The 250,511-nt window shown below is 32.6% G+C and overlaps 25 protein-coding genes across 25 annotated transcripts; 13 read left to right on the forward strand and 12 right to left on the reverse strand.

Moving 5' to 3' along the window:
• Positions 1 to 6,104: 6,104 nt before the first annotated feature.
• TRIADDRAFT_54003 (uncharacterized protein) lies at positions 6,105 to 7,088 on the reverse strand (the record flags this gene model as incomplete). Its single annotated transcript, XM_002110727.1, has 1 exon — positions 6,105 to 7,088. One exon carries the CDS (start codon positions 7,086 to 7,088, stop codon positions 6,105 to 6,107), a length of 984 nt encoding a protein of 327 aa, XP_002110763.1.
• A 10,936-nt stretch (positions 7,089 to 18,024) lies between these two features.
• On the forward strand, positions 18,025 to 23,997 carry TRIADDRAFT_23272 (uncharacterized protein; the record flags this gene model as incomplete). Its single annotated transcript, XM_002110187.1, has 23 exons — positions 18,025 to 18,228; positions 18,396 to 18,528; positions 18,707 to 18,786; positions 18,861 to 18,896; positions 19,052 to 19,136; positions 19,296 to 19,407; positions 19,521 to 19,628; positions 19,756 to 19,898; positions 20,131 to 20,201; positions 20,317 to 20,377; positions 20,479 to 20,615; positions 21,055 to 21,135; positions 21,222 to 21,330; positions 21,449 to 21,512; positions 21,647 to 21,778; positions 21,874 to 22,037; positions 22,437 to 22,522; positions 22,609 to 22,671; positions 22,824 to 22,961; positions 23,067 to 23,150; positions 23,324 to 23,464; positions 23,596 to 23,664; positions 23,803 to 23,997. Coding segments are annotated over 23 exons (2,496 nt in total), but the record flags the coding sequence as incomplete, so codon positions are not given.
• Positions 23,998 to 26,224: 2,227 nt separating this feature from the next.
• On the reverse strand, positions 26,225 to 28,280 carry TRIADDRAFT_54005 (uncharacterized protein; the record flags this gene model as incomplete). The annotated part of the gene is made up of 6 exons (XM_002110728.1): positions 26,225 to 26,398; positions 26,479 to 26,570; positions 26,820 to 26,933; positions 27,222 to 27,335; positions 27,971 to 28,066; positions 28,250 to 28,280. The coding sequence occupies 6 exons, from the start codon at positions 28,278 to 28,280 to the stop codon at positions 26,225 to 26,227; spliced, it is 621 nt and encodes a 206-aa protein (XP_002110764.1).
• Positions 28,281 to 30,181: 1,901 nt separating this feature from the next.
• Positions 30,182 to 32,649, forward strand: TRIADDRAFT_54006 (uncharacterized protein; the record flags this gene model as incomplete). Its single annotated transcript, XM_002110188.1, has 8 exons — positions 30,182 to 30,390; positions 30,628 to 30,873; positions 31,098 to 31,171; positions 31,261 to 31,313; positions 31,478 to 31,585; positions 31,915 to 31,992; positions 32,062 to 32,266; positions 32,510 to 32,649. 8 exons carry the CDS (start codon positions 30,182 to 30,184, stop codon positions 32,647 to 32,649), a joined length of 1,113 nt encoding a protein of 370 aa, XP_002110224.1.
• A 1,335-nt stretch (positions 32,650 to 33,984) lies between these two features.
• Positions 33,985 to 37,769, reverse strand: TRIADDRAFT_54007 (uncharacterized protein; the record flags this gene model as incomplete). Its single annotated transcript, XM_002110729.1, has 14 exons — positions 33,985 to 34,107; positions 34,260 to 34,442; positions 34,589 to 35,278; positions 35,366 to 35,671; positions 35,795 to 35,913; positions 36,020 to 36,291; positions 36,416 to 36,569; positions 36,657 to 36,794; positions 36,872 to 36,939; positions 37,020 to 37,060; positions 37,129 to 37,173; positions 37,250 to 37,280; positions 37,476 to 37,591; positions 37,704 to 37,769. 14 exons carry the CDS (start codon positions 37,767 to 37,769, stop codon positions 33,985 to 33,987), a joined length of 2,352 nt encoding a protein of 783 aa, XP_002110765.1.
• Positions 37,770 to 42,896: 5,127 nt separating this feature from the next.
• On the forward strand, positions 42,897 to 48,929 carry TRIADDRAFT_54008 (uncharacterized protein; the record flags this gene model as incomplete). Its single annotated transcript, XM_002110189.1, has 14 exons — positions 42,897 to 42,931; positions 44,494 to 44,682; positions 44,968 to 45,029; positions 45,179 to 45,374; positions 45,499 to 45,588; positions 45,710 to 45,790; positions 45,965 to 46,061; positions 46,348 to 46,436; positions 46,512 to 46,614; positions 46,756 to 46,941; positions 47,001 to 47,141; positions 47,255 to 47,384; positions 47,467 to 47,507; positions 47,604 to 48,929. The coding sequence occupies 14 exons, from the start codon at positions 42,897 to 42,899 to the stop codon at positions 48,927 to 48,929; spliced, it is 2,766 nt and encodes a 921-aa protein (XP_002110225.1).
• Positions 48,930 to 50,901: 1,972 nt separating this feature from the next.
• On the forward strand, positions 50,902 to 53,576 carry TRIADDRAFT_49937 (uncharacterized protein; the record flags this gene model as incomplete). Its single annotated transcript, XM_002110190.1, has 12 exons — positions 50,902 to 50,938; positions 51,051 to 51,139; positions 51,431 to 51,498; positions 51,925 to 51,985; positions 52,243 to 52,299; positions 52,368 to 52,463; positions 52,654 to 52,728; positions 52,804 to 52,900; positions 52,987 to 53,056; positions 53,136 to 53,196; positions 53,273 to 53,350; positions 53,484 to 53,576. 12 exons carry the CDS (start codon positions 50,902 to 50,904, stop codon positions 53,574 to 53,576), a joined length of 882 nt encoding a protein of 293 aa, XP_002110226.1.
• Positions 53,577 to 60,492: 6,916 nt separating this feature from the next.
• TRIADDRAFT_63705 (expressed hypothetical protein) lies at positions 60,493 to 63,478 on the forward strand (the record flags this gene model as incomplete). The annotated part of the gene is made up of 5 exons (XM_002110191.1): positions 60,493 to 60,712; positions 60,924 to 61,162; positions 61,439 to 61,769; positions 61,962 to 62,272; positions 62,448 to 63,478. The coding sequence occupies 5 exons, from the start codon at positions 60,493 to 60,495 to the stop codon at positions 62,556 to 62,558; spliced, it is 1,212 nt and encodes a 403-aa protein (XP_002110227.1). The 3' UTR covers positions 62,559 to 63,478.
• A 1,028-nt stretch (positions 63,479 to 64,506) lies between these two features.
• TRIADDRAFT_54011 (uncharacterized protein) lies at positions 64,507 to 75,051 on the reverse strand (the record flags this gene model as incomplete). Its single annotated transcript, XM_002110730.1, has 38 exons — positions 64,507 to 65,052; positions 65,155 to 65,528; positions 65,645 to 65,711; positions 65,818 to 66,371; positions 66,455 to 66,531; positions 66,672 to 66,751; positions 66,816 to 66,926; positions 67,050 to 67,181; positions 67,281 to 67,319; positions 67,424 to 67,481; positions 67,568 to 67,674; positions 67,928 to 67,970; positions 68,072 to 68,220; positions 68,304 to 68,507; positions 68,608 to 68,675; positions 68,813 to 68,894; positions 69,006 to 69,107; positions 69,171 to 69,243; positions 69,417 to 69,515; positions 69,603 to 69,682; positions 69,763 to 69,849; positions 69,931 to 70,025; positions 70,169 to 70,231; positions 70,305 to 70,418; positions 70,537 to 70,831; positions 70,950 to 71,057; positions 71,265 to 71,314; positions 71,386 to 71,470; positions 71,549 to 71,602; positions 71,677 to 71,769; positions 71,856 to 72,045; positions 72,165 to 72,259; positions 72,348 to 72,451; positions 72,536 to 72,573; positions 72,731 to 72,795; positions 73,655 to 73,733; positions 74,086 to 74,271; positions 75,032 to 75,051. 38 exons carry the CDS (start codon positions 75,049 to 75,051, stop codon positions 64,507 to 64,509), a joined length of 4,866 nt encoding a protein of 1,621 aa, XP_002110766.1.
• A 2,483-nt stretch (positions 75,052 to 77,534) lies between these two features.
• On the reverse strand, positions 77,535 to 78,706 carry TRIADDRAFT_22592 (uncharacterized protein; the record flags this gene model as incomplete). Its single annotated transcript, XM_002110731.1, has 2 exons — positions 77,535 to 77,864; positions 78,338 to 78,706. The coding sequence occupies 2 exons, from the start codon at positions 78,704 to 78,706 to the stop codon at positions 77,535 to 77,537; spliced, it is 699 nt and encodes a 232-aa protein (XP_002110767.1).
• Positions 78,707 to 82,590: 3,884 nt separating this feature from the next.
• TRIADDRAFT_54013 (uncharacterized protein) lies at positions 82,591 to 84,604 on the reverse strand (the record flags this gene model as incomplete). Its single annotated transcript, XM_002110732.1, has 6 exons — positions 82,591 to 82,705; positions 82,794 to 82,867; positions 82,938 to 83,155; positions 83,337 to 83,560; positions 83,679 to 83,886; positions 84,439 to 84,604. The coding sequence occupies 6 exons, from the start codon at positions 84,602 to 84,604 to the stop codon at positions 82,591 to 82,593; spliced, it is 1,005 nt and encodes a 334-aa protein (XP_002110768.1).
• A 3,210-nt stretch (positions 84,605 to 87,814) lies between these two features.
• On the forward strand, positions 87,815 to 89,498 carry TRIADDRAFT_63706 (expressed hypothetical protein; the record flags this gene model as incomplete). The annotated part of the gene is made up of 1 exon (XM_002110192.1): positions 87,815 to 89,498. One exon carries the CDS (start codon positions 87,815 to 87,817, stop codon positions 89,330 to 89,332), a length of 1,518 nt encoding a protein of 505 aa, XP_002110228.1. The 3' UTR covers positions 89,333 to 89,498.
• Positions 89,499 to 90,471: 973 nt separating this feature from the next.
• Positions 90,472 to 93,292, reverse strand: TRIADDRAFT_54015 (uncharacterized protein; the record flags this gene model as incomplete). The annotated part of the gene is made up of 10 exons (XM_002110733.1): positions 90,472 to 90,609; positions 90,737 to 90,771; positions 91,045 to 91,127; positions 91,220 to 91,368; positions 91,446 to 91,526; positions 91,683 to 91,767; positions 92,000 to 92,075; positions 92,226 to 92,440; positions 92,769 to 92,892; positions 93,178 to 93,292. 10 exons carry the CDS (start codon positions 93,290 to 93,292, stop codon positions 90,472 to 90,474), a joined length of 1,101 nt encoding a protein of 366 aa, XP_002110769.1.
• Positions 93,293 to 94,682: 1,390 nt separating this feature from the next.
• On the forward strand, positions 94,683 to 96,063 carry TRIADDRAFT_54016 (uncharacterized protein; the record flags this gene model as incomplete). Its single annotated transcript, XM_002110193.1, has 3 exons — positions 94,683 to 94,741; positions 94,940 to 95,051; positions 95,926 to 96,063. The coding sequence occupies 3 exons, from the start codon at positions 94,683 to 94,685 to the stop codon at positions 96,061 to 96,063; spliced, it is 309 nt and encodes a 102-aa protein (XP_002110229.1).
• Positions 96,064 to 105,228: 9,165 nt separating this feature from the next.
• Positions 105,229 to 113,911, reverse strand: TRIADDRAFT_54017 (uncharacterized protein; the record flags this gene model as incomplete). The annotated part of the gene is made up of 33 exons (XM_002110734.1): positions 105,229 to 105,351; positions 105,480 to 105,570; positions 105,729 to 105,827; positions 105,921 to 106,001; positions 106,086 to 106,126; positions 106,196 to 106,279; positions 106,505 to 106,601; positions 106,679 to 106,770; positions 106,870 to 106,902; positions 107,002 to 107,088; positions 107,165 to 107,191; positions 107,293 to 107,384; positions 107,460 to 107,551; positions 107,640 to 107,691; positions 107,765 to 107,840; positions 108,100 to 108,188; positions 108,236 to 108,317; positions 108,403 to 108,493; positions 108,640 to 108,738; positions 108,888 to 108,985; positions 109,134 to 109,304; positions 109,427 to 109,474; positions 109,547 to 109,609; positions 109,708 to 109,788; positions 109,873 to 109,971; positions 110,439 to 110,474; positions 110,562 to 110,679; positions 110,759 to 110,829; positions 111,066 to 111,119; positions 111,364 to 111,435; positions 111,814 to 111,852; positions 113,089 to 113,163; positions 113,870 to 113,911. The coding sequence occupies 33 exons, from the start codon at positions 113,909 to 113,911 to the stop codon at positions 105,229 to 105,231; spliced, it is 2,595 nt and encodes an 864-aa protein (XP_002110770.1).
• Positions 113,912 to 115,644: 1,733 nt separating this feature from the next.
• On the forward strand, positions 115,645 to 117,828 carry TRIADDRAFT_54018 (uncharacterized protein; the record flags this gene model as incomplete). Its single annotated transcript, XM_002110194.1, has 8 exons — positions 115,645 to 115,759; positions 116,135 to 116,247; positions 116,487 to 116,583; positions 116,691 to 116,860; positions 116,939 to 117,060; positions 117,357 to 117,405; positions 117,514 to 117,663; positions 117,769 to 117,828. The coding sequence occupies 8 exons, from the start codon at positions 115,645 to 115,647 to the stop codon at positions 117,826 to 117,828; spliced, it is 876 nt and encodes a 291-aa protein (XP_002110230.1).
• Positions 117,829 to 119,116: 1,288 nt separating this feature from the next.
• TRIADDRAFT_54019 (uncharacterized protein) lies at positions 119,117 to 128,123 on the forward strand (the record flags this gene model as incomplete). The annotated part of the gene is made up of 26 exons (XM_002110195.1): positions 119,117 to 119,222; positions 119,798 to 119,898; positions 120,066 to 120,152; positions 120,286 to 120,361; positions 120,828 to 120,910; positions 121,119 to 121,192; positions 121,375 to 121,549; positions 121,677 to 121,699; positions 122,131 to 122,266; positions 123,449 to 123,554; positions 124,097 to 124,140; positions 124,251 to 124,315; positions 124,423 to 124,510; positions 124,579 to 124,668; positions 124,808 to 124,903; positions 125,019 to 125,118; positions 125,220 to 125,323; positions 125,424 to 125,504; positions 125,598 to 125,705; positions 125,859 to 126,086; positions 126,210 to 126,362; positions 126,607 to 126,707; positions 126,784 to 126,876; positions 127,015 to 127,113; positions 127,455 to 127,523; positions 128,045 to 128,123. The coding sequence occupies 26 exons, from the start codon at positions 119,117 to 119,119 to the stop codon at positions 128,121 to 128,123; spliced, it is 2,565 nt and encodes an 854-aa protein (XP_002110231.1).
• A 10,232-nt stretch (positions 128,124 to 138,355) lies between these two features.
• On the forward strand, positions 138,356 to 143,325 carry TRIADDRAFT_23034 (uncharacterized protein; the record flags this gene model as incomplete). The annotated part of the gene is made up of 12 exons (XM_002110196.1): positions 138,356 to 138,638; positions 140,376 to 140,638; positions 141,008 to 141,210; positions 141,285 to 141,387; positions 141,506 to 141,601; positions 141,705 to 141,824; positions 141,985 to 142,074; positions 142,185 to 142,295; positions 142,412 to 142,474; positions 142,695 to 142,823; positions 142,916 to 143,119; positions 143,224 to 143,325. The coding sequence occupies 12 exons, from the start codon at positions 138,356 to 138,358 to the stop codon at positions 143,323 to 143,325; spliced, it is 1,767 nt and encodes a 588-aa protein (XP_002110232.1).
• A 2,510-nt stretch (positions 143,326 to 145,835) lies between these two features.
• TRIADDRAFT_4648 (uncharacterized protein) lies at positions 145,836 to 146,504 on the reverse strand (the record flags this gene model as incomplete). Its single annotated transcript, XM_002110735.1, has 1 exon — positions 145,836 to 146,504. A coding segment is annotated over one exon (669 nt), but the record flags the coding sequence as incomplete, so codon positions are not given.
• A 6,827-nt stretch (positions 146,505 to 153,331) lies between these two features.
• On the reverse strand, positions 153,332 to 158,806 carry TRIADDRAFT_54022 (uncharacterized protein; the record flags this gene model as incomplete). Its single annotated transcript, XM_002110736.1, has 19 exons — positions 153,332 to 153,454; positions 153,553 to 153,732; positions 153,877 to 153,930; positions 154,202 to 154,276; positions 154,477 to 154,584; positions 154,709 to 154,786; positions 154,890 to 155,015; positions 155,149 to 155,287; positions 155,472 to 155,535; positions 155,667 to 155,740; positions 156,062 to 156,171; positions 156,299 to 156,341; positions 156,559 to 156,645; positions 156,956 to 157,068; positions 157,187 to 157,235; positions 157,343 to 157,403; positions 157,776 to 157,833; positions 158,284 to 158,335; positions 158,718 to 158,806. 19 exons carry the CDS (start codon positions 158,804 to 158,806, stop codon positions 153,332 to 153,334), a joined length of 1,683 nt encoding a protein of 560 aa, XP_002110772.1.
• Positions 158,807 to 162,445: 3,639 nt separating this feature from the next.
• On the reverse strand, positions 162,446 to 166,549 carry TRIADDRAFT_54023 (uncharacterized protein; the record flags this gene model as incomplete). Its single annotated transcript, XM_002110737.1, has 3 exons — positions 162,446 to 162,536; positions 163,307 to 163,376; positions 166,375 to 166,549. The coding sequence occupies 3 exons, from the start codon at positions 166,547 to 166,549 to the stop codon at positions 162,446 to 162,448; spliced, it is 336 nt and encodes a 111-aa protein (XP_002110773.1).
• A 14,794-nt stretch (positions 166,550 to 181,343) lies between these two features.
• Positions 181,344 to 186,882, forward strand: TRIADDRAFT_54024 (uncharacterized protein; the record flags this gene model as incomplete). Its single annotated transcript, XM_002110197.1, has 2 exons — positions 181,344 to 181,490; positions 181,801 to 186,882. The coding sequence occupies 2 exons, from the start codon at positions 181,344 to 181,346 to the stop codon at positions 186,880 to 186,882; spliced, it is 5,229 nt and encodes a 1,742-aa protein (XP_002110233.1).
• A 42,041-nt stretch (positions 186,883 to 228,923) lies between these two features.
• TRIADDRAFT_22633 (uncharacterized protein) lies at positions 228,924 to 235,598 on the forward strand (the record flags this gene model as incomplete). Its single annotated transcript, XM_002110198.1, has 13 exons — positions 228,924 to 229,022; positions 229,480 to 229,656; positions 230,508 to 230,634; positions 230,765 to 230,821; positions 231,717 to 231,834; positions 231,932 to 231,977; positions 232,986 to 233,059; positions 233,235 to 233,364; positions 233,909 to 233,974; positions 234,509 to 234,604; positions 234,731 to 234,840; positions 235,043 to 235,101; positions 235,423 to 235,598. Coding segments are annotated over 13 exons (1,335 nt in total), but the record flags the coding sequence as incomplete, so codon positions are not given.
• A 1,945-nt stretch (positions 235,599 to 237,543) lies between these two features.
• TRIADDRAFT_22852 (uncharacterized protein) lies at positions 237,544 to 242,437 on the reverse strand (the record flags this gene model as incomplete). Its single annotated transcript, XM_002110738.1, has 24 exons — positions 237,544 to 237,657; positions 237,795 to 237,873; positions 237,978 to 238,063; positions 238,154 to 238,238; positions 238,332 to 238,412; positions 238,495 to 238,560; positions 238,632 to 238,737; positions 238,850 to 238,946; positions 239,036 to 239,087; positions 239,156 to 239,253; positions 239,431 to 239,481; positions 239,559 to 239,630; positions 239,736 to 239,792; positions 239,928 to 239,955; positions 240,084 to 240,181; positions 240,304 to 240,422; positions 240,536 to 240,644; positions 240,822 to 240,899; positions 240,985 to 241,042; positions 241,261 to 241,357; positions 241,504 to 241,625; positions 241,747 to 241,858; positions 241,996 to 242,134; positions 242,288 to 242,437. The coding sequence occupies 24 exons, from the start codon at positions 242,435 to 242,437 to the stop codon at positions 237,544 to 237,546; spliced, it is 2,154 nt and encodes a 717-aa protein (XP_002110774.1).
• Positions 242,438 to 246,212: 3,775 nt separating this feature from the next.
• On the forward strand, positions 246,213 to 249,566 carry TRIADDRAFT_22681 (uncharacterized protein; the record flags this gene model as incomplete). The annotated part of the gene is made up of 13 exons (XM_002110199.1): positions 246,213 to 246,305; positions 246,843 to 247,019; positions 247,194 to 247,320; positions 247,472 to 247,528; positions 247,645 to 247,762; positions 247,863 to 247,908; positions 248,005 to 248,078; positions 248,234 to 248,363; positions 248,501 to 248,572; positions 248,854 to 248,949; positions 249,053 to 249,162; positions 249,249 to 249,307; positions 249,388 to 249,566. Coding segments are annotated over 13 exons (1,338 nt in total), but the record flags the coding sequence as incomplete, so codon positions are not given.
• Positions 249,567 to 250,511: the final 945 nt, after the last annotated feature.

The following is a 250,511-nucleotide window of genomic DNA, read 5'->3' on the forward strand; positions in this document are numbered from 1 at the left end:
AATAAAGAGATGATAAATCGTATCTAAACCTATCAATATACCTAAAATTCCTAAAATAAATAAGTAGCATACTTGTATAGGTACCATGCAAGTACTTATTTCTTTTTTTCAGGACTAGAATCAGACAAGAACAAATACCCTTCCAAATTAGCTATTTTACGATAATGATCATTACTTTCGTCATTTTAAAAGAAAATTGGAATAAATAGATGGCAGCCTCAGGCTATGGATTATCACTAGTTGCAACTAAATCTATGCAATACCCGTATATTGAAATTGTATTAATTTTAATAGTTACATTTCGCATCAAAAAAGCTATCTACAACCTAAAATTATTATTAATATTTCTTTATAGAAATGTATTTGCTTCTGTTAAAGGCGAAATCATCACTGATTAGTTCAGTAATTTACGTTGCAGAAAAGATTTTTTCTGAGTATTTTTTAGTCACCCTAGAAAGTTTGAAAATAAAAAATCGATAGTTTAGGAGTATGCTTTAACAATATACCATTTTATTTTCGTTGTTCTCTTCCTCGTTCACTAACAAGGTTACAAAATAATTGTTTCGAAAAATCGATGGATTATAGGTAGAAAGATCTACGTATCTCCCATTTCAATCAATATCAATAATTTTGAAAGCCATTTTAAATTTGAGTAGATTTATTATGAGGAGAATAAATACTATACAACAGATCTTGCTAGTGCATTTACGAGGGCATAATAAGCGTACGACTTAATTCTCGAAGTAAGCTTTTAATGTATGTTAAGGTAGAGAATTTATTAACTTGATTAGTGAAATCTATTCTATGTAATTCTTTTGCCTTTCCTCGCAGAATATATTTACCAAAAGTTCGTTGAATACCAGTGTTAGGTGAATCATGAAATAACTTTACATCGACTTGAATGTCACGAATGTAATGGAATTGGTGTACATAATCCAATAGAAATATTCAATAAAGAAGAGGTCATCTGATAGAGTAAATTATCAGATTAGTTTTTCCACAAATAATAAAATATAAGTAGTTAAATGGAGTAAAGAGGTAGTAATTGTAATTATTCAGAAGAATAGAGTCACATTATGAGACTTTTTTTATCATAGGATATTCATTACAACATTTGCCTAAGATAATGATGATTGATAGGTTTAGTTTAATATGAATAGTAGAAGGTAAATAAAAATCATACATAGGCAATAATTCAGATGATGAAACAATCTCGCCGTAATGGCTAGTATAAACTATCGATTATTACTATTTCATAACGAAAATAGTAGCATCCCAAGTAGAGAATCGAGGAAAGGGTAGTAGATCTAAAATCTTTAGTTAAAAGCAATAAGAAGCTGCAATTTTATAGTCATTACCTAAACAATTTTTCGATAAACAGTTTTCCAGTTTTTTAATGAATAAAGTAAAAGGTGATAGAAAAACTTTTATTACATTGCAATGACTGTTATAATTATTGGTAAGCTTACATTTCCATTCCTTAGAAAGTAATAGAAAGCAAGTCCAGAATTAAAGAAAAGAGCAGTTTTGAAATTTTTACTACAGTAGAAGGTGATGAGAAATCACATCACGATAACTAGAATAATTCACCGATAATTAACATTTTTATCCTCGGCCAAGGTAGTAGAAAGCGGCAGTAAACGAGGAATGAAGCAATATTGCAACGCCAAATGTACTTTATCCTTCAATAAACATTGTCATTTTTAATGAAAGTGGCAGAATGCCGTGAAAAATCGAGAAACGGATGTTAGCTGTGCAACTTTGAAGAAGTACAACAGAAAACGGCAGGCAATTTTCATCTTAAGGCCATGATAAACTGATCAATTTACCAGGTTAAAATATTACGAATACTTAGTGAAAGTGATAAAAAGGAAAGTAAATAGTCAATGCAGGTAGTTACTGTAAATTCGCGATTAAAATAAGATATTACAAGACAATTTCAATTCCTTTTATTAACATCAAATTATGCGATTCTATCCTCCTCATTCTTCAATATCCAAGAAATCAAAATTATTGTGGTGGTATTTTCTCCAGAGATGAAAATTTTTAAATTTATCGACTAGTTCCGTCAACGTTTATTTATAGAGATATACTCTTATACAGTACATTATATCATTATTGATGCCAATTAGTAATATCAGTACGGTTAATCCTATTGCTATTTTCCTGGCAGATTAAAAATTTTATAAATTCCTACACGTTAATATTAAGGTGTTTCGATATGGATTGATCCGTATTAGTAAGAGTAATATTCAGTTATAAAATAATTCCATTCAACGCGTATTCAAAACTGGTGTAATACTTATCATTCATAATATTTGCAACTGATGAGTAATAGTAAGACGGCACTGAGTCGATTTTGAGAGAGATACTAATTACTCAACTTTATTGAGCATTTTATCACTTATTAAAAAATAGATCCAGTTCTAAATAACTATATTCAAGTTGCATTTAAAATTTAGAGAATGGTAACTATCCTTTATCGTTCTGCAATTAGCAAGCTAAACTAAAATGATACCTGTTAAAATTACCAAAATCTTCACAGAAAATACAGCATTGTTACAGGAAAGAGTAGAAAAGGTTATTCTATGAACCTGAAATACGGTGTATATTACTCTAATGGATATTCCTAGTTGCTAATTAATTCATTTATCTATACCTATATAGTATTCGCAAATTAACGGTGCTTTGTAAATTTGTCGTAAAGTGTTCTACAAGTAACTTATGTACATATATCGTATATACGCATAGTTGTGTCAGAGCCATTAAAATAATTTTCAGCATCTCATTGATGCTACGATAAATCCTTGGATCAGTAATGCATTTAGTATCGGATTGGAAAGTCAATAGTTATAACTAATAGTAAATCATTAAATGGACGATGAATTGCTATAGATAACTATCGTAGAAGTTTAATAATCAGAACGACGTTAGATTATTAAGAAAAATTTTCCTTGTTTTTGCTGCGCTAATATGAATCATTTTCGCTTAAGGTCTATACCACTATTAGGAAAGATGAATGAAATGTTCTAAGTCTACTAATCAAATTCTAACTGTAGTGTATTTAGAATATACTGTAACTTTATTCTACTCTTAAATATAGACATGTTGTATTGATCTTATATTTAGACATATCTACAGTCTGTTCGCTCTACATTCAAATATGGCTTACTACATTTAGTTATTACAGTCCTCGCTATTTTCTACAATCATCTGCTATTTTATAACCTGTTATGGTATATGTTGTATCTAATCCTACAATCATGTTCTCTGCATGTGTTCTAATACCTTAGCTATAAATACAGCTGTTTTCTACCTTAGATTTGTTATGTTGCATTATTAGTCACAGTTAATATTCACACTTTACTCACGGCAGCTACCACGCTGACCTACCGTAATTATCACACTGTACCTAACTACAATCTACAATAAAGTATCCTCTTTTCTTAAGCTCCTTGTGCAATTCTCTGCATGGCAACTAAAACCACATTATCTGACACTTCGAACCCTCCATCACACTAACAATATCGGTGATGCCAAGACTCTAAGAAAATGATGTAGATTTCCGTTATGGGAATAATTTTATTCATAATTAGCAGCGTTACTGTTGCCAGTAAGATTACAAATCAAGTTCTGACAACATCAGTAATGCCAAGATTCTAAGAAAATGGCTTCAATTTCCGTAATGTAAATAACTTTATTCATAATTAGCAGTATTACTGTTGCCAGTAAGACTACAAATCAAGTTCTGACAACATCAGTAATACCAAGATTCTAATAGAATGATTTCGATTTCCGTTACGTCAATAACTTTATTCGTATAAGAGTTACTATTGCCATTAAATCAGTATCATCTAATAATAACAGTAAGGATAATGTCTAAAGTTTAAGAGAATTACTTTTCAGCTTCCATTACATGAATAATTCCAGCCATGGTTAGCATTACTAAAGCTACGGAACATGGCAACATAATATTGGTCCGACAATAATTTGAAGAATGAAATATTAGAATTTAGAGAAAACTTTTTGAAAATTTTAATTTCCGCTGCATGAATAATTCTAATTAAAGCTTGGAAGTAAGAATTAAATGAATATTAAACTACTGTCCGAGCTATAATAGTTATGGTGATGTCGAAATTGTCGATAGATTATTGATACTTTAATTGAAAAAACAATTCTAGTCAGAGTGTGCAAGGAAGGATTGGATCTATATTTAAAATACTGCCTGACTAATAACTTTAATTGTATTGTAAAAAATTTAAGAAAGCTAATTTACAATTTCTACTAGATGAATTATTTTAGCCATTCTGAACATCGATATTGCCAAGAAAAGAATTATTTTGATCGAATAATAATAGCCAAGAGCAATATTACAATTCGAAAAAGCAATATAAAAAATAGTTACAGTATACCATATATATAGTTTTGCTTAATGAAGTAATAGTAAATGGCTGGTATGATAAAATGGTCTACTCATATTTTGATAACTCTAGTTTTGAGTTAGTGAATTACGAACTTAACAGGGTTAAAAATTCATTCACTACAATACTAATTAAGATTACAAGAAAAGATTGAGTCAATATTAGTACATTGATCGAATAATAAGCGAAGAATAAATTCAAAATTTCGTGAAAACTACTATACTGATTCATTTCCACTTCCGCTGTGTGAATAATTTTAGCCAGAATTTGTCAGCAGGGACTGAATCAGCATTAAAATGCTAACTGAATTATTTAATACCATAGTTATTAGAGAAATAGAACTTTAAGAAATTGTCATTAGTTTCCCTTACATAAATGATTATAGTCACTTTTAACAGTACTACTGCCAAAGAAAGTAGCAGTATTGAAATACTGATCGAATGATGGCAGTAAGTAACTTTAGAAGTTTGAGAAAACTACTGATTAATTTCTGTTACATAAATGATTTGACTGGATGGTTAATATTATTATTGTAAAGGGATGAATTACTCTAAAATTTTGATCAAATTATACGAGTAATGTGGAGAATCATTTTTAATTTCCGATGCATGAATAATTATTCTGGATAGCTAGTATTTACAACTGCCGTAGAATAAATTATGACTAAAGTTCTGATCAAGAGTAATAGAATTTTGAGAAATTGGCATCAATTTTCATATATAAACAATTTTAGCCACGTTTAGCATTACTACAACCAAAGCATAGGTATTAAAATGCTTATTAAATGATGGCAGTGAGTAGCTTTAGAAGTTTGAGAAGACTACTAATTAATTTCTATTGCATAAGTAATTTGACTAGATGATTAATCTTATTATTGTAAAGAGATAAATTGTTTTAAAGTTTTGATCAAGTTATAAGAGCAATGTGGAGAATTATTTTTAATTTCCATTGCATGAATAATTTTACCGGATGGTTAATATTACAACTGCCGTGGAACGAGTTCATATTAAAATTCTGTTCAAGATTATAGAAGTACGAGTTATATCGGAATCATAGGGAATTGCTTTTCAATTTCCATCACCGAAGTGATATATTATCGGATAATTAATAGTGCTGCTGGGTACAAAATGGATAAACTCCAAATCCTGATGGCTAGGGACAAAAGCATCCCAACTTTAAAAAAATCTCTCAACTTCTGAAGTATTTATCATCGTTACTGCTATTGAATTGATCAGTATTAAATCCTAATCGAACCGGTACATAAACTCAAGAATGAGTAATATAATGGCCTTGAAATGAACTCCTCTCATTGCGTTATATTAGTATCAATCCTGTTTAATCAATAGCTAGTTACTACCGAAGAATTAATGATAGAGTGGTGTAATGCTGGGATAATTTAAATTAAATGAGAGAAAAGCGTTAGCGACATTTCTCTTTACGATAAATTATGCTCAAGATAATAAGAAGTTCATTTTATTCATCATTTTTTCCTTGACGGTAAATTATGCTCAAGACAGTAAGGAGTTCTTTTTATTCTTTACATTTCGCTGTACAGTAAATTGTGCTCAAAACAGTCAGGAATTCTTTTATTCTTTAAAAGAAAATGATCAATCTATCAATGACATAAGAGTCAACAGATAATCCTCTACAATAGTAATCGAACGATCAATAAGTTGGTTCAGATCATCTCTTTGCATTCGTATAAATCATTTTACCAACAGCTTGAAGAAATGAGGATTCATGCTGTGTATATGTGTTACTTTTCCGACCTATTCGACGACAAAGTGCTATTATACGTGAAGTAACAAAAGCAGTCCGAATGTTATTGTTAAAGAAGCCGTAGAGAATTGGATTAAATATAGGGTAAAAAAAGGCGAAATAACGAAAGACGGGAATAGTATTTTGGGATATGGCAGTTTTGTCACCTGCAACAGAGTAGACGAAAAAGGTAATCACATAAGGCAACCACATGACAGTAAAGACGGCAACAATAATAGATAGACGACGAGCAGCTTTAACATTTCTCACTTTAATCCGACAAGAATGGCTAATTTTAGCTTCCATATGTAACTTGTTTAATTGTTGATTAGCGATGTGGAAGACGTAGGTATAGCACAATAACATGCATGCTAAGGGAACGAAAAATAATAAACTAAATACAGCGATTAGGTAATCGATTTCTGTCGTTGAATTACTCACTGATCTTTTACAATCAGGCGGTGATAATTGACGAAATGTTATAAAGGGTAAAACAGCGACGAAAGCAGGAATCAACCAAATTAAAATGATGCCTACCAATGATGCATTGATGGTTGCAAATTTGATATATTTGAATGGATACAAAATAGCAAAGAGTTTATCTAAGCTGATGAGAACAAGATGAAGATTGAGGATAGTGATAAAAAAGATACCAATCTGGGGCAAGATAGAGCAAAAGAGCCAATTTTGAGAGGTATAATTAACAAACGCCCAACGTGGTAGAATGTACAATAATGACCAAAGGATTCCAGTTGCACACATGCTTATCACGACAGTATTACTAAAGTTCCATAATTTTCGATTAAAACATATAATTCCTAACAGGATAGCGTTGACAATAATAGTTAACGTACCATTAAGTAACCAAATAATTTCATTAACAGTAAATGTGGAAGAGTTGGAATTCATGATATCAATGAGGATAAGGATGAGAAAATAATAGGATAGGGTACAGTCAGAGCGAAATTGAAACAAGCTGATCAACAATTGCTCATATAATTTTGAATATCAATGATTACAAAATTGAATTCAGTTGATCACTTACAATCTTTAAATATTAACACTGCTAGACTACAATTTGTAAATAATTGGTGTTGTTAGTAAAAATATTCAAGCTATGATAGCAATTGAAATGAATAGAGATGACTACAGAGATGAATAATTAAGAGATACAGAATGAAGATCTATGATCTTTCTTTTCAGCTGTACCGAATTAATTCTATTTAAACTTCTTTTAAAAGTTAAGTTTGTCTTACCAGCAATCGATGACTCTAGTAAAGTTGGTTGATATTATTATTTAGCTCTAACTGTAATGAATCCAATCTTATTCCAAATTTTTCCTTTAAGGTTAAAGTGTATCTTATGAACTTTTTTAAATGATTATCGTAACCTTGATGTCAATGTTGAAGTACGAGTATATATGCAACATTGCAATGATAGAAACCAGATAATGGAATGGATATAAGATACTCCATCTATTTGTAAAAGTATCTATTTTTGCTCGTAAAGATAATAATTATTATTATTTATTATTGATTGCACCTGTCAGATGGCGAGGCTAAAATTATAATTAATACATTTTGATGATTTTTTGGTGTTTCGTCTACTTGATTACTAAAGTAAAATCAACAATTAAAATTAATTTTTGTCCTTATTCAATTTTTATTAATCTACAATCATTTATTATTTTATCTAAACATTCTTCTTCTTGTATGCTTATATAAGGGAACTGACATCAATGTCACCATGGTATCCAATATCCATAGATTGCTAATTATTCACAATAATTTGAGGACATTTAATTTGTTTTTTTTTTCAAGTTTACCATTTAATCTAATTGAACATGGGAATATCGATGATCACCTATAATTAACCTATTCAATACTCTTCCTTCCTTTTCTCTCTATCTGTGCATGAATCTATTGGGTTTCAATAGCTGTAATGACTACTATGGTGACAGTGAATGCTTCTCATTAATAATTTCCATTGTACAAATATGTTGACCTTTTTCAGACTATTTATTTATGTATCGATACTATAATACTGAAATTGATCGATTCAATTCACTTACAAGCATTGCAGACATGTAGTAATACATAAAATTATAATTCTATTTACGTTGATGGAGTATTTTTTTAACCCTTTCCAAATGCTGTATTCAATTTTTTAATCCTGATTACACGTGCTTACAGGTAACACTTACAACTAATAAAATTAATTATGCATGAAGAAAAACTTTTGATTTTTATCCAAGATTGAAGAAATACAATGATATTGATCAATTTCTGCCTTATAAATTCTATACTAATTCGAATAGCGTCTTGATATGAATACAATCAATGTTCAACTACAGACTGTTATTATTATCGAAAGAATAGACTTTATCAATCCATCACATGGCTAAATATCTTCCATACGGAGTTATAATCGTGAGATTAAAGTATAATAGTTACTGTGCGTATTAATTCTATGTCGCTTTCAATGTCTTTTGAAGTCAATGGAATAATCACGCATTAGCATAACGACCTATCCATACTTTATTCTATGCTAATTTAAACGTTCACTTAATATCAAATTAGTAACCATAGGCTGTATACAGATTAGCGTCAACATTTCTATTCTATACATTCTAAAGTGGTTTAGATATTTCTAGATATCTACATAGTATTATAAACCTTCCTGTTAATTATGGCAAAATAGATTAACTCGCTCAGATATTCTTTTGCTATTGCTGCAATGATTATAAACTATAGGATAATGATAAATTCATAAACTATTATAATAATTTCATAAATTTGCTATCGTTAAGAGAGAAAATTGCATAATATGTTCATAATTGAGAATTTCAAAATAGTAACGATGTCACGTGTGTGCATTTATGCTTCCTTTGTAATTTTATGTAACAGATTTAGAAAGAATGAATAACAGTCAAATCTCTTTCTAGATTCAGAATTCAGGAAGTATGCAACAAAGTAGTTATTATAATATATAAACATTCTTTCCTTATATGGTCTTGTTTAAAAATAGATTGAAATAGCGATTGATTTGCATATATTACAGGCATCATTGCAATTTAAATGCGATTTCTGTCTGATAACTAATTTGTAATACTTGCAATTCAGAATGCCCGGCAATTGCGTCCGATTTATTTATATAGTAGATATATTTATTTGTTTATTACAACGTCTTGATTACATTTAAATTGAATGATGATCGTTAACTGATTTAACCAAATATTTATTTATTATTTTGAAATGAAAGAATATTTGTCAAATCGACCGTAGATCTGCTGCCTAGATTGACTCTCAAAATAAAATGCAATCATTGTTAAATTTGCACTTTCTAGATTACCATAGGCATGACTTGAAGACGATGTAAGAAGAAAGGTATAGTAAACAAGAACAACAATATAATATTCTTTATCATCTAACACTTTTCTTGTATTAAAAATACCACAATGATTAGAAAAATTATGCAATAAATTGCTTTAGATGTTACTTGATTTCGAATTCCGAAATTGGTATTTCTGCTCGATCAAGTCTTTAGTTTGTCATTCTCTTAATGTTGTTTGAAAGGATGAGGTACTATGAATAGGTGATTAAACTTAGAAGTTACAAGAATCTTGTTACGAAGTCGACGGTATATGTTACGATAAATCAATAAACGTATTTTCGTAATATGCGTATTATTGAATGTTACCACCAAAATATAAAAGCAATCCAGTTTCCAAACATACCTTGGCAATACGGAATATTATATAGCCAATTCGTTACTTAACTGACCGATATGAAAATGCTATTTGTCTGTGTTAGGGATAATTAGATGTTATTTAGTCAGAATTGAAAACAGTTACCCTTTCACCGCAGTTGCGTAATAGGCGATCACTAGTATCTATTTAATGATTGTAAGATATTGTCTAATAAAAGTTAGAAATACTGTATATTTTGGTTGTCAAAGTGTAATAGCTTATCAATACTCAATATAATCGGATAAGCAATAGATACTATTTCAAAGATTGAAAAAGCTGCAACAACTAGAATAAAGATTCAGCTATATTTTTGAATAGTGTCTAGAATAATGAAATTGAAGTTAGAACAATTGCCAAATTAAATCAGTCCATTACAAGTATATTATTTTCTTAAAGGACGATAAAACTTTATCTCTTCAACATTAGAATAGTTACTGAAAGATTACCTAAAAATTCAATAATATGTTGTAGTGATTACAAGATGTGCCCAATCAAAGTTAAATTAAGTATTATCAAACTCTGGCATCGAAATAAGCAATTTACAGTAGATATTTAGTTATATCTTTATAATTGCGATATTATAAATTCGAAATTAAGATGGTTACCAAATTACGCTAGTCTATTAAAAGAGTAATAATAACTTCTTAGGGGAAGATAAGGCCTTATCTAGTCAAAATTTTAAAAACTACTGAAAGATGGCCCAAAATTTGATGCCTTTTAGTGATTACATGATATATTTAATCAAAGTTGAGTTAATCATTATCAAAGACGAAAACTCTAATCTACATGCAATAATCCGCCTACCTATACATTATTAAAACAAATTGTTGCTATAGCATTACTAATACCAATATCTATTTCTTGTATAAAATAGTCAAAGTTTACGTCTGTACTACTAACATTATCGAACTATAAAGTAATTTGATAGGCGTAAAAGGATGAATCTATTTATATCCAATCGAGAAAAGCTTTCGAAATATCGTAAAGATATCTTCTTATTGCCAATCTCCAACTATGGACAAATACAAGTATATATTATTTATGACTACATTAATAGTAAATGATATATATACATCAATTTGAAATAAATATTGATAGTGAATAGGTAATCATTGTAATTACTGTAGAATATGCTATTTGAATGATTATCGTACTAATAGGAATTAATTATCATGGCAACGAAATGTAATTATTTCGATGTAAGCGATATCAATTATTCGTATAGAAGAAACGAATAGATAATTAAGTATCAATTTAAGAATAGATACTATCGATATTATGTCACAGTCATCAAAATAACTTAGATATAGGTTAAGGCTAAGTTGTGTGATAGCTTTATATGGTATATTGTGTTGAGCGAGTTAGTACTTCGTAAGGATTCCAGCTACGATACCGTAGGCTAGGGAAGTAGTTCTGCGGATTAAAGTAATGTTTATTATAAGTATTGTGCTGCTTTCTTGTGTAACAAAAGTCGTTGTGGCATATTGCTATTTTTACCACTGACTACTCTTGATCAATTGTAAATCAATAATCGTACTGGTTCCTTCTCTTATGGTATTAAAAAATACATTATCAAATGTCGAATTGAAAAACTAGAACGGTATAGGATTCAGATATATTCTATGCTAACATTATTTATCTCGTGAAAGGTACGTGACAATACAATAGGGTTAGTGTAATTAAATAGCAAATATACGCTAATAATTTGAGAAAATATTAACATTAAATAAGCTGTAAATTAATTCTTTTTATTTCCTCCCTTGCTGCAGTGAATATATGAAGACACCATACAAATAGATACTATCTGGTGATTAGCTAATTTTAAATAATTTTCTTTGCTTTAGACGCCAATATCGAAAATAAAATTTTAATAGTATCTTACTAATCATCGTGTTCTTGGAAGAAAACTAACTTTTGAACTGTTTTACGTTACTAAAATGTTGAGGGATTTCATTAGTAAATCGAGAGAGTTATTGATGGTATAGAAGTAGGATAGGCAAAAATATTAGTTGACCCGCTAATACACGCTTACCTATTTTGGATAGGTGACTGAGATTTAACAGATTGTTTATTCGAGAAGATCAAACTAATAGTAGACAATAAGTGCTCGCTATTTTATAGCTAATCGAAAACCATTACCAAATTTTAATAATTTCTAGCCTAATATTTTAAGAATATAAACAATCAAGGCATTTTAATTGCATTTGCTATGATCCAAGATACAAATTAATTTGCCTATCGAATTTCCTAGAAATCTTAATTAGCCTACGATACGTAAACTATCTCAAGTCGTTGGTAATAGCTTATTGGGCCTACACTTTGTCCATTATCATAATTTAATGACTGTACCATTTAACCTGTGGGCATTAAATTTGAGAATGTTATAATTAATATAGTCATTGAATAGTCTTGTAATAAATCTTTAATCGACAAAATTACTTGCCGAATTGAGTTGAAGTGGGAGCTGAGCATGTGAATATTTTCTCTCTTTTAATTATTAGATAACTTTACGGAGTTCTTTTGCAATAGTGAAAGACGAATAAATTATTTACTGCTATAGCAAACCCTTAATAAAAATCTTTAAAGGTTAAATATTATTCAGCAAATTCAATTGAATTTAAAGTACAGTATATGTGTGTAAAAATTTTCCTCGTTATTACATAGTTTTATGATTAAAGAATGCAGTAAGTTCCACGTAGTAGACAATCATAATAAGAAATTTGATCAAGACGTATTGTATTATTTAGCGAATTTACTTGTACTTTGAGCAGAACACGTGAATTATTTCTCTCATCATTACGTAAACCTATATACGGTTTCTCTTCTCAAAGCGAAAGAAGATTAAGTTAACATGTGGTAACTATTACAATAACATCGTTGATTATTAACTATAAATACAATATAGTTTTTAATAGATAATATACAATCAAAATTGAAGCTACGTAGCTAAATGTTTCCTTTAGTCATGGCGTAATCTTGTAGAGTTTCTCATTAAGGAATGAGGAACAAGTTACTATTTGGTAAATTTATTACGTTCCTATATGATAGGCTCTCAACACACTGCATACTTACCTATATACATTGGATAAGCCAAAATTTGACGTAAATCTACTAGAAGATTCGTGTGTCATTTGTAAAAACCGCATGCTTACAACATGTTGATTATTACTATGAGACATTAACCATGAACGATGTCAACTCTTCGCCTGTCCTGGTTTGACTGTTATCACTAGACTACCCAAGTAAATTATTTTGTTTCGCTGACTATTCACTACTATAACTATTTGCAGTTGAAATAGAGTGATTAGACAAATGTGGAGATAATACCTAAACTTGATATACGTGATTGTAAAAATGATGCAATTTCTGATTAGAAACTGTAGTAAATAGTGTTAGATATTACGATATATGTTACATTAGCTATTAGATAGAGCGTCAAGTATGTGATTAGAATATATCGTCTATATAAGTACTAATAATATGATGACTAGTATGTAGTCTTGTAATACCGTACATGATTATAGTGTAAAAGGTGGACTGATAATTTATTATATTTATGCGTATGTTGGAAATTGAACGATAGCTATAATAGTAATTAGATGTATATGTAAAATGCCACGACGCAAAAAGGCAAAAGGTACACGCTGGAATATCTATAAATACCCAGCATTTTCAATAATAAAGTTAGTTATAAATCTTACTCGCGTAGTAGAACTCATTGCTTAAAAACATAACAGAAACTGTCACAAAACTGACTTTAAGTTAATAGCGAATTATTATTATTATAGATAGATGATATTATGATTATAACCCGTTCCAGCAGAATAAAGTTATCAATGATACTATGAAGTCCATCTGTGTACGAATATGGTAAAAACGCGTCCATTGTAGCTTTTGTGATTTTTTTAGTTATTACCGTATCATTTGATCAAATACTAAAGTTGAAAATAAGGACTCAATTGTATCGTAGTTTATCAATAGAAACTGTCATTATTAAAAGTGAGGCATGTGCAACTAATTAAGAATATTTGTATCAAAAATAATTTTGATATCGTTGATTGGACTAGTTTAGAAAGGCGTTAGTCAATAAATATCGGTAAGTAACTTCTAATTACTAATGCTGTATTGCTGTATATTGGGCACAAAATAAATTGATTTACCACCTATTGTTGCTATCTAGGCGATATAGTTTGTCGATCGATTTAACTACTAGAGCATAGATCCACATTAATTTGTTTAATAAATTAGTAAGAATAATAAGCCTTTCTATTTATAGGTGATGATTATTAAAGTGACGATTGGACAGGGAATATCCTCTATTGACTAATTTTAATATCATTTGCTTTTAATACCTACCGTATTGGTCAATGATTGGAATAACCTTTATGGCCGTTACAGTCAATATCCGTTGTTATTCCTATTTACAGTTGTAATACGTGTATAGCGATGTATTAATTAAGTGTACCTTATACTGGAAAGTTAAGCTTGATATGCCCTCGTATTGTGTAACAGGATTGAAATCTACTCGTAAATTCTCGAAGCGTCGATGCGCAACTATATCATTTTGGATGCGGAATCAATTGCTCCATATACGCGCTCCGTTAATGATGTTTAACCTGTCTTTGCCGAATTCTCGACTAATCTACTGTCTTCGTTCTGTCTGATTTAAGATTATCCTAGCTGAAGAGTCGATTAGTTCGTGCACTAGCTCTATTTATGATGTTTTCCTGCATTTCTGTAAGAAGAAATTTTCTTGACCGAATTGTCGATCCGTCGATGTGTAAGTATGTTGTCTTGGATGCGGAATCGATTGCTTTATACACTAGCTCTATTCATGATGTTTTCTTGTATTTCTATAAGAAGAAACTTTCTTGACTGAATTCTCGACCCGTTGACAGTATTCATCATGTCTGAACTGCGCTTCTGCAATAGTAAGATTATCCTAGCTACAGAATCGATTACATCATGTACTGTACTAATCCTCTTCATGATGCTTTCCTTTCTCTTACCCAATTCTTAATCCATCATGTCTGATCAAGATTTTCCTATCGACTTATTACTCGATTGGATCAACTACTTTGTAAAATATAGCATGGACATTTTTGGGGGTAAATCTCTCGACCGGTCTACGTCTCTGTCATGATTACAGTGTCATCATCAGACTTGACTACTGCAGAGAGTTCATCTATAAATACGAGAGCTGGCCAAAGCAGGAGGAACAGCTTTGGTTTCCTGCCCGAACTAGAGCATGGTGCTGTACGAGTAGTTAGGGTAAAACGTTGACCAATTATGAGCTAGCTGGTCATGGATGATGGATGAATCCATGGTCAAGACCTAATTCCCATCGTAGTTTATATTCAGCTTTGTCTACTAGAATTATGGTGTTGAAGCTAGGTTAAAACATTGGCCGACGGTGGGCTAGTGATAGACGATGGATGAATCCATGATCGAGATCTGATTCCCAAAGTGGTTTGTATCCAGGTTTGACTCCTGTACTGCAGATGGATCAGTTGTAAATTATATATCTATATCGCTTGCCGTCGAGATAATCGGTTATTTTGCAAAATGACCGATTATCTCGACGTGCAAAATAACCGATTATCTCGACGGTAAACGACATACAGTATATATTAATATAATTATGAACTGTAAATAGGTGACCAAGGCAAGGGAAAAAGCTTCCGTTTCCTACTCGAGCTATGGTGCCGTAGTTAGGGTAAAAACTTGAACCCACTATGGGCTAGTCGTAGTAATTTGTATTCAGGGTTAACTACTAGAGTTGAGCTGTAAATAGCTAGCCAAGGCAAGAATTTAAATTTTTGTTTCGAACTTTAGTGCTGTAGTTCGAGTAAAATTTTGACTGACTATGGGCTAGTTTAGTCATGGACAATGAATGAGTCCATATTCAAGACCTGATTCCCATAGTACAGTATAATAGTTAATTTGTACTCGCCCGAAAGGCGGAATTGAACCGCTCCGACGCTAATCGGCTACAGGTTTGAAGCCTGCACCCCACACCAGTGAAGCTCATTCGGGCAACAATAGATAAGAACTTGTTCTTTTTTATAATAAACTATAGTTGCGACTACTTCTCTTATGGGTACGAAGTAGACAAGAAAATTTACATTATAAGGCGTTGCCCCCTAGGGGACTGTATCAAGTCAGGTTACGGATCAAGTGAAGTATGAACCACTGACACGAATACTGACTGACTTGTGTATTGTATTGACCAGAATTGACGTAGCGTTGACGTCAAATACATTCTTTGTATGTTAGGCCTTCAAGAAAGTTAAAAATAGATTGTTACTATATTTAGCCTTAACGTCAATAACACTCGAAAGTAGAATGAGACCAATATGGTAAATGGGTTACTGGTGAAATCGGCTAAAACTTGGCTAATGGCCATAGTATTATACAGTATACTCTACGTTAATGTCCGGTATAGTAAGGCTTTTTGATTACAACTTTGATTGAACCTAATCCTACTACCTTAAACTAGTTGAATACGAACCATCGTTAATCTTCAGTACAGTAGCCTTCAGACTATAGTACTGTACTGTACTGTACACTGTACAGTGTACAGTACTTACTGCGCAAACTTTGCTTTGTTTTGTATCTGCACTAAGCCTTTATTACGCTTGCGTAGTAGTATCGTAGCAACAGAAATCCTCTTACCAAGTCATGGCGGAGAACGTTCGTGTCGCAGTGCGTGTTCGACCATTTATATCCATTCATTTCTTCACCATTTTCTCCAATTTTTATGTATAGTTAAGACTTTATTCTGTCATAGAAAGTATCTATAAGATAATACCATGAAAGTCTGTAATATGACCGTGATTTTAGGCTAAATTCTAACTTATAGTTGTATGGATTAATTTGTTGACTCCAATCAATCTAGGCTGATGACGGTAGGATTTGATATAGAGCTTAAAAAGTACCCAGCCGATAGTGGAACTCTCAGTATTAGTCTACTTTTAAGCTTGCTCCGGTAGATTATGCCAATATCGGAATAGAAATATGCATACATACAAAATGAGCTTTTATGCATGTAGTCATGTACCAGCTATTAATTTTGGTAGCGGTAAATGAACCGCGAAGTGTTAATTAAGCGTACTTTAACATAGGATACAAATGCCTTAAACTATAACGTCGATTTTTTTACTGTATATCGCATATTGGCCTTAATATAGATCCAGTCTAAAGTAGATACGATCTGATTACTTTACCCCATTAGAAACCAAATCGTAATAGACGAGTAATAAAGATAGAGTCATATCCACAACGATATGTACTGATAATAAGATACATTTAATCATAGATAGACGAACGACTAGTAGTTATATTCATTGCATTGTAAAATAAATTGTCGCATAAACATTGTATATAGGCAATATATTACTTAAAAAGCAGATACAATCTAATTATTTATGCTATTATAAGCTAGATCACGATATACGAGTATTAGGGGAGAGTTTTATCCATAAATAATCGTACTAACAGTGAGATACTTTTGATGATAATTGGATTAAAAAATAGTAAAAAATTATTATACTTATTATACTGCGGAAGTGATAGATTCTATTAAAAATATGCTTGTCGTCATGTAATTTTTAAAATTAGATATGATCGGATTACTTTACCTTATTATAAACCAATTTACGATATACTGTAGATTATTAAAGAGAGAGTTACAACTACAGCCAACCATAACGATAGTTAGATACACTTACAATTAGGTTAAAGGCTACTTTAAGTTATATTCATTACGTTGCACAAATAAGCACCACGTCAAAAATTAATGACGATTAGGTATCTTTAAAATACTTCCAAATTGTTTATCAAATTGTTTTATAATACTTTTATAATATCTAAATTGCTTCTAATACAAGCATTACATCAGAATTATTGTAGGCACCCTATTGCTTCTACATTACTTTAATTAACACGGACACAAATATACGAGTAGATAACATTTATTATCGTTTATTACGAATATCGAATAATGAGCGTCTGTCGTAAATCATCAACTTAGACTTAATTTATCTTAGTATCCATTATATTGTCAACAGCATAGCATATTTATAATCCTTAACTCTGCCTCACAACGAGCGTGAAAATGCTCGGGGTGCAACTGTTATCATTAACATGATCGACAAGACCACAGAAATTTCCAATCCTGCTGAGAAAAATGAAGAACCAAAACGATTTTCATTCGATTACAGTTACTGGTCTCACGATGATTTTACCAAACGTGAAAGTGATGGCTATTTAGTGCCAGCCTCTCCTCGATATGCTGATCAGGTAATTAGTTAGTGTTTCTGTATCAATAAGAAACTATTCTAAGGCTAGAAATTACTGGCCAATATAAATACAATACTCTTTCCTGATTTCGAATTCTTCGAGATAAATGTCTTATATATTCTCGAATTGGATTAAACAACGCTCCTTATCCTATTTATTTTGTCTAGCTACGTGTATTTAAAGACTTGGGCCAAGGTGTCTTAGATAACGCCTGGAAGGGCTATAATTGTTCTCTATTCGCTTATGGGCAAACAGGATCGGGTAAATCATACTCTATGGTTGGCTATGGAGCTAATAAAGGTAATGCACCTATTGTACTTATCAGTAACCCGTAAGAAATCTTAGCTGATGGTTACGTCTTCAAGAATTGCTATCTTAACTAGTCTTAAATCTAATAATTAACCTAAAAGGGCTAAAATAAATTATAAGTAATATATATGGATACACTAACTCCCAAATTTGATTTTAATTCCTGTAGGTATTATACCTGTGGCATGTCAAGAACTATTTAATACCATAAATGAAAAGAAAAGTGGAGGAGATACGACCGAGTTTGAAGTAATTGTCAATTTATGTATAATTTTATTGTACTTCAATCTAATTTCTCTTCTATTCTTGTCTTAATTTAATAGATTAATTTTAGTATGTTAGAAATCTACAATGAACAGGTAAGATTGATTACAATTAAATTAATACATGATAAAATATCTTTTACAGAACACTTTCTACTGGTTTTTTATACGTCCAAACTTATCATTTCACATAGTCAAAGTAATCCTTATATAATTAAAATTCATTGTTTGCCATGACTAACTGTCTGTAGGTACGCGATCTACTAAATCCTAAAGGACCAAGTGTGCAGAAAGGGGGTTTAAAAATTCGTCAACATCCCTCGAAAGGTTTCTATGGTAAGATATTGTTCCTATTAAAATGTAGTTAAATGAAGCATCACAGGTCGATCTTTTTGGCCACTAAATCTACAACCTAGATTATGCATTTCCCTATTATTACCATATTAATCTTATCTCTTATTCAAAAAATTTAAAATTTTCTAACATTTTTATTAGTTGAAGAATTGAAGAATGTACCTGTTACTAGTTACAAAGATATTGAAAATAGAATGGAAGAAGGAACGCGTAATAGAACTATTGCAGCAACTAATATGAATGCAACAAGCAGGTTAATGCTCGTAATAATCAAATCTATTTACTGGAATACGTTGAGGACTAACCCAGTTTATAGCTAGTAGATCAATCTGTTAATGAAATACCTTCACTTTTTCTTTAATTTAGTCGCGCACATACAATTGTTGCCATTACATTTAAGCAAAAAACGAAAGCTAAAGGCAATCAAAGTATGACCCGAACATCGACAATGAACCTTGTCGATTTAGCTGGCAGGTAGATCTTATATAGTTTAAGTTTTATATGCGTATAGTTTGATCGGCTTTTAAATTATTCTTATATTAGCTCAGCTTTATTGCTATAATTTTTAGTGATATAATAAAATCTTACATTTCTTTATTAGTGAGCGTGCAGAATCAACAGGAGCTACTGGAGATCGTTTGAAAGAAGGATCAGCTATTAATTTATCACTAACAATTCTTGGTAATGTTATTAAAGGTGAGTTGAAATCTTCCAACTACTTACTGTACTTTATATTACTATCAGGTGACTTTTATTAATATAGGAAATCATATCTTACCCGCCGATTTTCTTATTCTATAACAGCTTTAGCTGATCGTTCATCATCGAAAAAGAGTGTTATTGGTAAGTTTAGTAAGGGATGAGAGATTCCAATGTTTAGGATCCTAGAAAGTAGCCTATAGCTGCAGAACTATAATCTAGCCTATATTTACTATTAAACTAATTTTGTCATCTCATTTTTCGATTAATCCAATAGTCCCATTTCGTGATTCTGCTCTTACCAAATTATTAAAGAATGCCTTAGACGGAAACAGCAAGACCATTATGGTGAATCAAGATCTTTTAAATTAATCTTGTCATAATATGTGTTTCTACAGATATCATAGATCTTACAATGATAATTACAGCCAATTCTAATTCTACCATATTCGTATCATTTAAGATTGCTGCTTTGAGCCCTGCTGATATTAATTATGACGAAACATTATCAACGTTGAGATTTGGTTAGAAGAAATCAATGCAATTCTTTTCATGTATTGTAATCTGGTATATTAGGATCTATTTTTATTGTATCTAACTATTGCATTATATCTGGTTCTAATAGCTGATCGAGCTAAAAGCATCAAGACAAAAGCTGTTGTTAATGAAAGCCCTACAGAAAAATTAATTCGTGAGTTAAAGGAAGAAAATGCAAGACTTTTAGCTCAATTAAAAGGTGCAGGAACAGTCCAAGAAGTGAAAGTCAAAGATGACGGTAAATTAATGTAAAGCAAATTTATAATCAACCATTAGATAGAGATTCTCATATTATACCATGAATCGTCAATAGGATATTATTTGTAACGCAACACTATAGAAAGATTTTCGTGATATGAGCCGATAGAGAAATTATTCACATATCAACTGTATTTAGTTCTATTCCTGTAAAAAATAAATCCATGTACATCACGTAAATAATACCGTTACTAATAGTGTCGATAAGGCAGTAATACTCCAAAAATCTCAGCATTTATCCAAGTAATTATGATCTGAGATTAAATGATCAACATGATTTATTTTTTATAGTTGAAGTAGAAGAGATGAGAAAAGAAATGGAAGAAGTGGTAATTTGTAAATGACTAATCTGATATCTAGTATGTCATTGATAGACTAATGTTTCTTTTATTCCTGGTATCTCAAGATTCGTCAAAATGAAAGAGAGATGGAAGAGATGAAAAAATCGTGGGAGCAAAAATTGAAAGAATCCACAAAATCTCAAGAGGTTATTATCTATTACCTTGATGTGAATTTATTTTAAAAGTAACATCAACTTCTAGTTTAACCCATGCTTAATGTTGACATAATTAGGCTACTGAAGAGAACCGATTGCGTGATAAAAGAAAAACAACTCCACATTTATGGAATCTAAATGAAGATCCTCAATTAACTGGTGTTGTTGTACACTTCGTCGACCCAGGTTTTTACTCTAGTTAAAATGCACGAGGGGCAATATATATATAAAGATTAGTCAATCTATCCTGAAAATGACAAAGAGGTGCCTTGCAAAATTTTAAATTTAAAAAATGATTTAATAGGTGAAAATACAATTGGCAATAGTAAAGCTGAACCGGAACCTAACATTGTCTTGAATGGCCTAAGGTTTATTTTTTACTTTGCTTAAATATATAATGATAAAAATAACAGAGCTATTTACATTCTCAAATTGATAATAAGCATAATGATCAAATGTGGAAGCCTTGCATCTTATGATCGAATTTACTTTTATTATACAGTATTCAACAGCAACATGCCATCATTAAATTCAAGAATGATGTTGTAACAATCTTTCCTGGTCCTGATCTGGCTAAAACTGTTGTAAATGGTGAACCAGTTACTGGAGAGACTATACTTCACCATAATGATCGGTGAGGCATCCATTGCCATATCTTACATACACGATAACGGTAGCAAAGTAGGCGCAGATTGATCGAACCTGGCTAATCGTCAACTTTTAATTTAGGATTGTCTTTGGCTCGAATCATATTTACGTACTCAATTATCCAGCAGAGTTTAAGGCAGCGCAAGAAACAGGCAAAGAATTTCGAGAAGTAACATGGGATCTAATTCAGAAAGAAATTGCTAAAAGTTCTGGATTTGACATGGACACTAAGGGAAAATCGAAAGGTTAGAAATTGTTTAATGAGTTATTTGTAACTATCATATTTGCTATTATATTATTTTATAATTGTTAAAATATGGCTCTGACATCAAGTGGTACAGCAAGTAAAGTTTTCGTGAATATTAATAGTTGAAAATAAGAGCAACTTTATTTTTTAAAGTAGTTGATTTCCTATATCTATGACTGATAGGATTAAGACATTAAGTATTAGCTACAGTCTATTTAAATAGTGGTAATAATCGATGATTAAGAGCAATGTCTTTAGTTAGCATTACTGCTATTCTGTAGCTGTCAGATTATACTCGTAGCTTAACCTTATAAAAATGACAACCACAGCTGGCAGTAATAGACTAAGATATATAGGACTGATATAGATATAAACACGTTTATTTCATAACATTTAGAGGAACTGCTATTACAAGAAGATTTAATGAAAATTATGCAATTTATTAGCGAAGCTAATGCTATGAGTGAAGAGTTAAATAAGAAGGTCAGAAAGGGTTGTTACTATTTGAGTAGATTTTTATTTAGTACCGAATTAGTTTTTGACAGTTTTAACTGGATATGATAAAATAGGTCGTCTTTGAGATTGTATTAGTATCTCCACAAGCTCGAGGTCTAAAAGAAGGAAGAACGGAGGTAAAAATTATTCTATACCTCTCGATAGTAATGGAAATGAGTCAAATGACTTCCATTACTTATCTATATAATTTATTAATTAGTATAAGTCTCATTCTTCTAATCTGCAATGACATCTTTTGCACTCTTTCATTCCAAACAATTGGATATAGATCTTCGTTAGAATGCGTAATTTACTTAACGATGCATCTTGGCTATGGGACAAGGATAAGTTTATTAATCGAAAATTTCTCATGCAAGAAATGTATCAAAATTTCTTACAAACTGGAGAAAATAAAGTTGATAAGGAGGTACAGTATTTAAACTTTAATTGACTGGAAAAACTGAATCAGAATAAACGAATTACCCATATTAAAAATAATACATTGACGACTTTACCTGGATAATATTTATAGGATGAAGATCCATTTTGGGAACCTAGCGATGCCTATGTGCTAGTTGGATCTGTACAAGTTTATTTAGAAACTTTAGCCTATATGGTATATCCAAATTTAATTCAATTTTGCATATAGTAATGAATCAAAATAGAGCACTGTTGTCGTCTAGTCGATCGCAATTAGTTTAAGATACTCATATGAAAGATGGAAATGAAGAGGGATAAAAATTAGTACCTACAATAATCTTTGAATGTCTTTTTTCTTTCCTCTTTTAGTTTGACATGGAGGAGTCGCTGAATATAACTGATTTTAAAGGCAATCAAAATGGTATTATGAGTATTTCAGCTGTTCCTTGTAAAGCTGACGGAAGTGATTTAGAAGAAGATGCTGACGATATTGAAAGTCCAGAAGATCTTGTAATTTTTATTTCAACTTAATTCAATATCTTCATAAATCGTATCAGTGAAATATAGATTTTCAAATTTTAACTACACCAGCACTTTCTAGTAGATTTTCTCATTTTGTCCTCTCTATTTTGCTACTCTAGATTGGAAAAGCATTATATTTTAACCTTAATATCAATAATATTCGTGGATTGCCAATGAAATATAATAAGGTAGTTCCATTTGTAACGCATATAAATTTCTTTGTAATAAGTATAGCTGTCACTTAGGAATCATGACGCGATTAATCTGCATATTTGCTATGATTATTCGATCTAATAATGTTATATAATGTAATTATCGTCTTTTAGAAAGTCTACTGTAAGTACAAGTTTTACCTTGACACTAAAGAATACAGAACAAAAGTAGTTGAAGGTACAATCAATCCTGACTTCAAATATACGGAAAGATTTTCATTCCCAACAGTAACGAATCAGGTAAATAAAGCAACACTCCCTTCGATAAACACCTCAACTAAAATTAAAGTTAATGGGAGAATTTTTTGATGTTCTATACATAGATAGCGATTAGTACTATAACTAAATATGTTAAGAATTGTTTTCGAATTTTTTGCTGCCGCATCTCGTATAACCAGAGTTAATCTCCTTTAACTTGATAGGAAATAGATCCCTCGATCATGTAATATTTATAGTATGCTTGAGTATTATTTTACATCCGGCTACGTTAAAGTTTACTTTAATCATATTAAAAGTGTTAGTAGCTCCTTTATGGTATTTTGATTGATGGCTATGATTAAAGTAAATTGTATGAAGGAAGGAAAAGACTGATAGGAATGAGATATCCTCCAAATTAATAATTATCTGTAGTTTAAAGGAATGATAGGAAAAATCGACAGTAAGAGTAAATTTTATCAAACTAGGTAACCAATTACTAATCTACAACAATCTCATTTTATCTTATATTATAGCTAGTGGAATATTTAGAGAATCAAGCATTTACAATTGAGGTTTACGGGCAGCAAAATATTGAGACCCCACAAAATAAAGTTGCGATGTCGACAAAACAATTACAACATGCAGATTCACTGAAACAAGGCAATTTGGCCATCAATGGCGGAAATGCTAACGCAGTAATGGTAGGTTATGTTGTATTTTTTGTCTATTGTTAGGCGTACTAGGATGATCAATCTCTAAAACTAAAATACTTACAAATAAATCTATCCAATAAGCACAATAAAATAGTCTGAACTGTCACTTCATTAGACACATCATCATTATATCTAAATTAGTTGATATTCCCGTTAATACTAGGATAAAGATGAAATTTTTAAGTTAAAATGCAGTTTAGCTGCGGCTGCAAGGCGATTAGCTAGAAAAGATGGAAAACTGGTTAGTTATATATCATTCGATGGTTAATGGCATGATAGGGCTGTTTACATGTGCCTGACTATATCACTGATCTTATGAATAAGATTCATAAATTAATTTATAAAACTGTACAAATGTCATCTGATAAATTATTAATTCATTTAGAAACGTTTAAGTAAATTAGTCCGAGAAACCAGGACTCAAAAATTAGATGCCATCAAGGTAATGTTTTTATCTATAGCAATATAAAAAATTTCAGCTTTATAACATAAGCTATAGTGACAGAATAGATGTAGTACGAACTAAAAGCTATTACTTGTCTCATCTAATATCTTGGTATAACGCTTTCATAATTACAGATAGATAAAGTGGAAAAAATTTTGAATACGACTGATTCAAAATTATTTAAGAGTGCAGCAAAGTTGGTTATGATGCAAAAGAAAGCCGAAATGAATAACAGCCAAGTCTGCAGTATTCAATAACTCTTGATAGCAAATTTTATTTCTCCATAAAAAATGATGGCTGTCTTCACATCTTTTAAAGTTCCTAGTTTATAACATGATGTACCGCTTTAAATATTCGTAACGTCAATTTATTAAGTATCGTTATCAACAAAATATTTCTGTAGTGATTTAGTCACTGAGTATAGCGATTACTTTACTTTAATTTAGTTAGCTGTAATAACGATTAAAATGTATTACAGAGTATAGTAAAAGTTACCATGCTGACATTGTTATTTTTGCTGCAATCGATCAACATAATTGACTGATGAAGTACGAGTATATAAAAGCACCTATACTACATATACAGCTATAAATTTTAATGTAACCTAGCATGTATTTTATTGACAAGCGTTTTTACTTTAAAACGTACGTAATAATATTAGTCAAACAGCGCTAACCAAATATTGAAGGATATTTCTTTGACAATTGTACTATTAGAATATAGTTAGTACATGCCAATCTTTTTTACCGTCATAATACGACAGCTTTTGTCATAAACCTAAATATACGTTGATAATAAATAATTTGAATTGATCCTGTCTAAATACTGTATTTCATTCCATTTCAGTATATTATAGTCATCAACCATTAAAATATAGTATCTGTTCTATATACTGATCAATTTCATTCTTATATAAATTTTATATAAGCTCTAGTCTTGTGCATAAAGGAAATAAAAAAATTTGCATCATTACAAGACGATTATGAGATAGTCATGTCTCTCTATGATGAGTTTGCTACTTTTAGGGTTCTCCAGTAAAAATCTACAACTGAAGATGCCATCGTTAAGCAATCTTAACCAACAGCATTAGATGTAATAGAGACTGCAAGATATACCCGTAAATACAAATATTGGCAACTATAGCTATCTAAGTTCGTGTAACACAGGTTCTCTAAAAGTTTCACTCTTCGCTATCAGTATTTTGAGAATTTTCAGATATATCTCCAAGCTCTATTTCTAATAAACGAATTTCCATAGACAATTGCTTAATTCTCATATTTAATTTTCCAAGATCTGTTGGCTCAGCAATATACTTGTATGCTTTAGTAAATACTGATTGCTTTTGGGGATCATCCTGTATAAGTAATATGGGTAGACATCAATTTAATATAAGCTACAGCTATAAATAACGTTATAGCAAAGATCATTTCATACGTTAAGCTCGATAGATTCCTGCACTTGTGATAGATGATAGGCCACTGCAGCTTTTCTACGTAGTAATAACATGGTATCGAAACCGGTATGGGCTATATTTGTAATATAGAGCAAAAAAATTTCAGAATTTTATTTACTGTAAATGGTGAAACAAAACTTTGGAAAACTTTAGATTTAAATTAGAATAAAATACCACAAATTGCAAGTGCTGCCCCACTAATGACCGAATTGAATAGAACAGGCAATGTGCCGCCTAAGTAAAACATTTTTTAAATCAAATTAAATAGTTTTCACTAGTTTTGTTATGCTATTAAATTGATAACAATGGTCGGTCTATTTACCAGAAATAGCGGTAATTGCCATTAACGTTAATCCACCACAACCCGCAGTTTTAATATACGGGTGAACTTGATTGATGCCAGCAATGTCCGTATGGTCGGTAATTTTACGAAAAGCTGAAGGAATAAAGACTGGTTAATTTCAAGATAGTTACTAGTGCATCCGTTAAGTACATTACCATTGTATTTCTATCGTCCTAGACATTTAGTGCCAAGCACGATGAAATTATGAAATAACAATGTCCATATAATAATTATACGGTTTAATCATTACGATATCATTATAACTTTAAATTCAAATCGTGGTAAAATTAAGTTCAATTTTGTATGACTTAGATAATTGATTTGTGAAAGGCTGGCTATTATTATCCACACATTTAATTATTTTAGTATCAGCTAGCTTACTAAAAAATAATCCAGTCAAAATGGCGCCATTAAAGCCGAATGAAGCAGAATAGGCTAATTTAGGGCGTTTGATCCAAGCTGCGTAGGAAAAGCCAGCAACAACACCAGAAGCACCTGCGAACGAATGATTATGGTTGAATAAGTTAGTATGTATTATTTAGCTGAGGATAAACAAACAAGATGTTCTAGATTAGTTTGAGGTGCATTGATACTTTTGAAATTACCACTACAGTTTATAGTTTTGTGGATCATTACAACATTGAACGACATTATTTACATCAAACATGATCAACTGATTGAATGTATTCATGCAGTGACTACAGCATAGCAATAATATCATAGAAGCGGCTAAAATTACATGATTGTAAACTACATACTCCTAAACTAATTTACAGTATATCATTGCTTAATCTAACGACAGACAACAAGTTGCTTCCTTTTAGACGTATGTGAATTGGCGCTGTTGTACTCACAACACTGTCTAGATAATTTCATACATGTTTACGTTATATTACATCTTTTGCATGATATTTGCATATTCATAACTTCTATTAGAATATTACGATAACTACGTGATTATAACAAGAGAATTAAAGGACAGGAATAAGATTTCACCAATTGAATAGATAATTATGGTATCTTGATCTATCATCTTCATTAAACTAATAAGCATCCGACTAAAAGAATGGGTTCAATATCTACAGGTTTACTTAAAGCCACTGCTATTTGTCTTTATGTTGTAATATTACCTGCTATGGAAGCATACTGTAATATTAAATAGGCTTCTTTTGGATTCTTTCGAACTCCATACTTATAGCCTAGGCCACAGACCGCACCTGCACTGCCTATTTAAGATTTATTACAAGTTAGTGATTTTCCTAAATATACTTGCTATGAGTATTACAAGGTTAAAGCTACTTGATTGACTATCATGATGATAAGAGAAATTGAGGCTATTTTATTTTATTAGCCATCATAATTATTTGATGATAGATTCAAATAAGAGCCATAGGGCAAAGTACACCTACCTCCGATCAGAATATACTTTGCATGATTCATGTGAATAGTCTAAGATGTTGAAAATTCCAGTAGTTTCTTAGTAATGACAATTTACTTAATTTAATGATTCAGCTGCAGTGAGTACTCGTATGAGCTCATTCGGCAAGTAGAACGAATTTGCTAGGGTTAGATGGTAGTTTAAGGATTGTAATTTGATGCAAAAGAATCAAATTCCAACACGATCTCCTGCAAGTATACAATACAGCTTAAGCATTCATTGGTTCAGGATGGATTGAGCCAATCTATCGGTGATTATGCGATTTCTAGCAATGAATGTGTCTAGTGGTAGCCAGATTGTGATAGATGAGAGTATAGACTTGAAGGAGAGTTTTACTCTTGTCTCTGTCGATGAAAGCAAGCTCTACAATAATATAGAAGGGGATGGCAGAGCTCCAGCCAGGGTAGGTAAAAGGGTGAAGAAAAGGGAAATGTGGTCGTCAGCTCGATGGCAGCCTGCAGTACAGTAGCCTAGTAAGACTGTATCTCTTTCATACAAGTTTCACAACGAATGGATATGGTGATACAAATCTATAATGCAAAATGACCTAGAAATGTACTATAACAGCATACAACTGTATCCTTCATTGAAGTTTGAGCGCTAATTTACAATAGACTGTATGCTCATACTAATGTATAATGCCAAACCGCATGAAAGCGTCCCCTATCCGGTACAGTAGTTACAGCATAGGACTAGATATTAAATTAGTATACAGTAGGTGGAATGATGTCTTTCGCCAGGTCTCTATGGAAATCAGGCAGATATTTATGCTCACTTCTTGATTTCAATTCATTCGAGGTGGAAAAAGCTGAAAATCGACCTCAAAGATACTGTATAAGCAAGCTTATTGGTCATTTTCTCATATAAAAAATTGGGTTGTCCATGATAGTTATTGATACAACGCTAGCCTAGACGGTTGTCATTCAAAATATTTTGTTTCTTTCTCAATATATTTGCTGATTGAGGATTAGCATGCTAAATTACACCTTAAAGATACGAGCATTAACGCCTAACTATGGAGATTTCCAACATCCATTGAAACGATTATTATTTACCTCCGAGATGAATCAAACCCAGCGCAGAGTAAGTAGCTCAATTGCTGATCGATGCTAGCCTTTGATGCCTTGTAATCGCTGCTTTTTGTGCTTGATGAATATCTAAATTTACTGTACGTTAATTTACATACTTGGCTAGCCATCATCAATCGTTGATGTAAGCAATCAAAGACACGTACACGGGTAAAGTATACTGCTTGCAATCTGTTATTATGTGTCTAATCGTGTTGATGATGAGTGCTCTCCACTATGGGCTATTGGGAATCCATGCTTGTATGTGCAGTAGATATGGTTCGTAGCAGGACCAAACAGTTTTGTATTTTCTTATGTCGTTTCACGTAGTCCTTTAATGAATGATATTAAGGCTGATCCAATATCGAAATTTTAGTCAATTACAATCGCAAATTATTCATGTACAATCTGTTTACGTTGTCATCGCAGTGCAGTTGCAGCACAAATGCTACAATTAATGATGGTAAATTCGCGATCTAAATTATAGACTATTAAAAATCGATATCCGTATCTAAATACACGATTCGTATTGGGTCGAGCAGTTTCTTATACTCCTATGTCGTTTGCATACCTTTAGGGCTTCCTAATAACTGATATTATAGTTCATTCATTATCTAAATTTTAGTCAAAAGCAAATCATTGGCATTATAATTATCAGTAGGTGTATTGTGTCTGTAATCTATTTTAATCGCAGCATAAAATGGATAATTTATGATTGCAAACTAGTATTTTATAACATAAACTATTTTGGAAATCAGTGTCTGCCTATGCAATCAAGTACAGAAACGATCATAGTAATGCTCTTCTGTCTAACTTTCGCATCTACTATTATTGATATGGCTGTAACTAAATGGAAACGCCAGTTTGTAGATAGGGTACGAATATTTTGCAGAGGTGGAGGCGGTGGACAGGGTAAACCACGTTCAGGTGCAATGGGTGGAGATGGAGGCGAAGTATATGTTGTAGCCAAGGACGGTGCAGCATTGTTCGATATTGCTCAGCGGAAAGATAGGCGGTTTATTGCTGGCAATGGTGAAAATTGCAGGTATGGGATACATTGGAGTGCTTGCATAGATCGTGTTATTACAGTCACTAGCAAGTGGATGCGTAACAATAGTTTATAGTTGAGAGAATTTTCTACTCAACGTTAGTATCCTGCCGCGGAATATTCAATTGCATTAGGTGGATTATATTCCCTTGTAGAGAAAGCCTTACTTCCTGACATGCAAACTAAATTGAAAATAACGCCTATTATTTATTGATGATGTGCTTCAATTTTTAGTCGCCAAGCGTTCAATGGTCATAAAGGTAAAGATTGTAGGATTGCAATTCCAACAGGGACGCTTATAACTTGTTTAGACTCAAAGAAAGTCTTGGTATCGCTGGATAAAGTAGACAGTACTTTTACAGTTGCTAAAGGAGGAATGGGAGGATGCCCACAAACTGGGCCAAAATGGTGTGGTTTGAAAGGTCAAAAACGGATGATTTCTCTAGAATTGAAACTTATTGCAGATGTTGGACTGATAGGGTAGCTGGCTATAAACGCAAATAATAATTATTATATCCATTACAAATAGCATTTCAATGATGCAATCACTAGCTACTGATAGTTTATATAGTTTATGACAATATTCGAAATGATACTCTGTACAGTTTTTAGCAACGTATGTAAATGTGGATTATTGCATCATTGACGTAATATAATTTACTATCGTTATTAAATTGGTTAATGACTTCTGTTATTCACACTAGTTTTCCTAATGCAGGAAAATCGACTACATTACGTGCCTTAACTGGTGCTAAACCTAAAGTGGCCAACTATTCATGTATGACATCAATTGATAATCTAAAATTGATCAAATTAAACTAGTTTTTTATTATTTACATTCTAATACCTTTCCTTATTTCTCTTTAGTTACAACAATTCGGCCTCACTTAGGAACAGTTTTCTATCCAGATTATGTTAAGGTGCGTAATTACATATAATAATAATAATAAGTACTGTACTTTACTGTGGTCTCATCGTATTATTTTATCGTGATATCCCAGGCAGAATCGATTTATCTTCTAATCCATTTGATTTATATTCAGTCAATCAACTATCGGTCAAAATATGATTCCATGCTTTTCAGGTGAGAATTGCTGATTTGCCGGGGTTAATTGAAGGTGCGAGTCAAAATGTTGGCATGGGCCATAAATTTTTGAAACATGTCGAACGTACTAAGCTATTGTTGTTCATAGTAAGTCCAACAAAATCATATCTATGCATATGGTACTCGTAAGTACTAAAATAGTGATAATAAATGTGAAACCGTCAATAAAATATCCTCTAGTTCTCATAATAATAATATTATCATTATACGAGTTTGCATGTACGCACGATAACTATACCGTTAGTTAACTGGCAATGGTCAATCATCGCTTTGGCTTACAAAACTAACTCAGTATAATATGTCATGAATTCTTATGTATCTACTAAATTCCGCTTAAATCATGTTGCTGTTGATGTTGATTATTATATTATCGTAACGTGATTTTTCACCTATATGACTTACTTATTCTTTTACAGATTGACATCAATGGATTTCAACTTTCAGAAAAGTTTTCGTTTAGAACACCTTTAGAAACAATCAGTCTTCTTGCTCAGGTGCGTTTATAAAGCTAGCCAAGATTTTACAATTGCTAAAAGATCGACTTTGCTTGTTCATGCTTATAGGAGCTAAAATCTTATAGTCACGAGCTGCTTAAACGTCCAAGTATTATTGCTATCAATAAAGTGGAGGGACGGCAAGGACAACGGAAATTCGACGAATTAATATCCAAGATGGATGCAGATTTGAGTATGGACATTCAATTCCAAAATTTCACTTTAAACGTAAAATCCATGCAAAAGGAATTACTGCGTTCTTTCATGCTAACAAGTATCGGTAGAATCTACAATGTACTGCATGAAAGTTTTTTGTTACAATGGTACTCTTTAACAGGAAACGTGTTTATATAGAATGTCAATGATATAATTACAGCTGAGATCACCGCAACTGCAGTTATAGAACTGTCTTTTATTGTCAATACATTATTGCAAATAGTTACTCGTAACTTACGTATATACGCGTATTTATATATATATGCATGCTTGTAATATCAACATCTTATCTTTCACTTAGATGGTAACAACAATAGCAACGACAACTGGCCAAATTGTATGCATCTTTGTCCGATATCAGCAAAACATTTAGAAGGAATTGAAGAATTAAAAGTGAAGATCCATCAAGTTATCACCGATATACGAGCTAATCAGTCATAATTTATTTTATTTATATAGTGTGAACCAGAGGTTCGAATATACGCGTGTTATTCATAGTGAAATTGTCAGCAAATATTTCAAATACAATAATATTGAAATTTGGTTTTCACCGAAAAAAGAATCTAACGTTTTAATTTGTTAGTTTAGTACTAGCATAGTAGCTATAATTTTAAGCTGCGTATTAAACAGTATAATTTTTTGTAAGATTTTTTAAAAATTCGCCCACTGAAATCCGTATTTTCCTCTCATTTACGAATCGATAAAAGGCAACATCATTTGAAAATCAATGTAACGAATAGTGTTAGTAGCTATAGTATAGCCATATAGTGATAAGAATGACTAAATTAAGTATATGAAAAGTGCAAACAATAGTGCGTTATCTTACATATGATGTTTTCAAATAATAGAACGGAGGTGCAATGGTTATAATTACTATACGTAGAAGAGAATGACTTTACTGTGTTAGTAACGACGATTTTTACAGATTTTCTATGATTTGTACTCCATAAATCAACAAAAACGGTCAGAAAAACAATTGTAAAAGGGCGAACATATCTTCTAATGACGCTTTCACAAATACTATGAGCATTGCCATTATATCTAATAAGTCCTAACAATTCCTGTGTTGAGATTAAATTTCTTTCGGGAGATTCATAATATACGCGTACATATATATGCCATGTGTATGCCGTAAATAAATATATATTTACAGATAAGATAGTCTAAACTGGAACAAAATATGAAAACTTAAATAGCAGTCATGAAAATTATGCATTAAAAACTGACTCAGCTTGTGGAGCTGATAATTACACTATTGATACAGTTCATTCTTTCGTTTATCACACAAACGTTACCGATATGTGTGATTCATCAAGTAGGCTCCTAACGAGAAACAAAGACAAAAATTATTAATATGCGATAAAACTCTAATTTTAAAACCACATTTTTATACAACAAATCAATAAACAAACACTGAAAACACGTAGCTAACTTCAAATATCATGCTAAATTTGTTACACACTTTAGAAGACAGCTTAAGAATCGTAAGACTACTGCTTATACTAACAGTATTACAAATAGCCATGATGTTACCAGGACTTTTTTAATGCAGATGGAAGAACATGCAAGTTAGCTCTCAAAGAATCAATTTTATGATATTAACTGCAATTTACTACATGAAGGTTAAGTGTCTGTATTTTGATTAAATTGAGTATTTCAACGTACGTAAATCACCGTAAATGCGCGCAACTTATTAGATAGAGAATAGTATGTGATGTAATATTAACCGTACGTAGGTTGGAAATAGCGACAAAAACTATAGCTATTACAAAGTCATCAACATATATATGCGTTAAAAATGTTGCAATACCGATGTAATCTTCTTCTACAGGCAACAGCGTAATCGGACTTTGCAAAAACTACATAAGCTTTTTGCCTCTTAGAATCCATTTGGAGACTCTATTAAAATATACATAATATATATTTAAACAAAGCAATCACAATAGTAAAACAGTATAACGTATGATGTCAGCACGTCTATGACATTTAAGCGAATCTGAAACTTTCAACTCCGTAACCTAACCAATAGAATATCTTCACATTTAACTTACTTCTACCGGTCCGATATCTGATAAAATCTTATAAAGTTTGCGGTAATTCGTGTTCGGCGAAAGGAAACCAATAACCAGCTCCCGTCTGTCTTCATTGCTGACTTTGTTATTAGTTGTGAGCACAACTGATGAGCGAGGTGGTGATTTTTGTTTGCGTGATTGCTCTCTTGCAATTGTGACAATCTAATAGATACGTCAATAAACATAGCAGTTAAATAGGAGATAATTAGATATCATTTTTAGATTACCATGATCCTTTAGGTGTGCTATACGATAATTAAAAGTACAACACACTACAATAGATTAAATTTTCGACATTCGTGTCTCACCCTTGTTGATTTGGAAGCCTTTTGGCGGGTTCCATGATGTACTGTCTGGTGAACGTTCCGCTCCTCTCTGCGAGATACATCCTTCACACTCTTATCGTATCGATTATGACGTTCTCTTTTACTGAAGCTATGGTGACTCGGTCTCGAGCGATCTTGATTTGGGCGCGAAGGTCGCTTAGAATCATCTAATCTTTCCATTCTATAACGCTTCGCTCTCCTTGGTGGATAGCTATCTTTTATAGGTCTTTTTGGAGGAGGCGGACTTCGGCTTTTCTCACTGAAATCACTTTCTTCCTCTAAACTAATACTTTCTCCTCCAATAGAGTGACTATTCTCTCTACTTGCACTCCTTTCGTAGTTTTCTTCACTAGATTGGTCGCTTCGATCAGATATATCTGATTCATAGTTGTCGCTGCCATTAGTGGAGCTACCAGTAAAACTTCGACTCCTACTGGATGAGCTCCAATCGCGTTTAGGGCTCTTCGAAATAGAACGTGCCGATTTATACGGTCGATATCGACGTCTGCTAGAGTCTTTCCTAGAACTTCTCCGACGATCATACGAACTACTACTACGCGATCGAGACCGCGATCGTGATAGTGATTGCGATAGTGAACGTGAACGCGATCGAGATGGACTGCGATTACCTCGAAGCACTCTCTGTTTTCGCCTTTCTTCAGATCTTTGCAACTACAACACGATATTAATCACAATAATATCTAATTAGATGATACATGGTGTAACTATAGTACTATCGTGCCTATCAATATTTATTACCTGCTTTTGCATCGTTTCGTATAACTGATTATTTTCAGCCATTTGTTTACTAAGTATTTTAGGCTGCGTTTGAGACATATCTTGAGGCTTCGTTGGTGCCGGTGTTTGGTTCACCTGAAACTGCATTTGTGGATTATTTAGCCATGGCATATTTGTAGGAGGTACTGGTGGAGTATTTACGGTAACCGGTGGCATCTGCGGAGGAGCAACGCCAGTTTGAAATCTAGGAGGCCCAACGGGAGGCGCAATTGGCATTTGATGAGGAGGTTGAGGCACTGGTTGTGGAGGAACTGGTGTATTCATCCTCTAAAAATAGTAGTGAATATGATTTAAAAGAAGGCATAGTAAGAATTTTATGCATAACTTTAAATGTTTATAAAAGTAGCATCAACATCCGTAAATATTTGAAATGCTACGAAGTTATCTTACCTGAGGATTTCCCAAACGATTATTGATACCTAATCTCGAATGGACAGAAGGAGGAAAGTTTGGTGCATTTGGAGGACGAGATGGTGGTTGAAAATTTTGTGGTCCATTTCCAATAGCTCCTGAATGACAACCATACATAGTATATTTTGATTCTCCTCAATACATTGATAGTTATACGAAAAAAATGCGGGACAAGTTACAATGCAAATAAATTCTAGTCCTTACCTCTATTTGCTAAGAATTGAGGGTTAACGTGGATATTCCTTGGCTGATGTGGCGGGCCTATGGCAAGGATATTTAAATCATCTTTTTTGAAACGCTCAACAACTCTAAATAAATAATCTGTATTTTTAATAACGTTGTTACTGGTGATATTACCGATCTGACCTTGCTGCGGTCTCGGTTGAAATAACGGACGAGGTGCAAAAGGTCGCATATCAAAATTTCTCTGATTATTAACCGGATTACTTCGTGGCATTTGAAATGGAGCTGGAAATCTACGTAATACAAAGTACAACTTATCGTATTGTTTTAATGTAGTATTTTTCTAGGCTTTAATATAATTTAAAATTCATAATAAATAGAATGTTTCTACACGATCGACACGAAAATAAGCCTAACCTCTTTTGTCCTTGTTGACGATGGCCGAACTGTTTAGGGGTATTATGCCAGTTTTTGTTCAATTTCTTTTTCTTATTATCTTTTACGTTTACGTTCTGAGGCATTTTTATTGATCCAGACTTTATATGTTCATCTAAGGAAACATCCTTAATATCTAGAAGTTAAAGTTATTGTTAATGAATCACTGAAAGCTATTGTATTTCGTCGCTATAGAATATTTATTACTGTAGAACATACGTACTTGCATGTCTGGATTGATCACTTCTTGGAACAACAACGGTCGTAGATGAACGCTCAGAAGCAAATTTTTCCACTCTTTCAGAGTTATCACTCTCTTCGCTGTCGAAATCAAGAAATTCTTCATCATGTTTTCGCTCTTCTATGAAGTTAATCAGACTATTGGTTATACATTTGTACCAGAGACTAGTCCCTATACGTTAATCTGTATGCGATCACCTGGGATATCGTCTGGTAGATCATCAATACTAGCTGAAGTTATATTTTGTGCGGTTTCTTCTTGGATTCTGTACACAGTAAGAAATGGCAGTTTTGAATAATTCAGCGTGATTGATACCAATCACTGACAAATGATAATATTACTTACTGTTCATTTTTCTCTTCATCACTGGAACGTAACAGTTTATCCTAGAAATAAATTGAAGGATTGAATTACAAATAAATATGTTAACAGAAATCGACATCAGTATAATTACCTCGTCCGCATACTCAACATCACTTAGATCTTTCATAAGATCAGCCTTAAAAAGTATAGAATCATTGTTAAAATTGCCATAAAGCTCTGATCTCAATCTTACGCATAAGAAATATACTAACCTCTGTTTCTTTGATTTCAATACTGTCACTTCTATTAGAATATAATTAATTATATAACGATTAGTAGAGTAAATCTACGTCATTACTAAAATGTTAGCGGTAGTAAGTTATGAAATATACACGAATAAAATAGACAAGAATACAACTTGTGCCTAAATACCGTGTATTTCGAAAAGTACTTAATAAAAACCTATTTTAAGAATAGATTATCCAATAGACGCATTACCTTGATAAGAGGTCGTTGGAATTAGGCAAAGCCTCAGCCAACCCTCTTTCGCTGTTGCCATTGGTACTATCTACTTGTGCAGATTCCGATGCACTTGCTTCAATCACTACGTTAACCTGTGAAGATTGCATTATCAAAAAATAAAAGTACAATAGAATGTTAAAAATTTGCAAATTAAAATTTATTACCCTTAAAGAAGTACGTAATAAACATTAGGTAAATTTATACCAATGGCCTTCGTTGACGTTTCCTATTTGCTTTTCTAGGACCCTTAGCTGCCTGCCTTGTACTCATACTTAAAATGAAGGCTTACCAATTGACGCTATTACAAGGCGATTACAATGATCACTCAACAACTATAGTTGGCGAAGTCTCGTGCTTTAGTAAATGAATGCACGAGAAACAACTGTAGCAATAGAATAACTTCACGATTCGAACCAATTTGGCAGCTTTTTTCAAAAAGAAAATTAAACATTTAACAAAGATATCAAGTAAGTGTAAAGCAAACTAAAATATAATCGGTAACGTCTACAGTTCGCTTGGCAGTTTATGTACCGTTCAACCATTTAAATATTTAAGATGAATCATTATAGTATGTAGTGATTGGTATAATTTGATAGGAACCAATATAGATCGATATTGACATATCTTTATAAAAATTGCAAGATCATCTTGATCACGTAATGTTATCTTAAATCTATACGTTTATCAACAATTGCAATAGTATTATTTTAGAGTTTTTGTTGAGGAAGTAGTATGGAGCAAGTAGAGTTTGCCGATATATTTATATGTATTATAGACATATATAATCCAACGTGGTATCTACAGTAATCTATGTGAACGATAGAAAAACAGGTAATATTTTATAAAGAGTACAAAATGTAGATAATACACTTGATGTTGAACTGTGTAATAATTTGCCATAATATATATATATATATCATTAAGCGACATATCTTTGCTACTAACAGGGACTACTCTTCTTTGGAGTACTCCCTGTTATTAATTTGTATCAGTATCATTAGCGGAGCAAAGGATATCATCTTAAAACAATTCTACTAATTACTCCAGTTGCTGTTACAAATATCAATCGTACATCAAAAACATGTAAGTTCATTTACTACCAATTTAAAATGACATCATTCTCTAAATTAATCAGTTTGATAGTTGATGTTGGGACTAACTAGAGTATCATCACTTTACAAAGAGAGTAAGTCATATATTATAGTTTATGGTGCTGTTCAGACGTCAATTTTCTATAATTGGCATACAGATTGTTAATGAATTTTTACAAACGCAACATATGTATGAAGCAGATAGAAGTAATAAATCTACAGATCGTATTACTATGCTGCTTTTGAGATATAATAGGTGAGTAGGGTAATTCTTTGAAGTCTCCTTTTAAATTATAACTGTTATACGCATATCAAGATCAAGATCTTTAAATTGTAGTCATTTCCTCGGTAGGTTTAGTGTACTATTCGACGTCAATTAATAAGTTCATAAACACTGGCTTAGCATTTTCAGCTGGAAATAGCTTATACAATTACGAACAATTTTTCTAGAGAGGTGGATAAAACTGTATGTAATACAAGGCATTGAAGCTATGCTAATATACATTTCAATTTGTAAAGCTTCATCCTTGTTTATATCATTTAGCTATCTCCATTAAAGTATTTCCAGTTTATGGCGTAATATTAACAATTTTTGTAACAACGAGAAATGGCTGTCCCATTCAAGGTCATTTCAAATAATAGCGGGATATAACACGGTTCTCATTGACTGAGATCTCATATGTGTGATCATTGTCATACGTATACACAATACTAGTGCATCTTTTTTCTATGCAGGTATTCATCAAGTAGCAAATAATGAAAAAAAATGACCTGACATCAATTAAAATATTTAAAATATTACAGCAATTCAAGTACTAATAATACATTATAAAATCTTGAGACGACTCATAATGTCAAGATAGATCAATTTGCTAGTTCTTATCACTAGTATATAGAGCATAGCAGAATAGTTTTCATTCTGCTTTGGCATATCATACCATATAGGATTAACTATACTACAAGATTTCATCAAGTCGATAAATTATAATAAGTTAGTCGCAAACACTAACTTGGTGCCAGGCGTAGTCCATTTATGGACTATACAATAAGATATAACTAGAAAAGTCATCTTTACGAATTACGACTATATCATATCTGCTAATCGCTATGTTAATTAATAAACTAAAAGATATAGGAAGAACTACAAATATGTCGCACTTAAATCTATAATTTAAAACAATACAAAATTTACATACGCGTAAATCATGTAATAGTAACAGTGTAATTGATTTGCTATGCTATGTATTACACGATTACAAACTGCTAAATTCGTTTACAAGACACGTCCTATGATAAAGATTAGAAAGACTATTAAATATCTACAGTAAAATCTTAATTGGATACATACATTAAATTAAAACACTTTGAGGCAGTTATTAATATTCAAGGTGTTAGAATATTTTCACAGGGTTTATCAAACCTGTTGTTTTAAGTATAGCAGATACAACCATCATTATAAAAGATAGATTATATCTAATATTACCCAAATTACATCGGTAAAGGCAAATCAATACTAATGTCCATCCTAATTAGCAGATTACAACTTTAGTCATAATCATAGCGTCAAAACATGTCTCTACTATTATTATCATTAATCACAGATTAGAATTATCATTTAGTCGGTAGTTTGAAATTATTTTGGTCGATCTTAACAATTTGATACAGTAAACGAGTCGTACAGTATGATACTGAAAAGTGTGCACTCATGTCATCTCTGATATACTTTCACTGATTCTCTAGATATATATATTATACAGTATATATATATACATAGATATACAAACGGAATCCAAAAAATCAATATTGATGTCTTATATAGTACAGATCGGCGTATGTCTCTAATGCTGAGACATGAGCAATATGATAGATGTAGCATTATAAGTTTATGTATAATTTACGACAATTAAATACGTTATATTCTATCGCCAGTACCCGCTAAAGTTACATACAATCTTTAGCATCTGTACTGTTGGCAATATTTTAAATAATTTATAGTGCCAACCTGATAGTTGTATTTGTTGAAAGATAGCTGATTACTCACTGCGCCTCAGTATAGTATTGTTGATACTAATCATTGCCGGCAAACGAAGCTATCAACAATTTGAAGATTGAAAACAGCTTTGCCTATGACGTACTTCATTGCCATTGTAAAATAAGCATACGCACGTCAATATAAAATATAATATAACTATAAAAATTGGCTGTAGTTCAAGGTACAATAGATTGATTGGTTTGTTCATAAAGTTAACAGGAAATGGCAGTCAAGACGAGTACAGCGAGAGTACAGGATACAACAATACATCCAAGGGAATTGATCACCATTTTAGGCTTGGTAGTTTTTTTTTTTAAAAGTTGGTTACTGAATATTATACGAAAAATATCATCCATTGGATATAGATATAATACTACCACAATATACTATACACAAACGTTATAGTGTGTACTTTGAACTATTGGCCTACATAGACAGTAGAGATTTCAAAGGACTTTGTATAATAAAAAAGGATTTTTTTCTATTGGAACAACTACAAGTTGTTCTTATTTCCATGTACAGTAAATCGTTCTTGTTGAAAATATATAAAGTATGGTAATTCATTCAGCGTTATTATAGAACGCTATTTTCAAATTGAAACTATTTCAGTAAAGGAGAAATTTTTTAATGGCATCATGTCAATGGAAAGTGGTGCATAGATTTGATAATACGACATCATGATTTTGGAAATTCTATCGGTTGGTAAGAAAAGTAATTGATTTGAATACTTCGATCAACGGGGCAGCATTGTTGTTACACGTTCAATTAGAACGGCAAGGAAGGAAAATCTCCACATGCCTGTAAACTTCAAGCAGTTCTACTGACAAGACATCATTGGCTTTTCTCTACATGTAGCAAGTTAGTTGGGTGAACGATACGATGCTCTCGTATCACCACCACCAACAGTAGTTATAACAATTCAATTTATACAAACGTTACATTTACAGTACAGTTCTTCAAAAATGATTCTACTTTCAAGTATATGGTCAATATAATGCAGTTTACAGAATATTTTATTTTATGCTTAATCAAGAATATGAGTTGAAAAACGAGGTCAAAGAAGAAATTCTTACTTTTACAAACTCTTCAACCCAGTTTTATTGAGAAAATCATTAAATTTATCCAGTGAGTCTTTCAAAGGGCGACAAGATCAATTTACCACGGTTCTTATAATAATAGCAGTGAAGAAAATTCTCTAGCAAACGATGGTAGATGTTAACAATTTATAAAAAAAGGTGTTGAAAATAACGATAACCAAGTTGTTGTCGATGAACGCTGAAGAATATCGTCGTTTAATAGTAATGTCCTTGTTTTTATCCCCCTTTCAAGTCCTTGATCAGCTTTTTAGTATGACTAGAGCCAATTCTACAGTCGAGTAGAGCGCCAATAATTTGGAAAAAATGTCTCAAAGAAAAAAAATTGCTTGGTGCCTTGGTCTGTGGTGCACCACGAAGTCAACGAGTTTTCAACAATGTCTATGCTTTTGACTACATAGGATAGCTCATGCCGCACTGCCTTGTGGGGATGAGAAACTTCCTGAATCATCTGCTGTTTGGTTATTTGGCACAACACTGGTATGGCACCAGACTTGCCAACCACCCCTGTACAGTGTACACTCTACAGTCTCTATACAGTACTGTACTGTAGGGTACACCAGGGAATTTTGCCCACCTTGCTAACGATTTTAGTATGACAGCCATGGGCAAGTTTATTGTTGTGTTGTAACTAGAAGACCAACGTCTTCTTCCCCATAGTAGTCCATCATTGTACAGTACTAATAAAACAATCAATAAAATGCAAAAACATGCACTGTACTCTACGTTAGCATTGCATGACTGCGATCCTGTTTAATGCAGCAACCTCTTATTTGAAGGAATATTGCTTGCAAATTTTATAGGATACTAGATTTACCGGTAAACAAATTGATTTACACTAGGTAGTGGCAGCAGCGACTTCCAAGAGTATTTCTGTTTATAAGTCAATGCAGTACACTGGGAGCTACTCTAACGTATCACTTATACAGGTGATCCGTTTTCTTCGATAGGCTTGAATAGTAAAAACTATAAACTAAACGCTTAAAAATGACCAATCGTCATGAACCTTCCTATACAGATAGGTCTGTTATTATAGTCAAGAGCGATCCGTACATATTAAAACCATGCATTTGCGATCAATGCAGTACACTGGGAGCTACTCTAACTATCACACTTATACAGGTGATCCGTTTTCTTCGATAGGCTTGAATAGTAAAAACTATAAGCTAAACGCTTAAAAATGACCAATCGCCATGAACCTTCCTATACAGATAGGTCTGCTATTATAGTCAAGAGCGATCCGTACATGTTAAAACCATGCATTTGCGATCAATTTGATACAAATTGATGTCAAAATTGGTATATCCAATGTATCCCGATCACGTCGTCAATTGAAAGCGAGTGCGACTGGGTTTTGATCACAGGCCTGGCCTGGGGCCCAGGGGGGGGGGGGGTTGCTTTTTATTAGCTCTGACCGGGGACTTCTAAAATAATTTGGATACGGTACGGTACGATACTGTTGCATATACAGTACTGTACTCTACTACACAGTACTGTACACTGTACAGTACAGTATTACATACCGTGGTGGAGGAGTCCTGGTGATTTGGAGATTGCAGGCAATTGGCTTTTATGGAAGCTGATTGATTTATTTACAAATTCATTTTTTCTCCAGTTTGATCATAGAAAGCTGTTTTAATCAAGATGGTAATATTCTTCACCAACTGTAATAAGACATCGTTGTAATAGTAAGTCTTGGACGATGGTTTTACAAAAGCGTAATAAAAAATTCACGAAATGGATACAGAATTTCCGGGTTAGATGCCGGCAGCAATTAGCCAAGGATATCGCTAGGTAGGGGCTGGATGCGTTATAAATAAATATCGACATCATGAATTACTAGTCGACGACTAGTGGAGTGAAGACGAACAATCAACGTTCACTGTTCTTGTTCAATATTAAATAGCTTTAACGTTACTGCCCTTATGCATTGTTAGCTAACTCGCCAAAAAAAATAACATTGTACTGTACTGTATATACATATATACTGTACACTCTTTGCAGATACATGTTCAAACGAGTGCTTTACTAAATGAAATTACGTAACCTGCTGCAATGGAATGCTATACGAGTATTCCATACTGTACATGTGTCGCGATGAGGATATCAATTCCGACTAAAATGATTTCTATCGATACTGTAATTGCATTTGACTGAATGCCTCCAAACATCTGAAAGCTGCTTTACCGGATCTTGTGATGACAGTAGATCTCGGCCTATCTGGCCAGATACCGAAATACGAGAATGCTACAAAATAGCCCATAGTCGATTATAATATACGTATAACTATTAGTATGCAAAATCATATCGATCATGGTTAAAGTCAGTCCTGCTACATTGTCGATTATGATATACGTATAGCTATTAGTACGCAAAAGTATATCGATCATGGTTAAAGTCAGTCCTGCTACATAGTCGATTGTAATATACGTATAGCTATTTGTAGGCAAAAGCATATCGATCATGGTTAAAGTCAGTCCTGCTACATAATCGATTATAATATATGTATAACTATTAGTACGTAAAATCATATCGATCATGGTTAAAGTCATTCACTGCTACTTAGTACCTAAAAAGTTTATAGAATGGGTAATACACGTATACAGCACTTATACACTTATATTCCGTTGAGTTTATGCTCTTTTGTCCAACGCGTTTGTGAGTATATTGTACAATCGCTGCCATTTTAAAGTAACGATTATATCATTAAAGTCAATAAACTTACAGGAGATATAAATCTTCCGTAAGCAATAAAAATTTTCTCTTAATTCTTGTAGCTTATGGTCATCTAACAACTGCAGCGATGTAATATTTCAGATTGCCGGAAATAGCATACGTGCCCATACTCCAATTCTAAAAGCTAGAACTCCACTATTTTATGATTGCTATGTCAAGGCAGCGACTGATAAAGATTATCCTATACCTATCGATAATATCACTGTTGAGCAATTCAACCATTTTCTTAGGTTTGATTTCAAATAAATTAATGCTTGCTTTTATTGATTCAACCTACGTTGTCGTCTGTTTTTTTGCTTAGTAATGCAATGTTAGAAGGAATGATATTGTGAATGAGATATACGGTAAATTCGAAAGTGTAGCGTCTTGAAGTATTAAATTTTACCTTTTATCTAGCAATATGTCTTTAACGAGAGAGTAATAGCTTAGATTAAACCCGCTATTTAATAACTCAAGCCACCTAATACGGGAATGTGATATTTTATGATTAATGAGTTATGCAATTACTCATACAGACAGGTGTATTTGAATGATGAAGCTTGTGACATTGATCAGCTTGAAGGTGAATGGCTTACAGGTACACTTCAAGGAAAACAGATAAATTATTTAATTAAATTTCCAGCCTTTGTTTTCATCATTTGAGTCGTAAACAACTAAGAGCGATAGATGTAATATAAGGCTTGACCTTATTTTAAAATTTAAAATACGGTACTGTTATGTTTATAGGCAAAGTTTTAACTGACAAGTCAGACCACGAAAACCTCGTATCCAATAACGATAACTGTTCGAATTTGATAATAGACGGTTACAATATAACCGATGCTGCAACTTCTAGGCTTGGCAAAGACTTACTTAACCTATTTCAAGACAATCTTTCCGATGTCACACTGATTATTGATGACGTGGAGCTAAAGTGTCATAAGTAATATTGCGACTACTGTATATTGCAATAATTTCAAGTAACAACGCTGAAGATTGTCAAGAACACTTTCAATTCTTTCTATGTCAGTTGACACAGACCTTGCTATTTGTTGTTGTCTTACCAGATGCATATTATGTGCCCGATCTGAATACTTTAATGCGATGCTATCTGGTAGTTGGACTGAGAGTAATAACAATACTATCGAATTACATAGGTGAGATATATATCTATATAATGCGATTAGGTAAAATATAGATTCAAGCGGACTTGAAGGACAATTATTCGATATTAATAAGTGGTAACGACATTCCCTTATTTCGTTCTACTTATTGCAGGGTTCATCCGTCAGCTATTACAGCTTTGCTGTATTATATATACGGTGGCATCGTTGAATTACCATCAGCCACTGACTTAACGTTAGTCAAGACAGGATACGTTACTAACTGCGGTTTTTAAACTTAATTTAATTAATTCACTATAATGTCAATTAAAAAATGAATCATAACTTGTTACACAAAGTAATGTCGTAGCTTTATAATAAAATTTTCAACAAAGATTATCGCATAAATTTAATATGTAATTATTTACAGTTTCTTAGCTCCTATAGCTGATATGTACAATCTTGATGGCTTGAAAGATGTCGTTTCGTACACGTTTATGAGAGATTGGTGCAAATTTTTCGATAAGGTAGCCTCACTTAATGGTCTACATACGTACGCAAACCTGAATTAGTTTAGTAAATACATTATCAGTAACAGCGAAACTATAATCTGTTTCTAGTATTGGCAAATACATCAATTTTTTTGTCAGTTGTTATATTATGCTATTACTCTTTAGAACATGACATATTGCATTTTTATTTATTTTTTACTTATGATGAAACTTACATTCCTACGTAATGACTAACTTGAGATACGATATCATTAATACAGTACTTCTTAATATTTACATATTCTCCTTATTTTATCTTGAGGTAAATAATGAATTAACCGACAATATTTCTCGATGTTTGGAAATTGCGGATACCTTTGGATTTGAATACCTTCGCGAATCTTGCATGGGGTTGGTATAACCAGCATAACAGTTTTTACATAAGCTATCTGATTTTCGTATCTTACAGATAAATATCTACTGTAGATGGATCATTAAGAATTTTAACCGGGTATGGTGTAGCAAGAGCTTTGCAAAACTGCCAACAGAAATTCAGCAGGATGCCCTAAAACACATGCAAGAATTATTAGTGAGATATTTTTATTCAATAAATTTCGGTCATAGGTTATTACGTGATTGATGTCGATAATTATAATTAATAGATAGTATTAATAGCGGCCATGACTGCTATTAATAAAAGTACTTATTTTATATAATATTTTCAATCTAGGCATTGGATTCTGTCACTGATATCTTAAGAGGTTGTGACTATTTACTAGTTAACATGGCAGATGGAATTAAATGGACCGAAAATATACGCGAGATTACTACAACTTTACAGCAGAGTTGTTTAGATTTTATCTCAGCACGATTCAGGAATCTTATTCACCAACTGAACTTCCTTTCTTTATTTCGGGTACTACATACTTTGTATTATGTTGATTTGATCTACAGTAAACTTTAATCATTCTTTAGGGTATGGGAAAATCTGATAAAATAGTAAAGAATATATTCGATAACTTGGCTATGCAATTGACTCCGGACAACGTCTGCTCGCATTTTAAAGCCATTGAGGAATTAAGGCATCAAACAAAACTTGAGGAATGGGAAGAAATGGTATGTGATGGATGTATGGCGAAGTCCTTCATTCATAGGAGTCTCGTATATTCGTAGGCGTATGCAAATGCTTCCCAGTTATCTTACAATCTTCTATTTGTGAAATTATTTAGGATAGTATTACCCTGATTGAGGATTTTCATGCTAACTTGAAAAGGTTCATTAACAGCAACGCTGGAAGGGTTAGAACAAGTCCTGGCTGGAATAGTTTATCACAAAAGCAACAGGAAGAATTAAAGCAAGGTATACATCTCTATAAAGATTATATTAGGATCACTATCTACCTTTTAGTATCAATTATTGATTAAACTGATTGATTGATTAGGGTTAGTAATTTTTGAAAATGGCGGAAGCAGAACTTCGAAGGTTCGACAATTTTTCTTATCTGATTTTATCTCTGATTATAGTGATACACCTTAAAAATTATAACTGTAAATTAACTAAAATCAAAAATCATAATAGATCGCTATCGGTAAAAATAATTTGGCCGGTAATCGTAGTGGCAATAAAAGTAGCATTCGTTCGAAAAACATCGCAGTTACTCAACAGAATCACAGACTCGGGCAAAGAGGGAACAATTTAAATTTGATGCGTCCTCAACGTGGTACTAATCACTCGAATCAAGGTAGCAGCAGATTACCAGTAACAGCTACTACATCTACAGCTGTAAATTCGATAGCAGGAAGATCAAACAATACCATGTCTCAATCTCGAAGAGTCTCAAATCCTTGTGGGTGGAATAGTCGTTCTACGCGAAGTACCGTCGATGCGAAAAGAGATCATTATTCTTCTAGGACTAAAGCGACAGCTACTGTAACAGTAACATGCGATGCAAGCTGCTTACCGAAACGGAATGCATCCAAATTTAATCCAACCTTACAGACTAGGTCTGGATCGATAAAATTAAAACAAGCATCGTTGGATTCATCTAAATTACAGAACTTAGATGTAGGGCACCTTGATAGTAAATTGAATAAAAATGCTTCTAAATCAGCTAATGGAACTTCAAGAATTCCTATTAGAAACAAGCAAACTATAAATTATATAGGCAACGTTGACAATCAGCGACAGGGACAAGTTTCAAGAATTCCCAGAAATGTAGCACTGTCAAGATTAAGCCCTAGTAAATGTTTGCTATCGCGCTATCCGCTATTCCCATCTGATTCAGTTAAAATTTCTTCAACCATTATAAATCATTCTAATGGTGGTATAAGTGCAAGTACAGTGAAGATGAAAACTTCAAGTAATCCGGAATTAGCGGTTACGACGTATCGACCAAATATGGTGAGCCCTGATTCTATGAATGAGGCAAAAGATCCAATTAATAGTGCTTCTGTATCGACAGCTGTAAAAAACAAGCTAGAAATGAATATCTCGGATGCTGCTATGAAGCTTCAAATAACAAAGAATAGCGAAGAAAGTTCGACGGAGAATAAACAATTTTTTTCTGAAGAGTTAAGTAATAGTTCCATGACGATCCAGCCACCAGTAAAGGCTGCATGCAGTGAAGAAAACTCGTATGAAGATCATACATCATTGGATATTAGTTCTGATTTATGCTTAGAATTAGTTGCGGATTTGAATGTAAGAGACTTTGAGACTCCAGCGCAATCTCTACCGGATGAAATAGAAAAAGAAATAACCACAACTTGCACCCATTCCGATGAAGATGTAGACATAAATGCTATGGAATCGTCGTATGATAGAGCGAGCCAAGAGCTATTGGACGCTTTCTCTGAAGGGAATGAGCAAGATCCTGAAAGTAGAGTATATCAAAATCTCCAGTAGAAAGTGTAGATAACGAAGAAGGGATGGAACTGTTGCGTTGGTCTACATATTCTTTTCGCACTTTTATTTCGAATTTTAAAAGTTATCCCTATATATTCGATAGTCAATGAAGTCACCATTGCAAGTATCAGGGCTTATGGAGTTCGAGTCTGATTTAAGCAAAGAAGTAAAGAATTCTTTTATATAAAACCAGAGTACGGACTAACTAGGTCGATAGTCCAAGTATATTATACGTGTGAATAGTATGAAGATGTACGGAGAAAAACGAAAAAGAGGTCCTAAGAATATGTGACATGGCCATATTGGGAAATAAAGGGATAGTTCATTGGCTATATCTTATATAAGTGAACATTTAAACCTTACTAATAGGAAACTCGAGTGTATAAAGGCTCTATTATGATAAGAATAATGGATAAAGATTAGCATTGCGTATACCGTTTGTGTATTCTTTCTGGCTCTTTTGTAAAATATCTATAGTACAGAAATGCTGTGATAGATATTAATAAACAAATAATGTACTATGCTATTATATAATTGTCTGTATGTATACCCTATTTGTCTAGGTTTGTGATGCCAGTTATACTCGTATAAGTATTGAATTTACTCGCATTATAAATTTTTGTTACTTACGCTTGCGATCTTTAATGGCTCATGCAGTGGGCTAAGTCAAATTTTTATGCTCTGGTTTCGTACGACTGCGAATTTATATAAGGAAGAGACTATCAATTGCAGAATAGATTTATAAATTTATAAATTGTATATCTGATTCATAGTATATCAAAATGTTATAAAAGTTGAGATTATCTTCGTAACAATTGACTGCGGAACTACGATTGTTTTATTTATCACTTGTTTCGTATGCATTATCAAATTTTCAAGCCATTGGTATTGCTATAGGGTTTATCCTATTACGTTTATTCGTGCGGTTCTCAAAGCCAAATGAAGAGTCGCTGCGGTGTTACCTTTAGTAAGGGCCAGCTGCTTATTACGACGCATAAAATATTGTTTAACATACTGTACTACATGTACAATGAGTGTATATCATATAATAGATATCAAGATTTAAATTTTAGTTTTTTGATAATTTAATATTAGAATATAAATTATATTAATATGCTTAGCTACAATTCTATCTTCAGAATTAAAATAGCGATACAGCATGTACTTCATTTATGCTTTCTTCAGTATTTTTATTTTTGTACGTGCATGTGCGACATTGTACGTATTATAAGCATGTAAGACTTTGGTTGTATGCAGTGGTTTACGATCACAGACTCTATACTGTACTTGGACCATATTCGTAGGCTCTTTTGAATGTTTTTGTAGATGTACGTATAGTGGTATTACACATTACTATAGATTTATTGAGCACAGAGTGATGCTGGTGGAGTTAATAGTTATAAGAGACAACAATTTTTGCAATTTTCTGTTCTTATTATTACTGTTGTGGACTAGTGTATCTATCTCCATCTTATAATACATTGCATTATAGTGCTCCACTATTTTCGGCCCTAACCGAAGCAGTCTATATACTGGCACAAGAACATCGTGAATGTAATTAAAAAATCAAGTAGAAAGAGTTTACAGTAAGCGAGAAAGAGAGTAAGGGAACATATATATAACCGACAGTAAAGTAAAAGTTTGAAGCAACCATTGTGCAATAGATGATTTTATATTATTCAAGAAAGATTGACTACAGAATAATAACGTTCTAATATACTGTAATTTTTGTGCAAACATAAGCACAAACACATAGAAATAAGAGGTAAAACACCAAAAATAAATGATCGCACGAAATGGAAATAAATTTCGACATTTACGTAATCGATCTTCGTTTTTAAGAATCTCGCGAGGATCTCTTAATACGGTACTATACAGAACGAGACTACTGACAGACGCAGAACATTGACAATGACGCAGGTTCATAAAGATCAGTCTGTCCGTGTCTGTCCACAAGTGCCCTGATGTAAACATGGAGAGCTATGAGAAATTAGTTAAGATTGGAGAAGGTATTGGCAATTGGGCAAGATAGCGTTTCAACTGAATAAAATTATGTCAATTACTAGTCAATATCCTTAATAACCTAACTAATATGATTCTCGTTCGTTAATTCTTGTATAGGAACATATGGAACTGTCTATAAAGCTGTCAATCATGACACTGGTGAAATTGTCGCGTTAAAAAAAGTTCGTATAGATGATGAAAATGAGGTAAATCAAATGATATGTATACACAATACGCAAAATGTCGACATAAATAACTGATCAAGTATACACAACATCGGCGATGAAGTTTAGAGATTTGTGTATCGATAGAGTTCGGCAAATGATTCGTTACGTATCGCAACCAGTATTTTGTGAAACGATATCATTGTGTTGTTTTGCTGAATCGTCCACAAATTTTACTATGGCTTCTTTAACGTACGAGCCAGACATCATTCGTTTAAATCGTTGATGGAATACACGTATTCACTGCTGTCATATTGATTTTTGTGTCGTTAGGGAATTCCAAGTTTTGCATTACGTGAGATCTGTTTGCTAAAAGAATTAAAACATAAAAACATTGTCATGTGAGTATCATGGAAGTAACCGTGAACAGTAATAATAATAATTATTATTGTACGATAGTAAGGAAATGATATTATCATCATTGCTTTGCATTTTGTAACCTTACTACTTTATGCCATTTACATGTTCAATAGATGAGTTTACAACTAGGTAGTTTTATAATTATAACAATTAATTCATTATGATAGAGTAAAGACTACTGTTTAAAGATATTATTTGCTATGAAAAGTAGCATATTGTTCGAGACGCTGAGTAAACTGTGTTGCGACTGACTGTAAAACTTTCAATTAAACGACTACAGTAACGTCTAGCGTATTCATGTAGAAATTTTAGGTAGTAAAATTTGAGTAAATTATAACTATCGATATCTATTAAGCGAATTTACCTTTATGTAACTCAATTTGACATTCATAATCGCTCCTGCTTAGGCTCTATGACGTTATCCATGGAAATAAAGAATTGATGATAGTATTTGAATACTGCGATCAGGTTAGGATAGCTATGGCTTTATCTTATGAACTTATTACCAGATCATGATTCTATATGTGATTGTGATTCTACAATTCTGTGCAATAATTACAATAAATAGCCCTACTGTATCCTATACGGTATGTCAGTAAGGCAGTAGAGAAGATATTGATTATTATTAATAAGAGGAGCCATGCTCCTATCAATCATTCCTTGGGCTAACCTTTTAGTTTCTTATAAGATCAAATTACATTCATGTTTTTTCTTGTCTATCATAGGACCTTAAGCGATATTGTGATGCTTGCCAGGGCAAGATTGATCCTAGTATAGTACAAGTTAGTACTGTTGATTCGTAAGATTAAATGATAACATTGAATTAAATAAATTGCTTTCCTATCCGTAGTCCTTTACGAATCAGTTATTGCAAGGATTGGCGTATTGTCATAGTCATCATATATTACATCGTGATATCACACCTCAAAACATTTTAGTTACAGGGGTAAGTTGCATATATCAAAAGTCACTCATACTAGCTACTTTGGTAGTAGTTACATAATTTTATTCTTTCGTAATAAAAGTTGTATTGATGTAGAATTTATCCAAATAATCAACCATTATCAGCTCTGTCCCTATTACTAAGCTCAAAAACATGCTATTAATTAGTTACCTAACTAATTCTCGCTAAATAGAATGGAGATATTAAATTGGCAGATTTCGGCCTGGCGAGAAATTTCGGAATTCCTGTCAAGTCGTTTTCGGCTGAGGTAGCATAAAATTGCAACATTGCACATGCTTTATTAATTGATTTTTAATTAGTGATTGATTGGCTACCCTATTAGGTAGTTACATTATGGTACCGATCGCCTGATGTACTACTGGGCGCCACCCTGTATGATACATCCATTGATATTTGGTCTACTGGCTGTATTTTTGCTGGTAGGTTTAGGATAAAATGGATTATGTAGAGTTGTTAAGGAGTATTGTAGAATAGTATAATTCGGTTATATTATCTCTTGATTTAGAACTTTCCAATGGCGGACAGCCGTTGCTCCCTGGTAAAGACGTTGCTGATCAGTTAAAAATTATATTCAAGTAAGAAATAGTCTCATTTGAAATCATGGAATATTACTTCTTGCAATCGATATACTATAAAATGATTTCTATTTTTAAGAATCTTTGGAACCCCAAATGAGCAAATTTGGCCCGGTGTTTCTCAATTAATGAAGGATAAAGTAACATCGTTTTATTGGATAGTTTATTAGTTTTCCATTGTAAACTTGCATTAATTGTTCTTTAAATTTAAACTAGGATTATCCTTCATACAATGCAATGTCCATTTTACATGTAGTGCCAAATCTAAATCAGTTAGGATGCGATCTTTTCCAGGTAGATAGAGAAGACGCTGACGCCACATAGCGTATTTTGTCGCGTAACATTTATGATATCAGCGACTGTAGCATACTACGTCTTGACTACAATTTAATTTGGAAATTAATTAGATATTGTTTATCCTACTTAGCTGATGATGGTTTTAGATCCATCGAAACGTTGCACAGCGGAACAAGCCCTTCAGCACGCTTACTTTAAGGGTGTTTCCGAAGGCTATACATGAGTCCGTTACTGAAGAAAGTCTACTCTCACTTTTCTCTCTTGACTGGGTACCTTCTTCTCAATTATGCACGACCTAAATTTTCCTTCCTTCTTGAGCGAACTGTAATTTACACAGTGAATCATACTTGGCTTACTTCATGAAATATTATTACCTCGCAATTTTGAATTATCTTGAACTGTTTATACTTTCAAAGTAATGAATGGTTACCTATATCTAGCTTACTCTCAATTTTCTAGAATAATAAATTCTGTAGAGTTCGATAGGGTAAATTGTAACTATATATACTGTATATATATAACATAGGTTACTATATACATAGTTGGTAAAAATTACATTTTTATATAAAAAGTATTCTGATTTATATTTTCCTGATCTAAATCGAGTGTACGAATATATATATACAGTAGATACATATATGTATATATAGATAGATATAGATAACATATACAGTATATATATAATGCAGGTATTATGTGCAGGATATTGCATTATCAACGACTATGCGATCACTTTGAGGGTGTAAAGCTGCAAAGTGCTATCTGTATTTAGTAAAGTGATTGTGAACGGATGCAAAATTTAATGTCATTGGAAACAGTGTTGGCCTACATTCAAATTTTGCTTAAAACTAGGCCTTGGTATTGAAAACTACAGTATGTGTGTGTGTACGGTAGGCCGGTAGAACAGTACTATTTCAACTTGCTTTATTTGATTCTTTCTACAAGTAGTTCATTGAACCATCAAAAGTGATGGAACTAAAATGGCATTTTCTGGTTTAGTTTGGCTATTAAAAATCGTGAAAGGTTTCCAACCTCAATCAGCCAATCGTGATCATAAACAAGTGCAGTTGTAGCATAGCTGAAGCATGTGACTGTTATTGCTGAGCCGACCCGCAGTGTGTCACTAGTGACGCAATAATTCAGATACAGACAGATAATACTATCAGCATTTAATTATCAGTAATCACGTTCGCCCAGCGTCGATCGACAGTAATCTCATTCGCACAGCATGATATGCATTCAGTGTGTATATCGGTGAAATTGAATTGAGTATGGCGCAAGTGCTGACATTTGTATTGAGCGAAAAGTCCCGACATAGGTGCCGACCGTAATGAGCAATATTGAGCAAGTCAAATCACTAGCCAAAATGACGTCACGTGCCCACAGACGATGATTTACCATTAGTACTTGTACTGTAGTCCATGGGCATATCAATATCAGGGACTACTCAACGATTTTTCTTTCTCCCCGTTATGATTAACAACACTTACAAAATAAGTTACAGTATTCAGGGAGAAAAAAAAAATCGTTGAGTGATCCCAGTCAATGTACTGTACAGTACAGTACAGTACGTGCATACAGTTCTGTACTGTAATTTTAAAGTGAACCGTCAGGGGCCGTCACTTTTGTCAACACGTAATAATCCAAATTGACGTAATCGTACGTAAAAAGAAAGAGAGTGAAACCCGGAAATGGTCGGTCTTTCAGTACTGTACAGTAAAAAATGTCCTGGCTGGGTATTTTACTGTACCGTGTGTCTGCAACCCTACACTATACTATCTAGGTGGAGTGCCAGGTTGAGTTCGGTACGGTTCCAACGATAGAATGGAGTAGAGTGACACCGAAAAATAATATAATGAGGGCGTCTATTGTTGTACTGTACCGGTCAAGTCTAGCGACTGCACGAACTGTACTGTATTCTGTATACGGTATTTACATACATGCGCGCGTTTATACAGTATATATATATATACAGTATCTCTCTCTCTACACAGTTATTTATCGTTGCTTGCCTTGGTGTTTTGCAACATTCCACTGCATGAATTCAATTTCACTGGCAGTCTTGCTCCCAAAATTGGATCCTTTCCATTCAATCTCCCAGTGGATTCTTACTATTTACAGGTATAGAAGTAGTTTAAAAGAGAGAGAGAAAAAGTAAAACTATTTTTTCTAAGGATGCTTTAATCAATGGATTGATTCTTGTTGATGACTGTATCATTGTTGTCCATGCCATGGAAAAGTTGGAAATCCTATTTTCCATTCCTTATCATCCAATGACAGTAGTCAAGGGGGTTAATCATAGCTTGCCAGCATGGCGATATCGACCATCTTGAAGGCCTATTTGTCCTTCTGTACCAATTTTATGTTGTTTTTCTTGTACCATTTCTTATGCGCGTCTATTTTCTTCTGAAGTTTCAACGTTGGAAACGAGAATTGATCAATATTGTACAGTACGTCCACAACGACCGTAACGATCAAAATATTTTTACAAACATTGAATTATACATCATGGATGGAGCGATTTGACCATCCTTCTACAATATACTGTGTATCAGTCATTGACAGCACAGCGGAAGAAAAGTATGAGATGATAGATTGAAGTCCATTTCACTGACTGAGTCAAGTAGATCGGTGGTGTTGGAATTGTCTCATTTTGGGGCCAATGACTACATACTATATAATTGACTTGAAACTACAATTCTTCTTTATGTACAGTATTCAAGTAACAAGTGCCCATACGTATTCATTAGTACTGTACTGTACTTGCGTCAGTCCATTATCCTATTGATTGGATTAGGCTACCATCAATGATGTTTTGAATTCTAGGTCAACATAGCAAATTTATTTCTCATCAGTCATGCTTAGCAATTCCTAAATGGATTGCACAGGATCGCCTGTAGCGCAACGGATACCGCCTTCCATTGCAAATTATGCTATCCTTGTCATATAGGATTGAAAAAAGACGATACAGTTAGTTCTGTCGTGCGGTACTGAAGCACATGAAAATTGGATGGCAATAACTTTTACCTCGATGCAATAATTGATAGGTCTTTCTTTCATGCTATCACTAAGCCAATTTACTATACAATCGACTTGATCCGACTGTTTGTAGTAGTTGTTAACGTTGTTAACGTGAAATAATTCTATTAACAGATCAATTTACTGCGTTTTTATCCTTCATTCCCAGTTCGACTGTATCACAGACCACTCGGTCAATCGAGACTGTATAGTACTGTACAGTATAAAGGCATCTCTCTTATCAGAAGTTCACCGTTAAAATATCTTGCATCACTGAATTACTTTCCATTAATTAACGGATCAATTTACTGCATTTTTGTCTGTCATTCCCATTTCTACCGTACTCTACAGTGTACACGCCACCATGTCTCTTATCAACACCATAGAAGTACAGTATAAAGTCGCCTTACGATTTTATTACAATCATAGCGGCGACATTAAATGATGTTGTACTGTACTGTGCTGTACAGCATTACTTGCATTGGCCTTTAGGAGTACTATCGATTTTTATCGGGTGATGGACGTTTTACTTTTTAGTACTTTTTAATTAATTAATTAAATCATAGCCTTCATCATGCTTATGATATATTCGCATGGCGATGCACTCCTTCAAAGTTCGCCAAAAATGAAATGGTACTGTTTCGTAGTAAATTGTGTATGATGACAAATATGCTTTATTAGAAAACTACCTATAGTAACATCAGCATTGATATTTCATTTCGTCATTCATGCTGTTGCAAATTTTTTTATTGCTAAAGGTATTAGGAACGATAGCAAAGTCAACATTTACATACCTTTAACCGTACGTTGATACATATTCCAGTCGTATAATTTACTGGATTACAGTGTATCACAATACAGATAGAGCGTACTTGACTCTTGCTCAATAGGCAAAGTTCTAATGTGTATGGGAGAAATATTGCGCCGAAATAGTCTGTATTTTGGCAACTTCAAGATAGATAATTGTAATGAAAATTGACCCTGATGGCTGTTTGATTAATTAAAATAAAATAAATAATGTAACAAATATAAGACAGTAATACGGATGAGCTTTACACCAATCTGCTCTATGGGATCTTATTTTTGAATTTTCCACCTGGCAGTTGTTAAAATAGAGTACGCTTATGTACGTACTGTATATACTGTATATACCGACAAAATACCTATTTATTTCATACACTGGCATACATTTAATGTGGCATACCGTTGACATTACAGTTTAGATTCATGCTTGAGCAGATTGCATGTGTTCCTATCACTAGCAGTAAGTTGCACGATGGCGTTTCACCTGCATACATACGTGCATTAAACTCTCAGTTTTGTTGGGACATTCATCTTGGACAATATCGTGCAACAAGTTTATACCTGAGTGATCTACCTTGACCTTTGAATTGTTTTTTTAGTACGTCTTGCATAGACGGTGATAAATTATAGAAGGATGTCACAAGTAGAAGCCCTATACTTTTTCGTAAACTGACTACGATGATGTAATGGTCAATGGAGTAAATGCTTTATTACTTTTTGACAGTTCATCGCTTTTACCAATCGTTCATGGAAAGTCATTATGACAGTTGTTTATTGACTATTCTACTAGTAAAATCAAAACGTGATTACTGTATTGAACATTTTCTAGTCCATCGGACGGTTCGACTATTGATTAATTTATCCCTTGTGGGATTGATATACTCATTGAACGTCTAGTATCCACGGTCGACTTACAATCGATTCACGGTTGAGGAAGTATTCTATAGCTAAAAGCATATCCAGCTTAATTGTATGCCGAGTATTCTGTTTCAATGCTACTGTACAATAACAAGACCATCTGTTGTGAGGCCTTATCTCATTGACGATGCACCTGTGCTGATTGATAATTTCCAATTATGAGTGTATTATTGATTCTTTTTCATGATGAAACACCGCAAGGAAAATATGACTTGCTCTTCATTTACTGTGTACACTATATGATGGTAAGCTTTGTTTTTGGGGGGATTGAAATTAAATTTCAATTACAGTCCACATTGGTAGCGATCCATTCTCCCTCTAGAGGTTGTCTTTTTATTTAAATAATATTAATGCTCCCTATTAACTATAATATAGCGTAATTGATATGGATGAAAGAGATTCTGCCAGCTTTACTTATTTGTGCAAGGTTAATATTGTTTTTGCGCCTTGTGTAAGGACTTCCAGTTATAAAAGTGTACTGACTGTACAGTACATTGATTGGCTTGGCTAGGTGCAGTGGATTTGAGCTTACTGTATACAGCAGTACTTTATTATTAATTATTTTATAAATGATTATGACTAACGTAAGGAAAGGTCATTTAATGCGCTACGCTACCACTTACTATGTACTCCACATTAGCAAATCTGCCTACCCAAGCCCTATATCGAGTCTTGAAACACAGTGTGACTCCATATAAGTTTTACGTCATACAATGTTAAAATAGCTTTATATAAGCGTATTACGTGGTTGGCCTGCTCACCCGCTGAGAAAAAGTATGAATGACTACCTATAGTTAGGTATCAAGAAAGAAGATTTGTAAAAAAAACTTCACGGTTTCTATTACCTGCAATAGTCTTTCTGTCTTAGAGGAATCGTTTTAGAGGATTGAAAGAAAGATCCATGACCATAATTGAGCGTGTAATGCACTCTACATCAATAATATTATTAATAATTCACACAGCAGTTTTTGCACTGGTATCAATGCTTGAGTAAATTGAGTTGCTGTTAATGAAAAATAATTTAAACGAGCATAATCCATCTAAAGCATATAAACTACTTTTAATGCCAGTGTCTGGAAATTGTTTGCTAGATACAGGCGTAACAACAGTGAAGCGCAAAGAGAAATTATGGTTATAGGAAAATATTGCACGGGCTACTGGAAAAAACATTTTCCCTTAAGAATAAACTTACTTCTATACAGTATATAATTATATAATTAGAGAGGAGAAACATTTTTTTGGGCTGTGTTCCATGTTGCACAATGTTTACTGTACCAACACAGTGACCGAAGTAAAAATAAATAATGGTGATAGACTTCCAAGTACAGGACGGTACCATACTGTAGAAAATCTGAAACAAATCTCGTCAGAACATTACATCATAGTGCAGTGCAGTACACGCGTGTGCTATAGAAAGTGCAACAACTAGTCGGGGTAGTACTTCATGAAGAAAATTGCACTGGATCCTCCTGCCTGACATCCTTCTCTTCATATCTATTCGATTGAGTCACTAGCCAGCTGTTCATTGATGGATACATTACTGTAGATATGATTTAGTAATAATATCCACACCCGATCGGTAATTAAATAAATAAATGTAAACGTATTGCTAAAATTTGCTGTAAACGTCTATAGTTGACTTCAACGATAACACGGACAGCCTTTTATCAATATAAAGCAATCAAATCGATGGTTGACTACCGTACAGGCAGTGTAAGCTTATAAACGTTCTACTGCAACTATCATCTTTAGAATACGATCACTTTGTCTGGGTATTTCATCAGGCCTATATTAGTCATCCTGTTGAACGTATACGAATGTTAGAATACTGTACTGTTTGACTTTTCATTTCCTGTTAACTATGCATTATTGTCCATGATAAACAATTATTTATCTAAGCTTATTAACAATGCAACTGCTATACATGGCGATATTACTATCAATGTATTTCTATTATCGGTCTTCCGAAACCTGTGCAGAAAAGCTCTCGACACTATACGAACTAAACAGTAGCCTTTTACTTCTTTACTAAATACGTCACCTTCAATAATAATAACATGATTAATCAATTTCAATCCTGAGTCAACGTAACATAGAAATAATAGAAAATACAGTATATACTGTGTAAAATTATTTACAGTTTAGAACTTATTACGTATCCTCTATTGCTTATTGTTCACTAGACAGATTTTTAACCATTGGCAACGAAAACTCAACAACCATTAAATCCACTGGTCATTGTCAACGTCTTCTTCTAGCCACCGGACTACACGTACTCTAAAGCAGTATTTTTTCTCAAAACGTTGAAAGAACAAAATTACCTACATTAAAGATTGAATTAAATCCGCTACCTTATTTCACTTCAATACCGGACTAACGAAAAATACATCGTAGTAAAGATGAAGAAACCCTTCGTAGCCAAAGTTAAATGGATCGTCGTATGCATATTGTTATGTTACCTATACCAAGTCGAATCATTACGCGATATTCGCGATTTAGCACCAAGAAATCATACCTGCGATATCGCGGTTATGCAGGCTAAATATATTAGATTTGAAGCTGTACCTTGTGCTGTATGTGGTACAGCTATAGCGCTGGCATTCTTATTGGCCATATTTGGTAAGATTTCTTACATTGATGTAGCATTTTAACCTAGTAAATCGAAGGCTACAAACCCATCTTGAACGATAGATGTTAGAAGTAATTCTTATTTTAAAATCTCTATCAGTTTGTACAGTACGTGTTTAATTAATATTCGCGTAGTAAATTAATCAAAATGTCTCTTACAAGTTGGGCACCACTTAAATTTTATTTTTGTGAACTATTCTAGGTTATCGTTATTATAAAGCAGGAATGTTTCTAATTGCTTTTACGCCTGCTTCCATCGCAGCTTTTGCGATTTCTTTGAGTGTTTCAACATTACGAATTGAATACTGTGCCATGATTGCATTTGGTTCTGGCATTGTCATAGGCTTATTAATTGCGTTCTTACCTCAGCTAGGCCTTTTTGTTAACGGTTTCGTTTTAGGAGCCATTATTGGTGGTTGTGCATTAATAGGAGTCACAGAGGTAACAAAAAGTTTAAAGAAAAGATTACTAATTCAAAACATTACTTACTCTACGATCATAATGAAATAAATAATCGTACTATTTCGGATAACGTCATCAAGACTAATTGATTAGTCAATACCTTATAGTAGTATTATACGTACATTACATACACTTTGCAATGATTGTTTAAATATTTTTTAAACGATTAAAATTGCCTCTTAATTCTAATTTCTTCTTGCGATAGCCATTAACTTATCCCTAACATTCTTCCATTTACTGTATGCGCATATTCAGTTACTACCATCATATTCATTTTGGATTCCAATTGGAACCGTGTCAGTCACTGGTTTAATTGGTGCTGGTCTCAGCCTTAAATGGCAAAAAGTTTGCATGATTTTGGCGTCAGCAGCAGTAGCTGGAGCAGCTGCTACCGCTGGAGCGGATTACTTTGTTGATAACTTTACACTTATCATTAACGCTTGGGAAAGGATTGCCTTTGGAAGGGTCATACCGCTGTGTTGGTATTCGTGGGCAACATTAGGCTTGCTACCTGCATTCCTCATTCTTGGAAGCGTTATTCAACTTCTATGCACTGGGCGCGACTTTGAACATGACATTAGCGGAGGTCGGCTACCATTTTAATAAAAATATTAAATTGTGTCTTGAAATTATCATTGCACTGAAAGCTTAATGTAGTTGTAATACATTTCTGTTCGTGCTTAGACATATACATCATTAATATTATTATTATTTTTGAAGGGCTTTATTTGTGTACAATATTAACATACTCGTATGTATTCTTTAACTTTTTTTACAGTTCATGTCAGGATTAATAGAAAAAGCTCAACATATAAACCTAAAAAATATCAACATACTCCAAAAGAACCAAAACTTAGGTCGTCCAATAATAATCATCATCATAATGGACATCATCACTCTAATAATGCGCATCGCTCTTCCAATAATGGGAATCGCTCTTCTCATAACGGAAATCGTTCCTCCAACCATGAGCATCGCTCATCGCGTGACGATAACCGTAATAATCGCCATTCTGGTCATCAGAAACGACATCATCGTAGCAATGGGCACGCGCGTGCTGAAGGAGAAGTACATGTCAAGGAGAGCGTTGTTAGTATTTATCCTCGCAGTAATGTAGCAAGTAGCAAATTTTCTTACATAATATTGTTTTTGATCAATTAGTGTACCTTTGCAGTATACGGTACTGTACAGTACAGTACATACGTACTAATTTGTATAATTAATAATCAAAAACTTATCTATACTCCTAATTATCTTTTTACAGATAAATCCTGTTTATGAAGATACAGCTGCTATAAATACAGCAGTTATGAATATGACATATTTCAAACATCCCCAAGAATTACCCATTAAAAAAGCCAAGCGGCAGCAATAGAAATTTATATTGTACAAAATCCTATTGTCCGCCGATGGCTTTTCGTTTTGGCTCCATTGCGTCATGTTTTGAATAATAGGGTTTTTGTACTATAGTACGAAGCCAATATTAATAGCAAATATTGTTTATCTTATCATACATGAATCAATCATGTAGAAACGTATTAGTACCAACTCGCTTTTTAACTTGGCCAATAAAACTCAAGTATACGTCTATACGTAGTATATTACTGTAGTTAGTAAAATACTAGATATAGCGATCTTAATATAAAATAAACCATTAGCAGATCATAAAAAATAATAATCGATATCCAATACTATCCTGGATGCATAACTAAATTTGGTTGCTGCTGCTGTAACATGCACTTATACACCAAGGTCTAATAATTAATAAGTATGTTCCATAGCTTGTAAAAAACTAGTACAAGTATAAGATACTACTATTGATTACTTGCTTTTATCAATGTTGTATTCGTACAACTCGTCAGCACCTTGCTTGTATAATGTATACCGGATGTTGTATCTTGGTTGGCAATGTAAAGACTGATTCTCCACGATGAGTCTAAAACTCATTTTGGCACCTTGAATTCAAATTATGATGATTTAATTTTATTTTTAATCATTAAATATTAATAGAACTACCTTTTTGAGCATTGGTGACTACATATGAACATTAGAAGTTGGACTTTTTTCTGATATCTATATGTTATTCTGTATCTATAGCGCTGTCTGTTATAAAACAGTTAAATTTCTTCTATGAGTGTAATGAATATAAACCAATATATCTATATATCGAACAATGTCATGCATCTTTAAATTTCTACTCTCATTAAGAATATTTCTATACGACTTTTTAAAATACGTACAATGCCATATCCTTGATTAAAATCAAGCAAAATAAAGCTAATGCTATTACTGAATAGAAATCCTTTACGTTGAAGTTTGTGTCTTCCGTCTCTCATCTACAAGATATGTTAATCACAATGCGATATTACTGCTCAACTGCTCCTATAGAAACAGTTGTCTGTGTATCTAGACTTTTACGTGCATGACTGTCATATCCAAAAGATAGAATTCACGTACGCTGCTACTATAAATAGATATATATGTGTATTGTAAATGTTACTGACAGGGGCAACTAGAAGATTCGTAACTATACGACTATGCAAGCGAGCGACAGGTATAAAAGTCAACAAAATGTTTACATCATCGTGCACAACAATACGGACAAAATAGAGGCAGCGAGCTATAAAGATCGAATATTTAATACTATGTAAGGTATAGAATACGCCACTGCGAAGTAAGCAAGCAAGTGACGAAAATTTGTGTTATATAAATTTTAAATTAACTTTAACTTTAAACTTGTAAAACAGCATCACTTCGGGAATAACGAGATGAATACTACTTTGGTTTTTATACTCTACGTTACCCATCGTTGATAAAGTGTTATACCGTTTAACCAACTGGCTATTTCTGTAGATTAGAGTATGTGATAGTGTGCCTGTATCCGGCACTAGAGCTCGGAACTATAGAATCAACATATTATCTAAACTTGTGGCCTCATAAATTCACTTCTTTCACTAATTATCGCCAATTCATAAATATGCAATCCATCGGTATATCATTCAAAACAAGAGCATAGAGCTGTCTATAACTTGCAGTAATAATTCAATCAATAAAATGATAAATAAGGCAGATTAGTATGATTACTTTCTTTAATGTTACTTTAAATTACGTTAAGGCAAAGGTGAATAAATGACCATTGAACATTATAATTATTTCGGAAGTTATTTTATCCATACATTTTTACATCAACAGATATTATTTTTAATGCATATTAAAATATAAAATAGTTATTTCCTGTCAATACAAAATTTTTGAAATTCAAATTTACAAGCCGATTCAAATACCACGAGTCTTGATCTACTAGGTAATCGAGATTAATACAGTTAAGACATTTTAACTTTAAGAGAATATTGAATTTGACTAATTAAAACATTTAGATCTCCATAAACTTTTAATAATTGTTCAGGTGTTAACGTATTCAATTCGCCACGATCAAAATGATCTCGCAATAATTGTGTTAAATCTACAACCGTACGCTCTTGCAAATTGTCATTTTCTATACTTCGATATTGATCTTCGCTTTCACGCCTAGCTTCATATTGCTCGCGGCCTAGGTTTACCTCAGTGTCCGAATTATTTTTGCAAGCATCGTTATCATCATTTTTTACTACATCATTACTATCGTTACAGTTATTATCTTGATTCATGTGATCTTTCGTGATGCTGTCATTCTGGATTTCTTTGCCTTTGATAATTTCATTAGTATCACCACTTAGTTCACTTTCATTTAAAGAGACTGATAAATCGTCCGATTCATGACTAATGCTTCGAAATGCAGCAGGAACAACAGATTGATCAGTCTCTTGATTACCTTCATCAGTTTCAGTTAAGACGATTTTTCCATTAGATTTAACTATTGTCTTAGTATCCTAATTAATAAAAACGTAACCCATTAACGATAATATTTAGTCAATATAGAAGATTTCTAAAGCGATTAATTAAAAATTAAATTACGTAGTACGATGAATAACCTGTAAATTTTGAAATTTCCTTAAAGCGTTTTTAATATTAGGAATTTTGGGGGATCGAATAGGTAAAGACTGGACTTGATTTTCGGATAACGAACATAAATCGCCTACTGTACAAATATTCATAGCACGTACAAGTTGTTCTAGTCCTCTTGAACAAGATAATGACGACATCAAGGATGGTAAAACTTGATTTATTGGCTCTTGGCATTCTACTAGGTCAGGAAATATACAGTTATTACTTAAAATTTTATCTTGATATTTCGATATCGGTGTCGAAGGGCTGGCGTTAACAGCATTATCTTTGATGTTAATTGGTGCTACTGGAGATATAACAATATTTTTCTTATCTTGGATATCGGAAGTAGTCGTATATCCTACAATATTAACAAATGGGATTTTAATGGAATCTATTATATATAAATACTTTCCATAGAACCTCCATAAATAATTACACACTACATTCTAAGAGTATTGTTGATTTATTTCTTACCGTTAACGCTGATATCGTCATGGCTAGTTTTAGTCTCAGAAGGAATAGCAAAAGTAACGCGACGTGCCTATAAAAAAGAGGACATCAACATAAGAGCACAAATTATGTGATATCACGTAGGCTTCATTCTTGCGTAATAAAGTAACTGAAAATATAGTTAGTATAATAATTACTTTTCCAGAAGGCGAAGGAGAATCTAAGCTACTCCATCGCTTTAGTATACCAGTTGGCGAGGTTTTGGGAGAAAAAGGTATTGGAGGGCGTTTTTGTACAGGAGAATTAAGGTTTGCACTTGGAAAAGTAAACTGGATATTATTTTCTTTCGGCGTAATATCTGTACTTGCATCGATTTCCATTCGTAGATTGTTGCCGCCACTAAGTGCAGCTTTACCGTCTTCATGATCTGTTACATCGGATGATAATAGCGTTTCACTTGTAGGATAACTGCTGCAGTTACCACGTTGTATTTCCGAGTTCTTTTCATTTTTTGCTGATTCAACAATACCCTCCTTCGATTTAACAGGCGACTCTGGTACAACTTTCACTGAGTTATCTTTTATCGTTGTAGTCGATCCATCCTTTTCTTGTTGTTTTACCCCAACTGAATGAGTGTCGCATTCTTTCAGAATGACTACGAGTGAATCGTTTACACCTAATTTCCCATCAGCATCATTCTTCAATGTTTGAGGCTGTAACGCTCGAGTGACTTCATTGATGCTTACAATTTCTACATTAATTAGACAATAAAAGAGAAATTAGACTAAATGCCCCAAATATTAGCTACTTCTAACTCAGACTTATAGTATATACCCTCCGAATCCATCATTTCGGTCATACTTGTACCATCTTGAGACTGATCTAATCCGTTGTACATTGCTGGGTGCTCTCTATACACGCAAAGATTTTTAATGTATAAGAAAAATATAAAAAATATATAATAATAAATTACCTATCAAATACTGTAAGCTGTTAAATTAAGGTATAAACTGATGAAGACTAAAGACATAAATATCCTGGAGATAATTACTTTCTAGTTTCTAATACATCTTTCTGATGCTCCGTTAAAAGTCTGGGCTTCTTAGGTGAAGGAGGAATTGCTACAAATCCCTACGATTGCAATATTAATTATAATTAATCGAGGAATAAAAATGGTTAGACCTTTAACTATTACCTCCATTTCATCGTCCACTGATAAAGGTAATTTTCTTCGAGCTGAAGAAGCATGTGGAGAAAATCGTCCATCTTTCTGGCCTCGACTGGAAGAAGAGGCTGGCGTAGCCTGCTATGACATAGATCAGAAAAAGTATTTAGAAAATGGTAATCTTCAGTTATAGATGCAATCACATAAAACTGTTATGGTAATAAAATCTTGACTGGAGATTGCACAGTTAGTATTTTGTTCTACCTTAAACGGTGACATTCGTTGTATCGTGCTTTCAACTTTAGCAGCTTTGCGTAAGAAGCTGCCTGTAACGTGAGTCGGCGTTGACATCGTGGTACTAGGTACTTCTTCATTAGCTAGAGATGGTTCTTCGAACTAAATAGAATGTATCGGCGTAATGAGCATTAGACTTACAAAAATTAAATCAGCCTTCTCGAGTTATATATAATAATAGATAATGATTATGTATTCCACCTGTTCAATTTGACATTCGTCATCCTCTTCGTCATGATTCTATGATTAACAGTAAAGCAATTGTGTAAGTTTCAGCAATATCAGTATAGCCTAAAGACGATATCCAGATAAAATTTAATGCAAATCGCCGACTTGAAACTTACATCTTCCCATCCTGGCAATGCGATTGGTGTTGTTTTCCTAAGTGTTGTAAACTTGGACCTAATTAGAAAGTTTATCCCTTATTGCAATGCCAAATTTAATGTTAATCACTATCCACTAAACAGCTACTCCAAATCAGTCTTTACCGCAATGAAATTGGATAGGTAAGAGGTGATGAGGTAGCGAAAGTTGCATTCCAGAAAACTAGCATACGATTCTGTATCTGTCGTTTCGAATTACATAGTGTTCCTTCCTGTAGATATCAGAGAGAACTTGCTTAAAACTTCACAGATATTCTCATATGAATAAAATTATCATCATAAATTTAAATACCAAAATTGGAGCAATGATCTTAAGCAAGTCAGAATCATATGGCAACATGTATCGACTTTGTAAGCAAGTTAAAATTATATCCAAAAGCCTCTCAATCTAAAAACAGATCAATAACTTTAGTAATTTTGCTCTATGAACATCTTCCGTAATTTAATCAAATCTTTCTGTCTTACCTTGTTGGATATAGATACCGGAAAATGCTGTCGCGTCTTTTTCCTTTCGATAGAGTACAGATTAGAATTTAGAAATTAATTACAAGCCAAATAGAATCATCTTGGATAAACTGATTAATAATAAGGATTTGTTTTGCCACATACCGCTTGTCCGTATCTTTTAACAAAAGCCCTAGACCAAGTGAAAGTTTTTCTAATGTCGATCGAATAGCAATCGAGCCAGAGATGTGGCCAAAAACAAGCGCTAGCATATTGACCAGTACAATAAGTGAAGAATTTTCATTCTGCCGGCTCTACAAGTAATTGTAACAAACGCTTTTTGTCAAATTATTGTCATACTTTCCTGAAAATACAAAACGAATCATTTCAAACTTACTCTATTCTCACGGTATCCGGCTGAAGTTACGGTTTCCGTAAGAAGTCTTAACATCTCAATTAGCGCCGATAGCTTATGATGTTTTTGATTTCTAGGATTCGTCTTGGATCGACCATCATCAACAATGGTCGATACCGTCGATAATTCCATACAATCAACAATAACAGATGTAGTTTCCATAGTCGCATCAAAGAAGGTATTCTCCTATATATTCAATATTTAGTGGAATTAAATCAAGACATGTCTTAAAAAATTTATACCATTAACTCGTAAATATGTAAGTACAAACAAAATTTTTACTAACCAATAGATTTTCCTTTGTCACCACTTTTAACAGGCGCTTACATAGTGTATGTACGACTTCACTTAAATCTAATAATTTTTAAGTTACAATCTTCGTTAATATTTCAAAGTATTAACTGAAATCTTACAGTACGTGATCTCGAAACGAACGTATTACAGAAATAGTCAAAATAGTGTATTTAGGCAATTACAAATGATAAACATACCAACGGATGGTATCAGTGACGAGCAACGCATGAATGTTCGAAATAATTCCTCCCAAACCTTCAGTATTTGTTTACTTGCATCCTAAAGAATCCGACAGAAGTCATAGGTAATTACTCTTTACCTGGCAACATTACAGTGACATATTTTGCTTTATTTTTGACACCAACAGTTAAATACGTCAGAATAACTAACCTGATTCAATTCATAATTTAATATATAAGTAAACGGAAATTCTAATACATTATATATACAATCGAAGACTGGTTCCAAGCCACCCTGATTAACTTCATTGGTCTAAAAACAGTGATTCATTAGCACTTGGTAATACATAATATTTTTACAAGTATTTTTTCTTACAAGTCTAACTGATTCCAAAAGTCCTTTTGCCAAGACAGTCCATAGTTGATCAAGATGTAATTTATGTAATTGACTATCAAATTATAGAAGGTTTTTAGAAATCAATTAAAAACAATTCGACATTTACATGAATTAGCGTCATTACTCACTAATTTCAGAAGCGATATTATAAAATTTATGTAAAATATACTATCAATATAGCAAAACAAAGTGATAAAAAATTACTTCGCAATTATTTCATTTTACCTTTCCTTTAACACGGATAAAATGCGATCGAAAGTATCAAGGTTCCTAGAAGATCCCTCCGAAACTAACCCTATGATCTTACTATAAAGCGATATGAACCTACCAAGGTGTTTTGGTATCTCTGTTACTTCAAAAAATCAAACAACACCGATATACAACTATCAGATACAATTTTTAAAATCTAACCTTTCTGAATAATTGTTGCTATTTGTTATTTGTATCAGTTCAGACAGTATCTTCTCAACAAGGATCACTACACATTCCTTCTAATTAAAAGAATCAGATTTGAATATATTAGAACTGACAAGAACAACCAACCGAGCAAAATCTATAATTAATGTACTACCTTGTTGGTATCTTCTGTCTTTGATACCCGATCACTTAGACCAGTCAATATGATATTTGGCAACGTGAGAAAAGCATCTATAATAGTCTGGCATACATAAAATTGCAAGTTATAAATTACGATAACAGAATAAACCAGAACTCATTCAGAAATATTGATTTAGCGTACTAAATTAGTTTCTGGAGATTGTGCAAAAACCATTAAAAGATATTGTAATGCACCCATAACCAAATCAGTAGGGATTTGATGATTCTTAAACTTATCTATCGTAAAAGTTTCAAATGTAACACTTAAAAAACCACCTAACTTAGAAATTTAACGTGAATAAATCTATTTGTAAGATTATAAGTTTTTGTCCTTTATTTTGCAGAGATCAAAATGGATCAATTAGTTATTTTCGACTTACTTTCTTGAATTGCTTGTGATAATCTGTCAATCAAGGATATCCATAATTTCGAAAGAAGATTTTCTACGTAATAGGAAAATACTATTAGTTCAAACGAGATCTTGGTTTAACGAACAAATAAAAGTCGCAATCTCACCTTCTAGCTTGTTTTGTAACGTTCTAGATGCAGTTACAATACAGTTAAAAAATAAATTGTAATATTCCAAAAATATTTCACCACTAGTTTCATAGATGTTGCAAGGTAGTGGATCTGAAAGTAGTCAATAAATTTATAAAATTAAAGTTAATGACTTGGGCCAAAGCTGCTTTTGTGAATGATTAAATTATGACTACCGCAGCAAGAAGTAATATAGTTCTGCTGGACAAACCTAATCGGAAGCGTAAGGGGCTCTTTCTCTTAGAATCATTTAGGTAATGATAAAGAGCTTCACATCCTAAAGAAACTACATTTTCATATCCTGGGCCAGTTTTAAAATTTAATTGGGGCGTTTGTGGACTTGTCGATGACAGGACGAAACTTTGGGTGCCAGGCATGGACTTATTCGTAGGAGTAGAAGTTAGATCAGAAGGAAGACAATCTCCATTCGCGCTTTCAAGCGATTTAATGTAGTCTCGATTTGTCACCTGACTTCCAAAGCAATATATTAATAATGGAAGGCAAATCTAAGCATAAAGAAATCAATAGAAGACGACATTAAAAGATTTTGATAGTGAATAATCAAGGTAAGAGTTGATACAATATTAAAAGAAAACAGTGCTAGATAATGGCACATGACCGCACTTCTTTGAATAAAGCCGGTGAATGCTTATTCATAGACTTAATCAGATGCCACCAAGTCAAGATACGACTTTCATTTAGAACAGGAGGTGTATCTTCTGAGGATTTAATCTATAGCGATGATGTAGAAATTGCGTACTTAAGAAACTCTTGTACAGAAGATACTGACATGATCATTACATATCAAGGCTACAAATTAACAGCATTCTATCATTATTATTATTTTAAATCTTTCTTGTTATAGACATTAATCTAGCATCTTGCATAAGATTCTGAGGTATTACACCGGCGCAGATGCTAAAATTGTATTTCACTTACCATAATTGGTGTACTCAAGAGTTTTCTCTTTTTGGGGCTGGTTGTTAAATCTAAATTCAGAATTTACTTCAACGTTAAATTGCTTTAAATTTTAAGCGTAAAGATTAACTTTGCAACATACCGGTATAAGATACAAAACTATCAATAAAGTGTCGCCAGTTAGCGTAAGCTTCCAGTAAAATGTCAATCGATTTATTTTTAAAACCCTGGTCACAACAATAAAGTATCCAATGGATTAAAAAACGAAATTAAATTAAAGGAACATTAATTTCACTTAAATTCACCATTTCCATTATTTTTAACATATCATTCAGAAGAGATCCACTTCGATGTAAAACCTTTTAACAAAGTAATAAAAAAATATGTTAATTAACAATTTAGAAATGCTATAACACCGATTGATCACGTCTACCTTTCCCAATAGAATAATGTAGTAGCGCCATGCTCGTAGAGCACTAATTTCTCGTCTTTCAGCCATCATTTTGCCCATCTCATCTATTAAATTCTTTAACATAGCAATCCAGGTATAGAAAATTAAGAATATAAAACAATTACTTCCAGAGACGATGAAATACCATCACTTAAACTTACGGCCTTAAGATCTGGAATAAGAACGCGGATTAACTCTTCCTGTGATGATAGCAGCAATGGTAATGCTGACTCCATGACAACAAGTGCTCTTTCTGCGACTTTCACAGCTGAATTAAGCATTACTGGATAAACCAGTATTCCCCATTTAGCAACGTTGGCACGCATTGTATTTGGTACTTGTTCAATCAATCTAAATAATTCGATAAATGAACATGGATTTATTTACAGTGTAATTTTAATCTCGAATAATCGGTGAATCTAACAATAAAATGATAAGACGATTCGATATAATGAGCTTTAAAATTGAACCTTAAGATCACATTCATAGCTTCAAATTCGACAGTTGCAGACTGAAAGCCACCGGATAACAGTACGTGTTCTAAGGCTGGAAGGACAACACTAACCTAATATATTGATCATTTATTAATATTCTTTGTTTAATATCACACGTATAGATTGATGATGTAACAACAGCCAAAATTGGTCTCTTACTTGATTTGCAACAATATCGGAGTTTATATTTTGCTTTGCAACGCACCATAAAGCCCTAGTACACCTGTTTTTGTCATGGGTACTGACGATAGCACTGCAAAGAGCTATAAGATATTGATAGCGTCAATACAGTATCTGCTTAGTGAAGTATCAGCAATTAGAAATGCTAAATATAAGTTTAAACATACCTTTTAGCATGCCAATTGCAACGTCATCCGGTAAAGAACTGCAAAACGACATAAAACAGTAGATAATTAGTACATAGGACAGACAATTTACGCGTACTCAATATATACTGGTATAAGTATAATTGCTATCTAATATCAGGTGATAGTAAAGAAGTCTTAGTGAGCTGAACTTGCCCAGCAATTCGTGCATGATACAAGCAATAGCCAAGTGCTTGCAAAGACGCCAGAGCTAGTTCTCGGGGATCGCTTAAAATATCTCTCTATAAGATAAAATTTTTTCATATGGTAAAAATAAATAATGTTCACGCAAGTATAGCTAGCTGCTTAGTAGAACTCATAACCAGTTTTGTATTTTGTACAAAATCAACTACTAATTAATTTGATAAGATTTAAGAACTCTAATTAAACAATTTCAAGAATCATAATTTACTGCTATTCAGTTATAGCCCAAAAAACTAATGACAAACATACTTTTAAAATAAAAGCAGAAAAATATCGAGTAGAATAAAAAGTTCCTTCAAAATAATCTACGAAAAATATCCTTTAGCCGATAGCAATGAAATTTACATAGATGGAAAAATTGGTGCAAGATATGATGATGGTTGATTAGGCTCTAAGAATGATACTATACGTGGCTAGCAGTACTGTAGTAAGTAAGTAGGGTAATTAAAGAGTTTAATTGATTCTAATTCTACCGAATAGCCATACAAAAATATACTAGATACCTACAGTAAAGTGTAAAGCAATTTTAATGTGATACAGTAGAATGCAGAGCTGATAGGTAAAATTACAATGCGGTGTAACGCATGGCACCTTTGATTAATCAATTATTAATAATGAGAACTTAAGAATAGAAGTAAGTTTAATCTATTTTTGCGAATGTAAGAGAAGAGCGTACATTATCGACGCTGGAAATCTGAGTTTGCAAATGTAATGTAATGTACGATCATGTGTTATACAAGTGGACAGCCTGCGATGGTGGCAAGTAGTGAATACAAGAGCTGTAAATTGTAAGCATGGATGTATATTAACTTAATGCAACAAAATGGCATCATTGCAGATAACCGACAAGCTCTAAAAATGATAGCATAATACCATCATGATTACAGTGCTACGTACCTTGACAACAGAGCACAATATTGTCGCATTTCGACATATTTCATCGACTAGAATATCTTGATCATCATGGCGCAAACGTCTAGTAGAAATATATCATGTTTAATACAAGTAGGTTGTGTAATCACTTTACTATTATACCTAAGCACCATAGCTTTTAACTTTGCAAATACGGTCCACAAAGTAAAAATATAGTATCGTTTAATGGCTAACGGCCACGACATGTTAAAGCTATAATAGGCATAAGCATATACTGTACTGTACTGTAGATAGTCATCCATAGCAATTCGTATATGATAAACTGATCAATATTCGAACGACGTAGTACGATGAAAGAAAGTCGATAAACCAAAGGATAGCTTTTATCGCTGACTATTTGTAATCTAATTTTACCCTATTAACCCGATAAAAGTTTAGCAACGTATTGAACTTACTCAGTTAATGTCAGGTAGGCATCGATACGATCTTCATCGGGTGCAGTCTTATCACCTAAACTAACTAATAATGATTTGAATGCTCCATGGCGAGGTGCTGTAGCAACCATCATATTCGAGTCTTGCACGCAATCTACTAATGTAACAAGCACTCCAATTGACCTCCACCAGAGTCTTTTTCTTAACCTATCATCATCAAGCAGATCATTATTAAAAGATCAATAAGATGGAAAATCAATTCTCACGTTAACCCAGATACTACGCTATCTACAGTAAGACGCCAGACATCATTTGCGACTTACTGACTAAACTAAAGCATGATTGTAACGTAGAACAAAGTACGTCCTCGTCGACAACAATCAAATAAGTTTCTATTACCCTGTAGACAACAACTATTAACCTAGACGTAGCAAGCAATCTTCTACCAGATTGTACCATGAAATCCTATTTCCTATTCTACCTTAATAAGATTAATGATTAACTATGTAGGATTTACACGCTGCTCGTCTAGGGCACCATCTTCCCTACTACACAAAACATTAACATCATGCTACTATTTTACGATCAATATTGACTGTCGTCTCTTTATTACATCAATATGTTCCAACAGACTTGTTAATAACTATAAAAGGCCTACAGTCTATAACAGAGAAGAAGAACAACAAATTGAACATGCCATCGGCCATCTTACCTCTTGATCTAAACACCTCGAAAAATTGCGCGAAATGCAATTCGCGCCAACATGAAATACAGTAGGCGTGGGGAGATCTACAGTATGATGTGCTGTACAGTGTACAGTGCTCAGTCCTGGAGTACTGTACACTGTACCAGGAACTTCTGAGACAAGTACTGTACACAGTACAGTACAGTGTTTGTTTCAGGAGTCTCTGACTGACGAATCATACAGTGCAGTAGGGAATGAATATACCGCACCAGACGGACAGACCTCCATAGCACCGAATCCATGTTAAATAGCTAATTAATTATTTAATTATTTAGACAAGTACTGTACTGTACACTGTACCGTACAGTAGCTACAGTACAGTGTTTGTGTCAAGAGTCTCTGACTGGCTAATCATACAGTGCAGTAGGGTACGAATATACCGCACCAGACGGACAGACCTCTATAGCACTGAATCCATGTTGAATAGCTATTTAATTAATTATTTAATTATTTATGCACTAGCAAAACCACATACGAGTCCATGGCAAAATCCTTGAAAATTTCGCGAATTGAAGGGTTAATTCAACATTGTGATATGCCGATGCAGCATACCACCATTACCAGGTCCTTTTCTAGCGACTAATAGTCCATGAAAGGGTCGTTTGGCATGCTTAATTAATTAAAATGTCCAGGCCGACTATTTACTCCTGGTCATTTGGACTATATTATCATCCAAATCACCTGCCGCTGACTCATTTTGCTCGATTACGGCAGACGTTTTCAGTAGTAGGGTAGAAATGTAGAATAGAATGACTAAAACGACTACTTTGAACACCAGTAAGCTGCATCTGGACAAAAATAATGTCACATATGGTAATGATTCGTTCTGTCAGAAAGTAATTCCATTCGCATGACATCATTTTTGTCTGGACAATACAGTGCTATATTATTATTTTTACTTTTAGTAGTCGCCCTAGATGCTTATTCTATATTACGACCTTAGACTACTAAAGGCAATGGCAGCAAATGCAGAGCAAAATAGTGTCTGTATTATCTCTAGAACTTTCACGTCTCTCTCTTTTTTAGTTTACATTAGTACAGTACTGTACTGCAAATCAGCTGAGCTACTGCCTGCTGAGTATTCAACACGGTTCGTATTACTATGTATGTATTAAGCGGAGTCGGGAATAGGGAGGGAGGCCTATTAGTATTATTTATTTACTGTTCAATATTATTAAACTCTTACATTTTTGTTATAAATGTCAGAAAACTTCTAGTACAGTAGTCTGATGATGCAGGCTTCGCTTTCGAGCAGTCAAATGAAAATATCGATATATTCGTATGTTATATAGTCATTTTGACTCTGCAGTCTGAGAAATCTTATGCACTGTATGTAGATAATATTATTATTATTTATTTATACGTTCAGTATTATATACTAATGGGTTAAGGAAAGAGACTGTATGATGGAAATTGCAAAATTCCTAAAACCTAGCCGTACAGTAGATGTACAAACTATATCACTCAATAATAACTGTATAAAGGCCCAGGTAATGAAAAATCACACTCAGCAGAACTTCTTGATACGGTAATTGCGAAAGAAAATGACTAATCATGAATTCAGATCGCAATGGAAGGATATAGGAATTGAATCCTCACTCGAACCAACAGGAACTGCATGGAAGAATATTTAATAGAAACTACAGTACGTGGAAAAGATAACAACAGAAAAATGTAAAAGAATAACATCAGACTCTAATACGAGCAAATGGCCAGTAACATAGCAAGTCGCGAATGAATATTCTATTAATCTCTGCCAAAAGAAGTAGATTTCTGAGTACTGTCAGCCTTAGAAGTCTCTGTATCAGTACGGAGACAAGGCTGAAGCACTGCTAAAAGATGAACAACTTTCTTATACTTGAACTTACTAAGCCCTTTAGAAATGTATACCTTACTTAAGTGGGTGATAACCTGCATGTCCACTCGACTACAGTAAACTAAAGTTATAATTATCATTTAGCTAAGGCTAATTGCTTCAAACTGATACATTGAAATCAATTATGGAACAGGCTCATCCAGCTAGAGCAACAGCATATAAAAGCTGTAAGCCCTCTTTATTCAAGGTAAATGAGCAACAATTAAAATTCCACAAACGGTATACAGAAATTTTGATTATCTGAAATGAAGAATAACAACGTACAATGATAGCACTGCACGATAGACTACATGCAATAGGTATAACACGATATGATCTTGTTGCATAGTGATAACTTTTGCACTGCAACAGTACCAAAAGCTGCTGATCTCAAGAAGCACAGCTTTATATCAGTAAAAGCTCAGAATTAGAATTTGCAGCGATAGGACACATTCGCCAGCTTTCGTCCACTAAATAACTGTACCATAAATGCAGAATTTGCAATCATTCACAAATCAAAAACAACTATATACGTATTATATGCATGTATACATGTAGTAGAGTACATTAAAAAATAATCACGTCAGTTTGACGTAACCACATGCCATTTAAAAAAACTACTCTTTCCTTTCTAATTGTTATACAGGACTATTATACAAATGCGTATATAGCCATAAATTGGCTATAAAGTTTACAATGCGACCAGGAAATGGCTAATTAATCCATGAATTGACACATGAATAAGTTTATCTGCAACTGCAATTACAATAGCACTTCGTTTTATTATACTTTAAATTTTTTTCAATGATGAAGCTAAAAGCAGTCTTATTTTACTGATTTTATTGACCATCGGTATGGGTTGTACTCCAATTAGTAATCTTCAAACATTCTATGAATGGTATGTTCATCAACTTGTGTTTGCAAAGAGTCTAAAATATCCCACCATTTGAAGAGAAAGCTCTTGGCAATCAGTCTGAACCACGGTGTTATCACGATATTATTGGCATCAGCAGTATCGAGTATTTCTTTGAGTTCTTCTTTACTAACATAGCGATAACTCATGACCTCATTCGGCTGCATGTCTACCTCAACATCACGCTGTATGAATAGGATATAGTCAATTTCATGCTCTCCCCAAGTTTCGTTGGACTTTGCCTTATAATGAATTCTCGTTAGGAAGCGAAAATCATCGAGCGGAACCTAAATAATACATAGTATTGCATTCAGGGTTAGCGTTAGCGTTCGATTGAAGTTATCAGTATTCATTCGTTTGATACAGTGGCATATAATTTGATGCTTTTACGTAGCATGACGTACTTTCATGATGTATCATGCATAGCTAGTTATAATGATACACAAGCAACGCCAAGTATGCACCGAACAAAATTGATAACAGTATTTCAAACCAGGGACTTCTATAAGAGAAAATTGTTCGAAGTCCCTGTCCAAACTTACAAGCGGACAGTAGTTTATACAAGACAACTAAGGCTTTTATACAGACTCTACAGTACAGTACAGTAGTTAACTGTGATCGTTGCAAAAAGTTTTCAACTTTCCTAAGTAATATTGAATCTATAAAAGCACAAAGTCACTGGATTGACTCTAGATTATACAATATAGTTCGATGTATAGTACTAAGATAAAATTATACTTCTAAACAATCTATTTTCTACCTGCTCAGCTTTTATTCCTAATTCATGGAATAACTTTCTTTGAGCAGCACGCTTAACACCCATAAAATTTTCCTTTTCCAACTCGTTGGGGCAATATAATGGATGACTGCAACAAGTATTGGTAAAATAGCCAGGAAAGGTAATTTTAGCCATTGATCTCTGTTGCAAAAGTAGCTCTCCTTTCGAATTGAAAAGGAAACAGCTGAAAGCCCTATGAAGGAGGCCTTGGCTAATATTCTCATTGAGATGGCATTTACGTTTACTATCATGGCCAATAACTTCATCCTCTGCATTGACAACAATGCATTCTTCTTCTAACAATTTGACTTGTTCAGAGTCTAACGATTCTAATTGATGTTCCTTCGTCATAGCTTGGAGTTGTTTGATACACCTAAAAGTTGGACAGTTACGTAGTCTAGTTGATTTTTAATTTAAGCTAATTGAATTAAATATGGAGATCAACGGGAAAAATTTTCAAGGAAAATTCGTCCTACTGCTAGCACAAGTAATGTACAGTACAGTACAGTACGATCATTCACTATACTATGTACTGTACCTTACAGTATACAGTACAGTACAGTACACTCGTTGGTCAGCAAGAGTTTGAATGTGCAAAACGACTTGTCATCGCTGTTAGGGTCACCTCTTTGACGACATGGGTTTGTCTCCTGCTATTGAAGCAATCGCTTCACTCAAAGGTATGACCATTTATTTTGCACATTCTATTTGTCGTGCTGTAACCTAATACAGTACAGTACAGTACTGTAGTACAGTACTACTAGTTGAATGCGTAGAGATCACGCCACTGGCGTTGGCCCATCAGGGCGTTACAGGAAGAAAGTACATAGTACTGTACTGTACAGTGCCTGTTAATACTGTACACTGTAGAGGACTGGAGACTTGGCTTACTATACTGTACAGTACTGTTCAGTCATTGTGCAGAAAAGCTTGGAGTACACGTGATAGCTAGAAGGCCAAAATTGCAAATCTTGCAAGCAATTTCACCACCTAAAGATTCGACAGTCTTGTATAGTATCGCTTGACTAGGGATCATTTTCTATTTTACGCTACTTCAAGAGGAAATAAGATTGTCAACTACCTCAAATCAGTCAGAGTCATCCTATCATACGTCAGAAATTGAATCAATTTGAGCCAAGCTTGTGGAATGGAAGTGCCAACAAGAGTCGTTGCATTGCGATTTTATAGGTCTTTGCTTCGTAGTGGAGCTAAATTACGTTATACGGATAGAGATTTCTATCGAAGATTAATTCGAACAGAATTCGAAAAAAATCGAAACCTTACTAATCCTAAAGATATCAAATTTCAAATAAAAGTATGCCATTACCAATAGTTCGGCTTACTAATGTCCAGTATCTTTGCAATTTTATTTCAACACGTTGACAACCTGTGCAATAGCATTATTACCACTGTATAGTTTACGCGTATGCTATTTCAGTTCGTGTTGTATGATAGGACAAGGCCCCTATGTGAATCAATCAATTCGACCTGAAATAGTGTACTTATGCTATACTTTATTAATATTCAGTGGTTCCACCAAGTCCTAACGTAGGTATAATAATAGATAAGTTGCAAAATTTTACTAAACCTTATACAGAATACCCTATAGGATCACGCTAGGATACATGTCTAAAGGGTTGTTATAATATAATGCATCACTTCGCTATGTCAATTTACTATTGCCTTTCGAACGCTACATCTTTCCATTATGAAATGGATCCTGTGAGCGAATAGTAAGCATATTTTCAAAAGGAATGGTCGTCCGGTTTACAAAGCTTTAAAACTCATAGTATGGAAGTGAAATTAAATACGATATTTTCTCTTGAATTCCTATTTGAGATTGCAAACATACCAAATTATTACCCACTTAAACAGTCAAAATTTGTGATTCTTATGAAGTTAATTACGTAATTATCTAAACTGTTCACTTAAACTGTATTAACTCTAGGAGCAAATGCCCTTTAGGGTACTGTAAGCATAATGCACAGCACAACAAAAGTATTATAAAGATATTGTACTGTATGGTTAATTTTATTAACGTTGTCCTGATATTAAAACCCTTGCGACCATAAGTAAATACTATTGGTTCTACCTCAATGCAATAATATCTTTCACTATTGTAAATCTTAATATTAAAGCAACTTTTCTACAGCGCTTTACCTCATAAACTAACTTTTCGAATATTTATTATCCCAGAAAGCAAAGTTCCTATGTAATAGAAACTTGAATGGCCTGATATAGAGATTTTACTAGTTGATAATTCAAGCAGGTAATGATTAACTAAATCTTTATTTCTAAAGTTTCATAGCTTGAACTCATTAAACGCTAAACTTAACTTAGGCAGAGTAATATTTGTAATCTGAATTAGTACGGTATATATAGATTAAGTTTTTAATGGCATATGAATCACCTACTTAACTACTTATGTTTTCATAGATTTATGCATTAAAACATTACACCTAAAAGATGAAACCGAACATTAATGGCAAGATATCAATACATAGTTAAATTTACCAATGGTGTATTTACTGGCGGAGTTCTTATGGTTTTCCTGTATTGACACATGCCTAGGACAGTAACTAAACCGACAATAAAATCTATCACAGGTCGCCAATACTATACTTGCGATAGAATAACATAAAATAAGTTATAACTATATACTGCATATACAGTGCAAATTCCTGGATTAGTAATTATAATTTCATTACTGTTATATACTTATTATTGACATGCATTGCAATTGCTTTATAATCAAATTATTTTGTATGAAATGATAAAAGGCATATAAGACTAGAACGATATACTCGTACGTATGTGGTGTATACGAGTATACCTGACCAATGTCATCGTAGTGTGCTAGGCTTGTATTATAGTAATATAGTTTGTATACATGTCCATCATTATTGGTTGCCATGATCTATGCAATGCTAGAATCGGGCAGAAGTACTTTACAATGCATTACATTATATTAATATACGCGTATGTTATAAATATATCTGTAAGTATGTAAGCGTTGCACAGAATACTGCCCTCCACATCAATAAGAATAGCGCTTTTGATATGGATCTCACATTGACACTCAGTGAATATAACAATTATAAGAAATCGTAAAATTGAAACTAAGTCACTAAAATTAATACCAAGTAGTATCTCAATACAATCTTGCTGTAGAACAGTTCTTGGAATCTGCAACAAACTACAGTATTTATATTGCAGTCTTATAGCAAATGCCTTTTATAAGACATAATTATGCGATGCAAAATAAATAATCTCATTTTATACCTCGCTTAAAGGAATCAATCAATTCTTGCACTCTAAATGATAACGACAGTATCTACCCTAACCCTAACATTGTGCACTACCTGAAAACTATTATAATTCAACTAAACTGCATGTGAGTTTCATCTAATACCTAGAATTAGCTGTTCTGCAATAGCTAGAACGATCGATCGATCTGATGGTTGTAACTTTAGGCAGTCATCACTGATTTGAAACTCGCTCTGTGTAAGATATCCGAACTATTGTAATAACAGCCAAAAACCGAACCTCTGACACTCCTACCAAAGACTACAAATAAAGTAAGGGGAATTTCATAGCACAACTATGAAAACACTTTATAAAGTACTTGATGGTTCACCTTTTAAAAGTGAGATTTTATCTATTATGCTGATTATGTCCTTCCTACTGTAAAACGTTTACTGTATGCAAATAGAATAGGAGCAGGTTTCTAGCGCCGATTTTAGTAACATCGCCAATAGTCTTACACTATTTGTGTACGTTACTCAATGAGTTTAGGCTTAGTACTTTTCTCTATCAGTTGTACTGTACAACAGTAATTCAATAAAAACACTACCTTTTCGTAGAGTTGGAATTTATATATAAAATTTTATAAACTTCTTAATATGCTTATTAGCACCGAGTAATATTTGCTGAAGCAAAATACTGCGGCATTTTTCATGTATTTGAATAAACCATCTACCTACGCTAATTGCAAATATGACAATAGCAAGCCATAAAAAATTGCAAAAGTGTACTGGAGCTTTGACCAGTATCTATACTCCAGTTACGTCATAATGGCACGTATTATAATCATCTAATATAGCACAAATATGTAATACCTCAGACAGTTAAAAATGTAGCTTATGAAGTGGTAATGGAATAGAAATATAAATAACGAGATAATGATAAAGTTAAGCATTGCACTGCATCATAAGTAATCTTCCGGAATGACAACATTAGTCTGTTTTCCATGCATAGTCAAGAAATTGCATAATTTTCTCATATAATGTAAAGACAATAGCAACATCCAGGCAAACACGTCCAAGGCGAGGAGTTGTACCTTTATAGAATCTATCGAAATTGCGGATACAAACGGTTAGTTAGTACAGCAACTTAATCATCCTCATGTTATCACTATAGATGAGAAAGAGTAACTTACGCGAAGAAACCTTCATTTCTTGCAATCTTTTGGACACAGTCGACAAATCCCTTATATTTGTGAGCATCGAGACCCTGAATTTTAAAAAGAAGACGTAAGAATTTGTATTATAAATAGTGGTTTAGCACAATACGTATATAGTACCTGCATTCTAGTTTTTACGACATCAAGCGGGGTATTTCCAAAGACACTAGCAGCACCAGCGATAAATCCACTAGTAAACGTTTGCCAAATCTTAGCTTTTTCTTTGGAATCTCCCTGTAAGTACGACTTGATCCGGTTATAAACGAAAAAGCGTATCATTTGGTTGGAACCCTGCTTCAATATTGTCGCAGTTAAGCCTTGATATGTTCCTCGAAATCCTGTGTTTATCAATTAAAAGTATATAATTAATGACTCAAGACTTATGAAACTGTTTAAATATATGAGATATGAACTACGATTGAAGTTTATAATATAAATTTTTGACGCGAGTGTCATTTTAAGCAAGACATATTATGGTGATAATAGGCATTAGGTACATGTAGGTAATCAAGGGTTTACCTTCCTCTCTTACAATAGTTCTAACACCATGAAAGAACCCTTTATACTTTGGATTTGGTTGAGTTTGATCGTGAATAAACTTAACTTTTACAGTCTCCATAGGACAAACAATTAATATTGCTTCACCAACACCTGCACCTAAACCACATAACAGCGTTCTACCGCCACTTAGATTACCCTTTTCATCGACTAGGCGATTTCTCAAAAATTCATACACGGAAAACCTGTATGGAAAATGAGGTACTATAAACGTACATATACAAGTAGTACCGATTATAGAATCGGTAAGCAGAAATAAACCTTAACAATGCTACTTTCAATTATCATGCACTCCTCATTTACCTCACAGATGCCTTGGGTATAGAACCATATAATAAAGAGCTTAATCCTCGATATAAGCCTAGGAAACCATGATTCTTGACAGTTACTTTAACACAATCTATAGGTCCTTTATACTGCGGTTTCGCTGAACGCTCATCTAATTGTAACTGTGTCTTGACGTATTCTGTAGGAAATGTTATACATATCTCCAGACCACCAGCAATTCCACCTGCATATTAATAATACAGAATATACATCGATTAGAAACTTTGCAATTCCGTACCACGCACATAACCATAGCACCATGATTCAATTTTTCTTGATTGCATATCGTATCACATCTGTAGCCAATACTAGCCAACGTCACTACTAAGTACACTAAACGGAGGAATTAACTAGTTTATCCAATGGAATGTACAGTGTAATATTGTACTGGATTATCGTTTCAATTCGGTAGTTTATCCTAATGCCCGTAGGTAATTTTCGAATCGATCGGAGTAGAGACCCCGAGAATCTGATATACTCTCTAGATCGGAGGCGTAACGTAATCTTGTAAGGTGTACAGTACAGTACATGTACACTATCCGGCACTGAAGGTACATACAGTACATTACAGTACTGCACAGTACAACGTTTAACTATGAAAAGTAAATTCACGCCAACAAGTATCAAGCTAATCATAACATTTCAATAACATCATCATGGCGCATTCACCATTACACGGAAGAATTATAGGATCATCAATATGATAGCATCATTGGAAATGGACAAGTTGACTAACCTGCCAAGATTGCTTTTACAGGATGCTTTTTCTTGCCTCCAGCGGGAGCAGCCGCTGCTACTATATTGCGGCCTAAAAATGGATGAATCTTGTTCTTTGGTGGATTATTAATCAAGTTTTTTTCATTTATTCCAGGTGTGGAAGCCTTGGTCATTAACAGCTCCATATTACACTACAACCTTGCCGTAATATGTAATGTTCTATTAAAAAAAATTGAAAAGCCTGGCGTTAAACCAAACTAAACCGAAGAGGTTAATAAATGATTAAGCGCCGAGGCCAAAGGTTTCATAGAAAACTTTGAAATCCCCAAATTCGGTCTTTAATACCCGTGCTGCTATCAGAGCCTACGGTGGCTGCTTCTACAGTACAGTACAGACAATTACAATACAATCTGTACGCTCCTTCCTGGCAACTCCCACGTTGATGAACCAAAGCAAACCACGCTGCCCTTTATTACAGTACTCGGTGTCACTGGCATGGTCGCTCTCTTTTACTACCCGACGGTTATACAGTGTACTGTACTGTAGTACTGTAAGAGCCAGTCATACCACATTACAGTACAGTACATCACTGGATTGACGTGTACACTGTGTAGTTAAGGTCACAGGCAGCTACGCCTGCTCAGTGTTCACAGTTTGGTTTCAAGTCCTGCGCAGACAGAGCCAGAGGTAACATGTAGCTTAACCCCGAGTAACCCCGAGTTACAGTACAGTACTGCAGCGCTTTAGAATTTTGCTTAACCACCATACTGTAGACGAATTGGATTAACCCCAAGTAACCCCGAGTTAGAGTACTGTAGAGTACTATAGAATACATAAAAGAAAGAAACCACAGTAGAAAATTAAATTAATTAGATTAAAATTGTCGTGGATCAAAGATATAATCCATCAACACTAAAAATAGCTTCAATTTAGCGCTAACTCTGAATGAAATACTATACTATAAATATTGTATAGGGTTACGCTTGATGATTTTCTTTTATTTTCTACCTATTGAATCTGACCATCGAGGTAGAAAGACTTTATTTTTCACCTTTAATATTATTACCAGTTCAATCTGGTTCAATGAACTTATTGTGTACAATTGCAAATTACTGTACTGTACAGTATAATTAATTAATTAATTACAGTGTACACTGCGTTACAAATTGGCTTACCAGGAAGAGTTGGTGTGCATGTTTTAGGGTTAACCATGGACGTACGTACGGTACAGTAGTTACTCATAAACAGTATTATACTGTACGAGTATGTTAATATGTTCTACTGCTTCTTATATTTTCCAATTGTCAATAAAACAGATAGACTTGTCGCAATTGGTTTAAAAAAGCTTACAATGCAAAACAATGTCCATTGTAGAGTATAATAGCATTTAGCATTTACTGTACTGTATTCTTTCAGTACACTACAGCACAGTACACAATCAGAATCAGAATCTCTGATCACATGATGCAATAGAAAGCTTCTCCTTCTCCTGCTCCCGTGACGCGAATAAAAAGCGAAAAATTGCATGATAGTCACGAGTCTCATTATTTAGCTCATCAGACACAGTACAGTAACTGTACCCGTACTGTGCTGTACAGTACTGTACTGTACTGTACAGTGCTCTTCTAGGTACTGTAAAAGTGTACTGTACACTACTGTAGGGAACTGCACGGTCTGTACTGTACAGTACAGTACTCACTCTACAGTACAGTACTTCAATACGGTGCGTTGATTGCATGATATTTAAATACGGTTAAACAAATAACGCCGAGAAGTCTTTTATGTCTATAGTGTCTGAAGAATTTATCATTTTGGATTAAGTTAAAGCAAGTATTTCTTGTCGAGCCAACTTAGCTGAAAGAAAGCTTGAAGCCTAGAAAAATTTGTAAGTTTAAAAAAATTAGACAGCTATAATATTATAATCCATCAATGCTTTAGGAGAGTGAAAGTTTTATCATTGTACTGTGCTCAGTGCTAACGCTCAAATATTAGCAATCTTGATATCTTTTTTTGTAAAGTTTTTGCAAAGCATCAGTGCAGTGCTGTCAGGGTTGAGTGCAATGATATTGAAAATGTCTGTTAATTCCTGGATAGAAAGAGAAATGGGATCATAGCTAGGTCTAGGACTATCGAATTACGAATATTGTTGCTCATAAGCTAGCAATTAGGAAATGAAAATAGTCGTCATTATGAACCGTTTGATGTGAGCATCGAAGCAGAGCTGCTTCGATATTTTCCTTTTACTGTATACAAAAAGCAAAATGAATTGAGTAGTCATCGAATATACCAACTTTAGCAATAATCATAGCCTGTTCTAACATACTGTACTGACGTTAGAAGTAATAAATTAACTTGTAACTACACCAACTGCTGATTGGAGATGGAGCACTCGATCGCATTCATCACCTTTCCGATCAAACCTTGTCAGTAAGTCATAAAGACATGATCCTTCGATGAACTAGTACTGTACAGTGTACAGTACACAACAGCAAGGAAACATACTCAAAACAGACTCTACACACTGGTGTACTACTGTACAGTATTGTACTTTCTATCAGCATTTACGGTACTGTAACACGTAGAGTTTTTTCTTAACTCTATGACTGCACTGTACACTCAGTACAGTATGATGTCATCTTAACTGTACGGTGTGTGAATCACGCGAAGCGACTGAATCGAACCAAACGTTCTTAGTACGCTACGTTACCATAGAGCCGAGCTTCTGACAAGAATGTGATGCTAGTAAATTAATTAATAGGATATAGAAAGATTTGACCGTACAGTATATGGAATCTTTTGACGATACTAATACTTGCAAACTACTGGAATAGTGAAGCAATTGATTACCTTAAAAAGTAAAATAAAATGAAACTAAACTTACTTACTTGTCTTCACCATGTGTAAAATCAGCACAGTACCATTGACTGAATATCAATATCTATAACGAGAATCCTAGTACAGCCATTTAGCGTTAGCGTACGGCCTTTGTCATAATTTACAAGTATGTACGTATTGTACTTGGTATGATTTATGATCACTAAAATTAAACCTAACCGTATCGATTTAAACATTAAAGCGGCAATCTTCTACAATACATTTCTTAATATACGTATTGAGTAGTGATTGATTGTACCGGCACTGTTGGTTGCACAGTTTCATAAGAATACTTAAATTGATCGATGAAATTAAATTAATAATTCATTACATGTTATTATAATCAATATTACTACGGAGAACAGTTCACTTTTTGCCTATTAGATGACAATGCTTCTACTCTGATCATTGTATTTCACTCTGCTAAACTATGAATCTGAATCCCATGCAGTATGTGTGTAATACTATAATAGTTCGCAGATTTAAAAGTGTTTTCCTTACTCTTTCCTTTTATCAGGATAATGAAGACCATTTTAATAACATTAGCCGCTGTCTTAGTGGTTGTTAATGCTGCCGTTTGTCCAGGTGGGCAATCTGAATGTCCAGCTGGTACTACCTGCTGCAACCTAGGTAGTGGTCAGTATGGATGCTGTCCATTCCCTAACGCTACATGTTGCGCGGATCACGAACACTGCTGCCCTGGTGGATACACATGCAATACTGGTGCTGGCACTTGCCAAGTAGGTACTACAGTAATTACTATGCGAAAGAAAATTCCAGCTACACCTGCTCCTGCCAAGAATGGAGTATGTCCTGATGGTCAGTCTGAATGCCCGACTGGAACAACCTGTTGTATATCAGCCTCTGGTGCTTACGGTTGCTGCCCATTCCCTAATGCAAGTTGCTGCTCAGATAAAGAACACTGCTGCCCAAGTGGTTATACATGTGATGTTTCAGCTGGTACATGTACAATGGGTCCCTTGCAATTACCTATGTATGCTAGATTTGATGCTAAAAAAAATAACAAAAAGGTAAAGGTTAGCCAACCAGCTAGTAATGGAGTTTGCCCAGATGGTACTTCGGAATGCCCAGTAGGTACTACATGCTGCAAGTCAGCTTCTGGTTCGTATGGTTGTTGCCCATACCCCAATGCTACTTGCTGCTCCGATATGGAACACTGCTGTCCTAGTGGCTTTACTTGTGATGTTAGCGGTGGTACCTGCCAAATGGGTACTGTAAAATTGCCTATGTTCGCTAAATTATCACCAAAAAAGGTCAAAGCTCCAGCAGCTAACGGTGTTTGCCCCGACGGTATCTCTGAATGCCCTAGCGGTACCACTTGCTGTAAATTAGTATCAGGATCATATGGATGCTGTCCTTATCCCAACGCTGTTTGCTGTTCCGATCATGAGCATTGTTGTCCTAGTGGATACACATGCAATGTTGGTGCTGGTACGTGCCGAGCAGGTAACATCGAAGTGCCCATGTTTGCCAAATTTTCCGTCAAGAAAGTAAAAACTCCAGCATCTAATGGTGTCTGTGCTGATGGCCAATCAGAATGCCCTGCAGGCACAACATGTTGCAAATTAGCTTCCGGCAGTTACGGCTGTTGCCCATATCCAAATGCTACCTGTTGCTCCGATAACGAACATTGCTGCCCTGGCGGATATACATGTAATGTTGGTGCTGGAACTTGCTCCATGGGTACTATCAAGCTACCAATGCTAACTAAAATTCCAGTTATGAAGCGTGCCCCAAGCCCAAAGAATGGAATGTGCCCTGGTGGTCAGTCCGAGTGTCCATCAGGAACTACATGCTGCAAACTAGGATCCGGCTCTTATGGTTGCTGCCCTTTCCCTAATGCAACTTGCTGCTCCGATATGGAACATTGTTGTCCATCAGGATTCACTTGCAATACCGGTGCTGGTACGTGCTCGTTGGGCAAGATAGAACTACCAATGTTTGCCCGAATCTCTGCCAAGAAAGTCGAGAAGTCTAAAAAACCCAAGAAAAACTTCTTCAACATGTTTATTTTGTAAATTAGATCTTAATTGTGTCATTTGTGAACTACCGGCTATTAGGCTGTAGCAAAGTAAATTCATTCCTTAAAATCTTGCAAAAGTAGTAGATATTTTGTGATTGTAATGCAAAATTCTATGCTGTAGTACTGGCTATGACTAAAATAAAGCTACCCGTATTTCTTTATTTATATATTCAGCGAGGCAATGTGTGAACTGTAACATGCAAACTCTAGAAATTTTACTTGCATGTGATGAAAAAAAGTTAATAACTATAATCTGGTGTAGTCGATAATTACTTACAACAGTAACTCTGAATTAATAGAAACTTAGCTATTCCACACAATGAACGGTGACAATAATTCGCATACATTTAAAAATTCTACTTTTAGCACTTTAGTGATTTGGTAAAGCAAAGTAGGCTAATGATTACACATACTGTATTATGCATTGTGGATAGGGCTTAAGATGCAACTAAACACGCACACCTCTAAAATGAAATAAAAGTGATCTAGTAATGTGCTAAAAGTGTAGTTTGAACTTAAAAGGCTATTAGTTTCGTAAGCAAAAATGTCTCCTCGTTTTAATGCGCTTTTGATATTTAAACCAAATTTGCCTGTAGAATTTCAAGATGCAACTGAAAATATATACCTATAAAATGAAATAAAGTAAAGTAATTCGAATTTGAGCTATTATCTTTGCAAAGGGAAACCTTCTCAGTTTTTAGTGCGCTTTTGACCTCGACGTCAAATTTGCTTATAATCCTGATAATGTCTTTACCGTAACATCGCATGAAATGTTTGTGGAAATATAAAAACATACCCATCAAACAAAACGATTAATATTTATGAAAGTTAATATCTTATAACACAAAGAATTTCATCCTAAATTAATGATACGCTAGCTGCGCATCAGCAACACTGAGATTTTGGACTCTAGAAATTTTCTATCATTCGTTTAGTACATTAAATCGTTAAAATTACAGCTATGTATGTGTATCCTTACGCAGTATGTTTAGCACAAGAAGCAAAGAAAAATTTTTTCGAACAAACAAATTTATTCGAGAATAGATTGGTATCCTATTATACAATGTATCGCCGACAGGAAAAATATATATCAGCAGATTATAAACATACAGTCTTGATATATTTTATAATATTTTAAATACTGTTACTGCTTTCAATTTTAGCAACGTCCAGCTTAATTTCCTCTTCTGCTAGGTAGTTGTCATGATCAGATGGTAATGGGGCATTTCGAAATTCTTTCTGGAAGTAGTTTAAGAGTGCTTCTTGGCATGCCTGCAACAAATAGGAGTACAGTATATCAATATCTAATAAAAGATTGTTGATAGTATTCTCAGGTCATAACATTCTCCGACTAAATGACCATAAGGTAGCATTGTATGCATTCTGCGTAGAAACTTACAGCACTTTTGGCTGCTTTGATAGATGGTCCAGCGCCTAAAATTTTTGGTAGTATTAAAACAGAATAATTACTAGAGCGGTAGAAAAAAATACTACTGCGGATTGCAGATAGTCCATTTTATAGTATAAAATAAATTATACTATTAGAATCGATAATTGACACAAGTACCGTACTTGGATAAAAAATTTAACTACAACAATACAGCAGTAACGTTTATGTACGTCTACGATGATTTTTATCTGATATCATATGCTAAACTACATTGCTTGAATAAAAATATTGGCGCCTAGACAGTAAATGTTGCAAACCTTCTGATAAGAGTTTACTGCCACTAAAAGCACCTACGACATATGTAGGGAAATGTGTTGCTCGACCACTTTCTCTCAAAAGCCTGGTATAAGATGGTAGGTAATAAATTATGCAGCACAGTGACACGATTGTGTAATGTAATCGAAAAATCATCATTTGTTAATACTTTCACACCTTGCCTCCAAAGGCTGCATTCGTTGCATCTTCAGAATCGCTGTAAGCATAAAAATCGGGTGTTCAATTTTGATTATATCGCTGAATTCTCTTCCATACTGTTGGACTAAAATAAAATCTTGCACAAAAGAGCGGGCTTCAATGGGACCCTTTATAAAGAATGTATTAATTAACGAAAGAATTTTCAAAAGCTACATATGCTTTCGGTTATACAATATACACTAACCAGATCCATATAAATAGCTCCAACAATAGCACAGAACACGTCAGATATGATTCGAGTTTTGACAGGGTTATATAAAAGGATCTGTAATAGTCAATCCAAGAAATTACTAAGAAATAGGCTAACATTTACTACTTATTTATGAATACAAATTATAATATAGACATGGATCGCCGCTGGTATAATGACCTATTAACTAGTATAAAAAAATTTCAGATCCAACAGTTACGATAGACTAACCTTACTGCGAATAAGGTCTGCGATACCTAAATAATGGGCTATGTTTACCATTCCATCACGATTCATAAAGAAATTGATCATATCACTAAAAGGTAAGGTATCAAGAAATTAGCACGGGAGAAACATTTTGTCAAGACTGCCAGATAGCAAAAAAAATCAAATCAAATTATAAATCAGAGATTATTTTAGCATCGGATTTCTATGCTTTTAAGTCATTAAACCGGAATGTTAATGTAATGAGTAGTATCACATCGTACGACATTTCTATTCATTGAAATAGAGGTAATCGTACCTATTACAAATGATAAGATACTTACTAAATATGTGATGATTTTAAATTGGGATAACGAACGTAAACATATTCCGTTACAAAGTGACGCATAGCATTGTAACCTAAATTGTGAGAGATACATTTAAGAGTGATATCGTTTATGCGCGATAAACAGCAGTTATGGACTCACAGGTCATTTCAATTGATTCATTAATAGGGATAGATTGCTAACAACAATTACTATGATATATCTGCAATGATATTGCACTCACCTAATATTGTAAGTCTATCATTACTTTGGTAGACGTCTTCTACAGATTTAAAATCTGCAACACCAGTTCCAGTATTGTAATCGTTGTCATCCATGTAATTAACATCATCATTTTGATGAAGGAAAGAGTGATGAGTTAATGCCATCCTAAGCCTGTCTTCAGATACATTTTGTTGGATACGCTTCATGAAAGCGCTCAATTCTGCATCGTAATTCCTAATTAACAATTTAATTCAGCATCAGACTACAGTGGTTATTTACATGGATTTGTAACAGTAAACTTACAAAATTAATTTTTTGACGTAGCCTACTACCCATCTTATTAGATGCAGAAGAAATGACAGCTACAGTAAGCTACTACAGGTACTTGGTTAAATCATTGATGTAACTTGTAAGTATACATTAGGTTAATTCTAATCTTTGCGTATGTTACTCAAGTGATGTGAAACATGTGTCGACAACGCTATTATTTCCGTTGTTATCCTATCTAAAATCAAGCAATTAAAATTGATAGAATAACTTGCATTTAATTTAGCTAGCTTACCAATTGGCATAAGCAGAACGAGGCTTAAATTTATCTAGGTTATCACCAGAAGATTGATCGGAAGAGCTACGTTTTCTTAATCGTTTGTGAATGGGACGACTTGCTAATGACCTACATGGTACTGCTCATAAAAATCATACACATCGTCAAGGTTAGTAGATAGTGATACTTGTCGTTACAGTCTACAATACAATACAGATACTCAGTCCACACTATAAATAGTCACTTCTTAACATCATAACAAACTGATTTTAGTGGCGCCATTCTACAGTAGTTGTCTTGCATGGCCTTGATTGTATGCAAGTTCATAAATCATTTGGCCATCATTAAGCAAGTTGAAGCGAGTCAGTTTACAATCATCTGTAGAGGTTTACCCGTATCTACTGATTACTAATCTACTCAGCCTTACCTTTATTTATTATATTTTGAAAGTTGTTATAATTTGCGGTGGAACCGAGCGATTTGCATGTTAATAATTGAACTGAACATCGACCGACTTGAATCAACTTGAAAATTCCAGCCATATTGGAAGTAGAGAGGCCTGGAAAAACACATGCAGTCTACAGTTGCCCGACCACCGTTGGAAGGATACAGTACAAACCGTACAGTCTGTACTGGACTATCTGTAACGTACTGTACACTGTAGACTCTGAACAGGTGTGAGTACATGTGCTGCAGCGAGACTGGCAAAATAATATGGCGAAATTTATGCCATGCATTTTTTACATCATTATCATTTTAATGGCTTTGAACACGTTTTAAATTCATTTAAAAAGTTTAAAAAATAGAAAAAGGTCTAAGCTATTGTCCGAAGTTTTTATATAGGAATTCAAGACAGGTTTATTGCTGTTTTTTAAGTTTCCCTAACGCGAGCTCTGCCCATAGTAACGAACATTGCATTACCGTTACCATGTTACTTCTTGCAGTATGTTGAGAAGCAATTTTTAATTGTCATCACTTGTCCAAATACAGTAAATTCCTACGATAAGCTTTAGATAATTAATAATTCAGCCCCTCTTCAATCTATGCTGTCTCCTACTACAATTGCAGTCCAAGTATACAACAAGCATCCCTGGTTGCATATTGTTATGTGTTAACAAAGTGCAATACTATTCGATACACTAATATCGATGGTCACTGCATGCAGTTGTAGCTATAGCTGTAGTAGTGCAGAAATCATGGATTTCTCCCGGTAACGCCACGTTGTATGGTAAAAGACTGGAAGTACTGCTCATCAATTGCACATTCTCTAGTGATTCATCACAGCTGCAGCAATATAGGAGTGCAATCTTCTTTATAGGCCAGCGTAATTGAGGAAGACTCTTTTTCGTTTTCTCTAGACTTTAGAGAATCTTTGAACTCAATCAGTCTTTACCAAAAATAGTGTCACTTATAGTGATGATTTCATGGTATAGCCATTTATTGTGCTGACGACATCACTTTTGCTAATAATTTAAATTACCTATATGGCATACTGCAGTAGTATTCATATCTAGCAAAATGGATGTCGTAGAAACACCATAAGTGGGCGACTCTAAAGATGACATCATTTTTACACAGACGAATGAGACTACAGTACTGTATATCCACTATTCGTGTACAGAGTGTACAGAATGACAGAACCATTCCTGTCCGTTAAGTAGTGTATGGTGTACGCTGATTGTTTATTGCTTTTAATATGACATTAGCCTGTCGGTGCAAAATCTCTATCAGCGTAGCCCTCCTCAGGGTGACATACGCTGGCAACGCTGCAAACGAAGGCTCGAGATCTTGCCGTTCCTGCAGCTTGTGCAAGCTTACATGAAATTTCTCTTTGCTTGTTACTTGGATTATTAGTTATTATTCTATCGAATTAATCTATTAGCCAGATAGGACAGCCTAGTTCAGTGTAAGCCTTGAAAGCATAACTCTATCATGTTTCTAACTTTAGCTTTGTTAAGTCGTCGTTGGACGCCTGGTAAGCAATGGATTGGGTAAGTCTTTGCACACGGGTGCTTGTTCTACTTTTTCAATTACAGTAACTTATTTTAAAAGTCCAATGCAATCGTAGATACATTTTTAGACATTGCACCCACGCGGAATAAGAATGATGATGCGTACTGTTAAATAGTATTTATGTATTTGCTAATCATTACGATCGCTTACATTATCTTATGCTTTGGATATTGTAGCAAACATCGAAGAATTCAAAAATTTAGTCAAAACAGGAAATTAAATAAAGGTCAAAGATCCGCTATTATGCGTAGAGTTGATTATCTTATTAGTAGGCCCTATTTAACAGTGGTAAGTATTCTGTTTTGAAGCTTGTATTCAATAGAGCATTTCCAAAGAATAAAACTACGGTAATTTTAGTCGCGATAGAAAATTTTAAAACTTTATAAAGTTGTCATCGATATCGATCGAACACACAAATGATTCAGAAAATTAGTAGTTTATTCGATAGGCTATCGATACTGTTGTCCTTTTGAATACAGTTACTATTTACCTAGTTGATACTATTTAATAGCGAATCCAAAAACATACCTGTGCAGACTAAAGCTATCAGTTTACTCGATAGCTTGTAGATACTGCTGTATTGCGAGGGTAGTTACTATCTGCAATGGTTTATGCAATACTGTATACTAAATGTAAAAGAATATGTCGGTGTGTACGGTGTGGACTAAAACCATTACTTTTCTCGATAGACTAGAAGTACCGTTGTCATCTTGAGTGTAGTTGCTATACACGAAGTTTATACTGTTTGATACTGAACGCAAAAACATGTCTGTGTCTATCGATACTGAGCATAAGATTAAACCAGTAGATTAATTATTCGACTAACTATCGATACTGTTGTCATTTTCAGTTTAGTTATTCTATACAAAGTTGATACTCTTTGATACTGAGCGTAAGACTAAAACCATTAGTTTTCTCGATAGTCTATACAGTTAACTGTAGATACTACTGCCATTTAGAGTGCAGTTACTATACACGAAATTTTTACTCTCTGATACTAAATATATCTATGAAGCTTTATGCTAATATCTAGTCGGAGTACCTACAATTCCTTCAGTGAGGCATTGATACTAGTTTGTAACTGATACACTAATTTTAACCATAATTGCTCTAATATTGAATTTGGCACCTCTATAATTAGTTAATATACTACTCATTGCAGGAAGAAGAGCTCGAATCAAGTTCAATCAGCAAGAACCAGTTTAGTTATGAAAAGATGATGAAGAAGAGAAAAAAATTCGTTACCTTCAAGTCTGGCTATGCTCATTTAAGTTTTTTAAATCACGGTCAAAAGTATTAAACATTAGAATTCAAATTATTACAAAGACTGTGCCTGTCTTCTCTCCCAACTATCAATACAAAATCTGTTGTTAAAAATAATACGAAAGATGTAAATGATAATGGTGAGGACGAGAACGGTCTATACCCAATCGAAGATACCCCTCACTTCAATCAGGCTATCAGTACGTTTTATTGGAAACAGCAAGAATGACCAGCCATTCCTTTTACAATATTCTTACTGTTGTTATAGTAATTACAGACTACTACGATATGCTTGTTTCTGATTGTAAATAAAGTTACTCAGATCGACACTATCTTGTAAAGCTTTTCTAAAGATATTATACGCGCAGATAGATAAATGCAGCGGTGGGTATGCGTATATATCTGATCGCTATTAAGCATAGCATTTAAAGATATAGTACATTTTTAGAAATACACTGTAGTAGACCGCAGCCTAAATAAAACACTCAACTTTTTTATACATCATTGAATAAAACAGACATCCATAATATAGGACCACAAAATTCTAGTTCAAAAATATTAACGATTTGTATATGCTGCAAGACAGTATCAGTTATTGCTGAAGTATTATTGAATAAATTTCTGCAAGAGCAAAGGGATAATCATCACTTGATAACGTAACATCGAGATATGTACATGAAAATTAATTAAAAGCAATATTTGATACCTTAGATGGTACGTGACTCCAACTATACGCGTACAGAAATTATGTTAACGAGTGTTTTATTCGGTTTATGATATACAGAAGGTATCAAACAGATTAAGGATCTATTTATAGCTATTTTCGCATTAGCAAAGCAAAGACAGGTGCATTATTGGATCAATGCGAAGACAAATGACCGGAAAGGTAGACAATATCCGGAGTAGTAAAGATTTTTAAAGCAATATACTGTATATATCTAACCTAGCAATATCGATTATGGAAAAAATCGATGTATTAAAAATTAAAACAAATGCAATCTATCCTGCTGTATATTCTATTCAATTAAAACTTTCCCTAATCAGTTCTAACGCGTATGTTAGAGCAAAGTGAGCTTAGTAGACTGTAAAGAAACCAATTATTAAAATAAATAAAGTAAAAGACTTACGTAAATTCAATAAACCTCTATTCGAATAAACAACAACATAGCTATAAAGCAATTAGAAAATTGCTACGATAAATTGAGGATTTACATCATTCCTAAGACCAACTCTAGATAAGGTGAAAACCTCAAAATATTGTAGCAGTATAGAGAGAAAAACAGTGCAAAAGACACGTCTCATATTATACATAATATTTTTCGAATAACTATAAACAACAGTAACTTAAGCGGAATATTTTAGCTAATTGCTGTTTATCAATAGCAATAATATCATCCATGACAATAGTTTATAATATAAATCTGTCAATTTCTACTTGAAAGAGCTAGAATTATTGATTACTTTACGATTTAACGATCTTTCCTTAAAAATACAAGATACAACGGGATTAAGAAGAAACTTTACATTCCATATCTATTAGCTATCGTCAAAGAAGCCGCCAACTATATTGCATATATTAAATATCATTTACTGCCATACTTCTTGAATATGCACTATACACTTATAAAAGATTCATAAATTACTGACTATTTAATGAATTGAAACCCTCATTTTTCAATCGTAGAGATGCAAAGGCTACAAAGAAAAGTAAAACTTTTACATTATAATACGAATAAGCTATTACCGTCGAAAGCCATATTCTGCCTACTTTACATTCGTATATTATGTTATTTCACCTATTCTATTTACATATTATGATTTCCTGTTATTTACATCGAAAATCGTAGGTAAGATATAAAGAAAAGGTAACTTTCATATGCAAGTACGAATCGATTATTATTGTCGAATATTATTTCCACTCAATGAATATAATCTTATTATTTTATATTATTTTATACATTGTACGAGTTTTAACGCGCTATACGTAATTTCATGTCCAACTATTTTTATATGAAAAATCTCGAACTTATTAGCATTTGATAATTTTAGTTACATCTTGACTAAAAATGTGTTAAATATGAGAGAATGTAGAAATAGGAATCTTCAATTCAATATGCATAAACTTACGTATCACTATTTACTTCTGATACTTTCATGCACTTTACACCTTCGATTACATTTCAAGAATTGTTTAAATTGTTCCTTAATATTTCTATCATAGGTTAAAAAAATTAAAGGATTAATAAAAGTTAACAGTAGAGTTAGCGGCACTGTAATATTACTCAGAACGTAGACTGAGAAATGATATTGCTCCAACTGTCTTAGCGAAATTGTGGAGTAAGAGAGAACCATAGTTTTAATAAGATGTGGTAATTGACATAAAAGAAAGACACTGGTAGTTAATACCAATACATGTATAAGATTGCGCTTTTGCCTCATTTCTAACTGTTTTCGCTGATTAGAAAGGCAACCAGGCCGGATACGCCGTAAAATATATTTAACAATTTTAGTATAATTATAAGCCATGAGTAGACATGGCAAAATAATGACCATAATGACGAAAAAGGTTAGGTAATATTGAACACCAGAATTGCGCTGGTAGATATCACAGAATACCGGAGCATCAATATAAGAATCGGTAAAAATTATATCGGGTATACAAACTAATAGGCCAATAGACCAAATAGATGCAATAACTATAGCCATAAATTTCCTATTGGTAAATCGAGATTGGTAATTAAACCATGTTGATGAGACGATAACATCATAACGTTCACAACTAATAACAGCTAGGGTTAAATTACATACACTTGAAAATGTATCACTAATATAAAATGATAATTTACACATTAATGAACCACTTTGATAACTGAGTTTCGTACCAGGTGGTGTAAAAGCTAAAAAAGTTAATCCAGCTGGATAGACGAAGGAAAAAAGACAGCTTGCAAAGGATAAGTTCCAAACTAGTATGTAAACCGCTTTATGTAATTTTTTCTTCATGGTAATGATATGAAGTAAAATTATATTCAAAATCAGGCCTAAAATAGAGCTTGGAAGGCCGACAGCAACCGTTATCGATATTGGAACAATACTACTAACATTAGTGTTACTTAGATTTACTGTTAATGACAAATTCATCTTTAAGCTTCAAGTTACTAGATGTCGTGATCGCCAAGTTAAATAACTGCTCGATAACTTAATCTTAAAGACGAGTATTAAGCTTTGGTAATTGCTCAGGCTGTAATTAGAATTGAAAATTAATTTCGAGACTATTAGCTCCGATGAAAAACACGGTCAATTAAATTTGGAAAAATTAAATCTATACCTTCGACGATAGAATAAGTAAGATTCAAAAGATTGAGAAAAAATTTCCTCAGAATGATGCGCTAAGGATCAGAATGGAAGGCTGAAAATTTAGTTAAAATCTCTTTCTACATACATTGGGATAAATGTCCTTAATAAGCAATAAATTGAAAACTATTCAATGTTGAGATCTTTAGAATAAATAGCAGAGATCTGAAAACGTAGGATGGTGGTCAATGATAAAGCAAAGTAGAAGAGTTTCCAGAAAGAGATCGAGAATTCTCCGTATAGCTTCAAGCTGATTTTTATACCCAACAAGTTCAGAAACTGAGCATATCAACTCTCACTATTCGTTTCTAAATACTCTCTACTATACAGTAGTTCTAAATAATGCAATGGTATCTGTTATATATGAAAAGAATTAATCCTTCTAACAGATAATGAATGAAAGAGATTCAGTATTGTATAAATTTGCTCATGCAATAGCAGGACGTGCCAGGAAAACCTAATTGCCAGAGAGTAGATGGTAATCTAATACGAGTTAGCTTGAGGGCTTTAATGGCGATTTAAAGCTAAGTAACATAGAAATAGTCCAAAGCTTCTCGTAATTTCTTTCACTATATTTTTTATAATATAGGAGAATATCTATATAAGAGGTAACTATTCGTGTCCGAAAAAAATATTTAGGGCGCTAAAGGCTTGAATGAAATTAAATACCAAATTGATAGAGAGTAAATAATTTTTACTTACACTAATGATTTAATGAGGATATAGGAATTAGACGAAGTTAAATGACTAAAAGTTTAACCTAATCCGTCTTAAATTTGTAACACAATTATTGCTATAAGAAGTAATTTTTAACTTTAGGTAAATATTAATAATTTTAAGGTTAAACTGAAACCAAGCACGTAGGTGAGTAGACAGATACCAATCAATTCTTCCTCACCTTAATGGCCGTAATAGTCATATTATTATCGGGGCAAAATCAGGTAATTCAAGGATTTCTATTCCTCTTTATAATATCATTAAAAACAAATTGTAGTTTAAAGAAATAATTTTCAATTTTACGCGGATATCCAAGGGACTCAATGATAGAAAGGCCTTAAATATCTATCGATAAGAAGGCGATTAATTCTTACTTAGCTTAAAAGCTCCAAAGATAATATAAGATGTGGGACAAAGTGATTTAAATTTCAGTCTACTTATTCCCAATATTGTTTTGATGCGAACTTGTCGTTGTAATAAGTAATTTTCAGCTGTAGATAGTGATCAGTAGGCCCTTAAAGCTGTAGTGAAATGAGATCGCCTAATCGAGTAGCATCGATATCGTAATAGTCAATTCTTTCTCGGTTTGTAGGCTTTCAAAGAATGTGATAACCCGATCAATTCTTTCTCGATTTGCAAGTCTGAATGAAATGAAACAACCTGATCGAGTAAGTGCCGCAATAAATGATTCTTTCTTGTTTTGAAAATTAAAGGAAGGAGATAACCTCTTCGAGTAGATATGGTAATAATCAATTCTTCCTGGGTTTGAAGACTTTAATGAAATGGGATAACTTAGTCGAGTAGATATCGAGATTGTCAATTCTGGCTCAGCTCGCAGACATTGGAAATTAACGAAGTTTTAGGTGATTCAAAAATTCAATCTATTCCTCTTTAATCTCATTTATAAGCAAATGGATTTATAATAAATATTTTTGAACTTTCGATATACGTACATCAGTGGCATCTCATGACCAACTAGAATCAATCTTGGCAATCTAATCAATCAACTTTAGTCTAACCAGTCTTCAAGCCAGCTCAAGGCACATTACGACACAGGAAGTAGTTTTACTAATCGGTCTGCCTAGTATTTTTATTGATTTCAGATTTGAAACTGTACAAAGTGATTTGCAATATCGGAAACAAAATTCAATGATTGTAGCACCCGTAGAGGTAAAAGAAAAAATGATGTCAGTACAAGGCGGTCGTTAGTTTAGCAAGAACAGATTTTTCTCACTAATGTTAATACAATCAATGCATCTCTCGCTAATTTGGACATTGATTAACTTGTATCCATTTATAACTAATATATTGGGAGTAGTCCTTTTGTCATTTGAAATAATCTTTCGGATAAATAGATCCAATTTCTATAGTACAAACGATCACCATGACAAAATGATTGCTATCTTAATAGATTCGTATGATTGCTTAAATAATTGCATTTATTATCAGCTAATTAAGGTATGGTCAATACTGTTAGGTCTATTTTTCAAGCTAGACAAATAAAATTTCCTTTAATATTGATACCATCCCTATACAACATGCATTTGTATTCAGATAAGGGGTAAAAAGCTACTTCTTTTTCAAACAACATCCATTTTCTCCTCCTTTACATTACCCTTTCATTTCTATGATGCAATCCTGTCACAAAGCAGCTTTGCAACAAGATAACGTAATGTGCGATCAATAGTCAATTCCTTGAACCACGTATCAAGGAACGATATCTACACTATCAGAAACACTTTTGCTCTACTAACAGACTACTCAAAGACTTAGACGCCTCGTATTTTACGTTAAACACTAAGTTTAAGAATTTACTTTATTACACGATATACGGCATTTATATATTCTTCCTCAATAGTTTATGAGTCATACATAGTACGATTAACTTTGGAATCATTCACTGAATTAGATATTAATTTTAGCTACTGCTCCCTTAATGCAGACAACAGTATTTACGAACATAGACATCTGATGACTAATACAGAATAGTCAGATTACGATATGTCCTATCACGGAACATTTCCATGATAATTTACAATCTACCATAAGTAAGTTATTATTAAAATGATTCGAACTGTACAAGTAAGTAGATGATTTGAATTCCCCATTATAACGATTAATTTCAGTATATGTATATGTATCACTGTCATAAAAAGTCAGTGCTATATTAAAACATAGTATATCCAAAATTAGAAGTTAACTAAATAAGGATAGGCTAACAGAATTATCCTAGCATAGATATTTCTATTCTAATACAGTATATAACACTGTCACAAATCCATACAAGCAAAATAGGTGAAATCTATCTCTATCCGGTACAGAGTAAATATATTATCAATCATATCCGGTATCAAGTAGAGATTAATTGGGGTCAAACTTTATCAATTCTTCTCTTCGAATCAATTGAAGTAACACCGCATATGTTCTGTAATCGATAATATCCACGTCTCAGTTATTGTAATCAGGCATCTAAGTGATCGATTTCAGGTAATTAATATAGAAATGTTAATTTATCGATCTGCTTTGGTCTTAACGACGACAGATTCGTTCCATTTTGGGTTATCACCACATTTTGGCAATGGATGGACGCTTTTACATGTATGGACGATTGAATTAATGATTAATCTTCTCATTCGTGATTTTTATTAAAACTACATTTTAAATAGATATTTATCATTTCCTTTACGTTATATCTGATTGTAATACTAGACCGGTTAGACTTTAGATGAAGATGATGTAATAGTAATGGATAGATACTTACAATAAACATACATGCGATTTCAAATATAATCCTCTCATTTAGTAGTTCAATCACGTTATTTTATTCAGATATTCCAATTTTTCCATCTATTTTTATACATACATTACAGTAGATTTATCTAATTTAAGATTATGATGATGTAATCATATACCCGGGTATATATTTAGATATAGAAATTAATTAACATACAATCTTCTCATTAGTAACTGTCGGGATTGGCGCTAAATTATTGGTTTACAAACATTGTAAAATGAAAATATTCGCAAAATAACCCGCCCATGGATTGCATCTAAAATTGACAATTAAGTTGAGTATGAACTCCATGTTTAAATTTATATCTAGCCCTTTTGTTATTAGTTTCGATAGTAGATCCCTAATAGAAATATCGATGTGATAAAAATGCTCAAGGAATTTAAAAAAATTATCACAGGAACTAACAACTAAGTCACTAATCTACTTTGTTACTAATAATAGTGGTAGATTCACTAGGTTCAGATTATAATGCATATCATACAGTAGCATAATTATAATGCTTACGTACAGTATTTGGAAATTGGTTAGATTTTAATTACAGAAAATTTAGATCATATGAATACATGCATGCCTCCTCTTTATTACTGCAGTGAATCGTAAAGAGAAGAATTTATTATGATAAAAGGTCCAGAAATGATTGCTGATCGATTATATCTAATTGATTCTAAATTCAATCATAAAAGCACTAGCACTGAAGTAATATGAGTTTATCCGGATTGATTTTGCTACTGATTACTGAAGATAGTAATAGAAGTAGCCATAATGATAAAAGTGCCTAGAAAATCTAGAAATGATTATTGATTGGTTGATACCTAGTTTAAATCTCAGTTGAATCACGAAAATCCTTTGAAATCATTTCTGGGTCTACTTCGATATTAGTCACATAAAGCATGAATAAGAAGATGCAAGACGATAATTGGTAAAAGTGCCTAATAAGGAATTTAATTGTCAACATCGACATGACGCTCGGTATAAATATCTTTAATTTGAGATTTAAATCTAATTATAGATGCACTTACTTCATCCATACTTTATTTTGTTTATTAATTATAATAAATTTGTTAGTAAATTCCAATCGTAATTCTAACCAATTTTGGACATGAAAAAAGGCCGAGATAATTTTTTAATGTGAATACTAGGATCAATAGCAACTCAAATTTTGTAGCGGAAACGATTTTATATTAAATCAGCAGAGAAATGACTTGGTGAAAATTCAATATATAGTACCAAAATGTATCTTGTTGTCCTTAGATATCGCTAAAAGGTTACATAAATCTCTACGTAAACAAGGACGAGATTCAGCAGTGATTACAGAATAAAGCCAGGCAAGGGAAAGCTTCACACCCTGATATAGGTAAATATACTGCTGTAGAGATGGCATGGTACGCAATGGTAACTTACGACTGGTATACTGTATATTGTAATGGCTGATTCATCGATCTAATCTGATCTTATCACGGTTACGTAAACCTTAATATGAATTTTTCTGCTATCGTATCTATAGAGTAATAAATGGTGCACCAACGACATGAGTAGGGTTCATCGCCTAATACGCATTTCGAATTGACAAAAATTTCCGATGGGATTATGCATATACAGAATTAGCATGCACACTAATGTCCGATATCTTGTCTTTATTTCAATATATCTTCAGAATTTCTCTCCTACCATATATACATTAAGAAGCTAGCAAATAGAAATATTTATTATCTTCATTGAAATTGATCTGATAACCCTATTTCAGTATACACACTTCAATGATAAACTTAACTGTACAGTAAAAAAGTTTTTGCCAACTGTCACATTAGTTACAAATTAGATAGCAGTGAAAAATAAAACTGTACAAAATGTTGTCGTCAGTATCAATGACCGGTAAGAAGCGACCATTCTGCGGTATTTATCATATGACTAATGGGAAATCGCTAACATGCCAGCAGCGATCAATCATTAATAAATTCTATAACAATAATAATAGAAATATCCCTAACCACATAAAAAATGTAATATTGCTTAACAACGGCGGCTTTTTTAAAATGTGCTATCGTAGTTATGTGATATAATAATAGGTAAATAATATTTAGCTTTAGCAATAAGTACATTACACTATATTATAATTGCAATTTCAGATAACGGATACATGGCATAATTCACGTGATAGATATTTCCGTTAGAGAACCCATTGGCCTACTATATAACTATACATATCTAGCTAGTTTTTGACAAGCCTAAGGACGTTAAACATCACTATTAACATTTCTTTATAGTTAAAAAATGGGTCAGCTTTCGAGTTCGCCAGGGAATGCGAAATTAGTAAGATATTGGCATCGAACAATAACTCAATTAAGATTTTTTTCCTTTTTCTATATCTTCAATCAAATTTAATATCTTTTGCTTTTGCTTCTTGTTGAGGTGAGATCCAACTCCGTGTAGAACCAAGTTTGAAAGGTGCTTAGATGAGTATTCCTGAATAATATAACCGAAAACCACAAAATTACAATAAAAATATGCTATCGTACGAATAAGCCTTACTGTGAACGAAAGTTAAAATGAGAAATGGAAAGAAGCAAATTCTTTTTATTAATATAACAAACTTTATGAGAGCGAATCCATTTTTCAATTTCAGATTCAGTTAAATAATAGGCTTTGACGTAATTTTCTACGTATTCTTTTTCTGGTATTGGCCTATAAAAATGTTAATATCCGATATAGCTCATTGAATTTAAAGCATTATACTACCTATAGCTCACTTTGTTAATGCAGTAAAATAATATTACTTCAGCTAAAGTTTTCTAATATACTTCATTACGATATGTCTCAAGTTAATTGTAAAAACGTTCTACCTCACGGTTGTCATTTTCTCGAGCTGCAACAAGTATTGCTGAAAATCTAATTGCATTAAGGCTCTGCCTTCATTGCTGCATTTCTTTACATTACTGAAGCTAGAATAAAGGAAATTATCAGAATAAAGATATTCAATCACTATATCGCCAATTTTACTACAATTGATAATTTACAGAGTCTTGTTAGCTTACCCATCAACAAATGTCTTATTAGCTAACTTTATGCAACGATCCCATAATATATTATATACTTCAATCGGCAATAACACTCTCCTGAAGTTACAAATATAAATTATTATTAACGTCTGAACCTTGTCGACCCACAAACCAAATACTGCTTATTAGAACTTAACTAACCGCGCCAAACTTTTAAAGTATGTATCGAACCGCCAGAATTCCTATATAAAGAGAACAAATCATGAAGTCAAATTCTACAGATATTTATTTATAAACATCCTTTTCAATACCTGTATTAATAAGTCGACGTAACTGCTGTGTTGTGACATAATTTCCTTAACGTCCCATTTAACATTATTCATAGCTAGACGAATCTGTAAATGAAAATGTATTACTAGAACCTAGACTGCAGCAAACAATTAGCGTTCTAAATTCATATATACCCCATCGTATTTAATCGATTTTGCTGAGATTGTTTGATATATTGGTAAACGAATCTCCCGTACGATTCCGATTGTCTGAGTCAATAAAAATGTTTAAATGCCTTATGAATACTAAAAAGCAAGAAATTTTGTTTTGGTAATTTAAGCTAGGCTCACCTGAGAATAAAACTGGGACAAAAAAGGGCGTTTTGAAGAAGGAATCATTGTTTCAAGGTGAAGACGAAGAAGTTCAAGTTTATCAGCTAAAAAAATCCTGTTACAGAAACAATGAATAACTAGCTCAGTACTTGATCATAATAATCATATTTCACCGAGTAAAAAATTACTTACACAGACTCAGTGGCAATGATTCTACATGCTAATCCTCGTTGAGTTCCAGCATCAAATAGGGTAGCATCTAATGACATCCGTGGAAACTGAACCTAAATGTATTAATTTTAACGTTAACAAGAACAGTCAATTCTTTGTATACTTTTAATAATGCGAATGTTATTATCACAAGCTGCTAATTTTTAGCTAACCTTAATATCATCGACACTGACACTAACAGATTCCTAAAAAAGAAATCACATAATGCTTGAATATCATCTCTTATAGCGACGTATTGAGAAAAGATAAAATGGCATAACCGTACTTTTCTGTACTGTACTTACACTAGCATGCGAAGATTGGATCATGTTATCCTTTATCCTCTTTAAAGTTGCAGCAAGTTTACTGCTTAGTTGATGATTGTTACTAATCTGTAGAGAACGAATTAAATTAATAGGATTAAATATCAGCATGAAATAATAGAAGCAACTCATTGATTAAGCGTACCGTTTCATTAGAAAAGAAGGAAAATACCTACAAATTTATATACAGAGGGAGAGATGATTTTTTAGGTATACATAAAATTAGAATAATGACAGAATGGAATTTATTAACGTGGTATTATAGCTGCTTACCGTAAATAAATAGTAATCAAAAAGCTGAGTCATGCTAATGAGAACATCGAAAGCAATTGGTGATAGCGCATGCATAATGTGCATATATCGCCCTGTGAAGAAACATAATAATAGCTCTAATAACGTCTTAAAGTTTATATAGCTATAAGAGAACAAACTTTTCGTACCAAAAAACCGAATGGTAGTTAAAGTTGTATTGGCAACAACCGAAGAATTTTGTGAAAATTTTACATCGTTGGTCTCCCCAGCCTTGTAGTTCCTATTAAACGAAGAAAAATGAAGCTATGATTATTATGATACCAAATTAAACTCAATGAAATATTTACTATAAACGTATATAGCAATACCTAGATGGCGTTTCACCGGTTTGCTCGTCGATAAAATCTTGTTTAAGTTCGTCTGTAATATTATAAACCGAAAAAAAGAATTAAATAACGCAACTACAAGCACTTAGCAAATTTGATTTACTTACCAGGAATGTCATCTTCATCATTATCATTATAGATCGTTTTACCTTCTTCATCTACCTCAGGTTCATCATTTGATGGCTATAAATAAATTTATTATGATATTCATTACCAATAATGCAGAATTGAAAAAGAGTACGATTTAAGTTTATAGGCCATATTTTAATTAAGGTAAAATGGTTCGCCATTTCATTACTGAAAATCAGCTATAACTACGAAAAACATACCACCAGCATAATAAAACACACGTATATGGGTATTGGGGTAAATACTACAATTTATTGTTAATCAAGACTACCTCGAGCCATAATCTGCATAGCAGGAAATAACACAATATTACCTTATCCGTGGAAACGACGTCATCTGGGCTATTATCTTCAATGATACAATCAAAAGGGCTCTCTAAAACGTTATATTTCTCAAAAATTCCTAAATGATGATAAATAAATCTTAAATTGATAGTCCAAGTAAAATACCATTAACCTCACATCTCATACCATTCGTGTCAGATTTCGATTTGTTCGCGTCTTGAACAGCAGTTCTTAAAAATCTAAACTCCTGCATTATTAATTATGATCGTATTTAATTAATATATATTAAATATTAGAACTTTATCACTTTGAGATATTATAATAATAATTACTTGAAGGTTGAATATATTAAATCCAAGCTCTAAAGGGCACACTTCCCATGCTTCATTCTCTAGGTACATTCTTAACTCGTCTAAACGAGCTCTAAAGCGCATTTAAAATTTTTAAATGTTAGGTAAGAATCTACTTATTTTTATATCAGTAGTTTTCATTATGTTAGATGGTGAACGCATAACAACCAGAAAAGATAAATTAGATTTTATTAGCGTGTATTAAGTACATATAATTACCGGTGATGCGATTTGAAATAATTAATACTCTGAGTACGAATTGTTTCTTGTAAGGTTTTCGATTTACTTCCGCAAAATTCTTCACCCACTAACATTAACCTTTTAATTATTTTGAAAAATTAAATTAAAAAATTGAAGTAATTACCAAATTAAAGCAACTGCAAAAACTAGCTTTGTTGAAGTCTTCTACAATTAGTAAGTTCTACAAAAGTCCGATGAAAGATATAATAATCATACTAAATTATCACCTATTAGTAAGATCGAGAATGAATAACAGATCTTCAAATTTACTAAATGAGGAAAAGTCTGTGCCAAACAGTAGGAGTTTAACTTTCATTTGAACATCCTGAAATACGTATGATAAAAAAATGCATTAACAAATTAGTATTTAAACACATGTAATTGGTTCACATCAAGTGGATAATATGTAAATAAAATGTGGTCTACTTGAGTAAATGCACGCAATACTGAATAGTTGTTGAGCAATAACCTACTTGCCACACTCGGGTAAAACCAGTCTCTAGCTTCTTTAAAACATACTTCTTGTTGTAATCGTTTTCAATATCAGCTATACTAGGGTAAGAGTCTAATTTCGGTACATTTTTTTCTTCGTCTTTATGCCATTTCATGACGTAATAATAACTATGCATTATGTACCACATTTCCTATAAAAGTATAAAGCGCTACTGTTAGAGATATCTCTCTAACGCCTTGAGGAGACGGCATCGAAGTTATCTTTATGCAACTTAAGAAGTTCGTAAAATTAAACTGATACCGTTACACGTACTTTTGATAAATGAATCAAACATTCGATGAATCGCGAAATCGGAACTTTCTGTTAAAATTTATTAGAGCATTGATTAATAAACAATTTCAAAAGTAGAAATTATAGTCACCAAGGACATACTTTACACAAATCCTGATAGGAAAATTTTTGAGCTTCCTCTTTTATCAGCGCTTCTCCTTTTTCCTACAATTTCAGATAAATGATTAATTAATTGATAAATATATTATTATTAGCCAAAAATGGGTCGTAACGTAATCTGAACTTAAGCTATAAGTACTTACCTCTACATGTCCGGTAACTACACTAAATGCAGTATTGTGAATAGCACTTGTATAATGCATATGTAATTGATCCATTGCAGCCTAATATTAAAGACATTGTAACTGTATCATATCCAATCATATGTATATTTATTTATCATGATATGCAATCAGAATAGGCTATACCCGATTCTTTCCAAGTAAACTGTAGGCGTTTTGAATAGTTGTGTATGTTTCTGAGTCAAATTTTGAACAAATCTTTGACAAGGCAACATCTAACTTTTCCTAACATAAAAGATGCAATATGCTCTCATTACGTTATTTAATGAGGATCATATATTGTGTAATTTTTAGGTTTTAAAATTAGCATACTTCGATTATATCCTGCGTATCTCCAAGATTATGACTTAGTTCACTAAACAGATAGACAAATAAATTAATAAGCATAAGGTAGCGAAAATTTTTAAACCAAATAGGTAAGATTCTTACAACAGAACTTCTATTAGAATATTAACATTGGCAACTCAAAAGAAATTCTAGAAAAGATATGTTCCAATTATAATACCTAATGCATGAGAAATAATGATAAGTACTTGCTGCCTGTTGACACTCCCTACAGAGTTGAATAGCTCCACAAAAATCTCCATTCTAATCAACAAATTTTGTTATAAAAACTTTTAATAAATGATTTATTTATATGTTGATCGTCAAGTTATCAAGGTGTAGCGGCAAGTGATAATTTTAAAACTTACCTCTAATAGCTCTCGTAGATGAATATCCGTTTTTTGCTATTATGAATAAATAAAAATAATATGAAATTGTAAGTCCAATGTCGTTCCTTGTGTAATGGTATAAAATTAAAACCTTGAACCTACCAATGTTTTGATAGTATGAAAATTTTGCAATAGATAAGACAAGAGCTGTTTTTTTCGATGTTTTCCAAGAACTCCTAGACCTGCTCCACTAAATTTTTCTCTCGAAAGAGTTAATTTTCTTTAAATAATACAAACAGAGATACTTTAGATAGTGGATAATCTCTATACTACGTTTTCCAACTTATACTAGTTATTACTTTCTTCCACTGGCACACAAAACATTGGCTCTTTCCAGATCTTCCTGAAGATCCATTACCCTTTGCAGTTCCTAATTTGAATATTGCAATAGAGAAAGTTTAAAAATATTACATAGCGACATAATTAATTAACCTAGTGTGCTATCAATCAAATATGCGATAATTTATAATACTAAAATTCGGATTAACAGATAAGGTGTATCCCAAACGTCAAGTTATTTGAAGTAAACTTTCGCATAAGTCGATAGTTTGATAAGTTGTTACATTAGCAGATGACTCTCCTATAACGAATGAAATTTTGGCTTACCCCCATGTAAGCGGTATGATTTTCTAGAACCAACTCAGACAGTTTCTTTGTAACCTAGATAAAGTATCAAAAGTTATGATTTACAAAAGCATTCGAAAATTTCATAGGCTCGACATTAATTTTCAATCCATGTATAATTTATTAATTGAGTATAACGATTGAATAAGATGTAGATTTATAAGTAAATGTTAATCTTTCGATAATATTCATCATATGAAACATCTTAGCCAATAAATCGGTCTATATTAACTAGCTAAGCTCATAACTATCGACAACCAATTTTACCCTAAGCACTTACAGATTTTAATTTCTTCTGAAGTTCAGTCCTTTGGCTTTCTATTATTTTTAGGCTTAATTCATGAGGCAATTTCTGCAAATTTTATGATTAAGAAAACATCAGTACTCTATTCTTACATCAATATAAATGGATAATATGTATGGTTTACGCGTGTATCCAATATCAAAAAACACAACTACTAAGGGTGTAATACTATCATTATACTAGAACTTGCCTTTAATTCATGTGAACACGAATCAAAATTGGAGATTAAGAAATATTGCTGGTCTATTTCACGAATAACCTATCAAAACGCAATAATTCCAAACAACGTTGACATGTTGATCTTACTAATATAGTCAAATTTATTTAATGAGAGTAATCTTATTATGATAACTTAAGACACACGTCCGTGTTATTATCTAGCGATCTAAGCAAGGATAGCTAGAGCTCATTTTGTAGCTATAATACCTCGTCATGATCAACTTCATCTTCAATTGCTGAATCATCCTACAGTTAAAGAAACGGATTAGCATCTATTCCAAATAGAATAAATGTAGCAAGTAATTTCCCTTAATGATTCGAAATATCATCTGATTAATGACATCAAGACAAGAAGGATAACGCTAATAAAAGTATAATTAGTCTATAGTATTTGTTATTAAGTTCATTTCTACTATCGTCAATTTACAGTAAGAACCAGCTGACAGAAGATAACCATCTCTAATGACTGTTTAAGAATAAATTTTAATCTGATCTAAAGTCGATGACAAAAGAAAGAATTAACTATTCAAAATAAATGAGGATTCAAATTTAATATAACAAAATATGCCGAGATGTTGTATCTACAGTACATTAAAACTATACTTGATGATTATTAATTATTATCAATGGACTGCAAGCCATGATGATCATTTTCATTTTTAATACTCTTTATGTTATCTATAAATCTTTCAATTACTGGATTACTAGCAATTGGACAGTTTTCTGTCACTTTAATTCTAAAAACGAGAAAGTGACATCGTTGGTATTTATCTTGATTTACTCCACTTGTCGGCGTATCAAACTATGATATCGTGTTCAATTCATTTTATAATGAGCTAGAGTGTAAATGCTCTGCATCACTGTACTATAAAAATAACCCAATAGATCGAAATGAAGGTACGTATATTCAATTGTTATTCGTCGAGCGTGAAAAAATATTTGCATCATTTATAGGAACACCAATCCTTTCATTTTACGAAACGGAAATATCTTGAGTCAATGGATTGGATAGATTTAAGGCAATTCAACAGGAGAGGGCGACAGTGATCTAAGTAAATTATGATCACTTATGATTACCCCATATGCCATTGATTTGAAGGGCTGATATTTTATTCCCTTTGTCTGTATTGTACTGGCTGAATAATTTATGGCATTGGATAGGCGGATGTAATAGACGAACGTTCTAGCATGGATTGGATAATTTCACCATAGCCAATGGCGCAATAACGGCATAGAAATAGAATTACAGTCTAGTCATAACTATTTATCTCTTTCTCTGTCTGTCTATTTTAGTTTGTTACATAATCATATTGATCGAGTTTACTGATTTTTATACGGTGATAGCTGTATACGCATACACTATTTACCAGTTTTAACATTTGCTAGTGTACGCTTATTATATATCATTATTGGTTTAAAGATCAACAAGAAAGTGACCTAGAAGATTAAAATGCAATGAAGATTACATGTAATTGGACAAACCTTAGTCACGCTAAAGGTTGGCGTTTGGCTGATTTCATTTTCACCTGTAGCTGATTGACCGCGGTCTTTATTCTGCTATCCATGAATAATGATAAAAAAGCAACAAATTTATAAGGGATTCCGTGATTGACCATTTACCATACAGTCGCTGACTAAATAAATAAAATACGGACAAAGAAAGTGTGCTATGATCTCGGACTATATGCTAGTCACGGTTAACCAATTACTATGATATCATGTCGATAACAATCATGCTAGTAAAATGGGCTACTTCTATTCGATTGAATTCTCTATCGAGTGGCGAAACGACGCATGCAAGCATCCATCGTAGCAGAATTAGACATGCTATTGCAAGGAAAACTTTCAATAACATTGACTCCGTTGCCTATTGTAGCATTGTACTGTACATGCCTTTTCTATTAGCAACTATACGAAAGTAAACCATTCTAATGCAAGACAATTTCATCTTGATATCCAGTATCGTCCAATCTAGAATAGCGGATAGTCCAAAATTATAAATTCAATGCTACCTAGACCATCATCATGGATGGTTTGATCCTATCTCCTATCTACTCGTTTGTACACTCTACTCTCTCGACACCATCGTGTCGAATGCTTGAATGGAAATGATAGAAAGTGCCATCTTCAACTATACATAAAGCAAGCGATTGGCTCAATTGTTGTGGCTCTCACTCGTTTATTTTCCACCGTGAAGGGAAATCATAGTAAGAAATCTATCAATTGATTCTTTAGCATGTATTTGAAAGATAGAAGAACTTACATCACGATGTAATAAATGGCGAACTCTATCTTTCAATGGCATTCTGCAATCAATTATCGACCATCAGTCCATCACAGACACCAGAAGGCATGCGACTACCAGCCCTTCATCAAGGACGTGCTGGACATAGGTACTACTAGACTAGACCTTGTATGGTGTGGATAATGAGTAGCGTACAGTATGGAACCGCAGTATGTTATGATACTGTATATTGTACAATCATCTCTGCTCTCTATTACACTAGTACGCATCCTCTGTATGGCTGAAGTATCGTCAACGTACAGTACTCATACTGTAGATAACTATCATGTACTGTACTGTACACTGTAAGTGTGGCATCGTAGTGTTGTACAGTCCAGCACAGTACATCCAGCTACCATAGTGAAAGCAGTACTGTAATGTAGTGAAAGAGACGTATTTTTCTGTCGCTTCTTCTCCACTACAGTACAGTACTGTAGACTGTACGCACCTGCTGAGCATGCGTAAAGCTTGATCAAGATGGTGCGGATTTTGCGATTAACATGCAGACTTTGTACTAATACTTTACAGTACTACAGTAATTATACTATCGTATCGTCAACGTACAGTACAGTACAGTACTCGTACCGTAGATAACTATCATATACTGTACACTGTAAGTATGGCATCGTAGTGTTGTACAGTCCAGCACAGTACATCCAGCTACCATAGTGAGAGCAGTACTGTACTGTAGTGAAAGAGACGTATTTTTCTGTCGCTTCTTCTCCACTACAGTACTGTACTGTACAGTACTGTACTAGTGCTGGATGACTTAAGGTACAATACTGTAGACTGTACGCGCCTACTGAGCATGCGTAAAGGGTGATCAAGATGGTGCGGATTTTGCGATTAACATGCAGACTTTGTACTAATACTTTACAGTACTACAGTAATTATACTATCGTATCGTCAACGTACAGTACAGTACAGTACAGTACAGTACAGTACAGTACAGTACTCGTACCGTAGATAACTATCATATACTGTACACTGTAAGTATGGCATCGTAGTGTTGTACAGTCCAGCACAGTACATCCAGCTACCATAGTGAGAGCAGTACTGTACTGTAGTGAAAGAGACGTATTTTTCTGTCGCTTCTTCTCCACTACAGTACTGTACTGTACAGTACTGTACTAGTGCTGGATGACTTAAGGTACAATACTGTAGACTGTACGCGCCTACTGAGCATGCGTAAAGGGTGATCAATATGGTGCGGATTTTGCGATTAACATGCAGACTTTGTACTAATACTGTACTACAGTTATCCTATACTGTACCCTACATCTACACTACTGTACGGCACAGTAAATGCATCGGAGTCAAATACAACGCCCAACTCCAATCAATTGATTGGAGTCAACAGCAATCACTTCCATGATTTCATGACGTAATGATTTCAAAGTTTCTCCATCTTGTAAGCAGTTGCTGACACAGCATTAAAACTCAAATTAAACTTACTCATCGCTAGAACGTGTAGCTAACATATACGAGTAGATAGATTGACGTACAATTTCCTAGCAAAATTTTATTCAAAATTCATTATCGTCTATATAGGAGGTAAGAAATCAAACGTCAAATCATCATTTCGTTACCATCTCCGTCTCTAGATAGGATGCGTAATTCGTACTTGATTGATAGACAGTATTTAACCATACTAGTTTTACAGTAATAAAATACATGTTCAAGTTAAAACTATCCATCTGATATCTTTATCGACTCTACTGTATTGCTATGCTAAACATCAACAGTTCAAAGAGATGGAAAAAAAATTGGCGAGGATAGTTAGTCTATTCGATAGCAAAACTGAAGAACTCCTGGTAGGCCTAAATTTGGATAACGAAAACCTTAAATCGGCCGAAAGTAATAACAATCGTAAGTAAAGGATACTAAAACATTAGCTTTATAATCATAATTATAATGTGCAGTTGTGTACTCTATTCTCTATATCGCCCTCGCTATTAAGAAATCAGATACTAGGTATGCTCATGGACCACTAGAAGGATACCAATATATTTCTAATGGTCCATTGTATGCCATACACAGTATATACAGTACACTACTGTAATGTAAATAATTTTAACTTTAAAAATCTTATCTATATTACAATCAACACAAGATAATATCTACTAACGGATTCATATGTATGCGTACAGTATATTGTAGATTATACCCAATTGTCAATCTACGAATATTGCTAGTCGTAATAAATGCTTCATCATCGTATTTTTATTGCTTTTTCGGATATAGAAGATGAGGAAATAAGGTTACCAGCACATGACCTATGGTCAAGAAATCATCCATTCGTACAAGGATTAACGTGTCGCCAATGTGGAGCAGCTTTCGACAGTGTTTTTGATCAGGTGCATACGATTTGCGGTTATATATTACTTCACGTATAGAATTGTTAGCAAATTGAACTACGTATGCATTACATCAGCTACCATTGCTATCATGATAACACGCGATTACAGGTATCATTTTATGAGTCATAAAGTTCTTATATTGGTCGAATTGTAGTCGAGCACTATAATAAAGCATTCTAAAGTATTATCAAAAACTGTCATCATTGCATTTACTAACTAATATCATTCAATTGCAGCGGCAACACTTTAAATCAGACTGGCACGTCGAAAATCTTAAACGAAAACTAGCTAATCTTACCATTCTAACAGAAAATGAACATGACGAATCAATAAGTAATGAATATAATAAATAATAAACATATTCCTAAGTCATGTCAGTACTGGGCAATTTTATAATGTATTCTAAAATTAATATCCCAATCCTACTTAAATTGGACAAGAACAAGATTCAGCTATCGATAGTGATGCGAATGAGGAAGATGAAGATAATGAAGGAAATATTGTCGATGACTCTATCTTGGAAAAAAGAGATGGTTCTCCTTATCTCTGGTTTCGGAACTCCAATGGAAATTTAATATCAATACATCGAGTACTATTATCTGCAAGAAAGGTGACGTCTTTTATGAGTTTAATCTCTGCCATTTAATACCTTCAAAGTAAATTCCGGTGTCATTATGTTTGGTTACAGGAAACGACGACAAGTGAATTAATATCAAACAGATTTCATCAGCTACTGAGCCGAAAAAATCATCAACTTGTTAGCATTTTAATGATAGATAGTTGCCGATTTGCAGGGGCTGTATTTCAAGGGTAACAACGCTGAGATTTTTCGTTACATTGTTTATAACCATCATAAATATAAATCAGTGAATCAGTGCGTTTATTACACCTATTACTAAATATTAGGGAAAAAGTTTTGGTACATAAAAGATTGCGCTATTATACCGTCAGAGCTCAGAGTGGTACCAGACAATCCGCTCACGATAGTAAATGCAACCGTTTGAAAAGGTTTCAGTCTACTCCTCATTATCTAAAAATCGCCTACAAAGTATGAAACTATACACTATCCTGCTTCAACATTTTGTCTTATTCTATTAATTGTATAGATCTGTAGGAGCTAACATTAGAAGAGCAAATGAAGCGTCACTCATAAATGTATGTATGATCATATCCATTTAGTAATAAAATTACTTGAGGCATATAGTAAATGTGATGCAACGTAGAATGAAATCAAAGGATAATCATAGAAATCTCATACAACAGAACACTCAAAACCTATTAATTTCTTGGAGCGATCAAATCACCCGCAGTAATCTTATCTTTATTCGATGTCCGCCAACGCAGAAATTTGTTATATTTGGTGGTAAAGAACCAATTTTGAATAAAGGTTCGTATGCCTATTTGGTACAGGACGTATGTATATTGTTGTAATTACGTATTCATCAGATTTTAATACTTTATTAAAGATATCAGATTAGTCTTCTTATCAAAACTTAGTTAATGTTGTTTTAATAACAGATGATGAGAGGATTAGATATATTCCGCTTACAACAAGGGCACCTTCTTCCAAGGAAGTGAAAAGAATTTATTCTACGCTTTTTTCCATCCGAGTGGAATAAAATCTCGAAGCGGTTGCAATTTATTCAATTTTGATACTGTCATTTGTCAATCTAAATATGAATACTTACATTTTAAAATTTATAGCAATTTTGTTCTCATAATCTGCTTTTTGCGGAGCTATATAAAATATTATCTTATTAGTGTGTTACCAATATTAATTTACTTGCCGTATCGTATGGGTTACTACAGTTATTGTAGTACAATGAATGTGCCCAAATTCCAATCCCATACAACCGTACGTGAATATAGAGCTACCAGCTCCTCTTAATTATATGCAGTAATTATCATACACGAATCTGCTACTTCTGTACAGGATACCGCTGGATTATAATCGCGGTTGCATCGTTAATATAATTTCATCTTATTCTGCTATATGATGTAAATAGAATAGATATGACCATTTTATTAACTAATCATCATAAATAAGAATATACATACGGTAATTGTAGGCATCGGTTAGATGCACTGCGACAAGATATGTCATCTACAGCTTATCGATGATTATCCTTATTACACCAGAACTATTTCCTCGATATGAAATTTTTATATATATTATCGTTACAAACAGTATTTAAACATCGGAGTATGCTACAGTATAAGCAACGTATGAGTACATTTTATTATATTTTCAAATAGTTATTTTCGCTAATGTAAAATTTAAGATAATGATTTTTATAAACGTACGGTATATACGAGCATATACCTTGTACTGTACTTAAGTGTCTATAAATCTACATCTCTAATGTTGAGTAATTCATTAGTATTTTCGAAATAAAGATGGGAGGATTGACTGTTCGGCGAAAGCACGGCACTGTATGCGATCGTATGGGTAACAGAGGTTTAAGTATTCTTGGAAATTCTTATATTTAGAATTTCCTAGATCATATCCTATTATTTATTCCTTCATATAAAGTGAGAACACAGAACCACTATTATTATTCTATATTATTCGTTAGCTAATCATGGATTATCATATTGTACTGTACGACTCGTCCAGTTGTATCAGTCTGTATACTGTACTGTACTGTACACTATCGTACTGTGTTGTACTGTACTGTACAGTTCACAGTACAAAAATTTACGCAGTGTACTGTACTGTACTGATTCATACAGTACGTATGATACTGTACAGTGTACAGTATCGTATGATCTTTCCAGAACGAGTGTACTGTACTGTACGATGTGTTTTATATAAAAATCGGTACTGACGTGGTAACCATGGAAATCATGTAATTTAAGAACCAAGATGGCGTTAGAGGTGAATACAAATCATCCACTTTCATCTTTAGACTCAGAGATCTTCACGCAACCATTACATGAAAAATCTGTGCCAAATCATCTTGTCGAAACAAGTAAGCTACAGTATGAATAAAGTTAGCTTCACGAGAATTATAATACGCATAGTGTACTGTTTAATCACAAATTAGCGCATCAGAAGCTCTTCAACAGGATCATTAGGATGTAGCTTAACTACTAAAACTACTGCCAACGTAAACGATGTGATTTGTTTATAACATCCACATTTATGAATAACTATTCTTCAGTTTTATGGGCATCCGTTGACAGTTTTTAACAAACATAATAATCGTATCAGTAAAGCACCTGTAGTTTTCAATATTACGATAAATTGTTATGAGAAACCTACTCATATATTAGAATTTATATATATATATGATAAATATACAGAAATGATATAATGCCATGTCATTTGTTATTATAAAGTTAAAAATGTTTCGGTCAATCTGTAAGATTACTCTCTCAAGAACACACTTGCTATACTCTATTTCGATTTAAAACTTGAAGAACCAAGACTACTTAGAATAATTATTTGTCCTATTGAATAACAATTATCAGTTCGTTGGAATTAAGCGCCTATTGCATAAGCTTCCGAATCTTCTTATTCAATTATTACGGAAATTTCTTTCAGAAATATTTGGCCAGGTTGCTCATAATGCTGTAATTGAAGCTAAACCGTCCGAAGTTCATTTCGCAGGATTTCAGATCGGCAAGACAGAAAAATATAAATTGGTAATCTCCGTAGATATATAAAGATTTTATAGCTGAATTCTTGGATGCAAGCAATTACGAGTGAAAATATAAAATCACTCAATCATATCATTTTAGAAACTTTAGTCTTACATTATAGTAGCTATGGTATCATATTCAATTCTAATTATTTACCGTTACGAAAACAGAAACTTACCAATATCTCGGCGGATCCTCAACGTGTTCATATTATACCGCCAACAACCTCATATTTCAAAATAAGCTATGAAAAACAGGTAAAGTTAAGTCAATCCGAAGTTAAATGAGCAAATTTACGTCAGTATGAGTCGCTGCGTTTATATTTGTTCGATAAATTTATCGAATATGTTATCCTATTTGATATTCTTTTACTAAATCCAAACTAAACAGGCCCGTCTCGTTCCTGGTTTAAGTATTGAAGTCAATGTTGAACTTTTCCCAAAAGATTGGATCTATTACGATGACTGTATTCGTGTACACTGCAAAGTAATCTAAGAATCAAGATAATTGACTTTTAATAACTGTGATTAATATGACTATTCTCTTAACAGGATGACGAGAATCTATTGATACCAATTCATGCTTATCCAGTACTTGTAAAGTCTACTGATTTTCCAAAGAAGATTAACTTCCCTAAAACACCGTTAGCTCATAGGTAAAGATGGGTTCGATATCAAATATGTATGTCTAATGTATACTGATTTGAATGATTTATTATACATCGAACACCTCTAGTTTTTCAAAAACTATTCCTCTTCGATCAAATATTCCAGTTGACTTTGAATTTGAAATTAAAATAATAGAATCTAATGATGCATACGTAATAAATCCCATGTCAGGCAAGAATTTATTTTTATCACCAACTGATAAGTCTGTTTTCCGAATATAGATGACGAAAACATATTAAATTCATATTTCTTTGGCTCTTTTAGGTTGCGTGGCAGCTAACAGCCAGGAAGACATCGTCGTTACTTTTACCCCGAATGATTACGCAACCGCCCACATGAAATTTCAGGTAACATAAATAATCGCAGTGATGATAACGAATGCGCATAGATAGATCGCTAAAAGTCATTTCATAATTTTTAATTAAATATGCTATAGTCGTATTTTGATGTACTTTACTTGTAAAGCGAGTCTTGATGCAAGACTAAAATAGATTTTATTAATTAACTATTATCAAATATTAGATATTCGAATTAATCATTCCATTTCATTGCTAGCTCTTAGTTTCGCAATTCAATTCAGAATCGTTTGTATGCACGGTAATAGGATCGTCAGAACCTGGACTTGTTAGGTGTGTGATTATTAATACACTTATAAATTAAATTATCGGTATTATTTTTGATTTGTTCAATAAAACCAATTAATAGCTCTTAACGTGTATATCATATATACATACATATATATTTATACAAATTTATTGGTATCTAACGTGTGACACACCGTTATGACGGCCTGTATTCATGAAAATTTTAGGAAAAAATTAATAGAAGAACATGAAAAAGAGAGTAGTCAAACTTTTCAAGACAACGATATCATAACAATTCCTGGCTATGATTCTATAACTGATCCATCGTTGCTGAAGCCATTAGAACGCTCAAAGTATAAGAAAGCTATGAAGAAGACTGTAAAGGTTCAATCTGGTCTTAAGGTAGATATGCATGTACAAGTACAATTTACAAGTATCCAGCACTGTGTTTAGATTCATCTGAGGAAGAAAATGTATACAGCACCACAATAGTAAAGTCAATTTAAAAATACTCACTTGCGTAAAACAGCCAGGACAGAAAATACTATCGCAGTAAGAAATGTACATTAAGTTAACGTTAACTACACTGTACTTGCAATGGAATGCTGATTAATTAATTAAGCCAAATAACAATACTTGCGGGCAGTGAAATGGCTGCTGGACTCCCCAACACTTATTGCTCACAATATACAGTACTGTACAGCATAATAATTATAATTGGCAATCTAGCAGACTATGCCTAACAGTACTTACAGTATAACAGTTCTGCAGTACCGTGCAGGGTACGATCAATATACCGTACTGTACAGTATCTACAGTACAGTATATTTTTTGGAAGCTTGTTAAATTAATCAGTAAGCAATCTCGGTATACTACTGTACAGTACAGTAAGTAACTGAGGCCATTTGTAGACAAAAACTCGCTCGAAGCTTGCATTGCTCAAGAAATAGTGACATAATAATTTTTACTTTATTGACACTTAGCAGTAGGGTAGAATGGTCAGCAACCATAACAAAGTCGTCGCCGGCTCTGCTATGCGAGAGTTTTAATTCATGGAATAGTCATACTCTCGGATCATCATGTGTATCCTTAATCTGTGTCTCATTTAAGAGACAACAGGTAAGGATCACCCTACTGATAGCGCGACCGTGCCAAATCATCCGTTATTATACTGGACACCAAACCCCTTCACTTATGGGATAGATATTTTGCATATTTCATGACGGTACAGTGCGTTTCAGTATCAGTACTGTACAGTACAGTATGTACTGTAATGCAATGCCTTGTTAGTACTGTACTTTACAGTACGTAAAAATGTATGTACTGTACTGTACAGGATGCAGCACGTACAGTACAGTGCACTTTTGTTGTACGTCTTTCTCGATAACTGCAGCATTCGAAATTTATTTCATAAAATTCCCAAAATTGTTCAGTTATTTACAGTTAAAAGCCCGCTTTTACTATTGCTGGTCTTCTACGTACCGTATACATATTTATATATATATATACACTGAATGCGATATAATGTACACAAAAATTACGCACAGTGACGTATTACAACTCATTCGCAAAAATGAACAAATTTACCCGGACAGACTAAGCACTAAATAGTGTCAGGCATGCCAAAAATGAAAACCAAAACTTTAGTTATACAAAATACGCGTATATGCAACTACTATAATTAGGTATATAAAAATATTGGATTGTTTCGACACGGTTATTTGTTGTATATATAGACGGGATTTACTCAAAAGTTTGCCCATCCCCTCGAATTATAATACTCGCATTCATAGACTTACTAAAGGATTATCGGAAAATGAATGAATTACTTGTTCAGTAATCCTTGATTTAGATTTCTCTAATTAAATGATTTTACGGTCACACCGTATTACCATCTAGTATAGCTACTGCGGTTTAAAAATTCGCAATGAAAGCGAAATTGAAATAATCTATTAAATACTGGCTATATTAAATATTAATTAATACATATTCAATGTAAAATTATTAGCAGACGTCCCATACTATTGTACTGTAATTGAATCAAATTTGCTAGTCTGTTAGTATTATAGGCGTACGAAAACTGATATTATACTGTATAATAAAATTAAATAAAGCCGTACATTTAAATTTTTTTTCTTGATAAATGCACAGTTGTAGGCTAAACATACTGACAAATTTTGTAGTGTATATGATGCATAAACCCGTACGTATAACGCGTATACAAGCTTACTGTACTACCTTTGTTATAGATATTCTATAGGAAACTACAACCATTAATTAACGTCACTACATCATTTTTAGGGCATGGAAGATATGAAGGTACCGCTTACCTTGAGTTGTCCTAGTGAAGTAGCACGCGTCCTAAATCAAAAAGACGGGAAAATGAATGTTAAAGAATTAAAACAAGGTAACCTATATTGCATTTACTTCAAAACTTTTAATTCATCTAGATTCCGTACTATATCTACAATAGTTGAAAACAGATCATAGAAAATACGCGTAAATAGAGTTACTGTAGAAATTTGTATAGTGGGTACATACTGGCATATTACGATGTGCATTGTGATGTGTTTGTGGACAGTTGTACGAGCACACTTACCTGCAATAGAAATCATAGACACACAGCAAAAGAAAATAAACTTACTAAATTCAATTACCACACCTGATGAAGGAAAGGAAATTATATCTACACTCTACAGTAATTCTTACGATTTTGTGAGATACTATTGAACTAATATAGTAATTAATATGAAGTAAATCCATCAGAACATATATTAATTATCTATTAATAATATAATTAATGCTATACAGGCCTAAATAGAGCAAGCAAGATTCTAAAAACATATTACTTATACCTGCATATTAACTAAATCTTTCTTTATTTTGCCCTCTTTTTGTCACCTTTAAACGACGTACGCGTATGATATCCAACAATAAATCAATATATAGCTGTTGAAGTAGTCTCAAAATCGGAAGCTAACAGGCAGCTGAAGGTTAACTATACGTACTATAAAAAATATTGTTATCTTCCAGTTAATTATAATCGCTTATTCGTCATATGGTAAACGTGCTTCAATTCCCAATTAATCTATATTCTTTGTAGGAGGCATTTTTCGAACAGCAAGTGCGTCAATTTGTTATGGAAGAAAGAGCAAATCAACTACGCTGGTTTGTATTCGATGGATCACTAAATATATATGAATGAAATAGCGAACAACGATTTGATGCTAACTTTATCATTAAACTAAAGTGATCAACTAATAAAATTATCACAGGATGGTACATCGAGGAGATGAGAAAATGACAAGTGAGCAACAGGAAGTAATTCTAAAAAGCAGACAGCATTCGGAAGAATCATACAAAGTAAATATTTGCTATGAATTAAGAGCTAATCCTCTTACTGATCTCACTAAATCATATTACTTTAATAGATATTTCGAAAAGAATCCATAACATTAAATGAAAGTAATAGGAACGCTGTAAATTGTTCGTATCGTAGAATATTTAGAAATGCAAACGAGGTAAAATTAACTATTTCTACTTGTTCTCTCTCAATTTACTAAAGAGTTACAGCTTAATCTAGCGTAAATCAATGCAATCAAATTTCATATAAAATTACTAAATGTCTACGTAAAATAACGAATCGTTGTATTATTCTAGCTACCAAATTGTCAGCCATCATTTGACGTTTACAGTAACGATAATTGGGCGAAACGACATTCTGTTTTACAACGATTTATTCAAGCTGCCCGAAAGGTATACAGTACTTGATTGTAAACGCACATGTTGATACAAAGTAATTATTCCGATATCGATAATTTTTAACTGAAATCTTTGGATGAGTAACATTATTGTTGGCATTACACGACAGATTATTATAAGAGAAAGAGCACAAAAGCATCTAGAATCATTACAAGTTCTTGTCGATAACTGGCGACGTGGACATCATCGCCCTATATCGCCTGCGACAGGTAAAATAGTACCTTGATAGATATTGAATTCATATTATTCCAATTAAAAGTGACTGGTAACATCAAGCTTTCGAGGCTAAGTGACTTTATTTTATATAAAGATGAAGAAGGAAGTTTCGAATCTTTAGATGTAGTACCGCTATCTATACGGCCTGATCGAGTATTAAAATTTCGAATACCTGTCTATTCGGTGAAAGACGAAATGGTATGTTTACCTATTATGAAGAGAATTGAGGATAAGTTTTGATATCGTACCTGAAGAAATTAGAAATATCCCACAATTACTATTTTTTTTCGCGTAATAGGAACCTGATGCAATTGGTAAAGTGCAAACAGACACAAACGGTCTAACATCAAAACATTTACTTTCGTACTTTGATCTCAAGGTAAGTTCGTCATGTTATTTTGCTACTTTAACTAAGATTTACATCTCTGTAATAATTATTGCTTTTGTAAACATACGTATTTATCCTAAATAGGTGCCACAGCAATATCGCGTTATGGGCTATCAGCCACATGCCATTCAATCTTCTCTTGAAGGATATATCACCCCGAATACTTCTGTATCACTACGTGTTGGAGCAGAGGTGATATAATAATACAACAATAATATGTCACTGCCCTTGCCTTTATAATTAATTAATACTGGCTCCATGTCGTCCGCTATTTCAAAATATGGCTCTAGCTGTATGTTAAATTGTAATTACATCGATATGATATTACCAAATTCAAACTTTTAGGACGAACTAATTGGTTTGCCAGCAGTTGGTGCAAATTCTGCTGATTATAAAGCTAACCGAGTTGATGCTGATTTAAAAGTACCTGAAACTAAAGGTATTGAAATAAAAACGATTAACGAGGAACCGAACGATCTTGATGATATCGAAGAAGGTGCAGAGGAACGACAAATGGTTGAAATTCCAATGGGGATTCTCAAGCCAGTAGAATACCCTCCTATGACCATCTTTGTAAGTATTTACTAATCCCAGATTTATACTGTACATTGAACTAGATCTTCCAAGTAATAATATCAATCAAGTCATAAATTCTTTACTATACTAATATATTTTTCGGCTTATTCTATTTACCAGAATCCATACCCTGGAATAAAAGCTTATTACCCGCCGTTAAAGTATTCTGAAATTGATGAAGATTATTACTTTTGTCCGCTACCAAGATTTAAGCAACACACGTCTATGAACCCAACTGGCAACCAAAATGCAAAACCTTTCTTAGATAGAAAGGTAAATGCATCAGAAGCTGTTCTAAAATCTGTCACAGCCTATATCAAGCTATATTGTCAATTCATGGACTTAATTGATTAGCATTTAAAATTCGAAAATAATAGTAGTGTTGTAGAAAGTACCAGACATCATTACTAGTAATAAATGTAGCAATTACAGGACTGCATGCAATTATTTACAACTGGTATTAGTATAAGAGCATACGTATAAGTTCTAATTGAATAATTTATTTTATCTGCACTAGAGTGTCATTCCAGGTATTATGAAATGGAAAAGATTTTCTAGTCAGAGTCTACTGGCATTAAATTCTACGCCCACTATTTCAAGCGTTTGGGTGCCACGATGGTAAAATAGTTATACCTCATGCCAGTATCGAAAAGTCATTGACTAAGTCACTCTTATCTTTTAAACTGCACATTAGGACTGATCCATTTGATGACGATCTATTACCTAAAGAAGGACCTCCATTATTAACTGAATTACCGGAAGATGATCGTATATATTTGGAGGATAAGTAAGCATGCATCTCACGTTAAACTGATTTCAGCACAATTCATAATTTATTCATATTTATCGTAGGAGACTAAGATACATATATACCTTTAGTAAATATTTTTACCCATGCAAGTCAATCTATAATTATTTGATTCAGGGAAGAGAGAGATACTGATATTCCATTGCTGACACCAGAGATGGTAAGAGCAGAATTTCCAATTCTTGAGGAAATTGAGAAAGATAGAGAAGATTTCAGGTATACAAATGCTAAAGCTACAAATGCATATAAGGCAGAAAAATAATTTTATTTTGTGATATACGATAGAGTAAAGTTAGTATAAAATGGGTTTAGTTAATTATCAAATTAACAAATCAGCTTTCGAAAATTTGGGTTTATTTCAGTTTTTATGAATACTTATCATTAATTCAATATTTATTTTATGCTGCTAAAAGCTGTAACGTCGAAATAAAATCACACATTACGCCAAATAAATAGTATCTCTTTTGAAATATGAATATATCGTTACTTAGCAAAAATTTAAAGCAATGAAGTGATCTTGATAACAATATCCATTGTACTGATTTATTTTGCGATAGTGTTCCACTGGAAAATAATAAATTACCGACTAGTAATATCCCAGTTGGTAAATATGGTCTAAAATCAAGGTTAGTTAATCCTTATTATGATGATGATAGCATATAATCGTAGATGAGTAGCAAAAGAGAATGATAGAGTATCTAATGCCTCTTTGTCGTGTTCCATTTAGAGAAAAATGTAGTAGGCAACTAGAACACCTGATACTAGAAAATTCAAATATTTTAGGTGGAAAAGTGGAAAACAAAATGGATACCTTCAATGCTCAATTAACTCACCCAGGAACAATATTAAAATAATTAAATTTATATGTGGTTTATAAATCACTATTTTATAATTTGCACACATTTTATATATCGGCAATTGATAGTGACAGGATCGATATCGATTCTTTACAGTATGGCTGAACATGCCTATTGTATCAATATTTTGCGTTACAAAATGTAAAAGTATTCTATAACAATAATACAAAAACCAGTACTGCAATACTAATGCACAGATTAATAGCCCTGAATTGGGTTCTTTCTGTGCTAACTTATAAAATAATTGAAGTAATTAACTCAATGTATAATACAACATCATATATAATCAGGATCGATAAGACTAGAATGTTCAGATATACCTTTCGATGCAGACTGTTTGAAAAGTTTTTACGCGCTTATAGCAAATAATTTTGTTAATATTATTCACTGTACAAATTCTTTTTCAATATAAATAAAACCCTTTTAACAGCAGTTACTCTTCTAGTTGTTCATGCATTGTCTTATGAGTAACAGGGAAGATTTTATTTGGTTTAGTGTCTAAGCGTAATTTACTATTACGTTACTAAAGTAGTCCAGCTGAAATCCACGCGAATTTGTCTCTGGATATTATTGGTTTTTGGATATTACAAAAGGGATGAATTTAAGATCAGAAATGATATTAGATATAATCATTCAAAAATTCGATTTCAAGACAGAAGATAATAAATACCGCGCTATCAATTAAAAAATAAAAATTACCATATGAAAAATTGTTGATTCTACTACACGTTCTACCTTGTATCATTACTTATAAGAAATTTTCTTTACCGATTTATCGCTAACTATAAAGATCATTCCATTACTATCTATGAGTTCCTAATAATTATAATTCATTTTGGACAAATAGATTGATTAATCATGATCGAGTAATAACAAACTTCTGTTTGATTTTCGGTTGCTATCCTACTATTTAATATAGGCTTAAACATTACATAACAATGTCGCAAACTAGGAGTGTAGCATCTCAACGTAAATAGAACTAGAATGCAACAACTTTGTTTATAAATCTTTAGCTTTCGACATTAAAATATTGTTCTTTGATATAGGATATGTCAGTTATCTATCGTATCTTGTATAAATGAACTTCATTATTAAACATATGACGGAAAATAGTGCAATAATTAACAGTCGTCCTATCAATTATATTTAGATTGAACAGTTGTTATGTGTATTTACTAAAATATTCATTTCGCTATAGTACAGCGCAGTAGTTACCAGATGATAGCAATTATTAAGGTGATGTGGTACAGTACCGCGCATATATATGAGCTTAAATATCTAGTATACGTATGTGTTACTAACTGTACGGGTACGAACTGTAAGTGAATTGGTATATAAGATTGAGCTCGTAAAATATGAAGGTATCTTCTTTACAGGGATCTACTCGTATGTGTTAGATTGCGTTACTATATTGATTAAAGACTTACCAACAGTGATTTTAAAAACAGGAATAAAGTATTTTAAAGTTAATTTATCTTGTGCTTAACTGATAAATGAAAAGAAATGTAAAATCGTACATTATTATATAGAGTGAATTTTTACACAACCACACGCATTAACTGAATATACTCGTACTACAACCTAATTGCATCACAAATACAATATTAATTTAGTCGTATTAATTATTTCTCCTATCATCCATTAATCATTTTATGGATTATGTGATCGTACAAAAAGAGTTACATAATAATTCCTTTTCTTAAAAGCTGGCGTATTGTCCTTTCATCATTGCAATAGAAATAACTGTCATTTAGTGAGGCGACTGATTGAAAAATTAAGCATGGCTGCTTTTACAAGAGTCATAAGTTATCTGGGTAATTATTGTCCAAAATTGTTAAGCCATGATGTATTACTGATTGTCGAGATAATACGATTGTACTAGAATTAGGTCATATATTACCGCAATTCGGATAAAGCTAACTAGCTTATCATTATCGCTATAGATGAAATTTAATTTTTAATACCGTAAATAAATATTTATGATAACTTACTAGCCATTCCGATTTGGTACCATGTAAAATTATGTGCTATTACTGAAGCAAGTTTCTACTAGACTTTGCTTAAAGTCTTTGAACATTCTCAATTGAAATACTATAAGCCTCACAGCATGTGAATAGCTCTAAAGCTCTTTCCATTTAATAAACTACCTCAAGTCAAGATTGAATTCTTTATCAGCTTAAATAAGAACTAAATTAAAATCATAAAACATGACCAAGTAGGCGTATCTTGTGCTTGAGTTCATTGATTCAGCCATTTATTACGCTAATAACCAAAGCCTAACAGCCATACTACTATTTATCTATATTTAACATACAACAATAACTTATCTGCTTTAATATTTAATTGAAAATAGTCGTTTCTCTACAAGTTCGAATTGTATCCTGTTATTTTTTAGCCTAGCAATATTATTCAGTAATGCCATAAACTAGATATCAGTAACAATGACGCTAATAAAGCTATAAGCAATTTATTTATTCGTATACTACTAAATAGTTTAGCGTACATTTAAGTATGCCTTTTATCATATTAGATACTGATACAACATCATTAAAAGTACTTACCATCTCCTAAATTCGCATTATTGCAAGCATTTTTCGTAAATAACTATTTACTACTATGATAGTAATAGCTTCCTCTTAATATTATTGTAGCTTTAGTTTCTATGTCTTGTAGGACTGAAATGAGACAATCTACAGTACAGTAATTAACATTATCCATAATCATAATAATTCGATTGTACGCTAGATTAAGTTTATATGTTAAAGTATACGCATATGTTTATATTTATTTTCGTGAAAGTTCATATCAACTTTAGAAAGAATTATATTGTTGTTTGCAATATTAGTTGCTATGTGTATTAATATTCAAATCAAAGAATTATCTTTTCGTGTAACAATTTTAAATTCCGTAATATATCTAATTTATGAAATAGTGTATAAACTTTTGAATTCTTATATTTTGTATTGATTGTGTGTGGTATTTAGTAATTAACGAGTGCTACTAAATGCGTACATAAAGAATTCGAATCTGTGTAATAAGAACTGCCTTTTCGAAATCTAGTATCTTCTCTACTCAGGCTATAATTAAGAGTTATCAATGAAATCCGTTCGCTATTTATGGTCATAATATGATTGTAGTTATTGTTTATTTTCTTGAAATCTTCTTGGCATTAAACTATTCAAACACTTATGGCATAAATCGTTATTTACCATAGATAGGCAAAATGTGGCAACCTTTATTGCTCACACAATCTTCAAAGTAATGATTACTAATACGATTATTAGCCTTTCCAACTTTTTGAATCTATACTTTTTGTGTATCAAGATTTTCGCTTGTAGTCAAGACGTTGCAACTATTGCCACCTATAAAGTTATTTAAATCAATGACTACCGTACTTGTGCTATTAAAATTTTTTAACCTATTAAAACCATTTTATAGTTTATTGTTATTTACTTTACATGGATATACATCACATTTAGTCAACATGCAATCACTTAAAATTCAAATTTATTTTAACATTAAAACAATCTGCACCAAGTACTCCTTGCCATAGATTAATTATATAACGGCAATAAAGGTAGTCCAAGCAATATATTAGGTTATTCGTATCCATTTGACATCCAAATAGTGTTGTAGCTTATGAATCTTTGCTACCTACAGACAAGGGTGATTAATTTTATTGCTTGTATAATTTATTCAAACCTATTCAACATTAAAAAAATATTCATACTCTATTATTATTCGCAAAACGTATCCAAACGTGATCATTTTTGTTTCTCAGAAAGCTAAGCAAAGCGTTATATTAGTGAAAGTAAACTTTTCTAGTCTTTGATATCGAAATTCCTTTGTAGATCATCCTTCTAAATATTAAATAAAGTCAAGAGGTGACTTTTCTCGCTCAGGAAGTCATTTGAAGTTGTGATCAGTTATGTGATAATAGTTTACTAATCACCAACATCATAGTATCGTTTTAGTTTAGCACAGTTTGTTAGCTACAATCAGAGTATAACTGTTCCATTCCTCGTAGAATTATTCAAAGTAATAGCTACACAATTGATTGAATCTATTTCAACCTTTCTGGTATTAAAACAATTTGGCTACCGTAATCATTTTGTGGTTGCTATAATAGCTACAATCTAACCATATCACGGTTTTTTGTCTATCCGTAAAAGTGAAAAAATACGATTATCTTCGGTATTAATAAATGAACACATACAACATTTTAATATGAATTTTACTGTGTCAGTTCGATAATAACTGAGTCAAATTAAAATATTAATTCTGTTATAGATATAGCTATGCTGTGGCAGTTATACTCCGTAATGATATGTTGTAATTGGATTTTAAGTTTTGCCTTGATGTAGCTAAAGATGGATTAGTTATAGAGTGATGACTAAATCGGGTGCAACCGCAAGCTACCAGTAGATAATCCAGGCTGTGATTTGTTATACAGATAATGAGTAAGGAATTAATTAAAGGATATGCAACAACAGATGTAGTAGCTATATTAAGAAAAATGATATTGTCAGCCGGCCTTAGAATCGATGGCCACAATTCGTACATAGCTAAAGGCAAAACGCACAAGATACCTACAATAACGAATAGAAAGGCGAAAGTTATAGTATTTTTACGATACCGGGCTAAATTTTGTATAATGCGTGGTTTTAATCCTTTTCGTCGTCCAGTAAAAATAATCCATAACCGATAACCAAGGATGACATAAATGACCAAAGTAATAGCGAACGGGAGGCAATAAGATAGAGTAATTGAAACTATAGTTAGATATTTAGCCACGTAATATTCTAATGGCAGGGTAAATTGAAGGCAATTGCACAAAGTTACTTGGACATGAGTTTCAATAGCGTTTGTTGCAACAGTTGATAAGTATATCGTTGGTATTATATCGTCGTCAGTAGTAATGTTAGTAGTAGTATTATAATAACTTCCGTTATGAGAATAGTACGGACTGTTTGTTGAAAAATTAGTAGGATTACTTAGTGAAGATGTATATACTAAAGTCGTCGCCGGGCGTTTTTGGGAGCGATACCCAACAATATAACCGTAAAGTCGCACTATCATTATGAACAGAGCTACGATCCAAATGATCATCATCCTGCGTTTTGTATGTAACTTTGTTGCTCGTCGTCGCCACAGTGGACTTAGCATGCGAATAAAACGATAGTGGGCAATAGCAACATTTGTCCAAGCTATTACAGTGATCGCATACCAAGTTAAAAAGTGGCTTACCTTACATAAAATGATATGAACCAAAGGCATTGTACTTACAGATAGAATACCAGATGTACTCATGATGATATAAATCATACTTAGCGTAAGAAGAATATCGGTAACAGCAACATTAGTCAAGACATAATTGAATCCATTTTGCAAATTGCGTACACGAAACATCATCAAAATGACCAAAGTATTTACAATCATTGATAAAAATAATAGAATTGCCATGATGATGAAGAATGCAAGATCCATCTTGCTTTCTTTTTCTTTCTTGCAATCTCTCTCTCCCTCTTTCAACCTCTATAGTATACAGTACGTACTTTATTATCAGCACTAAATTCTTTTCGGTTGAAATGGTCCGAAAAAAATGCCGCTGAGCTAGAAAATTAAGTACACCAAATTTAGAGTAATATGATCACGCAATAACGAAAATAATGATCCAATTTATCATTATACGAGTACATATAATGTCCGAGAAAGGATAGATAGGCATAAGTAGAAATAAGCTTTCGAGATAAAAGTAAATACAATCAAGCAGCTAGTTTCTACTTTAGTTTAAAATCAACGAGCGGAAAATTCTTTTGATTTGCGCCAATTAATAGATATACAATAAAAATTTTAATTCCATCTGGTTAGTTATTAGTAGATCTTGTAACATCCAATCAAAGATATCATATGCAGATTCGGAATAGCCAACATCATCAATAAAACAATGCTATTTATAAATTTGACTTTTCCTAGATTATCAAGGTGTAACCCTTTTACTCTGTAACGCGGTATTGTCTTGCTTTGAACGTATCCGTTAATTTTAGCTAAAGCGAACTTTTGACCGTGCTTTCTTATTAAGGTAATAATTGACCGCTTTTAAAAAATTGTTTTTTATTTATTCTTCGCGTTTAATAATTTTGCTTTTCTCAAGATCTACCAATTTCTATTCAAAGTGTATATCTTCTGCTATAGTGCAATATTGTGTCAATTCCGGTTTAGCATCGGTTTGAGCAGCTGTCTGGCTTGAAAGTATACCCTTATAAGAGCATCGAATATATCAATACTTTCGGTACTGATGATGTTAAATTTTTTATTATCATAAATATTGGATAACGGTTGATTTTCCGCAATCCTATATACTAAATGGCAACCGTTAAAGATAGAATTACATTGGACTATTCAAACTGCAACAGTAATACGGACAATTCTCGATATCTTAAAGTCATCAGTCTCAAAATAATCTTCTGTAGATTTCTTTTTAATTATAATTCTTATCTTACAAAAGTTTAATAATGTGATTTTATGATGTTGTTTTAAAGCGCTGTCAAAATTAAATTAAAAATTAAATTAAAAATCTTTAATTAATATTGAATTGAAATCTTGACATGTTGAACAAAAGCAATTATTTTTTTTTATCGGGAACACAATAACATCTAGGCAATTTTTTTAAACTTAAGCCATTGATTGAAAGGAGATTAAAGTTTGACGTCATTTCAGTCATTCTAAAGGATAATCCGATACCTAACTAATACTCTAATAAGATACATAAGAGGAAGAGTACGGAGAAGGAGAGAAATATTGATATCAATTTAGTAATGAAAAATGTAAAGAGTAATTGAGTCAAGTTATTAAAATGTAGAATTGTATAGTAGTTAATCTCAATAAAAGATAGAAGTAAGTACCATATGTATTAGTGATATAATAATCTGCTTGATGATCAAGCTTTTATTTTGCAAAATGAAGACATACTCATACACATGTTATAGGGTACCACAATAAAATCAATTTACGTATTAATTTGTAATTAATTGGATTTACATCTCCCTTGTTTCTCATGATTGGAGTATCTGTACGTGTTGCGTCATACACTTGCACAAAGTACACAGAACGGTAATGTGCAGGAAGCAGCATAATTTAGAAGTTGTTGATGCAATCATTTAGAGAGATTTAAAGATACACTAGATGGTAGAGATAAACTTTGTTATTTTTTCAACAATTTATGAATTCGAAGTACAGTTCATATAAATAAATAATAATGAAAGGTTACAATGGTGAGTTGAAATTTTTCTCGAAATAGTTTTAACCGTATCTACTCATACTATTTTTACTAAAAAAGCTGATAAAATTATTACCGGTGTTTATCCGCTCCCCTACTACTAATGTATACGTACACTATAGTAGACTCAGAAGGTAACTTTGCAAATTTTGATAAATTAGTTGACTCTAGAGATTGAATTTATTATTCCATCTTGACTAAGTAAGCAAGTTTATTTATCATAATGCTCAAAGGCTGCACATTTTACCAGGAATCTATGAGTAGCATTGTGATGGAAATACAGTATACATGGCATTATTGCTACTAATTTGAGATAAACGATTGTTATCGAGTAGGTCGATCGCGTGGGCACGCTGGAAGAATCTACACATATGCTAATCAGTACTATAAATGTCTTACAAAAGACATCGTAAATATTTAAGATCACTTTTATGGGATTAATTTAAAGTTAGGGTTAGGGTTAAGATTTTAATTGTATTATAAGCTATATGAATCTGAAAATAGAAACGAATAGACTTTTAAATAAATAGCAGTATAGTTATTATGTTCGGTAGAAAAGCCAAACAAAGCCAACGTTCTTAATTTTAGAATAGTGTGCGTGTACAGTGCAATAGTGTAACTGTACAGTTGGGTATATGTTATATATATATATATAGTCTGTTGTAAATACAGTTAAGGTTGGTTTTATTGTAATAAAGCTTAATTCAGGCTTTAAATCCAGTTAGACTGATTTATTATTGACCCTTAAGAAATGACTTTACTATACTGCTCTACGTTGAAACAGATATGTTTTATGAATATGAGAGTCCCACACAATTCAAACCAAGCAAGTTGTTCACCTTAGTACCCGAAGGAAAGGGGAAGAGTGGAGGAAACACAAAGCACATGTGGTAACCCTTTGGATGTGGAAAGGAAATATTATTTCGCTATCATTATGGCTATTCCTCTTATGTGTTAAATAATAAGAAAGATAGTAATTTGATAACTATCTGTAGTCGTTACAGCTAATAACAGTATTAATGAGCAGCGAAAGTTTTACAGTAATTTAAGTAAGCACGGTGCGACGTAGATTAGTCGGTTACGCTTAATAAAGTAGTTGTAGATGATAGCTGGTGTGATGAAACGGTATACTTGTACTATTCGTGTAGTGTCGCATTAACAATTTTAATAGCTCAAACTTCGAGTTAGTCGATTGCGAATCTTCTAAGGGATCCAAAGCCTACTCATTACGCTATCCAAATAAGATTATTATGCTATTCGAGTGCGTATTTCTGAATACCAGACAATCTCGTGTACCTTAGCTGTACCATGGGCTAGTAGATATATCGCGCATCTAGTAGTCCATGGCTGTACGTTGTCGCGAATAAATTGTGTAGTACAGTCTATTCCAGCTGGATCTCTTTGCTGGGTCAGATTTGATTCTTGTCCACTCATACATTTACTAGTAAAACCTTTGAGGTAGATTGATTACTCGAGGTATTAATATTAATAATTATATCATTGTTATGAAAAGTAATTTCATTTATTAATATTACTAAAGATTATCGATAGACATGATATTTTATGTGCGTCTACAGTACAGTATATATATAATATATGTTATGTATGTAAGAATACAGTGACTTGTTGTACTGCACCTAACGTGTTAGCATAAGATAAGGTAATGAATTACTAAGATAAGGGTATAATACGCCATTACAGCTATACTATTTAAATGCAGTAAATCCTAAATAAAAGGGACTTTTTCAGTAAGCTTACTAGTAGGAGTGTATCAAAGTTCCTCGTGTTAACGTTAACGACTAAGAGTGGAAACACAACGATATACACTATAGAGGGTATATCATTGTTATGAAAAGTAATTTCATTTATTAACATTACTAAAGATTATCGATGGACATGATATTTTATGTGCGTCTACAGTATGTATAATATACAGTACTGTACAAGTGTACATGTGTGGTATGTGCAATGGTTTTGTACCATAAGTAATGAAGCATGTTGATGTATATGTACAATGTCTTAACATCTTTATCGAAGCTGCACTTTACGGTGATTCAAAATGAACTACTTCATTATCGTGCGCATATTTTATATAACATGTTTTATGCAATATTCTTCATATGCACTTAGGCCGTCAGCGATTAGCGACGAGTTGTTGAGTAGTGATCTGGAAATTGAAGTTTTTTCTATAGTTCGTAACCAAGATACTTACAATAAGGCGTATGCAGTTTGTGAATGTTCAGTTTCGGTATTTTTAGCTAGACAATAATGGCTACACGAAATACGAGATAGCATCATTCCATCGAGATTACGGTCAAAGAAATTGTAGCCGATACGATGAAATATTTGAGTTGCTTGATTATACAATACAAGTTTATTTCATCGAATCTCACGGATGATCTTTAACCTCCAAGCAAATATTACGGTACTGTACAGTACAGTCTATAACAGTCTTTTTGATACGTATTGTACACTGTACACTGTGGCAAGTGCCGGCTCGGCCTAAGAATTTTCCCTTATACAGTACATACAGTATAGTGTACAGTACAATACACTGTACAGTACAGTACTATCGCACGGTGGCAAGTGCCGGTCCGGCCTAAGAATTTCCCTTTTACAGTACAGTACTGTACTGTACACATACTGTACAATCGTGCACTGTACAGTACAGTGTACAGTACAATACACTGTACTGTAGCACGGTGGCGGGTAATGAAGAATGTGCCGGCCCGGCCTAAGAATTTTCCCTTTTACCTTGACGTAGTGTACTGTACAGTATAGTACAGTACAGTATAGTACAGTGTACAGTAGACTGTACAAGTGTACGTACATACAGTACTGTACAGTGTAGCAAGGTGGGCGGTAATGAAGAATGTGCAACTCACACGTGGATAAACTTATTATATACGGTACTGTACAATTGTTCAGTACAGTACTCAGTATGAAGGATCAGTTATTTCATTCAGTCTGCTGTACAGTACTGTACAAACCCTAAAATTACATACTGTGTACTGTACGAGAATTTGTGGTCAGGGTCTGGAGGGAGTCTTCGTACTGCAGCATTAATTAATTGGAGGAACCAATGGTCTAAAAAGTTAATGTGCTCTAGTGATTTCATCCTTTCTGCTCTACTTTATCTTAATAAGGAATTGAACCCTACCAACCAAGTATTAGTACTATCTCTTGACTGTCATTATTGACGATTATCTATCAAGATAGACCGTACAAGAAAATATTTTTCTCTCTTCTAACGTTATACTCGTACAATTATTATTAGTCGGATAAAAATCACTCTTTCATCAGTAACTTAACGATAGCAACCATGCCCTCTGAATCGGCTAAAAAACGACAAGCCAAAAAGAAGCAACAAGCCAAGGCCAGATCGAAAGGTGCAGCCAAGTCGACGAACGGCTCTGATTCTTTAAAACAGTCTACAATCGATAAAGGTTGGTCGTCTACCGGGGTCTTAGATAGCCACGCTCAATCCCGTGATATCCATATCTCCAATTTTTCTCTGACCTTTCATGGAGCGGAATTATTGACTGATACAAAATTAGAACTTAATTATGGTAGAAGATATGGGTTAGTTGGCTTAAATGGTTGCGGTAAGTAATTTCTATCATTTTTGGTAATGGATTAAGTACTTGAATGGTGTTGCCGGGAATGATAATCGAAAGTTTAAAAATCCATCTTTCAATTTTCACTATCGCCTTCACGACTTCATTCAATACGTAGTGGGACTACATACTGCACATACCATGATACCGTATACAGTACTGGAGCCGGAGGCCATACGGGAGTCAACTCCCTGCATAGCTGAATAGTCCACACTACTAGTGTACTACTGTACAGCACAGTAGAAGCACACAACAGCATGAAGCGATTTTTCATTGATTCGATCACGACATTGTCACACCACTGTGAATAATGGACGGTACGTACGCGTACACGTGATCGTAATCGTACCGACAGTATGAAATAGTCTGCATGAATCGAGTTGGCTGGCCTGTCACTATAGTCTATGAATACTGCCATCGCTTTTTTGCATCAAAGTACTGTAGAATATCGACTGTTATTCAAAAAGTCTCATTCACTTTGACGTGATATTGCAATACTGTACTACTCTGCTGCAATATACTGTAGACAATATTGAAAATGAGGTTAGGATAACTTAAGGTCGTGTTTAGATATTAACCATTTCGTGTGTGTTACTGTGTAATATCGTTTTCACAGTAATTTTAGTCCACAGAGGAATCCAGTACTATGAAAGCTTTTTATTACAAGGTTCTAAAGAATAGTACAGCAATAATTAATTACTCACAAGAATCTAGTCTAAAGTAATCTGAGCTCAATTAGATATCAAATCTTTTTCCCTCCTTTACGCTCAGATTTGTACACCTTATATACTTTTCTCTGAATCTATTTAAGGCAATAACATCGTCTACAATCAGACATGAATCATCACTACATTTTACAGTATTAATCAAACTGCTTACAATATTATTACTTTACCATTAATGTCCAACACCGTAAGGTATTGGGCATCTTTACAATCTTAGTATTTCAAGTCGTATAACGTCCTGTACCATAATTAGTTAACAGCTATATTAGTGAATAACACTTTCTAATATAGTAGTTACCAGTCACCTAAATCTAGCTGCACAAGAATATCTATTTTTAGAAACTTAACTATTCTAAATATAGTACACAACACAATCAAATATAGCTATCGCTACAAGCAAATATAGGGTGCATCACTACATACTGTCAGCCATTTTTAATAGTCCGTTCTGTACTGCATGTACGAGTACCGTCATCAGTCAGCGCAATTAGCAATGACTAACGATAAATTCAATTGCGGTTTTGTAATAACGTTTCAGTGTTGAAATCAAGTAAGAATCCCTCGTTAAGCGTGACAGGTTTGATAGGGTATGATACTTTGAATGGTTGATAGAACAAAGATACGATAATGTACTTGTAAAGTTTATACTGTAGTTACATCCTGTACTGTACAGTAAATGCAACTGGTGTAGATTGTACCGGAGACTAGAGCTACTGTGCTGCCTGATGGCTACAAACTTAGTGATTTGATATCACTTGAAGCTCTGAATTTGACAAAGTTGACGTACTATTATTCCCTGTGCAAGCTATAAATTGATTATCCATTATTGACAGTTGACTATTCGTTGTCCTTTAGCAATGGATTGAACAATTTATGTATGATACCTACGAATGTATGTTATAGTATACAGTAGGTAGAGTTAGCAATATTGCAATGCTAGAAAATCTCCATCTCCACGCATCATATAGAATGATTATAATATTGAAATACACTTTTATAGGTAAATCAACACTATTAGAATGTCTAACATATCGAGATATTCCAATACCGGATCATATTGATATCTATCACTTATCGGAAGAGATGGGTAAAAGCCAAAAAACCGCTATTGAAGCTGTTATGGAAGTTGACGAGGAGAGGATTAGGCTTGAACAAGAGGCAGAAAGATTAACTGCTGAACTACAAAAGGGAAATGACAGTGCTCATGATCGCATAACCGAAATTTATGAACGTTTAGATGAATTAGATGCTGATAAGGCTGAGGTAAAAGATTACGTAAATTATTTTATGCCATACTAACTCAACACATATCTCCTGAGCATTCATATCTATGTAATAAATGAATGCAAATTGTATTCAATCTACAGTTAATGCCATAGTGTACTATTATATTTTACTGCAAAAATAGAAAATTTTTTTATCTGCACATTCGATCCTCGCCATGGAAAATTTCTATACGTATTTTTGTTAAGAGTATAATATACTACCTAATTGACATTATTCGAAATTGTTGCGAAGGTTAGCAAAGTATATATCCTTCGACAATGTGGTAACCTTTTACGTTATACCACAGTATTTGAATAGATGCGATAATATTATTGCGTATTGATTCATTGCTAATAAATATTGTAGGTGAGAGCCTCAAGAATACTACATGGGTTAGGATTTACGAGCGATATGATGAAAACCAAGACTGAAGATTTCTCCGGCGGTTGGAGGATGAGAATTTCACTCGCCCGAGTTTTATTTGTCAGCCCAATGCTTATGCTATTAGATGAACCTACTAATCATTTAGATTTGGAAGCATGTGTATGGTTGGAAGAAGAACTAAAGAAGTATAGCAACTTCTGCTTTCTTTAAACTAATTCTGTCTTACTTTACTGTGACGAGTTGTCTTGTTTGTATTCAGGTATAAACGAATTCTAGTGATTATTTCACATTCTCAAGATTTTCTTAATGGAGTATGCACAAACATTATTCACATGCATGAAAATCAATTGATTAGTTACTCGGTAATTATCCATTATATAAGCGCGTAAAGATATTTCACAAATTTTTTGAACCCAATTTTCTATCAAAATGCTACAGTAAATTATAGTAAGCTTTTCATAAAATATATTATATTTATAGGGAAATTACGATACCTATGTGCGTACCAGAGCTGAATTAGAAGAAAATCAAATGAAACGATATAACTGGGAACAAGATCAAATAGCTCATATGAAGGTTTGATATTACTGTCTAAAGCAATTTCTCCTACTATCAGGAAATCGGCTGTCTTAGAAGCTGAAAATTAAATTGAATTGGGTGTTTTTTATGTCCTTTTAAGGATTATATAGCTCGATTTGGCCACGGTAGTGCTAAACTTGCTAGGCAAGCTCAGAGTAAAGAAAAAGTTTTAGCGAAAATGGTAGCTGGTGGGTTAACAGAAAAAGTTATTCAAGATAAGGTAATCCCTTCACTTCAACTAGTATTCAGAATTAGATATTTACTGTTAGCTGTTACTTAATCTTTCCGACATGCATATATAGTAGAGTAAATGCTTTTATTTTTATTAACTATTGTGCCTTCGTTTTTAATCAATTTTAAACATCAACTTTTATTCGTAGTTACTTTCATTCTACTTTCCTGAATGTGGCAAACTTGCTCCACCTGTGCTTATGGTTCAACAAGTTTCATTTCGATATTCCGATGGAAAGGTAAATCCCCGAATTATATCATGTCATAAATTGACTGTTGTCATATAAGACAATGTACTGTGTTTGGATTTAATGACTTAACTTTAATGTTCCATATTCGCTCAATTAAGCCCTACATTTATAAAGATCTGGAATTTGGGCTAGACCTGGAATCTCGAGTAGCTTTGGTTGGCCCGAATGGTGCTGGTAAATCTACCTTACTGAAACTGTTAGATGGAGAGGTAACGCTCTATTGGTATAAAATCAAATCAATTTCTTATCCGATTCCAGTTTTATTGAAAGATTGTGATAGTTAAGCGAAACAAAGTCTTGATACTATGTTTACTATCTTGACCAGTTATCACCAACAGAAGGCTTAATTAGGAAACATGGCCATTTGCGAATTGGTAGATATCACCAAGTAAGATCTCTTGAAGCGGTTAACCGTTTCATTATCCCTTATTGATATTAACTAATAAGTGAAAAAAATCTTAAATATGGTGTTATTGTGTAAATCGTAGATTTTTTTGTGGGTCATCTATGTCTTATTTGTAATAAATTACTAGTAGGTACAGTAGTACTGCTAATGCGTGATGTTGCTGCAAGCGATACTAAGAGAATAACCTTGTACCATTTTGTAGCATTTAAAAGACCATTTGGATCTAGACTTATCAGCAGTTAAATTTTTAATGAAATGCTTCCCTGAAATCAAGGAAGTAGAAGAAATGCGAAGAGCTCTTGGACGATACGGTTTAACTGGGAAACAACAGGTATAGTAGATTAGTGCTTACATGCATCAAGCGTAATAAATGGTATCGTGCGGTTTTAAGTCTATTGAATCATTTGCACCTGTACTTTACAGATGTGTCCGATAAAAAATCTTTCAGATGGCCAGCGCTGTCGCATTATATTTGCTTGGCTTTCATGGAGTAGACCACATATGTTATTACTAGATGAACCTACTAATCACTTAGATTTAGAAACAATTGATGCCCTAGCAGCTGCTATTAATGATTTCGAAGGAGGGTTGGTGCTAGTGAGTCACGATTTCCGATTGATAAATCAGGTAGATTATATTATTTTAATCAGAATTTATCAAATAATTATTTAGGTATTTATTTGCCATGTACATGTCTATTAAAACTTTAATGCTTTTATTTACGTTTTTAGACCGCGAAAGAGATATGGGTTTGTAAAAATGAAACCGTAACAGTTTGGAAAGATGACATTCAATCGTACAAAGCACAGTTGCGATCCTCAATTGATCTATAATACTATTTTACCCTCTAAGATATCCTGTACCGATAACAATACATAACTATATCTAAATTTTAGGTTTAAGAGGTGATATCCAGTCCGTTCGTAAATATTGTACTATCCAATTTTCGGATACCTCGAACTTCGATTATCCACTATTCCAATATTAATAAATTACGATATTTTCAGAAAAGCTAACATATTAAATCACAAGATAGCCCTTGTATCATCGTAAATCTTAGAAAAGAAATAACAATCCTATCATGGATTAATATTTAATTTTCTTTTGTAAACATTTATTAATCATTGTTTATTGACATATTTGTTTCTACACCTCAGTAATTTGTTTTAATATTGTCTCTGGATATTTGCTCAAAAGTAGCTATTTATATCAATAAATTTCTTGTCTTTTTTAAGTTCTCGTAGAGAGTTTGATTTAAAAGCTTTATGATTTAATGAAAGGCATATAAATATGGTTACTGACTTCGATTGTCACCATAGAACGATAGTAGAGATCCACTTATAACACTACATTCGAGTAAAATACGTATAGTTACTATAATTTTTACTACTCTCGGTTTAGGTCTCGCGTAAATCATACCTACACATGTATATTAAGAAAGCTTTAATACCACTGTAAGGATATTTTAACTTTTATTACTGCAGAACCGAAATTGTAGAATTTAAAGTTTTCTTTTAACCGTATCGCACTTATCAGCGACGTACTTACGTCCATATAGACTAAATCTGGTATTTCATCCTCTACCCTCTTTTATTAATCGTTTAGATAATTATTAAACTCATGTAGTCGAGTACGTACAAATCCAGCCTTGACTACTGTAAGATTACATAATCAAATTATTATGTGCGTATATAATAAAATAATAGCTATAATTATAAATTATTAATAAAATTCCGTACGAAAATAAAAAAGGAAGTAATAAGATGTATATGTATATGACCGTTTTCGAGTGAGTGACGTTATTAAACTACTATTGTCCGGTCGATCACAATAGTTAGTGAAAAATGATTGCAGTTTTGTCCTTCCACAGAGCGAAAAAATGAAGTTTTTATTTACTTTTTACTGTATTAATTAAGAAGCTATGCTAAAGAAAACTACATTTAAAATAAATTTGATTAATAGCGGAATTGTCAATTACGTATTGTTACAGATCATAATTGTAACAGTAATGTACCTTATATTGCATCGACTATTCTAGATCGATTGTAATATTTCATCAAATTTTTAACAACTTGATGTTAAAAATGGACGCTAAAGAAGCATTAAGTGTTTTTTTATTCTATTAAATTCTCGCAATAGTACAGTATCCCTATGAACTTGCAGTTAAACATAAAACGAGAAAGTACCGGATTGCTGAAGCTAATTGCTAAATCCTTGGAGCGCAGATTATTTGAAAATGCTCACCTTTTCAGTCGGTGTAACCCTCAACTGCAAATTAAGATCAACAGTCCACTACTTACCAATTGTAAAATCAAAGCTAGCTATTTAAAATTTTTGCTACAATTGTATTACTGTGACTTGAATGAGGACAACATTTTCGTTAAAGATGTTGTCGCAAAGCAATGCAAGAAAAACCCTACAAAACGATGCATCATAGAATCTTTATTTGTTTCGGTGTAAACTGCTATGTTATAAATATTCCTTATCAAGCATGATGAAAGAAGTCTTATATCAAATCGTTTGATTAGCACAAGAGTCTTTTTAAGATTTTTGTAATATACTTTGTGATAATAGTATGAATTCTATTAATAGAGATAAACAATATTAGGGTATTAGGTCTCGGTAAAGAAACTAACCATATAGTAACAAAAATATGTAGTATTATTCGATAAGAAATGAAATTAGTCCTAGAAATTAACTAAACAGTAAATCGTAAGTCTATGGCGTATACGTACAAGTATACGAGTAATAAGTACAGTTTATGCATATCTACTGATTATCCTACTATAGTAATTGGGTACTAAATATGGCCAACTTCATGTATAATACATAGCCCATGAGTAGATACCGTTAGTTCATTTAATTGATATAGCTAAATCTTCCATCATTGTAACCATCATACGTATATAATAGTCGCACTGATATAAAAGTATCGAGTTCGCACTTCATACATTATAAAGACAATTTGGATAGTTTTCGAGTTAGCCGACTATTAACCGCAGGGCTCGAGTAAACTGCATACATAATATTGAGATTATCAAAATTATATATCGTATATAACACGATAACGTTATACAAGATATTATGTTATTCTATATATTCTTATATATATATATATCATTCACGTAGACGCATATGCGCAGGCTTGATAGTGTCATGTCAGAGGTTGGGCTTCGAAGCTTAATTTTTTATCACTTAAGGAAGATCTTCTTCTAAACTCACCCCAAGCAAGATCCATCATTATTTGTAATTTGGATAATTTAAGTACATTATGCTCAGCAATAATCATGTTTATGAATGGTACAGTATAATTATAGTCACGCCTATCAGGATAAAATACGTGGAATCGATGATTGTATACTGGTTTAACCTTAACTTTTTCCGCTAATATGCCAAGATATGCATCATCCACCATTTTTAACAGTTTGACCGAAGGTTGTACAGATAGCATTTTAGTTACAACATCTGCAGACATAATATAAGCGAATCCAGAGCAAAAAGGTGGGAAGAAGCGCTTGCCATAATCTGAATAGGGCACGTAATATTTATGACCTTTTTTCCGTACAACTAATAACTGACCAAGTTGCTTGTTCACGCGACCGACCCAAAAATTGGTACTGTTACCCAATAACTGATAGCCAACATATTCCATTAAACGAGGTGCATTCAAGAATATATCGTCGTCTCCTTTAAATAAATAAAATGGTTTACAATAATGTTGAGCCCATTTCATTGCAAAGACAGTTTTGAGTGTTAAATTGGCGTAATTATCGGTAAAGGTACCCATAACTAAATCTTGGTAGTAACTAGCTTCTTTTTCAACTGCTTGTTGAATCTTTGTAACATTACTACGTCCAATAACAAAAACCAATCGCCAAGCGCTAGTTGTCCCAATTAAATTGTTAATTGCTGTATTATTGCCCCAAGTCATGCGAATATTTTTACGCCGTTGATGATTTGTTGGCCTTGAATTAATCACTAGAACGAGTAAATGACGGCGATCGCATGGTTTGCAGGAGTGTTGTTCGTCCAAGTAATCGATAGGAGGTTTGGGTGGAATAATTTCGTCCAAGTTGTACGTTACCGTAGTATCTACGCAAAAAGCGGTTAATTGTTGGATTCGAACACTATTACTAGAGCGTGATGTCAGCGTCGATATATTTTTTCGTGGACTAGTTGGAGCACTTTTTTGCTCGATTGAGCAACAATTTAACTTATTATTATTATTGATTTGTTTCTCAGTCGTAATTACCCGAACAGGTGCTGACATTGTCTGGACGTTGTATAGAAAAAAGACTACGTTGAGAATAAAAAAACCAAAAAGTAATTTAGCTGAACGCTTAGGGTTACTTGAAAAACCATTAATCATGCTGTTAAATCGTCTGTAACAGTTGTACATATCGCTCGACTTAATCAGATGATGTTTTTCACTTTAACAATGAATCCGGTATTCTTGTTATTAATTGTTCCAATAGTTAGCGATGTTTCCAACTGTACTATGTCCCTATGTAAAGGAAAGTGGGAAGTTAATTTAAAGTAATTTACAGTTAAGCAAGCCTAGGCCAGAAGTGTATTATAGTACAGTCTTGAGTTCGTGATTACAAGTGAACTTGCAGTACTGTACTTCAAAAAGTAATTCGTTCTGCTCTGTTTGCTATGTAGCTTTACAGTACAAACCTCATTCATTTATAGTGCTACATTGAAACAGTCGAAAAAGGCAATTCGTTCTATTTTTGCTATATAGCTTTACAGTATAAACCTCATTCATTTATAGCGCTACATTGAAACAGTAGAAAAAAGCAATTCGTTCTATTTTTGCTATATAGCTTTACAGTATAAACCTCATTCATTTATACTCGTATGCTAAGTTTATTTAATCACGTACGGGAATTTTAAAAAATTGCTTAGTTGGATATGTCAGTTCGGTCATTTCTAGCTAATGGCTGTCTAAAATATCTAAATTCAGTCGACTATTAGACATATGACTGTAAAGTATCCTATTTTGCTAGACATCGATTGCTACACCGCATTAACCTGCATTAAGGATTAATTAGATTGGGATATTGCACTGTACTACGAGTCTAGGACACCACTAGTACAAACAAGCGTCGCTAGTAGTTAATTAAAGTATTGAAAACTCTAAAATTCGAACTCATTACCCTAATTCACTCCCAATATGGTCATTAATACATTACTTGATATGTGTGCTGTCCAATGTAAACGCTACCAACTATTTAGTGTCGAACAGAAGCATGAGTCAAAAAGTGAAGAGGTTTAACGCTCAACGTCACTACGCTATTGGGCTTCATTAATTGTTGTCTATAACCATTGTGTTGGCCACAATTTACAGTATATAGTCAGTCAATATACAGATAAAGTAAACTATTTTTATAGCCGTTAACCAAAGTAGAAATAGAGTTTTATCTAGTAGAAGGCATTATCCGTAATCGATTTCTAGTAAATTCAACTAACATTAAATTATTCAAGGTGCGTAGACACTGCAGGGTGTCTACCTTTTAGATAGCTTTGTCCGGCAAAACGCATAACTCATGAAAGCCATTAACCATGTATAGAATTCGAGTATTGCAACTCAAAGCCCCTTTCCTGCATCGTTTCATAACGATTGAAAAGGAAATTTTCAGCATATCCAATAGCAGTATCAATCAAGTAAGCTAAGCGTACTTTGATCTTCAATATATAGAAAGACTAGAGTAGTGAACAAGTGAGTTCGATTGACTGTTAACGATGTAGTCTACATCCTATTGATGGTCATCACGTACAGTAATAATAATTTTAGCTTCGTAAGCACGTGTTATCTACTAGTCGTAGTGCTTCAATTTAAATCTACCACTGCTATAGCCAGTACAAGCACCTTTCCTTTACCTTGATTTATGTTTTGAATAGGTAATTGAGAATGGTATCAAAAAAATGTCATCCAAATTCAACAATTGTATCAACCGATTCAGTTAATATATTATTATCCCACTATCAATGATTGCCACTGAAACTGGATACTAAGCATTTGCAACAATCTACTCAACATCAAAAGATTCATTTCAAGTAAGGATACTACCAATCGAATCCATACTCTTGCTACAATAAATTTCTGACCTCCTATTGATTCATCAGCTCTTTGGTCAATTTCCTAGATGGATCTTAAGACTGCACTTTCTGCTAGCCATTTTCTTTTTTATTCATCGACATTCGATGACAGCCCTAACCTAAGTCCCAGTCAGGATTGTTTTCAATTTATATACTGTACGTATACTGTATACTCGTATGCTTTACTGTCGACTGTATTGTACTGTACTGTATATCCAGTGTAATTAATACTACTATAGCATGAACCAATGACGCAACAATCCGTTGACTGGCGATGGAGAGGAAAGTACTGAAGTAAACTTGCGCTTGCGTACAGAGAATTTCATCTGCAAATGAGGCTAGTGGCGGACTACAGTATTGTACTGTGCGATACAGCATGATACTGTATCGTTAATTGGTGGTGCAAACCCATAGGTTACATTATGTTTGCAATGCCATGTTTGCGCATAGGTATTATCAGCAAATGGTGTTTCAAATCAGGCTGCAGTGTACACAGTACTGTACACTGTACACTGTACTCGCAGCAGCTTTTCTAGTACTACAATCCACCTCGAAGCATCAAGTGTTGACTAATGCTTGTACAGTACAACCACCACTATGGACTACTTGAAATTACTGGTAGTTCATGATACAGTTCTAACGAAGAGCTTTCTTTTTCATCTCATGATTAAGGAGATGAAAAAAAAGTCTACGGCAAAAATTGAGACCATTTGCAAGCTATACTGTAATACCATGGTACCATACTACCGTATTGTAGAGGTTTCTTTTTTATCTGGTTATTACGGATAGGATCAGTAGTCTGCGCTAAAAATTGAGACCATTTCCAAGCTGGAATACCATGGTACCATACTACCGCACAGGTTTCGTTTTTATCTCGTCATTACGGATAAGATCAGTAGTCTGCGGCCAAAATTGGGACCATTTGCAAGCTGGAACACCATGGTACCTCGTAATTGCGGATAGAATGTAGTCTGCGGCAAATATTTGGACCATTTGCAAACTGTAATACTACCATAGAGGTTTCTTTTTTATCACGTTATTACGGATAGGATCAGTAGTCTGCGCTAAAAATTGGGACCATTTCCAAGCTGGAATACCATGATACCATACTACCGCACAGGTTTCGTTTTTATCTCGTCATTACAGATAGGATCAGTAGTCTGCGGCCAAAATTGGGACCATTTGCTAGCTGGAATACTATGGTACCTCGTAATTGCGGATAGAATGTAGTTTGCGGCAACCATTTGCTAACTGTAATACCATGGTACCATAGCACCATACTACCGTAGAAGTTTCTTTTTTATATCGTCGTTACGGATAGGATCAGTAATCTGCAGTAAAAATTGGGACCATTTGCCATCTATAATACCATGGTACCATACTACCGTAGAGGTTTCTTTTTCAGCTCCTAATTAAGGATATGATGTACTGTAGTCTGCGGCAAAAATTGGGACCATTTGCAAGCTGGAACACCATGGTACCTCGTAATTGCGGATAGAATGTAGTCTGCGGCAACCATTTGCAAACTGTAATACCATGGTACCATAGTACCATACTACCATAGAGGTTTCTTTTTTATCTCGTCATTACGGATAGGATCAGTAGACTGCGGCAAAAATTGGGACCATTTGCAATCTATAATACCATGGTACCATACTACCGTAGAGGTTTCTTTTTCATCTCCTAATTAAGGATATGACGTACTGTAGTCTTCGGCAAAAATTTGGACCATTTGCAATCTATAGTACCACAGTACTATGCTACCGTAAAAGTTTCTTTATCTCGTAACTACGGACATGATCAGTAGTCTACGGCAAAAAATTGGTACCGTCTGCAATGCCGCAGTAGTACATAGACTGCTTGAAATTACTAGTAGTCCATGAGACTTCTATAGAGGTTTCTCTTTATCTCGTAACTACTGACATGATGTAGTCTAGAGCAAAAAAATTTCCACCATTTGCAAACTGTAGCATCACAGTACTATACTACCGTAGAAATTTCTTTTTTATCTCGTACCTACGGACATGTGTAGTCTGCGGTAAAAAAAATCGACCATATTACCCGGAATTACCAAAGACTGCTTGAAACTACTAGTAGTCCATGAAACTATCATAGACGTTTCTCTTTATCTCGTCACTACTGACATGATGTAGTCTAGGGCAAAAAAATTTATCATTTGCAATCTGTAGTCCTGTACCTGTGAGACTGTGACATAGAATAATGAATGTTGACATCAAGATCTCGTCGCTCACAGATAGTCATAGTGTAGGCCTGCAGTAATCCTATATACAAGTCTATTTTTTAACTGCGGTATAACTATATCATTTAAATATACTAAACTCGACAGTATATTTTCGCTATCATTATTATTTAATAATACAGCACAATAATAACAAGTATAGAATGTAGAATGAGTCAACATGATTTATTGGTATCGCATATTTAGCATATACGCGTATACTATAGTACATGGACGTAGCCGTAGGGCACTTATAGCTTTTCAAATATACAACTAGAACACGCTCCGCTATTTGATATTGGAAAATGCTACAGTAATTGCAAGTACAGGCAGGCTGTGTCATCAGTCAACGCTGTTTGTCGGTATCGTATATTTAGCATATACGTATACTGTACTACTGTAATATATGAATGTAGCCGTAGGACACTTTTATAGCATAACTTTCAAACACATCATCACAACGCGCGCTATATCCGCTATTCTTCATTGGAAAATGTGCCAGTAATTGCAGATAAATAGAGACTATGCAGTAGAATAGGTCAATATTGCATATCGGCATCGTGTGTTTAGCGTATACAGTATTGTAGAGCAGTTCACCATATCTGCTACTTTTCATTGGAAAGTGCTAAAGGAATCTTACTGGTAGAAACTATAAAGTGACGCAACATGGCAAATTGGCATGACATATTGATCGGTTGTACACCATATCATTACTCTCTATTCAAATGTTCTAAAGTAGGTCTGTAAAATTGCAGCCAACAGTTAGCAAAACTACTAATTTTCACAAACGTATGTAAAAAAGTGCAATTTAACAACAGGAAACAATGCAGCCTTGAATAATAATAATTTAAGTTTATTTCCAATTGATAGAATCATTTTTATCGTTTTAAATATGACTATTCGACACGATAAATCAATAGCACAGCACTGGAAAATAGATAGAAATCACAACATCATTGAAAAAAAAGAAACTATCCGTTAATATGGAATATAATGTAGCAGCTATTTGAAAAATACTTAGTAACTATAACGGCTGTCCTGTTAGATGTGAACTACTTTAGCACAAAACCGGAATCCTATCCAGAGTGGATAGAAAATTATTGCTTTCCAATTAAAATGAATTAAAGCGATATCATGATCTAAGTTTTGATAATATCTTAATTCTATCAACAAAAAACATAAAATTGATATTGGGAATAAAATACGGTAGATAATAATCATATGGATTAGAATGCATAATTATATAAATCATACACTTATTTATGGGAAGCAGTAGAAGTCATCAATAAATGACCATAATAAATACGGTGCTAAAATTAAGAATCGATCAAATTATCAACCAATTTATCAAATCGATTGCTATTTGATTTGTGTCATTCAAAACTGTATACATAAAACGCAGATATGATGCGAGATATCTTTAGGTGATGAAATATGGAGAATAATGATATCAATTATTAGATTAAGAAGAATAAGAATAATATTAATAACAATAATAATTAGTACAATAATTAAAATCACAATAACAATAATTAATTGTTACGCAGTCATGGTATCAACTAAGGTGTTGGAAAGATATACTGCAAAATCTTTAAATCATAACAAAGTAATACCAATTCGTATCACAACTACATCAAGCGTACTCGTCATGGCAGCAAAATTGAATTTAGAGAGCACTCAAATTGTTAATGTTATTCATTTCTATGTACAAGTGGATGATAGAAACAGAACAAGTTGATAGAGTGGCAAAATAACTAAAATAATAACTAAGAAAAAAAAGTTAATGAATCCTATTTTTAAAAATGAAACTGCTTTTTGATCACTCTTAAGGCTGGTATATTTCACATTTCTTGGAAAATATTCATTAATACACAATGGCTATCAGATCTATTCTTAAAATTTTATACCGGAGGTTTTTTACACTTACTTTTGCGATCAAAGTGTAACACAAATAAAATCAACTAATTTACTCTAATTAACTGCTTTAGTCCCTAATTCTTTTACAGTTTCGAAGAAAATAATATACTTTGCGTCATTAAATATGTAAGAGTTTGAACCAATACATGCTGTCTGATAAAAGTATCATGAACTTCACTACAACAAGATCAAATTATGAATAAAATATGCCTTTTGTTCAAAAGATTAACTGCCGGGTTATTATTTATTATGGAAATATACTAATTAAAAAAAAAACTTGATCTTGCGAAGGTGTTACGCGATGCAGCCAGCTTTAAAATCAATCATTATATTAATGATAGTGTTATTAAGGATGTTGCACTTTGCAATGATTATTATTCAGTCTAAAACAAGGATTTTGGTTTGAGTGAAGTTGGATTTACAAATAGATTTAGCCATGGAAATGTAAAGGGTTCATATTATGTCCGGATTTTCAATGAAGAATAATTTCTCCAACGAATTTCTTATCAAGCGATGATAATTTGCCGTTAGAGATTACTCTATTTCCGTTCACTTTCATTAAAGAAAATGGATATTTTCGACTAGAAGAGTTTTGTTTCTTGAGGTATTTTGTCAAAGGCCCATTTAGGATAATGATTTCCAAATGGGGCAATGTGAGCTTGACTTGATTGGCGAATAATGGAACGAATTCGTCGCTGTGCAGCCTAACAAGGGACAAATATTTGCCATCAGTTTACTCTTTATTACAGTTCATTTTCAGATCCTAGATGTAATTTGGAGTTGGATATCTTGGCAACCTTACCTGACTAGCTAGAAATGTACCCTTGATATGAACGGATACTTTATCTCCGTCAGCCATTCCACGTGGAATCTCAATCATAGCGCCAGTCTGCGATTGTAATTGCCGGACAGTACTGCCCCCTTTGCCAATAATACGACCAACCAAGGGGCTGGGTACTAAAATTTCGGTCCTTAAACTTAGCTACAATTAACAAAGCATTACTCGGCGTTAACAAAAAAATTAGCCTTGTGAGTAGAGCATACTATTAACAAATACTTTCTCACTTTAGGTGTGACTTATTTTCTTTTTCTTAATCTTTACACTATGCAATGATAAATGTATTACCTCTTCGCTCGGTGTTAATCCTTCACCAACTTTATTAAATATGGATAGCTGAGCCTAGTTAATATAATTAAATTCATGTTCAGTCATGCATTAATAAAAAATTAAAATAGGACGTAAAAAATAGATGCAAATCGCTAAGTGGTCAAAATATAGTCATACGAGTATAGTAACGCAAATTAATACGGATACAGATAGCATAACATTGCTAGTTTGGGACTTCTATATCTTCATAGGTTACTATCGCTGACCTTTTGCAAGTAGTATACCCATGCACTATGCATTAAACTAAAACACCATTCATAAGCAGGACATTTTTAATTATTACCTTCCATTGTGAGGAAGCATTTCCATTAACAACAACTTTTCTTTCATTGGCACCACTATACATGGACTGTACTAACTGTAGGTTGAAATTAATTTAAACAAAGTGACAAAATTAATTCATCGAAATTTATTTGCATCGCTAAGTTTTGATAAAATAAGAGAACAGGACAAGTCAATATTATTGTAGTAAATTATAAACTTGAACGTGAGAGAAACTGAGTTAAGTAATCAATTCCACCAAAGCAATAAGTTATTTGTAGATTCTATCTATAATACCTGCAACGATGCGCCAGAAATTTGCTCCAATGCCGGAAGTTGATTTCCTCTAGCGCCAATAACATAATTAAAAGTTTGGATAGGTATATAAATAGCAGTCGTTTCAATCTATTTCAAAAAAGTTATAATTATATAATTAGTTGGAATGATTAAACCAAAAATTCGAAGTTTTGTTGCAGATATTTGAAATCATATACGAGTATTTCAACGGTAAAGCATAAAGATACAGTACCTCATCACTCTGAACATTATCATTTTCAAGAAAGACCGAATTATTGGAAAATAGGCCAGAAGGTGAATTAGGAATGCTCTATAGTGTGCATAATAGAAAATTATAGCGTGAGTAACATAATTATTCATAAATCGTAAGGGCTAATTAAAAGACAATATCAAAAAAGGAAATTACACCGTACCAAAGGTGATATTGCGGCACTATCAATCAAGCTACCGCTATCACTGACTGAACTAGTAGTAGAATTGGACAAGGGATAAGAGCTACCATTAGAATTGGAATTAGCTGATGATTGGCCTTGCCGTTGCTTTTGATTGAAGGGAAAGGAGTATACGTATAAATATATTTAGACTTATTAGACATTATTTAATTATATATCATCGTCTTTTTAGAAGCACCGAAAAATTTAATGGATTATATAGAAACTTTTTCTAACGTACTGGAATCATACTAGCCATATCTTGCTTATAATAAGAGCGAAGTTTAGCACTTAATAAAGCCTCAGCTCTTGATGAGTTCTCAACTGTTCCAATAACAGTAATTGTTCTCTCTGAATATCCACTCTTCAAATCTTCCAATCTAATCATCAAACCAAATAATTGATATTACGTTAGTTACAAGCATCTATTAAGACCCCTAAATGCAAATATAATTATTTTATGCATGGCCTTATCTTATTTTACAAGCATATCGAATTCGAATATTCAATACTCTAGCTACATATTTATTTCTCTTGTGAAAGTAAACGTTTGTAAATTCTTACTTAGAGATTGTAATCTTGGAGTTAGTCTGATTCATAATACTCTTGATGACATTGCCATTTTTACCTAAAAGAATATTGATAATTAAAACTTTTTTTCTTTTACTCAACTTAAAATATCGTCTGTAAATATGATAGTCTAATTTTATTTACATCACTGACGAACTAATTATAATAACGCTTTAAAAGGATTCTTACCGATCAGCCTTCCAATTAAATTGTTGTGAGCAAGTATCTTTAATGGAATATTGGGAATAGGATGGCCTTGCTCCCTAGATTTGTAAATTGAAATTGATGCTGTAAATAAAGCCGAAATTTTTATTCATTGATTATCCTAATGTGATTATTGTGTGTTTCGTTAACATTGATCCCCTCATTTTTTAGATGAATCCGAGGCTATATATATATAATGTTTATGATTATGCGATAAAACTGCGCTATCGCTAATATACATAATATATCATTGCTAAACAATTCTTTAGTAGATCGATATCAAAGTCAATTAATTTGTTTAAGAACTAATATTCTATTAATCATTAATCTCTCCTATTATAGTCCCACCGAAAAGCATTAACGTAGTTATTTAAACTTACACTTTTAGTTTCAGTTGGGGATTGGTGCTTAGTAATTCTGATTGCATAATTTTAGCAATTTGTAGAGCAGCAGAAGTACAACTATCGGGTGTTCCAAGTATTGTGATGGCCTATATTGTATTAAAATAAGATAGTTTTGTCAGTAAAATAACAAAGTAGATTTGTATCAAGATAAAAGAATCTTTAAAATTCACAATGTTATCAATTAATTTTATTCTTCTTTGATAAATTTTGTACCTTTTCAGCTGATCCCAAGCTTTCACGACGATGGACATCCACCCTATGGGAGTAAATTATCGACTCAGAATAAGATAGGATTTCATTATATATATTATCTATTCGTGTAAGGAAATTTAAGTGCTTTTATCCTAATTGAGGTTGTAAACGTTGTTTCACAAGAATCAATTATGATAGGTTTCTGCTTATTGAAGGCCTACTTGAAGTAGTTCACCAGATCTGCTGTAATCAGTATTAGTACTGGTAGTATATTATTTTACCTAGCTTGTGTTTGTTGTGTAATACTTCTAATAGTGTTGCCTTCACGACCAATGATTGCTCCAACCATTTCAGTTGGAACTAAAATCCTGAAAATAGAAATAAAAAAATTCATTATTTTTGATTAGATGTGTTAATTTTTCCTACTATCAAATTCTACTTGATAGTAGTCTATATTACAGGATAAGGCCTTGCAGAAGCTTTGAAAAGCTCAAGTACTCTTAGTACTACAGTTTTATTGTCTCTAGTTTTAAAAATCAACAGCAGACTTAATCATAATATTCTATGCAACTATGAATTTTTTCGAAAGTGTGTAACTTTAAATATCCTAGTAAATCGATATTACTTTCAAATAATGATTATTGCAAGGAAAGCATACAAAATATTCCAAAAATATACCTTAATGGAAATTCGCAATGGCTGGGGGTGCGAGTTAGATTTCGTGGGCTCATTCTAATACCGGAAAATTTATCGGTCAAATACGATACAGCGGTATCTTCGAGTTGTGTAACCTAAATGAAAGTAAAATTTATGAATATTATCAAAGTTGCTAAGGGTAGACTTTAGAACACAACATTGCTCAGCTTTTTTAGCAAAAAAGTCAGGTCAAATTCGCTTTGTTACCCATACCTTTATTCGCATATCTTGAATCATCATTCCGTCGAGTTCTTTGGCCGCTCTAATATATCAAAATATTATACTTATTAGATACAGACACCGAGGTTAATTTATCCTAACACTATCTTTATAATCTCTTTTTCAGATATTCTCGTAAAAACGTGTAACCTTTCTGCTTGATCATAGGAATCGAACTGCAGTATGGCTCGTTTCTTTGTACCATCATTAACTATAAAAATGATGCATAAGAAATGGGAAATTGTCACTTTTAAAATTTAAAACTTTGACTTATCTAAAGCTACTTATTACAACTAATCTAACTAGCCCCAGAAATTTTTTATCCTGTATGCAATATTACTTAAGAATCATATTCAGCGATTTGGATTTTAATCATTTTACAAAGCTTTCTATTATAACTAACATTTTTAAACTACATTGCGAGATAGTTATCAATACATATTGATTGTCAAATCCAATCAGTTAGAAAGTGATAAATCTTAAGCAATGGTCTGATTATAATTAAAAGAATTCACTACTGATTAATTAAAAGTTGAAGGACATATGTGCATAGAGGTAGATTATTTATATACGATTATCATACCGTCTATAACGTCTGCCTGGGCAATGAGACCATATTGCGAAAATAAATTCTGAATTTCCTAACGTTGAAAAAATGTAATTTAATGTGTATAAGGTCTAAATGTGAATGAATTACATTGGTGATAATGCCAATATTATGATCACATTCTAGAATAGACAATAAAATGATTATCTTCTTTAATATCAATTAAACTTAATAATAACTGGACGGGGCTATTGAACTAAAATAAAAGCAACTCTAATAGATATTTTAATAGAAACGCTATGTGAAATAGGAGATGAAGATGTCATATCATACATTATCAAATATATAATTTCAGTTAATATGAATTACTATTAACATAAAATTGATTATTTAGTGTGTAACTTAATAGGATTAATTTCTTAAGAATAGCCGCTACTCGAAAGATTGAGATAAAATCAATCAAGTAGTATGGTAATAATTTTTGTTACTTTTACTGTAGATTACAATATAAAAGTACGTAAATATGAGCCCTAGATCCTTGTACCTGTAATTCGATTGATAGTGGTAAGTTATCAACTTGAATGGAATATTCGTTCCTGTAAAAAGGATGTAAGAAAAAAATTAAATTCTGTAAACTATGGAACGAAGGTCATTGATGATCAATTCCCGGTATACAAAGTAAATTTTAAATTATGTAATTATATAGCTTATTATCGAAGCATGACGGTACTGTGTTAGTTTTTTGCACGTAGTTTAAGGTGATGAAGTATTTAGTTATAAAATCATTTGGATTAATACTCGTCTATAGCTTCAAATGACTTCAACATAATATAATGTCTTATGATATAGTCGATAATAATCAATCTTTTTTAAGATAGAACGAAATAGTTAGTGATAAAAAGAAGTCTACTGTACATTTGATTGGACATGAAAAAATTTAGCAATTGTTGTAGCATTAAAATTATGAGGAATATTTACTGTTGTTGAAAGCTTTGTCGACTAGAATTTTGTTGCCGATGATGAGGATGCCGTTGTTTAGCTAGCAGATATTTCTTAATTTGTGTCATGGCGAAGGCTACCTTAAGCTATCCTTGCTTATGTATTAATTTTTTAATTCTTATACTGGCATTGTACTTTTTGCAAAGCGTGCCACACATGGATGATTATTAATAGCTGCCAGTATTTTTCATGACAGCGGAGAAAGCCTCCCCCCCCCCCCCCCCAATGATTCAATAGTGGCTATAATAGACCTCCTTAGCATACATTTAGAAAATTTGATTTTTTTCTTAATTTTAAACAATTCTGTACTTGAGAAATGAAAAGCAACCATTTTAAGACAAGGGAAAGGAAATAACTAAGATTAAAATCAAAAATATAACAAAACACTTTCACTGCAGGAAGTTGAATTAATTGTTAATATGGCCAATGTGACTAGTCACATATCAGTTGAATGAAAGATCTTAACTGTTAATAGCTATTTTTGGATCTCGATTTTTTAATTCAATCGAACAATTGAACGGATAAATGCGTCAAATTCTTAAACTCGATAGATCAATATAAATTTTAGTATAAATGATCCTTATGAAAATGTAAAATGATGCCTAAATTTGCATTAAATTATATTCATTGCAACTCATTTTTATAATTGTATCTAGTAATGTGAAATGTAAAGTATCTTGTAGCTTAATAAGAAAATAACTACTAACTTAGTGGCAAATGTGGGGTTACAATGTAAAATTTTCTACGATTTTTAATATCACTCCTGATCGCTGCTGTATTGAATAGATATAATGGATAGTACTGTATACCCATATAGACCACAGGGTGTAACAGAAATAAAGCATGGTAATTACGAGAACTTATGTGCTTGGGGGAATATACTTTGATAAAGCCTATGGTTATTTATTATTCAATATATAATCGTATTTATAATAGCCTAAAATGTATTAAAACTTTACCATGTTATCGATAAATACACGAATAAGAGGATATAGGGAAGGATGTCGATAGTAAATCCGAGTAAAAAGCTATCCACTCTCGGCCACTATGATCAATAGGATTTTGTATTTAAATAGAATTTCTTATTCTGCTGTGACTTTGGAATAAACGAATGAAGGTTTACATTTCACACTTATGTTCCACATTTTTTCATTGAATAAGAATAATTGAGATTCGTTAATTATCGCTGAAGTAGTTGTAGTATTGTGAAGGGGTGGGATGGAATAATAATATACATTCTAATTTTCGAACCATCCCTTTTTTCCAATGTTTATCACAGACTGCTTAGTTTAAATGTAAAAACGCGTAGTACTTTGATATCTTTACGCGCATATCCTTCGCTGATATTAGTGACGATCTATCCAAGAATTTAAGCCCATTTTTTGTTACCATTATGTAATGTCTTATCTTCGTTTCGACTTAAAAAATATATATTGATTAATTATTAAATTAGATAGTAATAGCGCTTAGCTAATGCCTCTCGGTAACCAGATGTAATTAAAACGTGCAAGGAAGTACTAGATGGAAATGATATTAAAGTAATTACAGTTTCAATAGTCGTATCTGACCTATTTTAGACTCTTGTTATCCGAGAGAAATTGATTATGAGAGTAGGGCTATGAATAAATTAATAAAATGTTTAAAATATTCTATAAGTCTTTTAAATCAGAAATAAAGGATAAGATTATCTACTAATATTAAATATTTAGTATTCTTTACTTGGCTTCTGGTCTTTTAATTGTTAATTTACTAAGCAAGGATTAAATAAATACAAAAATAAGTATACTGTAGATAGATGGAATTATACGTCTATGATTGCGGCCAGGTAAAATATCCTGTCGGATACTAGATAGCAATACGTTACTGATTAAATCATACCGACTGATTCTAATTGTTATGATCTATTACAAATGTTTTAACAAAAAACATTAAATACATTCTGAAATATGAAGACATCGCAACTATTCGTTCGATGTTAGACCACTTGATGAGCGTGAGTGTAAATGTGCGTATAATGTCAAAATCGTTGCAATTATTTAATCTATCAATCTCTGTTACTCATGGTGCTGTGAATTGGTTAGCTAGCATAAAGTATATCTGTATATAGTAAACAAGTAATATAACCTTTGAGACGTAACAAATAACCTACTTCTTAATGATGGTAATATTAAGTAAATAAATGCCGTCTGATTTTCAGGTCACTATTGTTATAATGCGACATAACGTCGACATTTGTAAATACATTTATATAAATAAATTGATTAGATTTAGGAATGATATATGAGCGTAGGAAACGCATCCAATCGAAAATTTTAAAAGTTTATTCCTCGTTTATCAATTCATAAATATTTTTTCTCATCTTCTAACCTTCTTTTTAGGACAATAACCTTTGATAACTCTTACTGTGGTCTATTCTAAGTTGTTCTGTATATTCTTTATCTCTTACTCTCCTATACTACGCTGTCTTTTCTATCTCCTTTTCATTATTTCAATACAATGATGATAAAAGATTGTATTGAGTGTATCGATTTTAATCTCTGGCTATTATTACCCAAAATGAGAAGTTAACCGTTATTTACCCAACCTAATTTATTCATAAACCTCCTGCTAAGTGATTTTAAGCTAAAAATACAAGCTAACTCTCGTAAAAAAAAATGCCAACAATATCGGTTAAAAATGCCATAACCAATACAATTTATCTTACTAGTAATTATTTACCCTTCTATTTAATATTGAAGCATTGAAATTAATTAAACTCTGTATATCGACGAATTTATTTCGAAACTAATGAAATAATAGGAGTAACAAGCAGTTTCTAAAATGAACAATTTTATGTCTGATTTGTCTATTTGGAACCACTGAATTTCTTACATCGTTAGCGTATTTCATTCGTCACCTAAAATCTATTCTCTATCTTATTGACGTTAATAGTATTTGAATACAAGCTGATTATGAAGAAACGATTGTATAATTACTATTATTACTGTAGGTTAAACTGTACCTCGTAGCGCCTAAAGGAAATGCCAGAAACAGTAAGAATATAATAATACAACTAATTATGTTATTGATGACACATGGGCTGAAAAAAGACAATGGCTGCTTCTTCTACATTGATTTCTTAAAAATATAGGTTAATATATTAACTAAACTCCTTGACGATCTTAAAGTCATTTTGATTTAACAAATTCGTTGCCATGTCCATTCTATAAATTACTTCCAATTACAATCAATATTATCACGAAACAATAGTCACTAGTAATAGCTTTACTTCATTTTTGGTTATTGTCTTTTAATTTACTAATGCTGCTTCTTATTACAATGTAGTTGTGAAAGAATTGAAATTGCTTTTCCCTAATCAATATATAAATAATACTATCATGAACATGATTACAGTGCATTTGTGTAGCTTTTAATTTTGTGCCATAAAAAACATTTATTGATTGGCAATCACAACGTGATCAAGATCACAATTGCTTAATTTTTTTAAATTAAACCTAGTCTTGCCCTGCTACGTAACTTGTTAGTAGTTCCAGCTTATCGCTAGACCTTTAGTGGACTATAGAATACTAACGGTAATAAAATCATTCATCTGATAGAACTATTGATTAAAAACAATCTTGGACTAAGATTGACATGATCAGTTTTTCATATAATAATCATCAATTTATTGTTGTCAGTACGTTAATAGTTATTACTTTCCGTTATATTCATATAGTATAGTGTTTCGATCCAGTAAAACCTCCATGAACAAATGCAAAATTTTTCCTTGAGAAAACTAAATGCAATTTAATTATCTTTCTAAATATAAAAGATTTCTATTACATTATAAGATTTATTAGTAAATTAAAACTTGTGATTGCAACTGTGTTAATATCGCGATGGAATGATGATAAAAATCAGTTTGAATCTTTATCTAGATCTAAATATGTCCTAACAGATTGAGGAGGTGTGCATTCAACTTAAGAGGATGGGATATACATCAGATGATTTCAATGTATCTTATCATAATAAACTCTAACAACAGTCAATTTATGTTTATTATTAATATATTGTCCTGTTCAATTTCTTAATAGTATGTGGTTAACTTTAGATGAAAGAAATTGATTCGATTGCATGTTGGGTTTGATGGAATAGTCTTTATTCAAATGGTAGGATTCAATGGAAAGAATGATTTCATTTAATTTTATTTCAAAACACGGCAATTAAAAAAGGTGCTACTCAATAATCGGTTGTTATTGACGATAGGGGTTCTTAGATTGAGCAGATTGGAGTATGTCAGGAATCTAATTGATTAACCTAATTTAAGGTAGTTCAACCCTGACTGTATTGTAACAAATAAGCGATCTTATGGTTATTTGCTTCTTTATCCAACAATCATTATTGTTATTATCATGAGAATTGAGATTAGGAAATCAAATAACTTTGTAACCGAAGAAATCATCCGATGTTGAAATAATGAATCAGTTAACAAAGTAATTGTTAAGATACATCGGAGAAATTTTATTATGCATGTTGATATGTGTTTAGCACTCCTGTCATGATTGATTCAATAGTTAAAGTCCCCTAACCTGTTTAGGATTGTTTGCTGGTTACTGGCATCTTTGACTAGTTCTCCAAATTCGTCTGTTCCGTGTGTATCTATTAAACACAATGCAAAAATTAGTTAACCTAATGAAGATAGATTATAGAATTGATGTATTGTAATAATCAAATGCGGTTCCATGTTGATAATGAGAGGGAAAAAGTGGACAGTGATAAATAAAGGAAACCCTGTCCATTAAAAATTAACATATACTTCTAATTTGTGAATTTTGGTAGTCCATAAAATATTTTATATTGTTGATAAGGATATAGAATTCATGACGTTGCTATAGCTTTTAAATAACGCATTTAATAACTTCGCCGTTAATGCAATACAGTAAAACTTAGCTAGTAGTGATACTTGTTATTACTACGATCTTGAAATAGAGAAATCTCATAGAGACATCCATTTTGAAATTTTTGAAATGGATGTTATTGATAATTAAAAAAATTTCAGTATCGTTGGATTGCTTATTGATTTCATGTACAAGGGAGAAATGTTGTGACTGTGATCAAATGAATTAGTGATAATGTAACTCCAATTGCATAGGTTAGTATTTATTATTAGTCAGCTGCAACTGAATACAAGCATAAAATTGGCGAAATTATCTCGGCAATTAAACTAAAATGATGTTGAGTTTTATTTCCCTTTCATTCTTTTAGAAATTTGAACCAATTTACGAAATTAAATACATCGATATTATTGATACAATTTAAACTGACGTGCGTTAATTAATTAATTAATTAAAATACTTTTGAAGGGGATAAGAAATAACCGTAATAATAGTCAATTTTTAAAATGACTTGCAAGATAAAACTGCAAATTTGTAATCTTAGAACTAATCAATACGGAAAACTTCGCTAATTGTATTCTACGAGGGACACCTAAAGCGTTTAGAAGACAGAAATAGATTTTAAGAGTGTGAACGTGAAGATCTAGCATATCTAATCAAATATTTAATTGTCTAGTAAATCTCCAAATAAAAATTTTTCTTATATTCATCGAGGGCGGAACAATATCTACGACCATAACGATTAACCTATTCAGTAAACTAGAAATGGTTAATAAAGAAAAAGTAGGAGTTTGGTAGCTAGCCGATGCTTAGACATAATATTTGTATGCTTGCAGCTTTACATAATGTTGAATAATTCTAAATGATATAACCTGGGATAATGGATGGCTATAGAGAACTATCGTAATTGGAATAAGGTGAAACTATGTAAGCCTTCGATAGTAAGTGCTCACGTCTATAAAAAAATATATGGGTAAAATATAATCTAGATAAATTGAACGTTTCGCAATAAGCGTAAAAGATTTAGTATCATGACATTAGGTAGGTGGATAAAAGCTTTGAAATAGTTATATTCGAAACTAAGTGAGGATTAATGGAGTAGGAGAGTATTTGCTCATCGTTTTATTAAAATCAGAAGAGGATTTAACACGGTACTACATAAAATCAATATCGAACTATAGGACATTAGATTGATTACGCAAGGTAAAGAAAAATATTTAAATCCATGCGCTTGTCATTAAAGAGATTCTTTTAAAGGATGTTATTTAACTAGCTTGCGATAAAAAAGTAAACCAAGATTGACAGTTTTCAAGTAATCACGGGAAGTTCAATATATCTCGTCACTACTGTTAAGAGGATACAGCATAAGTTAGTCGGAAGATGACTATCCTATTTCTTATTTTTAGAATATCAACGAAGAGATAATAACGGCAAAGTCAGTAATAGAGGAAATTTTTTTGATACTCGTTTATCGCGATAATCTTGACAATTTGATCTAAAGTATTAGCAAATTTTGCTATCCAATATTGAGAAAAAGTTAAAAAGATCTATTGAAGAGTTGAAAAATCTTGATGGAAATGTTTACCAAGTTCTTATTGTTAACTCCTCAATGACCCAGCCTAGCATAAGTTTGATGATAAAATTGGTTGATATAGGAGTCTCGTATATTCTTTTCAACTGGTGGACTGAATATACGCAAAGCGCACAGTTCAAGTTACATTGATTATTATCGGTAGCAGAACTTAAAATATGTTTGTAGATGATTTTTCTTTACATTTTTAATGGCTAGTGGATAGCGGGGTGATAATTACGATCAATTAAACAATTTAGCAGCGAAAGATAATTACTACTGGAGAGGAAAGCTTATCTTTTCGTTAAGGTGGCCGTAGCAGTAGGGGTTAATGGAAACGTTTTCATGATAGCGCTTTGTTATTATTACGGGAGCAATTTATAGAATTGATTGAAGGGGAGTTTATCAATTATATTTACAAATGATGCCACTTGGACAATGAATTACCGATTGATGAGGAAAAAAGATGGATAAGCTATATATTCAATCTAGATGAAATACTGTATGTAATTATTTCCAAAACTAGTATCGTTTTGCCAATGTTAGCTATATATCTAAATGATATAGTTTACATTAACAGGAAAGAAATGAAAAAATTGACTGCACTGTTTGAATAAATTTTACTGGTTCGGGTTAACCACGCTCTGTAGTCAAGTCCTATGTTTCTTTACTTAGTGTGAGATGATTAATTGAAAAAGATATCGATTAATTCTAATTTGTTCTTGCTGATTCTACTTGATCACCTTTCTATAACCGTCTTTGTATTGATTTAGCTAAACTGTTACCTTTTAGATGTGATACATTGCCATTTATTACTTGGCTATTAAGGATTTTACTGTATTGTTTGATCTTAGTCATGCCTGTATTTAACTTACTTTACACTTAGATGATATTATACTCCTTTAAATGATCTGATGATCGATGCTATAACTATCACTATTATGTTTTGTGAGAAAGATACAGACAACGAAGATGGTCGGGTCGGCGATAGGAAAAATAATAAATATATAAGCCTTAAAGCGGATGAATTGTTTCAATGATATCGACTACAATTACTGTTTACGCTAACATAAATAAGGAAAAGTTCAACATCATTTTTTTAGTGGCAGTTGCGGTTAACAGTTGAATGTGTTAATTACGCGTATGTTAATATTATTATCCGAATTATATTTTTAAAATTTTGCTTTCTTACCATCTGTGTTGGTTAGCGGTGATCTCAGATGGATGGTATCTCCAAAATCGACAAAATTGATATCTTTTTTCATTGTTGAATCGCGTAAGGCCTGATTAAGTTGATTTCTACGAGTATCGTCGTGTTGTGGAATAGTAAATTCGGATCTTAAATTACCAAGGTATAGTTGTGTCATATTGCTAATAGAGAATCTGCTAATAATTATCAAAGGAGATAATCATCTACTAATGTCAGCTGGCCAGCCAAAAAAAAAATTAAGGGTAAAGAAGGAGTAAGAGAGGCAGATTATTTCAGCTTAAGCAAATCAAAAATTAGCTCTCTTGTTGCGTTGCTCGTCGTTGTAAAGCTACTATTTGTCTTCTTATGCTCCTCTTACTGCATCTAATTCCCCTCCTCTCTGTCTACAGCTATTTATTCATCTTGACAATTTAGTTTTATTCTTTTTTTATATCCTGGCTGAATAAAATAGTCTATTCTAAAAAGTATAGACGAGGGGTGCAAATAAACCAATAATGATTGACAGGATGCTAACGATAGTGCTCTAGCTTAGCTTGCAATCAACTATGGGATTGTATTCATTCAAATCAATTGAAAGTAATTCAAGCTGTGACGTTAATACAGTATTGACAAATTTCAATGCGGTAAATAGTAATTATTTAATCGGTTGTTGTTAAACAGGTTAGAAAAAGTTTAAACAATGCAATTTGTTCAATAGCAGTTATTGTCTATCATCAATCGATAGACGTTGAGGCAACAGTTTTGATCGCTTTTCAATAATCAGTCTAATGGCCAATTAAGAAGTCAACACCTCCTAAAATTCGCATATTGATTAGAATTGCTGTGGTTGCTTTTTATATTTTAATTGTTTTTGTTATTTCTAATTTTGATCAGATCATCATGCAGAGATATTTGCTCACTTTGGCCTCATGTCGATCGATTAATGTGTATAGAGATATGCCGCTGTGTATATTCTATTCAATCAATTAGTATCATTGATTATTTTTCCTTGATTTTAAAATGTCATCGTTTAGATCTAGTTTAAAAAGATAACCTTACTAAAGAGTGATCACAGTAGGACAAAAAGATCTATTTATGAATAACAGAAGATAGATAGAGAGGGAAAATTTTCCAAAAAGTATAGATAGTACTATCGATCAAATCAACGGATCAATAGCTATGTGTTGTTATTGATTTCAACAATGATAATTTTGATCAGACGATTAATTATTCTCATGATACATCTTCCCCCTAAAACCTTAAACACTTGTTTTGTATTTTACTTATTAGTGTGTTGATAAAAAAAAAGTTTAATCACTACATAGAATTAGACAGACTGCCTATGCCTTCATTTGTAGCAATAGAGTAAAATATTCTAATATTAGTTTAAGCTATTAACAAATAAATCATTTCTTATCAAACAATCAATCCTCACTAATCAGTCATTATATAGATTATCGATTGACTAGACATCGATTGAGCTTGAATTCAATATTTTTCCTTCATTGATGACAGATAAATTTGATCGTTTATACAAATTGACATTTACTTTCTTAAACCTTTACACCTAAAGAGTGGCCCAATAGAAAGGAAATTGATATACAACAACTATTTTGTTCGAGAGTTGCTATTGTTATCATAATTGAAAAGATGGCTACTAAAATGAATATTTACCTACTTTGAGACGATTTTAAAATAATAATAAGATGTCTACCAACTTTTTTATATATTAAACAGTATAATTTGCCTTAGCAGGCTCTGTTGCATTATCAGAAAATGCTGATTAGGCATTCGTCTACACTAACAAATAATATAACATTAAATTTTATTTTAGCAAGTTGTTACTGGCCATTGAAATATTTTAAAGTTTTATTTAGACTGGTTACTCGATAGGATGGTATTGATATACTCATCACAGCCGAAATAGTTTTATATTGAGAGGGAAAGTCATTTGCGTTATGTTCTCTATCGCGACCCTAGGTCAATCATGCAATGCTCGGTTAGACATAGCAAAGTAGCCTGATGCGTGGAGTCCACTTCTTTATTGTGGGTTGCCTTTCCCACAAGTGATATATATATTACATACGTATTAGTAAATTACTAGTGAACGTACCAATACAGTTACGATATTAGTATCTTACGGTTATCTTATCAGTTAGGCAGCTATGCAATTTATCTGCCCTAATTCCTAGGCATTACCAGTCTATCATACATAACAATTTGGATAATATCTGGAGCAGAATGTAGTTATTTGATACAGTCAGTAAATCGGCTAATAATATCTTTCTAAATACAACACTTGTTTAACTTTTAAGTTGACACTCTCTTCCTAATTGATTCCAATTATGATCAAATAGAAAAATTGATTATCTCTTGCTCATTATAATAAGATGATTGCCATCTCCGGCTGTGAGTAGAACAAATGATTTTTAACCTACCGTACTGATCTTTCGTCTTGGGATGATTTCTAAAATGACGATAAACTGATTTTTATAGCGACTTTATGAGGAGCCATTTTTAGAAATAATTTCCGTACTCTAGATTACCATTTGTTATCAACAGTCTATTACATATTCGCAACAACTTTAAAGCTTGAATCTAAGCTTATCCACTGAAATTGATACGATAAGCCACATATCTAAGTACGAATGTAGAGTTTAATCAATCAAAATAGAATAATATCAAGATTAAGGAGCATTAAATAGTACTCTAGATTAGAATTTGTTATCAACAGTCTATTATTTATTCGCTATAACTTTAAAGCTTGAATCTAAACTTGTCCATTGAGGCTTATATGATAAATCACATATCTGAGTACAAATGTAGAGTTTAATCAATAAAAATAAAGTAATTCTAAGATTAAGGAGCATTAAGTAGTACTTTAGATTACTTTAAGATATTCATAAAATTGTCTTGATAGTTATGTTTAATTAAATTGAACTAAATCCATGTCAGTTATATTCTATAGCGGGAATATGTGTATAATGTAATTGATTAGCAACGCCCAGCTAGGTGTGGTATGCAAGATCAATATGACGAAATGATTTTCATCGCTGTCATGTTTATTTTCATATGCATTGCAATAAATTAGCGATGTGCCGTACAAAGCAAAACTATGGGATAAATAGATAAAACTATAACAGAATCTAGGCTCTAAATTTCAGTGTACAATTTATCAACCAAGACAGGTACTCTATCATTATGCTGAAATAAATTTATAATATAAATGCTACGAGAATGGGGTCTGAGTTAGTAGCTGAATACAAAACGGAAGCGTGTACAATAGCTATAGTACGAATACGTGTATAGAACAAGTTCAGCAGAGAATCATTTATTTCTGTTCGTACTGAATTATAAAAATGGATTATATCGGGCTGTCATGAGAGAGATTCTTCGCTGCCTTATATAGTAGTTATTACTGGCAATAGATCTTATAATAGCAATATAAAGTCACTTCGCTTGTACATGTTTTAACTTTGACTTCTGTTACTGCTTTTGCATGCTATATCTGTTTTTTCTAGCATGATTGATACTAGTAATTATCACAGTTAAAGAAACTTAAGTGTGTTCTATTTATGCATAATATTGAAAAAGTTAGATAACTTCGGTGTTTAACTTTCTGTATCGATGATCTGAGTTCACGGTTATTCTTCTATTTTTCAAATATTTATGGTTCACAATTGAGATATTTCTCTGAGTAAAGTTTCTGTTACAGTGTATCAACAGGGCGTAAACTACTTTGGACTATTAGGTGAGGTATTACGTTTAATTTTATATCATTCTTTTTTGAAGTATTGCAGCTGCAGTTGATTCTAACTCTTTACGTTCTTAATGCCACTATAATTATTGCAACGTCCATTTAGAATAATTAAAATTTGTATATTTACTTTGCCATTTGCAATAGAATAGATTTCCGTACTACTATGAAATATGAATTAGTTATACTACTTTAAGGTTGGCTGATACTTTCGGGTAATAAATAGACTATGATTTTGTGAAAGTGACATCCGGTTGGTGATTTATGATGCCAATTTAAGAAATATGAGCATGATGTAACAGTATCGGATAGGATTATTGCCGATTCTTTATCCACCAATTTCAATCGCTATAGCTGTGCTTGTTGTTTCGTAAGAGTAATGTGACTTTATTGATAGTCCTGTTTGCGATACTGCAATTGAATTATTTTCTATACAGAATCTAGCTGCTTGTACCCGTAAATACAGCAATCATGTAATGCAATAGAACGCAATCTTTTAGCTAGTCTAAGCTAACCAATTGCGCTTTGTTCTCTACTAATTCGTATTAACATACAGTAACACTACAGTACATGCATCCTTTTTCAAAAGAGTTAAGCAACAGACTCTTTAATCATTTTACTCTTGCAAAAGCAGGTAATTACGGCGAATCCTAATAATTTTTAGTTGTAATATGTCCTAAGTTCAGATATGGTAACTAAAATAATAGACAAGACGAGTTTGATTAGAGGCAGACTATGGTGTAAATAATAAATGCTTTGATACCTACAATCCTTTGGATCATGATTTATCCTATGTAAATTTGATATCCGAACTTTGACAGCTACCAATAATTTACTAATACTTTATGATAGCGCAATGATCAAAAGCTAATATTACTATTGAAAATAGTTCGTATGCAGTTGAACTCATTAATCAATAGTTGTTATTACGCTTTGCCAGAGAACCGTAACTTTGCTATTGAAATCAAATAATCTACATTATACGAGTCTTTATTATTAAATTGTGGCCAGATTATGATTGATCATATTTGGATACATTCTAATCATGTGATATTTGCTAGGTTAGCCATAGTACTGTATAGTATGATCGTAACCTTTCAATTGTGCATGTGAAATCAAGTCTTGATATATTTTAATACTATTTACTCAAATTTAGAACATTTAAAAAGTACTTACTGTAAAATAATGGATTAAATATTCCATTTTTTTCGTCTTTTGCATTTCTGCATAACTGCCTACTTATTCATTTTGAGCCAAGTAGCAATATCAAAAGTATACTATGTAACTGAGTGAATTATTGTATAATTTTTATGACACAGGGATGCGTACAAGTACTGGTTCCGTATATTTCAGGCAGGCAGTTTTTTGATTTCATCAGATGGAATATTTTTTTCTATAAAGTTATACATAAAAAATTGATTGCTACAGCTAATGACTATGCCGTAATTGGTAATAAATTGAATTGAATATTGTTGATATTACTGTGCTGCCTAAAATTTCCGTCAAGTATAATTTCGATCTTAGTGTGATGTCAATTTCTACCATCAATCAACTATTCGTAGACGCGTATTAATTAAATCGTCCTATTCGTCAGAGTGTAAAACTCATTAATCACAAGGGTATTTTAATCATTTCTTGACATTTTGGATAGATACAAAGGAAATTTAGAATGATATGGCTCATTGGTATATTAACAGTAGGTATTATCAATCAAAATAGTATGTAGTGTTGCATAATTATAATACAATTAGTGAAGTATGACTATGATGCAGGCGTTCTACTCCTCCCCTTTTCCTCCTGTTTCACGAATAGCTTCCACATATGTTGTAGTTGACTTTAAATGATTTTATTATTTTTGAATTCATAACGTATTTTAGTTGTGTATTGGTTAATTTTTTGTATTTGTTTTACTCGTTCAACATCTGATAGCTTTTTATAGGTGATCCTATTGAGGTTTTAGTATTTTAATAACTCATTCCAACTTAGAATCTATTGATCATGATTATGATAAGGTAGTTATAGGACAATATTTGTATGGAGTGTAATTTTCTTTATATCCGAAAAATGGGGTCTTTTCAGACCTGAAGCCAGTTTAGAAGCTTAGCGTGAAATAGATTGCATCATTTCGAAATATGGATAATTTAAACATTGCTGCAGTGTGCTATACTATTGACAAGAACATTTACCATTCTCTAAATAGCCAGCCAACAACGTTGGATCTAATAACGAGGCGTTTATCTAAGCATTACCGGATTAAAAATCTTCTATCTTTGAACTAATGAAGAAGGAAAATAGTGTAATAACTAAGAATACGCATTGGAAGTTGAGATATTTTCCTTGCTGTTACAGTAGTCGTGTCAAATATACGTGTGAAATATAAATTTAAGCAGGAATGGCGAATGGTTATGTTGACGTTAACCAACGGAAAAAAGTATAGAGTATGTGTATGTACATATTAAGCATAACTATGCGTATATATATATATAGAGAGAGAGAGAGGCGGGTAGACGTGTATTTTGTTGAAAGGAGAGAGCATAGTATGAGGAATATTCTATAGGAGTTAAGATATAGCTCACAGACGCAGTACCGGCGAAATAGTTAACAAATTGCATATGGCAATGAAACCAAAGCAAAAACATAGTAGAATTGCTAATACCAGAGACTACTCTTTAGACTTTTTGGATATTTTAAAAAAATGAACATTTTCGATGAGAAAATAGTCAAGTCTAATCGATTGCTGGCAGCAGACTTGCTATTACCAGCAATTATTCTTTAGACTCCTTGCTGATACTACGGGCATTATAGATTTTTGAGAATGAACATTTTTAATGAGAAAATGAGGAAGTTTAATCGACGCTATTGTATTGCAGTCTCTGTACACCAGTAGTTGATTTACTGACTAGCAGATTCATAACGAGTATTTTGGTGATCAATTCATTAAAATTGTGACGTGTAACGAAGGCTATTTCTGATCGTAAGTTTAACAATGTATGGGAACAACTTTATGAAATTAGTTAAGCACCAACATACTATCCAAGTCGAGCTGTATATTGAATACGCATTTTATCTATGCTCTGTGAGAGTACGTGTTGAGCTCTATCATACCATGTTAATTTACTGTACTACAGCTTAGTAATATGGTGGCAGCAGTGCAACTATATTACTAGTTTAATGACGTCCTATCGCTTTTTTTTTGACAGAGACCGCTGTTGTGTATTGAGTAAAAGAAAGCCTATAATCAATTACAGTATACGATAACCACAGTTCACTTTTCAATAGAATAATTATATATAAATAGATATACTGTACTCGCAGACAGATATCACAATTCTAGCATAACCGATATACTCGTATGCATCCATGCATTTCACAAATAACATAATTCACTCTAGTGTGATCAATAATAAGTTATAAGAAAACGTAGATTGAATTAAAGCATCTTTTGAGCCGTTAGCGAGTGTATTATCCAATATATGCTATACCTGCATATAATATTTATCGTATATTATGGTGATAAGGTCATTTAAAATATAATCATCAAACAAAGAAATTGCAGTTTCTTGTACACTTCGCTTTATTACATAAACTAGTACAGTAAGTAGCATGGATTATTTGATTTTCATTTTAAGCTAATTAAGGGCTGCCCTACAATCATGCAAGCGTATATACGTATATAATGAATCAACTCAATGGAATCTAGCATAGACAAGAAGGAAACCATGTCTCCATCTTAATATGGCTGGACGGGATTGTGTACCAGGTAGTACAGTAGTCGTCGTTGGTAGTGGGGGCCCGTTTGTGCACTTTCTTAACTCAGTCAATTAGAGTACAACTATAATACTGTACACTTGGACATTTATATTGAACTACTTAGTAGAGGGGTCTCTCTCGATCTGCCAAGTTCCATTCGATGATTATTAATTCTTGTTACGGCCCGTTAAATTGAAATAAAGTAAAGACAAAGTAGAAATAGTTCACCTTGGAGCGTACAGTATCTCTACTTTATTTTCTGATTCTTTTTGTAGAATAGTAGACAAGATACAAGGGCACTTTGTCAGCTCAGTCCATTAGAATATAACTATAGTCCTATACACTTGGACATTTATACTGGACAGTAGAGGGGTCTCTGTCGATCTGCTAAGTTCCTTTCTATGATTATTAATGTTAAGACCCGTTAAATTGAAATGAAGTGAAGGCAAAGTAGAAGTAGTTTACCTTGGAGCGTACAGTATCTCTACTTTATTTTGGAATCCTTTTTGTAGAATAGCAGACAAGATGCAAAGGCACTTTGTCAACTTAGTCAATTAGAGTACAACTATAATACTGTATAGTGTACAGTAGAGAGGCCTGTGTCGATCTGCCAAGTTCCATTCGATGATTATTAATTATTGTTACGACCCGTTCAATTGAAATAAAATGAAGGTAAAGTAGAACTAGTTCTGCTTGGAGAGTACAGTATCTCTACTTTATTTTCTGATTCTTTTAGTAGAATAGTAGACAAGATACAAGGGTATGCAGACTGTCATGAAATTAGAATTTCAACTTAGAATTCGCTATTCCAGAGCCAGATATCCACTGACAAGACGGAAGGACATCTGCTATCCTCTATACTACAGTACAACTGTAGTAGCTAGACTCCGGACCACGACGTTACTTCGATTCAAAATGGAGAAAATGTACTTGCTGCACTGACTGCTTCCACACTGTAACCAGTAGACCACAACGATGTTGTACTTTTCCACTAGTATGATGTCGTAAAGGATTACTAACTACTCTGTAATAGAGTCAGACGACTGTGAAGTCTACTGACAAGGACTACTCTACTAAATAATGAAAAAATTTTGATTTTAGTGGAGTAGTCCGTTCTAATGAACTACATGGTAATAGCTTATTTATTATGGCTATAAGTGTGTATACAGCCCTCAAAACAAGCTTATTAAACAGCAAGTGGAGACTTTATTATTAGGTCTTTAAACCTTCTATGCTTGAGATTGTACTATTACTCTAGACTCAGCAATCAGCGGTCCCTGCGCCCAACTATAATGGAGTCATTTCTTTTTCTTGATCAGAGAGAAGGACAAGAAGTAGCCATGGAGTAGAAAATAAGGCGAGCACTTGTCATTTTTCTGGTCATTCTACTATACGCTAGCACTGAAAGCGTGTACTAAAGCAACGCATTCGCTCGTGAGAGGATGACCATCGTAGTCACTGTAGAGTGTATCGTTTAAGATAGACATTTCAGTTAAAATGACCAGCAATTTAGTCGGTTCGCCTATTTTGACTAGACGGTACCTCGGCTTTCTGTCCGCTGTCTGTCTTCTTTTGTAGCCCCTCTGGAATCACGGGTGTCAGTCTTGGTCAGAAGGACGGATAGACAGCACCGATTCGTCGACCTCCACCGTGAAGAGAGAGAATAACATCCATTAATAAATAACTCGACGCTGCGTTGACGTAATAAGAGGAAAAAGCAAATCTTTCTTCCACATCCAAGTCTATATCATTTCTCCTCCTCCAAATTGGCCAATCTAGCACTTACTGATTGCTTTGAAAGGTATGTAAAAACAGCCGATTCTATTCAAGAGTTGAAAATCAATCTTTTCCATCTTTAAACGTGTCATAGTCGTGTCAAAGTGCTCTCCCTCAGTCACTGCAAGTTAATTAGCCGGTGTTGATGCAAGTTGATTAGCATTGGCGAATGCTAATGGACACCGCTTGATTTCATTTTCACTCCATCATTGCACAGCAGGGCATTTTACATTAGAATGATGATTTTAAAATGACTTGATGATAGCAATCATTTTTGAACTGTACTGTCGAAAGGAACAGTTGATTTCTTTCGCTGTCTCGATCGATAGGACTACTGTACACTTGTACAATGTACAGTAAGATGGAGGCTCTAGTCTTGATGTCGAATACAAGAGTCAAGTTAAATAACATAAAAAATGGTTGAAAATATGGATACAAGTCTGTAGATTGCCGATGCAGTACCTTGTGTCTAGTCTAGTTTAGTGTGTTAATTGGTCAAGACAGAGTCATATCCTAAGTAGGCTAAGATAACCTTGTCTATGGAGAAATTTCTTCAGATCGCGTTCAACTACAGTACTGTACAAATTGTACAAATGGACAAGCATCGAGTAGAGCAATAATCCATCTCAAAATGCCATCATCGATCACCAGCTTTGCACACACATTCTCTCTTCTTCTATCAGTGATCGATCATGGTAGCTTGATTGTAGAATCGAAGCCCGCTAGACAGTATCCTAGTTGTGAAAGAAATCAAAATGTACCCGATTGTTCTTTCTACACCATTCATACAACTGGGTCGTTAAGAAAACATTTGCAGCTAACTTGTTTTCTCATCTATTATCCTGGGCAAATACTATTACATGTGTGTTTTACGACTCTCTATCGCTATTGAAAAAATCATCAACCTCATCGAATTAAATGGAAAAGGAATAGTCATTGTAAGAGGAAACCACGCACTATTCACTATTTTCCAATAACGATTAGCTTAAGCAATCGTCATTGATCAGTCTCTTGCTCTGACTACACCGTCAATGAATTGCGCTACCGCGAACTAAATTGCCTAAGCTGAGTAAGTGTTGACAAAGGATTGTTGATTTGACTATCCAATTGAAACATCCCATCCATCATGAGCTCCTTGGCGATTTTAGCCATCACATTCATCCAGTATCGAATAAATTTCAAAAAACAACATTCTCTCCCTACTGACTACCTACTTTACCCTATTCTCACCAGTATCTCTTGGATATAGTACTATTTTCAACACTTTTGATCAATATACCCAATGGAACAGATACTGTAGAACTAATAACACGTTCAGTTTGAAGATTGTCAGTGGTGTTGTTAATTTATTTCTTGGACATTTTAAAAGGCGTCAAAACCGAGATTTGTCAAGGTGAAAAGTTTTTTCTCTTATTAACTTACTCTCTCTTGACTCTTATCACAGCCGCTTTAGACTATAGAGGATTTATTTCGTCATTAATAATTTACTTTGATCGATAGCTAGTGCTACCTGATGGCGATTTTCGGATGGATCACCATGCATTGAATGGGGTGTTGTAAGCCTTCGAGTTTTTCTTTCCCTTCACTACTCTGTTGGTCCTACCATGATGATGACTATGTAAATTTGTTCAGTTCTTGAGAAATGAGCTATCATCAGTCAAGTTAAATACGAGTAAACTTGGTGGTCTGATGATCGATACTGTATTATTGATAAGCATTTTTTGACACTATGAGTGATTAGCATTAATACCAGGTGCTTTTTATCCGACGATAACAAGCCAATAGAATGGTTAGAAGCTATTTGAACAGGGATAGCGCCACTAACTCGATAGCCGATTGTATTACAACTTGTCTACCATCAAAATCATGATCATCAATCATGGTACCATGGTATATTCAACATGGCATGGAATAGGATTGATTTTCAACATCGATGATTTGTTGTAGTAGGCAATTTATTATACCTATCCGATTCGATCGACGCAATTGGCTGTTAGCGGTAGGCTATAGCATCATTTCAATGGTATATAACATATGGATAGTTTAAAAAGAATTCATTTTTCTTTTCGGGGGGTTACAATATTGACTGTGATCACTCGTATTAAAACTACAAGTCATGCCAATCATATTGCTTGATTCTTGGCAATATTTTCGGCTAATTTACGGTACATGATCACTGTATCTTGCTAGTCTTGACCGTTTGATAAGATGCTATTTTTACTATCCAACCTATTTGCTTTTCTACAACGATGGTAGAATAGTGTCTTGCTCAATCGGAGATATTATTCTTGATGAGTATTGTTGGGTGGCAGTTATGGCGCTTACAATTAATTTATCCATGTCCGTCAAGGCTGACAGGCTATTTTCTTCCTTTCCAAAGCTGGACAAAATTCTTCTCTTTGTTATGATTTAAATAAAAAAAAAAAATAGGGGAATTTTTTTGTCCTTACAAGTGCCTACAAGTCTAGTGTATCATGGAATAGTTGAAGTTTATCACTGTAACCATCTATTGGTAAGGAATAGATCATATTATAGGTAGATGTTTCTGTTGAGGGATAATATGCTGTGCAAAGAGCTTAATTTGTGTATCGAGCACCTTTTCTATATTTCAATTCTGGCTATAACATGGTCAAGATAAGTTCTTTGTCAGAAAAATGGCTATTTTGACCGGGACCATCATATTGAAATCGACTGTACTAGATGGATAAAGCACTTCCCTTTTGATTGCTATTATTAGAGCAATTTAGCTTTCAATATACAGGAGGGGACATTAAATTGTAAGGCTAAATGGAGAGCTATGGCATGGTCCAGTAGGACAGTTATTTCTTTTCCCTCTCTCTCTTCAATATTATTTCTCGACAATAGCCATGATTAATATCCTTGCTTTAGTGGTCAGCCTGCAAGGTATTTACAGCATTGATCATCATAATGGCGTAATATTGAAAGAAAAACACACGATTCATCCATGTACACCACCTGCTGCGTAATTCCTCTCCACTAATTTAACCTGCAAAATATTCAATATCGACTCTTCTAAGGAAAAAGTTCTTTTGGGGGCCATTTTGGAATTTACAATACACCACCCACTATGGTACTGCAGTGTAGAAAATGAATTTTTCAATAGTAAGATTTCTTATTGCCTTTACTGCTTAGGAGTTGGTGGATTTCCATCATCAATATTCATGATGTATCCTACTCATTTTATAAATTTGGACCGATCTTCTAGCGTGTTTCAATCAGCATTTTTTTCTGGGGGGGGGGAAATTTCTTTTTAATTCAATTTGAATTGAACTTTTAATCATATTTTTCTTCATTTCTTTGCTAATTTTACAAGTCTTATCTACAGCAATTCAGATAATCTACTTGCAATACTGTACAACTTCTACTAAGATAATGACTGACACATAAGATTTAATCCATCACTTTAGCCACTCTTGTCGATAGAGAATAGATGAACAAAGTTCTTAAAAATTTTTCACTGTCATTGCAATTCCACTCGCTATCGATATTCTTAAAATATTTTTCCAAATGGATTGATTGAGGATATGACTTCATGTTTACTCGTCGCTCAATCAATCCATCCTTACTGTCTTTCATAGTGGAATTGGAAATGCAATTTTTCATTCGCAATATCCATTCACAGAAATAATTTCCGCTTTGAATTTTAAATGCTACAACAGTTGAAATGATTTTTTTTTCTTCTAAATCTGTTGCTTTTGAGTTTCTCAATGACTTTTGCTTAAAGGCTATTTTGCATATAGTTTGACCGCGATAATTTTATCTGAAAAATGGAACAACCACGCCAAAAATAGTAGATACAAGGCAAGAACAGTACTATCGCTTTATTAACAACGAGTTCTTTCTCTTATAGGCAATTATATTATTGTGGCTCATCATTTCATAGGACACAAACCTGCATCCATGACGACTGAACTTTTAGAATATCGACAAGAAGTTTAAAAAGATTATTGTAAGCTGGTGATAGCTAATTGGGGGCGATACCATTTCCAATATCGTCAATAATTAATTATTGAATTAATCTTCGCCATTCAATCTCCGCTTGAACAAGGTTAGTATGATTAATACAACATCGATACATTATCCTTCGTCAAGTGTTGAATTGTTCTACAATGTTATGGCCTAATCATCATCAAATAACTATTCACAGTGACGATATCCTTTTGCCTTGATTAGCACGTAATTATTATTTGGATTATATTAACGATAAACATATGGACGGCTAATTAGTCCAAAGTGATCCTAATTTGACCCAATTGCATTGAGTATCACTAAATTGAGACATAATGGATAAAAATATGACATAGCAGTACTAATTCCATGGATACTTGTATTTAAAGTAGTGCCAAGTGTGAGTATGAATTGAAAAGAACGATTGAAACATGGCGATGAAAAGGATAGTTCAATTCGGATCGATCAATTAGGCAATTGTGCAAGTCAAATTGCAGTCTGTTCTTTTCTACATATTGATTCGTTATTCATCGATAGTACTGTACATGCATAATATACTCTTGTTGTTATTTCATCAACATTGATGTTAAAATGTTTTCTTCTCCTTGAACCTCCTTTCAATCGATCAATACGTATAACTTTGATTTAGTACGTAAGCAATAGTGGAAGGAAAATTCTACCATTGTAATAATGTATTACCCTACTAATCATATACCAGTAATCTTTCATTTTGTTTTCTTCTCCCTAATTTGACCATTGTTGCAATTAGATTTGAAAAGCAGTGATAACTTATAGAATGTTTAATGGAGATGACGTATAACTGAGTTTGTACTTTTTAGTCCACTTGCTAGCGTATTAGAATAGAAATGATCGAGAATTGAATACGGATAGGGACAAAAAAATAACGGGAAAAAATAGTAGTTATCAAAAAGTAACTCTTCATTAATAACTACAACGTTATAGAGAGTAATTGACATTTATAGTCTAGTATAAACATGACAACTTTTAATAGGATATTATAGCCAAGGATAGAATTTTCGATTTTCTAAATCCATGACAAAGTTGATCATTCAAGTAGTCAGTGACAAGCTAGGGAGGATTAACCTACACTAATTATCTAATTTCTTTACACGTTTAAATAATTATTCATTTCTAGGTCGATTTTTTGACAGTATCCACTCAGTTTTGATCGATTCAACATTATTAAAAGCTTTTACAAAATACGAGTAACATCCTACTCTACTACTTCATAGTAATAAAGAATAGCATGGAAAGATTCCATGTGTACATATATAATATATACGATAAGTAAGGAATCAACCAAATGATTGTCTTTGATGGGCTTTCCTTAGGGAATTTCGAATGAAATTACTACAAATTTACAATTAAAGATGCTTTTTATCTTAGTTGTAACACTAATTAGAAACTCTTGTGGTATATGAGTGTGTTTTTAAAGTCTTCAAATTGAAATAACAAGACATAAGTGGATACGAATTTCTTATTATAACTTTTAATTTAATTGAACATTATTATTATACTTCTATAATCGACTTATGTACCTTTTTTGAATATTATGTATTTATAATAAATCATGATAATGAGCTAATGATACATGTGTTAATAAATAGGATACAAAAAATAATATATGTAGAGTACTTTATTTCGTCAGTACTTGAATTGGATTTTTTATTTTTCAAAATAGAAGAATTCAAATTTCAAGATGGAAGATTTAAAAACTCAATTAGATGAAAAAACCACTGCATTAAAAAACCTGCAACAATATCATGATAAGATGCAAGAAGATGCTAAAGAGGAAACTGAAGCCCTAATTTCTCAAGTTAAAAGTTTACAAGATCAACTACTTGAGGTGAAATATAATTATAAAAAGTAAACTGAGTAAAATGTTCTTGACATTTTTGCTTATATAAAGTGAAGCAGTAGTCTTGGTATGGGATGGAAATGGATTTCTTTAAATTATTTTTTAATTTAGATATCTTAAAATTAGCTTACTAATTACTTCCTTTAACATTCTCATTGTGTCTCCTGTCATATAATAACGGTTAAAATGGTATTAACGTCTACTATAGAGACGTATGTAATCATTTTCTCGGTGTTAAGAATAAAAAAAAAGTTCTATCGATTGCCTTTTACTAAATGTTAAATCTATTCTATTATAGGTGAATGATCTTATGGAAGTAAAAAGTCTAGAAACGCTGAATAGAGATCAAAATGAAACGGATAAACTAGATGCAATGATCAAGCGTAATAAGAATTTGGAACAAACAATTTCAAACCTTTGGGAAAAGTTAGAACAGAAGAACAATGAATTAAAATCTTTTGTTAATAATAGTGGTAATTATATATCTCCGTTATCCAACGCGGAAAACACATTAAATCCTACGCAACAAAGCTTATTAGATTTACCAAGTGCTCAAATATCATTTCAAGCTCTATTATCCAAGTTAATGCTTCCATCTGATTTACAAACTGATCTATATAATTCATTTCATCAGTACTATAACTCGGTCAGTTGTCTTCACAATTTATTTGAACTAGATGACAACGCCATATTAAAATCGGATGGAAAAGACGAAAGTAAAATTGCAACCAATGAAAGTAATACTGATTTAGTTGAAAAGTTAAAATATCGCCTTCAAGGAATCGCAAGCTCGATACAATCTATTGCTCAGTATATTTATAAATTAAGTCAAGCGTTAGGTGTGGATGGAATTAAAAATAATCGTAATTTGGATACAGCTAACAGTAAAGATCATGATTTAGAAGAAATCAAATCTCAGCTACATCAAAATTATAATGAAATTATCCAGTGGATTTCAATACAGAATTCGTTAGCTGTTGAAAAAATTCAAAAATCAAAAGACCAACGTATACAACAACTAGAAGAAGCTATTAATAATCAAGATAATCAATTAATTCAATTAAATCAAATGAAAGATAAATTTGAAAACGAATTGCTAACTCAAGATCGACAAAGTACCAATCATATTGATAAACTAACTCAAAAATTAACCGATTTTAAGGATGAAAATTCTCATTTAAATCGTAAATGCCTAGAACTTGAAAGTTTATTAAAAAAGGCTACTGATGACTTTCACCAGAAAAATAAATCGTATGTACAACAGTGTCAAGGTATCCAATTTAAAATTGAGGATATGATCGTTACCAATCGACAAGAACTTGATCTACTACAGAAAGAATACGAATTAAATAATTCAATAGATGGCGTAACAGCAGATAGTGGTAACAATTCTATTCAATTGCTTGACACCGAAGAAATTAAGATTCAGCGTAAAGAGTCGTTGAAAGAGTTAGAAATGAAATGGGAAGAATTACTTCATAGTGCTAAGATGGAAATTGTATCACTTAAAGAACAACATAATCATGAAATACAACTTCTTGATGAAAAATATCGTGCAGATGTTGATAAATTACAAAAGAAATTAGAAGATAAGCCATTCAATGAAGCTGAAAATAAGAATCAAGAAGAAGAACTAATATCATCTAATTATGGTAATGTTGTACTGCGAAAAAAGAATCGGAAGCAAAATAATATGCGTCCTTGGAATACTAATATCAAGTCCGATCAAGCCATTAAGTCGGCACTACTGAACGGCGATCAATCACAGCCGTCATCGTCAATAGTTACAGACAAATTGAATATAAATACTAACCGTATTGAAAATTTAAAAGTGCAATTTCATCAAGAGATCACTAATTTGCTCACTCAAATTGATCGCTTAATTGTTAGTGAAAATGCAGATAATCAACAATTGCAAGCATGGGCAACTGCAATTCAACAACTTCATACGGTTTATCAAGCTGAAGTGGATCTTTTATTTCAAGAATATAAAATTTTACAGCAGTCATTATCGATTGACAAACAACAAATAATTGATAACTTAACTAAGCAACATCATGAAAATATACAAAAATTGAAGGAAACACTTGCTGCTGAAGCAGCAGAAAATGATTCAGTTAAGAGAAAAGAACTTGAAGATCATTTTAATGAAAATTTGATTAATGTAACTGAAACTATAGAAAAGCAATGTCAACAACATTACAAGGAAGAATTATCTATCATACAGAAACAAATGAATAAAGAAATAGATGACATGAAAAAGAGACATCATCAAGAATGGCTTGATTCACAAGATAAGGAAATCAATTTTTCATTAGCACTAGAAAATTTATCTGTGGATCAGCAAAATTATCATCAAATATTACTTAAGAAAGAGGATGAAATATCGTCTAGATTGGAGCAATTTTGCGTTACCGAATTGGAATTGTTGAGAAATAAGTTAAGTACACTTGATGATAAAACATCAATTATCGATCAGTTGCAAGACAGCTTGCTTCACTATAAACGTACCATGTTACAATTCATGTTTGAAGAAATACAGAAATATTACCAAAGTCATCAAGATGTAATAAACACATATCATCACAAAGTGGAAGCAAAAATGATGAATCTATACCAACAAGGTCTGGATAGTGTACGTCAACAACATGAAGATAATATGAAAAAGATAAAAGAGGAAACTACAGCAACTTTAACATCACATCATGAAGTAGCTATGGCCCAGTTGAAAGATAATTACCAAAAGGAACTATTAAGTAAGATGGAATCGGCAAGGATCTCTTTAACGGCAAAATTAAATGAACAACATGAAGAAGAATTAAATAATTTACGTAATCATTTGCAAGATACTTATGAAAATAGCATTAGGGTAGCATTGGATGAATTAAAACGAAAAGAAAAACTATCTCAGGAAAAATTTGATGAAAGAGTTGAAAAAACCGTCGATGAACTACTTGAACAACGATTGATGCAATATAATAATGAAATAAAAAAATTGCATGATCAAACCATTGATTTGGAGAGAAAGTTAGCCGAGCAACAAAATATCAATGCTTTCGCAAATGTTGAGAACGGCTCTCAGAATGTTGAAATTATTACTAACGATACAATAGATAATGCAAATGATCATACTAAAGAAAAATCAAGAGATGTTCAAATGCAAGAAAGTAAATTAACTGATGGAAATGCAGAGGATATAAAACCTATAACAGATTTTCCCCGTGACTATCAATCTATCGTCAGCTCAATTGAATATTTACTGAACATTTCGAGATATCATGCGTCTATGGATAGCAATAAAGATAGCGATAATAATAATACATTATCATTGTTATTAACAGAAATGGTATTTGAATATCTCAAGAAGTTGGTACGTGGCCAAAAGACTGGAAAGCAAGAGCTTTCAGAGTCGGAAGTGGAAAAAATTTGTGCTTTAATAGAAGAATTAGAAAAGAAATGGACAAAGATTACACGTGATGATTGGATATCAGTGATTAATAGTAGCGCTTTAATATCGTCTCAGAAAGATGATTTTAACCTTTATGATGCTTTACCATACACTTTAACAACACTTAAAAATCTCATATCAAGCAATACGAATGATACAGATGAAATATCAGTACAGGGAAATGATTCTTCGAAGTTACGTTCACCTCATTATTTGGTGGTAATTCTCGAAACTGTATCTCAGCTTCTATTAGTAAACGCTTTGGAATTAGCACTTAATTGCAAATCACTAAGTAACAGTAAAAGTAACAGCAATTATAATGGAGGGCTTGTTACGGTTTCTACTACAGAAGGTAGACAGTCCTTTCCTCCGTTATATAAAGATTTTATGTTGCAATTAATATCGCAATTGGAATCAATGAAAAAAGACTTAAAACAGGTTCTTGAGTATTTTAGTACGATGAATCATGGTACTACTGAAGTTACTGCCTCAACGATGAGGCAATATTTGCAGCCAATGTTGAAGAAAATCATGCAATTTATTGGAGATCCGACTGTAGTGGAAGAGACGTCTCGTCCTAGACTTGCTGATGAGCATATGAAAGCGCCAACTATTGCAGATAATGGTAAGAATAATAATGGCAGCGTAGAAGAAATCAATCTGAAAATAGATCGAAAAGTTATAACCTCCAAAAATTTGACAAGGGATCATTTTAATTACCTTGAAGCTATGATTGTTCAAAACTATCAATTTGATCGAATACTCGATTTAGAAATTGATAGAAAGTCGGTTGTTTACAGTCAAATTCAACTAGTAGTTGACAAGGAGTGTTTGGCTTTCGAAAAGCGCTGTAAGGCTCGGTTACAACAACAACTTGATTCAACCTTCACTAGTAATGAAATTAATATTTTAATGGAGCAATGTAATAAAGCTATAAAGGAAATACAAAGATACAGAAATCAATTGACGACTGAGTCAAATTCTAAAAGTGTTAATGATTTGAACGTTGCTAAAGAAAAATTTTATTCCGATTTAGTATCGCAAAAACAATTTGCAACGTGGCAACGCCACCGTATTGATGATGAAATAATCTGTTCATTAATCATTAAAGAATTGTTTATAATGCAATTAGATCAACTTGGTAAACAACAGGAATGCTTGCTTCATAAATTAGAGAAAGATGAAACATTTACTATGCAGCAGAAATCGATTATTAATCAATTGGATGTGTTGGATAGCGATTTGCAACAAGAGAACCGGTTATTACGAGATTGGTTAGTTGAAGGTGATACATATGGATATAATAACTATACAACTAAGTCAGATCAGTTGGACTATAATTCTTATCCGTCAAATAGTAGTGATCATTCTACTATATCTTCATATGTATTGATCAATAATATGAGCAAAAAAGGAACGGAATTGAGTTCATATTCTACCGGGCAAAATAGCGAGCAGGAGAGTAAGGCATATTCTCGAAATGTTAGTGCAAGTACACCGATAGAATCTTCGTTTAAGAGGGTTAGCTTTACATCCCCGGCTCGTTCAAACAATAATGTTTCGTCCTGTAAGAGAAGTCCATCAAACGAAGGTAGCCTTAACTTGGGTAGTAAACTAACTGACAGCAGCCTAGCGAGCTCGTCGTTTGGCTATCATGTCAATGACGCTAATACTTTCTATAGCTCGAAAAGCAGTAGAGATAAATACAGCTATCACTCGATATCCAATATTGCGTCTCCGACTTCAAATGAATTAAACACTCTTACAAGCTATAATTCTCGAAATCAATCAAATCATAGTCGTTCTAGTCTATATCGTCAACAGAGACTAACTCACAATTCAAAATATTGGGAAGAAATACAAAACCTTCGTCAAGATCTCGCTCTTCATCAGCATTTGCGGTCACAGCAGGATATATTTAATCTCAAGTAATGTTGGTTTTCGATTCGAACAATAAATCAGAAGGTCAACTTAAAGTTTCGACGCTAGATAATATATTCCAAATTTTTTTAACTAATTAAGTCTTAAACCCATTGAGATTGTTTTTAGTGTACTAATTAAAAATTAGAGTGGATCTGTTATTCCTGCTAGCTATGCTTGTTGATTGTTTAACGATTGCTATGAAGTGACTATGTAATTTGAAACTATGAAAGTAGAGAGTGAAATTCGATTACTAAGAAACCTTTTGCATCTGATTGTGGTCGGTATGAAAGTAAGCAAGTGATTATTATATTGTATTTTGTACAAGATTTAGCACAAATTTAGATTTTTGCCTACTTAAGCCTCAGCATTTATCATTTATGAGAATGCAGCTTCCATACTGTTCGTTCTATCTTATTGCTATAAATACGATATTACGAGCACAGACTATAGTAGAGAAACTTTATTTCCGCACCTGTTGATGTTCTTGTATCATGTGTTGGCAATTATCATTCAATAATGATTATAAACCAGACATCTAAAATTGTTACCGCTATCATGAGTACTTTATAAAAATTTTTCATGTACGGCTTGATTTCAGAATTGTGTAAAAAGGCTATTAAGTTAAAGATTTGACAGTAGTATTCCCGCTATAGAATCATAGTTTTGGTTGCAATTTCTTTAACGGCGATAAAGAATAATGATTCACACATGATAAGAACTGATTTAGATACCCATGTAAGTTACGTACAAAGTTTATACGATTTTATGATAATTATTATATTTTAGAGTTGTAAATAGGCATTTTAAACCATAAAGCCTGTCAGTATTATTATTGCATATATTGTATTACACTTTCAACTGTTTATTTCCGTATAATTTTTTGTGAGGTAAAGTTAAATTTACCTCGCTTCGTGCAACTGCTAACTCGAACAGTTTAATTTGGTTTAATAGTGCTAAGCAAAATTGTAGCTAGCAGTTTGCTCTGCCTATCAAAGCAAATTTTCCTGTAAGTATATTTAATAGTAAAGAAACTACTGTTTCTGAACTAAAGCATTTCTTCCTCACTTTTAAAATTACATATATATTAAGTCTATACAAATATTTGATGAGATATGCAAAGTTAAAAGTTTTATTCACATTTTCTTTCATCTTTAAAGAAACCAATGGTAAACAGCTGCGAAAGTTACTAAAGTAATAAATATGCAATCTTCTACCCAGAGTAATGTTGTAGATGTTGTTTGTGGTGAGGATAACTGGTTCTCAGTTCAAAGCGATAAGGCTATTTTTTGCTGTACTAGGATTTACAAGAAAGAAAAATACCTAAAAAGTATCTATAATGTACTACTGTGTTGAGTTATAAGTCACTGCGGCAGAGGATTACCTCATTTTTGTCTCTTTAGAACAGTCCTGTCTTATATTGCATGAAATTGTATTTGATTTGGGCAATTAGTGGACATGCACGTACATGCTTATCGATACCAGCTTTAGTACCTATTACATGCATCGTCTAAATTTTTATCAAGTAGCAAGTGAATATGCAGATACCTAGATCGTACTGTATACATGTGTGTGCGTCCATCTATAAACATGAATCAGGTAATTTGCTTTCTATACTCATTTCCAACTTGATACCAAACATAGGATATATATGTGTAGGATGAAGTTTGTGTTTTTGTTGAAAGCAAATTCACTATAAAATCAGCTAGAATGGCAGCTAACCGATTTGCTATTAGTTAAAGCACAACTGATATTCAATCACTGTTACATAATTTGGATAAATTGATAAAAGTATGCACTAAATCAGTAAATGACGTGCATAATGTAATTAACTCTTCATCAGCTGCATCCCGGTAATCATTGGATTCTTTGCTGCATAAACAAAAAAATTACTTTTATTTAGGATAGTTATCGGAAATCAGTAGACAAATTGTAGATTAATTGAACGTTTCCAGATCAATTAAATGATTTAAAAGGCTAGTTTAATAAAATGGTGCATTTACATTCATTTTGTTAGTTGTTAGTTCGCATAGTAGTTGCTACTATTACGATATTATTGAATCAATTTTATCTTCTATTCCTTTAAGGTCATTCCTCTATGCTTTGTTAGCATAACATAATTTAATCTTAACAAACGTAGAAACTAGCTCGTTATTTAAATAAATTTTATCATTTACGATATTCAGTTAGCTATGATTTCTTGCTGAGCATGATTATCCTCTTCACAGCGGTCAAGAAATTGGCAATCCAGATCAAAGAGGAAGTATTTTAAGATCTACGATTTTACTGACTTCAGCTAGTCTCAAAGTTTGTGTATTTTATTACGTTACTTGCTTTTATTTGACACTAAAAGCAAGAACTGTTCGCAGCAACAATGTTCTCTACTATTTTATAAGAAAATTTTCTCTTCACTAATCGTAAACTAGCCGTGATTAAGCACTTTGGCAGTCGTTAAGAAATTAACAATCCAGCGCAAAATAGGAGGTATTAATTGGTCCAGATTACATTACCCTGTCATGGAATTTATGTATATTATTTCTTCTTATTGAATACTAAAATAATAACAACCGTTTTATAACAATAACGTATTTTAGTATTAGAAAAAAATTAAAAAAACTGTTAGTCAGACTGGCATCTATTGAATCTGATTTGAATTTGTATATTGTAATTAATTATTCTAATTTGTGTTGATTGATTGGCCATAGTATGGCTAAATTAGCTTGAAATTAATTAAGATTAATTGTGATAGTTTCTGTTGTTATTATCTTAGCATTGTTATTTAAATAAGATTGTAGAATGGTATCATTGTCGTGGATAGTAGATCTATTTTCCTCATCGGCGTCGCTCCTATTGATATAAAAATTAAATTGTTCCGTTAGGCATCAACGCTACGCTATAAGCTACTAAAAGCGTTGTAGCTGTTATGGAAACCCCATCGATTGAATATAAATGGTAGTAAATTATACATATTAATTATCTAATCGCTGTTCTTATAGATGTGTAGTACACTTTATCAATCGTTCTATAGGTTAATATATTTTTTATTGTATGCCAAGAACACTGAATAGCTTTGAAGGTTGAATTAATGCTTAAAGCTATAAACTATTATACGGTTGTATAGTAGACTCGAGAGGAAAGGAGAAGGAAACATATATTGATATCGGTACAAGAAACGCTAAAAATAACTCAAATCTTGGTAAGTTTGCTCATTTTACTAGATAGAAACTACAGTTGGAATTGAATACTACTTTCTATGTTAACAACATGGATATATGAGCGGCGAAAAACATGCTGTAATTATTTTGTCTATGTAGAAAATTGAACTTAAGCTGCATCACACCTTGTATTTCCTTTTTCATTACCGCTACGACATACAACAAATTATGATAGCATGGGCTGGTAGAATTAGTATCGATTTTAATATCGACCTAGCATCATACTAATGCTTGGAAATTACATTGTTATGCCTCTTCCGTCATGATAACTAAGTTAATTATTAGTTTAGTTCTATCTTCTAAGCTTGAGATTCAGTTAATTCGTTAAACATTGTACTCAGAAGAATTTTAAATTTACACACTTTATCATTACCAAGTTCAGCTTCGATTTCGTTGTTATTACTAACAAAAATGATGGACGCTATCAACTTTAGACATAATATATACCGATAGAGAATATGAAATTAAGTGATATTCAATTTACGTTTATGCTTGTCTTAGTTTAATGTAGTTCAATAATCGTAGGTAAATTTTAAACTTCCTACAATGGGTGTCTGCCTACCTAGGTCTAAGTTTAAAAGTTAGTTATTACATCCTTTGTGTACGTATCATTCTAGCTTCAATATAATTATACTGATACATGACAACAATTTTGATTTCAATTGGGGTTATACTTAAAGAAAGCGATATAATAATATTATACCTACTTGCATATCATACATAACTCGAGCAGCTTCATCTTGATCTCTATCATTATTCAGTACACTCAATAATCCGAAAAATAACGCCGTAGTTTAAATTCTGTTCTAACGGTTAACTTCGCGACTAGATCGTCTTGTGATTGCTTTTTTCAACATGGATAATTAATAAGTGATTATATTCGGTTAGTATAGCTAGTATCAAGTGATGTAAAAAATCGATCTGAATTTATAGATTGATTCAGCCTCGGGTGAGTCAAGAGAATAAAAAAGGTCTTAGATAGAAATTTTGCATCTGCTATAGAATGTCGACAGTGGCTTGTGTTTAATATATTTTTGCAAAAAGGAGAAGAGTAGCTCGTTTCATCTATTTACAGTAGTCTAACCAAAAATAAGTTTTAAATAATTTGATCCGACAACATTTGAAGTAACATTGCATGTCCTCGTCTACTTAATTATTACAATTGGCCCATAAAATTTGGCTTAGTAATGAAGGCAAGTCATTTTAGTATTTGGGATGGATCACGGTAATAGCTAATTTTTTCTATGTCACGTTTTTAATTCGCTATGACAGCAACGAGTTTAGAAGATCATCTATTTTTTCCTTAATTTCTCTATTTAAAAAGCAGACTGATGTAGATTAAAATCTATAAAGTAGCTTCGACATAGAGTTTTACAACCACTACGTGTTCTTTAATCGAGATATATACTACGCGATAGCTTACAAGTTTCTTGAATCTGTATCTCAAAATGATGATATAACACTCATTATTTCCGCTTCCTTACTTAAAGTTTATTTAGGTACTTATGGTAATATGTAATCTTCTTAAAATCTTATTTCCGTAATTTAGTTCAAATATGAGTAAATCGTGGAATGATAGTGAACAGTTAGCTCTATGCTTCCATGAGCTATTGATTTCCCCGTTCTGTATCTGCTATCATCAACTGAGAGATGAGAATCAAGGCGGCAGATCGATAGACTTACTTTTCATTTCACGCTAAAGTATATTATTTTATAAATGAATATCAGATACGATTCAGAAATCGGAGAAATTAGTATCATCTATTATAGCTATTATTTCTCCAAATTTCTATTAAACAGCAGGGTAATCGTACCGTCTCTAAAAAGTAGCTTTTCTATGTGTTTCAAGTTATCATGAATATCATCCATAATTAAAGATTAATATGCTGTATAACAGCATATCTGAGATAATCATTTCTATTTAAAAGTAAAGCAGGATATTGCTTTATAGCTATCTATGTACTTTGCTTTCAAACAAAAGATAGAAAACGATGACAAATCTTTTTATTTGCAATCCTTAATTAAGTTATAAGGTTGCTATTTGCGCCGTGTACTCAGTCCTTTAAAGTAAACTTATTGGCAATATCGTAACTATCCGTTAACAAATTGACATATTTCGATTAATTCTAACTTTTAAATAAAAATATATATCAGATAGGATGATAGATCTATGCAATCGATTACCGTTGAGTGAGAGCTTTTAAAGTTAAAACGTAAAGAGCACATTATAGTCATGACAGAAAATGACAGAATTCAATACGGCTATCAATCAATATAACGAATTAGTTACTTGATATATATTATTAGACAATATCTATCATATAACATTATAACGTACCATTACTTGTTTTAAGGATATGATCAATTTCTACTTTTGTAATCTTCGAGAAGAATCTCTTCACGTCCCTGTCATGACGTTCTGACAGTGTGCATAATGGGCTTAAATATAGTTGCAATCTCGTATAAATAGACAGAATTGTATATCGTAATAGTGCTCTACTGCAAAACAATATAGTCTATTACAGAGTGAATAATTTCATCGCATGAATGGATTTAAAACAGATAGTTTCTATATTTTTTCTTATATTTTGATGCTTAAGGCATTTTTTTATACTAAAAGTTTGCAATTTAATGAATAGCATACTGAGTAATATACATAGATAATTGTCTGTTTTACCAAGTTATGCAGGCGTTAATTATTCAAAATAATGTATCCTTGCAAGTTTATTCATATAGATGGGTTATGTCAAAACTAGTCCGACTCTTTATTTACCGGATCTACTATAAATGGACTGCTTTAACTATTTATCATTGATGTATATTCGAATATATATCTATTTTGAGCAGTATTTCTTGGATATTATTTCCTAAAATGTTTTAGTGGATATACTGTAAATATTATTATCAAATGTACTGTTAGGAAGGTTAATAGTGTACATACTGTAAGATTAGGTCAAACTTAAAGTTAAACTAAATTTTACTATTCTATTTCTTTGAAAAAGACTGTATATCTTTATATAACTAGGCAATTTTGGGGTAACGTAGAGACGAAATCAAATATTTAGAATATTAATATCTCAAGCAAATAATTGCCAGCCGTAATTAATTTTCTTGTTTTTGTTATAGTAATGGATATAGTTGCTTAGATGTTATTCATCTGTATAGGCACCTTACAATGATGTTGAATACAGAGTTACGTTATACTAAAATGGATAAATTTGTTTTGCGACAGGATTTAGCATAACTATCCATGATAGACTTCCGAGCAGGGAGGACACACTTATTGTCGTGCCATAACTTCTCTGTGGCATAGCTACAAAATTTGAGTTGTTAATTGTGTTGGAGAACGCTATTCTGACCCTGTGTCTCTGCTAATGCCATTCTGATTGAAAAAAAAATGGAAGAAGACTTAGCTCAACACTATCACGCTGCACTGCAAGAAGTAGAAGTACTCAAACAAGACTATCGCAACAGGATCGTCTCTCTAGGTAAAGCTTGTTGATGTTCATGACTTCATGGACTAGCAAATCTGACCGATTAGTGTAGACAATAATTCTAAACCCTGTAAATTTGCGAGCTTACTTTCCTCTAATGCGTGGAAAGATTCCAATCTTTAAACTGTCAGACCGCGTTAACATTTATATAAATTTGCTTTGACTATGAAATGACGATAATTATTGGCCATTTGCAGAATGATCGAGACGGTTAAACTATTTCAATTAAAGTCATTGATCATACTGCAAATTTCCCTTAATTACTACTATAGTCGAACCGAGTGGATGCTAGTTAGGTTGAAATAGAGCCAGTGCCTCTTAGTTCACTTTGCAGCTCATAGCGCTAAAGGTACGGGGCCTTTCGTAAGGGAATATCCCACAGGACAGAGGAATTCTAGCTTAACTCTATTCTGTTTTCTCTACACCCCTTTATCGGTTCATAGCTGAATAGTTTAGGGTTATAAATTTCGACTATCTATCTCTTTTCTAGCACGTTACTAGTAGCTTAGACAGTAGCGCTTTGAATGTTTGCAATATCATTGTTTGCAGCCCTGATTCCATGGAGGAACTGCAGAGCAGCTTAACTCTATTCTATTTTCCTCGAACACCTTTATCGGTTCATAGCTGAATAGTTTAGCGGTGTAAATTTCGACTATCTATCTCTTTCTAGCACGTTACTAGTAGCTTAGTCAGTAGCGCTTCATAGAGGAACTACAGCTTAACTCTATTCTATTTTTCCTAAATTCCTTCATAGCTGAATACTTTAGCGGGTGCAAATTTCGCCTATCCATCTCTTTCTAGCACGTTACTAGTAGCTTAGTTAGTAGTACTGTACATTGAATGTTTGCAATATCATTGTTTGGAGGCTTGATTTCCATAGAGGAACTACAGCTTAACCTATATTCTATTTTCCCAAATTCCTTCATAACTAAATAGTCTAACGGTGCAAACTTCGGCTATCCATTTCTTTTCGAGCACTTTGCTAGAAAAGAAATCAGTAGGACATTGAATCTTTACCATAAACATATTCCATACAGTACATACAGTACGTACAGTGTATTATCGGTAGCGGTACCGCACATTACACCAGCTCGTATAGTAAAATGTTCTACGGTCGAGTAGAGTGATCCACTGTAGTGGTTTAAGCCATACTGTATAGTACAATGTCTGCGATTTACAACGCACAGTATAGTGTACAGTACTGCTATGGTCTACTGTCCAACCTGCTGTAGCTTAGGCATTTTTTTTCTCAGTGGACAAGAACTAGACCGATATTGCTGAAATTGGTGAAAAATGAAACCCCAATGACACTATATCAGAGTGTACTGACATTATAGAGACAAGAATCACATAGGAATGGTAATTTAAGAGCTAATAAACTGATAGGACAAAGAATAAGTTCATTTTATTCTGCAGTGAAGGTTTATTAAGTGATTACAGTTGTACCAAGAGTGTAACCTGCATTTTAATGAAATGTCCAGTAATGTCTTAGTAGGAAGCACCAATTTATACATAGTTTATTACTGTTGTAGAAGGCAGTGAAAGGATAATTTGAATGAAATGTCCAGTAATATCTTAGTAGGAAAGCAACTATTTATACGTAGTTTATTGCTATTGTAGAAGGCAGTGAAAGGATAATTTGAATGAAATGTCCAGTAATGTCTTAGTAGGAAAGCAACTAATTGTACATAGTTTATTGCTATTGTAGAAGGCAGTGAAAGGATAATTTTATCTATCTCTTATAGCTGGTGATGGATTGAATTATTCGTCCGTAATTTTAATGATAAAAAATTGTAAAAATGTTAGTAGGAAGATACCAACTTATTCGACGTGTTTTATAGTAATTGCACAATACAGTGAACGAATAATTTGATCAATTTATTACAGTGGATACAAATGATTTTGTCAACAATTGTAAAAATCCTAGTAGGAAAGCATCAAGTTAGGTGTATTTCATTGTTATTGCAGAACACAGTGAAAAGATAACCCTTCATTAGTTTGTTACAGTCAATGGAATTGTCAAAACTATAAAAATCTTAGTAGGAAAGCACCAAGTTAGACGTATTTCATCATGATTATTGCAGAATACAGTGAAAGGATAACTCCTTATCAATTTGTTATAGTCAATAGAAACCCATTTTCAGTAATTTGAATGAAAAAATGGCATAGGTTAGTAGAAAAGTACTAGCATTGAAGAATGAATGCTTCTTTCATTAGTATAGTAAAGCGCAATGAAAGAAGAAGTTCGTAAATTTGTTCTACGCATAGACAGCGAATAGGAATAATCGATTCATTGGTTATAATAATAATTATTACAATGAAAAGTAAATATTATAATACTAGCATCACTAGGCTTGACTGACAAACCAATTTGCTCAATGCTTCGATAACGCAATTTCTTTAGGGTTTGCGCTGCCACTGCTATAAATTGATGTATGTACGTTGTGTAATGCTGTAAAGTATTGGACTCGTACGTGTCATCATGCACACCGACTACACATGGTTTGTTTCTCATTGTTACTCAAGTCTAATGCATTAATTACTGTAATTATAGATGGCAGAAATGAATTACTACCTGATGATGTCTTACAAATGCAGCAAGAAATACAAAATATGCTCAATGAGCGTGAATCATTGGAACAAGAGTTACTTAAAAGGTTGATGGATCAATTAGGTGGAAGCTTTCAAGAACAAGTTGAACAATTACAAGCTCAACATCAGCAAGAATTAATTTCTTTAGAGGAACAACTGAAAGCAGGCAACGCAGTTGAAACCGACGAAAATGGTATGACGTACAAGGATAAATACGAAGAATTACTTGGACAACAAAGTAACCTTGAGGATCAAATCACTCAACAGTTAATTGAAAAATTTCAAGAACAGTTGGCTGTACTACAACAGCAACATGATGAAGAAATTGCTGAATTAAATAATCAATTGCAAAATAATACCGCCAAGAATGCAAGCGATAGTCATACTATCGAATTACAAAATAAGATAAGTGATCTTGTAAAGCAATTGGATGATAAAGATGAAGTACATCAACAACAAGTTGAAAATATTAAACTTGAAATGACACAACAAATATTACAAGAAGTTAATTCACAATTTCAAAACAGTATTGATCAACTACAGCAACAACATGAGCAAGAAATGACTGAATTAAAAATTCAACTACAGAATAGTAGTAATTCCGATAGTATACAAACTCAAGCTATCGAAATTCAACAATTACAAGATGAGATGAACGAATTAAAAAAAGCTCATAAATTAGAATTGGAAACTATACATCAAGAAACAATGGATAAAGTAATGGATGAATTATCTGTTGGATTTCGTGAAAGTTTAGAACAGCAAAAAACTGAACACGAACAGGAAATGGCCAATACTTGCGCTACATTAGAAGCTCAAGTTAGACAAGAAAATAATGAACGTGTTGAAGAATTGCAAAATAAATTAACTGAAATGGATGAACAACATCGAGCAGCATTGGAGAATTTAGAACAAGCTGTAGCACAGCGTACTATGGAAGAAGTCCAACAACAGCTAGAACAATTACAGACTGCTCATGAACAAGAATTGTCTGAATTAAGAATTCAACTTGAATCGCAAACCAAGCAACAACAATCTGATCAAAGAGTAACTGAATTGGAAAATGCTTTAATTGAATTGCAAGAAAAACATCAAAATGAATTAAATGAAGTTGAGGCACAAGTTGTGGCACGATTAATGAATGAAATGGAAGTTGGTTTTCAACAACAATTGCAAAACATGCAAGCTGAGCATGAACAAACAATCGCTGAATTAAATAGCCGACTTGAGTCGACTACAGCTGACAACAATGAAAATGAAGCGTTAAAAGCAACTTTAGCCGATATGCAAGAACAACACCAATTAAAAATACAAAATTTAGAGCAAGAATTAAGCGAAAAATTAATGAAAGATATGTCAACTGAATTTCAAAATCAATTAGAACAGTTACAGTCGCAATACGAGACAGAATTAGCTAACCTACGTAATCAAAGAGATGGAGAACAACAATCAGCAACAGCAAATAATGAACAAGAAATTCGAGAAAAAATTATAGAAGAAATGTCTATTGGCCTACAACAACAAATGGAACAAATCCATACAAAACATGAAGAAGAAATGGTTAATCTTCAAAATCAAATGATTGAAGAACAACAAAATCAAGAGCAAGAGATTAAGGATAAATTAATGAATGAATTAACAACTGGATTTCAACAGCATCTTCAGGAAATAGAAGCTAAACATGAAGAAGAATTAAATAATGTAAAATTACAACATGAGAATAATAGTGCAGCGAATGATGATGTGGCCAATGCAAAAGTTACAATTTTAGAAAATCAAATACAAGAAATGACGGAACAACATCAAAGTGTTATGAAAAATTTAGAACAGGAAATAACTCAACGTTTAATTGATGAAATGTCAGCTGGTTTTCAACAAAAATTTGATCAAATTCAAGAAGAATATGAGCAAAAAATTTTAATGTTAGAAAATCAATTGCAAAACTTTCAAGAAAGTAATCAACAATTACCGTCATCTAAGCAACAAGAATTAGAAGAGCAAATTAAAGTATTGGAAGAACAACATCAATACACAGTTGACAATATGGAGCAAGAATTAACTGAACGATTAAAGACTGAAATGTCTGCTGGATTTCTAGAACAGCTAGAAACACTTCAACAAGATTATGAGCTAAAAATTACAACATTGCAAGATCAAGTGAAAAATATTGATGAACTAACACTGACCAATGATACACTTACAGCTAAAATCAACGAATTAACTGAGCAAATGATAAATAATGAAAGTGCTAACGCAAGAGTAACAGAATTAGAAACTGCTTTATTAGAAATGAAAGAACAATATGATAATGCTTTACAACATCAAGCTGCAATGGATAATTCTCAAGTAATTATAGAAGAATTACATGCTAAAATTAATGAAAACAATGAATTTCATGAACATGCAATGCAAAACTTAGAAATTAAAATTGTTCAGCAGTTAATGGATGAAATGTCGTCTGGTTTTCAACAACGATTGGATACGATTCAAACCAAATATAACGAGGAATTATTAAGTATCAAAAGTGATATGTTAGAAAATACTACAACAACTGAAGAAGTTGAAAAATATAAAAATGAAATTGAAGAGATGAAAGTAAAATTCCATGAAGAATCAATGATGAAAGAACAAGAAATTATACAACGTGTTATGGCAGAGATGACTGTTGGTTTCCAACAAGTACAACAAGAACATCAAGATTTGATGAAGAATCAATTAGATGAGAATATCAAAGTAAGCCAAGATAAAATTCAACAGTTGGAACAATTTATTGACGATTTGAAAGCTGAACATGAATTAACAATTGCTAATAACGAAGAAGAAGTAACATTGCGCCTCGGTAATGAAATGAAAAAAGAATATCAACTACAGATAGAACAATTACAACAACAACATAACGATGAATTAGAAAAATTACAAATTCAATTAGATACTCAAAATACAATGCAGAATGCTGATGATGAATTAATTCAATTGCAAGCTAAAATAGCCGAAATGGAAGAAATGCATAAGGTACAATTGGCAACTTTTGAGAATGAAATAACTCAACGACTCCTAAATGAAATGTCGGTTGGATTCCAACAACAATTGGATACGATACAATCACAACATCAAGAAGAATTATCCAACTTACAAACGCAATTACAAGATACAAATTCTAAGTTGATTGATCATCATGAAAATACCGACAACGATCATGCAGAAGTAACTGTATTAAGAAATCAAATTAAAGATAATGGATTACTAATTAATCAGTTAAGATCAGATCATGAAGTGGAATTGAATAATTTAGAGAGTGAAATTTTACAACGTATATTCATTGAAATGGATGCAGGTTTCAAGCATCATATCGTCCAAACTCGAAACGAGCATGCGCAAGAATTGCAAATCCTACAAGATCAATTATTGAATCAAAGGTCTAATGACGATAACGCGAATGATGCTAAAATTCAACAATTACAACATGAATTAGATACGTTACATGAAAATCACGAACAAATTCAACAACAACATCGCGAAGAAATTGATAAGATAAAATTAGAGCAAGTCGATGAAAATGAGGTAGTTACGTCGTTAAAATCAAAGATGAAAGAAATGGAGGATCTACATCAGTTACAATTTGTGCAATTGGAACATGAAATTTTAAATAAGGTGATGAAGGAAATGTCACTAGGATTTCAACAACAATTAGAGCAGTTACAAACACAGCATGATAAAGAATTGATGGATGTTAAACAGGAATTGAATACGTTACTTGCAACTGATGCGAGTGCCAATAGTAGCGCTTTATATTCAGTCAATAAAGAGGGTGAACACATTAAACTGGAAATAACTCAGCAAATGATGGAGGAAATATTACCAAAATATATGGAGCGATTGCAAGCTATACAGCAACAACATCAACAAAACATTGATTCAATTCAAATTGAACCGTTAAATGACGACGAAGACAACAATAAAGTTGCTTTATTACGACAACAGATCCAAGAATTACTACAGAATTACTCAGCGGAAGTACTAAAATTTGATGAGCTACTGATACAAGAAATTACATCGGATTTAACAGGTGATTTTCAAAGGCAACTACTAAAGATTGAAAAGGAATATCACCATGAAAAAGATAGTTTAGCGAAAAATGCATTGAATAATGGTGATGATAATTCATCAATCGTTATTGAATTAAAGCAACAATTAGATTTAATGGAGAAAGAACATTTAAGAAAAGAAGAAGAATGGTCTGCAACTTTTGATGAAAAACAATTAGAAAATGATAATTTACAGAATCAAATAACAGATCTTCAACAGAAACTTTTTGTTCAGCAAAGTGATAATAAGGACAAATATGAAATTAAACCTAACCAACTGGTGGAATTACAAAGTAGGAATGATGAATTGAAGCAAAAGATAGATGAAAACGAACGTGAGAGTATACTACATCAGGAAAATTCTATGACAGAGATTAAGTTACTGCAAGAACAACTCGAACAAGAAAATGTATCGTATTTAGCCGCATTAAAAGACGCTGATGAGGCAAACTTAAAGTTGTCTCGTTTAGAAAATTCTTTAAAATTGGATGAAGTTAAAAATATTACCGATCCTGAAGAGTTTAAGAAGATAATTGCACAACTCGAAGAACGTCATGTAATTGAAAAAGAATCTTTAGAAAAAGAATTGACTGATAGGTTGATGAATGAGATCTCGTCTGAATTTCAAGAACAGCTTGCTAATTTACAAGTGAATCATGAGGCTGAAATTACCGTTTTAACACAAAAACTTGAAGATGCTGGAGTTAATATCACCAATGAGGAAGAGCTTAATAAAGAAATACAACTTCAGCGCCACATTACTGAGCTGGAGAATAAAATATATGACATGAGAAGTAATCCTAGTCAAATGGAAAATATCGAACATGTAGTTATAAATCGACTGATGCTAGAAATGTCGGCTGGCTTTCAAGAGCGATTTCTTGCATTACAAAGTAAACATGCAAAAGAAGTAGATGAAATCAAGTTAAATTTTTCTGACAACAGCGAAAATAAATTAACTGAACAAAGTCAAGCACAAGATTCTACGAAGAATTCATTGCATTTGGAACAAAATGATAACGAAGAAATTGCTAGACTGTTAGAAAATATCTCGAAACTACAGAATGAACGAGACACCGCTCAGGAAGAAACTGAACAACTTAAATTACAATTATCCAAAAGTAAGATCGCTACAACGGATATACCACAAAATTTTGAAGAACAAATTGATCGTCTTATTGTTGAACATGAAAAAGAAATGGCAGCCATGGAGAATGATTGGAAAAAACGTTTGGTTGAAGTTACAGAAAGTAAAAATATGTTGATAAAATCTCGCCAGGATCTAGAGGATTTTACACAAATGCAATTGCAAAATAAAGATCGCCAATATGAACTTGATATACGGCAAATAGAAGAACTTAACCGTCTCAAAATAGAAGAAATTAAGCAGGATTGTAATACTTTGATAAAACAAAACGAAGACTGGGAAGTTAAATACAACAATTTACAAACTGATATGGATATTAAGTGTAAAGCTTTAGCAAGTGAAATTGCTAATTTAAAAACCCTTAGTATAAAAGATGAAGATGCTACTATTACGAAGCTAAAAATTGAATTACAACAAATACGAATAGAATGTGATGAAAAGATAAAGAAACTGGAGTTAGAATTACAAGAAGAAAAAGATGGTGGTAAGGCTAGGTTAATGGAACGGGTTACGGAGATCACTGACGATTTTAACAAGCAAATAGAAAATTCAAATTCCTCGTGGCAGGTCCGGTTAGAACAACAAGAATTGAAATACACAGAAATGAATGATAAGTACAAAGAAGCGATGGAAAAATTATTTAGGAATTCAGACGACTTAAAAGAACCGGAAAAGAATGAATATACTGAAATACTTCGTACTCGCGATGAAGAGCTAGTTAAACGCCTTGATGATAAAGATAATGAGCATCAAGTTGCAATAAGATTATTAGAACGTAAATGGCGGAAACGATTAAGCATTATTACAGGTGAAGAATTGCCATCTGATGATGCTGAAAGTGAAGATGATTATTCTGCTTCAAATAATGAAACTATAGAACAACTACGATTTCAATTGCAAAAGTTAGAAGAAGAACATGCAATTGATAGAAGTAATATGGAGCAAGAAATTACGCAAAAATTAAAATTAGAACTTCGTGAAGAATTTGAACAGAAATTAGATGAAGCTGTAGAACATTATCGACAACAGATTGCGACATTACAACAAGCTGTAGGGGACAGTGATGGTGTGCTGTCACTTGAAGGTAATTCAACAAAATTACAAGAATTACAACATAAATGTGATCAACTAGTAGGAATTGTTGAAGAACTAGAAGCTTTACGTGATGAAGATGAACAAAATCACCGTGAAGAACTTTCACACTTAAAACAGCAACATCAGGAACAGATTGAATCGTTAATTTCAAATCAAAATAATGCAATAACCTTATACCCCGATGACAGTAAAGACGTTATAAAGAAATATGAGCAAAAAATTGCTGACATTAAGAAAGAACACCAAGACACCATTGAATCGTTAACGGAAGAACTAGGTGCAAAAATGGAGCAACGTTTGTTAGCGTTGGAACATGAACATGAAACTGAACTTGAAAACAAAGCTCAAACAGTAGTAGAGGAAGTGACAAAAATTTTTGAAGCAGAATTTGCCGAAAAATTAGAAGCTTTGCGTATAGAATTAACAGAAGATAACGCAAAAGAAATTGAGCAGTTGAAGCTTCAACATGCTGAAGAGTTGCAACAAGTTAATGATCTTTACGAAGGTGAAGTAGATTCACTTAAAAAGGAGCACGAATTAGCGAAGCAAAAGTCTGATACTAGTGATGAAAGATTACAAACGCTTAAAGCTAATATTGAACAGCATTATGAAGAAGAGATGGAATCTGCTAAAGCGGCTATGTTGAAAGAGATAGAAGAAATGGTAGAAAGCATGGAAAGCGCCGCTCAAAAACAGTTAGAAAATCTTCAAGAAGAATATAACGTTAGAGAACAAGAATTATTATCGTCATTTGAAAATGAAAAAACGGCATTAGTTCGTCAAATACAAGAAGGAACAGAAAGTAATGTAGAATTGAAGATCTTAACAATTAAAGAAGATTATGAGAAACGAATATTGCAAGAGCGAGCAGAATTTGACGAACAATTACAGAAGTTAAAAGAATCTCATGAATACGAATTGGAGTTATTAAGCAAGGAGCATCCTGATGATAGTAATAATGAAAGAATTACAGCAATGCGTGAAAGTATTCAACGTGAATTCGATGTCAAAACACTTTCATTAACGGAAGAATCGCAAGATATGGCTAAAAAACTTACAAAATTACAACATGATTATAAAGAGAAAAGTAAGGAATTAAAACGGTCAAAGGCTGAGTTAGAAACACTAAAAAGCTCATACAAAGAACAATTAGAGGTAATGCCTGCATGCGTACATTAGGATAAAATTAATAGTATTAACGGGAATAGTACAATATTAGTAAGTAATTAGTATACAAAGCAATTATTAAACTAACGCTGACTGGGTTATTGTTAACAACAGGGCCCTAGTCAAAAAGATGAAGTTGAAATTAGCCGTTATAAGCAATTGATTGAACAACTTGAACAACAAGTAAAAGATCTAAGCCAGCAAAATGTTAGTAGTTAGCCGTATGTAGGCTGATATTTAATTTGTTTAAAATTATGACATAGTATTAACATAGAATTATATTTAGGATGAATTAACTGCAGTGTCTGATTTATTGGACAAGAGTGACAGCGAAGTTAGTTTAATATTATAATTTACAATTTATATTGAAATTAAAGATGATCTATGAAGACCTCTGTCAATATTATATCTAATTTTGTTTTTACCATTGCTTTTGTTGATAATTTTGTAGCTGATTAAAGACAACGGTCAACTCAAACAGCAGCTTTATCAACTTAATGAGAAATATCAATCAGCTTTATCTGATATAGAAAAAGAGAAAGATAAGCAAAAGAAACTCATAGGGACACTACGTAATGAACAAGAGAATTTATCAAAGATTAGGTACTACAAGATATAATTGATAATTCTCAGATCCTGTGATAATGCGAATTAGTCTCATACTAAACGCAATCGTAAATTTGATAGTGTAAAATATTTATATGCATGTAATATTACTTTATAATATGTAGTAAATCGCATTATGATGGTTGTATCATTTCTGGATTGTTATATTTAGGGACGGGACGCAACGTACTAGTCAAATATTGCGAAATATTTTAAAAAAGGTTTTATTGTCGGATATTGCCATTGAAGATTACCTTACAACATGTACTACTAAACTATCGCAATATGAAGATATTTCTCGTATAGGTATGAATATGTCTTAATTACTTTGGCGATAATTTATAATTCGTCAAGTACGAAAATTCATAATTTCTATAGTTTTACTGTCCCAACTTGCAATAACCACTTTTAATTTTACTTCAGTTAAAATTAGGCTACCATCGGAAATTGGGAGCCCAAACTCTACTGAGGCTGTCGAACTTAATATGAGACTAGATAGTACATTTTCTAGCGAGGATATCGACAGTAATTGTGCGGAATTATCAGAAAGTATGGATGTGATAAAACTCGTGTCTGTATTACTTTATGTATTATTGCGGAGTTTTTTGTTTGCCATGCCATTGCTTTCTTAGTGATAATGTTAATGACTCAAAAGTTCAATCACTTTATATTTTGAATAATGTTCATAACTGTGAGTGCTCTAAAAGTTTTTATAGTATTATCTACAATAACTTATGTTGATATGTAATATCAGTTGCAATACTATACTATCAGCTATTATTATGGCTTTGATATTAATATTTTGCTTTAACTTACCCGGATTTAATATCTCTGTAGTGATACTATCAAGACTCCAGATCTCCATCAGAAGATTTGTGGGAGTACTTAAAACTACATTTTCTCAGGTTCGTAACGCTGCGTGTACTAGTCTACTAGATTATATTTATTGTTTTTTGACACACCTTAGTAGCTCTTTAACACAATTAACGACGTTATTAAAATTTTTTAATGTGCACATGACTACTGCTAATTGCAGTTTGCAGATGTTTATGATACTCCCAGAGTCCATAATCAAGATTCTCCTTCTAACCGAGTCGATCTACATAGACAGCTATTACAAGAACTAGATAGTAAAGATGATCTTACAATTAGGCTTCGTCAAGCCGAGAAAAGCATGAAGCTGCTTACGCAAGAAAGAGATCGCTTATTACAGGAGAATTATGATATTAAAATGGCTCGTGATATATCTGATGTTACTGTTAGTAAAGGGGCATCGCAGAATGAGAAATTAATGTTAGAATTATTAATGAGAGAGAGATCAGTCGAGCTAAAAGAGAAAATAGCTGAAAATCACATCATGGAACAGAAATTAGCAGACGTCGATACTGATTGCCGAAAATTAAAAGAGCAAGTAAAGCAACTAGAATTGGATAGTAAAAATTTAGAATCATCTTACCAAGACAGCCTTGCTACTAATCGCAAATTGCAAGCTGATTTATATCAAAAGAATGCAGAAATCAGTATTATAGAGGAAAATTTACAGCATAAATCAAATCGTTGCCAAAAATTAGATACCGCAGTTTCAGAGAATATTAATGAAGTACGCCGCCTTGAAAGCATACTACGCGATAAAGTTATCGAGTTATCCGTTAACGATAGAAAGCTTCAAGAGAAAATACTAACCGTCCAGCGATTGGAAAAGTTAAATAAAGATAAGATCGCTGAATGTCGAAATTGGGAATTAAATGCCAAAGATAAAACTATGGAATGCAACATACTTCAGCAGCGATTAGACAATAGAGTAGTAGAAATAGAGCATCTTGAAAAAGTAAATCGAGAAAGATCGACACAATTAGAAGCGTTACAATTGGAAACTAGAAATTCACAATCTGAGAACGATATCTTACGTACGAAATTGCAGAATGCATTTGATGATAATAATAAATTAGAGGCTGAAATTCAAAAAAGGATAATTAGCGAAGAAATTGAAGCAAATCTGAAGGAAATGATGTTAGAAAAGCGTAAATTAGAAGGTCAAGTTAACGAACTAGAGGTTGTTATTAGTACTATGCGTGAGCAAATTACTAAGGCAAATGAAGAGAATGCTATTGTAAGCAAACAATTGAAAGATTTTACTGTCGAAAATGATAGCTTACGGACAGAGCTTAGCGGTAAAGAGGATGAGTATCAAACCTTATTGACCGCGTATAAGGACAAGATATCTGATGATGAAAAGTTAAAGGAGAAATATTTAGCACTTGCTAATGAAAAAGCAAATTTATTGTCGGAATTAAGCCATGAACGTGATAGTACTGATAATTTAAAATCAAACCTTAAAGAACAGAAAGATAACTTTAATAAAATTTCACGAAAGTTGGATCAAGTGGAGACAGAACTAACCGAAAAGGAAGATCAGAGAAGGAAACTTAGTCAGGAATGTCATAGCCTTCAACTACAAATTGAATTATTGAGAACACTGGTCCATGATAAACCTGATTCACCTCTTAAAAGTGAATTAACAATTGCGCAAAGGAAAAATGATACCCTTGTGGCACAAATTAAAACCTTACATAGCGATTGTAGTAAATTTAAAGATGATGTAATCTCTCTACAAAGCCATGTTAACGACTTAACTATAGCACTAAATGAAGCAAAGAACCACGAAAAAACTATGGAAGATACTCTTAAGTCTTTGCAATCAGAAGTGATAGAGGTAAAATCTGTTTTGCAACAGAAAATTTCGACACTAAAGGATTTAAATAATCAAAAAGCTGAAATCGAACAAGAGCTAATATCACTATCTGATACACATAAGCAAGTACTAATAAGTAAGGATGATATTCAAAATCAATTATTTGAAGAACTTCAGCTGAGATTGGCTTATGAACGTGATATTAAGGAAGGAAAGCTTATTAGACTTAGTAATCGCACTGAAGAACTAACTCGTGAACTTCAGGTGAAACTTGAATCAGAAAGAGCATTACAACGTGAAAGGCAACAATTATCTGACGAACTAAAACAATTATTATCAGTCATTGAAGAACGAAAATCTGAAATAGTTGAATTAAAAGAAGAGAAACAGCAAGCAATTCAGGAATTAAACATCAAACGTGATAATATAAATGATCTTGAAATGCAAGTATTGTCTATGCATAAGCAAATTGATAATTTACGGCAAAATAATGACGAACAGGAGCATCTATTAAATAAAATGACACTAAATCTACAAGCAACGCAACAAGAATTATTTAAGGAATTGCAGGATAAAGTCAATATTGATATTCGACATCGTGAACAAACTACAATCCTTATGGAAGAAATTGAAGCTAAAAGTCAGTCCGAAAAAGTGTCTAGACAAGATTTAGAAAAAATGGTTAGTAGACTATTTAATGAATTGCAAAGACGTGTTGAATTAGAACGTTCGTTTGTAAGCGTCCGTGAGCAATTGCAACAAAATTTAGAATCAGCTGCGGATGTTCATCAACGATTAGAACATCGGGTGAAAGAGTTGACTACGATAGTAGGCCATAAAGAACAGTACATCAATGAACTATGTTCTGAAAGGCGGAATATAGAAGAAGATAAAGCGAATCTTTTAACCCAATTGAATGAAGCCGAAAAAGTTAGTGCAACGAACAATACCCAATTGGAGGAATTACGAGCGGCAATGCTAAATCTGGATGTAGAAAAGGCCGAGATTGAAGTTTCTAAGCAACAAGTTGTTAGTGAAAAGCTTCATTTACAAGAAATACATGATGAAACCGTAAAATTAAATGAATTTCTTCAGAGCAGTAATAATGATCTTCAAGCACAGAGAGAAGATTTGATTTCTGTTAATCGCCGATATGAAGAAGAAACTAAAACTTTACGTGAATTACTTGCAAAAAATGCAGATGAAACTCGTACAATTGTATCAGTACACGAAAATCTTGAGAATCTCTTGGAAGAAAATACCAGATTGTTAGCTGATCTAATTGTACAGTTTGACGATTTTCAGCAGGAGTCAGCTATTGACAACGTCGAAGATAAGCATGGGAATATAAAACAGCAAGAATCAATCGATAAATTCGCTAAGTTTTGTGAAATCAATCTAAGACGCTTTCAATCTCAAATTGAAAAATTGCGTAGCATTATGCAGCTAAAAGAAGACATACTATCTCGTCAATGTGATGAAATTCGCAATCTTCAGCAAAATATAATGTTAAGGCAAAATGAAATTTCAGATAGAAATGCACAGTTAGCTAAACAAGACGTGAAATTAATATCTTTACATCAAGAAATTTCCGACCAAGATGACCTAAAAGTGCAGCTTATGGAGATAAAATTTGATGTAGAAATGAAGGAGGACAAAATATCACAACTGGAAGAAGAACTAAATACGCAGCAAGGTGCAGCAGCTGATGCTAACTCTGCTGTTGAAGATCTAAATGTGTCTATAAATGATTTGCGCCGATCATTTGATGATAAGGACGATCAGGTTAGACAGTACAAGAGTGAATTAGAAGCACAAAAAGCTACAATTGGATTACTTGAAGTTGAAGCAAACAATATAAATCTGAAACTGGCGGAACTGTACGATTTTGCGACAAGCATAAATGGGAAAGAGGACGTAACCATCCAATCTAGTAGTGTTGATAAGAGTAAAGAGAACAGAATCTTTAATATAGATTTGAATGCAATAAGTGCTAAATTGGAAGGATTGCAGTCGATCTTCATTAATCGTAATGTGCAGTTTGAGGATTTAAGAAAATTGAATGAAGAATATTCTGTAGAACTTGGCATCTTACGGAAACGTGATTTAGCCAACTGTGAGAAATTATCACAATTAACTGCTGACCTTGAGCAAGCTAAATCCACGCTATCTGAACAGCAACAAGTTATGACGATGTTAAATTCAGAATTAGGTGCAGTACGTGAAGACAACTCATTAAAACAAGAGATTATCAATAACTTAGAGCATGTAAATACTGACACTAAAGGTAAGCTAGAAGAGATGAAACAAAGGACTAATGATGTATCTGATCAATTACGAAAACAAAAATCGGATAATGAAATTCAAAAAAATGAATTTACAACGCGTGAAAATCATTTAGCTGAATTATTAAATCTGGAAAGAAATAAAGCCGAAGAAAATGCGACTTTAGTTAGTAGATTACAAGACGATACGACTCACCTTGAAAATGAAATAAAGGAGGCAAAAAGAGTTGACAGCAACTTGAAATCTCAGATCGATGAATTGGAAGTTCGTCTTTATCATGAACAAGAAAATTGTGAACGGTTAACTGTACAATTAGATAGCAAAAATGACGCCTATAAGAGAAAAGAAGCGGAGCTGCAGCGCATAACAATTCAGTTGTTACAATCTGATCAAGAACATGAAAAGCAACGTGGATTATATGAGGACGAAGTTAAAAATCTTAAAAATATGCATAATAATACCATGCATATGCTATACAAAAATTTAAGGGAAGCATTCGCCGAATTCTTTGAAGAGTATGATATTACTGTTGAAGATATTGATACTAATGAAATAGAAGAAAGAATTAACCAGGTAATGAATTTATAATAGAATTTCATTCTGTATGAATGTATCGATTCTCAATTACAAGCGATTATGTATTCGATGCAAAATTATAATATAATTTAATTTTTTATTCTCCTCGCGTAATTAAAGTATAAATGTTATTGCTCTACTAGCTAATCACTGATGTTAAGGGAGGAATTAAAGAAAGGCAAGACATTAAACTTTCGCAGCTGAAGGAAGCAACCGTTGAAGAAGTGACCGAAAAGAATAAGAATGAATTGCAGTTGATACATGAACGCCAAATTGCGGCAATGAAAGCTCAATTTAAGCGTGATCTTGCTAAACTAAGATCAGAGCTTACCCAACGCCATGCTTTGCAGTTAAGTAAATTAATTCAGAAGCATCAAGATGAAATCGATAGTGTGCGTAAGGAACACAAAGGTAAGATTGCGTTTACAATTATCTAAATAGTATATATATAATACGGAACATTGACGGCTAAAGATCAGTCAATAAACAGCAACTGACTTCGCAAACACAATTAGGTGGTTCAAATCTATCCGCAGAAAATCTTGGTCAAATTTTGCAGGAGGTTGATAGCTTGGATCAAGCCCTGGATGCATCTCCTGATCAAAATTCTACAACTTATCATAGTCATGTTATGGTATCTCGAAAACTTTTTTAGAACTAGAATATAAACTTTACTATTTAGTTTAAAGTATAAATTTCTGCTAATTTTTAAAGAAATTATTATGTCGTATTGTTGAAACACAGAATGGATCCATTTAAACTGTATACTTTTACTGTACTCGTGCTAGGAACAAGTGCAAGAAATACAAGAAGAATGCATGACCTTGCGTTCAGTGGTTGAGCAATTGCCTGTTGTGTAAGGACATTTTCGCAGTCTTGTAATCTGTACGTTATAATTGATTGTTTAAACTATATTAATGTAGAATGACTCTAGAAGAAAAAATACAGATGATGCAAGTCGCTTTTGATAATGAGAAACAATCGTTATTGGATACCGTTAAATCAATGAAGGATTTATTTTCTGCTTGTCAACAAGAATTTACTGTAAGTGTACGAACGATATAAATGAATTATTTCGCCTAAATTAATTCATTTATTCTGATTTAATTAAAATTATATTTAATTGATCGTTAGAAATCCGAGAGGACTGATTGGCAATATAAAATATTAAATACAGTCCAGGATATCTTTGAGAAAGAACAGCAAGCATTACATACTGAGCTACTTACTCAAAATTTATTACAAGATGGAATTCCAAATATAGAATCGTTGAAAATTTATATTCAGCAGAAAGTAAATATATTTTACGTGAAAGTTTGATTACATCATACATATGCAACTTTTGTATTATTTTGAGCTAATCTAGATGATATAGCATGCAAGATATGGACATGTTGTTGTACACTACTTTGTTAAAATACAGGATTTTCTATCTTTACAGGAACAGTATCATATCATGGCAATGAAACAATTGCATGCTACTGACAGAGGTGCTTTAGTTAGTGAAATCGGTCGTTTACGTGATATTTTAAAGAAATCTGAAAAAGAAAATGAAAAAAGAGTAAGTTTTCAACGCTTACCGAAATAGTAATGTGAAGCTTACTAGTTCCTCTATTTACTTTCGGTAGCTTTCGTCTCCGTTGAATTTTAACGCATTAAAGCTGATTAAGCTGATTAAATATACATGTTTATTTATTGCTACAAATTTTTCTTGTTGATAATATCAAGTTATTCGAAATGAATACGCGTATGGAAATATCGAACGATCAATGGAGCAAATCAGAAGCAGAACTTAGAGAGCAGCGTAAGATCGAGTTTAGACATGCATATTGATTACTATAATTGTGCAGTGTCTGATGTCTTCCATTGATATACAAAAATGGCTTGTAAATCGAGTTATTAATAGTACATTAATTTTTCAGTATCGACAGCAAAGACACAAATTTCTCTACTGCAGTCGACAATTCAAAGCTTAGAGTCGGCTGTGAAATCTACTGAAGATAAAAGGAATGAACTTCAAAGAGTATTGGATGAACAAAAGCATCTTGTAACCAATCTTAACGATGCTCTATCACAGGAAAGACAACGTAATGCTCAATTAAATATGCTTTTAGCGAAAGAGTCATCGAGATCCGAATCGCTTAAGTATGTAAAAATGTAATTAAGTAGTTAAAATAAAAATGTTGTATATGTAATATATATATAATTATCATTAGTCATGATATGATAGCATCCAACGGCGGTGATGTATTAAATACGATTTCGCGTAAAATATGAAACGTGGAAAATTTTTTATTTGTATTGCGTCCCATCAGAAAAACATTTTTCAATACGTTTTATTCTACATTGTATTCTTATAGAGAGTCTTTAGAAATTGAAAAGGTTAGATGCGCCAACTTGCTGGAAGCTTTGGATCTTGAACGAGTCAGTAATAATCAGCTGCAGAGCACATTGGATTTAGAATCTCAGCGTAGGTTAGATACCAGTGAACGTAGTCAAGAAACAGTAAAAGAAATAACCATAGCTTTAGATGCAGAGCGAAGTCAACGGAACGAATTAGAAAAGGAATTAGATAGTGAGAGGCAAAAAATTGCTTCTTTGCATATGCATTTAGAAGTGGATCGATCACGTAACCAAGAAGCGTACTTGCTGGAACGTAACTTAGTTACAGAACTGAAGACAAAATTACAGACTGAAAAGGTATGCCTTCTTAACCATATATATTGTTATAATACTGTACTGCTTTTCCATGACCACGTATATTTATTTATTAGACACGCATAAAAGAGCTTGCCTTATCACTGGATAGGGAAAAAGATCTAACTACGCAGTTGAAAGATACATTACAAACCGAACGGAACGTGGGCCGGCAAAGAAAGCATAATTATGATACAATAATGCAATTAGAATCTGTACTTGATGCTGAGAAGACCCGCATCGGAACCTTAAAGTATGAACTAAATATCAAAGACGAACTTATTACTGATTTAAAGAAAGAGTTACAAGAAAATAAGGAACAACAGAAGGTTAAAGCTACAGCCTTAGCAAAACATCGAGCCGAAGCAGAAAATAACCAAAAACATCTGATTAAAAAACAACAGGAAATAGAAAAATTAATCTTAGAGAAAGATAGGTAATTAAATTTTACAAGACATTTCTATAATTTAGTCTAGGCCCAATTTTGGTTTTACTCTTTTTACCTAGCGTAAAAACGAAACCGATAATGATCGGATAACTTATCAATATTTATCTTGCTTTTTGCTCAACTGTGTGGCGTATTCTAGTGTGGCAGCAAAGTGCGATCGACTCGAGTCAACGATTCGCAGCATAAATTCGAACCAAAGTGATAAAGATATGCAGATGAAGAACATGGAGAGTCATCTAGATAGATTACGCACACAAGCTAAGCAAATAGAGGAGTTAGAACAACAATATGTCAGTAAGATGAGATTGAAGGATAGCGTAATTGACGAAACAAAAGCAAAAGTGAGGCAGCTTCATAAACGTCTTGAAGTTGCGGATGATCATGCCAAATTACAGGAAAAGCGTGTTGAAGAACTACAATTGATGCAAAGTCGCAAAATGAATGATGAGGTACTGACAATCATGATTGACTTGATATCTTCCTTATTATCAGTGAAGATCTCCCGACATGTTAACAACCTTACGTTTACAACTTATGCATTTCAGGGTACTGTGCGTCAGTTACAACATCGTTTTGATTTCTTGCACCAACAATGTCAAATTTTATTAATTAAATTTAACGATGTGGTGATGAGGTAAGACTGTTAATTATTAAGTTAATCTACATCGTATTAACTATTTTTATTTAAATTTGAAGTGAATCTCATTTTTCTGCGTATGATGAATATTATTGTTATCGTAATGCTGTTTATTGATCTCTCAAAAGACGTAAAACTGCTTCCAGGCCTGTAGCAACCGATAGCGAAGATTTTTATTTGCTTGAAGATACGTTACTAAAGATTTCTAATGAGTTAAAGGATATAAGTCTAGACATGAATACATGGAAAGAGGTACTTAGTATTTGATTATAAAATACAAAGTAAAATACTCTCATTAAAGTAAATATCTGCCTTGAGTAGCTGTTTGCTTAAGCTAAGCTATTGAGTAGAATATGATGGTTTTATAGTAAGAACGTTAATATTATACTTTTTAAAGGTGTACTGTAGTGAGTTATTATTTCCTCAATGAATTCTTTGATTAAATACCGGCTCCTAGGCAAATGGGGTCGATTATGGTTCATCAGCGTCCGCTGCAATGCATGAGAAATTAATAAAACAAAACAGGGAATTAACCAGTTTTGTACATCAATTGCAAGAGGACAAAGATAGCTCACACAAAAATACAGAATTACTCAATAAATTAAATAGGGAATTGCAAGATCGAATTGATGCTAAGGTTAGAACCTGTAACTAATAAATTTACTTCTCATATTTAGGGCATTTATATTATGCGATACATTATAGAGTTAATGTAATGCATATGCAGTTATTGACTTTTCATTCACTTATAGCAATTTGCTACCATTAATCAATATTATTATTACTGAATACGCTATGTTCTTTATACCAAGATGTGCCTTGTAAATTATTGATGATATTGTAAAAAAATTTTGTCAATTAATTATTACAATGAATTATGATCCTTTATAGAGTTTACAGGAAAAGTTGTTACTTCGAGAAAAATCCTCTTGGCTAGACGAAAAAGACAGGCTATATGAACTACTTGAGAAATCGAAGAGTGAACTTAGTCTGCTTAAAAACGAAAATCTACAATATCTTATCACTCGTGATGTAGAGTTGTCCTCTGACGATGTTAAGGTAAGTAATTTTGTCCTCGGATTAAACCACGATGTCAAGGAAAAATGTAAAATTAAACCGTAGTTAATGGATTATAATTGCGCTGTTTCTTAATTTTAATCTTATATTGGTATAGCGTTGGTATGTCCGCTACTTAAGAGCTGAAGGTTATCGTAAAGCCTTAGTATATCAAAAGAAATACCTCTTGTTACTGTTAGGTGGCTTTCAAGAATGTGAATCTGTTACCTTATCAATTATATCAAAACTAGGAGCATATCCACAATCTAGTGAAAGACAGCAACAAAACATCTACTCTAATAACAGCAATAGACGGTTAAGGAAATTTCGTATCGCTGGTCGCTCTGTTATTGTTATTCTTCGCTTAAAGTTTTTGGTCAGTAAATGGAGAAAAGTCCAAAATAGCAACGTTACCGCATTATTACGTAAGAATCAACGCTTTAGAAAAGATCGAGAAGCTCTAACCAATAATGTTGCTCCATACCAAACTTATGATCAGGGTATCCGCAGCTCGAAAGGTTCCAAGGATGAAATTTCTTCATCCGACTATCATCGCCAGGTTTCGAATAATCGTGATAGATATGATGTAGATTACTGGTTAAAAAGCTCACCATCTCATCAATCCGAAAAGGTAGGCAATTTACGTGCAAATGATCAACACAAAAGATCGAATTTAACTCCGTCGCCACACGATTTAATGACCACTAAATCTGGTATAAGCCTACATGCTGATCAAAGCAGATCTATTCCTGGTAATAGTACAATTTCATGGAAATCGAATGGACTAGATAGAACTAGTCCTCAACAAGGTAACAAAATAGCTGCTATGTCGACACCTGGTGAACGAGATAGATCGAGATCTCCCTCTCGCCACTCACCAAATGTATCTGAAAGTAGCGATCCTGCTTTGACACGCTATATTCACAAATTAGAGGCTCTGCACGATAGATTAGCTGTGTTAGATACAAAAAACAACAAGTAAGGACTTTATGTTTAAGGCATATGTTTAACGTAAGTAAGTTATACGCGTTATGTCTTATCAATTACACATTCAACATACATAACACAGGTAAGTGTTATAATACCCCTTGAACAGTATTTGTATTATTGTTTCTATAATAATAGCTATTAAATTTTTTTTGTGCTCGAAAACGCTGTAAGTTCATTTTTTGTTTGTTAACCCATCATTCTATTGAATGACAATAAGCGTCTATAATGCTTTAGAAGTCACTAAAGGTAACACTTATATTAAATGGACATCAAGTGAATATTTGCTGATTACCAAACGTTACATTTCACTGCATATCATAAGCCAGACATTCGTATATATCTACTCAGGTATATGCAGTACGTTCTACATTTATTAAATAGTTACTGTATATATGCCGGTCATTACGCGTATTGGCCGGACTTCGGGTTTTGGCCGTAACATATACAAATAATCATAAAATATACAGGATACAATTCTATGCTAGAGTAGTGAAATAGCATCTTGTATCGGAAATTGATAGTTCAGAACTTTTAGAAATTTGTGTCTTAAGATCACTTTATCAATTAGCTTTTAAAGTTAAAACTGCTCTTTTCTGTTTAAAATGTATCATAGTTCTGCTAGTATTACCGCTATTGGCGTATAATATTAGCGGATAAATTACAACTGTATTCTTTAATTTTTATCACAGTATATATGTACTGTGTTTGTCTATTACATAATTATTAACGCGGAGGTTTTTACCTTGATGATATATTGTAATGAAATTTAGAATACATCTTCGATTGTCCTGAATTTAAAAGTATTTGTATCCGATTTTCTTTGCTATATGAGAAATACGAATGCTAAATGATCTTTAATTTAAAATTGATGAACGTATTCCTTCAACCTTTAATTGCTATAAATAAACCAATTTGCGCAAACAATTTCTTTCTTTTGATTATTTGACATTACTGTGCAGAGATGTACTGATAAATTATTGACAGAATTGATAAATTTATGGTAATTCATGGTAAAAGAATCTCAATTATGAGCTTATTGTCATCTCTTACTAGTCGGACATTACATGAACTTCTATCATCATAGTATAAACTTCATTTAAGAATATTACCGACTCAAAGTGATGATGATTAATTATAGTTTCAATTCTCAGTTGTTGCATACCTGCATTGAATTAAATAGACAACAAAGATAAGTTATGCTCTCGTTTATGAATATCAACAAGGAATACACTACTAAACTGTACACAATGCCGAATTTATGGTGAAAATCAAGGATCTAGATAGGAGTGTAAAGCAATGATTTTTCAAGTAAAAATACATGGTGTAAACGGTAGCCAGTTTTCATTGAAATCAGGATTTAATAGAGGAATATTGCTGAGTCGCATGTTGTACCAGCGCTGACTACCATTAGTGCAACCAACATTCTGCCCGTATGCTAGCAAATCGAATAGGCTCAGAGATTGTTTTAAGTGCATTTCAGTAAGCAATATTATGTTGGTTATAGTTATTCCTAATTTATTTTACTACAGTTAGGTTCATATTTCATACTTTAACTTGACCTAATATTTACACATATACCGTACGAGCGGTAATTCTCTATTTAATTTCGAACTTTAACTGCCTCGTTTTAATTCGGTATAATTTTAACCCCAATCCTGGTACTAGCCAATTCAATTCATTTTTTATTATATCTATAAAGCTCCATTACTGCAGCTGCATACAGTTAGAGAATTGTACGCTCAATACGTACTGTATCAAGTAAGGTATCATAGCAATTTAGATTTGTAGCAACAACAGCAAAGAATGAAGTTTTTTACTTTGATTCATTTATTAGTTTGCATATCTTATGGCGGCTGTACCTGTAATAATCAAAGTTATCATATGGACTAATAATCAATTAATCAAATACAGACATTCGTTCTGACATGATAGATATATTGGTATCGTACTTCTATACCATTGTCATCTTAATTCGTTTTAACTCTTCCAATATCATAATTTCCATCTTAGCTACGAATTACATTCATACCGTTAACGATTTGAACTTGATATACTCGTACAGCAGCAATCAACCTACAGATATGTATAGTAGGTAGCAGCCATAAATTTCGAGAACGTCATCGAGTCACCAGTGCGGATGTTATCGTCCTTTATACAGACTCTGCACGCCATTCCAGATAGCTCTTTATCCAAAAAAGAATAGGTCTTTGATTGTTGCTTCCTCCTATTTCGTATTTTTATTAATTAATTGAAAGACATTAATTACCTAGTTAATTGTTACTGAATAAAAATTTCAATTTTTTTCTTTTAAATAATATATAATAATGGGCATTTCAATCGATGAAGGTATTAATTGTAAAACACTGATTGCAGTACATTATGCGCCATTGTCTATCTCCATGTCTTCCGACATTAGAGTCATAAAGCTGATAATGTAAGCGTATAATAACATAAATCACAAAAACGAGGGTATTTTGTCAATATATTATATTACCGGATTATTTTCTCCTTCCCTAAAATAAATAATAAAGACAGAATTTCAATCAATATCACCCAAAACAATTTACCTCTGTGCAATTCAATATCGTCAAAAACAGTGTATATATATATTTATACATAGATTTGTGGCTAATATAAATAATTAAATATAAAGCTTAGTTATTAAAGAGTAGCAGCCGAATTATTATTTTCAAAATAGTCTCTAGTTTACAGTTTACGAATATATTGTAAAAGGCTATTTATAAGGATGTTAGGCTCTCGATGACGTGTTTAGTGTGACTTTAGGCATATTTGGAAGAGAGTCTCCGAAATTTTTTCTTTTCTTTTAGGCTCTACACTTCTTAGCCCTCAAATTAATACTGCGTAATATCTGTCTGTAACCATCAATACTATAATAGATAATGCAGTTTCTATTGAAAGAATCGGAATTTCTTCGGCTGTAAAAAAACACTCACCAGTGCCGACAGAGTTAGTCAATGGCCAGCTGTCAAAAATCGCAAGTCATTGACAATAATAGCAGACAAATATTTATAAAGATTGAACTGGCGATCTACGGCTAGACATCCATCAATCTTAGGAAGTTAAAGTAACTGGATGGCTGTCTTCTACGAAAAGGCATTAAATATAAACAGCGAAAACATTAAACAATGTCCCATATTATCTATTGCGATTGAAAAAATACAATAATTCTCATCGCTGAATTTTTGCATGACGTTAATCGCCTATTTAACCGCGGTCATTTTATTAGTCTAATTATAGAGGTTAAATTGAGCTAAACCTCTAAATATCTATGATATACTTTAATTGCAGCCAATGTTCTTATTTACTTGACCTCTTTCTTAATTTTACCTACTGATTAGTTGATTTCATTGACAAGAAGATTGGCTCAGAGGTATTTATTTAATACACCCTTTCTACATCACAATACAAATACTTAAATATAGAAATATTACAGGATGGGAAATTTTAAAGTAGGATAAGGAGTAGTTTTAATTGTTGATGAAGTTCAAAGTCTACATTTTATATTTTCCCTTTTTTAATTTACCAGTGCAATTCAGAAGATTCTACTTAGTAAAAGGAAGCTTATCTACTGGATATTGCATAAACAAATGAACATTTTAACCAAAGCACATCGAAATAAATATGTTTTACTTTATTAGATATGACTATATGAGAATACATATAATTTTAGTCTGTTAATGAATAAGTAGGTCTATATCTATGGTGACAACTCGAAGTATTTTATAGTACATCCTAATTTTTTGTTCGTGATGCATTAGTTAACAGTAATCTATGACTACTTAAAAGCAAGCATATCGTTTATGATAATATTGTCCAATGCGACGACAAGTACGAAAAAATCAAATTTACAGCTTCAAATATTTCAAGACTGAAAAATTTGAAGGAGGAGAATAAGTAATACAATTATTGATGAAGTTTGCAGTTTACATTGTGCACGTATTTACATCTTCCTTTTTTATAATCTACTGGCGCAGATCGAGGGATTCTAAAAACTAAAGGGAATCTTATCTACGGAGTATTGTATAAGTAAACAAACCATTTTAACCTTAGATATCGGAATAATTATTTTTACCGTATTAATTAATAAATACACTGATATGAAAATTTAAATCTGCTAATAACCAAATCTGTAGTTGAGAATGCAGATAATTTTAATTTGCGAATAAGCAAATTGACGGTCATCGCTACAATTTCAAGTATTTAACAGCAAATGCTAAGTCGCTATCCGTAACGCAATAATTAAAAGTAATTTATGACTTCTTAAAAGCAAATACACCGTTTAGGATAGTATTATCCAAAGTGACAATAAGTACAGTCACGATCGAATTTACAGTTGCAAATATTACGGGGCGAGATATTTAAAGAGTATAAAAAATAATCTTTATAATCATTACTGAATTTCAAAGTCTTTTATCGTAATTTACAGTTTCCATCTTTGCAATCTGCCGATACAGATCGGGATATTTTAATCATAGAAGGGAATCTTATCTCTTAAGAACTGTGTAAACAAACTAATTTGCCTTGGCACATCAAAATAACTAATTTTACCTTAATAAATAATAGACACCGATATCAGAATACAAGTATCTCAGTCTGATAATTAATAAGCAAATCTATATCTATAGGGGCCTTTTCAAGTATTCATAACAAATCCTAATTCACTGTCCACGATGCAATAGCTAACGGTAATCTATGACTACATAAAACAAGTGTAGTATTAACGATAATATTGTCTAAAGCGATAACAAATACCGTCATGATCGAATTTATAGCTGTAAATTTTGTCTATTGAATACTGTGTAAACAAGCTATTTTTGCTTTAGTACATCAAAATAACTATTTTTACGTTATGAAATAATAAATACACTGATATGAGAATACAGACAACTTAAATCTGCTAATTAATAAGCAAATCTATATCTAGCGTGATCATTTTAGTACGAGTATTCACAACAAATTACAATTTGCTATTTGTGATGTAATAGTTAAACGATAATCTAAGACTGATAACATTTTCTAATGCGATAGCAATCAATCACCAGCAATTACTTTATTGCTTATGACAGCATCTTCATTCCTGATATGTAGCCTCGGAATGCGTATGGCTCATTTGCCTGCGTGGCAGTAAATGAATCCTTTATGCTATTGCTAACGACATGAGTTGACTTATTTTAAAAAGATCAATAGAAATAGTTTGTCTTTCCCAGCATGAAATGAATCAATCTATGCTGCAGAAGAGCCGATATAGCGATCAACTAATAAACTAATACCAATTTAAAATGAATAAAGCATGCGTTTCTTTTTCTAGGTCAACTATTACAGTTATGTTAGAATGAATGATTAGTCAATGAATAAATGATAAGGTTAAATTACTAACTGATATGGGTGAAGAAGACAAAGTAATGATTGCTATTTAATAGAGACGTCAAATAATTTCAATTTTTTTTTTTAATAATAGCTGTTAAAATATATTGAGAAAGATTTAAGAATGGACTTATGCTCTCATTCATGTCGACTAAATGTTCAAGAAAAATAGCAAGTTTTTATGTATCTTAGATTCTACATAAATCAATCAGGAGAGGCAATAATTGTCTAACAGAGTTATTATCATTTCAAAGAGCCAAGGGAAATGAACAATTCTTGAAACCCAGCTTTGAGTAAAATATTTCAATATAAAGTTAATACGATTATGGATTGCCCAGTTTCCGTACAATAGGTGATTTTATTTTTATTTTTATATCCATATAAAACGGACCAGCTCTTAGAAATCGGTTCAGTGAACAATAATCCAGTCATTGTCGTAGGCAGTAACAAATTTGACTAAAAACTGTTCCTGTTTAAGTTAATCAATATTAAGTGCGCCTTCATTCATATAATTTACGTCTTCAATGGTTTCAGTATTGAAATACGTATATAATAATGTCAGATATTATTATCGGCGTATCCTAGGTAATTTTAATTCTGGACCAAAATAGAACTTTTCTAATATGAATAAATAAACGTCATGATAGTCTATTCAAATATTAGGCAGGCAAATAAGAAAGGTGAAGAAAATTGTTATTAGTTTCCTTTTTTAATCTGTCTAGGAAAAATAGCAGAAAACTGTCAATTAGTAATATAAGATTATGGACAATACCGCCTTTGCATTATATAAGTCTGAAATGGAAAAAAACATTTATTTGGTACTTATTCTAATTTTAAAAGAAAAAATTTTTAGAATACAATGATTTTTTTCTATTGACTACAAGAATCCTCCTTTATCTTATTCCATAACGTCTTTATTTTATAATAAATCTGAATTAGAAATCGATGGTAAGCCTGTGTATAAAATATAAATCAGTTAGTCAGCGTCATTTATTTCTTTGCACTTTTATTACCTTCCACTCGCCATGTATATTCTGACAACTTTATTGGATCAAATGTGGTTAAAATGGGACAATATCCAGTCCATGTTATCCACATGGTGGTTAATAACAACTCTTATTGCCTTATCATTTTGCTGCTATCTTAAACGATTTTTATTGGCTAAATATCGCGATTGCAATAAAAATCCTGATCATAAAATGAAAGAGAATGAGGTCAGTTTAATAATTGATTAACGATTTATATTTCATATGTAACTCAAAATAATCTAGCCACAATCAGAGCTTAATTTCTTCCTATACTTCAATTTTCTCCGTAACTTGACGTCAATATTTTCTGGAAAGATAAATTTGAATTTCACGCTAGCATATACTTTAAAAATACATCAGAAATCGTATCTACTCATCTTTCGATAATTAACTAATAGCTTAACTACCTTAAATCTACTCTAATAGCACTATCTAAATGAGAATACAATAGTCTATCATAGAATAGAAAGTATAAAATATAAGTTTGGTAAATTTTAAAGACGATATTACGAATTGTATTTTATAAATTTTTACATCGCTTTCAACTAAATAAATGGATCGCCAATTCGATAAAATACCAATTCGTGACCGTTACTTACCAATCTATTATATACCTTAGGCTATTTCTCTATCATATTGATTTCAATTATGTCTAGTAAAGTTATTATCTTATCAATTTCGTATACTGTAATCCTTATATACGCTTAGTTAGATTATCCTTGAGAGCATTATAATTATGACAGCTTTACCTATCTATTGTAGAGTTTACTTACTTATTCATTTTTTTCAGCCAACTCCATTTCGTTAAATTGGCAAAAGATTTGTTTATTTACATAAACATGCATTCTGACTTAATCAGATTGATCAGTTTTCAAGACTCGTTAGTAATTTACGGTTGATAAAATAAAACTTTTGTTTGTCACAATACTCGCTTCTTTTTATAATAGAATCTTCAATGTCATTCTTAAATCATAATTGAGCTATCTACGCAGTCTTTAAATTTATTTACACTTAGTAAACTCATCGCCATTCTAGATGACCGGTAGTAATCGAAAGTAAACTTGGTACATTCATCAAGTACTATTAGAGCTGTATATTCGATTTAGACAGTAGTTAATTTAACATAGCTTCTAATTACTAATTCTTGTCATCTAGCTACTTGTTCTAGATTTAATCTTCGATAGCTCAGCATCATAATCATGTACAGAATCACTGCTATCCATTTGTATTAAGTGGACGATGAATTAGCCACGCAAATAGCCATAGTTATGAAAGTCCAACAGTGCAGATAATCTTGTACTACTATGACTACATACTAGTATAAGATTAAAATTATAATCATTATGAAATGATACGGATTTATGATATGCATAGCTACATGATTAATTAGTACCTAGTTCTTTGGTATAATTATCATCGTTCCATACGATTATATTACATGTCATTGTAGTAATTATTACTAATATTTTGCTTCATTCAATTTCTTGTGAATTTATATTATAATAGCAATCTTTTATGTACTATCTATGCTATTCTTATAGATCAGTCTATTTCAGTTTCAAAATTTTAATTTAACCACTTCTATAGCCCGGTAATGGTTTGTAGCCATTTTATTTCATGTATCATGTAAACTCATCTTTTACTGTATACATTAAGTATTTCTATCTAAAAATTGAGTGTTGATTCTATTAAGGCTAGAAGGCATTAAATAGAACTATATAGGTCATAAAGTAACTCATGTAATGATCTTATGGAGAGATTTTGACGCCCTTTGATAGATAGGGCATCAATATTTAAACTTGACCTTAAGTGCATCCATACATGTTAGCACCAAGCTTGAAATTGTAGAAAACAAGGCAGTATCTCAGGCTTAGTATTAACTACATGTAGGGCTTCGCTTGCAGTTACATCGATGCAGCTAGACTACTCCATCTAATACACATAGTAATGTTCTCATTCCCGATATATGCGGATCTCTTGGTGAAAGGTTCTGTAATCTATTCGTATCTACACAGACTATACGTGCATATGCATTGGTATAAGTCTAGCACTACAATTGTAGAAGTTTCTCCAGTTTTTCTACCGGATATTATGACAAGCTCATTCTTTATCGACTATATATTCGTATTGTAAAGTTCATTTGATAATTGCATCATATCAGTATCTTGTTGAATGATTTCAGTACAATTCTCTAGCAAAATTTACAGCCATAGACAATTCTATTAGTATGTCGTACGATAATTAATTGAATCTGTCTGACAGATAATCTAAATATTTTAAAATCATTCTAGAGAGTCTAATATTATCACTTTGTATTCAATAAATCCTTATAAAGTCATATACATATTAATTTTAATCATTTTAAACAACAGTTTCGTCATAGAAACGATACGAACGGCAACGATAAGGTTTAGTCAAAGCAATTTTCAGTTAAGTATACATTACTGGTGTATTGTTACATACATAGTTACTCCATATTCAGAAAGTCCTTATAGAGTCATGTAGCGATAAACTTTAATTATTTCAAGCTGGAGTTTTCCTCATAGACGCGATATGAACAGCACCGATAACGTTTAGTCAAAGCAATTTTTAGTTCAATATATTTATTACTGGTTGCTACATAAAACCATTCCTTCAACAGAATAGCTACTACCTTCCATGTAACAGTAAATTAACAATTTTATCTTTTCTGTAGATTTGCTAACATCTTTAGGCTTGCTATTACTTTTTAATTACTTCTTTCATTTCTTGCGAGATTGCAACTATGACTCGTTTTGTCTAGTGTTATGTATGAAAACAACTTTATCCAACTAGTTAAGCATCAAAATGCTATCTAACATTGCATCCAACTAATTGTTGTATAAGACACGCCGTGATGCTTTCGCAATATTTTAAAAATAAACAGAAAATCCGTTCGATTGGCTATTGTCTTAATTCCACGTATTATTAGCTCGCCACAGAAAGTTATCGATGAATATGTTAGAGTATTCACGTAAATAGTTATGAGGTATATTTTTTCTCTCATATTTTAACCACTATGAATAGAATAGATTGTTATGATTTTGCCCCAGGATATATCCTTGACAATTAATTCATTTATTTTCTAGTGTTATAAAACAAAAACTAGAAAAAAAATTTACGATACACAAATTTATACGTGAATTATTTTACTAACTTGCTTTTGGTTATCATATGGTAAAGCTTAGAGAAAATGGTCACATATTCTATGTAATAGCAAATTTTACCCCAATACCCGTCATAATCGTATCTTACATACACATAACATTAGATATCATAAGTTATAATTTTGAAATAATTGAGGATGAAATCTCGAAGCGATGAAGCATCCTTTATTAATAATTATTATTAGAAATAAATGGATAGAAAAATCAGCTAATGGTAATACTGAAATTCAAAATTTTATCGATGCATTTACCCTTCTATCTTGCGTCCTTATTCTATTCCGTTCATTTTGATCTACTAGGTCCATAGAGTCAGATATTCTGTCACCTATTTTAAATGTTTAGTTTTAATCTTAGTTCAATTATTATTATTGTGAAAATCAATTATTGATCATCATCAGTTTTTTAGTATCTTATAATCTGAAAATGTTTAACTACTAATAGTAACTCTTAATAACTGTTACTCTTTACTCTTTTAACGATGACATTATATTGCAATCATACCAGTAAGCCTGCTACTAATGTTATTAGTAATCAATTACTGATTTCTTCTGCTGCTTGTCAATTCAGAAAAAAGTTTGCTATTATTTCTTTAAAGTAAAAGCATAAGGAAAAATTAAATTACTGTGACAGACTATGATTGTACTGAAAAGTGAAAAACTAGTAACCGATCTTATAGCATAGCAGGGCCTTGATTGATGTGAAGTCATCGAAAATATAAAAGAAAACTATATTTATTACTTTCAAATCTCTATAATAAATTTGATGATAGTACTGTTAATAGAAATTAGCGAGCTTAGTTAATAAGATTATTGAAATGGAAGAACTAAACTTAATAGCTCATTAGAAGATACTGTAATCTATACTGTATAATTGTTTCTGATAGTTTAAAGCTATACGCTGGCATTATAGTTTTTACTCAAAACCAATTTGATTTCTAAGTTTTTATTTTGACTACAAATCCGTAAAATTGTGTCATGCTATTTTCGATTATATTAACTTTTTGTTTACTATTCTGAAAAAGACTTATAACTAGTAAAGCCTTTTCTATTGGCAACAAATGCTTATGATATATGGCATTCTTGAGGGATCATTATTTTGTATTTGAAATTGCTGCGCTAGTCAAACTTAGTTATCAATTGTAGTGTTAAGTAGAATATTACAAACAGTATAGAACAACAAATAATATGCTAATTTGCTGCATATAATATCAAATACTCTTTATTGAAACGTGGTTTACTTCCAAGACTTTAGTTCCTTTTGTATTTTATAGATACCATACTTATTCAATTTGAATAATTTATAAAAAAATAAGCTAAAATTTGTCTGACATATTGATAATATCATCGTGATTGCAGGTGTAGTTGTAATTTTAATTGTAAGTATGACATAAAATCTTAATTATCACGATGATAGCAGCTGATTTCGATAATTCCATATCACACTAAACGAATTTTTCGATATACATTTATCAGAAATGTCACAAAGAAATTAAAATTTGTCAGGAATTTCCCATAAGTGGATGATACTCCTATTGTTGCCTGAAATAAAATTAAAATTTACGCTGATGCAATTATTTAACAAGAAAAACCAACTTTGATCATTTTAATTATTCTCATCATAAAATGATGATCTATACATTCTTTAAAGTATGAAGTATTTGCTATATTATTTTTTGAAAGAACTATAAGCAATAATTTCGAAATTAAAGTTTCTTTTTCTCGTTTTATGGTAGTGATAATTTACTGTACTTTACTCCAGATAAAAGAGAATATTTATAAAGACAGGATCTACTGTTGTGTTCTTTGAAGAATTCAAAGAAACTTTTTGGGAAAAGAATCTATCAAGGTGTATTTTATAGTATTCCGTTGACGGTAAAATATGAATCAATAAGCATTCTCGGGTCCTACTTTTTGCATAAACCATGAATATAAACATCTAAGAACTACTAATCACCTTAATCAGATCGAGTTTACTTCGTATCAATTAGTAAGGGATATTGATACCATCAAAAGTCATTCTTTTAATGCAGAGTTTTAGTTCCGCAGTACTGCCAGACAATATCTGTCAATAATATAAGAATGTAATACATAATCTGCTTCGAAGTGAATACTGATGCATTTTTTCTTTCGGCTTTTATTATCTTAAGATACTCTTGCAGCAAGAGATTTTATAGTAACGCTGTAATTTTCTCGACCAGTTATCGCATGCTATGAATATTATTCCCTGTAGTGTAACCCTAAATTAGCTTAAGATTAAAGTCAGAATTAGAAGCGCAAATCATCAATAGATTGTACAATGGAAAATTTACAATTGATCTTGCGACTTGATAGGCAGGAAATGATTGTGTTGCTAAAAAATCATTCTGTAACAAATCATACATAAACAATGAATTTTGTTATAATAATTTAGATTGTCTGATCGTAGCTTGATAATTGTTAGCAGTTATAAGACCGATCTAAATTATGTAATTAAGTGAAGTTTACAAGAAACTACAGTTCTTACATTATTATTTTGATATTTTATTACATTTCCCATTACTGCGGATGTAAAATCAAGCGAATAATGAACTGCAACAATTCATGCCATGCGAATACATCATTGCATAAAATATTTCATTTTTAGTTAAAATCATTAACATTATAGTTGATTTCTTATTAAGTTTCTTAAAGCTACTTACCTGGCTTTTAATTAACCAGCTAGATACTACGTATGTTATGTAGGCGCGATAGTACATGCGTGTATATGTAATAGATGCATAAAAATATACTAACAACTCTAAATATGCAATATCTACCATACTATCATATGTAATAGAGCTAATTACTATTTCTTCTCATGGCATTATTCATGGACTGGTAGAAGTTCTAGTGGTCCATATATTATATAATTATTGTACCGCGGCAAGTGATATATTGGAGTATTGCTTGGTTTTTAACTAAGGAGTTAATTACTATATCTCCTCATAATATTATTCATGGACCACTAGAATTTCCAATGATCCGTGTATTACATAGTTATTGTACCGTGATAAGTAATAGATTAAAGTATTTTGCAGGATTTCATTTTTATGATGCATATGTGCTTCAAAAAAGATTCATAATAATATATTATTAATATTATCGTTAATTTCTCAAAGACTCTTAAAATTACTTGCTTGACCTTTGAGTAACGAGCTAGAAGCTATTTTCACGGTACGAACTACCGTGAAGAAATAGCTATCTAAATTTGGTTAGTATAATATAGTGATAATATATTACAACTAGTTACTTACAATAGGAATTGCTCTAATTATAAATGTGTTACAGTAAATTTAATGCTGTACTGCAATGTGCTCTGAAATGATTCTGTGAATGGACATATTGTAGTCCGACTGTAAAAATTAGTTAGTAGATGTTCTCACCTAAGTATTTTTATAAGATGACTCGTGAATGTTAGCTGCTGTAGAAGGGTATATAAGCCCGTCAGATAATTGAATAAAGTAGTTCTCAATTGTCTAGTTGAGTTTAACGTAGAATCAAAGGCGTCTAAATTCTTGTGAGATAGTTAAGGGATACTGAATCCCGGAGACTACCATAGTATTATTTTAATATTCCACTTTTATGGTACCTATGTGATTCAATAAAATTCATACTAATATATATTGATATGGTATAAATTTTATTTGAAACTTAGAGATTACCTCCTCATGTTCCATCATACATTCCCTATATTGGTCACGCTATATCCTTCGCTAGAGATCCAATACAATTTTTAAGACGTCAACATCAAAAGGTATTATCAAAACTATTCAGAGCAGTATTACAAACTATCATCCTTCTCCCGTGTTTTTATGTCACCTGTATTCCAGTTAGTACTTGAACTAGTGATGGATTTAGTTGGGACGAATAAAGAAATTTGAAAAGATATATAATGCATCGAAGCTAAACTTTTAGTAATTTATGGATTACGTACAGATTCAAATTAATAATTTCCATCGGATTTATGATCTAGTGTATTTATGTACTTTCAAGCAAGGTTTCATTTTACTAATGAACCGTTAATTTTGATCTCATCAATTGCTAATACTAGTAGAATAAACTTACGTATCTTTAAATTCTTAAAATATTTGGCATGAATATTTAAAACACCTGTTCAGATTTTTTTATTAAAAAGCTGCTATTAGCTTACTTGACATTTCTATGCATTCATATTTTATTTTTAAAAATTAACCTCATACCTGGCAATATAGTATGGTGAAGTATTTAGTTTTACTGTTCTTGGTCAAACGCTAACATACTTGGTTGGTTCACAAGCAAGTCAAACATTTTTCAATTCCAAAAATGAAGATTTGAACGCTGAAGACATCTATTCTCGCTTCACTACTCCTATCTTTGGACGAGGAGTCGCTTATGATGTTCCACATAAGGTAGAAGTAGTTGGCGTTACAAGGCGTTAGGCCATCACATTAATGTTCAACAACATTTCGTATTTGATCGTTCTAGAATTTTAATTGACCAGTTTAAACTACCGTATCAGATCCTTCAGATATTTCATATTCTTTTATGTTTCCAATATACATTTATATTACATTTGCTTAATTCACAATCTTATTTCATCGTCATTGCGCCCAATCATAATAAACAGAATTCTTGCTAATATCTGAAGCCGTAATCTACTGATACATGCTAATTATTTCATAAACATATATGAAACTATTCTGTGGTCGCCAAAAGCTCTAATTATTTTATTACAAGGATTCGTAAAGTTAGAGAAAAACTTTGCATCTGATTACTACAGTAGAGTTCACATATGCTGTGCAGCTTAGCACATTATGCAATAGACATTATAATAGCATACACGAAAAACTTGAAATATTTATTATAAAATGCTTTAAGCTTCCATATTGCTAAATATCTTATCAGAACTAGCAAGATGTATATACAATAGGAATATCTATTGACACAATTTAGTGCGACTTCTAGCTGGATATGCTAGATCAGTTAGCACTTATAAGATTAGAGCTCTAGCTGATAATGTACACTTAGCTGTACTTCGCTATCAATAAATTGTGTTATATAGGTATTATTGATTTATTGGTCTTAACTAGCATTTTTGATAGTGCGCAATTCAAATTGTTTGTTATGGTATCTAATATTGGTGCGGCATTTATATTCAATTTTATTTTACTGTTCTTAACTAACATTTTTGATAGTATGCAATTCGAGTCATTTGGTACGGTATCTAATATTAATGCGGCATTTTATATTAATTTTATAGGTCTTTCTGGAACAGAAAAAAATGTTAAAATTTTCACTGACCAATGGCAGATTTCAGTCATATATACAAATAATCGAAGAAGAAACGGAAAGTTATATAAAATCTTGGAATGATGAAGGACACCAAGGTTTAGAGACTACATAGCTACTAGTAGCAATTTATATATACATATGCATATATACGTATACTGTATGTTACGGTAACTTGATTTTAGATTACATATAATGGGAACACTGTAATTCTTCTATTGATCATAGATTTGCAACAAATATTTACGGAATTGATGTTGATGACAGCAAGTCGATGCCTCCATGGTCAGTTTATCTTCAATGCCAATACTTTAATTCAATCGTTAATAGGATATATTTTAATAGTTTACAAGCTTATTACTTAAGAAACTTTTCACTGTGTGAATGATTGGCGTTCCAAAAATTTAAAGCTCAGTTGATTATAATTATTCGAATCTGAAAATTTTGTTTAAAAATATATACTTTATTCAGATAATTTTACATGATACCTTCAATGTATATTGTAGAACTAAGAGATGTAAGAACAAAATTTCTTGAGCTTTTAATTATCATATATTTTTGCTCGTAAATAAATCTGTACAGTAGTAATGTACTATATATGCTTAAAACATTAAAGGTTAAAACCCGAAGTCGTTCAATGTAAGTGCGACAAATTAGTGATTAAATATGCGAATAGTTACTGTATTTTCCATTACTAATTTTTTTATCGTGTTCAACTTAAGACATTGGCTATATTTAAAGCAGAAAAAGCGTGAAAATGAGTACTTTACTTAAATGCATGACCATTAAAAATATCATTTTTATACATCTTTAGAATTTGATGAAAGTCAAGAGTTGCTTCTTTTACTGCTTTATAGGATATTATCGTACTACATCTATATGATAAAGGGAATTGCATTAATTTTGATTAGAGTCTATAAAATCGCAGTGCAGTCCTTTCATATAATTATCAAAGCTACAGTATTTTTGGATAATTTTCTATTTAGCAACTTATGCCATGTTTTGTAGTTCATGTCCTGTCAGCTTTTCGTTCGGATATTTTTAATTTTAGTTATATATTGATGTATAACGCTTCTTGTCTATTCAAGGGACAATTTAAGCCTTAAATAGGTCTAAATATCAAATGAAACTCTTCGAAATTACTACATACTAATGCCTAATGATTTCGACTTCAACGCAGGCAAAGAAATTCGAGGAATGTTGAATATTAAAGTAGCCAAATTATATCGGGACTTAGGCAAGGGCTTTTGCTACGCTGCCTGGCTATTACCCAGTTGGCTACCAATTCCTACCTTTAGGTAAACGAAGCCAGTCTGTAAATTATATGATAGTCTCTTTTCTCAACAAGTGCTGGGATTTATTTAATAATAAAATTGTTGTTTTACCATACAATAGGAATCGAGATAAGGCCAATAAAGAAATGAAAATTATATTCGATCAGGTACTTAATACAGATTATCGGCTTTTTATTGAAAACATCAATTCATACTTGTGGAACTATATTGTCTCGTTAAATAAATGCAAGTATACATTTATCTTTTCTTGCTTCATTACAGTTCTTTCGAAATTAATAAACAGCACAATAATGCCATTTTTTGTTTATAATATTTAGTAGTTATATAATGAATTTCCAAATCAAATAGGTATTACTATTTTTCTGTATTTGAGAATATTTATCATCTCAGTATATCTAAATGATATTGATTGAAAATTAGCTTAAAGCCATTTTCTAAGCTGACCGTTTTTAAGATGATTGCCGCAATATAATGAAACTACGGATGCGCTATATGATCTGATATGATATCTTTAGAAATCAATTCTTAATATTGGACAATGTTCTATAAGTATTCATCTCCGTGGTAGTATAACAGAATATTTTGTGAATTAACTTCTTTACCATACATTTTTGCTGTTATTGATATCGATTTCTACCATCGCTTGCGACGCTCGTTATGTTCAACTAGGTGATATATTAAATTCGTTTAATGGGTGATTACGAGAACTGTTTAGAACTGTATATCTTCACGAATCGAGTCTGATACTGATCGTGTGTGCTTACGAGTATATTTTTAGCTTGATTTGTGCAGATTTATAAATACACAGTAGGAGTAAATTTGAACACTTAAACACATCTCTTTTTTCATTATGACGGATGAATGCTACGTAAATCTGTAAAATATCAATCCACAAGTTTCTAGGTGTTTTATGTTTGTAATTATTGCTTTTGAACAATTATTAAAGTGAAGTTTTCTATCTGCTATTTACTATAGTACATTTATGCTTGATGACTATTTTTATAATGCTCTGATACATTATTATCATTTCGGATATCAAATTTTTTAAATCTTGTGTTTAGCCATTGTTAGACTGCTATTTCTATTATTTGAGATAATGCTTCATGAAAACTTATTTTAGTACTCTTTATTTGCAATGGTGGTAATATTTGCAGGTTATTGATAAGAGAATAGAAAATAATGTGATCGAAGATGATATTCTCGACACTTTAATGAATTCCAAGTATAGGTAAAATATATTAGATGTAAAGTAGCTTACTTTAAATTGAACTCTCAATGATTTTGTGAAGAGCTTGCGATAAAATACCTTGTTAAGAGAAATCGTACGTTAAGTGCGCACATTTTAAAAAAATTAAAAGGAAATGACAACTGATATTATATAACCTCGTATGTTTTCGTACTAGAAATGGACAATATTTAAGTAAGAATGAAATTTCTGGAATGTTACTTGGTTTTTTACTTGCTGGACAGCATACTTCTTCGACATCAAGTTCATGGTTAGGATTTTATCTTGCTAAAAATAAATTATGGCAGGTAATGCGCTATAGATATAATTGAAATAAACAATATATTTCTAACACTTCTTTACTACGTTATGCTAAATTTCCATACTATCGATTGTATCATCGTATCATATTTTAAGCGATGTGCTTAGTTTTGATATCATACTTAAGAATGCATATAAGATAACAAAAATATTGTAAAATAAGCTAAGAGTTAAAGTTTTAGACAACATTGACGCTGAACATTCCATATTTGCTTTTTTTCCCTCCGCTACCTTTATAGTAGTAACTGATGATAGCAACATTTATTTCTAATCGTATTTTGATATTATATTATAAAGTATGATAGTTTTATCAAAAGTACGGATAATTATAGAACTTGTTTTATCGATAGTATCATACTTATCAATCTCTGAAAATTTAATACAGAAAAGCTATAATTAAAATCGTGTATTGTATTTAATCTATTAGTTTAAACTAGAATGATAATAGTAAGCGTTTTAGATAACATTCACACGCACAATTGTAGTTTTACTATATCCACAGACGGATTATCTGTTTCATGACTGTAATAGGATTCCTGCTTTAAAGAGCTACAAGAAGTTAGCGTTACTGAAAACAATTCTATTGACTCTGATAAGGTAAGAATGATTTATAGATTTATTTAAGCACTATTTACTGTTTTAAGATGGTTATTCTACAGCTACCTTTACAGAATTATCAAGCTAACACACTTAAGTACATATAAAGATTTTAGTGAGTTACTAAATCGTAAGGTATACTGTATTAGTTTCAGAAGAGGAATGAAATTCTTTAGCTAATTAATTATCTACTGATCCTATAATGCCATTTCGACGAAGATTTTAAATTTGACGTCTTCCACTAAAATATACATATTAGCATAGACTACAATAGAGAAGTCGTTTCTCAAAATATCCATTTTTGTGTCATTTAGATTTTTTAACACTTACATTGCATATATTCAATATCAAGTCTAGTATCAATGGCTCAAAATATTTCTCCTTCATTTATTCTTAGCTTCTTAGTAAAATTTTATCATAATTGCGTATTTGTAATTTCGGCTAGAAGCCTTATATGCTAAATTCATTTATGATTTATAAAGCAACCAAAAATTGAACCATTATTTTTTTGGATAATGTGATAATTAATTGTAGTTAAAAGAACTAAATACATTGGAATGCTGTATCAAAGAAGCACTACGATTAAGGCCACCAGTTATGACAATGATTAGATCTGTTAAAACTCCACAGGTAGAATTTTGGCTTTGTGACTGATTTAAAAAATTTCTATGCTGTTATGGATGAATATTTGATGTCCTCTAAAATTGCTTCATCCTGTATAACAAGCCATATTTACCATTTCTGCCACAAAAATAGCATTACAAGAACTTCTATATTCCAGTCGAACACCAAGTTTGCGTATCTCCAACGATCAATCAATCATTACCGTCTGTTTGGAAAGACCCAGAAGTTTTTAACCCTGATAGGTGACGAAGCAATAAAATTTTATGAAATCAACACTATATCATGACCTCATTTTAGTAACATAATTTAGAAATCTCTAAAAGCTTTTAGTGCGAATATATGCTGAATTATCTGACTTCATATATATTAAATATTCGAATATCATAAAATATCCTATGTCAACTTTAAAGAATAAATTTTGTTTGATGCGCTTGATGGATATAGATTCAAAGGCGATGGTTGCTTTCGAAATGAAAAATTTTCTTATATACCTTTTGGTGCAGGTGAGTCAAGATGTAGTAACGATAATTAGCATTATCACATATAATTAATTTAATTTTAGTAATTATAAATCGCAATTTTGCACGGATTCTTGATATTACACTTCTCTTAACGATTTGTACATCTCAAGTTGTATTTATTAGTTGAAAATTTACATTACCAATGGTTTGAAATGAATAGATGGTATTATATTTGCTAATACGAGTATAATATCATCTATTTAATACATTTTAAATAGTATTAATTATAAATGAAGACGAGTACCTTTTATTGTTTCGTTAAAAGTAATCTTATACGTAATTATAATCATCTTATACGGGTAGGTCGGCATAGATGCATTGGAGAAATTTTTGCTTATTTGCAAATGAAAACCATATGGACGGTGCTAATTCGACATTTTGAATTTGACTTGATAAATGATTACTTTCCTACGGTTAATCATAGTAGCCTAATTCATACACCAAACAATCCGGTTATTGCATATAAAAGAAGAAAGTGACCCATCATATGGCTTAACTTAACTACCACTCTGTTGGTGATATAATATTCTATAAATGTTGTTTACCAAACGGCATGCCCTAGTATTGCTGTATCAGTTTGTGATGAATAAGGAAATCGTTAAATGCTTAAATTGTACTTCTTGAATCTGATTCTGATCCAAATTTCTCGAATGGAAAACTACTGCGACAATCGTTCATCGCATTCTAGTTGCTTGTATATCTTCATATTATATTACGCGTCCATCCACATATCGATTTCATGTAGCTTCAGTTCGGGGCCAGAATAACTAAAGATGGCAAGACTGTAGCTCTATTAGTGTTTAATAAATTATAATTAAAACATAGACTATTACAGTATAAGAAACAGAAATATACTAATTTTAAAGCTCTGGTCAACTGAAAATTGTGCAATGAAATAATTATGATGATAAGCAATAATAAAAGAGATAATCAACATGAATACATCTTTACCGTATAAATCTTGATACTGTGTGAGCCTGCTTAATACAGTATACTTGTGTGATCCTAAACCATAAGGTCGTAATATTCTGGTAGATGTGAAATGATAATTAATCTATACAAGGTAGTCTCACTTCGATAGTGTAATAGAATATACATATCTGATGAACTTTCATACTTGTATATTTTCATTGATGAGGTTGTTTTCCCGATTGGATCATTGAATGTTGAATTTATTTAGTACAATCTAGGAAATTGAAGATGCTTGTATTGATTTAGAGAAAAAATTTTAAATGTGAAATTGGTAAAGTGCTTTCAATGATAATGAAAATAAAAGTCTGCCAAAAAATTTCTTTCTTTTAATCGTATTCATATGACTATACATTTGTAATTATTTAGATCATAATTTACTGTACATGATGTTATGCATGTGTGTTACGTATAACAATCAAATGGTCACAAACAGCTTGCGACAAGATCACCTAAACCTAATCGGAAACTAATACGTAACTTGTGTTCGCATTAAATTAATAAAGTCTACTTAACCAACCTATAACAGACTGTATGATTCTCGATTAAATATTTGAGCCCAGTAAAGAGTGGTTTCGACAACCCAAGGTCAATAAGGCACGAAGCCACACAGTTAACGTTTCACTGGCAAAGAAAAATTAAAGCACTAGATTCTAAATATTCCTGCTCAGTTGCCCATCAACTATTTATAATGCTTAAATATAGCAGATGGTACAAACACTAATTACCTCTGAACTAATTAAATAAGCTAAACAGAACTTGAAAGCTGGATATATTAATACCATATCAAGTAATGCATGCGAAATAAATTGGTCTTCCTTAGTAATCTTACATTATACACACAATACTGCTATAGACGTAAATAAATTACTAACTAATTTAGAGGTTATTATCTGCTCAATGTGGCAGCAATGACATCAACTGCACAACCTAAGTTATAGTTAAAGGGGTTAATTAGTCTTACGGAGCCTTAGCAACATAGCACAACCATAGCAAATACGACTAAGTAACGCTCAATTAATGTCGTCGTGAATTGCTGCAATAGTTTGTAATAGGTTAATACAATATTGTAGTTATCCACATCTCCTTGAGATAATAAAGTTCAATCAGCTATAGCTGAGCGAAGTTAAGTTTTATTAATACTAATCATCCAGTTAAAAACTTAGAATCTCTTTTCTTTTATAGTTAAATGCATTTATCCATAGATTAAGTAACTTTAGGTACTCTACAAATATTTACCAAAATTGACCAAGCTATAATGTACTGCAGTGTCTAAACTTTGTGTATTCTTAAAACTATAAAATATCATAGATATTGCCCTGCATGTTAAATTTTAAAACGTAAACTATTAAAATCAATGGAACTATTTTACATCATTTATTTCTTTAAACTATCTTTTCAATATGTTGCCAAGTACAAAACTACCAACTGAGAGAAACTATAGTTAAGATCTGATTAGGAAGAATCGTATACTCCTTCATAACGAGCCAGCGTCCAAATTGGGAAGATATTACGATAACTTTCGTAATGAATCGCACATGATTTGTTGAAAATACCTGAAATCAATTCCTATAAATAATAAAGCCTATTAGGGTGTTTATACTTTATATAAATAAGTATAAGACAGAATCTAGATTCTAGAACATGTCATGATCACATTTTTCTATAGCATAGATAATACACGTTACAATCAAATAGATTCGAACCTGAGGCCAATCGCCATTTGCCTTTTGAGCCTTTACGATTACATTGATGCCCTTGTCTATAACTGCTTTATCAGGATATCTGTTGTGGTTCGGTGAAGTATGGATTTATTAAACTGATTAGATGGTCTAGATTTTATAATTTGTATAATACATAGAAACGCGCCAACAAAATTGCTCTCTTACCTTACTGCTAAAAGACCCAATAATGCCCAACATGTATTAATAATTTGAGATTCTGATGCTTCAACATACTGACGCTGTTCGCAGGACTACAGAAATTTATGGTTATGTTCAGAACTGTATGCATTACCGTATTTCCCATAACTATTTGGGAACAGTTAATAATTTTTAAAGCTCACTTTGTAGTCTTCTCCCCAACCGCCATCTTTTTTTTGTTTACTAACTAGAAATCTACAGGCCTTTTTCACATACTCATTTGCTTCCCTAAGTAAGCATAGATTACGACATAAAAATGTTCAGTTGAGCAATTTTGATCATAACTATAAGGAAATTAACCTAACTTAGGCATAAAATCACCCGTTCTCGTATTTATAACCCATTGCTGCAAATGCTTCTAATCCAAACCATGTCCCATACGTGAAGCAAATTGCCCAACTCCTATATTAATCAGAAAACAAAGTGAATTCTTTCATATATAAATATCTTTTAATATGAACTAATAGTTAAAAATTTTTGCTACCCTTCCCAAGAGCCATCAGGTCGCTGGATTCTTTTAATATAATTTAGGCCATTTTGTAATGTTTCCCTAGAGGATAGTAAATTTACTGTAACCGAGTCTGTTAGAAATAATGAATGTTTACATTATTAAGCCCATACTTTACTTCCGTATCGCGGTAACTTGGATAAAATTTCTGAAATTTAATTAATCCAAGCATAACAGCTGATGTACACTCGCAGTAGGTGTAATCAATCATGATATCGCCTACAAGTTCATAAACACAGTTTAAGGCATCATTAAAAAGCTAATTTAAAATAGATAAAGTGTCGCGCCTACGATACTATATCAACAGCATAACAATTGTCTATATACCAACCGAAAACTTCAGATGGATTTAACAGTTCTAACAATTTGCCACCGCGCTTTGTTTCATATGTAGCAAATCCCCCATCCTCATTACGCATGTCAAGCAACTATGTTATTTAATAAAAATTGTATAATTTCACGCTGAATTCCACAGGTTGTTTAAATACAAATATAATGCTTAAAATAAAAAATCTACCACATCAACGCTGTGATATAACTTTTCTTCGGATATACGATCCTTGACGAAACTGAAACAAAATTGTAGCGTTATCATTTTGCTGTTTTTAAATTCATTAAAATAGCTGCTTTAACTTACTCGCAACTTTCATGAATTGCTAATACAGCTTTCAGACCTTCTGCGGTACAGTCGGCTACAATCCAGCCACACTCTCTTGTACTAAACGGGAACGCACCCTACAAAGTATATTACAATGATTGTATAAGAGGTATTTTTATCTAATATTAGCAACGTTATATCACGAAGTGCCTTCTCGAAAGATACATTTGTAAAAAATTCAATATTAAAATACAGTGGCTGCTACAACTATCGTTGTCACTGTCAGATAAAATTTTATTGCATTGGATTCGAACCTTATTCATTTGCCTATAATATTTTTTGTACTCTGGTGGATTATCAGGGATCTATTTAAGCAAATTATTTAAAGACATTTACATTAAATAAAAGTGTCTAACAACTACAGGTAAAATTTTTGGTTCACCTGGGTGACTTTTAAAAACTCGTACGCTTTTTGCATGCAACTTTTCATTGAGGGCAAATTTGCTGCACCAGCCTTTTTTAATGTTATAAAATTTTAGTAAACACCTTACTTGCCAGTAATATTGCTACTAATAAGTGCAGCAGAGTTACATTTGATGTACAGGTATTGATAAATTACCTCAGCAAATGCTTGTACTGCAAATGCACAGTCCCATAACTGTGAACCATTAGTACCCTGTTGACATAGGAATTATGATTATTACGGCGTAATGGCTATTATTATTAAAGTACAAAGATACGGAGGAGGCATTCGTATATAAACAAAAATTATAAGATTTCCGTATGATTAATTTTATCTTTTGGAACATACCTGCATTTTCATCCCATCGCGACCAATCCTAAAGTTATTGTGAAAAAGGGGTAATCTTATGCGATGAATATGAAAATACGTATAACTACGTCAAGTTTCTATTTACTAGACTTAGATCTAACACTTCGAATTTAACGGCAACATGTGGATATATACCATAGATAATCTGGAATACGGTCCACGTGGCGTTTAAATACATCACTTTCTGGTCCATCAACAATCCATCGAACTAACATATTTATTACCTTAGAAATCTTTTAGACAATTAATGAAAAATTAAATCATAACCAAGATTGGAAATAATATTGGTCGATATAGTTTAGCTTTAAATTGCAAAGATTGTAGGACTATTACAAAATACGAAATCGACTCTTACCGGGCCAATGCTAATACAATCTGTAAATCTATCATCAGCTTTTACATGATCCAAAAGTTCATCCAGTGCCTTCTTCCTGATCCACGAGTTATGGCAAGATTCGTAAAAATCAATAAATACTGTTTTTTGTAAAAAGAAGAGAGAATATCTTAGGAAAGCTTATTTCAAAAAGTTTGACATGAATCAGAGAAAAATAATTGTTTTGAGGAAAGTAAAAGTACGCTAACGATACCATATGCTGTATCTAGAAGAAAGCTATGAGGCGTGTAGATATCAACCGCAGCGATGTTATTTCTTTGAGCCGGCCAATCGATTTTTTCGTATGGCTGGACGTACAATTCCTAAGTTAAAATAATTATTCGAAGATATAAACACCGTCTTAAGAGAATACTAGAAATTTGTAATGGTAGTTTATGTGTGTTAGATAATAATATACTTTAACATGTTGAAGTAAAGAAAATTCTATTCTATCACGGTGAATAAACCAGTTGATAATAAATCTAAGTCCATTGCATTACTTTTCTGAGAGCTTTAATAAGATCATCTTCCTTGGCTTTAAACCTTATACCATAACAATATGCCATCGGTAAATAAACCTAAGATTCATGAACAGTGATCAATATTGTTACATGAAGAACGACGCGGCACATATTTAGACTCGTTTTCTAGGCTTAAGATTACTTGTCTGCAATGACACCAAATTGTAGAAGGATGGGCAGGCATCCATTGTGGCATTATCCTGTATATTTCAAAGAAATACATAACATTAAAATTATTTACTAAAAAATTGAATCAAAGTTAATACCATTAAGATCATCTATGAATTAGCAGGATGATAACTATTGGTTTAGAAAATGTAGATTATAGCTAGTTATCAACATTTATCAAGCATCAATTTAGTGCATAAAAAATTTTTACTGCATTTATTATTGCTAAATTTTACGTTTCCTTACGTACCACATTTCTGGTAGCAGGGAGTGCATACCATCCCATTCATATACATTTAGTACACTCAGCCAGAATTTACCCCATGATGGAATACCGACAGCTCCACCTAAAATGTGATAGACGTACGTAGAAAATGCGTTAGGCTAGGCTAATTAAATGGTGATTAATAAGAAAGATATTACAATAAAATGTGTAAAAGTTAAAAAATATAATGCAACAATGGGAACATCTAGCCCGACTTAAATAACATACCTTGGCTATGTAAGAATCGTCTAGCTCTAGTCATAACAGGATCATCTTTATCAGCCCCTAGCAATCTCATAGCAACATAATTAGTTGCAGTTCCAAACACTGTCGCTGGACCAGCAGTATGTCTAAGAGTAGTGAACAAAACACTTCATGTTGTAGTGAATTCTAAATGATAATACTATAAATAGATTGGTAATTTATCTCGGTATTGATTTATATTTAATTAAATGTGTAAGTATAACTTACAATCCCCAACCGCCAGTATCTGTGTTTTCGACATTCTTTAAATACCGAATCATTTCTTTTCTCTGATATTCAGTTAAACCAGATTGTGTGATATGACAAACAATTATTAGGCCTAAAATAAAGCACATTGTAAGGTTGGTAATGATAATTAATGAATTACTAAATAGGCAAGAATAAATTAGGGTCACTCTATTATTGTAGTGCATGTATAATTACAGCGATAAAAATTGCATATCACGAGTTGTTTACCTGACATTAGGAATAAAGGTCCACCGTAATCGCCAGACCAGTGGCCGTCTTCAGTTTGCAATTTTTTATAAAATTCCATGGCGTTGACGAGATGATCTTTGACAGTCACTGCCTTCGATAAATCGAGAAAGTCCTTATCCTTTGCACATGAAATCGAATATAAAGTCGAATAAGATCATCATTAGCTTATGATCATAGCACTAAATAAAAATCGCGCTATCGAGTCGAAAGATGTACAGTACAGTAATGTACCATGAATATATTGAAAATATTAGCTATACAATGCTGGTACCGTATTCAGTCCCAAAGCATGGCGCTCAATTGCACTTTGTTCTCTTGATGGAACGTTTTCATCTTCATAGTGCCATGTTTGCCTACCATCTAGGACAGTCAACCTCCATCTTGTTAGATCAGTTGGGGGAGATTCAGCCTTTCTTTTCATGATGCAGCACTATAAGCAACAAATAGTTAACAGTTCATCAATAATATAGTAAGCGAAAACTACTTTTAGATGTTGGGTATATCCATTTTGCTGAAGCATTCTTGCCCCTTCAACAATTCTAATTGTAGCAAATACTACTTGCGATGACGTATAGAAATACATAGTTGTAAGTCAATTTGAAAGTACTTGCAGCAAAAAAGACATCATTATTTCACTTCTACGTTAGTGAGACACGTTTTTGTCTTTAAACTAAAATGAAAACTTTAAGTATTATGTATCGGAATATTTGATATCAGTCAGGACAATTCTGTCAAAATGTTCATTTTCACGAAATGCTATTTATTCATGAGAATGCGTATGTTAGATTGCAAACGCTATAGAGTAGTTTTTAATAGGCAAAGGAAGTACTGTAATCGTACATTCAACAAGTCTTCAATACAGAACACCTCATCACATTCGTATTACTATGCGTATTACTTTCAGATTATGCGTTATCACTTTCTTTTAGCAATGTCATGTGCATTGTATTTGTATTCGTATAGTAACTGTAGCTTTCGATCAGTATCTTGTACGAACAGTATGATCGAAATATAGCATTGGAATTTATAAATTATAACACAGTTGTAATTAAATTCAATCCAGTTAAAATGTCAGCGGATAGTAACGGCTTTTATAACAATTTATTCTAAAGTCAATAGCTATTGAACTATAACTTATAAGTTAGTTAATCTTGCTGATGTTACAACAGTATATGCAATACTTTCAATGCAATGCAAGCCACATGTATTGTGCATCGTGTATCAATTATAGCTTTCAATCAACATCTTTTACGGACAGTATGATTGAAATGTAGCATTGGAATTTGTAAACGGTAGCACAGTCTAAGTACAGTAGTGCTTTGAATGCAAATCATACCACATGTACGTATTGTGCGTCATGTAGCCATTGCGGCGTTCAATCAGTTGCTTTACGAATAGTACACTATGATCGAAATGCAGTATTGGAAAATGTAAATGATAATATATGCAGTAGCATGCATGCAATACAAACCACATGTACTGTACTCTAGTGTACATTGTGTAGCAACTTTAAATCGGTTGATTTCAGAACAATATGATGGAAATGTAGCATTGGAAAATGTCAATGAGAATATGGTATATGTAGTAGTGTGCATGCAATACAAACCACATGCATTGTGCCTTGTGCAGTAACTCTAACTTTTAAAATCGGCTGATTCAAGAACAGTATGATTGAAATGTAGCATTGAAACATGGAAATGGTGCCATGCAAACGACAAGTATTATGCATTGTGCAGTAAGTATAACTTACTTAAATCGGTTGATTGAAGAATACTGTACAGTAGTATGATCAAAATGTAGTACAACAGTGGAATTTGTCAATGGTAATATACTGTTCGGTAGTGTGAACCGAGTATCTCCTGCATAAATTGTGAATTTGTACGTAGGTATGATAACATTTTTCTACATTGTGCAATACAGTAGAGTAAAAATATCAACCAAATCCATGAATAAATATTTGGTAGTTCTCAAGTTCCGTTTTCGCTCAAGTGCAAAATAAACATTGTCGCAGGTAAGCATAGCGTCAACTCAGTTGAATGTCTATCATCAAGCACTCATCATCCGTACCTATTGGATACTGGCGTCGATGGCATACAAGGTGATATATAATTTATTTGGACGTGTCTACGGAGTCACTTATTTGATTGTAATTTACGCAGTTTTGTTGTTCTTGATAGCGTTTCTAACGTTTTATTACTCTCTACTTTATGATGAAATGAAACTATTTTACGTGTTGGTTGTATAATTTTGTTTGGCATTGAGAAGATTGAGTCGAGTGAAATGTTGACTGAGCTTGGCACTGCCATGTTTTGCATGAAAACAAACTAACTGGTCGAGCATTGCTGTCTTTGAGTTGAGCTACTATTCATACAGTACTCCTACTTTGCAATGGATAGTCCAAATTAGGATGATTTTGTTATTCAATCAAGTCTTCTCTACCCATTGGTAGTCTATCTAATCTTTTTATCATGAATTATCAAGGAATAACTTACCAAGAAAAAGAATTTCACTGGTAAACAATCTTCAAGTTGCTCAGTGAAATGGAGGATTGACAAGATAGGCAACTAGTGACTTACTGTACATCCAACTATAGTACACAGGATTAGCATGGAGTACATATAGTACAGTACAATAAGTACAAGAGTTTGGCCTTGTTTCATTTCAGTACCGAACACTGACTGACAGGACGCTGGACAGTGGACAGGCTTCGAAGGGTTAAAAGGTAATGGAGCCATATTGAATGAACCAATCAAAAGAGAATCAATCGATCATGACCATGACGTGATGGAGTTATCCAATGAGATGCTAGAATCCTTCCTTATTATTCGCAATTGGAGTGACTCGACCAGTACCAGACGACATGAGGGCCCGGCTCACTTTCATCACAGACTGTCAATAAAGGTACACTGTGTACAGTACTATACTGTACACAGTGTACAGTACAATCGTGTGTAAAAAGTTTAAGTACTGTCAATTAAATTTAGTACTGTACTGTGAAATGCGCATGAGCTAACCCAGCTAACCAACTGTAAAACGCTATTAAAAATGAAAGATGTAGTACCTATGTAGAACGACCGGAAAAATGCACCGTGCGGTACGTAATCCAACAGATGCTTGTTGTTTCATGCTCACTAAAGTGCTCACTCACTTAGCTATAACTTTTATTACCATACTTTTTACCATCGAGGTCAAAAATAACTTACCTACACACTGCCCTGTACAGTGTACAGTACATTACAGCACCGTACAATGTACTGTACTGTAATGAATCGTACTGTACAGTATGTACTGTAGCGTACAGTATGTTCTCTACAGTACAAGTAAATATACTGTACACAGTCAAGTTACAATACTGTACAGTGATACATTGTACTGTGCTTTCTACAGTATAACCCTTACTTACAGCGTTAACTCGACGCCATTACTACAGTACTCAAGTTAGGCAGCTACCGCGCAGTACTGTATGACCCATTGAAGGTTAAGGCGTTACTCTGTCATACTTTCACTCGTACAGTAGGAAACTGCAGCACTCGGGTGAGAAATTTGAAAAGTTGGACGTGACTGCTATCCTCCAGTTGGACACCAGGCGTGGTAAATAGTGGTTGTACCTTTCAAAGTGGAAGAAAAATGGCGCTAGGCGATCTTGGATATCAACTAATCAATCATGCTAGGACATTTATCGACGGCTATGGCAACAGCACGCTTGTTCTGTTGGCAACTACGATCGTTTTAGCTATTCTTTTGGCCTACAAGCAGGTCAAATCGTCAGTAGCAACAAGAGGCATGGTATGACAGCAGAACATACATAGTAGCATATGATACATTTTCCAATCATGTTGAATAAGTTAAGATATTCAATAAATTCAGCGATATCATCCAATGATACAGAGTAGATGATACAATCACTAGCATCCATTAGCCTACGTCAAAGTAACTACTTACAGCATAGACTGATTTTACAGCTACTACTGTATACTCATCACTTGCTACAATTGTGCTCAATGATATTGCATGGACTAGAGAATGAAACTTGATGACGTATCCAAGTCAATGATTCAGTTTATGTTATTCTTCAACTTGTTCTCCAATCGATTGCTTGCCCATTACTGCTACTGCTACTACTACTAATGACCAAAGTATTCGTTCCTCCTGATTTATTTATAATTCTAAATATTGTTCTCATGATGTAGAATCTACCACCACACATACCATCCAGTATACCATTTCTTGGTTGCTCAATAGAATTCTCCAAAAATCCTATTCTCTTCTTGCAAAATGCTCACAAGAAGGTAAGCAATGCTGGAATAATATCTTATCATACATCTCTCATAAGTTCAAGTTAATGATTGTATACCGCTACTCCACTATTACAATATGAAAAGAGTCAAATGTTCAATTTACAATATTTGATCTTTCATATACTCATACTGGAGTGAGAAGGGTAAAGCAGAAACTTCTAAGACATTAGAATAATACTTATGGATTAGTCTTACAAGTCCCTGGGTAAAGTATACTAATTATCCAATATTCTCTTTCCAAATACTAGTACATGCATTGTATAACGGTATACAACACTGCATGACACTATTCAAATTGATTATTGAAAAGCATTTGAAAGTCAGATGCAAAAAATGACTAATAACTTTTACATGATAAAGTATGTAAAGCTAGCTGCTTGAAAGGATTACCGTTTGTGAAATGATCAAGTGTGTTATTGCAGCATCGTAGTTATAAACTGTTGCCGCTATGACGATGATCTTATTAACCTTATCTATGCCACTTGTCTTATCTCCCCATATATACTCCATATTCGCATGACGTAAAAGTACGGGGAAGTATTCAGTTTTACTATGGTTGGCAGCACGTTTACGTACCTAGTTGGATCAGAGGCCAGTTCACTCTTTTTTAATTCCAAGAATGAAGATTTAAACGCTGAAGACGTATATTCACAACTCACTACCCCGGTATTTGGGAAAGGCGTAGCTTACGACGTTCCACATAAGGTATCCGTAAGAAGAATGATGCAAACTGTGATACTTTGTGTCAGATATATTATTGGACATTTCTCACAATTCTGCATACCTTGGCCAACAACGTTTTTGATAATATAATCAATAATTGATTGAGAATCTAGTAATTAAAAGAAGTCAACATGTTTGATCCAAACTTTTGTCTAGGTGTTTCTTGAACAGAAAAAAATGTTCAAGACTGGACTTACCATTGCCAGATTTCAAAATTACGTACCTATGATCGAAGAAGAAACTCGTGAATATTTCAAACGATGGGGAAATGAAGGAGAAAAAGGTATAGCATTATAACTATGTCCAATCTTTTGTTAACTACTAAACTATATAAAGTAATAGAACCTTCTATCTGCTGTATTATCGATGTGTATATTCCTATTGCTTAAGGTAATCAAATAGAAATAGTTACCTTGTGTTCTTCTTTATTTTAGATTTATTTGTTGCTCTTTCGGAGTTAATTATTATGACGGCTAGTCGCTGCTTGCATGGTAAGTACAACAAATAGATTTCAATGTACATTATGGAATGATATAACATCAATGCTTCTCTTCCTGGTAATCGTATTGCACAATACATTTATTAAAAAGAAATTATCATATTCTAGGCAAAGAAATTAGGTCTTTACTGGATGAGAGAATTGCCCAACTCTATGCTGATTTAGATGGCGGCTTCACGCAGTTAGCCTGGCTTTTACCAGGTTGGATCCCCTTTCCGAGCTTCATGTATGTATCAATGATGATTTGATATACCGGCAGAGAGATATAATTATAATACAATTAAAAATAATAAGACAAAACGTAATTACTTCATAACCATTTACAGTAAACGCGATAATGCCAACAAAGAAATGAAGAGAATTTTCCGCTCGGTAAATTGTATTAGATAGCGATGAATCAACATTAAATTTTGAATGTCATTCGATGGACAGGATGTATTTAATTTTTCTTGTATACAAATGTAATAGGTTATTACAAATAGGATTAAGGAACAAAAATATGAAGATGACATGTTGAACACCTTGATAGAATCTAGTTACAGGTTACCATTGAGTAGAGTTGATTAATAGAGAATAACATTCGTTAATGTAATACATTAGTGCTCGAGTACTTTAGCATGATAAAACGAGTTTTAAAATTGATCAATAGAATAATTTGGATATTAACTATGATATTATTATTTAATTCTATTTGTAGGAGCGGTCGCAAACTAACTGAAGACGAAATTGCTGGTATGCTTATTGCATTGTTATTGGCTGGCCAACATACATCCTCAACAACAAGTTCATGGCTAGGCTTTTTCATTTCTAAAGATAAAAAGTGGCAGGTCGGCTGTAGACTTAATGCGATGCAATGACATCACACATATAATTTCAAATCTTGTTGGAAATTTGTTATTAGCGACAGTTATTTGATGTGTATTAATTAATTATTCGATCGGACCGGACTTTATTTATGACACAGGATAGATTGATTGAGGAACAGCACGAAGTTTTTGGAGATGACGACGATTTGGAACCTTTATCTTATGAGAAGGTTTGACGTTGAACGTATTATCGAAATAGTTCTAATTTACGCGCACTAACAAAACTATAGTAGATAGAATTCAGGTTAGAATTGAATAACATGGCTCTTGGAATATTCCTGAGCGCACTTCTACGTTGATATATCGCTATAATAAATATACTGTAATGCAGAAATAATTGCCGTTTCAAAAGTTTGGAGCTTTATCATTCGTCTCGTTCTTGCACTTATGATTGTTGATGGCAAATTTTGATTTCGCGTTGATATTAAACGTATTTCTTATTTCATTGTAGTTGAAAGAATTAAAGCATCTAGATCGTACTCTCAAGGAGACTCTACGTCTTCGCCCACCCATCATGACAATGATGAGAATGGCTAAAACACCGCAGGTGCGAATTTATACTAATTGTACGTTGTATATCTGTTATGTGTCTCTAAGTCTTATTAAATAACAACTAGAGTATCTCAGTATACTATTAATAATAAAAATAGAAAGTTAAAGGTTACACGATACCAACTGGGCATCAGATATGTGTATCTCCAACCGTGAATCAAAGATTATACTCGGTGTGGAAAGACGGTGAAACTTTCAATCCTGATCGGTACGTAATTTAATTTATTTTTAACAAATAGTATGAATAAAACACTCGTATTTAAATTTTGTCTATTGTCGGTTAAATCGAAATAGATTTGCTGAAGAAGGTCTTGATAACAGTGAAAAATTTTCATATGTACCTTTTGGAGCAGGTAAAGCCATTAAAATGATTATACATTTTGTGATATAATCGATGTTAGAGATTAAGTGCTTATTATAATCGCACATATAGGTCGACATAGATGCATTGGCGAATTTTTCGCTTACGTCCAAATAAAAACTATCTGGTCGGTTTTAATCCGAACTTACGAATTAGATTTGGTAGACAATTACTTTCCAGAAGTGAATTTTACGACCATGATTCATACACCAAGTCGTCCTTTAATTCGGTATAAGAAGCGTAGTTCATAAGTTATTTGTTTGGAATAACTTTCTCACTTGTTTGTTTCAATTGTGAACTTGTCATTTATATCGTGATTTCTTTGTTAACTCACAATTCAACTGAATTTTAACTATAACATTCTATTAAATTATGATTTTAAGGAGATTACGCAGCAATATTTACCCAGTTTATGCAGACTTGCTGTAGTTTACATCTGTACAACAATAGTAGGGCTTAGTTAATGTGAACTTACTATGCCATAAATTTATTATCTTGCTCATGTACAAATACGTAAACCTAGGGTAATTGGCTTATGCAAGTTTGCATTCTAAGGTCGATTTGTAGTTTTCATCGAATAATTTTGAATTTGCATTGTGTGAAATTTTATTCAAAATCTAAGGTTAACTATCGCTAACTTAAAGAAAGATTTTTGCGACTGCATGCGATAATACTCGCATAGTTTGTAATAAAAGAAACTTTAATCAGGTATGATGGTATTACGCACTTGCTCGTATATGCTGTCGGGAGAAATTAAGAATAAACTGGCTATTAGCTTTGTTTGCGTGTGAAATGTAGCGATGTTGAAATTAAACCTTTTCTCCTTGTTTATATTTGCACAATGCACAGTATACAGTATACTGTATAAACCAGTCTTAAGGCTGAAAACGTTCATAGGAAAGCCTTTAATACCGTATACGACGTATGTGTACGTACTGTATTATGTAATAAACACGAGTATACGCGTATAGCATACCTACTCTGCAAACAGAATGCAGAGTTTTCCATGTAAAGACCCCATTTAAAAGAATTTATTTTAATCCTGTCTAACGTATGGCATGCGAATATGCTGTATGAGTCATATTAGTTTATAATGATCCGATTTCGTAGCAACTCGAGATCTGTTCACTTATTACGTTAAATACCTGCCGCAGAGAAGTACTGTAGAAGCTTAAGGGTATACAGACCAATAAAAA

This window comes from Trichoplax adhaerens, genomic scaffold, assembly GCF_000150275.1.
Source record: "Trichoplax adhaerens TRIADscaffold_3 genomic scaffold, whole genome shotgun sequence".
NCBI classification, from domain to species: Eukaryota; Metazoa; Placozoa; class Uniplacotomia; order Trichoplacea; family Trichoplacidae; genus Trichoplax; species Trichoplax adhaerens.